The sequence below is a fragment of the Homo sapiens genome, chromosome 5 (genome assembly GCF_000001405.40).
Source record: "Homo sapiens chromosome 5, GRCh38.p14 Primary Assembly".
NCBI classification, from domain to species: domain Eukaryota; kingdom Metazoa; phylum Chordata; class Mammalia; order Primates; family Hominidae; genus Homo; species Homo sapiens.
The window spans coordinates 4675490-4963847 of NC_000005.10; the positions used below are offsets into that span (position 1 = coordinate 4675490).

Below are 288358 nucleotides of genomic sequence, written 5' to 3' on the forward strand. Positions count from 1 at the left end.
CCGACACTCAGGAGAGGACTGGAGATGAAATAAGGTCCCTGGCAATGAGAAACTTAGAGTCTGCTAGGAGGAAATTTCAAGGTAAGGGTCACTAGCAAAATCACCAGAGTAGTGATGCTTTCCAGCACATTGCCTGGGAGCCGGTTGTCAACTCAGAGCTCTGGGCCCCCTCTCCTTCTGAAGTAGGAGGAACTTTTGATAGGTGTCTACTTTTGATAAGAGGCTGCCCCTTTCAAGGTGTGCTGCTACGGGCCCTGTTAGAAGCAATAGTGCTATAGAAATGAGTTGAAGAAGGGTGGGGCTCCCAGCTCCTGTGGGAGCTACATCAGCGCCACCTTTAAGCAAAGTAGGGTCGTTTGGCTGGATCTCCAAGGAAGGTTGTTGGGGGTGGCGAGGTGAGGAATGGGGAGCAGGCATTCCAGTTGAAAAAGCAGCAGATGCAGACACATGGGGACAGAGAGAGTACCTGGAATCTGGAGACCCACTGGTGGGCTGGCGTGGCCCAAGAATGGGGATGTTGGCAGGAAAGCAGATGTGGTTGGGGCCTGCCTGCCCGCCAGACCCCTTGCTATGTCTTAACACTGCTGTGCTTCAAATGCTACAATCCTTGGCCTTACCCTCTCTGGGTTGGAATTTCTTCATGTACAGCTCAAGAGAGTTGGGTCAGATGTTTCCTAAGGAGCTTCGTAGGAGGTACAGAGTGTGTCCCTTGCCCTCCTCGAAGTCTCACAGCAAATCAGCTCCATAAGTAAAAAAAAGAACAAGTCTCAATGCAAACCCAGAATTGTCTTACATGGCATTATTTTAATACTGTTTATATTGGTTCCTGATGTTCAATGAAACTATTGAATGAAACCTGAGGGCACTTAGAACGTTCCAGCTAACACAGGCAACATCGTCTTTGGCCTTAACAATAATTAGAATGACAATGGCAAGCATATATCTACCAAAATCACTTTGTCTTGTTTCATTAATAAAATATTAAGCTTTTGGATATAAAGGAATTCATCTTTTAATTCATTTAGAAAAATTATATTGAAGTCTATACAAAAGGACAGAAAGACAAAGAAATCCATGATTAATTTCCATTTTGTCACATTCAGAGGGGATTCACATGCTGAATAAACTATTCTATTTCCTTATGTAAATGGCTTTGCAGAGTTCTAGTCAGCTTCATAAGTAGAAAAGGAACAAGTCTCAGTGCAAGCCCAGAATCGTCTTACATGGTATTATTTGAATACTGTTTATATTGGTTCTTGATGTTCAATGAAACGACTGAATTAAACCTGAAGGCACTTAGAATGTTCCAGCTAATACAGGCAACATCATTTTCTGGCATTAACAATGACTGGAATGACAATGGCAAGCATATCTCTACCAAAATCACTTTGTCATATGTTCATTAATGAAATGATATTACGGTTTTGAATATAAAAGAGTTCATCTTTTAATTCATTTAGAAAAGTTATATTGAAGTCTATACGAAAGGCCAGAAAGACAAAGAAATCTCCAATTAATTTCCATCTGGTCACATTCAGAGGGGATTCACATGCTGAATAAACTATTTTATTTCCTTACGTAAATGCCTTTGCAGAGTTCTAGCTGAAATTCATTTGGCACAAATCATGAGTCATTCTGTAAAACTGCTATCTGTATAACATAGCCAAAGTAAATTTTTACATAATTGCTATGAACTGTGTTATCTCCGGGGCTACTCAGTGACAACTAGGCAGAGAGAAAATTTCCCGCAGAGTTACAAAGTAAAACAAATTAAATCATTCATTTAATAGCATATTATTTTAATTAAATAATGAAGACCAAAATACTGAACCTTATCACTATTTTTTCCATAATAGAAAAGTTATAATTTTATTGTACATTATTACCAATGAGCCATGTTTGTCAATATAAGTTTTAATTTGAACTGGATCAAACCCTTGCCCCAAATTCTAATTTGCATGAAATAAAAAGGTAGTACAAGAAACAACATCATGAAGAAATAATCAAGCAAATCCAAAATGTGGGTTTTTCATCAAGGTAATTGAACCAGATAATTAAAGGACATTAAGAAAAAACAAACAAGCAAAGTTTAGGGACTATTTTGACTAAAAAGAAATATGGCAACCACGTAGCCTTGGTTAAAAACAGACAGACAGGCCGGGCGTGGTGGCTCATGCCTGTAATCCCAGCACTTTCGGAGGCTGAGGCGGGTGGATCACGAGGTCAGGAGATAGAGACCATCCTAGCTAACACAGTGAAACCCCATCTCTTCTAAAGATACAAAAAAATTAGCTGGGCGTGGTGGCAGACGCCTGTGGTCCCAGCTACTCAGGAGGCTGAGGAAGGGGAATGGCGTGAAACAGGGAGGTGAAGCGTGCAGTGATGCAGTGAGCTGAGATCATGCCACTGCACTCCAGCCTGGGCGACAGAGCAAGATTCCATCTCAAAAAAAACAAAAACAAACAAACAAACAAAAAATACCACTCTATTTATTATTGGAACAAGTGGGCAAGTGGAAGAATTTTAAGGTGGTTGAGATATTAGATAGAAATGATATTAGATGTTAATAATGAATTAGTTATTTTTGACGGGATAATGCCTTGTTTATGCAATACAACATACTTGCTCTTAGGTGAAGCAAGCTAAAGTTGTAGGGGTAATATGTCATCATGTTTTGAATTTATCTGAACTTTTTCCAACTGGAGGAGCCAATATATACGTATGTATGTATCCATGTGAATGTATGGATGTACAGTTCTGTGTGCGTGAGTGTGTGTATTTCTGGAGAAAGACCAAACAAAAAAGCAAACATTAACACTTATGGACTCCCAGAGAAGGCTGAATGACTGAAATAATGGCTTAAATGATGGAAATTGCTATTTCCAATGATATTATATATCTTTATGGCATTAGAGTTATAGCAAGTCTAGCAAAGTTAAAGTTATTAAAGGATAGGAGCACACACTTTAACTGATTATAGGATACAAAGCAGACTAATGAGTATTAATGTGGTTCTTTTTTTTTTTTTGAGACGGAGTTTTGCTCTGTCACCCAGGCTAGAGTGCAATGGCATAATCTTGGCTCACTGCAACCTCCGCCTCCCGGGTTCAAGTGATTCTCCTATCTCAGCCTCCCCAGTAGCTGGGACTACAGGTGTGTGACACCATGCCTGGCTAATTTTTTTTTATCTTTAGTAGAGACGGTGTTTCACCGTGTTAGCCAGGATGGTCTCCATCTCCTGACCTTGTGATCTGCTTGCCTCTGCCCCACAAAGTGCTGGGATTACAGGCATGAGCCACCACGCCCAGTCTATGGTTCATATTTTAATAAGTCACTTGCCCCTCTGTGTGATATCTTCTTAGCTGTTAAATATGTCATTAGAATTACATAAAAAGTGAGGCTCAACATTAAGGATGTATACAACAATGTTTAACCAGATCTTCATGTCTCCACGTCTAGGGCGCCCTCACTGCAAACCTTATCAGAGATTGACATACAGTGGCGTAACCTGTGAAAGGGGCACCACATATCAGAAATCAAGGAAATCCATAGAGTTGAGTAGAGTCCAGAAGACCAAGACTAAGGAAGGCTGTAGAGGTCGGGACCTCCATGTCAGAGGAGCCTGAGCTCTAACACTGGAAGAAATACATACTGGCATGACACATGAGAAAAAGCATTAGGGCCATATTATCATAGTTACAGGAGGATCAGGAACATAAAAGTCCCTTTCTTTAATCTTGCTTAATATAGGAATTTGGGATTGACACAACCATTGGAAGAAATGGTGGATAAAGTTCAGGAAGTCTATCTCAACGGTTAGGGAAGATAATGTTTAGTATGTCAGCCTGCAGCACTGAAGAGAATGGTTCTCAAGAGACTGCTGGAGACTGCTGCAGCTTGTAACAGGCTCTCCGAAGCTACCAGGGACTTTCTAAATCTGCAGTCCTGAAGCTAGTGTTCAAAAACTCTCTGAGGAACTCCGGCAAATCTTGCATTTACCAGCACAAGGGGCTGCCACTGCCAACAGAGAATAATGGCTTCTCCTTCTTCCTGACCTTCTAAACCTCATGAACGTGTGTCTCATTGGAAGGGAATGCTGAGAAATATTGTCCTTAAACTGCAGAGGAGCCCTTGGAAAGAGATGGCACTGATGTTCAATTGCAAACAGAGAATCAAGTATAAGCCACGATTTTTTTAAGTGAGAATCCATATACCCCCTTTACCCATAATTAACCTCCAAATAAAAACAATAAAAGAATGCTTCCACCTAACTTTCTGCAACTATTACATGTACCATTGAAGACATGCTCACTTTCTTTCCAGAGGAGAGACACAAGTCCCAAGTGTTAATGTATCCATCTCAAAAAGATCTATCCATGCTTGCTCTTGTTCAGTAACAATACCCCTTTGAATTAAATAGCTAATCATTTAACTTGCATGAGATAAAGTAGAATGGAGGAGGGAAAAAATAGTTAATATAAACACTAATATACATACAAACACAAAGAAATGTGGAGAGATTTTCCTCCAAGACGATTTATCTACCTATTTACTTATTTAGCTGTGTCTTCCTGAGCCATACACACCCTCTACTCCCCTGCCTGGGAAGGTATATACTTTCAGCTTAGGAGCTTTGTAGAGATGCAGACTTCTGCTGAATTCTCTCTTTTTTCCCCAGACTTCAACTTTCCCATCCCCTGTGTTTATAATCTACAAGCCTGGTGTCGAACTCTTTAGTTTTTCTCCAGAATAAACACCTAGGACTTGGAAAAGCAACATGAGATCAGTTGATAGGTTGATCAAGGTAGGTATTTGGATACTCTAAGGACTTTAAAGTATTCTGTTATCTAAGCTTCAGTCCCATGATCTGGTGCCATTGCATGGTTCTGTGGGCCAATTCAAAGTTCTTGATAACTCATGTCTGGTGATTTCTGATTCTCTTTGCTCTCAGAAGACTTGTATATTTTTATTCCTTTTATACAATTTTCATTGAGCTTTAGGAAGGAGAGGAAAAAAAAAACACACAACCAATTCTTAGACAACTAGGCAATACCAAGTATTTGAGGAAAATCTCTACCATAACAGACATCAAAATGAGGCAAATAGAATAAAAAAACTATAATGGGGGAAACCAGGCAATGTGAAAAAAAAATAGAGAAAATGTAAGAATAATAGAATTAACATGACATAATGCTAATAAAAACATAGAGTCACAAACTAAAAAGTATCAATATGGGAAAAATAAAGAATTCATAAAATTTAAAGATGAAATAAACTGAAATTAAAATACAGAGGGATGAAGGAAAAATCAAGGAAATATATCAAAAAGTAGAAGAAAAACACAATGAAGTAGAAAACAGGAAAAATGATTAGAACATAAGATAATCAATCCTAAAAGATTAAAAGTTAAAAAAAGGCATTTGGAAAGAAATTATAAAGGCAATAGTGGAAAGAAAAATATTAAAAAAAAAAAAGGGAGTTGTCATGAGGGAGGACTCATTCAAAGCCTAGTGACTTGAGTACAAAACATATCTACACTAAGGTAAAACACCATAAAATTAGAGAACCCCAGGATTAAAAGACAAATTCCAAAAGGCCCAGAAAAAAATCAGATCACTTATAAATAACAAATTAGAATAAGTCTAGCATTTTAGAGGCAACAATGGATATTAGATTCGTCATTAATTGGAACTACAGGTCTCAAATATTTTCATTTCAGAACCCTATCCTCTTAAAAATTATTAAAGTAACATGAACAGATTCCTAAAAATATACAATCTACAAAGACTGAATCATTAAGAAACACAAAATATAAACAGATCAAGAATCAGTAATCAAAGATCTCTCCAAGAAGAAAAGCCCAGGACCCTATGACTTCATTGGTGAACTCTATCAAACACTGGAATAAGAATTAATGTGAATCTTTCTCAAACTTGTAGAAAACATTGAAAAAGAGAAAACACTCTCAGACTCATTTTACGAGACCTGTTACCAAAATCAGACAAGGATGCTACAAGAAAAGAAAATAATAGGCCAATATCTCTGATCAACATAGATGCAAATGTTCTCAACAAAATACAAACCAAATTCAATGGCACATTAAAAAGTTTAAGCATAATTTGTTCCTGGGGTGCAAGGATGGTTCAATATATGCAAATCAATAAGTGTGATATATCACATTAACAGAAGGCAGATACAAATATATTAAAATTTCAATAGATGCAGAAAAAGCATTTGAAAAAATTTAACATCTTTTTGTGATAAAAACTCTAAACAAATTAGGGATAGAAGGAATGTACCTCAACATAATCAAAACTATAGATGACAAGTCCACAGCTAACATCCTACTGAACAGTAAAAATCTAAAAATGTTTTCTCTAAGATCAGGAATAAGACAATAATAACCTCTTTTATTCAACATAGTACTGAAAATTCTAACTAAAGCAGTTAGGCAAGTAACATAAACAAAAGCCATCCAAATTGAAAGGAAAGATTTCTCATTTTGCACATAACACATTCTTATATATAGAAAATCCTAAAAACTCTACCAAAAAGGTGAGAATTAATAAAGAAATTCAGTAAAGTTGCAGAATACAAAATCAACATACAAAAATCAATAGCATGTATATGTGCTAACCATGAACTATCCAAAAGAGAAATCAAGTACAGCAACTCATTTGCAGTAACATCAAAACGTTCTTAGGAATAAATTTAACAGTGGAGATAAGTTACATACATACTGAAAACTATAAAACACTGACGATAGAAATTAAAGATAAAAATAAATGGGGCCAGGCACAGTGGCTCACGGCTGTAATCCCAGCACTTCAGGAAGCTGACGTGGGAGGATCACCTGAGGTCAGGAGTTCAAGGCCAGCCTGGCCAACATGGTGAAACTCAGTCTCTACTAAAAATACAAAAAATTAGCTGGGCATGGTGGTGGACAGCTATAATCCCAGCTACTCAGGAGGCTGAGGCAGGAGAATCACTTCAACCTGGGGGGCGGAGGTTGCAGTGAGCTGAGATCGCATCATTGCACTCTAGCCTGGGCAACAAGACCGAAACTCTGTCTCAAATAAATAAATAAATAAATAAAATGGAATGATATCCCACATTTAGAGATTGGAAGAATTAGTATTAAAATGTCCATGCTACCCAGAGAAGTCTACAAATTCAGTGCAATTCATATAAAAAATCTAATGGCATTTTCATAAAAACAGAAAAAAAAGAAATAATAATGTGTCTGGAACCACAAAAGACCCTGAATAGCAAAAGCAATCTTGAGCAAAAAGAACAAAGCTGGAGATATCACACTATCTGATTTCAAAATATACTACAGGGCTATAATAATCAAAACAGCATGGTACTGGCATAAAAACACACATATAGACGAATGGTGCACAATAGAAAGGCCAGAAATAAATCTACACATTTGCTCCTCAACAAAGATGCCAAGAACACACAATGAGTAAAGACAATCTCTTCAATAAATGATATTGAGAAGACTGGATACACACATGAAGAGAAATGTAACTGGACCCTTATCTCACATTGCATACAAAAATCAACTCAAAATAAATACTTAACCATAAGACCTGAAATTGTAAAACTATTAGAAGAAATCATGGGAAAAAAGCTCCTGGACATTGGTCTGAGCAATAATTTTTTTAGGATATGACCCCCAAAACACAAGTAACAAAAGTAAAAATAGACAAGTGGGATTTCATCAAACTAAAAATATTCTGCATAGCAACAAAACAATCAACAGAGTTAAGAGACAACCTACAGAAGGGGAGAAAATAGTTTCAAACTGTACATTTGATAAAATACATAAGGAACTCAATCAACTCAGTAGCAAGAAAATAATAACCCAATTTAAAATGTGGGCATAGGATCTGAAAAGGCATTTCTACAAAAAAAGACGTACACATGGCCAACAGGTGTATTTTTAAAATGCTCAACAGCAGTAATCATCAGGGAAATGCAAATCAAAACCACCATGAGATAGCACTTCACTCTTGGTAGAATGGCTGATACCAAAAAGGCAGAAGATAACAAGTGAGTGCGAGGATGTGGAGAAAAGGAAACACTGCACTGTTGCTGAGAAAGTAAATTAGTACAATCACTATGGAGAACAGTATAAAGGTTCCTCAACAAATTAAAAATACAACTATCATAGGCTTCAGCAATCCACTTTCTGGATATACATGTAAAGAAAATGAAATTCATTGTCATTAGGAGATACCTGCAACTTTCATGTTCATTGCAGTAGCCAAGACGTAGAATCAACCTAAGTGTCCATCAATGGATAAATGAATAAAGAAAATGTACATACACATGTACACACACACACACACACACACACACACACAGATGGAATACAACTTAACCCTCAAAAAGAAGGAAATCTTGTCATTTGCAACATCAGTGAACCTGGAGAACATTGTGCTAAGCGAAATAAGCCAGGTCCAGAGAAGCAAATACCACATGATCCCACCTATATGTACAATTTAAAAATGTTGAAGTCACAGAAGCAAAGAGTAGAATGTTGTTGCCAGGGACTGGAAAGTGGTTGGTAGGGAATGGGGAGATGTTCATCAAAGATTACTAAATTTTCATTATAAAACATAAATAACTTCTGAAAATCTATTGTACAGCACAGTGATTATAGTTAACATATGGTATTGTATATCTAAAATTACTAAGAGAGTAGATCTTAAATGTTCTCATAACAAAAAATGATAAATATATGAGGTGATGAATATAGTAATTAGCTTTATTTTAATCATTTTGTAATGTATGCGTGTAACAAAACACTACATTATGCATCATAGATATACATAATTTTTATTTTTCAGCTGTATCTCGATAAAGCTGGGAAACATAAGACTTTTATATATGTAGGTTATATCTATTAATATTCACTATTTTAGAAATAAAATCTGAAATTTTATACTTTTTTATTTATTAAAAAACAATTAGCTGAATGCATGTGTGTATACATAATGTATATTTTGTAAAAAGTAATTTTACTTTTAAAAAGAAAAGACAGTGAGAGGAGCGGCATTGTTTGTTTTTACCTTTTGCAAGTATCTTGAGTGTCTGGCTTCCCAGAAGACAACTGGATGTTAATAACTGCTTGTGCATTTCACTCTGTTGTGTGTGTGGTTTCAGTTGAATTATATGAAGGAAATCTGGCTTACAAAAAAGGGAGAAACATTGCAATAACCTCTTATTATTTGTGGATATTTTTCTGTAATACTACTAAAACTAGACAGGCAGTAGTTTCCTGCGATGTGGATCTGAAACAAATAAATCAATTTTTCAGGCTTTGTTACATTAAAATCCACCAGTCTATTTTGCACTTTGAATGATGGATCTGTTACCCATGTATGAAATTGTAACATCCTGCATTGGTCATTTGGAAAATACTGGTTCACTAAGTTTTACAGATCTAAATCTTGACACATTTCATTTTAAAATATCAAAAAATTGCCTTTATTAATACCATCACCAATCTCATCAGAAAAGCCTTTAAGTATTGAGAAGCTGTCAAGCTCAGGCTTAAAAACTTAAATTTTATCCTTGGCTACAAATACTGTCAGTTGTTTTCCTTGAAGTGTCAGGCTCATTTGATTTGTTTTCAAGAAAATGTCTACCAAATGTCTACCAATGTCTGAATAATTATAGTTTGTCTGTCAGATGTTGTTTCAATTAAATATGGTGTTCAGTGTAGAACATGTATAGTTGAACTTGCAGCACAATCACACTAGTGCCTTTCCTGGCAACCTCTGCCAGGCTCAGTATGCAGCAGCCATGCCCTGTGGTCACTTCCCATTGCAGCACACAGGGTACTGGAAAGACAGGGATCCCAGAGTGACCAGCTCAGAGCAGGGTGGGTGAAGGGATCCTGGGAAATACAGTCTGGCCCATGGAGGATGGTGGGTGTGGAGCTGAGTCTCAGCAGGCTGATGTCTTGGTTACTGTAGCCTTGTAGTATAGTTTGAAGTCAGGTAGCATGATGCCTCCAGCTTTGTTCTTCTGGCTTAGGATTGACTTGGCAATGCGGGCTCTTTTTTGGTTCCATATGAACTTTAAAGTAGTTTTTTCCAATTCTGTGAAGAAAGTCATTGGTAGCTTGATGGGGATGGCATTGAATCTATAAATTACCTTGGGCAGTATGGTCATTTTCACGATATTGATTCTTCCTACCCATGAGCATGGAATGTTCTTCCATTTGTTTGTATCCTCTTCTATTTCATTGAGCAGTGGTTTGCAGTTCTCCTTGAAGAAGTCTTTCACGTCCCTTGTAAGTTGGATTCCTAGGTATTGTATTCTCTTTGAAGCAATTGTGAATGGGAGTTCACTCATGATTTGGCTCTCTGTTTGTCTGTTATTGGTGTATAAGAATGCTTGTGATTTTTGCACATTGAGTTTGTATCCTGAGACTTTGCTGAAGTTGCTTATCAGCTTAAGGAGATTTTGGGCTGAGACGATGGGGTTTTCTAGATATACAATCATGTCATCTGCAAACAGGGACAATTTGACTTCCTCTTTTCCTAATTGAATACCCTTTATTTCCTTCTTCTGCCTAATTGCCCTGGCCAGAACTTCCAACACTATGTTGAATAGGAGTGGTGAGAGAGGGCATCCCTATCTTGTGCCAGTTTTCAAAGGGAATGCTTCCAGTTTTTGCCCATTCAGTATGATATTGGCTGTGGGTTTGTCATAGATAGCGCTTATTATTTTGAGATATGTCCCATCAATACCTAATTTATTGAGAGTTTTTAGCATGAAGGATTGTTGAATTTTGTCAAAGGCCTTTTCTGCATCTATTGAGATAATCATGTGGTTTTTGTCTTTGGTTCTGTTTATATGCTGGATTACATTTATTGATTTGTGTATATTGAACCAGCCTTGCATCCCAGGGATGAAGCCCACTTGATCATGGTGGATAAGCTTTTTGATGTGCTGCTGGATTCAGTTTGCCAGTATTTTATTGAGGATTTTTGCATCAGTGTTCATCAAGGATATTGGTCTAAAATTCTCTTTTTTGGTTGTAAAGCAAAGACTTGGAACCAACCCAAATGTCCAACAATGATAGACTGGATTAAGAAAATGTGGCACATATACACCATGGAATACTATGCAGCCATAAAAAATGATGAGTTCCTGTCCTTTGTAGGGACATGGATGAAATTGGAAATCATCATTCTCAGTAAACTATCGCAAGAACAAAAAACCAAACACCATATATTCTCACTCATAGGTGGGAATTGAACAATGAGAACACATGGACACAGGAAGGGGAACATCACACTCTGGGGACTGTTGTGGGGTGGGGGGAGGGGGGAGGGATAGCTTTAGGAGATATACCTAATGCTAAATGACGAGTTAATGGTTTCAGCATACCAGCATGGCACATGTATACATAGGTAACTAACCTGCACATAGTGCACATGTACCCTAAAACTTAAAGTATAATAATAATAAAATAAAAAAAATTAAAAAAACAAAACAAAAAAAAACAGGCTGATGTCACCCTGTGTTTTCCTGTACAGGCTCCTGGTTAAAGGCTGCTGGCAGACAATTTTGAACTAAAAATGTTAAGAAATTTTTAGAACATAACACATTTATAATCACTTGATGTATTAAACCATGCGTTTCATTTTTAAGATTTGCAAAATCTTATTTTCTGAGAATATTTTATTCTTTAGATTGTATGTTTTCACTTTGTCAGAAATGTAAAGTGTTCAACGAGACAAATACATTAAACTCAAAATGGAGTTGGAATACTTAAGATAATGTATTCAAATAAATAAATGGTCCTGAGTGTTTTAAAGTTATCTGTCAGTCCATTAGATTTAATTAATAATAATTTAAAAACAGTAAAAGCTGCTAGATTAATAAATTGAACAGTAAGGTTTGTAAATAATTATTAACTACTTAAACAAAACTAAGGCTATGAAATTTTTATATTAACACACTGCACATTACAATAAAATCCAAATAACTGTAACTAGTCCTTTCTGACCTCCTCTTGGACCTAGATACACACATGCTCCCACACACACACATGCACACATGCACACATCTAGGCATTCAGAACAATAGCATAACTGGGTAGAGCTTTTAAATAATTAAAATTATCACAATTTAAAAGCTAATAAAAGATCCAAAAATACCAGGAAAATAAAAAATATTAAAATAATAAAAATAGTGTTTAGAAGTGAAAACACAATAAGTAAAATGTATAACCCAATAGATGACTTAACAACCAATAGTTTGCTTCAGGAAAAGAGAAATGGTAAACTGAAAGATAGAATAAAGGAAATTATCGGGGAAGAATAAACAGGGTAGAAGATGGAAAGTAGAAGTGAGAGAGCAGGAGGACACTGGAGAATGCCATGAAAAGGTGCGACTCATAACCAACATGGAGAAAACAGAGGGTACAGAAAGGCCATATTCAAAAAAGTACTGGTGACTTATTTTTAAGAATTAATGAAAGGAGGATAAGCTAATTCTGTCCCAAGCAGAATAGATCAAATTAAATCTACATCTAGACATGAATTAGTGAAATAGCAGAATTCCAAAAACATCGAAAGCCTAAAAGATCCAAAAAAGAAAACATAGCTTATCTGTAAAGAAACTAGAGTTAGAATTATAATTGAAAAGCAACTATGTAAACTAGTTTTAAAAATAAAGAATAGATCCCATTTGTCAATTTTGGCTATTGTTGGAATTGCTTTTGGCATTTTGAGTGAACAGGCAACCTACAGAATGGGAGAAACTTTTTGCAATCTACCCCTCGGACAAAGGTCTAATGTCCAGAATCTACAAGGAACTTAAACAAATTTACAAGAAAAATACCAAACAACCCCATCAAAAAGTGGGTGAAGGGTATGAACAGACAGTTCTCAAATGAAGACATTTATGCAACCAACAAACATACAGGGAAAAGCTCATCATCACTGGTCATTAGAGAAATGCGAATCAAAACCACAGTGAGATAGCATCTCATGACAGTTAGAATGGCAATTATTGAAAAGTCAGTAAACAACAGATGTTGGCAAGGCTGTGGAGAAATAGGAACGTTTTTACACTGTTGGTGGGAGTGTAAATTAGTTCAACCACTGCGAAAGACAGTGTGGCAATTCCTTAAGGATCTAGAATCAGAAATCCCGTTTGACCCGGCAATCCCATTACTGGGTATATACTCAAAGGATTATAAATAATTCTACTATAAAGACACATGTACATATACGTTTATTGCAGCACTGTTTACAAAAGCAAAGACTTTGACCTAACCCAAATGCCCATCAATGATAGACTGGATAAAGAAAATATGGTACATATACACCATGGAATACTATGCAGCCATGAAAAAGAATGAGTTCATGTCCTTTGCAGGGACATGGACAAAGCTGGAAGCCATCATTCTCAGCAAATTAACATAGGAACAGAAAACCAAACATTACATGTTCTCACTGATAAGTGGGAGTTTAACAGTGGGAACACATGGAGACAGGAAGGGGAATATCACACACTGGGGCCTGTCGAGGATGGGGGCAAGCAGAAGGAGAGCATCAAGACAAATACTTAAGGCATGAAAGTCTTAAAACTTGGATTATGGGTTTATAGGCACAGCAAACCACCATGGCACATGTACACGTAACAAACCTGCATGTTCTGCACATGTATCCCGGAACTTCAAGTAAAATAAAAAAATAAAAGAATAAACTCAGTAAATATATAGATACAATAAAGATACAAAAAATAAACAGCAAAAAATAAAGTAAATACTAAAGAATCAATAAAAATTATACCTGATTTAAAAAAAATGGTTAAATAATCTCTGTCAAAATGAATTAAGAGAATAGAAAATTTTGGCCAGGCGCAGTTGCTCACACCTATAATCCCAGCACTTTGGGAGGCTGAGGCGGGTGGATCACCTGAGGTCGGGAGTTTGAGACCAGCTTGACCAACATGGAGAAACCCTGTGTCTACTGAAAATACAAAATCAGCTGGGCATGGTGGTGCATGCCTGCAATTCCAGCTACTTGGGAGGCTGAGGCAGGAGAATCGCTTGAACCCAGGAGGTGGAGGTTGCAGTTAGCCGAGGTTGTGCCATTGCACTCCAGCCTGGGCAACAAGAGCAAAATTCTGTTTCAAAAAAAAAAGGAAGAAAATTTGTAAAACTATATTCAATTTGTAAATTGTGACAAATTAATGGATACAAAAACATGTAAAAATTATGAGAAACTACAAACTATTTTATGCTGACAAATCTGAAAACTTAGATAAAATATACAATCCCCATAAAAACATTGCTTATGAAAACTAAGTCAAAAACCTAGAAAGCCTGGATAGATTTGAAAGCATTAAGTAAATAAAGTCATTGGTAAATTTCTATTCTCTCTCCCCCTCCAACTAATTATATGCAGGCTATATGTTTAATGACATTTATCAAAATATCAAGGAATATATCATTCTTGTGTTATACAAACCCTTTCAAAGGAAAAAATAAGGAGAGCTCCATAACTCACTTACAAGGTTAGTAGAATCTACATTTATTACAAAGAGGTTAAAAAAAATTCTAGGACATTTTCACTTGGCAGCATAGATGCAAGGATACTAAATAAGATAGTAGCAAAGCAAATTCCTCTATGTACAAAAACATAAGTCATTACTAAACAGTAGTATAAACTTTAACAGGAATTTAATGCAATCTAATAATCACAATAAAGAACACATATTATCTTAATTAATTCAGAAATATTATTTGATAAATTTCAAACAACTCTCAACTCTCATTACAAATTATATGAGGTCTCAAATTTGAAATGAAAAGTATATTCTTTAACACTATAATACCTTACTTTAATAACACTACAGTGTAAGCCATAGTTAGTGTTGAAACATCACAATAATTCCTCTTGATGCCAAGAAGACAGCAAGGATGCCAGTTATAGTTGATTTGATTCTATGTTGTGCTCAGGTCCTAGCCAAGCAGAAAACCAAGAAGTAATATATAAGGATTATAAAAAAAGAAATATAGCTATTAATATATGATTACAGTATATGTACACACAGACATGCAAACACATGTACATATATACATGTGCATATATACACACATTATGGCAACTATACTATATATAACATTATGTATATACATAGATATGTATATTAGTATTTTGGTGAGCCAGTATTAATTGTAAAATGTAATAGAAAAAAATTCCGTATCTAATTTATTGTAGAAATAAAAATTACTGAGCTACCTAGAAAAATTACCAACAAAATATGCTAATAAAAGTCATAAAAGATGACGCAAATAAAATAAGAACCCTATCATATTATATTTATTTATGGGAAGAAAGGCTCTTACTTCTTCTTTCCTTGGTGTATAAATACAACACAATTTTAATTCATACATTTTATGCAACTCAATAAAATTACATAGATATTGACCAGTTCATTATTATAGTCCTATGGAAAAACAAAGCACCAAAGTAAGCCAAGAAGACTGAGTAAGCACTTTCACCTCATCAGAATTTAAGAACAAAGTTGTAATAATTTAAAAAGTGTACATTGGTGAGGAAGCATTTTCACCTGATCAGAATTTAAGGACAAAGTTATAACAATTTAAAAAGTGTACATTGGTGTATGGATGCAGATATTGACTTTCTGAAAAAATAGAGATGCTCAAAAATCCATGTATATGTGAATATCTTGTGTTTGAAAAAAGATGAAATAATGAGTGAGAAAAGCAGACTATTCATTATTATAATAATTATCTATATTTGAAAAAGGATAAAATGGAATACAAAAAAAACAAAATTATAAACAAGTCCCAGATGGATTAAATAATTAATTAAAATGCACAAGTACAAACTTTCAGAGGACAGCATAAAAACTATTGATCTAACATCAGTGTAGGGAAGTACTTTTTAAGTAATTTCAAAAGATCAACAAGCTGTCCTCAAATCAGTTGTGCATTTTGACTACATTAACATTAAAACTTCTTTTTTCCAAATGACTCCATTAATAATAATGATAACAAATTGTTATATAGTGCTTATTTTGACCTGGACTTGTTCTCTTCCTTCTGTTAATATTAACTCACTTGATCTTCAAAGTATCTATCAGGTAGATAATGTTGTTATCATAATTTTTCCTGAGACAATATTGAGGCATGGTAGATCAAGTAATTTCCTCAAGATTGAACAACTAGTTCAATTTAATTAACTTAATTAAAAGGTGAACCAAAGATTTACAGCCTTTTAAATGAATAAATGCATATACAAACAAATAACACACCACATGGCAAACCAAAAGAACACTCTCTAGAATAGATTAAAATTTCAGCAAATTAATGAGAAAAATTAAAAATTGGAAACCTTAGAGAAATAAGTAAAGTTAAGGTTTTGTTGTATTAAAAGGTAAAGTGAAGCACAACATGATTAAAGGGTTTATTTGAGCAAACAATGATTAATGAATTAGGCAGCTCGAAACCCAGATGTGGTTTGGGGGTTCCACCAAGGGAACTCAAGGGGAGGCTTTTATAGGACAAACATGGAAGTAACGCAAATATACTGTTGATTGGTTATAGTTATCCAGTTGCCTTATTGGGTCTGTTTTGCTGGAAAGGTTCTAGTTTTGTAAGTACAAGTTAGTTGGTGGCTTCTCATTCGTTAGCCTTAACTTCATTTTTTTTTAAATATAGGCATTTACAATAAATATTGCAAGTTTTGCTTATGCTTGCAATTTTTTAGGCTGTTTTAGTGTTGCTATAAAGAAATAACTGAGTCTGGGTAATTTATAGTGAAAAGAGGTTTAATTGGCATACAGTTCTGCAGGCTGTACAGGAAGCATGGGGCAGGCATCTGCTCTGTTTCTGGGGAGGCCTCTGGGAGCTTCCACTCATGGTGGAAGGTGAATGGGGTTGGGCAGGGGGATCTCACATGGAGGGAGCTAGAGCAAGAGAGAGGTGGGGAAGGTGCCACACACTTTTAAAACAACCAGGTATCACAAGAACTCTTAACTGTCACAAGGACAGCACACAGGGGATGGTACTAAACCATCGATGAGAAACCCGCCCCCATGATCCAATCACCTCACACCAGGCCTCACTTCCAATATTGGGCATGACAAGTTGACATGAGATTCGGTGGAGACGTAGATTCACACCGTTTCACCAATCGAGCAAGGTGAAGGTGGCTCATGAGACCTAACTGGCTTTATGTGCTCAGGTACTTTGCCCGCCTGCTGGTGTCCATTTTTTTTTTTTTTTTTTTTTTTTTTGAGACAGAGTCTCGCTCTGTCACCCAGGCTGGAGTGCAGTGGTGCCATCTTGGTTCACTGCAAGCTCCGCCTCCCGGGTTCATGCCATTCTCCTGCCTCAGCCTCCCGAGTAGCTGGGACTACAGGCGCCCACCACCATTCCCGGCTGATTTTTTTTTATTTTTAGTAGAGACGGGGTTTCACTGTGTTAGCCAGGATGGTCTCGATCTCCCGACCTCGTGATCTGCCCGCCTCGGCCTCCCAAAGTGCTGGGATTACAGGCGTGAGCCACCACGCCCGGCCTTTTTTTTTTTTTTTTTTCTTGAGACAGTGTCTCACTCTGTCACCCAGGCTGGAGTGCAGCGGCTCGGTCTTGGCCCACTGCAATCTCTGCCTTCCAGGTTCAAGCGATTCTCCTGCCTCAGCCTGCCAAGTAGCTGGGATTATAGGCACCTGCCACCACGCCCAGCTAATTTTCGTATTTTCAGTAGAGACGGGGTTTCACCATTTTGGCCAGGCTGGTCTCGAACTCCTGACCTCAAGTGATCTACCCACCTCGGCCTCCTATAGTGCTGGGATTATAGGTGTGAACCACCACACCTGGCTGGCCTGGTGTCCATTTTAATTTACTTCACCAGTTGTCATATTTGGCTGATGAAATTATGCATCAGAAATAGAGGGCAAAATATTCTCACTCAGAAATGAATAGAAACTTCCATTTGGAGTTCATCAGCAAGGGAGGCAGCTTACTTCTATGGTGTGTTCCAGGCCTACCGAAGCCAAGTTTCCTTTCAACAGCACACAGGCACTGGCAGTAATGAGATGGAACTGTGTGATAATCCAGCAAGAGTGGAGAATCTCAACTCTGCTATCGTCAAGGGGAGCAGAAGTAATATATAAGGATTATGAAAAAAGAAATATAGCTATTAATATATGATTACAGTATATGTACACACAGACATGCAAACACATGTACATGTACATGTGCATACACACATACATTATGGCCACCTGCTTATCAGTCTGTCCCCAGACTCTTTGGAGATGTTACCTGCATGTCTCTTGGCTCACAGGTTTAAGCAATTGTGGAAGAAAAACCAACCCAAATGTATTCACGTGTTTACTGAAGACTGGACGAATCGAGATCCCTTCTTTGCCATAGAATCCCGGGACACACCAGACTCCAGGTTTGAGGTCCCTTCCCAGAGAGGAGCAGGCAATTTGCAAAGGAAGGAACTTGAGTCACTAATAAATATATGGAAACATATCAAATCAGTCTTAAACAGGAAACATAAATTAAAACCACTATGAAATGACATCGGCAAAAGTTGAAGAGTCTAATAATGCTGTATGTGGAAGATTATGGGAAATAGGAGGAAATCTAAATTGTGGGTGGGAGTACAGATTGGCTCAACCGCTTTGGAAAATACCTCGGCAATAACTAGTAAATGTGAAGATGCTCACATACAAATATACAGCTTCATTCTACATACATATTCCACACTACCGAACTATGCGCACCAGGACACAGGCACAAGAATGCTTATTGCAGGATTATTTATAACAATGAGAAACAAAAACAACTTTCCCTCAAAAGCTGAATGTGTAAGCAAGTTTTGTTCATTTAATTCAGTGAAATATCACACGGCAGATCATTGGATAAACTATATCTACATATCACCATTGTTAAAATTTCAACAGAATACTGTTGAGTTTAAAAAAACAAGTTGAAAACAAATATATAATAAGTATTGTGACATTATTTATATGTTGAAAAATATGATGATAATATTTACATTATCTATATGTCCAAATATACCTTCTAAAAGCATAATAAGTAAAAACATGCATACTAAACTAGAGATGATTGTTTTTGTGGAATGAAGTAAAGAAATGGATGTGGGTTAAGGTTTTAACTGTACATATAAAATAATGACTTTTAAATTAAAAAGCAGCAATAGAGAAGTCTGGGGCTACTAAAGACAAATTATCTATTGGTTTAATTTTGGTGATGGGTCTATGGATGTCTATAATGTTTTTCTATAAATTTTGTGTGTAAGAGTAATATAAGATATTTTATTTTTAGAAACAGAAGACAAAATAAAGGAGGGAAAGAAGAAAGAGAAAAAAGGGGGAGGCAGAAGAGGAGGGGGAGGAAGAATGGAGAAAACATAGACAGAAACCCACAGGAGCTAAAATTGTAGAAGTCATTTACAGCCAGGGAAAAAGTCTAGAACTGACGCTGATGCAGGCCAAGGGTGGAGGCAGGTGTGGGCTTTGCATGTCACACCCATGGCAGAATAGGAGGCATGACCACAAGTCATTGAGAGGTAGGGAGCTGACACCCATGCTCTGATAAAGCCAGGAATCTCAAGGACCGTCCTTCATTCATGGGAATGGAGCTAGGACCACTTTGTTCTCCAGCTGAGAGAGTAACAAGTCAGCCGATGCCCACTCATGAATGTGGGTGAAGCTCTCCCCGCAACAATCACTCTATGTGTCCTGCAGGAACTCCAAGCAGAGAAGTTATTTAAAAAAATGTGTCAAGAACAAGAGAAATGTTATAAAGACAGCTTTCACAAACCGGGGCCCCTAGGGCTACCTCCAAATTAAGGCCCATACGTGTATAATGTGATTGGTTTCCAGAGGGAAAATTGAAGTGACGAATGTTTTCCAAGAAGCTGGTATACTTGTTTCTGAGATCTTTAGTTAAAATACAGAAATATTCTCATGTAACTTTGTTTAAAACAGTAATTTTTACTTACATTTATTTCTCTACTTATTTTTAAAAACAGTCATTTTTTTAAAGATCTTAGACTTTACACTCACACTTACTAATGGGTTAGGAATGATTCCGATACTAGCGCAGAAGACGTGGCGAGTACTACACAGCAATATTAGAGAAGAAGGAAGTTAACATATCAATGACCTCAACCTTCACGTTGGAAAAAAAAAAAACAGAAAAGGAAAATCAAACTATATTCCAACTGAGTAAAAAAGAGAAAACAACCTTCATGTTGGAAAAAAAAAAAAAAAACAGAAAAGGAAAATCAAACTATATTCCAACTGAGTAAAAAGGAGAAAACAAAATTAGAGAGTTAATACGTGAAATAGAAAATGGAAAAACAATGGAAAACATCAATAAAACCCAAAGCTGATTCTTTCAGAACAGCAACAAAGTTGCTAAACCAGTGATCAGGAAAGAGAGAGAGCGAGGACTTCCAACACAAAAAGTATAATAAAGAACTATTATGAATAAACTTTTTACCAACAAATTCAACAACTTGGATAAAATGGATCAATTGTCACGCCTGTTATCCCAGCACTTTGGGAGGCCAAAGCGGGCAGATCATCTGAGGTCAGGAGTTTGAGACCAGCCTGGCCAACATGGCAAAACCCCATCTCTACTTAAAATACAAAAAAAAAAAAAAAAAAAAAAAAAAAAATAGCCAGACATGGTGGCGCATGCCTGTAATCCCAGCTACTAGGGAAGCTGAGCCTGGAGAATCACTTGAACCCAGGAGGTGGAGGTTGCAGTGAGCTGGGATTGTGCCACTGCACTGCACCCTGGGCAACAGAATGAGACTCTGCCTCAAAAACAAACAAACAAACAGAAAAATATTTTTCAAATTATTATTTGAGGCAAGGAATAATTTAATACCCAAACCAAGAAAAAGGCATTTGCAAGAAAAGAAAACTATAATCCAATATCTCCCATAAACACAGGTACAAAAATTTCAAACAAAATTATGCAAATAAAATTCAACAGTATATAAAAAGGGATGATACATCATGACCAACTGGAGTTGATCTCAGGAATTCTGAATGGGCTCAGCATTTCAAAATCAACCAATATAGTTCATCGTATTAACAGACTGAAAAAAATAAAGATACTATGATCAGGTAAATAGATGCAAAAAACAATAGCCAATATCTATTCCTTATAAAACCTCTCAGAAATGAAAGAATAGAAGGAAGCATCCTCAACCCGACTTTTTGAAAAAATCTACAGCTAATATTTATTTAATCGTGATTTACTTAATGTCCCTCCCAAGATTAGGATATCTATTCTCACCACTTCTAGATATTTTACTCAGAGCAATAAAGAAAACGCATTCTAATTAGGAAGAATGAAGTAAAACTGTCTTTATTTAAAAATAACAAGATTATCTATGTAGGAAATCTGAGGTTATCTCCAAAAGCTAGGGAAGCTAATAAGTGAGTTTAGCAAGTTTGCAAGATATAGGATCAATAAACACATGCTAATTGCGTTTCCACTAGCAATGAATAATTGAAAATTAAAATGCAAATATCAATAGCATCAAAAATATACATCTGAGAAAAGACTTGCAAGAAGCAGAGCGCTGAAAACTACAAAACGTTTCTGAAAGAACTTAAAGAAGACTGGATAAATGGAGTGATAAACTGTGATCTTGGGTTGGCAGATTTAATATTGTTAAGATGTCTATTTTTTTTTTCAAATTGGCCCGAAGTTTAAACTCAATCCCAATCAAAATTTCAGCAGATATTTTTGGTATAAATGGGCAAACTGCCTCTAAAATTTATAGGGGAATGCAAAGGACATACCTCAAACAATATTGAAAAATAACAAATTCAAGAAATAATATTCCCTGACTTCAAGACTTATGATAAAGCCCATCAGTCAAGGCCATGTGGTATCAAGATTGACTGATAGATCATTACAACAGAAAATAGAGTTAAGGAACATAGCCACACATATATGAACAAACGATTTTTGGAAAAGTGGCAAAGACTATTTGGTGATGATGTGATAGTTTTTTGAACAAATTTTGCTGGAATTTTTTTTTTTTTCTTTTGAGATGGAGTCTTCCTCTGTCACCCAGGCTGGAGTGCAGTGGCGCGATCTCGGCTCACTGCAACCTCCACCTCCTGGATTCAAGCGATTCTCCTGCCATAGCCTCCTAGTAGCTGGGACTACAGGCACGTGCACACACAGCTAATTTCTGTATTTTTAGTAGAGACAGGGTTTGACCGTGTTAGCCAGGATGGTCTCAATCTCCTGACCTTGTGATCTGTGAGACTCGGCCTCCCAAAGTGCTGGGATTACAGGCGTGAGCCACCGTGCCCAGCTGCTGAAATATTTTAATATCCATTTGTAAAATAAAAATAAACTTTGAACTATACCTTTATATCGTATACAAAATTTGTCTAAAAAGAGACCGTAGAGCTAAATACAAAATCTAAAAATAAACATCAAGAAGAAAACACAGGATCCTTGTGACATTGGCTTAGATCAATATGTGTTAGACATGACACCAAATCCCAGTCTGTAAAATAAAAAGACTGCAAATTGACCTTCATCCAAATTAAAAACTTCTCTTCTTCAAAACACAGTTTCAGAGAATAAAAACAGAACAAAAGATTGAGTAAAATATTTGCAAATCCTGTGTCTAATAAAGAACTTTTACCACAAATGTGAAAAAAACAAAACTTGATAATAAGAAAACAAAGAGTCCAATTTAAAAATGAACAAATGATCTGAACAAACACATTGCCAAAGAAAGGACACTGATGTCAAACGATCACATCAAAGATGCTCAGCATCCTGTGTCATTAGGGAAGTGCAAATGAAAACCACAGCAATACCACTGCATACCTGCTAGGATGACCAAGTTGCAGAAAAATAAATAAAATAAAATAATGTAAAATAAAGGTAAGCCTACAAAGTGTCAGGGAAGATATGGAGAAACTCAAGCACGTGTATACTGCTGATAGGAATGTAAAATGACAATAAGTTTGGAAAACAGTGTATGTTTCTGCAAAAGTTAAACATGCCCTCCCAATATGATTTGGCCATTCAATTTCTAGAAATTTACCCTCCAGAAATGAAACCAAATGTATACACATATACATTTGCACAATGCGTGTTTATTACAACCATATCATAGTCAACAACGAGAAATAGCTCAAGTGCTCATCAAGAGGTGAACAGATAAACCAGCTGGGGTATATGCACCCAGTGGAATACTATTCAGCCATGAAAAAGAATGAACTATGGATACACGCTACGACATGGATGGATGTCAAAATAATTACTCTGAGTGAAAGGAGTCAGGAAAAAAATGATACGTTGTATGATTCCTATACATTTCTAAAACATGCAAACTCATCTGCAGAGCTCGAAAGCAGATCAGTAGTCATTTGAGGATCACAAGGGAGGGTGAAAAGGAGGAATCACAGTGAAACTTTTAGAGATGATTAGTATGTTCATTATCTTGATTGTGGTGATAGTTCATGGGTGAGAACTTATGTTAAAGCTCATCAAACCGAACACTTCAAATATGTGCAGTCAATTTTATGTCAAATAGACCTCAATAAAGCTGATTTTCAAAGTCTTATTAAGATCATCACGTTAATTAGCTTAATAACCATTCCAGCTTGCACATTGAAACACGCATTTTCTTTTATTTCCTCCTAACAGGCAAGGCTGCAGGAGGCAGCTGAATCATCACTTCTGGCTTGACCATGCTCTTTCTTGCTACTGGCGAAGTGAAGCCCACCCAGGGGAGTGTTCCCACATGCACAGAAAGCACACATTGACCTGGCAGATGTGATATGAACATGGAATTGGGACCTACGGAACCTGCCCATTTTATATGGGCAAGTCTTGGTGTTTAGAATGATGTGCTGATTTACTTAGGATTAAGCTTATGTGTCTTTGTTCACTTAGTTAAAGCAAGAGGCTGACAATATCCCAGTGATGCCAATATATGAAAGAAAACTCCAGGGCAGCGTTTATCACAGTGGACATCTTGTTACAAAGCATGTCCACTTCAGAAAAATGCAAAAAAAAAAAAGACATAATTGCTTTTTTGCTTCAGTGGAGGGTATATTTTTAATCATGTGAGCTCTTTATAAACTCAAATCGACTTTATTTTTTAACGTGTATGTCTTGCTTGGAAAGAAACCTTCATTCCTTTCCTCAGTTCTGTGACTTCACCACTGCACAAGTGCCACTTGTCACCCTTGGACTTGCCCGTCTTCCCAGACCAGCTTATTCCACTCAGAACAGCAATGGCAATGCAGTTTCTGGAACTTTCTCGCTGGTAAACACCAGCTCCTTCTGTATTCCGAATACCTTATTGTTTTGTGACATTATGGTGATGTCCGAGGAATCATTCTTGGTTGATCCTGAGATTAACTGGGTCTAGGAAACATTTGTTTGTGTGAATATGTTTTCACCGCCCCTGCCCTCAGATCAAGATACGGCTCTGAGACTTATGGCAGCCTGTTCATGAGGCAAACTTTCCGAGTTTCAGCCTCTTCGTTTTTGAAATTGTACGTGTTTTTGCCACAGTATTGACATGATTGCATGAAGAGGTATTACGTGTATGTGAAAATATTCAGTAGAGTGCCCCGGGAATTTCTGGCTCCCAAGAAGTGTTAGTTCTTGCTCAATAATCACCCTTGCCATCTGACTGCTATATCAGAAGGTATTCACTTAGCAGTAATTAAGAGGAAAAGCTGATTTTTATCGGCTGCAATTGTTAAGATTAGATTCACACACTGGCAGCTGCCCATGCATTCCTGGTGTAAATGTAGTCCTGTGGCGCCACCCACTGACTGATTCTGGACAGCTGCATGGCTGGTGGCTCTCTAGACTAGACACTTCAACCAGATTCACGCCCAACTCATTTCCCACTGCAATGGTGACTGTGAAATTCATGCAGCTCACAAAGGAAAATGATTTCTCTAAAAGCCTTAATGGTTTTTAAAGTCTTTGGTCAAGAGCCAAGTTAGGTTTACGATGGTAAAAAAAAAAAAAAAAAAAAAAAGCAAGAAAGGAAAATGAAATATTCTCTGTTTATGTATTATGGTCAGATACATTTCAGAAGACATGTTTTAATTAAACCCCTGAGTAGTGAGAAGCTAACCAGTATTTTCTGTCTTCTATGCATCAAGAAAAGTACATGTAAATCAACGTGTTTAAAATAAATAGCAAATCACAAGAATATTGTAGGATTCATTTTTCTTCATTCACCATGGATAAAATCACCATTAAGAGAAGTGCTTTGGAAATTTTTATTTTATGATGTTAGTTCCCCTTTCTCCATTGAAATAAAGGAATATCATGCCACTCACACTAGAATTGAAGAAGAAAAGTTACACTAGGCAAAACCCTCCAAAATATTCTGGAACACCTAATAAAACCAAAGAAATTGCTCTTTAATAGGCCATGGAAAATGTTGCAATTATTACCCAGTGAACCACATAAATTCTTTCGAGTTACATTTTAACTGTAGACTTTCATTTCTATTCCCCAGCAATACAGAAGGAAAACAATTCCAGGCTAATGTTTAGTTCAAATTGAAGGGGAAAAAATGCTTTTCCTGATTCAGATGCCGCATTAACTGCACTAGTGAAAGATTGTGACTTAAATATAACCTGTGTGTCCCTTGTCCTAAAATACGAGTTGGAAAATCCCAAACCTTGTTTCTAAATTTTGTATTTTGAGAAAATTAAAGCTCAGAGGAGTTAAATGTTGAATCCAGTCAGATTACACAGCTGGTTAGTGATAGAACTGGAGAAAGAGATAGATTTTTGGTTCTCAGTTGAGTGGTCTTTTCCCCTTCACTACACTCCTCTCAACGAAATATTAATATTTATGTGGTCATATACATGAGCATATTATAATTTATACTAAAAGTAAAAATGTACTTTCTAAAAACTTTGGAGGAAAACTATCTTCTTAGACATACGGTGGAGAAGTCAAAAGCAAATAAAATATCTTGGGTTATAAAATTTATAAATTTAGAATGCTGTTTCTGCTTTCATGACTGTAAATATGATATTTTTCTTAAGTCTTTGAAATTTCCATGGACTTCTTTCTGCTGACTGATAGATTTCAAAGTCCTGGCACTTCTCAGTTTAACACTGTTGTCTGCAAAATGAATTGTAGGTAACCACATAATAACCAGGATTATGTATCTTAAGATGAATCATTCATTAATTTTTGTCTTCATGATAAAATCTATGTCTGTTCATTCTAAGTTTCTTCAACAGGCAAACATATTTCAAAGTGTAAAAAATATAATGAAGTCATCAATAATTCTGTTACTGAGCATGTCCAAACAAAATAAAATTACAATTTTGGCATACTTCCCAGAGTCTCTCTCTCTCCTTCTTCCTCCTTCTCATCTCAGTCTCTAACTTGTCCATATTGCTTTTCTCATAGTAAATGAGGTAAGCTCATGGTGACTGTTGAAAAACTTCCTTACTTGAGAATATTTTCTGTCTTATATAGGAATAGAAAAAGTTAACAAACATAATTTCCAAATAGAAGGGCTGTGAGCTGGGAAAATTTACACATTTTCTGAATTTGAAGGGCCTAGGACTCTCAGGCTCTTTTCACTTGGGATCGACTATTCCAAGTATGAGCATGCCTGTGTGTGTGTGTGTGTGTGTGTGTGTGTGTGTGTGTGTGTGCTCAGGCCCTGTTGTCAGTGTTTACTGCGGTCTTCAAAAAAAGGCCTTGTGTAGTCTATTTTTTACATTCTGCATAAAATTTTAATGTAAACACTGATTTTGTTAATCTTTGGTCTATTTTGCAAATATTGATGCTTTCTTATTTAATTATGATTCCTTTTTTGATGTACTGAAATTAAAAATCACATAGAAAAATTTATCAAAATGTTTTCAAGGTTTTCTTTCTCTCTCTTGTTTTTTGAGTTAGCAACTTCCTCTTGCCCTTGAGATCTGACATATATATTCATTCATCTTCATTCATCTGCCTTTTGTGGTTTATTAATAGATTCATTAAATATATATTCTAGCCAAAATTTATTTTGGACGTCTCAAAAATAAACCATCTACATTCATCTTTTCCAGGAAGTTAACAAAAAGCATCATGTTTTATCACCAATTTGACACTTTAAAACATAATTTTTATGTTTGTTACGGTTTTTTCACAAATTGAATTAGAGAAGTTGGTTGTCTAATTCGTTTTGTTTCACGAGTATCTTCTGTTCATCTACTGTAATTTTTTATATCAGTAACATACTTTCTGATAACTGTTACAGAGCCAGGAGTTCTTGATCATCGGTTTTGGATGTAGTTTTCTGCCCTTTTATTTTATACTTCTTTTGTATAATCACATTTGAGAAGACATCAATGAAGAGGGTTATAATTTCTCTGGATGTAATTAAACCTTAAGTTTAAAAAATAAAGATATTTTTAAAAATAACATTTTAAGGCATGTCTTAAATATTTCAAAGCATGTCATGCCTATTTATTTAAAAGACAGTCAGGCTTCAGATAAGATTTGACATTTTCTTCAGGTGCATTCCCTATATTTTTTATTTTAATGTTTTTACAGATATTTTCCACTCTTGTGGCCATTGTGAACAGGATGTTAGTAATCATTATAGTTCTATAACTTGTAATATTCTATATTAAAGGATGCTTTTAATTTTGTACAATGAATCATCTGATAAAATGTTACACTATTTTAAATTATGTTTATTCATTTCTCTGTAGTTTGTCAACTAGAATCACAGGGCTTGAAGTTACTTACACGTACTTTTTATCTTTATAGAAAGTCACTTCATTTTTATGGTGTATTTCATATAATTATCTAAAAAATGTTTTAAAATGTTAAGTGATAAAGAGGATATTCAGTTTTTTACTTACATAAAATTGTTCTAATTAAATGCTTTTATAAGATTTTGATTATTTGCATAAATAGAGGTGATGTACGTTAAAGAACTTTCTACTTCAAGTTTCCTGAGTGATCTTCATTTACTTGCTTTTTTTCTTGTTTTAATCAGAAAGGAATATTGAAGATGATGAAATTACTTTTATAGCTCTATTGGAATTATCACTATGAACACATAGGCCATATGAGGGGATTTACTAATATTTGTATTCTACTTCACTTTTCTACAGCTGATGTCATTAAATCTATTCTACAATTTCTTTGAGTTTGGTAATTTAATACTTTATTCACTAGGAATGTTAGTACATTTAATTTAATTTAATTTTTTGGTTTAATTATGAAACTAATTAAGGCTTTAAATTTACCTCTGAGCACTCTATTAGTTAAATCTCCTAAGGACTTTTTGCAGATATATCTTCTTAATTTTAAATGTAATCAAGAGATGTTAACATACATTTTAGAAAAGAATTTAGGTAACTCTAACATTTATTTTACAAGAGACCCAGAAATAGCATTATTTCCATTTTTATTCTCTGTTGCTGCAAAATAAACTTTTTCATGTTACAACAACAATATGGTTATTCTGCGGATTGACTGAGCTCAGATATATGGTTTCCAGCTTTGTGCAATGTTGGCTGGAGCTGGAACCACTGGAAAAGTTCCAGCTTTCCACTATCTTGTGAATCTACATTGTTTACAACATTACAATACCACTTCTAGTTTCCAGAGAAACTTTTCACATGAGGACAAAGAAATATGCACATGGACATTCAGAGTAGCACATCCGTATCCGTCATAGCAACAACTGGAAATAACTGAAAGGCCTACTGGCAGGAGAATGGATAATAGTATCTCACAAGGTAGAACTAGACAATGGTGTAGATAAACTCATTGCAATTACATGCAAAAATACGTGTGAATTGGGCTGGGCATGGTGGCTCATACCTGTAATCCTAGCACTTTGGGAGGCCAAGGCAGGTGGATCACTTGAGGTCAGGAGTTCGAGGCCAGCCTGGCCAATATGGTGAAACCCCATCTCTACTGAAATAATACAAAAATTAGCCAGGTATGGTGGTGGCACCTGTAATTCCAGCTACTCGGGAGGCTCAGGCATGAGAATCACTTGAACCTAGTAGGTGGAGGTTGCAGTGAGCCGAGATCATGCCACTGCACTCCAGCCTGACACTCTGTCTCAAAACAAAAAAAAGTGTGAATCTTAATGATGTAACTTGAATGAAAAGAAAGCCCCAGAGCATATCTATTAATATGTATATGTTATATATATATAGCAATGTATATGGCTATATAAAAATATTTTATATAAATGTACGTACATGCGTCTTTATATATATTATATAACATGTTACATATACATATACATATATTACATACACATGTATTACATGTATAACATATACATGCAATATATATGTATATAATATATGTATATAATGTATGCATGTGTATTCAATGTATGTAACACATATATAAAACATGTTACATATACATATATTACATATATACATAATATATTGTATATTACATATGTACACATATACATATATAATACATATATATGTAATCCAAAAATGAAGAAAAGTACTAAAGTAAGGCAATAATTAACACCACAGTCAGGTGGAGCTTAACTTGACGGGTTGAGAAGTCAGGGGCTTGGCATAGGTTCAGAACCCTTGGGCAGCTGCATAACATTGGTAATGCTCTAGCTGTTGAGCTGGGCTGCAGGCTCATTATATTACTACATCAATGGATTCCTTAATTAAACTATAAGAGAGTCATGATTCATGGACCAAGGACCAGTATATAGCACACTGTCGTGCTCTCCACACATACGCTTTATCCATCTTTTTCCTGTGACTGTTCTTGCAGCAACCAACCCCAGTTTACACCACTGATCTTTCTCTTTCCACAAGCACTTTTGCTGTCCCTCTGTGAAACTTCAGCCATTTTTGACTCAGACGCAAACCTACAAGTTCAAAGGATTCAGCCCCTTATGGAACTTTCCTGGACCAAGGGAGATTGAGAGCCAATGGACAAATTGTAGAATTTTCCAACGAAGCCATCTGGCCCTGGAGTTCTCTTGTTGGAAATTTTTTAATTAAAAATTTAATTTCCTCAAAGGGTATGTGACTGCAGTTTACCTATTTCTTTTTGAATGGGTTTGGTAGTTTAAGTCTTTCAAATAATTTGTCCATTTGATCTAAGTTGGTAAATTCATAAATACTAAGTTGGTCATAATACTGTCATTATGATTTTAACATCTGTACAGTTTGTCACAACTTTCTCTCTTTTATTTCTGACATTGGTAATTTATGGCCCTTCTCTTTTTCCTTATCAGTCTAGCTAGAGGGTCATCAAAGACCCAAGTTTCTGTTTGACTAATTGTCTCTATTGCTTTTCTGTTTTCAATATAATTAAATTCAGCTCTCATCTTTATTATTTCCTTTGTTCGTTTTGGATCTAATTTGTTCTTTTGCTAGTTTCTTAAGGTGGAGTGGTCCACTGTTTGGTAAGACTAGAAAAGAGTGAATTGTGTTACATGGTCCCAAGGGGCTGACAGAAAACTCTCCTGACATCTGTTTAGCTAAGGTTGGAGATTAAAAGAGTTAAAGTTGTTAGAATAGTGCTTAATTCAAGGGAAGCACTGTATTACTATTATTCTTATTATTATTTCATTTTTAGAATTTTTGAATACTTGTGTTTTTATGGCTTACGTCATTCACATTATTTCATACTCTTGCTGTTTTTCTATCTTTCTGACTCCATAATATCTGCTGAACATACTGTTTTCTTATGAATTAGACAACTTACAGATTTGATGTCTTTTCCTGCCCTTTCTATAATAAATGTTCTGTTGTGTTTATATTCTTAATATATACTTATAAAACTTTTTATCCCTAAAGTTACATACAGTATAGCGAAATAAACAAATTGCCACTACTTAAAAAAACAGTACATTCATATATGCTGGAATTTTTGAAATTCTCCCATGTTCTTTCTCGGTATTTTATAACGGTTTTCATTTGTAGGTTACATCTGTCTTCAAATGGAGCAACTATTGTGTATAATTTTATATTTGTAACTGTACTTTATCATTGTCTCTTATTTTATTATGAAATGAGCCCATGTTTCTATGCATTTTCAAGTTCTTGATGTTTCCAATTGTCTATATTTCTTTAAAAAATGATTCTTTGGACATTTTTATATTGAAGAAGTAATACACATTTGTTGTACAGATGAAATAACATAAATCAAAAGTATAAAACATAAAATAAAATCTAATTTTATTCTTCATCCCTGGTGTGATCTGGCTCTGTGTCTTCACCAAAATCTCATCTTAAATTGTAATCTGAATTGTAAGCCCCATGTGTTGGGGGAGAGACCTCGTGGGAAGTGACAAGAACATAAGCGCGGTCCCCCCAGTGCTGTTCTCATGATAGTGAGTGAGTTCTCACTAGATCTGATGGTTTTATAAGAGGCTTTTCTCTCCTTCACTCTGCAGTCATTCTCTCTCCTGCCACCATGTGAAGAGGTGCCTTCCACTATGATTGTAAGTTTCCTGAGGCCTCCCAAGCCATGTGGAACTGTGAGTCAATTAACCCTCTGCTCTTTATACATTACCCAGTCTCGGGTATGCCCTTATAGCAGTGTGCAAACAGACTAATACAATCAACATCTGAGGTATCAGATTAACAACTTGCTATGTTCATTTCTAGCAGATTGTATTTTTCTCCAAACAGCCACAGCAATACATCTGAACTTACAAGCTCTTCCAGAACCTTGCTGATCTCCATAAGAGATGCTTTTTATTTCACTCTCTTCTTTCATTGTCTACTGTAGTGCTGTATGTAGTGCATCTTCCTTCAGCATAGAATTTCATATACTAAGAAGAGCACAAAGGCAGAGAATACTGTTACTGAAGGCACTATTAGAGCACGCATACTTGGAAGGAGAAGTATAACTGATATTTGCAATTCTAGAGATTTTTGAAAAAGGAGTTTATAACAAGAATGATCAAAATAGGTTTGATGAAATTATTGTCAGTGGGGTCAAAGAGATTAAGGAAGTCCCAAAATAAACTCTGTATAATGATGACTGAACCATCCAAAGCAGCAGGGACAGCCACATACACATGTCTCTCTGACACATACATGTCCATGGCTGCCAGTACAGGAAGGTGACCACCAACTCTCACATTGGACAGAGAAGCAGAAAAGTCAAAATTAGATAAGAAACCAGAATGAGAACTAAGGAGTATTCCAGCCTTTTTGACCAATGTAAAGTCACCATCATCTTTCCCAGGAGGCGATGTTCACTGTCACAATTATGTCTATTACTTTAGGTTAGACTCAATGTCAAAGTTCAAGAAAAGTATAATGATGTTTATGTATCTTTTCACGTTATCGTCATTCTCTTTTGTACTGAGTACAGAAGAATAGGTGCCTCTATTGTCGCAACTTTCTTCTTGACTTCTAGCATGAAGCCAAGTTAGCTGTAAAATCATCTCGTATCCTTGCATCCTGCAAACATGCTGGATGATTCACATAGTTTTGTGAGGAACACAGTCAGGTTGTAATTATTACTATACTATCAGAACCTACATTTTCTCCCATCCCAATCCTTTTAGCAGGCATCTGAAAAAGCTACCTCTCCTATTTCCAAACAAAACAGATTACACATAGTTCAAGAATTATTTGTGTAGCCACATGTTCTGGAAGAGTTAAAATTTATTATGTCTTAGAGCAAAGAAAAGAAATGAAGCTATCAGAAATGACAACTTGTACTCTACCTCTTTTACTTTCCCTTTTACTCAACTAAATTATTCTTCATTGCACTTTTTACCACCTGACATCATATTAAATTTGGTTTCTCATTCTCTCTTTCCTCTTCATAATTTAAATTTTGCTTTATGTGGCTATTCAAAACCTTCCTTTTCAACATTATATCTCCAGTATCTAAAAGCTGTTAGACACTCAGCAAATATTTATTAAAGAAATTAATGTGTGATCTGAGAAAATGGTGCCTCAGTCAAATGATGAAATGAGCTCTGGTATCACTGACAACTATGTAAATTCTTTGCTGCAGTTCATGGAACAAATGACGGCACTATCACATCCCTCCAGGTTACAACCTAGAGGAAAAGCTGCTGAGGGTAGTGGACCAAGTCCTGCATTTCGTTTGTTGAAGAAACTCAAATGGTATCAAAGACAAATTCTTGTATTTTGTAAAGTTCAAATACATTAATATCTTCTAAACCAGGAAAATTTCTTTTGCTAGGCAGAATATCAAGTTTAAATTCATCAATTTATTAATGCATAAATTTCACTTATTAATCATGTGCCCCCACTTGCCACCTAGTTTTGCCACCTTGACAAAGAAAGATGCCTCATATCTCATAGCAAAGCTTTGCCTTCTGTGACTGCATGAGTTGACAAGGACTGTGCCCCAAATCCCCAAAGCAGTGTGTTCAATGCTGTACAAATAGTTAACTTCATCAAAGCTGAGACTTTCAACCATCATCTTTTCAAGACAATTTACTAAGGAAATGGAAGATCCCAGTGGACATCTTTAAGTGTTTGATTGAAATGCTAAGAAATAAGAAAAACAGGAAGAAGCTGATTTTATGAACTATTGAACAAACAAGAAGCCATTCATGAGCTGATGTCCTGGAAGTATTCCTAGATGTGTGAATAACGCAAAGGCTTTGATTCAAAGGCCCCTTGGCCTCATTATGCACAAGCTTCTGCCCTAGACAGAAGCCTCATAGAAGAGATTGGGAGCACACAATGGTGTGAACTCTTCAGGGCTCAGGGAAAAGCTGTGAATGCTCTGTTTGAAAAAAAAATGGGGGGAGAAAGATGGCCGAATAGGAACAGCTCTAATCGGCAGCTCCCAGTGAGACCAATGCAGAAGGTGGGTGATTTCTGCATTTCCAACTGAGGCACCCAGTTCACCTCACTGAGACTGGTTAGACAGTGGGTACAGCCCACGAAGGGTGAGCAGAAGCAGGGTAGGGTGTCGCCTCACCTGAGAAGGACAAGGGGTCAGGGAACTCCCTCCCCTAGCCAAGGGAAGCCATGAGGGACTGTGCCGTGAGGGGTGGTGCTGCCCAGCCCAGTCACTATGCTTTTCCCACAGTCTTCACAACCTGCAGACCAGGGGATTCCCTCAGGTGCCTACACCACCAGGGCCTGGGGTTTCAAGCACAGAAACTGGGCAGCCATTTGGGGAGACACTGAGCTAGCTGCAGGAGTTGTTTTTTTTTTTTGTACCCCAGTGGCCCCTGAAATGCCAGCAAGACAGAACCATTCACTCCCCTGGGAAGAGGGCTGAAGCCAGGGAGCCAAGTGGTTTAGCTCAGTGGATCCCACCCCCATGGAGACCAACAAGCTACGATCCACTGGCTTTAAATTCTCACTGCCAGCACAGCAGTCTGAAGTCAACCTGGGATGCTCAAGCATGATAGGGGAAGGGCGTCCACCATTACTGAGGCTTGAGCAAGGGTTTTTCCCCTCACCATGTAAACAAAGCCACCAGGAAGTTCAAACTGGGCGGAACCCATCACAACTTGGCAAAACCGCTGTAACCAGGCTCTCTCTCTAGATTCCTCCTCACTGGGCAGGGCAGCCTTTCTGCTGAAAGAAAGGCAGCAGCCCCAGTCAGGGGCTTATAGATAAAATTCCCATCTCCCTGGGACAGAACATCTGGGGGAAGGGGCGGCTGTGGACACAGCTTCAGCAGACTTAAACCTTCCTGCCTGTTGTCTCTGAAGAGAGCAGCGGATCTCCCAGCAAAGCACTGGAGCTCTGCTAAGGGACAAACTGTCTCCTCAAATGGGTCCCCAACCCCCATGCCTCCTGATGGGGAGACACCTCCCAGAAGGAGTTGACAAACACCTCATACAGGAGAGCTCCAGCTGGCATCTGGTGGGTGCCCCTCTGGGACAAAGCTTCCAGAGGAAGAAGCAGGCAGCAATCTTTGCTGTTCTGCAGCCTCTGCTGGTGATACCCAGGAAAACAGGGCCTGGAGTGGACCTCCAGCAAACTCCAGCAGATGTGCAGAAGAGGGGCCTGACTGTTAGAAGGAAAAACTAACAAACAGAAAGCAATAGCATCAATATCAACAAAAAGGATGACCACACAAAAACCCCAATCAAAGGTCACCAACATAAAATATCAAAGGTAGATAAATCCATGAAGACGAGGAAAAAACAGTGCAAAAATGCTGAAAATTCCAAAAACCAGAATGCCTCTTCTCCTCCAAAGGATCACAGTTCCTTGCCAGCAAGGGAACAAAACTGGATGGAGAATGAGTTTGACTGAAGTAGGCTTCAGAAGGTGGGTAGTTACAGACTCCTCCAATCTAAAGGAGCATGTTCTAACCCAATGTAAGGAAGCTAAGAATCTTGGTAAAAGGTTACAGGAACTGCTAACTAGAATAACCAGTTTAGAGAAGAACCTAAATGACTTGATGGAGCTGAAAAACACAGCATGAGAACTTCGAGAAGCATGCACAATTATAAATAGCTGAATTGATCAAGCAGAAGAAACGATGTCAGAGATTGAATGTCAACTTAATGAAATAATGCATGAAGACAAGATTAGAGAAAAAAGAAGGAAAAGGAACAACAAAGCAACCAAAAATATGGGCCTATGTGAAAAGACCAAAGCTACATTGGATTGGTGTACCTGAAAGTGATGGGGAGAATGGAACTAAGTTGCAAAACACACTTCAAGATATAATCCAGGAGAACTTCTCCAACCTAGCAAGACAGGCCAACATTCAAATTCAGGAAATACAGAGAACACCACAAAGATACTCCACGACAAGAGTAACCCCAAGACACATAATCATCAGATTCACCAAGGTTTAAATGAAGAAAAAAATGTCAAGGGCAACCAGAGAGAAAGGTCAGGTTACCCACAAAGGAAAGCCCATCAGACTAACAGTGAATCTCTCTGCAGAAACCCTACAATTCAGAAGAGAGTGGAGGCCAATATTCAACATTCTTAAAGAAAAGAATGTTTAAACCAGAATTTCATATCCAGCCAAACAAAGTTTCATAAGTGAAGGAGAAATAAAATCCTTTAAAGACAAGCAAATGCTGAGGGATTTTGTCACCACCAAGCCTTCCTTACAAGAGCTCCTGAAGGAAGCACTAAATATGGAAAGGAAAAACCGGTAACAGCTACTGCAAAAACATACCAAAATGTAAAGACCATCGACACCATGAAGAAACTGCATCAACTAATGGGCAAAATAACCAGCTAGCATCATAATGACAGGATCAAATTCACACATAACAATACTAACCTTAAAGGTAAATGGGCTAAATGCCCCAATTAAAAGACACAGACTGGCAAATTGGATAAAGAGTCAAGACCCATCGGTGTGCTGTATTCAAGAGACCCATCTCACGTGAAAAGACACACATAGGCTCAAAATAAAGGGATTGAGGAAGACTTATCAAGCAAATGGAAGGTAAAAAGAAGCAGGGGTTGCAATCCTAGTCTCTGATAAAACAGAATTTAGACCAAGAAAGGTCAAAAAAGACAAAGAAGGGCATTACATAATGGTAAAGGGATCGATGCAACAAGAAGAGCTAACTATTCTAAATATATATGCACCCAATAAAAGAGCACCCAGGTTCATAAAGCAAATTCTTAGAGATGACCTACAAAGAGACTTAGACTCACGCCACTGTCAATATTAGACAGATCAACAAGGCAGAAAATTAACAAGGATATTCAGCACTTAAACTCAGCTCTGGAACAAGCAGACCTAATAGACATTCACAGAACTCTCCACCCCAAATCAACAGAATATAGATTCTTCTCAGCACCACATAGCACTTATTCTAAAACTGACCACCTAATTGGAAGTAAAACACTCCTCAGTAAATGCAAAAGAATGGAAATCATAACAGTCTCTCAGACCGCAGTACAAACAAATTAGAACTCAGGATTAAGAAACTCACTCAAAACTGCACAACTACATGGAAACTGAACAACCTGCTCCTGAATGACTACTGGGTAAATAACAAAATCAAGGTAGAAATAAATGATTTCTTTGAAAGCAATGAGAACAAAGACACAATGTACCAGAATCTCCGGAACACAGCAAAAGCAGTGTTTAGAGGGAAATTTATAGCACTAAATGCCCACATGAGAGAGCGTAAAATATCTAAAATTGACACCCTAACATCATAATTAAAAGAACTAGAGAAGCAAGAGCAAACAAATTCAAAAGCTAGCAGAAGACAAGACATAACTAAGATCAACAGAACTAAACTAAACCAAACTAAGATCAACAGAACTAAAGAAGGTTACCATAGCCTTGTAGTATAGTTTGAAGTCAGGTAGTGTGATGTCTCCAGTTTTTGCTTTTTGCTTAGGATTGTCTTGGCTATACGGGCTTTTTTTTGATTCCATATGAAACCAAAAAAAGCAGAACTAAAGAAGACAGAGACACGAGAAAACCTTCAAAAAATCAGTGAATCCAGGAGCTGGTTTTTTGAAAAGATTAACAAATAGATAGCTACCCAGACTAATAAAGAAGAAAGGGCAGAGCAGTATCAAATAGACAAAATAAAAAATGATAAAGGGGATATCACCACTGACCCCACAGAAATGCAAACTAACATCAGAAAATACTATAAACACCTCTATGCAAATAAACTAGAAAATCTAGAAGAAATGGATACATTCCTGGACACATACATCCTCCCAAGACTAAACCAGGAAGAAGTCAAATCTCTGAATAGACCTATGACAAGTTCTGAAATTGAGACAGTAATTAATAGCCTACCAACAAAAAAGCCCAGGACCAGAAGATTTACAGCTGAATTTTACCAGAGGTACAAGGAGATAGTACCACTCCTAAAACTATTAAACTATTCCAAACAATAGAAAAAGAGAGATTCCTCCCTAACTCATTTTATGAGGCCAGCACCATCCTGATACCAAAACCTGGCAGAAATACAAAAAAAATGGTAATTTTCAGGCCAATATCCCTGATGAACATTGATGCAAAAATCCTCAATAAAATACTGGCAAACTGAATCCAGCAGCACAATAAAAAGCTTATGCACCACGATCACTTTGGCTTCATCCCTGGGATGCAAGGCTGGCTCAACATGCACAAATCAATAAACATAATCCATCACATAAACAGAACCAGTGACAAAAAACACATGATTATCTCATTAGATGCAGAAAAGGCCTTCCATAAAATTCAACAGCCCTTCATGCTAAAAACACTCAATAAACTAGGTATTGATAGAATGTATCTCAACATAATAAGAGCTATTTATGACAAACACACAGCCAATATCATAATGAATGGGCAAAAGCTGGAAGCATTCCCTTTGAAAACTGGCACAGACAAGGATGCACTCCTCTCACCACCCCTATTCAACATAATAGTGGAAGTTCTGGCCAGGGCAATTAGCCAAGAGAAAGAAATAAGCTGTATTGAAATAGGAAGAGTGAAAGTCAAATTATCTCACTTTGCAGATGACATGATTGTATAACTAGAAAACCCCATCATCTCAGCCCCAAAACTCCTTAATCTGATAAGCAACTTTTGCAAAGTCTCAGGATACAAAATCAATGTGCAAAAATCACAAGCATTTCTATACACCAATAATAGACAAACAGAGAGCCAAATCATGAGTGAACTCTCATTCACAATTGCTACGAAGAGAATAAAATACCTAGGAATCCAACTTACAAGGGATGTGAAGGACCTCTTCAAGGAGAACTACAGACCACTGCTCAAAGAAGTAAGAGAGGACACAAACAAATGGAAAAACATTCCATGCTCATTGACAGGAATAATCAATAACTTGAAAATGGCCATACTGCCCAAATAATTTATAGATTCGATGCTATCCTCATCATGCTACTACTAACTTTCTTCACGAAACTAGAGAAAACTACTTTAAATTTCATATGGAACCAAAAAAGAGCCTGTATAGCCAAGACAATCCTAAGCAAAAAGAAAAAACTGGAGGCATCACGCTACCTGACTTCAAACTATACTACAAGGCTATGGTAACCAAAACAGCATGGTACTGATACCAAAACAGATATATAGACCAATGCTACAGAACGGAGTCCTCAAAAATAATGCCACACATCTACAACCATCTGACATTTGACAAACCTGACAAAAACAAGCAATGTGGAAAGGATTTCCTATTTAATAAATGGTGTTAGGAAAACTGGCTAGCCATATGCAGAAAACTGAAACTGGATCCCTTCCTTACACCTTACACAAAAATTAACTCAAGATGGATTAAAAATTTAAACATAAGACCTAAAATCATAAAAACCCTAAAGGAAAACCTAGGCAATACCATGCAGGACATAGGCATGGGTGAAGGCTTCATGACTAAAGCACCTGAAAGTATTGCAACAAAAGCCAAAATTGACAAGTGGGATCCAATTAAACTAAAGAGCTTCTGCACAGCAAAAGAAACTATCATCAGAGTGAACAGGCAACCTACAGAATGGGAGAACATTTTTCCAATCTACATATCTGACAAAGGTCTAATATCCAGAATCTACAAGGAACTGAAACAAATTTACAAGAAAAAAACAAACAACCCCATCAAAAAGTGGGCAAAGGATATGAATAGACACTTTTCAAAAGAAGACATTTACGCAGCCAACAAACATATGAAAGAAAGCTCATCGTCACTGGTCATTAGAGAAATGCAAATCAAAACCACAGTGAGATACCATCTCACACCAATTAGAATGGCAATCTTTAAAAAGTCAGGAAACAACAGATGCTGGAGAGGATGTGGAGAAATAGGAAAGTTTTCACACTGTTGGAGGCAGTATAAATTAGTTCAACCATTGTGGAAGACAGTGTAGCAATTCCTCAAGGATCTAGAACTAGAAATACATTTGACCCTGCAATCCCATTACCGGGTATATACCCAAAGGATTATAAATCATTCTACGATAAAGACACATGCACAAGTATGTTTATTGCAGCACTATTCACAATAGCAAAGACTTGGAACCAAACCAAATGCCCATCAATGATAGACTGGATTAAAAAAATGTGGCACATATATACCATGGAATACTATGCAGCCATAAAAAGAATGAGTTCATGTTATTTGCAGGGACATGGATGAAGCTGGAAACCATCATTCTCAGCAAACTAACACGAGAACAGAAAACCAAGCACCACATGTTCTCACTCATAAGTGGGAGTTGAACAATGAGAACATATGGGTGCAGGGAGGGGAACATCACACAGTGGGGCCTGTCAGAGGGTGGGGGGCAAGGGTGGGATAGCATTAGGAGAAATATCTAATGTAGATGATGGTTTGATGGGTGCAGCAAACCACTATGACACATGTATACCTACGTAACAAACCTGCACCTTCTGCACATGTATCCCAGAACTTAAAGTATAATTTAAAATAACAATAATAATAATAATAATTTAAACTTTCACATAAAAAATAATTCTGGTCAATTTTCTAGTAATGGAAATCTTTATCTTCCTTAAAACTTTGAAGATATATTTTGTAAATATGTTACCTTGTGGATACCTTTTCAAATGAAATGTGTATCTGCATCAAAGGCACAGAAACCAGCAAAAATAAAGTAATTGAATTGAGTACAAAGGGAATGATATGATACAACTTTAACTCCAGGATCTTAGAAGATCTAGGTGCTTCTTGAATTAACCTATCCTTTTCTGGCCAAGAAACTGACATCACCTATAATTTGCTAAAATATGTCCTAAATAATTTATTTATTTGTTGTCATTAAAAAAATGAAATTGACTGCATTACAAAGAGAATGTCCATAGCTCTTTTGAAACCTTCTCAAAAATTTTAATTTCTTATCTAATGCAAACATCAATAATGTTCTTATGTATTTATATTTAACTTCCTCCTGAGTAAATTGTACTTCTTGTTTAAAAATTTATGTTTAACTTCTTTGCTTTTTTCAGGAAGATTTTATCGTATTTTCTCATGAAAAAAGAGACATTTGATATAGTTATCTTTTTCTCACTTAAAAACTCAAAATAGTACTAGTCAAGTAGAACATAGAAACATCCTATATTTTTCTGTAGTTTCCATATCTATCTGTATATAGTAAGTTGGTCAGTTTATTGAAAAACTTAAGTTCAGTTATTCTCTGAGCTTTGTTGTATTATTTCTACAGAAGTTCATGCTTAAAGCTTCTCTTTAAATACTTTTAAGAAAAGGTACCAGGTCCAGAGAACCCAATATTCTGTTTAGTGGCAAACTTGATGCCAAACATTGCATATGTCAGACACTGTGAAGAAAGATCTGGTGGCAAATATTCTAATTTACACGTACTACTCCATGCACAGTGAACTTGAGGCTCCTGTTTAATGAATCAGATGCACTCACTCTGTAACTACTGTTCTGAGCACTGCTTTAGACCAAGTAGTTTAGAAACCACGTCTTCAATCCTTTGCACAAGCTGAGCGTTTCCTTTGCATTTGCAGCAGAACAATAGACAGACGATCATTATCCACCCACAGGCTCAACACAGGCAGGGGGAATAGATGAAAGTGCTTCATAATGGGCTTCTGCCCACATAGGCATTTTCATATTTGGGAGTTTTTTCAGTTTAAAATGCATGTTAAGGACAAAGGCATAAACAATCATTTTCCTTTAAACTCTGCTTGTCAAGAAGCACCTATTTCTGAGACATATAAAAAAACAGCTCCTGATGAGCCTATGTTGAAAACAAGCATAAATAGTGGTGATAAAAAGAACAGAATGTAGATAATATGTGTGTGTTGGAAGCTGGCTGAAAGTGCAGATGAGTTGGAAGGCTAGAAAGAAGCAAAGACTGGCGATATTCATCATTTAAAAAATGAGTAGTTTTAAGGCTATATTCTGCAGGGAAAACAAAAATTACACACTTAGGTCAGCCTTGAGGGACCTCTGAGATTGTTTCAGGCTTAATATTTCTACCTCTAACTCAACATTATACTCAATTAGTCTGCCTTTGTCCAAAAGTAGAAAGAGATTTTAAAGGGCCTTATTCTTTCTTGCTGTGAGGAACTTTCCCCTTGGAGAGTGCAGCACACACATTGCAAGATTAAACCTTCTTTTTTGGTTCTGCAACCTAAGCTAATATAGCAGGACCTTGCAATGTCTTGCAGCAGAAAATCGATGTAGTGAGATCAGGAAAGATAAATTATAATGACTGAAAAGGGCATTCACAGCCACTCCAAAGGGCTGGGTGACATTTTTTTTTCATATAAGGGAACTTATCTAAAAGAGTCATATCTGTTGAGTTCAATGCTAGTATGAACTAGGAAAAAAAATAAAAAGCTTGAAGTTGGTAAAAATATTGACAATTTCAAACACAGTCAAGCTTAGAAGGCACTATCAGAATTCCTCAATGTCCCAAATGACTTAATTTCCTCTAAACTTCGACCATTATACGTAAGTGCTTCTGGTAAAAGGTACATATAAGTCTTACCATTTACCTTTCAAAGTGGGAAACTGAAATGCAGACTTTGCTATGGTTCTGTAGCCAGAGTCTGAATTCCAGGTTTGCAAAATTATAACCTTCCAGGTATCGAATATGTGGCTGCCACATGACGTGAGCTCTGAGGTGTGTGTGGTGCTCAGCTTTTACAGCAGCAGGAAACAGAAGAATTCTGAGGATGCTCTTGACTGTTGCCTTCAATATTAATAAAATGAAAATAAATGAATTCCATTGTTTCATCCTTCTACCCTCATAAAGATAAGCTTTATTTTTGTGAATGTACCAGTCCTTGATTGCTTACTTTCTATGTCTATTTGTCATAATTTCCTCCAGCAGTCAATGCTAGACTTCCAGATAACTGAAATGTTTTTACCTTTCTTGTGTTATCTAGGTCTCCAGATCCACTGTGTCTGATATATATTAGACAATCAATTTGGTGCAGGGCAGGCCAGCTCCAAAACTGGGACTTAGCCTGGGGAGGTTCTTGGCTTTGCTCAGGAAAGATTTCAAGAGCGAGCCAGTGTTAGAAGAAAACAGCCTTGTTGAGGCAGTGGTGTTACAGATCCATAACTGCTCCTGCAGAGCAGGGCTACCCCACAGGCCGTGTGCTGAGAGCAGCAGCTCAGGGCAGTTCTGCTGTCATATGTATGCTCACTTTTAACTACATGCAAATTAAGGGTCAGGTTATTCAGAAATGTATCAAAAAAGAGGAGTAACTTCCTGTTTTTTGCCATGGAAAGGGGCAGTAACTTCTGGGCGTTGCCATGACATGGTAAACTGTCATGGCGTTGGTTGGCATGTCTTATGAAGAGGTGTTTTGGTGCCTCTTCCCTGTTCCAGCCAGTCTTCAATCTGATCCAGAGTCCAGTCCTGCATCCTACTTCAAATAGATGTTAACTCCTCTTCTCATTTTTGTCTGATGGTGAGGTTTCTAAGTAAAGGGAAGGGACTTTGCTGAAAATGGTGACAAAGTCCCTCCCAGGGCAGGTTGGAGACTAAGACATACACTCCAAAAGGGATGTAAAAATCTCCGAGTAAGGTGAGATTGCCGTAGAAGGATCTCTGACCACTGAAGCACAAGGTGTCCTACCTTCTCTTGTATTGAGAGTGTAGGCCTTAATTCAAAATTTCAAACACTGAATAAAGTTCAAATAGTTGTCAAACTGCTGACATATTTTCTCCAATTGTAACAAAAAATGTGAATGTGGTGAATAATAGGATATCAGTGCTCAAAATCTATGTTTCTCATCTAAAATAATCATATATGAAACTCCCATTTTTAGTTTCCAAGGAGAAGAAAATCCAGAAGTTTAAGCATATTAATATTTATGAGTTAAAGAGAATAAAATTTCTTTCAGGAAATGGAAGATGTTAACAGTAAGAAAAGTTTTCAGGCAGACATTTGGAAGAAGCTAGGAAGAGAAGTTTTTTTTTAATAAAGATAACAAGATTTTTTTTCTCTTTTTCTTCAATGAAATTAAGAAAAAACCAATACCACACCATAGTGATCATATTAGTGGTAAGAAGAGGAAATAAGTTGATAATGACTAGTAGAGTGCATTTGGAACAGACTGGAATAGTTCTAATAGCTAAAAAGTCTCATCCTAGAACTTCATTTAATTTAAACCTTTAAATAACTATTCGATATGAATAAATATTAATAAGACTGTATCAGAAAGCTGCATAGCTTTCTTGGCTCTGTATGTACCTGACAAAAATTATGAAAGGCTGAACATTAAAAGAATTTTAAAAACAAATACATAAATCCACTATTATTGTGTGTATATTTAACTTAACCTTCTCGGAAATTGATAGACCAAATAAAGCAAAAAACTACCAAAACCAAGAACACATGTGGAAAATTAACAAAAATTGAACACACTATATTCTTCAAGACATATCTCAAAACAATTAAGACATCTACATTATATCTACCATGTTCCTTAATGGTAATTATTTGGAATAATTATAAATGAAAACTGAAAAAATAACCAAAAACATCCTATATTTTGGTAATATAAAAGCACACGTCTAAATTATTAGTGTATCAAAGACAAAATGATAATGGAATATTAAAAGTTATAAAAATGTGATTTCCACCATGACTTAGTAGATGTATTATTAATCTATTTCACACTCACAGAAGTGGAATTAACAACCATGCTTCAGTTCTTTGCCCAAGGATATACTAAGTGAATGCCAAAACCAGAAATTAAAGTCAAATCTTCTGATTCAAGAAACTGTCTTCTTTTTGATGCTTTTATAAGCCTGCACATAAAATAAGTAGTGTTATCAATAATACTAACAAATACTTTGTTTCACCTAATGAAGTTAATATTCATAAACTTCATGGAATATCTTAAGATTTGCTTGGTTCATCGCAGCAAATATACACAGGCCCTAAAATAACTTACCTGCTGTCACCTTTGAGTTAGGAGGAGGTTGTGTTAATGTGTATGGTGAGGAAGTGTAGGTGATAAGGACTGGACATTGTGTTGATTCACATTTATGCTCGTGAGGAACAATCATCATTCCAAATAAGCCACATTCCTTGGTAAGATTCTTCATTACACACAAATATGACTGATTTTGTGCAAGTGTGGTTAAATCTGATTTCAAACATATTATGGAATATTCACATGTTTCTCTTCTATGCCTGCTTCCTTTTGGTCTCACCCTGTCTTTTGGCTTTGGATGTACCTGAATGCCAAGGAACCCTTCTTCTTACTACTGCAACCTCTGTCCTGAACTAGACTCAGACGTCAGCCCCACTGCCTGCCCCGCTCCCATTTGGATGCCTGACAGACATCTCAAAATCGACAGGTCCAAACTGAACTCTCGGATCCCCAACTCAGCCCCGTCCAAACCTCTTCTATCTCGTCTCCTTCAGCAGATGGCCATGGTCTTTCGGGCTGCTCAGACCAAAAAGCTTTAAGTCATCCTCGACTCTTATCTCTTCCTTGTGTCCCACAGCCAGGAGGTGAGGAAATCTGGTTGGCTCAGCCTTCCTATATCTTCAGAATCTGACACCTTGTCACCACGCCAGAGCTCTGACTCAGTCTGAGCCATCATCTCTCCTGCCTGCATGTCTGCAATTCTTTCCAGCCGGTTGTCCTGCTTCCATGCTGAACTCTCAGCAGCCAAAGTCTCTCCAAGTCTCTCTGTGGAAGCTGAAGTCCTTAAGAAGGTGTAATAGTTCATTCTCACATTGCTAACAAAGACATACCTGAGACTGGATAATTTATAAAGGAAAGAGGTTTAATTGACTCAAGTTCAGCATGGCTGGGGAGGACTCACAATCATAGCAGAAGGTGAAGAAGGAGCAAAAGCACATCTTACATGGTGGCAGGCAAGAGCGTGTGTGCAGGGGAACTGCCCTTTATAAAACCACCAGATCTTGTGAGACTTATTCACTATCATGAGAACAGTACGGGAAAACCCATCCTTATGATTCAATTACCTCCCACCAGGTCCCTCCCATGACACGTGGGGATTATGGAAACCACAGTTCAAGATAAAGTTTGAGTGGAGACACAGCCAAACCGTATCAGATGACCCTCAGCAGGCCACCCAATATGCCCTCATTTCAGCCCCTGACTGTGTCTCCCACCCACAGTAGACCCTGCACTGGCCCCTGGTGATCCTGAACCTCATCTGCCATGACACCCCCGACCCTGAATATAGCAAGGTAGGCTGCAGTCTACCCAGCCTTCCCAGGCTTTCCTGGGAGCCCCGACTTGGGCCTACTTTTAATTTTTCTTCATTTCACGGTCCATCATATGTTAATATGTATTTAGTCATCTTGCTTATTGTTTACTTTCTATCTCCTTCAGAAAGATGGAAGACATTATTTAATGTTAAAAAAATGTGCTATCTGCTAATTAGTAACATTGGCCTAAGCCCTGTACACCAGCTTTTAGCAGGAACGAAACGACTCCCCATGTATTAATTTCAATCTTGACAATCAATGTGCTTCATGTTCTTGAGTCTGTGGTAGAGCCTGCCTTATTCATGTCATGAGCAACACACTTGATGAAATAACATAATAAAAATGCTTCTTTCATTCGGTGCAATGATTAATGTATCAGGTACCATTTTAATTTTATTAATGAAATATTTCACAGTAGTATTTCTTTTAAACTAAGTTAATAGAAACAATTATTTTTTATCTATTTTCGCAGTGAGGCTTTAATAGAAGATATTCTACAAATATATTAATTTATACCTAATTTGTTTAAACAAAAAAAAACCTAGACAATATTTTTTGCAAATTAATTATTAGATGTAGGGCTGTGAGTAACTTAATTTCTGAAGCCTCTTGGAGGGAATGGCATTAACACACTAAATGTCACATCAGTAGACACAATGTGGGATGAGGTATACACAGATGGAATCACAATAGGAGGCTCAAAAGAAGTAGAAAGAGACAGCTATATATCTTCTGTGCTTCTTTTTAAATATCTATTTTTCATTTCAGAGTTTCTCATTCCCTTAGGTGCAGTATGAACTTAAAAGCAACCTAGATTCTTCACAGGACTTTTAGAGTATATGATAGATCAATAATTTGTTGGTTTGTTTATGAAATATGCCAACTTACTAGGACAGAGTCATTTTTAAGAGGAAGCCAAGATCAATATATATGTGCATAGATTTATGGGTGTTTTTGTTACAATCAGAATAAGTCTGTTTAAAGAACTCTAAACGGCAAGGCTGGCTGTTTTTACTGTGATCTATTGGCTCATGGGTGCCACTTTAATTCCAGAGACTAAAAATATCACATCTGAGACTTTTATTCTGATAAACTCTCCTTGAATGTAACTAATTTTAACAGCCAGATTTTTAAATTGCAGACAAATAACAACCCAGCTGTAGCTTCACAGCATAATCTCTAGAATTTGCTCCCTTTCTTAGGAGTACCAAATAATTGTTCCTGCCAATGGATTTTAGAGTTATAGCCTTCTGAATTATTATACTGCATTTTTCCCTTTACAGAATTAAAGAAAGGAAACAGAATTAGGGACTTAACAATGTGTTATGGCTTAAATATCAAACCACACCTGTGTTCCCACGTGACCCAGCTGTGATACCTTTCTTTGTGTAGCTGGCTGGATCTCAGCCATGCCACTCTGGATAATCTAGTTTGGGCAAAGACAGAAGACACAAGTAAATGTCCTCATTCAGTTTATTAATTTCAGTGATACTTTCATTCTTTTGGTTTACTGAGCATAACTAGCTGGCCTACCGACACTGTAGAATTAGCCCAAAGACATGGGTTGGCTTCAGGTAGTCCAACTAAATAGAAGGGACGAGAAACATCGTGACATGGCAGCAACATCTTTATAAAGCTCCCATGGACATAACTTTAAGATGAGTTATGGGGCAGGTTAATATTCTCCAGCTACAGAGATGGGAGTGTGGTAGTTATCTCCATCTTACATTTCAGTTGTGAGCATTTTCATCATACATTCCTCACTGTGCATCTCACTTTAATGGTGAATGTAATAAACTTCTCTCACCCTTCCCCATCCTCAACTGCATGTAGGTTTCTGACCAGAAAAGTAAACACAGTGTCATTTAACTTTTAAAGTGTTAATCACTAATTGAAGGATAAAGACTGTTGTCTTTAAGTCTTAAAACTATTAAAATGAATTAAAATTGTGCGTGCATATGGAGAAGATGGGATCAAGGTTATTTTAGCCACAATTTCTTATTTGACAAATAAGAAATTAAATTTATTTTTTTCTTTCCATTCATAGTACTTGATAAGAGAATGATTCCAATTAGATCACCCCTAGGTAAACAGATTTTCTTCCTTTTAGGGATATGTGAGGAAAGACATTTAGAGTCTCCTCTCCTTGGCTCTTGACCTGAGCTGCTATTGTGCCATTGAGTTGGAGGGTGAAATCTGGAATGGCATACTCAAACACCTGCACTGTTCTTCCAAAAACAACCAAGCTGAAATGGTAAACTACTCATCTGGTATCTCTTAAGCTAAGGTACAAAGGTGCAACATCATCAGTGAACACATTCGGTTCCATATGTACCTAAACAAACAGTGTATTTCCAGCTTCCTCCTAATCTGATCCCAACTCATCTATCCCTCTTCTGCATCTCTTCCTGCTTCCCACCTGCATGCCCTCCTCCCCTTAGCCTACCATGTCTCACTGCTCCTGATCATGTGTGTCACTGCTAAGTCCCTGGGACTTTGCCCAGGGTCTATCTCCCTAACTGCTGTCATTAACTTCAGTTCCAGCTTTTTTAAGCGCCTGTAACACAGATTTTAGTGCACACTATCATGAGCTATTACATGCCACCTTGCACCGTTCATTAAATGCTTCATATTTTGATTCCTCCATCAGATTTAAAGTCCTCCGATGGAAGAGAGGATTCGGTTGAGTCAATCATGTAGAATAGAACTGGTTGCTTTACTAAGAAATTTTGCCAGGTGCATCAGACACAATGACTCTGAAGGTGAAAGGAAGATTACAGTAAAATAGTCACCCCAGGAACATCACAGAGACTTTGGAGAAGAGGAAGAGGAGAAGAATACGTAGGTGGCAAGGAAAGAAAGGAGAGATTAGGAATATTAGAAGAATGTAGAGAATGTCTTACAATGATTCATGGATATCTAACAGTCATGTTGGTACATATTTAGCAATATATAAAATTGTAATAACCATGTCAAATAAGCAAGGGTAGAATTGCATGCCATTACCATAATATTGACCCCTTGGGGAGTGCTTTGAGGGAAATGTTTACTATCTTGGGTCTCTTTTTCTCATACCAAAGCTCAGCTCCACTGCAATTTCTAAGGAGAAACAAAATGAGAGTTAGAAGTCATAGTGTGGACTGTTTTCTGCTCCAGATCAAGCCTTGCTGTGGGGAACACGGATGGAGGTGAGTCCCAGGCTTTGTGCCATTCCACTCCCCACTCTGGATGTGCACTCATCCGGCTATCAGAGGCAGGAAGCAATGTCAGAGATGAGAGCCTCCATTCATGCTCCTTGGTCCTCTCCCAGGAAGGAAATCTCCTGGATGCTATCTGATTTCTCCAAGTCACAGTTTTCTTGTAGGTCACATAGGGATGATGAGAGCATCCAGCTCATCGAGACGCCGCAAATACTAAATGCATCAGGCCCGTATTGTAAGGCATCCATGCTAATGCCTATGGGCCTTTGCTTGAAACAAATATAAAGGCAGTGTTGTTACATGGTGCTAAGGAATCGAGGCTGTCTTCAGAGAAATGGGCCATCGTGAAAAGGTCTCTAGTAGGGGAGGTGATGCAGAGATAGCAGATCCAGTGGTGCAGACTGGAGGATTTATCCCTGGACAGAAACAGAAGCCACCACAGCAATCACAGCCACAGCTTGCATTCACAGCTCTGCACTTGCCAGGCTCTTATAAGTGGTCAGTGTTTTCTGGATTACTTCATTTAATCTTCCAAATGAGGTTAAGTCCCACTGTTCTGCCATTGAACTGATAAAACCACTATGCCAGGTCACCCAGAATTAGGAGAGCTTATATCTGAACCCCAGCATGCTGATCCTTGATCCACACTAAACGGTTCTTTCTCTATTTTATATTATTTTAGATAACTGAAATGATGTCTAAGTGTTTGGGTGACAAAAGGACAGGATCCAGCCCCACAGAGTGAACCTCTGCAATTCAGCACTCTCAACAGATGTTTGCTCAGGTTCTAAGGTTGAAAAACAATGTCAAATGCAGGGCCTGTCCTTAGAACACACACAGGTCAGAAGCTGGGGAGCCCATCCTTCCATCTATTAAGAGGGCAAGAAATAATTGTCTGAGCACCTGCACAACCGCAGACAAATGCAGAGATGCCGCTTCCTCTTTGCCCTCAGCAGACAGGCTGGTAAATGTCTGCACCGCCCATGTACTTCCCCCTAATAACACCGGTTTTAGAAATAATGCTGAATTCAAATAAACTCATCATTTTGTTGATGTTTATTTAAAATTGTATGTGGATAGCCAGTACAATGTGGACAGCTAGAAATGGATGTTTAGTAGATTAGCATGAATAAAATTCAATAGATTGTTTTCTTTTAATACATATCTTAGAAAAAGTCAATAAATTTCTTCAACATTCTTAAAGGCAGCTGTGGCTTTACTCTTTATCCCTAAGTCATATGTAAGAAATCACTGTTTTTATCATATTTCAGTACAATATTCTGAAATTGGGGTTGGAGCTGGTGTCAAGGAGCTCCCCACTCTTTGGCTGGTAAGTTAGGGCATCAGTGACCAGGAGTGAAGGCTCCAGAGGTTGACACACCTCCCACCTGTGACTTCAGGCAGAAGACTACTTCTTGGCTATTTTTAGGCATTCCAAATAACAGCACTTGCCCATTTCACTGTCCACGTGGATACTATGCAAATAATGAAAATATTTCCACATGCATACATTGAGGTATGATCAATTGTGGGTGACTATAAAGTAGTAATAAAATCATCTTTTAAAATAACTGAAATGGCAATTGACCATTAAGCCTGTTATTCATACCAGCAACATTTCAATGATTCGGAAATAAGGAAAACGGGTAAAGTGTTTATATTTTGCAGTTCCACACTACTTGTATCTTTTAGAACAACAGCAATACACACTCTCTCAATATAAACACACACATGCATACACATACACACACACCCCTATATGTGCATATATAGATGTGTCTGTATGAACGCAACGATGAAAATATACTTTTAACATTTTATACAAATTCTCTAATTTTGAGAATATTTGGCATACCAAGAAAGAAGCCAGTTGGAATATTTTGTCTCTTAAGGCTGGCGGGAGAGAGGAAAAGAGAAGGGGAAAAGGACAATACAGTTGTAGGGTCCAGGTCCAGGCCCAGTATGAGCTTGGAGATGCCACAACGATGGAGAAGTGCAGGACAAAGCATTAGAAATAGACACAAAGGGGCTGCTCACCTGTTTCAGGACAATAGGGAGATCACCCTGGCGCCACGGGCATGTTCATAACTGCCAAATTAGACAGCAGACCATCCATTAATGATGCAGAAGAATGATCACTGTAGGGACAGGGGTCACTGAAGCGAAGCACCAGCACCAGGAACATCCCTGCATTCGCATGTGCCTTATGCCGAATTCGTATTACTGAGCAATGTCTAGAATTCCCATGGGTTCATGTAAAAGTCAAAAGTTTGAAAACCTATTATTCATAGTGACACCCTTTTAAAGCATTCTCTAGGAAGTCACTATGAGCTTTTTGTAATTCAAATTCTTCAGAAGTATATAGAGTCCTCTCCTCTTTAGACTCTAGCCAAGGGCTCTATAATATAAACTTAAGAGCACTTCCTATTTGTATTAAAACAACAACAACAAGAACAGAGAGCTGTCTGGCTCCCATTTAGAAAGTGTCTCTTAGCTGTTGACGCGTCATGAAGCACAATGATGGCTCTGAGGAGGGTGCAAGTGATTTTAGATTAAATGACCCTAAGACGTGACTTGTAAAGATGACAAATGCTCAAAGACAAGTGGTATGGGGGAGAGGGTGAATCCTAAAAAAGAGACAAGCTTCGTTTACACTTTATTCATAAATTTTATTTTAGAACACTTTTAGGTTTACAGAAAAGTTATGTAGTACAGAGAGTTCCTATATACCCCACACCCAGTTTGCCTATTATTAACAGTTTATATAAGCATAGTACATTTGCTAAAAGCAATGGAGCAGTATTGGTACATTATATTACCTAACATCCTATTTCTGTTCCAGCGTGCCATTCAAGATACCCCATTACATTTACTCATGTCTCCTTAAGCTCCTTTTGAGTTTGAAAGCTCAAGACGTTCCCTGTCTTTAATGACCTTGGCAGTTTTGAGGGGCATTGGTTAGGCGTTTTATACAGCGTTCTTCAACTGGGGCCTGTCTGGTGTTTTTCTCATGATTAGGCTTTGATGATGTGTTTTTAGGAAGAAGGGCACAGAGGTTAAGTGTCATTTTCCTCACAACATAGCAAGTGTATTGCAGTGTGCTAAGTCAAAATAAATACCCAAAAACACATTTTCAACTCCTAGTTCCCAGAACCTATAAATGTGACTGTACTTGAACTAGGTTATTTGCAGGTTTAACTGCATTAGAGATCTTGAGATGAGATCATCCTGGATTTAGAGTAGACCCGAAACCCAAGGACTTGTGTCCTTGTAAGAGAAAGTTGATGGAGATTTGAACACAGAAACACAGTGAGGATAAGGCCATGGGAAGATGGAGAAATAGGCTGGAGCGATGCAGCCCCAAACCAAGGAAGCCCAGGGCACCAAAAGCTGGAAGAGGCAAGGAAGGGCCCTGCCATGGAGTCTTCAGGGGCAGTGTGGCCCAGCTGACACCTTCGTTCCAGACCTTTGGCCTCTGAACTATGAGAGAATAAATTTCCTTTGTTTTAAGCAACCCAATTTAAGGTAATTTGTTACACTAGCCCTTGGAGATGGAACAGGTATTTACTATCCACATGACTTCACCACTGATGTGAACTTTGATCACCTAGGGGAGGTGGGATTGTCAGATCTCTCCACTGTTATTCTGTGACTATTGCATGGTCACAATGATACGCAGTAATTAACTTTACTATGCGTGGTCACAGTCCACACTCAAGTAATGAGAACTATGTGCCACCTCCTTGTAGATACATTAGATACATACAAGTTTGGAATCCTTGTGGAATTCTTCTTTATGGGAAACCTGTCTCCTCTTCACCTTATTTACTTATTTAATCACTTATTTATGATAGTATAGACTCATGGATATTTATGTTTTGCATTTTAATCCAATACTATAATTATTCTTTTTGTTAGTAACTTGTGCCAGATTTGGTCATTGGGAATTCCATCAGTTGATTCTTGCATTGCTTTGAAATAATGTCATCACTGCAGGTTTTGTTTTGTTTTGTTGTTGTTGGTTTTTTTTTTTTTTTTTTTTTGTATTTGCCTTGTATTTTTTTGTTTTGTGAATACTTTCTGAATTTCTGGCAAATGGTGCTCCAGGCTCAACTTGCGAGTTTTCTGCTTCTGAACTGGAACCAGTCATTTCTCCAGGAGCCCTCCTTCCCTTTCTTGGAGAACACCATCAGATGTAAAGAGCTGGATGCTGGCTGGGCTCTTGCTAGTGGGTTGGGTTTGCTTTTTGATTTGCTATTTACTACCTGTTTGTCCTTGAATATGCTACTTAAACTCTCTGTTTCATTTTATCTAACTTTTAATGAGGGTTATAAAACACCAAAAATAATTCCTAACCAATCTTGATTTAATGAACTATCAAAATTAACACCTATTTTCCATTTGCCTTTAAACCATCTGACTAGTGACCACACAAAGGAAAGATCTGATTAAGTGAAGTCACTTAAAAATCCTAGAAAATGAGGTATTTGAGCCACTCACAGGGAGAAAGCAAAGTGTAAAAACTGGAAGTGTTCAACATTCAAATTACTTTGCATACTATCTGTAGGATTTCACCATCTTACTGGAAGCACAAGCACAAGCACAGAAATTGTGAACTGAACCTTTTGTGTACATTTTTTCAAGGAGAACTTGGAAATTAAAACAGCAACAGACCCATATTCAAACAAGTTGATTCTGCCCTTTTCGAAAGATTGATAAATAAATGGACACACCTTATTTAACTGGTGAGTCACGAGGGGCTTCAGCCAGTGGCTGATTACCAGCAGGCCCAGAATATTTTTGTGTTTTAATAGCTCCCATGCTGCCTTGGTGTGTACTGGCTAACTGTACCCCCAGCATGGGAGTCTGAGGTTAACAATTTCATGCCATAACTGACTCTTCAGTAACCAACTGGTTAACCTGCCAAGAGGGCTTTACCACTATGATCTCCTGAGGCTGGTGTAGGACAACTACTGGCAGGCAGAGCCTTCCACGTTCTGGTCTGTGAAACCATCACTGCCATTGTCTCCTCCTCGTCAGCATTAGCCTTGACTGCAGGATGACTTAACTCTGTTCAACCAGAGATGTTCTTTGGCAAAGTTTTTGGCTGCATTCTAAGTGTGTCTGTAAATTGAAAGTGCAGAGATTTTGGTGAGACATTATGAAGATCAGCACCGCCAGTGCAATCCCTAATCTCCTTATGTCTAATCTTCTCATCTATATAAAGGGAAGTATAACTCTTAATGTATATGGCAAAAATTAAAACTTAAGAATTCAATGCTATGAGATGTTTGTAAGGAGCACTCAATAAATGTATCTATTGCCAGCTGCATTTTATATAGACAAAGATGTAAAGAGTGGGCAAGGCAGGCAGGCAGAGAGAAGATTGAGAGGCAGCATGGGGGCATTTCAGACAGAAGGATGCCTATGGCGCTGTGGGAGTAAAAGGAAAACATTATATAATTAAGTACTTTCCATCTGCCAGGAATTGCTCTAAATGCTTTCCAGGTGGTTCTCACTTGCTCCTTGCTCCTCAGCTAGCTTATTAAAGCCTTCTCACTTCACTGGAAGAAAACTGGGACACAGGGCGGGCTGCCCCTTATCCAGAGTCCATCACTTCTCCAGTCCAGATCCTGGCTCCAGGCCCACTTTGAGTGCTGCTGGCTTGTCCCGGAGGACTGTGTATGAAAACAGGAGCTCCTGGAAGCACAGTCTTTGTTCGGAGAGCAGTTAGTTAATCAAAGGATGAGGGAAGGATAATTGGAGAGACAGCACGACTACTGCAAAGGTTTGGTGCCCCACATGGCCAGGGACTCTCCAGCAGGGGTGGCCGCCTTTGAGGGCTCTTTTGGGAAGGGATGGGTGTGTACCTGGAAGACACATACAGTGGTTGGTTATTAAACGTTAACGAATCCGTGCACATTTTATCAAATGTCTTCTTTTCTGGTGAAAATAATATATGGTTCTCCTGAACTCTCAGGGGAGTGGAAGGAAAAGGGCCAGTTGGCACACAATGGAGCATACATGTCTTTTATTCTAAAAACTATTAAGAGACCTGAAAATATGAGCAATATAGATAGTAAGGAGGCAAGAAAAAAAAGGATGTCTATTAGACCAGGAGTCCCCAACCCCTGGGTCATGGACTGGTACTGGTCCATGGCCTGTTAGGAACTGGGCCACACAGCAGGGGGTGAGCGAACAAAGCTTCATCTGTATTTACAGCTGCTTCCCATCACTCGCACTACTGCCTGAGTTCCACCTCCCGTCAGATCGGCAGTGGCATCAGATTCTCATGGTTCTTCGTAGTTCTGTTGTGAACTGCGCAGGTGAGTGATTTAGGTTGTGCGCTCCTTATGAGAGTCGAATGCCTGGTGATCTGAGGTGAACGGCTTCATCTTGAAACCGTCCCCCTTACCACCCCGTCCATGGAAACATTGTCTTCCATAAGACAATACACAGGTGCCAAAAAGTCGGCAACCATTGTATGTCAATAGCAAGTATATTAGTTTGCTAGAACTGTGGCAACATCATACAACAAACTGGATGGTTTAAACAACAAAAATTTGTTAGGCGTGGTGAGATGCCTACAGTTTCAGCTATTTCAGAGGTTAAAGCTTGAGCCCAGGAGTTTGAGTCTAGCCTGGGCAACAGAGTGAGACCCCTGTCTCCAAAAAAAAAAAAAAAATCACAAACAACAGAAATTTATTCCTGATAGCTTTGGAGGCCAGAAGTCCAAGATCTGGGAGTTGGCAGGGCTAATTCTTTCTGAGACTGGAACGGAGATGCTGTTCCAGGCTTCTCTCATAGCTTCTGTGGTTTCATGGCAATATTCAGCATTCTTGGACTTTGAGAAGCTTCATCCCAGTCTCCACCTTCAACTGCATATGGTGTGCTCTCCATGTTCATATCTGTCTCCAAGTTTTCTCTTTTGTAAGGACATCAGTCATGTTGATTAGAACCCACCTTAATGAGGTCATTTTAAGTAGATTACCCCTTTAAGGACCCAGCCTCCAAAGATCAGGCTTGGAGGTGCTAACTGCTAGGACTTCAAGATAAATTTGGGGCAGGTTGGATGGACACAATTAAACTCATGACAGTGAGAGTAGTTAAAACCAGGTACTAAGTATAAATTGTAACAGTAGGATAGTCCTTCATGTTTATTTAAAACGTGAAAATTATTTACAAAAAATTCTCACGTGAGTAGTTTCAACTTTAGTTACACATTTTTAAATGTTATTTATCTCTTAAAGGCTGTTATAAAATCATCCAAACATCTTTATTTTATATTAATCAAAGAATAACAGCACTTAAATTTGCCATCACTCAGAATGTGCTACAGCATTTTGGAATTGTTTGCATAGTCTTTTTAATCATGAGAATTGAATATGTTTTTGGTGTGACATTGTTAATGTACACAAAAAATAAAGTGGTATCTAAAATGCATTTTACTTTAGTTGGAAGTTGAAGGAATAAGATTTATTCTTATGTCTAATTTTTCACAGCTCTTCACAATAAGGTTCTAAGTTAAATCATGTTTATTTTAGATAACTTAAAATCATCATTTTTGTTTAACACATTCATGAGAAGCAAAGGTCTATTTTATAGGTCAGAAGAACAAAGGAACATTGTAAAAATAAACTTTTAAAAATGGATTTATTTCTCCCCCAAAGAGAAACTATTCTAAATTCACCATTGGGTGTCATTCAGAGCAACTGTTCCCAAATTGTTCTGGGATGTGTGTGTGTCCCTGAGGTCCCTCCAGGTGACCCGCAGGCTAATCTCATGTAGTATTGATGCTTCTAATATGAAAATGTCTATATTTTAGTTTCCGGAATGGATGGTTTATGAATAATGTATAATATTTAATAAAATCAGACATTGCCTCATTAATGTCTCATCAAAAGTAGAATGGATCTTTCCCTTATATCTGGCATTTTTGGGTCATGTACTAGATACAAGTGGGTAGGTAGATATATATTATTTTGCCCTACTAAACACAGTTATATTCCAGAGAATCTAAGAATTAATTTTTAGAAGTTTTAATCACTAACCAGATTTAACTTAAAATAAAAATTACATGCAGTTATTAATTTATTTACTTTGCAGTGAGTATTTTTGTTTGCTTGAAAATGGTTATGAGAAAAGTGAAGTCCAGAGACACAAAAGGATTTCTCTGAAGAGCACACAGTACATTAGGATGAAGGTTCCAGGGTTGCTGCTTAATACACATTTTTAAAATTGAACTGTTTGAGGATAATCACAATATTTGTATTGAGGATGCTGATTATTTGGTATGAAAAAAATTATACTGGGCAAAAAACTCCATTGCCCTGTGACACTGAGGTATCGGTCTACACGCAGATCTCAGATTACCTAAGAAATGAGTGATTCCCATTAGTTACTCAGTATGTTATCTGGTCAATTATTTCCTTTCCCAACAATTACAACTGCTACAGTGAATTCATAACTGCTCTAAGTGATGAGAGTAAATAATTGGTTTTATCTAATCTTGGCACTGTATTCCTGCAGAACCTGCATCAATCTTAATATTTTGTCACTGACTTTTAAAAATCATGCTCACTTAGCCTTTTCCCAAGCTGGCATATATATCATTTTCCATCTAAATATGTCTTGCATTTTACATGAAAACTTATATGCTTTTAGTCATTTTTAACTTTCCTTCTCTTTCTTTTTTCCTCTCTGCTGTAGGACATGGTGGGGATGGAGTCGGAAGGAAGGAAGCAGATTGATGGGGCTGGGCATTGGTGTGACAAAGGGTAGGTGAGTGGGCGTCTTTGATCTCTGGACTGGAGCCAGCGGAGGCTGAAGAAACACTCCTTAAGGAATTATTTCTCCTGGAATTGGAAATCACAGCTTTCCTGAATCAAATTAGTTGACTCTGAATTCTAGTATCTGAAGTCTGCGTGTTTGAAAAGTAACTTCTAGAGGCTGCCAGGACCCCTGATACCTTTATAATCTCAAGTCATTTACAGTCTTCCCTGAGAAAATTTGTCAAATGCAATGAATCATTCAGGAAAATGCTATGCCCTCCCATTCCCCACCATTACCTTCTGGGTAAAACCCCAGATCCTAAACATGACCTGCAACTGCCTTTCACGATGTGATCCTGGCAACCTCTGTAAGACAACCCCACTTCATTCCCCAACCCACAACTGGCACTTCCTGTGGGGAAAGTTTCCAACATGTGCTGGTCCTTCCATCAATCCCTGCCTTGCCTATGTCACCTCCTCTGTGCTCAACATTGAGGCCAGTGCATTACTCTTTTAACCCTAGGATAACAGCTCACACATCATCTATGGGGTTTCCCCATGATGGCCTAGGTTGAACCTTTTCCCACCTGGTACTCATCACAGGACCATATAATTGCCTGGTGGTTTGTCACATTCGCTGGAGATTTCCTAGAGGTCAAATAATGAACTATCAATTTTATCTAAATTTCTGTGACTTAGAAGGTACACAGTATGTGGTAGATGCTCTGGCAAAGGTCTAACGACTGACTGACTACAGGAAGCTTTTAGGGAGGCAGAAAATGGGACAGTTGACATAGATTAGGCAAAGAGGGTGAAAGGATGCCCTGCTAGGGAGCTGCTTCCTTCTGCAAAGATGGATTTTCTGCACGTGGTGCTACAAAGAAAACACATGCTACATTACTCACTTTCAGGAAACTTGGTCTATAAAGGACATTATGGACTTTATCCTAATCATAGGATCTTGGAGATACTGATACTTAAATTTACTTAGTTTTAAAAATCAGGATATTAGCATTATTTCATTTTTTACTAGGAAATTGTTCTGGTAACAAAGCAGAGAAAGAAATGGACTGGGAATTGGGGTGAGTAACTATGGCTAAAGAGAGTGGGAAAAGTTATAAATTGGTTTCAGTCATCCTGGCAAGTGATAACTAACAAGATAGTAGTAGATGGAGAGGAAAATACATTAGCCAACAAAAGTTCTTAACATTTTCATGAAAAAGTCCCAATGAAGCCCCTTATCACATGCAATAGGGACACCATTTTTGCAAATGCTCTTTGATTTTATAATGAACATTGCAAGGGATGCCACTTAGCTGGATGGCATTGATCCCCTTAATGAAGGTGTACCTATCCCAGAGTTATTTTTGACTCTCTCCTAATTTGCTGATTCTCTCCTCTCCTACTCCAGTTTCTTTCTGGCTTTCTCTCCCATTGCATTTTTTTCCCCACCAAATTCTATTTGTGAATCAATTTGTCCCTAAGAATAGGGCAGCCCTCGCAAAAATGTATCCAGTACACAAAAAATGGAGAGTACAAGCAAGTAAATCAAAAGTGATCCAATTAGTGATTTTTTTTTTCTAGCACAGGAATACTGAGTCTTCATTTATACTTGGAAAAAATATAGAGCACTAAAACAAAAAAGTTCGTGATACTTTTTAAAGAAAAGTGCATATGCATTTAAGAAGTTATGTTTTTTTAATCAGCTGACAGACAGATGCCAGACAGCAGGTGTTCCCTGAGGAAAATGGTTATGTATTTATGGCAGGCTTAACACCGAAGATTCTGAAATCTTTTCAACTGTAACCAAATCCATTAAGCAGAGCAAAAGTGACATCACCAAAACAAGGAAACCGTCCTTACTATCCTGGAGGGGATCAAAATAAGAGGGGCTGGATGGATCCTGTTTTATGGGCCCCTCTTCTTGGACTCCAGATCACTAAAAAGACCCCTCAGTTATGAAGAGCAAGAGGCTCTCTGCCCCTCTCCTCTACAGTGGGGATTTTCCCCAGGATTATTGGTTGTTTATCTTTTAACAACAATACAGAGCTTTCAAGAGCTGAAGCAACAAAGTCTCCTGCTTTTCATTTCCCTTGCAACATCTCAGCGAGATTATTCCAACCACCTCCTCTGCTGGCAACCTACCTAGAGATCCACCACACTCCCATGCATCCTCCACACACAGTCTGTGCTGGGCGGTTCAGCTGGGTGAAGATGTTTAATGTCTTTCCTAAACTGGCCCTAGACATTGGTGGATTAAATGATTATAGAGAACACATCAGTAAATCTCACAAGGCAGAAAAAGACATCTGCTCATTGATTGACTCAAATCATCTATGAGTTAAAGCAGAATACAGTTTGAAACAAAACCCTTCCAGTAACACATTCCATGGAACGGGTGAGTCAGGGTTTTAGATACCCATGGCCACTGTGCTGTGATTGCCAAACCAGGATAAAATGGGACTGTGCTCAGCTTGCTACTCAGCACAAGTTTTTGCAGATCAATGGGCACATTTTTGATTTAACACAGCTATTTACATGACATATAAAAAGGTTCCATTGAAACAGGTAGTACCCAGCACAGTAGAAATCATTATTGATTTATTGTCTTCGCTGTGTCATTAGGATGGTTAAGCCTTTGAAGTGTGATGATGAGGAAAGCAGGGGCTCGATATTTCATGCAGAGAATCCAAAGAAAAATTAAACAATCATGACATGGTGCTGGAGAATATGTTTACAAAGTAATAAAAGAGTGCACATATCTAGGTGCTCCGTTTTGTTGTTGCAGTATCTGGATAGAATACGAGAATTGTATAATTGTGGTGAATACTCGTCCACCAAAGCTGACTTCATTTATCATTTCTCTTACTTAAAGAAAAAAAAAACAAAGTGAGTAAATTTTGGCATAAGTAAAAAGCAGAGGCAAAATATCTGTTAAGCTCTATGACTTGATTGCAAAAAGTAGAGATTAAGGTTATAAAATAATTAAAATGAAAATCACGATTTTGGTCATGGATTTGGTGTTAATTCCAGATTTTCCTATTCACACGTTCAGCAAGGAAATTTCTCATGAGTGAAGAAAGTTGTGTGATGAATATTCAATTCCTTGTTTTATGTGCATCATTCTTTTTTAAACTTTATTTTATTTTGTTTTGCCGTGTCCCTAGCAACATTAGAGCTACATGCAGCTACAGAAATACTAAATAGCTAAAGACCAGAGACATTTGTTCGGAGGTAAAAGCAGTTGATGCTGAAGTTTTTGTGAAACAAAAAGAGATCTTCACAAAACAACGCTGGAGAAGAGAGAAATGAGATTAAGTTTAGGGTATGAGATTTACGTCCGGGATATAGTTAAGGTTAATAACAAGAAGGAAGCCATTTGGGATTTCAGGACAGCTGTGGTGAGTATGGAATAGGAAAGGGTGCTCTAGAGGGCTGCTAAAGGGAGTGAAATCCACTCACAGAGGCGGAGGAATCCCCGAGGACTAGGTTACACACAACAACCAGTCCCAGGATGAAAACATTTGGTTTCCACATTGGTAACCACAGAAACACTATTTTTTAGCATGAAGAATACCCTGTTATAGGAACTCTACTACATTAAGGCTATGATGAATTTAAAGACAAAATCATAATAGTTTCTGAATGAATTTTAGTTAAATATGACTTTTAAAACATAAGCAACATTGCAACTTTACTGGTTCATATCAACAAAAATCAAGAGAAAGTGAGTTTTGTCACTTTTATGCAAGTTTCTGTTCCACTCAGGCTGCTTGGTATCTCACTGTGTGTAGTTTTTATCACTGGAAAACCATAATTTTACAGAACCACATGGCTCATATCTGAAAACCTCACTAGAGGATATCTAAATCATTGAGTATACAAATTATTAAGATTGTTAAAATAAAAGTAAAAAAAGAGAGCTGGTGATGAGCATTAAAACCAAAAGTCTGCTCTAATTCCATATTTTTTATCCTGAATTTCCTATTCTTATAACAAAGGCAATTCCGTGAAAGGTAAAATGATTAATTATGATCCCTAAGCAAGTGATTCCATGAAAATGAAATAACACAAAATAATGGAAAGATAGACTGGATATATTATCTATTTATTGTTGCATATGCAGTTACACCAGCATGTAAGAACTTAAAGTAATCATTTATTATCTCACAGTTTCTATGTCTAAGAATTTGGGCGGTTTTGGTTCAGGTCTACCAGGAGGCTGCAGTCAAGATGTTGACTGGGGCAGGAGTCATCTAAAATCTTGATTGAGGCTAAGGATATACTTTCAGCCTGGCTCCCTCATATGCCTAGAAAACTGCTGCTGGCTTTTGGCAGGAAGCCTCAAATCCTTGACACACAGACCTCTTGAGTGCTGTCCTTCATAGTAGGTGTATTTCCCCAGGGTAATTGACTCGAGAGAGAACAAGACCAAAACTACATGTGATTTAAGGCCTAGCCTCAGAAGCCACACTCTTTCATATCTCCAATATGCCACTGAATAAACTGAATGCAGAGGTCAGCCCTATTCTGTATCTAACACAGAGCTCTAGAACCCAGGCAGAGCTCCAGACCCACATTCCCAACTCCCTACAGCACACCACCATTTAAAATGTTCCCATGCTCCTCCAATTCACAATGTCCCCAAGTGATTTCAACTTCTCCCACCTGTCCTCCCCTCTCCACAAACTTCTCCTACTCTCCCCAAACCTAGCATGTAGAAATCTATGCCTTCAAAATGTGTTTGTTTCAGGTCCTCTGCACAGAAGGGTTTTCAGTTAGTTTTAATCTGAAACTTGAAACCTGACTCCTCCTTTTCGTTTATATTGGTCAAAACGTCTCACTGAGATGATGCTAACTTCTGCTCTACTGGTAACCTACCTAGAGGTTCACCACACCCTAATTCATCTTCAAAAATTATAGCAGAAATGCTTTTTCTAAAACTATGTTTAATTGGCATTACCCTCATAAACTTCTTTATCATTCCACATAACTTCAGTTTTACTTTCTTCTTGTATCCCTATTCTGCTATAAGACTCAATTAACTTTTTTTTTTTTTTTGAGACGGAGTTTCGCTCTGTAGCCCAGGCTGGAGTGCAGTGGCGTGATCTCAGCTCACTGCAACCTCCACCTCCCAGGTTCAAGCGATTTTCCTGCCTCAGCCTCCCGAGTAGCTGGGACTACAGGCGCCCACCACCGCGCCCGGCTAATTTTTTGTATTTTTAGTAGAGACGAGGTTTCACCATGTTAGCCAGGATGGTCTCGATCTCCTGACCTCGTGATCCACCAGCCTCAGCCTCCCAAAGTGCTGGGATTACAGGAGTGAGCCACCACGCCCGGCCACCCCAGGCCTTTCTAAAAGGCAAAAAATGTCTGATTATTAGGACTGTGGCCCAAGAAGGAAAGAATAAAAGTGTCCCAAACCTTCATGTCCTTTTTTTCCCACCACAGCTCTAAGAAAAGACCTTCATGAGTTTGGGCATGTAACTATTCAGTCTGTCTGACTCGTACCAGAGGAACCCTGAGTGACTGCTCTTGGACTCTAGTTTGCCGAGGCTGGTCCATAAATCCCAACCACAGCAGAACATAGGTCCCAGACACCAGAAGTGACCGGGAGGAGGGGCAGCCACAGGAAGTGGCCAGAGCCAACGGCTGACCCACTCTAGGACCAGTGAGAGCCCTTGGGGTGCCCCTTCAGCAACCTGTGCCCGAGCGGCCAGCTGTTATTCTCACTGATTTTACTTCCACAAAAGATGTTTGTTATTTCAAAATTTGAGGGAAAACCTCTCACCTGTAACTTCCTTCTAGGAGTGGGCAACAGAGACCAGATATCATTGTTTTAAGTTCCACAGGGAGAGACATTTAAGATTATCTTGTCTGAATAATTTTAACCAGTACAAATGTGTTTCTATTCATGATATAGTTTGTACTATGTGTATGTATGAATATATGTGTGTGTATGTATATGTGTATGTGTATATTCTCTCTCTCTCTCTCTCTGAACCGACAACATTATCATGGTGGCCTTGTTTCTATTTATTCCCTGAATACTTACATCATCAGCTGAGGAGATTTCCAGGCACTGGTGGAAACCTGCTTCATCTTTTTCATATGAAACCCTCTCCACATCAATTGTTACCCTCAGCTAAAGCTGAGCTTCTCTCAGTCTCACAGTTGCCAGGAGTCCTGTACATTTCATGGAATTTTCTCCATCTTAAAGGAAAACCTTAAAGCCATTCATTCACTCTATTTACTTTATTTTTTGTTGTGGCACATGAAGAGTTAAGCATCAGATAACTTCAGAAAGTCAATTAAAAAGGGATAGTGTCTCTTAATCACAGGGCTTTTCCTATCTATTTTTTCCAGTAGTTACTTTAAAACTGCTAACTTGAAATCACAGCCCTGTGCTGTCTTCAGAAGTTCACTCAATCAAAAGCCAAGTGCTGAGTAATCAAAGATCTTAAGTAACTAGAAGTTCTAACCCTGACCACAAGAGGATCAAAAATCCAGTAGCCAGAACTCAGTTCTTCGATCCAGCAGGCACCAGTGCATAATGAGAAATCCCCAAAGCCCTAGATCACAGCCGTGTCCTTGCCCAGCATAGAACTAAGCGGAAAACCTCTCTAATTCCTTAAGAGATCTTATCTGCCTGATGAAAATAGATATTGGCTTCTGTGTAGCATGATTAGAAGAATGCAAGAGGCTTAGCAAAGATGCGAGGGAAAGGCTCAGCCGGCTCATTTACATGGGGTTGCTGCTGACAGGTGGTGTTAACAGAAGAGCATAACCCACGGGCACAACCACACCTGAATTAAAGCGGCATTTATTTACTCAAGCTATAGAGGAATTAGCATTCGTTTATTTTGCCACATCCAATTTTTTAAATCTATTAAGCACTTCGATGCTTACTTTATTTTCTGTAACAAACAGTCAAGCTGGTTGAAGAGATGTTTATTTTCATTCAAAACAACCTGTCAAATGATTGTAACAGAAATGTAAGTGTTGGGATGAATGAAAATTATTTCTATTTATTTAGATCATAAATATTTGAAAGCCACAGATTCATTAATACATTACCATTGCTTATTGCTACGTAATGTGATATATACATGCGCACACACAAATGCAGAAACATACATATTACATGTATACTGTATATAGAATAGCATACCAATATTTTATATCAGATCATTTCACATTAGTCAGAATGGCTATTACTAAAAAGTTAACAACAATAGAAGCTGACGAGGCTGCAGAGAAAAGGGAACACTTGCACAGTGTTGGTGGGAATGCAAGTTAGTTCAGTCACTGTAAAAAGCAGTGTGAAGATTTCTCAAAACACTGAAAACAGAATTACCATTTAGCCCAGCAACCCATTACTGGATATATACCCAAAGAAAATAAATTGTTCCTCAAAAAAGACACATGCACATCTGTGTTCATCACAGCACTGTTCACAATAGCAAAGACATGGAATCAACAGAGGTGCCACCATCAGCAGTGGATTGGATAAAGGGAATACGGTACACCATGGAATACTATGCAGTCATAAATCAGAATAAAATCGTGTTCTTTGCAGCAACATGAATACAACTGGAGGCTATTTTCCTAGGCAAAATAACACAGGAACAGAAAACCAAATACTGCATGTTCTCACTTACAAGCAGGGCTAAACATTGCATATACATGAACAGGAAGATGGCAACAGTAGATGCTGAGGACTACCAGATGGAGGAGGGAAGGAGACAGGCAAGGGTTGAAAAATTAACTATTGGGTACTATACTTCAGTACCTGGGCGATGGGATCAGTCATACCCCAAACCTCAGCACCATGCAATATGCCCATGTAATAAACCTGTACATTTTATTTTTACAAAATAAAAGTTATAAAAAATTGCTTATTTTAGAATACTATGTTTTAAGTTTATAAATTTATAACATGTACATTTACATCATCATGTAAAATTTGTGTATATTTGTACATTTGGCATTGAAATTTGAAGTTAAAATTATCTAGAAACAATAAGCCTTTAGAAAGATCAGGCAGAACCTAAAATCGTATGATACATTTTGTCACCTTTAGTACTCACAGGATTCAAAAACATTTTTTAGAGGGGAAAAGCGTTTTTGAAAAGTGTCAGTTATGTGAATATTTGGAAAATGCAAAGTTACTTTGAACAAACAATATCTCCTTCCTAACTTATTACCAAAGTGCTGGACATTATTAACACAAGGAAAATGCTTATACCCGTGGATTTTTTTTAACTCTGTCATTGTTAAAGTTGGTTTTCTATTCACATTGTTGCCTCTAAATTTAGAGCGATTCAATATAACAGAAATATTTTGTCATATATGAAAGTTTAAGATCTGGTTGAATACAATGTATTACTGTATACTGCAAAATTTAACAACACAGGACCTATATGCTTGCATAAGGGAAATGAAGCAAACACAATTAGGAAAAACAAAACAACACCAAAACCACAACACTGAAATAAGTTGGGTAGTTTTGTATTGGAATAAAGTTCAATATGAAAAGAAAATATTTCAAAGAGTAATATCAATTTTGGTCAATAAGTGCAAATTCCAAATCATTTTATAACTAATATCAAAAGGCAGACTCAAGTGAATTTGTATAAAACTTTTAAACAACTTTATTGAGATATCATTGGCACACAATAAAGTGCAAATACTAAAAATGTAAGATGTTGGCTGGGTGTGGTGGCTCATGCCTGTAATCCCAGCACTTCGGGAGGCCGAGGTGGGCGGATCACCTGAGGTCAGGAATTCAAGACCAGACTGGCCAACGCGGTGAAACCCCGTCTATACTAAAAATACAAAATTAGCAGGGCATAGTGGTGCAAGCCTGTAGTTCTAGCCACTTGGGAGACCGAGGCAGGAGAAGACCTTGAACCTGGGAGGCAGAGGTTGCAGTAAGCCAAGACCGTGCCATTGCACTCCAGCCTGGGAGATAAGTGTGAAACTCTGACTCAAAAAAAAAAAAAAAATTAAAAAATAAAATAAATAAATAAAGTAAAATGAAATAAAATCAATAAAAATATAGGATGTAAAATTTAACATGCATATATATCTATGGACCTATCAGAGCTTGTTTTGGATGTATACCAAACAGTGCAACTGCTGGATCATATGATAGTTTTGTTTTTAGTTTTTTGAGGAAACTCCATACTGTTTTTTCATAGTGGCCACCCTAATTTACATTCCCACGAGCAGTGAGCTAGTGTTCTCCTTTCTTCACATCCTTGCCAGTATCTGCTAAATTCTGTTGTTTTGATAACAGACATTTTAAATGGAGTAAGATGATATCTCATTGTAGTTTTGATTTACAATCCCCTGATGATTAATGGTGTTGATCATTTTTTACACTCCTGTTGACTATTAGTATGTCTTCTTTTGAGAAATGTTCATTTAGATCATTTTCTCATTTTAAAATCAAATTATCTGGGGTTTTTTTTTTTGGCTATTGATTTGTTTAAGGTTTTTAGATATTCTGGTTATTAACCCCTTATCAAATGGATCATTTGCAAATATTTCCTCCCATTCTGTAGGCTGTCTCTTCCCTCTGTTGATTGTTTTTGGTTGTTTGTTTTTGCCGTGCAGAAGCTTTTTAGTTTGACAAATTCCATTTATCTATTTTTTTGCTTTTGTTGGCTATGCTTTTGAGGTCTTACCCAAACAGTATTTCCTCAGACCAATGTCCTGAAGTATGTCCTCAATGTTTTCTTCTAGTATTGTTTCAGGTCTTATTTTCAAGTGTTTAATTCATTTTAATTTGATATTGTTGCATATAATGAGAGATAGAATATTCAGTTTTCCCAGCACAATTTATTAAACATGATATTATTTCCCCACAGAATGTTCTTGGTACATTTTATTTGAAATTCAGTTGGCTTTAAATATGTGGATTTATTTCTGAGTTCTCCATTCTGTTCCACCGGTCTATGTGGCTTCTTTTATGCCAGCATCATGCTGTTTGGGTTACTATAGCTTTGTAGTATATTTTGTAATAAAGTAGTGTGATGCCTCCAGCTTTGTTCTTTTTGCTCAGGATTGCTTTGGCAATTCAGGGTGTTCTGTGATTCCATATAAACTTTTGGATTTAAAAAATATGTATTTGTGTGCAGAATGCCACTGATATTCTTATAGGAATTATATGAAATTGGTAGATCACTTTTGGTAATATGGTTTCCACAATATTAATTCTTTCAATCTATGAACATAAAGAAACTTTCCATTCTTTTGTGAGCTCTTCAATTTCTTTCATCAATCTTTTATAGTTTTTCTTGTAGAGATCTTTAATCTTTTATATTTATTTCTAGGTATTTTATTATTTTGTAGCCATTATAAATAAGATTGCCTTCTTATTTTTCTGCTAGTTAATTGTGGGTGTATGAAAACACTACTGATTTTGATTTTTTTTGTATGTTAATTTGTATCCTGAAAATTTGCTGAATTTTTTGATCAGTTCTAAGTTCCTCATTTCCAGTTTGGATAACCTCTAATTTTTCTATTGCCTAATTTCTCTAGCTAGGATTACTCGTACTATGTTGAATAAGAGGGGTGAAAGTAAGCATTCTTGTCTTGTTCTATTTCTAAGAGGAAAACTTTCAGCTTTTCCACATTCCATGTGATATTTACTGTGATTTTTCATATATGGTCTTTATTGTGTTGAGGAATGCTCCTTCTATATCTACTTTGTTAGAGGTTTGACAACCAAGGATGTTGATTTCTATCAAATGCTTTTTCTGCGTCTATTGAGATAATTAAGTTATTTGTCCTTCATTGTGCTGATGTGATGCATCATGTTTATTGATTTGCATATGTTGAGCCATTCTTGCATCCCTGGGGAAAGTTCCACTAGATTATAGTGTATACTCTTTTTAATGTGTTGATGGGTTCAGTTTGCTAGTATTTTGCTGAGGAATTTTGTATCTATGTTCATCAGGGATATTGGCTTACAGTTTTGTTGGTGATGATGTGCCCTTATCTGGTTTTGTTATCAGGGTGATGCTAGCCTCTGAAAATGAGTTTAGAAGAATTCCAGCATCTTTGATTTTCTAAAATATTTTGAGAAGAATTGGTATTAGTTCTCTAAATGTTTGATAGAATTTAGTAGTGAAACTGTCACATTCTGGGCTTTTATTTTATGGGAGAAATATTATTACTGATTAAATCTCATTTCTCATAATTGGTCTTTTCAAGTTTTGTATTTCTCAATATTGGCAAATTATATGTGTCTAGGAATTTATCCATTTCTGTTAGATTCTCCAACTTGCTGACATGTCTTTCATAATACTCTGATAACTCACTGCATTTCTGTGGTATTAATTGTAATTTCTCCTTTTTCCTGATTTTATGAATTTGGATCTTTTATCTTTTTTTCTAGTTAGTCTAGTTAATTAATGGTTTGCTTATTTTATTTATCTTTTCAAAAGCCAAATTTCCATTTTATTGTTCTTTTGTATTGCTTTTTCAGTCTCAATTTTATTATTTCTACTCTGGTCTTTATTATTTTTTTCCATCTATTAATTTTGGGTTTGATTTGTTCTTACTTTTTTAGTTTCTTAAGATAAACCATTACGTTATTCATTTGAAATATTTCTACTTTTTTGATGTAGGTGTTTATTGCTATGAATTTCCCTCTTAATACTGCTTTTGCTATATGCCATAGGTTTTGGTATGTTGTGTTTCTATTTTTATTTGTTTCAAGATTTTTTTTGCTGGGTTGTTTTTTATTTATATTCAGTATTTAGTGTTTATATATGTCCTAGAGTAAAATTATTTTTGGATTAAATATTATTTTTAAATATAAAATATTAAATATTTTCTATCAGTCTGTGTCTGACAGTCTGTGTGTGATCCAAAATAATTTTTTGGATCAAATATTTTCTATCAGCCTGTGTCTTAACTTTATTTATTTAGTAGTCCATTTCAAAGACCACAAGTTTTTAATTTTAGCTAAGTTCAATTTATTAACTTATTTGATCAATTCTGTACATGATGTGTTATATTTAAAAAAAAAATTTTGCTAATTCAAGACCACGGAGATTGTCTCCTGTTTTCTGCTGTGCATTTTATACTTTTATTTCTTACCTTTAATCTGTGGTTATTTTGAGTTAATTTTTATGTAGGACATGAGGTGTGGATTAACAGATTTGGGAGTTATTTTGCCTCAATTTTTGCTTATTATTAAGTATATTAGTTTGCTTGATCTGCCATAATGAATTACCACAAGTGGAGTGGCTTAAAGAACAGAAATTTATTTTCCTACAGTTCAAGGAAGCCCATGATCAGGTTTCAGCAGGTTAGATTTCTTCTGAACTGTCTTTCCTTGGCATGTAGATGACTGTCTTCTTGCTGTGTGCTTACCTGGTTCTCCTTCAGTCTGTCTCATCTGTGTCCTAATCCCCTCTTCTTATAAAGACACCAGCCATGTTGGATAAAAGCCTACTTCTACCTTCTAGACTAAGCTAGTATGTAAAAGTACAATTAGTTTTTCATATATTTTTATTTTATGCTATTACCTTGATAGACTAATTTATTAGTCTTATTATTTTTTATAGATTCTACCAAATTTCTACGTTGATAATCATGGCATCTGAGAATTAAGTTTGTTCTTTCCTTCTAGTCTGTATGCCTTTTATTTTCCATGTTTTTATTATTGCATTGGCTAAAACCTCGAGTATAAGTTTGGATAGAAATGGTGGGTAGCATGCATCCTCCTATGATTCCTGATCTTAGAAACATAGTGTTACTTCTTTCAACATTAAATATGATATTACATGCAAATGTTTTGTAGGTGTCATTTCAAGTTCAGGAAGGTGATTGATTTTTCTTTCTGGTTTGCAAAGTATGCATCATTAATGAATATTACATTTTATCAAATAATTAAATAGTTTTATGCTTTTATTGAGCATATGGCTCCTCCATCTTAATTTATTAATGTGGTAAATTACATTGATTGATTTTAAATGTTGAAACAACCTTGAATCTCTAGAGCAAACCCCACATGGTAATGATGTATTAGCATTTTAATATATTGTTGGATTTGAGTTATCAGTAATGTATTGCTCCTCCTATCCGTGTTCATGAGAGAGATTGGTTTATTGTTTTCCCTTGTTTCTTATACTGTTGTCTACTTTTCCAGTGAGAGCAGGACAGGCTTCACAGAATGAGCTGAGATGCATTTCCTCATCTTCAACAGACTTTGTACAGAATTAAGCATTATTTCTACTTTTAAAACAGTATTTAAAGATGCTGGTGTTCATCAATGAATCCATCTGCTTCTGGATTTTTCTTCATAGGTTTAAAAGTACAAATTAATTTTTTTCAATGGAGCTATTCTGGTTATATACATTGCATCTTGAGTGAAGTTTGGTGATTCGTGTTTTCCATGAAAGTTTTTCACATCATCTAAATTGTCAACCTAAATAGTATAAAGTTGTTTATGCTGTGCTTTTATCTTCTAGTATCTATTTATCATCTATAGAATACTATAACATCTACAGATTTTAAATCTATTTAAAAATACTTTGAATATCTGTAGAAGCTGTAGAAATGATCTCTTTACTCAGTTGATCTGCCTGCCTCGTCCCCGTCTCTACTAAAAATAGAAAATTAGCCAGGCGTGGTGACACATGCTTGTAATCCCAGCTACTCAGGACACTGAGGCAGAAGAATCACTTGAACTTGGGAGGCGGAGATTGCAGTGAGCTGAGATCCCGCCATTGTACTCCAGCCTGTGTGACAAGAGCGAAACTCTGTCTCAAAAAAATAAAAATAAAATAAAAAAGTTTGTCTATTTTTTCTGGATGTTTTTAAGTTGTTGCTTCATGTTTTATTAGGTGATAAGCTTGTGCTGCAGGATAAAGTGTAACATCAGTGTGGCCAAGGTCAAAAGGCAGGTAAGTACCATCAGGGAAACAGTGCAAGTTTCTAGGTCACTATGAAGAGACAACATGCACACCAGACTCAAGTGATACAACGTTTATTTATAGCAAGAGGAGAAAGCAAGTACATAAGATTTAGCCCCTTGCAATGCATGGGTCTCCCACGGCTATTGGATCCATTCTACAATCACTGAGGGCAATGTGACTACGTGTGCCTCACTTCAGGCTGAAGTAGAAAAATTCCCACCATTGTCTCTAAAGGTGTGAATGACAGAAAGCTGGGGGTGCCTGAAGGCTATTGACACATATATAGGTAATAAGTTCCCAGAAAAAGTTTATATATGCCCACTGCAGCAGGAACAGGGATATACTAGCTGTTCTCTGAGCTCATTTCACAAAACTGTATTTGTGAGCTTGCCAGCACATCCTGTACCAAGCACAAAGTTTTTCTTGAGAACCCAGGGGAGCTGTTGGGTGGCACTTGGACCCTGCACTGAAACTACATATTTAACGACACTATTATTAAATTAATAAACATTTAGACTTTATGTCTTGATTAATTGACCCCTTTGCCATTGTAAATGTTTTTATTTTCCCCTGGTAATACTGTTTTGCCTTAAAACTTACACCAATTCAAGTTAATATAGTCAAATCAGTTTTTAAATTCGTATTAAAGGCCAAGCATGGTGGCTCATGCCTGTAATCCCAGCACTTCAGGAGGCTGAGGCAGGCGGATCACTTGAGGTCAGGAGTTCGTGACCAGCCTGGCCAACATGGTGAAACCCCATTTCTACTAAAAATACAAAAATTGGCCAGGTGTGGTGGCAGGCACCTGTAATTCCAGCTACTTGGGAGGCTGAGGCAGGAGAATCACTTGAACCTGGGAGGCAGAGGTTGCGTGAGCCGAGATCATGCCACTGCACTCCAGCCTTTGGTGACTCAAAAAAAAAAAAAAATACTATTAACATGAATATATTTTGCATCTTCCTACTTTTAACATATTTGTGTCTTTATTGCTCAAGGCTTATTGATATATAATTGAAAATAAAGTTATTTTATATATATTTAAGGTGTACTACATGATAATTTAATATATGTATACATTGTTAAATGACTTCCACAATCAATTAAATATTTTAAAGTCCTTGTCTTTCAGACTGCATATATTTATTTTTCATCCAATATGAAAATCTCTGCTTTTTAATAGGTGGTTTGAACCATTTATATTTAATGTGATTATTGATGTAGTTAGGTTTAATAGCACTTTATAATATTTGCTTTCTATTTGCCTTATCTTTTATTCATTTTGCTATTTGCCTTTTTAAAATTATTGCTTATGATTTATGATTCCATTTATCTTTATGTTCACTTAATAGCAAAATACTTTATTTTGTTATTTTATTGGTTGCCTTCGCTATTGTAGTGTACATCGTAAACTTATCATAGTCTATCTTCAAGTGATATTATATAACTCCATGTAGAGTATAAAAATGTCATAAAAGTATACTTCAGTTTTTCTCTTACTGGTCATAATGTTACTGTTGTAACACATTTTAACTTTTCATATAAACATTACCCAATGTTGTTATTGTTTTTCCTTGAACAATCAACTAAGTTGATTGAAAAGGAAAGAAAAAATAAGTGTTTATCCAAGTAGTTATGATTTCCAGTAGTCTTCATTTTTTTGGTTTGAACTTGTATTTCACTAGATAGCCCATCTGAATTTCCTTTGGCCTGAAGGAATTTCTTGAACATTTTTTATACCTCACGTGTATAGGAGATGGAATATTTTATGACCCATATGTATTGTGTGACCTGTATGTCTCAGGTATGATAAAACATACCGACCAGCTCCCAGGATTCAATTACCTCCCCCTGTGTCCCTCCGACAACACATGGGAATTTTGGGTGATCCAATTCAAATTGAGATTTGGATGGGGACACAGCCAAACTATATCACTGTATATTTGAAAAAGTCTTTATTTCCACTGTTTATGTAATGATAAAACATACCTGAGACTGGGAAGAAAATGAGTGTTAATTGGACTTATAGTTCCACATGGCTGGGGAGGCCTCAGAATGATGGCGGGAGGTGAAAGGCACTCCTTACATGGTGGCAGCAAGAGAAAATGAGGAAGAAGCAAAGCAGAAGCCCCTGCTAAATCCATCAGATCTTGTGAGACTTATTCACTATTACAAGAATAGCACAAGAAAAATGGGCCCTCATGATTCAATTACCTCCCTCTGGGTCCCTCCTACAACATGTGGGAATTCTGGGAGATACAATTCAAGTTGAGATTTGGGTAGAGACACAGCCAAACCATATCATTCCACCCCTGGCCCCTCCAAATCTCATGTCCTCACATTTTAAAACCAATCATGCCTTCCCAACAATCCCCTAAAGTCTTTACTCATTTCAGCATTAACCCAAAAGTCCCCAGTCCAAAGTCTCATTTGAGACAAGGCAAATTTCTTCCACCTATGAACCTATAAAAGCAAAAGCAAGCTGGTTACTTTCTAGATACAATGGAGGTACAGGTATTGGGTAAATATAGCCATTCCAAATGGGAGAAATTGGCCAAAACAAAGGGGTTACAGACCCCATGCAAGTCTGAAATCCAGTGGGGCAATCAAACTTTAAAGCTCTAAAATGATCTCCTTTGAATTCCAGTCACAAATCCAGGTCATCCTGATGCAAGAGGTGGGTTCCCATGGTCTTGGGCAGCTCCGCCCTTGTGAATTTGCAGGCTACAGCCTCCCTCCCAGCTGCTTTCATGGCCTGGTGTTGAGTGTCTACAGCTTTTCCAAGCACATGGTGCAAGGTGTCAGTGGATCTACCATTCTGGGGTCTGGAGGATGGTTGCCCTCTTCTCATAGCTCCACTAGACAGTGCCCCAGTAGGGACTCTGTGTGGGGGCTCTGACCTCACGTTTCCCTTCTGCACTGCCCTAGCAGAGGTTCTCCATGAGGGCCCCACCCCTGCAGCAAACTTTTTCTCTGGGCATCCAGGCATTTCCATGCATCTTCTGAAATCTAAGTGGAGGTTCCCAAACCTCAGTTCTTGACTTCTGTGCACCCACAGGCTCAACACTATGTGGAACCTGCCAAGGCTTGGGGCTTCTACCTTCTGAAGCCACAGCCCAAGCTCTATATTGGCCCATTTCAGCCACGGCTGGAGTGGCTAGAACACAGAGCACCAAGTCAGTAGGCTGAACACAGCATGGGGCCCCTCGGCCTGGCCCACAAAACACTTTTTCCTCTTGCGCCTCCAAGCCTGTGATGGGAGGGGCTGCCATGAAGGTCTCTGACATGCCCTGGAGACATTTTCCCCATGGTCCTGGGGATTAACATTAGGCTTCTGGCTACTTATGGCAAACTTGTGCAGCTGGCTTGAATTTCTCCTCAGAAAATTTTTGTTTGTTTGTTTGTTTGTTTGTCCTACTGCCTCCTCAGGCTGAAAATTTTCTGAACTTTTATGCTGCTCCCTTTTAAAATGGAAGGCTTTTCATAGCATCCAAGTCACCTTTTGAATGCTTTGCTGCTTAGAAACTTCTTCCACCAGATACCCTAACTCATCTCTCTCAAGTTCAAAGTTTCACAAATTGCTAGAGCAGGAGCAAAATGCTGCCAGTCTCTTTGCTAAAACATAACAAGAGTCACCTTTGCTTCAGTTCCCAACAAGTTCCTCATCTTCATCTGAGACCACCTCAGCCTGGACCTTATTGTTCATATCACTATAGCATTTTTGTCAAAGCCATTCAACAAGTCTCTAGGAGGTTCCAAACTTTCCCACATTTTCCTGTCTTTTTCTGAGCCCTCCAAACTGTTCCATCCTCTGTCTGTTACCCAGTTTCAAAGTCACTTTCACGTTTTCGGGTATGTTTTCAGCAATGCCCCACTATACTGGTACCAATTTACTGTATTAGTCCGTTTTCATGCTACTGATAAATACATACCCAAGGCTGGAAAGAAAATGAGGTTTAATTGGACTTACAGTTCCACATGTCTGGGGAGGCCTCAGAATCATGGTGGGATGTGAAAGGTATGTCTCACATGGTGGCAGCAAGAAAATGAGGAAGAAGCAAAAGCAGAAGCCCCTGCTAAACCCATCAGATCTCGTGAGAGTTATCCACTATCATGAGAATAACATGGAAAAGACCAGCCCCCAGGATTCAATTACCTCCCCCTGGGTCCCTCCCACAACACATGGGAATTTTGGGCGATCCAATTCAAATTGAGATTTGGGTGGGGACACAGCCAAACTGTATCACTGTATATTTGAAAACGTCTTTATTTCCACTTTTTATGTAATATTTAAAAAATATTTTTTAGTCACTTTAATTGTGTTGGTCCTCTGTCTTCTTGCTGCCATTGTTTCTGATTAGAAACTGACTTTCATCTTTCTTTGTGCCCCTCTGTATGTAACATTTCTTTGCCTGACCCCACTTGATGCTTTTAAAATTTCCTCTTTATCAATGGTTTATAGCAAATTTATTATGATATGACTTGGATCTGTTTGCCTCATGTTTCCTGTGCTTGCTCTTCACAGAGATTCTTGTATCTGTTGGTTTACAGTTTGCATCAAATTTTTTAAAAAGCAGCCATTATTATTTTAATTGTTTATTTTGTCTCTCATTACTTTCCTCCGTTTTGAAGATGCAAATTACATATATATCAAGCTCAAGCCACCTGATGTTGACATTCGCTGATTCTTTTTTTTTTAGATTTGCTTTTTTTCTGTTTCTGTGTTTAAGTTTTGGTAGTGTATATTTCTCTCGCTCTTCAAGTTTATTTATTTTTTTCTGCAACGTTAAATTTGTTATTCATTCTATTCAGTATATTTTTGTCTCTCACAGTGTAGTTTGGATTTTTAGAAGCTTGAATTAGGCTATTTTTATATCTTCCACTGAATAGAATTTTGATAACTTAAAAAAATAACATTGCAAATATAGTATATTAAATTCCCAAATATCACACCCAGGTTCCCCAATTATTACATTATATTAGGATAATGCATTTTAAAATAATTAATGAGCATATTTTTATTAATTCTTATTAACTAGACTCCATGCTTTATTCAGATTTTCTTACTTTGAATTAATATTTTTTCTCTGTGTCAAGATCCCACCCATGATATTCTGTAACATTTAACTCACATGTCTTCATAGGCTCGTGACAATGACAGTTTGTCGGGTTTTTCTTGCTTTTTACAATCTTGACAGTTTTGAGGTGTTATGGTCAGGCGTTTTGTAGAATGCCCACGTTCATCACATCATATCCAGTGTATGTCCTATCAAGATGATACATCACTGCTGACATTAATAATGACCACCTGGTGGAGTTAGTGCTTGTCAGGTCTCTCCACTGTAAAGTTGCTATCACAGCCTTCAGTGAAGAGTGGGTAGAAGAGTAAATACATAAATTATTCGGAATTCTTTTTTATGGGAGCCTTTTTTGTCCCATTTATTTATTTTTTGATTATCTATATCAGTATGGTCTCATGAGCATTTATTTTGTGTTTTGGAGTATAATCTAATAATACTTTACTTACATTATTAGTACATATACAGTTTTATTTGTCCATTATACCCTAATAAAGCTGGAAAATGAAAAGGGAATAAGGAGGAAAGAATGGTTCCAGATTTGGGCATTAAGTGGTCTGTCAGTTGGCACCTGGCTGCTGTAGCCCTATGACATACCATGGTCGTGTGTGTGTGTGTGTGCCTGTGTGTGTTAAGACATCTTATGGCTCCTCAAAGATGCCCGCATTCTAACTCCTGGAACTAGTGAAAATTACTTAGGGAAGTTACCTCAAAAGAAAAATTCCAGGTATGATTAAGTTAAGTTAGAATGGAGAGATTATCCTGGATTATTTGAGCAGACTAGAAATTAATCACAAATGTTCCTTGTAGGAGGAGGCAGAGGGAGGTTTGACTATAGAAGAAAAGAAGGCAGTGTGACCATGGGAGTAGAAGTTGAGGTGATGCAGCCACAATTAAAAAATTCCAGCAACCTCAAGAAGCTGGAAGAGGCAAGAATAAGATTGTCCCCTACAGCATTCAGAAGGAGCCAGCCCTGCCAACACCATGACATTAGCCCAATGAGACCCACTTCCGACGTCTGACTCTAGAACTGTAAGAACATATTTATTGTGCTATTTGAAGCCACCACATTTGTGTTGATTTCTTATAACACTCATAGTAAGCCAATGCATTCAACTTTTATATTTTCTTCTGCAGTCTTAGAATTGGCAATTACTAAAATCAGCACTGGCTGTTTATTTGAGAATAAACGTATTTAGAACCATATCTGGTTACTGTGTGTGCCCAATGCTTCAGAGGTGCCTTTGTTTCTACATCCTCTGATGTAACAGTGCAAGAGAATGTATGTGTATATACTAACCTATGCATATCCAAATATCTATGAACATTGATAATAGTATATGTAGTCAGCTGTATCTATATTAAGCTAGACATTAATTTGTACTGATGTCTCCAGCTCTAATCCATTACCACATGGATCATTCTTACCATCTCCCTTGCTCATCTGTAACCTCCAACTCCAACAGTGAAAATCTGGGCACTTAGCATCCATCATCCACTTAATTGTTTAATTCTGTGTGTGTGTGTGTGTGTGTGTGTGCATGCGCGCGTGTGTGTTATCAGTATAAAACTAGCTCACAACCTTGCAGAAAACTGTATCAACCAAAGAGGTTACATAGTTTCTTTTGCCTGTAGTCTTACAAATTCTACTCGTTTTCAAATTATTTAAGTCAGCACCATTTTTCCTGACCTTCAGTAAAGCTATTTTAAACATTTGTCAGACATCAGTCTTTTGTCACATTCTGCATTCTACTCTGGGATCTCCTGACCTCCTAAATGATTTATTTTTACCAATCTACATACATTAAGGTTACTCTTGGTGCTGTAAAGAACTATGAGTTTTGACACATATATTGTATCACATATCCACTGTTACACTATCAAACAAAATAGTTTTACTGCCTAAAAAAGTCCCTCATAATCCACCTATTTACACTCTTCCCAGTTCCTTCTCCCTGTAACAAACAATTGATTTCTTTACTATCTCTACATTTTTGCCTTTTCCAGAATGTCACAGTTAGAATTATATATTGCATAGCTTTTTTATTTTTAATTTACCTGCCATATTTAAGATTCTTTCATGTATTTTTAAGGTTTGGTAATTTGTTTTTTTTCTTTGTTGGGTTATATTTCACTATAAGGGTGGATCACAGTTCCTTTATCCATGAACATGTGGAAAGTCATCTTGGTTGCTTCCAGCTGTCACTGATTATGAATGAAGATGTTATAAACATTCACACAGAGTTTAGTGTCTTGGCATATATTTCAAATCAGTTCAGTACATATCTAGGAGGGAAATTGCTGGACTATATGAAAATATTAAGTCTACGTTTGTAAGAAACTTCCAAAGTATCTCTCAAAATGGCCACTTTGCCCTCCCACAAGTGGTGAATTAGAGATCCTGTTGTTTTACATTCTTCACTATTGGCATTGTCTTTGTTTTGTTTTGTTTTGTTTCATTTGTTTGCCATTCTAATGGGCATGTAGTGGTACTTCTACTATTTTGATATGTAATGTCTTATGACAAATGATGTTACCATGTTTTCATATGTGTATTTTCCATCTGTATAGCTTCTCTAATGAGGTATCTTTTCAAATCTTTCGCTCATCATTTATTTTTTGTCTTATATTTTGAGTTTTGAGGTTTTTTTATTTTGAATATAAATCAGAAATCTGTTTTTACAAATATTTTATACATCTGTAGCTTGTTGCATTATTATCTTAACAGTGTCTTTTGCCTAACAGAAAATTTAATTTTAATAAAGTACAATTTGTCAATGTTTTCTTTCATAGACCATGCTTTTTGTATTGAATCCAAAATCTCATTAACCAAAGTCACAATGATTTCTTCCTAAGATTTTTTTGTTATGGAAATTTTATAGTTTTACATTTTATATGTAGACCTAGGATCAATTTTGAGTTGATTTTTGTGAAAGGTGTAATGTCTGTGTTGATATGCATCTTTAAAAAAAAATATGCACATCCAACTGTTCCAGCACCATGTGATGAAAAGACTTCTCTTGTTCTATGATATTGCCTTTTCTCTTTTGATAAAAATTAGTTTACTGTGTTTATGACTATGTCTGGGCTATCTATTTTGTTTGTATATATATACACACACACACATATTACATATATGATATATATATTATATATAAAATACATAATGTATGTATATAATGTAATATATATATATTACCAAAATATGGTCTCTTTTGGTGAGGGTCTCATATATATATAATGTAATATATATACATTATATATATATATGAACAGGGCTGGTGAGAAAAGTCCTTCTTGCGTTGTTCCACATCTTAAGGGGAAAATATTTTGTTTCCCAACCTTAATTATTATGTTAATTATAGGCTTTTTGTGATTATTTTTAATTAAAGTAAGAAAATTTCTCTCTATTCCTAGTGTCCTGAGAGTTTTATCATGAATGTTGTGTTGAATAATTTTTATACATCAATTAATATAATTACTTGATACTTCTTCAGTTTGTTGATGCAGCGGTGATTGATTTTCAAACTTTGAACCATCCTTGCATAAATGAATAAATCCCACTTGGTGGTGGTATATACTTCTTAATTCACTATTGTATTTTATTTATTCATATTTTCTGGGAGTTTTTTGTGCCCCCACAACAGGGCTTGATGACTTCTTTTTTGGAATGTTATTATTTATTAAATTACTTAAATAGATATAGACCTATTCAGATATTTATTTCTCCTTGTGTGAATTTTGGTAGTTTGTATCTTTCAAGGAATTGTTGTGTGGGTACTTAGTTATGCAGTACTTCTTATTATCCTTTTAATATACATGATATAGAAAGTAATGACTACTCTTTTTTTCTTTTATTTCTGGTTTTATAAATTTTGTCTTCTCTATTTTGTTTGTGGCTGGACTGGCTTGGATTGAGGATTAGAAATTTTCAGATCTTTTCAAAGAATACAATGTTAGTTTTGTTGATTTTTAAATTGTTTTCCAATTTTCCATTTCAATGATTTTCTCCCCTTTTATTATTTATTTTATTCTCCTTGTTTTATGTTTAACTTGGTCTTTTTTCTCTAGTTGCTGAACACTTGATTTTACGTCTTTAATATTTTCGAATATATGCACTTAATGCTATACATTTCTCACTAATCATTACTTTTACTATATTCTACAAACTTTCATAAGTTTGTTTTACATATTTGTTTAGTGTTACCTATTTTTAAATTTATTTTGAGATAAATAATTCTGTAATTCACATATTATTTAGAAGTACACTGTTTGATGTTCAAATATTTAATAATTTTCCAGATATTTTTATTATTGACTTATAATCCTATTGTGTTCTGAAAAGATAATCTATATGGCTTCTATTTTCTTGAATTTCTTAAGGTATAGTTTAGGAACAAAATATTGTCTCTTTTGGTGAGAGTCTCATGAGAGTATGAGAAGAATAGCTATTCTCCTGTTCTTGGGTGCAGTATTCTACAAATGTTAATTACATCAAGTTGATTGATAGTGCTGCTCAAGTCAACTACAACCTTATTGACTTTTTTTTGGCCTGGTTGGTCTATCAATTACTAAAAGATAAACTGAAGTCTTCAACTATAAAAGCAAATTTGTCTATCTGCTCAGTACAATCTGTTTTTGTCTCACATATTTTAACACTATTGTTAGAGCTTCATATGTTAAAGATCCCTACGTCTTTTTGGAAAATGTGTCCTTTTATCATTAAATAATACCACTCTTTATTCCTGGCAATTTTCCATGATGTGAAGTCCACTTCATTTAAAATTAATATAGCTATGCAACTTTCTTTTGAAATATTCTTCTCCCAGATTGGATAAGCTCTGCTAAGTTCTTCCCCCCTGAAAAAAAAAAAAGGCCTTTTTTAATATAGTGAGCACGGGGATTATTTTACAATTACTCTTCTCTTCTCTCTGCCACAGTTATGGGAGGATATTTTTCAGATCTTCATCATAAGAACCTGGTAGAGTCCCTGGAGGTAATTTCCATGAATATGTCTCTCCTCCCCAAACTGCAGTCCATACTCGTCCTCCAGCAATTTTTCAGAACTACTAACTTTTCCTTCCAGTTTATAGTTCCAGCATCTTCTGCTGCAGGTAAGGAAATATGCGCTGTGACTCTGGAGTCATCTGTGTCTTCAGATGTCATGGCGATGGTTTTCCCTGAAACCTCAGTTTCATGGTAAGCACAAAAAAATTACGTGAATTTTAGTTTGTTCAATTTCTCTGTTGGTGTAAGGACTGAAGTGACAGCTTCCAAACTCTGTATTTTGTGGCTACAAATAGAAATCTATAATAACCTTTTAAATGTCTAATAATTCTGATAGCTTTATCAATTCTGGGTTGGTTTTAATTAACTGAATCATCTTTTTATTTTGGGTTATATTTTCCTGCTTCTTTGCATACTGATAGCATAAACATCTATTTTGCCTCCGGATGTGCTGAATATTTTTGTATCCATATAAATGTACATATATATGTGTGTGTGTGTGTATGTATTTTACATTTTCTTGTATCTGATATGTACCTAAATTTTTTATAATCATTTGTTCTGTTCAAGTCTTGCTTTTAAGATTTTTGGGGATGTTCAAGAGCAATATTGAGTCAGGAGTGGTTTTTGTTTCACTACAATGACAACATTTCTCTGATTATTCTATCTCATATATTTGCATAATGAGATTTTACAGGCTGTCTGCAGAAAACAGCACTAAGGCACTATTTTTGAGTGTGCAGCAGTTACCTATAACTCTTTTATAGTTTTTTCCCCATTCCCATGTAGTCTCTTCACACACACGCACTAGTAAGTAACCAGCTGATCACTGAGTGTATCATTTGCAGATCACCAAAATTATCTTTCTGGAAGTTCTCTTCTGTTTGTTTGAAAAAATAAACAAATAAACAAATCAAACCCTCTAGAGAAGTTAAATTTAGCAGAGTTTATTTTAGCAAAGAATGATTCATGAGTTGAAGAGCACTCAGAACCAGGAGAGGTACAGAGAGCTCCACCCAGCAACGTGGGCAGGCAGTATTTACAGAGAGAAAAAAAAGGAAGTGGCAGACACAACAGCTTGATTGAATACAGCTCAACATCTGCCTTATTTGAGCATGGAGTGATGAGGCATTTGCCTTACATGAACATGATCTCATAAGTGGGCATCCTGTCATTCACCAAAACCCAGCTGCCATGATTGGCTGGGACTCGAACATTTGCTACAATAATATACTCTTAGGTTGTAGTTTATTTCTTATTAAGTTAGGTTGTAGCTTGCTAAGTGTAGAATCAAGATACCGAGCAAATTTAGGCCAGATTTAATTGAACAATTCGTGCCTTTTGGTCAGCCTTTTAATTCTGAAAGATTCACCAAAACCTTGGGCATTGAAGCCACACCCTGTTACCATGGTAATTGACTTGTTTGGACTTAGTATGGAATTCACAATTCATGATGGCAAGCCAGTTGGATGATTCTTTTAACACTCTTTGTATTTTCATTATTCTAACTGTGGTAAAACAATTTGATGCATAACAGATGCCTCTGTACAATCACTTAGGACTATTGAGGGAGTGGTGCGCCAGGGAGACTATCATAATGGCTTCCAGGAAGATGATTCGAAAAGACTGAAGCATGACTCCTTAACAGTAGCTACCATAAATAGAACCAATCTGAACAAAAAATATCACAAGTACCCAGCAAAGTAACCTACTTGTTTATACCAAGTTGTATGTTTGTTGATTTCTTGCAATTGAGTTTTTACCATACCAGATGTATTTATCCAGGTGTATTCGTATACACTGCCATATGTTTAGCTGAAACATAGTCCAAAGAAATTATGTTATCCAAAACAGTATTAGCAGGATAATTTAAAGAAGTTTTTTGGACAACTATAACCTTTGCAGTTAAGTCAGATGTAGTAGCTAATGTTTGAGACAGATTTCTAACTATAACATCACTTACATTTATGCCAAGCCAGAGAAGGATGTTTTTTTTTTTTTTTTAGATGGAGCGTCACTCTGTTGCCCAGGCTGGAGTGCAGTGGCACAGTCTCGGCTCACTGCAACCTCCCCTTCCCGTGTTCAAGCAATTCTCCTGCCTCAGCCTCCCGAGTAGCTGAGATTACAGGCACCTGCCACCACCTTGGCTAATTTTTTTGTATTTTTAGTAGAGACAGGGTTTCACCATGTTGGCCAAGCTGGTCTCAAACTCCTGACCTCATGATCCACCTGCCTCGGTCTCCCAAAGCTCTGGGATTACAGGTGTGAGCCGCCACACCCAGCCTGAGAAGGAGCATTCTATGAAAAGATGTCCATTTGTAGGAATTTCAATTCATTCAAATTACTTTTTATTCTATACTGCAAGTTAAGAAATGCAGACCAACATTCAGTGTCTAGTTGATTGTGGAGTGAGAGTAATACCATTAGAATTCCTAATCTACATTGGATCCTTATTTTCCACTTACTGAAACATGGAATGTGTGAATGGTTAAATGATTATTATACTACTAAATCCTCCACAAATAAAATTACATTCTGGAGGGACATAACAGACAGTTCTAACAGACAGTTTCCTATGGGGATAACTTGTGCATTAGTAGGCACCAGTAAGAAAGCACTAGTAATACTTATCTAAGGGACCATTATTGAATTATTGCATGGTTGGTGGCTACTAATAATTAAAAGGTTGGAGTTACAAATCTGTCTACAAACTGTTGAATTATCTTTCTTTTCTTTGTTGGTATTCAATTTCTGGCCAAATTTAACAGCAAAGCCCTCAGTATAGTGTTTACCTACTGTTAGCTTTAAATAAGGAATCTGAATATGTAAATCTAAAAGTCTGACACTACAGAAAGCATCAAATATCACACTGGGAATATCAGCAAAATATGTTATACAGTGAACCAAAGGATACCTAAGATCATGGAAGGGTTTAGGTTTAACATGACATATCCAACATTCATTCAGTTAAGTTCTCTGTGGAAGCTATCAATGATAAAATCTTAATTTTCACATTATCTTTCCATGTATAGACAGAAGATAAACAGTAGGAAAAGAGAAAAATTTCATGGTGACTGTAGACAGACCCTTGGTCTGTGATCTTGGGATAGTTGTGTACTTCGGGGATGTTTTCTTCTTCTAAGGAGAAGCCTCCCTGGTCAGTTTCACCTTGATGTCTCCAGTGTGTGTATGGTCCCAAGAGTCTAGAGGGGCTCTTTGAGTTAAGAGATGTGGATACAAGACTTGAGTCTCTGAAGTTTTGCTGCAGGGTAGAACTTGGCATAGTTCCTTTCAAGAGAGTTCAACTGTGGTCTTTCTCTGGTGTTGTTTCCAAGAGACCAAATCTGCATGTTCTAGGCTGTGAAAGGTCTGCCTGTCATCTGTTCATGGGTCATGAAGAGCTTCTTTTACCTGGAGAAAATATACTTGGCCTCGTGTATGAAAGCTTTAAAATACTGGTTCATGTCAGTTTATAAGGGCATGAGGTACATAAGATTTTATTATTAGAAGAATAGGTACTCCAGTCACTATTTTATTGGGGTCAATTTTTGCTTTCCAGTGGGAATGAATCGGATTACCATCAATCAGGAATAACTCTGACCAAGGTAATGCAATTATGCTAGCTTTGCAGGATGACATAGTGTTTGTAATACCTTATTTGACTATTTTATACCTTCTCCACTGAAACAATTATCTCTAACGATGGAGATTTCTCCAGGAATATCCCATAAAGGAAACACATTTTTTTTTTCCAACAATCTTTTAGGTACCACTTTAAAAGTGTTTTTTCTGCATAGGGAAGTTTCTATACTACCAAAAACATACACAGAAGAAGGCAACTGAATGAATCCACTTGTGTTTGTTCAAATAGTCCAGCAGATGATGGAAACGTGTCACTTGAGGATTTTGTTGCCTTACTAGAATTATGGACTTGACAAACCAAAGATTGATTATAAACAACTTTCACAATTTTAGATAGTCACAAAAACATATTTTTATTATTCATATTATTTTATCCACTCCAAAAGGAGTTGGAACGCAGAGCATTTAATAATAGAAGTGTTACATTTATGCCAAGACAGAGAAGCATTTTTTTTTTTTTGAGATGGGGTCTCACTCTGTTGCCCAGGCTGGAGTCCTAAGTGTTAAGAACTCGAATAACCAGGCTACCATCCAGGCTTTCCATGAACCCACACTTTACATTGAATTAAAATCCCTTTAAACACTAGCTTTGTTTCTCCAATTCAGGTGCCTAGCGGTGTTTATTAAATATATTATCATAGGTGATTTACTTGGATCAATCTTATGAAGTTCATTCAAATTGCACATCTTAATGATTTCAGTATTGGCTGAGTTAGCATGAAAATCTGTCAAAACATTTCCTCGGTGATCAATTAATTCTTGTCTTGCTTGGTGTTGGGTTAGCAGTTTCATGAAACCACATTTTTCTGTTAGAGTTCTGAAAATTCTTACCCAAGACTAGTAGTATGATTGGATTTCTAAGAATTTCATATAAATTTTGAAACACATATTACCCAAGTGGTAATTTAATGACTTCAAACAAGAAAAGTTACACAGTTGTAGAAAAATTTTAACTTTTTTAACAGAGATGTCTCAGTTCTCTTAAATTATCATTAATCTACTAAAGACAAGATGAAGCACAGGAAATTATATTGGTAAAACATAAATCTTTTTTCCTTTGGCCAATTATCTAAAAAATAAAGAAAAACCTCTCATAATTTCCTATTAAGAAAAAACCAATACTAAAGAAAACCTTGTTCTTTTAACACAGAGGACCAAATTCTAGTTCTGCATTATTATACTTTATTTATTTATTTATTTATTTATTTATTTATTTATTTATTATTGTTGAGACAGAGTCTCACCCTGCTGTACAGGCTGGAGTTCAGTGGTATGATCTCAGTTCACTGCAACTTCTGCCTCCTAGGCTCAAGCGATTCTTGTGCCTCAGCCTCCCAAGTAGCTGGAATTACAGACGTGTACCACCGCACCCAACTAATTTTTGTATTTTTAGTAGAGACAGGATTTTACCGTGTTGGCCAGGCTGGTCTCAGACTCCTGACTTCAAGAGATCCACCTGCCTCAGCCTCCAAAAGTGCTGGGATTACAGGCATGTGTCACCTTGCACAGTCTGTATTTTTTATATTGATGCTTAATTTGTAGAAAAATTTATAACCAAGTACCTTCTAATCTTAAATAGTTTGATCACATATAAAATTCCTTTTGTTCGATTCATCTTTCACAGATCTTTTTAGGCTTTCTTAACCATTCAGATTTTGTCCTACACTTCTCCTCTTCTTATTTTTGAACAACCCATCCTACTAATTTTGGAAAAAACTTACTCTTTTCTATTAAAAAAAAATCTGCTTGCCTTATAGCTTTTCCTTACCAAAATCACATCTTACCTGTCTTGTATACTTGCATACATAATTTTATTATTTCATATATATATATATATATATATATATGAATGCTTAACTTTTAGCAACTTTATTTTCCAGTGAACTCTAGGAAGCAAGCAACTGCCTGTCACACCAGCAAGATGCAATGTGTAGATTGGCAAATCTATGAATCATAACTTCTAGAAGTAGATGTTCTTCATAGCACATTCAAAAGCTAGCAGAAGGCAAGAAATAACTAAGATCAGAGCAGAACTGAAGGAAATAGAGACATAAAAAACCCTTCAAAAACTCAATGAATCCAGGAGCTGGTTTTTTGAAAAGATCAACAAAATTGATAGACCACTAGCAAGACTAATAAAGAAGAAAAGAGAGAAGAATCAAATAGACGCAATAAAAAATGATAAAGGGGATATCACCACTGATCCCACAGAAATACAAACTACCATCAGAGAATACTATAAACACCTCTACGCAAATAAACTAGAAAATCTAGAAGAAATGGATAAATTCCTCGACACATACACTCTCCCAAGACTAAACCAGGACGAAGTTGAATCTCTGAATAGACCAATAACAGGATCTGAAATTGAGGCAATAATTAATAACTTACCAACCAAAAAGTCCAGGACCAGATGGATTCACAGCTGAATTCTACCAGAGGTACAAGGAGGAGCTGGTACCATTCCTTCTGAAACTATTCCAATCAATAGAAAAAGAGGGAATCCTCCCTAACTCATTTTATGAAAAAATGCTCATCATCACTGGCCATCAGAGAAATGCAAATCAAAACCACAATGAGATACCATCTCACACCAGTTAGAATGGTGATCATTAAAAAGTCAGGAAACAACAACTGCTGGAGAGGATGTGGAGAAATAGGAACACTTTTACACTGTTGCTGGGACTGTAAACTAGTTCAACCATTGTAGAAGTCAGTATGGCGATTCCTCAGGGATCTAGAACTAGAAATACCATTTGACCCAGCCATCCCATTACTGGGTATATACCCAAAGGATTATAAATCATGCTGCTATAAAGACACATACACATGTATGTTTACTGCTGCACTATTCACAATAGCAAAGACTTGGAACCAACCCAAATGTCCAACAATGATAGACTGGATTAAGAAAATGTGGCAATACACAATGGAATACTATGCAGTCATAAAAAATGATGAGTTCATGTCCTTTGTAGGGACATGGATGAAGCTGGAAACCATCATTCTCAGCAAACTATCATAAGGACAAAAAACCAAACACCACATATTCTCACTCATAGGTGGGAATTGAACAGTGAGAACACATGGACACAGGAAGGGGAACATCACACTCTGGGGACTGTTGTGGGGTGGGGGGAGGGGGGAGGGATAGCATTAGGAGATATACCTAATGCTAAATGACGAGTTAATGGATGCAGCACACCAACATGGCACATGTATACATGTGTAACAAACCTGCACGTTGTGCACATGTACCCTAAAACTTAAAGTATAATAATAATAAAAAAAAGTTAGCCATCATCTCGTTATTAACTATAATATAGAGATAAAACAAGCTTATTTTACCAGTAAACATAGGTAAGAAAAGTTGTATGTCTGAATTATATTTAATCCTGAAAACTCTGAAGATATAACTGTTGTAATCAAATCAACAATATTCTCATTTACCAAAGATTACCTAATCCACATAAACTTGAAAAGATTTAGGGTTACTTCTTATTGTTCTGAGAAAATAATTAATATAAGCATTTATTCTTATTAAGTCAATTAAACAGAGCTTTTATACAATTTAATTTTGGCAATATCATAAAAAGATAGCAAATTATTACACATATATATATCATACATACAGACATATATAGCTATATAGACAGGAACAGATCTCATAGCTGCCATTGTGAAACTTTAGCCACATCCCAGGTACAATAATACAAAGTTCACTAATTTACTAAACAATATTTGAATTCATTTTTTTCCAGCAGAGTTTTGGGGAATATCAAGGATCATGACAACATAAAAGAGATGGGCAGAGCTGGCAGAATGTAAAGTCAGCAAGGTTTTCAGAAAGGGGATCTCAGCTGACAGTTTCCCATGGGGGATGTAGGGTCAAACAGAAGGGCACAGAGGACTAACTCTTACAACTATTTTTTCGGCAAGTGGTTCAAATGTCAGTCGGACGGGCTTGGTCACAGTGACCTTTCAGACTTGATTTGAAACCTTCACGACAGTAATATTCTTGATTTTTTTTTCTCTGAGAGAATTGCTGATTATTTTCCCAGGAATGAAGCCACTGGGGGCTACCTCTAGTGGAGATAATCCAAGCTAAACAAAGTAGACCCATCAGTTGACTGGTGTAAAATGGACAATTTCTTCTCCAATGGTTTGGCTGTTTACAATTAAGGTAGACATCTCAGGGCACAGGGGTCTTTAGTTTGGGATCCCTCTGTTTGAGTTTGCATATGGAAGTCCTCTTGGTCCCTGCAGCTGTAAAGACATGCACCTGTTTGCCTTTTATAAAAAGTGTATCCACTGTGATCCGTGTAACTTTGAGTTACTTTTACTAAGATTCACCCATTTCTCCAGAAAAAAACAAGTTCTGGGTGCATAGTTCTTCTACATAAAATCGGCAAGAGTTCCATACTCCTAAGATCCAAATGAATCCATGATTCCCTGTCTTCTAGTAACCTTGACTACCTACTTAACCTAGTCCAGTGTCTGCCTGACCCAGTCAAACACCAGAGACCTCCTTACAGGACTCAGTCTTATTACTATCACAACTTCCAAATCAAGTATTGATAAAAGATACTCAAATAAACTCAGAGCGCTAAACATGTAAGTTTGTGGATCTAGAATCAGAGAGAAAACTAACCCTTGACTCCAGCCGCCGCAAGATATGAATGGGCAAAACGGGCCCAGTAGGTATCTTCCATTGGTCACCTACTGTTCCTGGGGGTCAAGGGAGATTTACTTTGGATGTGACCTCTGATGCCTAAATTTTAAAAGAATAACTTTAGATAAGTTAAATTTGACAGGGTTTATTTGAGCAAAGAACAAGTCATGCATCAGGCAGCATTCATATCCAGGAGTGGTTCAGAGAGCTCTACCCAGCAACATGGGCAGGCAGTATTTACATACTTAAAAAAAGGTAGTGACATACAGAAACGCTTCATGGATTACAACTTGGCATGTGCCCAATTTGGGCCTAGTGTAATCATTTGGCAGGCTGTGATTGGCTGAAATTCAGCTACTAGTTATAAAAACATATATTTTTAGGTTAGACTGTGGTTCTCTAGGGATGGACTCAAGATAAAAAGGCTTTAAGCCAAATTTAATTTAATTTAACTTAACCCTTTTCTCCAGGACTATCAGGAAAACTACAGCAATCTTGGTTTTCCTGGATTTTCAGGTTCATCTGCTCAACACAGGGAGACTATCAGGCCTCTCCTTGGTGCCCCCTACCTGTATTGTGGTCTGAAAACTCCCTTGAGGCAGACATGCAGCCAAACTTAGGGTTCAGCTTGCTTGTTTCTCAGCTCTCAGGAATCGCCATTCTGTGTGTGTGTGTGTGTGTGTGTGTGTGTGTGTGTGTGTGTGTGTGACAGAGTTTTCCTCTTATCACCCAGGCTGGAGGGCAATGGTGTGATCTCGGCTCACTGCAACCTCTGTCAGGTTCAAATGGTTCTCCTGCCTCAGCCTCCTGAGTAGCTAGGATTACAGATGTGCAACACCACACCCCACTAATTTCTGTATTTTTTAGTAGAGAAGAGGTTTTGCCATGTTGGCCAGGCTGGTCTCGAACTCCTGACCTCAGGTGATCTGCCCACCTCAGCCTCCCAAAGTGCTAGGATTACAGGTGTGAGCCACTGTGCCCGGCCTTTTTTGTCTTTTTGTAACTGTTTTATTTCATTGAGAGGAACGTCTTAAAAGTTTATCCATGTCGTACTATGTATCAGAATTTCCTTCCTCTTTAAGGTTGAATGATATTCCATTGTATGTAATTAGCACATTTTGCTTATGTGTTCATAGACACTAGGGTGACTTCCACCTTTTGGCTATTGTGAATAATATTCCTGTGAACATGGGTGTACAGATATTGTCCAAGTCCCTGCTAGGAGGATTTGCCCCAGAATAGTGGCTTCTTGAACTTTAATGTTCATGTGAATCACCTAGAGATGCTAATCTCATTAAACAACCACTGACATTCTTCACAGAATTAGACAAAACTATTTTAACGTTTATATGGAACCAAAAAAAGAGCCTGTATAGCCAAGATAATCCCAAGCAAAAAGAGCAAAGCTGGAGGCATTACGCTACCCAACTTCAAACTATACTACAAGGCTACAGTAAGGGATCTCCATTCTTCTTGCTTCTTGTCCAATGTCTTGAAAACCACTGTTTTGTGTATTTTGTCTGTTGTTTTTTAGGAGAGGGTAAATCCAGTCTTTGTTACTCCATCTCAGGTAGAATCATAAATCCCCATGTACATAAAATTTGATCTAATTTATGATGTCACATAAAAGGCCCCTTTACTTATAACTTAAGAATAAATAATAAAGGAGAAGACATTTTTTAATGTTCTGTTCCAGATTCTTAACTTTTGGAAAAGTGGTGCTCAAAAAAAATCTTAGACTGAATTCAGTGTGTGAATTTGGGGACAATTTACTTAGCAATGTTCTAACACATCACTTTAAGGCCATCATATGAAATAATCAATTTAATGCCCACTAAATTGAGAGGGAGGAGACTACTTTCTACTACACACATAGTTAGAGGAAAGCTGAGAAATTACATGGAAACAATTTCACAGCCATTCTTTATCACTTACTCTATGGTTGGCCAGAATGAGAGTGTGTGCAATGGCTACTTGCACAGAGAAGGTGACAGAGTAAGAGAAAGAATGAGTCACGGAATGGTGGACAGAGAGAGAGAGAGTCATCTCTGAACCTGGGTTGCCAGCCGTGGTCACAACCACATTTCCAAGGGTGGCAGCTGCTCGGTGTCATTGTTCTTTAACTTTTTCTTCTCACCATCACCTGGTTCATAAAACCTTTACATAAAGAAGTACCCAAATGTTATCTTTTCTTCTTCCTGAATCTCAACTTTATGTTTTATCTGCAGGCACAGATACTTTGTGCTAAGGCTTGAACTGTGTCCCTGCAAAATTCTTATGTTGAAGCTTCAACATTTGGCATAATGGTATTTAAAGGTGGGACCTTTGGGAGGTAACCAAGGTTAGATGAAGTCACGAGGCTGAGGCCCTCTTGATGGGATCAGTCCCCTTATAAGAACAAGCACCACAGATTTCTCTTTTCTCATACTCCATACACAGAGAAAAGGCCAGGTGAGGACCCAGCAAGGAGGCAGTTGCCTGCAAGCCAGGAAGAGGTCCTCCCCAGGAACTGCCCATCCTGGCACTCTGATGCCAGACTTCCGGCCTCCACACTGGGAGAAAATAAATTTCTCTGTCTCCCAGTCTATGGTACTACTATTTGGGTTATAGCAGCCTGAGCAGACTGATATGCTCTATGTTTACAACTTATATATTTCCTTCCATCATCAGTGAATATAGCCTATCCCACAAGTAATTTTGTTCTTTTAGATGATGCACTGCTGGGCCTTGTGAGAAAGGAGCATGAAGAATGGTGCCCTTCTCCAGTCCTGAGATCAACCCCATGTGGTGTTCTTTGGCCAGAGCCCTTCACTGGATGTATCAGTGGGAAGGCAGGCACTTTCTTATGCTTGTCTCCAGAAAGAGGTTGGATAGAACCATGCCCACATGAACCCAAAAGGGCAGCAGGTTGGATGAAATAGTCACTTTTCAATCTCATATCCAATGGCACAAACAGTTTTGGAAAATGAAGTGTGCACAGACAGACAGGAGGAGACTGAACCCTCCACACTGCAATGTATCTCCTCTTTGTGGATAGGGGAAACCTGGAAACCACAGATCTTCACTGCCTCACCGTCTCCTTCCTCTTCCACTTTCAACACCCAGGAGCTTGGACTTGCCTTCAGCTGGCTCTGATATGCAAATGCTTTCTCCTTCTCCTCCTGCACACTCTTTCTTTTCTAAGAATGTCCATATTTTTCTCTGCTCCACCTAGTTACTACCCAAGACTCCTCTCCCATGTGTCAGATTCAATGTGCTTCAAAAATGTGCAGCCATGATATTTTAGTTTTCAGGTTATAAACTCTTCAAAATCATCAAAAACAAATGTTGTCTCTAAAAATGTCATTGAATATTGATTCATTTACTTGATGGAGAAAACTTCCATGTCCACATATAAATTTTGAAAAATATTTCTTTTTTTACATCAAAGCCTAATGTCAACAAAACAAATAAATAAGCAAACATCTCAGCTGTCTGGGGGAAGAATGCAGGAGTAAACCATCTCCCCAACTCCCAGTCTTGGAGTAGCTGCTGGTTGCGGGGATAAGCCCTGGGCCGCCTCTTTGCAATGAATGTGGCATTAGAGGCACAGGGGCCATGCAGCGTCCCTGTGTGTGAGTGGCAGTGAGTTTGAGAGGGAAGAGTAATTAGAAGAATTCCACTGCAAACGAAGCACACATTAATAACTAAATAAATTGCTCAATTAAAGATCTTTAAATACGTTTAATAAAAAATTTGATCAGCTTGTTGGTAGAAGCATCAACATGTTTGATTTTCTGTTTGTCTGTTTATATCATTCTTTCCCTAATATAGTTTTTGGCAGTATGATAATGCTTCTGCTGTGTTTCTACTGACATACACACATGACTGAAACACGCTGCCTGACATGCTGGCATTACCATGTGCAAATTACAGAGGCCAAAACCACTGTCCAGGAGAGGTGGATGATCAGACCAGAGTTTCTGTGTGCAATTGTGATGGTGATGGCAATCACTCCTGAAATGGAAAAATCTTTAAATTAAATTGTATTTAGAGGTTTACTGAATTTCCAGATCTTTTTTTTTTTTTTTTCATGAAGCAAGTAAGTGAACACTTACAGGATCCTTCTTGAAACTATACAGTAGAAGATTGGAAGTGAGGATACTTTCCATGCAGCTCAAGGTACTCCCCAGACCTTCTATGCCCATGGAGGCCAGAGGCACTGCATGGATGGACCAATACTTCCAGGCCCTTGCTGGAAAGCTGCTGCAGGATACATGGAGCCCTCGAAGGATTATAAACAAGGAATTAGTATGCTGATCAATCCTGTTGGCATCTCCAACTTGGGTTTTGAATTTTAGGTGCAATAGAAAACCAGTGTTACAGTGTTAGATTTTGATATGGTTTGGCTGTGTCCCCACCCAAATCTCATCTTGATTTGTAGCTCTCATAATTTCATGTGTCATGGGAGAGAACTGATGGGAGGTAATTGAATTATGGGAGCAGGTTTTTCCCATGCTATTCTCATGATCGTCAATAAGTCTCAAGAGATCTGATGATTTTATAAAGGGCAGTTCTCCTGCACATGCTCTACTGCCTGCTGCCATAGAAAACATGCCTTTGCTCTTCCTTCATCTTCTGCCATGATTGTGAGGCCTCCCCAGCCATGTGGAACTGTGAGTTCATTAAACTTCTTTTTCTTTATAAATTACCCAGTCCCAGGTATTTCTTCATAGCAGTATGAAAATGGACTAATACAACTTTCAACAGTGTAGTATTTGCTTTCTTCTCATTCTCACCCACCAGCTCTGGGGTGCTCGGTGCACCTTGTCTGCTTGCAGGTGCTGATGTTCTTCCTGGATTTTCATTCCCCAGGTGTCTTCATGACCTGCAGATTCCCCATGCCCCAGGTTCCCATTGAGCACCTTGACAAATAACTCTCTTCATTTAGCAATTCAGTTCTTTATCGTTTTTCAATTTTGGGAAAAGAAAGCAATGACTTTGCCCCCTATGATGTAGCCTGTAAGCATATTCATACTGGATCAAAAAAGCAGATGGTTGTTTTATATCTGACCCAGGTGCCTATGCTCACCTGCAGCACCTGAACTGCTAATTGCATGTGCAAATGTGCAAATTAAGACTAAGCACAAACTTACGACTGTCTGAACTCCCAAGAAACAGCTTAATTTTTTAAAAACAAGTGTTGAGGCATGGGCAAGGACTTCATGTCTAAAACACCAAAAGCAATGGCAAATTGACATTTGGGATCTAATTGTCAAATTGACAAATTTGACAAATCGGATCTAATTAAACTAAAGAGCTTCTGCACAGCAAAAGAAACTACCATCAGAGTGAACAGGCAACCTACAGAATGGGAGAAAATTTTCGCAACCTACTCATCTGACAAAGGGCTAATATCCAGAATCTACAATGAACTCAAACAAATTTACAACAAAAAAACAAACAACCCCATCAAAAAGTGGGCGAAGGACATGAACAGACACTTCTCAAAAGAAGACATTTATGCAGCCAAAAAAACACATGAAAAAATGCTCACCATCACTGGCCATCAGAGAAATGCAAATCAAAACCACAATGAGATACCATCTCACACCAGTTAGAATGGCAATCATTAAAAAGTCAGGAAACAACAGGTGCTGGAGAGGATGTGGAGAAATAGGAACACTTTTACACGGTTGCTGGAACTGTAAACTAGTTCAACCATTGTGGAAGTCAGTGTGGCGATTCCTCAGGGATCTAGAACTAGAAATACCATTTGACCCAGCCATCCCATTACTGGGTATATACCCAAAGGATTATAAATCATGCTGCTATAAAGACACATGCACACGTATGTTTATTGTGGCACTATTCACAATAGCAAAGACTTGGAACCAACCCAAATGTCCAACAATGATAGACTGGATTAAGAAAATGTGGCACATATACACCATGGAATACTATGCAGCCATAAAAATTGATGAGTTCATGTCCTTTGTAGGGACATGGATGAAGCTGGAAACCATCATTCTCAGTAAACTATCTCAAGGACAAAAAACCAAACACTGCATGTTCTCACTCATAAGTGGGAATTGAACAATGAGAACACATGGACACAGGAAGGGGAACATCACACTCTGGGGACTGTTGTGGGGTGGGGGGAGGGGGGAGGGATAGCATTAGGAGATATACCTAATGCTAAATGACGAGTTAATGGGTGCAGCACAGCAGCATGGCACATGTATACATATGTAATTAACATCCACATTGAGCACATGTACCCTAAAACTTAAAGTATAATAATAATAAAAGGAAAAAAAACTAAAAAGAAAAAAATGAATACACTTATGTAATTCATACCCCTATCAAGACAGACCATTTTTAGCACCCAGAAATTTCTCTTGTGTACCTCCCCAGTGAATCCCCTGCTAGAAGGAACTGCTGTTATGATTTTTTCACCACAGATTAATTTTGCCTTTTCTGGAATTTCAAATAAATGGGATGGTATGCAAAAAAAAAAAAAAAAAAAAGAAAAGAAAAAGAAAATATCAACTTTTCATACAAGGGGTTATTTTTATTCAATTCTCTCAATTAAATGCACCAAAACAAATAATCAGATTCTTCCACAGAAAAAATAGCAAAGATGCTGTGATTTATAATGGTTCTAAAATTTTTTAATGCTGAGAAAAAATATAATAGAATAAACACATTGTGGGGAAATAGGCAAATATGATGAATTCACAAACTGAATACTTTAAATTTTTCATACTCAAGAATGTGTGACATCCCACAGTTTGACTGCCAAGTTTAGATGCCAATGGTGAAAAGGGAGGTTCTGTTTTATGAACTGAAGGAATTTTTGTGCTGGTAAATGAAGTCGCCATGCAAAGTTTATAATCTGCTTTCATTGGAGACTCAAACAGAGATGTGTTCTGTGAGTTCCATCCTTCTTAAAATAATTTGTTCCCATTTTTAATGTTGTTTCTTCTCTTTCCTCTTTTTCAGCATAGCAAAAATTGGTTAGCAAACAGACCTGGCTTCTGCAGCTGAAGCCTTCTCTTTTTCCAAGACCAAAACCCAGTAAATGAACAGCATCACAATCCCTGAGCCATGGAGCACATTTTCCCTCCCTTTGCTTCCAGAAGAAAAATATTTAGAGGCTGATCTTTAGGAAACTTTCTCTTGTCAGGTGCCATTTCATCCTCTTGCTGAGCTACCTCACTTTGAGCATAAACCCCATTTCTCTACCCTGTCCTTTCCGTTGTGAAAAGTCTTCACAAAATACTTCAAAAACCATGTTTCAGCCCATGTCGTATGAGTAACCCACAATCTCATATCTGTTATTTGTAGCCAGGATAGTCACATAACTTATCATCAAAACAGGACACTTTTGAGAGTGAACGATGATGATATTAATAATTTTGCCAGGACAACAGGCACAATCCAGAATTTAGAATCATCCAAGTTCTGACCAGATTGGAAGTTCTGGAAAGACTTTACCCATCAAGCCCCTGTGCATATAACCATTTATGCTTCATTAACACAAAGTAAATGCTTCATATTTGTTTATTATCATGATGACCTGCACAATAAGAACCAAAACCAAGCCAGATAGTGTAGAATTGGCCTGTTCAACTGGCAGTATTAATAAACAGCACCTGCAAGAACGGGTTAGTACCAAATAGCAAATGGATCATACCAATTTAATTCTTTACTTGATTCCAGAGTAATTTCCCCAGCAGCAGCAGAAGGTATAGAAGAAAAACCTCTCGCTCAACAGTTCATGCTCTTCTTGTCTTGGTATTGATATTAATGCCAACAAAATTAGTAATTTGACAATTAGTTTCCCACTTACCTGAGGAGACATGAAAGGGAGAAAGAAAGTATTTTAACTAGATTATAATGTGGCTCTGACAAGTCAGGATCCTGTCATGTTATAGCCTTCCAACTTTAACATTTTCATGTCTGCTTGGCAGGTTATTAAAATAAATGAGGGTGCATTGGGCTGCTGCTGTGCATCTCCCTAATGGGAGTTGAGGAATTTGCAAGCCACCAGTGTAAATTGACCGATCTCAGAGACTGAAAAGATTTAGCTAAAGTGGACAATTAGGATCATTTCTGCACAGCTGAATGAAATATTCCTTGTTATTTTAATAATTCAGGCCCAGAGTAATTTTTGGAGGCTGAGTTTGTCAAGATAATGTGCCTTGTGCTTGTCTGCTTGTCATTTTTAACTCAGTCTCACATGTTACAGGTGCAGTCTAGCTTACAAAACAGGAAAATCATTCACTGAAGAATTTGCATATGGAATACAGATACATTGCATGGAAAGAAAGCCGACCTGGAGACTGACAGGCAGCTGTGGTGTGAATGCCTCATGATGGTGAAAGTCAGGATGGTGGATGGATGCTGCATTGCTTTGTTGATGCAGTTATGAACATTATTGGGCAATATGCATATGCAAGTGTGGACCACATTCAGCACATTTACCTTGTGTAACCTACACAGGTTCAGTAAAGAGATTTGTGAGACCGTGATATTCCCCCATGGTAGACCCAAATGCTCGCTTTCAGCTCAGTTTTATCACAGAGACTGAAGGAATAATATCTTTAGCTTTTAATAGCAGGACACATTTAGGAAATTATACATGAGTTGAAGATAGAGAAATTCTGGAACAGGAGAGGTCATCAGTGCATTTCTGCAAGTAGAAGCTTGTTTAGTCAGATAATGTGGTCTCAACAGATTAAAACATCACTTGTGATTAAATTGATTGGTATAAAACTATAAGTGAACCATTCTGTTCGTTCCATGTATTAGATGGGAACAGCCAAATTAATTTGAAATCAAGAAATTATTAAAATAAAATTCTCACTGAAGGTCCAACTTCTGCCAGCCCGTTTCTGGAGCCCTATGCACAGTATCTCTTTCAGGTGCTTACTGGGAATTGAATGACCTTTGAAGAGTATTCAGACTGTCATCTTTCTAGGAACTCCACTCAGCTTCACTGGAACAACTGTTTCTATCTGGTTTACTTATTTTTTTTTTTTTTTTTTTTTTGAGACGGAGTCTCGCTCTGTCGCCCAGGCTGGAGTGCAGTGGCGGGATCTCGGCTCACTGCAAGCTCCGCCTCCCGGGTTCACGCCATTCTCCTGCCTCAGCCTCCCAAGTGGCTGGGACTACAGGCACCCGCCACTACGCCCGGCTAATTTTTTGTATTTTTAGTAGAGACGGGGTTTCACCGTTTTAGCCGGGATGGTCTCGATCTCCTGACCTCATGATCTGCCCGCCTCGGCCTCCCAAAGTGCTGGGATTACAGGCGTGAGCCACCGCGCCCGGCCTGGTTTACTTTTTATACTTCCATAAAATAATGTAGTGGAAGATGTAATTTATACTAAACATATCATCATCAACAACATGAATACTGAAAACATTGCTATAGGAAAGAGATTTTGTAATGTAAGTTAATCTAAGATTGAAAACACAGCCAGGATTATTAGCTAAATTTTATTTGGTATGAACTGCTTTATCACAGTAATATGTCTCTACATCTACCTAAATAAATTTATTTTAAAATTAGGTGCATGGAAATATAATCTCACACAATACATTGTAAGGTGAAGAGGTCTAAAATGACTGGGACACTCCAAATAAATCACTTAAGGATTGCCCAAAACATTAAGTTTCAATGTTATTACAACATCAGTAGTTTTTTGTCCTTGAACTCTTACGGAAGATGGTTTGCCCATAGGTTACTTTTCCCCTAATTGGAGTGTCCTTCTAGCCTGGAGTAATTTTGAAGTCTCTGGTTGTATTTTATGGTGAATGATATGTCTCTGAAAGAAAGAAGAACTTTCCACTTGGGCACAACACTCCATCACAGGTCAGCTGAGAAGCTCAGGCTGGAAGAGAAACCGTATTTCAAAACAGTGGCTCTTCAAAATTACCCCTAATATGGCTTTTCTAACCAGGTCAGTAACATGTGGGAAAAGGGAATTTTTCTTTGGATTTTTGGGCCAGTGGTGGCTGAATTACACAAACTGAACCATGAACAAACAAACAAGCATGGAAAGCCAACCCAGAGCATCCTCAGCCTGATGTAGCTCCAATGTTTCAGTCCATGCAGGGCGAACTCTGCAACCTCCTAGACTTTAATCTCTGCCTTATTTCCCGCAACCCAGTGAGTGTTATTGGGCAGTATGAATATGCAAGTGCAGGTGGCACCTTGGTCCAAGACTTGTCAACTTCAGCATGCGTCAGGGTAATGGCAATCACTCGCTGAATGTGCTGAACAAAAGCAAGACGTGCTTCTCATGTAGAACCCAGGCAAGTTGAACAGATGCCCTGACCAATCTCTTTCAAGCAGTGGCTTAGAGATCACGATTCCTTCCATTGTGCATCTCTGTCGTCTCAGACAGTATCTCTTCTAGCTTGTAAGCAGAGACAGAGAGTGAGCCGAGAGTCTCATGGGCTGTTAGAGGCCAGGCTCCAAAATAGCAGAAACCACCTCTACCTGCAACACAGTGACAGAAGCTGTCCCAGACACCCAATCTGGCTGAAAGTGAGTCAGGGAAGGAAAGCAGCCCCGGTGTCTAGGAGGCCAGTGAGCACTTAGGTGATCTCTGTCACATAAGCCAACAAACTGGATAACAGTGACATTTCAGTATCTGACACAAGTCAGAAGCTGTAAAATAGTGAGTAGACAACACATAGAGGCTTTAGAGGGCACATGATACATATTTACCATCAACAGATGGTCCAAAAATAAGCATCTCCATGGAAAATGTGCAGGCAGTATCATCTTAAAAATAGCATATTTAAGAAATGACTTTGGAATTTTAGGAGCTTACTCAGATGGATCTTTTCAGTTGTTTTCTCACTAGCCAAACTACCACATCTGTCCTTTCTGCTGATCTTATGGTTACATATTTTTCCACTTCCTTGTTCTCTAGTGAGAGGGGACTTGGCACATCAGCTGCCCCATATACATCATTCCTTTGGATCACCCACAGCTCCTAGCATTAGTGCAATTGATGTTCAATACTAGAGTACACTAAATTAATGTATTAGACTCCAGTAGATTATCAGTGAGTAAAACTGAATTATAATTGATTAGAAATAATTTTGCATAAGTACCTTCATCAGCTTCATAATTAAAATTTGTCACTCAACTTTAAATTTGGCCAACTAGGTCACAGGCAGTGGGGTCTGTGGAACTAAGTATGTACTGTAGATGTCCCAGAACTGAATGAAATTACCACAATTATAACTAATCAATTTTGTGACTATTTGTGTTATGATGCTCTCTTTGATTAAACAAATTCCCATTTGGGTAGTCTTCTCTTCGTAAGTTGATTAAGAGAACCAAATACCACTTCTGACTTGAAGATCCATAATAAAAAGGAGACATCAGCTGTCAATGCCAAAACACTCAGGAAGGTGGCTTGGCATTTCAGGGAAGAGAAGGAATTTGAAGAACCAGTCCAGGATCACAAATCGTTTTAGAATCCAACTAAATCTTCTCACATTGGTTTCATTTTTCCTCCGGCATCCTAAAAGTGACATAGCTTATGACTAATAGATATAGCATCTTACACAAATAATCACATGATTGTGCAAATGCACTTAGGTCAAGGTGTGGTTTGCCTCCTTCCATAGGTCCTCACTAAAGTATGAGCCGTAAACTAGCATATGATGACGTATGTCCTTGTCTTACCATACATTACTGAAATACATTTTATATTGAAAAATAAAAGCCCTGCAACCTTGAAGACACTGTAAAGCTAACTCTAAAATGTATTTTAATTTTCCCTAAATTAGAACCCTAGTCTAGTCTGTAACAGCCCCTTAGGATATATTAGACCCTTCACTCCCTGAGTATCTTGTAAGCTGAATTCGACTTTTTAAAATATGTACTTCTCCACCATTCAGAAAGGCAGCATTTTCTTTTCGCAATGCACCTACAGAAAAGTAGAAAAAAATATCATAGACAGCAAGATGGGTTAGAGATGAAGTTTCGTGTGAATCAGTTTTCTCCCCTTGTTTGAGTGTGCAGTCTTCACTTTGTGTTGATTTAAGGGAAGAAACTTGGTATTCAAGGCAAATACTTATCGGAATACAATTTATTCAGAATGGCTTTCAACCACAGGCTCAGAATATTTGCCCAGATAATCACTGAAGCTAAAACATGGGTAGCTAAACTGTTTTCGCTACTAACCTGATTAATAACTCAATTCTGGCATTTTAATCTAAATTTTCACTAAAATGATGTCAGGCGTGTTTTTGTTGTGTTTCTAGAATTTTATGTCTTACATATCTTATTTAAAACTTAGCACTTTAGGCTCTAAAACATAATCCATATGCATCTGACACTCCCAGCCAACCTCACAGCATTAGACAGTGACCTTCCAGCCACTTCCCATATTGAAGCTGTTTAAACACACTCACTATAAACACTTGGGTTTGTGTTAACCCTCTGAAGCCCAAACAGAAATCCACAAATGAAACAATGGCTTTGCTATTGTGTATAGTGCTGCAATGATCATCCACATGCATATGCCTTTTTTTCCCTTTTTCTTTTTTTTTTTTTTTTTTGAGATGGAGTCTCGCTCTGTCACCAGGCTGGAGTGCAGTGGTGCGATCTCAGCTCACTGCAAGCTCCGCCTCCTGGGTTCATGCCATTCTCCTGCCTCAGCCTCCCGAGTAGCTGGGACTACAGGTGCCCACCACGACATCCAGCTAATTTTTTGTATTTTTAGTAGAGACGGGTTTCACTGTGTTAGCCAGGATGGTGTCGATCTCCTGACCTCGTGATCCACTTGCCTCAGCCTCCCAAAGTGCTGGGATTACAGGCGTGAGCCACCGCACCCGCCCACCTATGCCTTTATAGTAGAACAATTTATATTCCTTTGGGGATATACCCATTAATGGGATTGCTGGATTGAATCATATGTCTGTCTTTAGGTCTTCAAGGAATTGCTGCATTGTCTTCCATAATGGTTAACCTAATTTACACAACCACTAACAGTCTGTAAGTGTTCTTTTTTCTCCACAATCTCACCAACATCTGTTATTATTTGACTTTTTAAAGATAGCCATTCTGACTGGTGTGAGATGCTATCTCATTGTGGTTTTGATTTGCATTTCTCCAATACATGGAATCGACAACAAATGCCCACCAGTGATAGACTAGATAAAGAGAATGAGGTACATGTACACCATGGAATACTATGCAGCCATAAAAAGAAGCAGATCGTGTACTTTGCAGGGACAAGGATAGAGCTGGAGGGCATTATCCTCAGAAAACTAATGCAGGGACAAAAAATCAAATACTGCCATGTTCTCACTTGTAAGTGGTAGTGAATCACGCCTGTAATCCCAGCACTTTGGGAGGCCAAGGCGGGCAGATCACGAAGTCAGGAGATCGAGACCATCTTGCCTAACACAGTGAAACCCCATCTCTACTAAAAATATGAAAAATTAGCCAGGTGTGGTGGTGGGCACCTGTAGTCCCAGCTACTCAGGAGGCTGAGGCAGGAGAATGGTGTGAACCCGGGAGGCAGAGCTTGCAGTGAGCCGAGATAGCACCACTGTACTCCAGCCTGGGCGACAGAGCGAGACTCTTGTCTCAAAAAAAAAAAAAAAAAAAAAGTGGTAGTTAAATGATAAGAACACATGGACACATAGAGAGGAACACCACACACTGGGGGTTATCAGGGGTTAGGGTGGGAGGAGAGAGAGCATCAGGAGAAATAACTAATGGATATGAGTTTTAATACCTGGGTGATGAAATAATCTGTATAATACAAACACAAGTCTACCTGTGAAACGAACCTAGACATCCTTAAATAAAAGTTAAAATAAATAAAAATAAAACTATGGCACCTGACTCCTCAGGTAAGTTAGGCTAGATTTGAGAAGAGTACAGCTCTTGGACCTGCCATAAGGATGGTTTCCCTTCTTGAGTCCCATGAATGCAGAGACATCAGGAAGCATCATCCCCAGCCTGAAGCTGTTTATGGGCATGTGACATTTATAACTTGTCCAAGGATAGGAATTTTCAGTCTCTGAAAAGAACAGAGATACTTCTTAAAGAAGATGGTATTTGCCTGGGTTTTGCAGAGAGTAGCATTTAGGCAGGCAGAGGTGGAGGTGGAATGGACAGGGAAAGCTGTGGGCCAGGTGTAGAGACAAGTGTATAATATGACCTGACCCAAATGTGGAATTAACCAAGGGGGATCGTGGCTGACATTTAGGGAAACTGAAGTTGAGGAATCACCACGGAGAGCCTGGAGTACCTGGATGAAGGTTTTACAACGATGAGGCAGTAAGATCCCATAACATGTTTTTGAACAAAAAAACATAATTATGGGCATGTTTTAGAAAATTCATTGCTCAAAAGTTGCCGGTCTACAGGAAGAAGGCAAGTAGAAATTTGAGAAACTTAGAAAAGACTGGTATTATTAATATACTATTATTTTTATTATTCACATCGATAAAGTCAGGGCTGCCAGCAGTTTGGGGAAAGATAACAACACGTGACAGTGAATCAACCCGCATAAAACATCCAGAAGGCCCCGGAAATCAGGAACTGGAGCTCAGAGGGGAGGTCAGGAGCGAGAGGTGGGCATCAGGCTAGAGCTGGTCCTCCACTACTGACTTAAGCCGTATCTATTCTTCCAAGTGCAAAGTGTCATTCTGTGATTTCACCCACTTGTCAGATAATTTATGTTTAAAAGATGGGGCAGAGAAAAGGAGGAACAAAGACGTAAGGAAACTAGCAGAGATGGATTGCTGCTGGGGCCTGTGAGTGAGTACACTGATGCCATGATCTCCACATACAGTGCCTGGAACGTATTGTTGCATGCCTAGGCTGAGGGAATCCTGTGCTCTGTGCACAGTGGTATGACTCAAACCATTTCAGGAAAAAGCCTGTATCTTTTTTTTCCAGGGAGGAAATGGTCATGATGGCATTGCCTTTTGTAAAAGAAAGAATGTCACTCTCTGATTCCTCCTCCCCTGAGATCCCACCGTCTATCTGTTCAAGAGTAACAACAGCTGTTCTGTTACTCTGGCTACACTCTTGCTACTGTAGCCCACCATGCTACATCCTGGATCACATTTTCTAACACATACGTAGTGTCTATGAGAAGAGGAACCATTCTTTTGCCTCAGAGAATGTTCTGGTTGTACAATTGACATCAGTGCACAATACATTGTTGTTTTTTTAGCAGGAGGGGCATTGACTGGTGTCTACTTCCATTAGCCCAACTCCTGAAGGCTAATATTGCAATAGGTAATTTGGAAAGAGGATATTTTGAAGTGAAAAGGATAGAGCCAAAAAAAAAAGGATTCATTTTTTATTATTTTTAAATACTAACAAGAGTGCTTTTCTCGCTAGCTATTGGGGAAAGATCAACTCATACATCAAAAGCTCAGAGATACAGATGCTTCAGAAATATCGTCCCCTCTGTGGAAATCCTGCCTTGTCAGCCGGTCAGGTCAGGTTTCAGTGTTGCAACAACCTCGCAGCTAATCTGACATTGATGTACAACTTGCCATTTACATGAAAATGCCAGCCCTTCTCGGGACCTGACTTGGCTTTATTTTTGTGAGTGGGCAGCCCATGCATACCTTGTAGATATGGAAGAAGTAGCATGGTGTGCATTTCATGGAAAATCGCTGTAAAATACAGAAGTTATTGGAGAGGGTTAAAAGGATAATATGTGACTTAATCATCAAAGGTGTATTAATAAAATTCATCATAAAGTGACCAGTCAATGTCAAATGAGGGCCTCTGAGTGAAGGAAATGCCACTCTCCAGTGTGAGCTGGCCATCCTTGGCTCCTCAAAATCGATCAGCAATGGAGGGATCTGTGCAGAGGTGGGGGCAGCTGCAATAGTTGAAAATGGATGAAGACTAGCAGCCTCTCTGACTCTTCATTCTTTTATATAATTATGTCTTCTTAAAGCCTGCAACCTCCTAGGTTGTGGTCTTGATTAAAGTGGAAGACAAGATAAAAAGGGAAGAGCAATAAGGGATAAAGGGAAAAGTAGAAACTGCACAGTTTCCACCATACAGTGTTAAGAACAGAACTTGATTCTCAGAAAACGTTTTATAGAACTTTACAAAACCTGGGGCTAAACCACCCAGCTTAAACCTGATTTGGGCCATGGGGTTATGCTCATGGACATCTGCATATTGTGTGCATTTTTATGACGCCTTAAGCTTTTGTGATATTAAGTTTCAGCTTTATTTTCCATAATTCTTGACCCTTCCTCCATTTACCCAGGAGCATTACCATGGCCTCCAGGAGAATTCAACTGTTAGGGGAGAAATGCAAACTTGTTAATTTAATACTGTTTCATTTTTCCTTTTTTTCCTAACATAGCGCTTGAGAATCCATAAGTAGAGGCTTCAGAAGAACAGGGTAAAGGAGCTCTGTCCTCAAAGTTTTGGCAAGTGAATAGGGGGCATGGCAGACCAGAAGCTGAACGGACTGTAGAAGGGGCCAAGGAGCCAGGCAAGGGGCAGGAGAGGGGGAAGTGGTGAGGCATGGCCTTTGCTGTGGTCTGCACCCCACCCGTGGTTTTTTTATTTATTTACTATTTTTTTTGAGACAAGGTCTCACTCTGCTCTTCAGGCTGGAATGCAGTGGCACCATCATGTCTCACTGCAGCCTTGACTTCCCGGGCTCAAGTGATCCTCCTGCCTCAGCCTCCTGAGTAGCTTGTACTACAGATGTGCACCACCACACCCAGCTAGTATTTATTTTTATTTTAAGTTCTGGGGTACATGTGCAGGATGTACAAGTTTGTTACATAGGTAAATGTGTACCATGGTGGTTTGCTGCACCTATCAACCCATCACCTAGGTATTAAGCCCAGCATGCATTAGTTATTTTTTCTGATGCTCTTCCTCCCACCGATACCCCCTGACAGGCCCCATTCAGTGTGTATTGTTCCCCTCCATGTGTCCATGTGTTTTCATCATTTAGCTCCCACTTATAAGTGAGAACATACGGTGTTTGATTTTCTGTCCCTGAATTAATTTGCTGAGGGTAATGGCTTCAAACTCCATCCATGTCCCTGCAAAGAACATGATCTCTTTTTTATGGATGCATAGTATTCCATGGTATATACGTATCACATGTTCTTTTCTCAGTCTCTCATTGATGGGCATTTGGGTTGATTCCATGTTTTTGCTATTGTGAATAGTGCTGCAATAAACATATGTGTGCATGTATTTTTACAATAGAATGATTTATCTTCCTTTGGGTGTATACCCAGTAATGAGATTGCTGGGTCAAATAGTATCTCTGCCTCTATATGTTTGAGGAATTGCCACACTGTCTTCTGCAAAGGTTGAACTAATTTATATTCCCACCAACAGTGTAAAAGTGTTTCTTTTTCTCTGCAACCTCACCAGCACCTGTTGTTTCTTGACTTTTTAATAATAGCCATTCTGACTGGTGTGAAATCGTATCTCATTGTGATTTTCATTTGCATTTTTCTAATGATCAGTTATGTTGAGCTTTTTTGCATATGTTTGTTGGCTGCATAAATGTCTTCTTTTGAGAAGTGTCTGTTTATGTCCTTTGCCCACTTTATAATGGGGTTGTTTGTTTTTTACTTGTAAATTTGTTAAAGATCCTTGTAGACTCTTGATATTAGGCCTTTGTCAGATGGATAGACGGCAAAATTTTTCTCCCATTGTATAGGTTGTCTAGGACACTATGGGTTGGAAAGGAATTCTGATTTCACATCAGAAATGTGAAAATAAGATGCAGAGGGGGAGTTTATGCCAAGCCCTAGTGGAAGAATCTAAACACATGACCCTGAGATCTTGGAGCAAAGTCATGGCATGCACAAAGAGATTGATAAGCCTCTAGAGAAGGAGCTCTGAGTGTTCCAAACTGAAACTCTTGACCATGGAACAGCTGGAGACCAAGAACCCAGAGCTGTCCCTTAGGAGCAGATTTCTATCACCCTACCCTACCCCACGCCAGGTCACAATACCATAAGGGCATCATAGCAGTCCATTGCAGGATGAAATAGAATATCCAGGATCAAGCCAAGCACGACCAGAGCCATGAGTAAGCTACCTGATCAGGTAGCCCAGAACCACCTGCTAAAGCGTTGGTTAAGCCAGGATATGGGCACACTCTGACAATGAATGGCAGCCACAATGCACTGACAATGTGAGATGTTTATAAAAGACAGTAGAGAAAGAGAATCTTCCAGTAGTGCACCTTGTCATCACTTTGTGTAGAAGCAGTGGACCAGCATGAGGTATATTCAGATTTTTGGACAGTCGCTGTATTAGTCCATTCTCATGCTGCTATGAAGAAATACCCAAGACTGGGTAATTTATAAAGGAAAGAGGCTTAATTGGTTTACAGCTCCACATTTCTTTGGAGGCCTCAAAAAACTTACAATCATGGTGGAAGGCAAAAGAGAAGCAGGCACCTTCTTCACGGTGTGGCAGTACAGAGTGAGTGCAAGCAGGGGAAATGCCAGATGCTTATAGAACCATCAGATCTCGAGAGACTGATTCATTATCACAATAACAGTGCCGCAGAAATCGCCCCCATGATTCAATTACCTCCAACTGGTCCAACCTTTGACACGTGGGGATTATGGGAATTACAGTTCAAGGTGAGATCTAGGTGGGGACACAGTGCCAAACCATATCAGTGGCTAATAGCCACTGTTAGGGACCAGGTACAGCTGGTCAAAAACCTGAGGAAAAAAAGGACTGGAATATGGCAAGCCAGAGCTCTGGTTAAAGCACATGGGTGTACATACAGAAGAGAGTATGATGTTCACACTGCTATGAAGAAATACCTAAGGCTGAGCAATTTATAAAGGAAAAAGGTTTAATTGACTTACAGTTCTGCATAGCTGGGGAGGCCTCAGGAAACTTAGAATCATGGTGGAAGGGGAAGCAAACACACCCTTCTTCAAATGGTGGCAGGAGAGAGAACTGTAGAGCCAAGCAGGGAAAATCTTCTTATAAAACCATCAGATCTCATGAGAACTCACTAACTATCACAAGAACAGCATGGGCAAACTGCTCCCATGATGTTATCACCTCCCATGAGGTCCCTCTCCCAACACATGGGGATTACAATTTGAGATGAGATTTGAGTGGGGACACAGAGCCAGACCATATCAGATACATGAAGACATTTGTATCGTGTGCTAATGCCTATGGGAAGACAAACACTGACCAACTAAATAGGCAAAATAACCCAGCTGTTTGACACTAATCAGCCATCATCGCTGTCCAGCACAGAATTTGCACAATAGCACATGAACAGACTGCATGCTTACAGAGATGAAGGGTAACAATTAACCCTGCTGGGATGGCACTTACCAAAGCTGATCTAGCTGCTGACTGTCAAATAGGCAAGGCACAAAGATGAGTGCTGAGCCTCAGTGTGTTACTGTTACTTGAGGAGACCAACCAGCCACTATGTGTTGTGGCAAACAGACTACAGTGGACCTTTTAAATTCTGGAACGGTCAGAGGTTTTTCCTTAAAGAAATAATTGCCTAATCTGAGGATGGGTTTGTCTTTTCACCCAGCACAGCCTCATTTAACACCACTATCCAAGAGGTTAGAGCTTGGCTAATCTACATGCATGGAACCCCACACAGCATAGAACCTGACCAGGAAACCCACATCATAGAAATGGAGGTATGGAAGAGGGTCTTGGACCACAGAATACAATAATTGTTTTACACACTGCACCATCCAGGAGCAGCCAGCCTCATGGAATTCTAGAATTGTTTCATTTTTTGTCTATCTCTTGCTATAGGCTCTTATTGTGTACAAAGTAACCTCTGCTGCTCTGTACACAGACGTCATTTACTGCCCTAGGATGTGATAGCTACCTGCTTTACTTCTGAGGATGTGCACCTGAGATTCATTTAGGTGGAATATCCTTGGCTTACTGGAGCAAATTTATCTTCAAGTGGAGGAGCCAAAAGTTCTGTCAGTTAGTGTTAACTTTACTTTGGTACAGAAGTACAAAGCACAGGTGCTTGGGCCCCAAAACAGACAAACTCAGAGGCATTAATTACACTCTACAAAGGGTTAAGCCTAATGAGAACACCAAGCAGAAAAAAGAGAGAAGGAAAAAAAGCAGTGTGTGAGGTAATAAAGGCTGGAAATTATGGAAAATTAATGAAAGACATGAAATCACAGATCCCAGAACCTCAGAGAACTCAAAACAAGATAAATTTTTAAAAACTATAAATAGACATATCAAAATCACTCTAGAAAAAATCAAAGACGAAGAGAAAAACACTAAAGAAATGAGAGGGAAAAAAACACCTTACTATAGTGGAACAAGAATAGAATTACATAGGTCTTCATATCAGAGATAATGCAAACAAAAAGAGAGGGGGATAAAATGTTTAAAGTGGTAAACAAAATAATCCAATAGTGTTTAATCTTGCATTCAGTGAAATTATCCTAAAGAACTGAAGGAAAAATAAAGAGAGAAGCAAAACTAAAGGAGTTCGGACTCAATTTTCCTGTCTTGCAAGAAATGTTAAAAGACATTCCTCGGGGAGATGGAAAATTACTTAGGTCAGTAATTTATATCTACATTTAAGAAGAAAATGCATCAGGAAAGAAATAAATAGAGGCAAAATCATGCTTTTCTTACTTATTCTTAATTTGTCTAACAAATAACTATTCAAAATAATATTATCAACAATGTATTGGATGATTATTGCCCATAGGTAAGTGTAATGAATGACAAAAATGTGATAAGAGATGCACAGGAGAAATGTTGAGTACTTGTAAGTTACCTGCACTATCTTAGAAATAGTAAAGCATATTGGGTATATACCCAAAGGAGTATAAATCATGCTGCTATAAAGACACATGCACACATATGTTTATTGCAGCACTATTCACAATAGCAAAGACTTGGAACCAACCCAAATGTCCATCAATGATAGAATGGATTAAGAAAATGTGGTACATATACACCATGGAATACTATGCAGCCATAAAAAATGATGAGTTCATATCCTTTGTAGGGACATGGATGAAGCTGGAAACCATCATTCTCAGCAAACTATTGCAAGGACAAAAAACCAAACACCGCATGTTCTCACTCATAGGTGGGAATTGAACAATGAGAACACCTGGACAGAGGAAGGGGAATATCACATACCGGGGCCTGTTGTGAGGTAGGGGGATGGGGGAGGGATAGCATCAGGAGATATACCTAATGTAAATGATGAGTTAATGTGTGCAGCACACCAACACGGCACATGTATACATATGTAACTAACCTGCACGTTGTGCACATGTACCCTAAAACTTAAAGTATAATTAAAAAAAAAAAGGGGACCAAAAAAAAAAAACATAAGAGAGACAAGGTGAAAGAAGAGAAAACAGTGGTGAGTAACGACATTTAATATATGTAAGTTTAATAAATGAGGATATGATGAATTTCATAAAAAAGATAGTAAAGCATTATTTGATAGTATACTTAGGTTAATGGAAAGATGTATTGCAAAGTTTAGGGCAGACAGTACAACTTTTGGAGAAAAAACATTACACATCTAAATAATATATGGGTCAAAGTAAAAATCTCAAGTTATATTTTAAAAGATAACAAAATTAATAAATAGAACTACCATATGATCCAGCAATCCCACCACTGGTTATATATCCAAAGGAAATAACATCAGTGTGCCAAAGAGACATCTGCACTCCCATGTTCATTGCAGCATTATTCACAATAACCAAGACATGGAATCAAACTAAATGTCTATTGAGGAATGAAAGGACAAAACAAATGTGTTATGCTTGTATGTGTGTGTGTGTGAACATATTTGATGCATACATGTATACACACACATACATATATATACACACACATAGCGTATACATAGAATACTAATCACCCTTGAGAAAGAAGGAATTACTACTATTTCTGGTAGATGAACCTGGAGAACATCATGTTAAGTGAAATAAGATAGACACAGAAAGACAAATACTTCATGATATCACTTATATGTAAAATCTGAAAACTGTTGAACACATAGAAGCAGAGAATAGAATGGTGTTTACCAGAAGTTGGCAGTGGGGGAGGAGAGGTGTTTGTCAAAGGGTACATGTTTCAACTAGACAGCATAAATAAGCTCTGGAGATCTATTGTACCACATGATGATTATAGTTAATAATAATGTAGTGTATATTTGAAAATTACTAAGAGGAGTATAGATCCAAAATGTTCTCACCCCAAAGAAATGATAAATATGTAATGGGATGGATATGCTAAACAGCATTATTTAATCATTTTACATAGGACATACATGAAAACATCATATTGTGTACCATAAATTATATGTCAGTTATGTTTTAATAAAACTTAGAGAAATATTTGAACCAAATGAAAATGAAAAAGAAACATCAAAATTTGTGAGATGCATTGAATGCAGTGTTTAGTGGGCAATTTATGACATTAAATGTATATATTGGGGAAAACATATACAATTAATAAGTAAGCCAAAGAAATAAGAGCAATTAAGGCTAAATCAAGCAGGAGAAAGAAATTATAAAAATAAAGCATAAATAAATAAAATTATAAACAGGAAAACAATAGAGTAAATCAATGATATCAGGAGCTTGTTGTTTAAGATGATTACTAAAATTATAGAAATTCCAGACTGGCTTACCAAGAATTCAAAAATGACACAGTTCATTAATATTAAAATTAAAGAAGGATCATCACTACTAATCCAGTGCACAATAAAATAATAACAAAGGGATATTAGGAACAATTCTATGCCTACAAATTTGATAATTCCTTGAAAAACACAAACTATCAAAACTCAGTTAAGAAAAATAGATAATATGGCTGGGTCTGTGTCTACTGAAGAAATTTATCAATAATTAATAGGAGTCTATAAAACAAATTACCATGCCCTGAATGTTTCACTTGTAAAATCTTCTAAAATTGAAAGAAAAACTTATCCTGATTCTTCAAAATTTCTTCAAAAATGGAAACTAAGGAAGCATTTCATAGTTCATTACATCAGGTCACCATTACCATAATGGCAAAATAATAAAGGACAGTACAAAAGGAAATACTATAGACCAATGTCTCTCATGAACATAGATACAAAAATCCTCAAATAAAAATTTAGCAAATCAATTTATAAAAGTAATTATACACAACAATATAAAAGAATGTATTGCAAGTATGCAAGGCTGGTTCAACACTTGAAAATAAATTTATGTAATCTATAACATCAATGGGCTAAGAAAGAAAAATATTATGATATCAATTAATACAGAATAAAGCATTTGACAAAATCTAACACCCATTTATGACAAAAAAAACTCTCCAGGAAACAGGAATTAAAGGGAAATTTCCTCAACTTGATAAATAACATCAAAAACAAAGGAAAATAAAACAACAACAAAAATCAAACTAGAGCTAACATCATAATAATGAGAAACCAGGTGCTTTTCCCCTAAGATCAGGAACAAGACAATAATGTCCTCACTCCCCATTTCTTTTTTACATTGTACTGGAAATCCTAGAAAATCCAGTGAAGAATAGAAAATAAAAGACATACAGTTTGGAAAGGAAGAAATAAAACCGTTTTTGTTTCATATCCATGTAGAAAATACCAAAAAAAAAAAACAAAAACAAAACTCTTGAAATTAATAATCAGTTCCCATAAATGTTGCAGGATACAAGGTTAATATACAAAACTCAATTGCTTTCTTACATACCAATAATAAACAACTGGAAGTTGAAATTAAAATCTTAATACTATTTACATAGGCACACCAAAAATGTAATACTTACATATATATCTAACAAAATAGGTACAGAATCTATATTCAGAAAAGTACAAAACTGATTAAAGACATCAAAAAAAACTCAAAAATCTATATAAATGGAGAAATAGTCTATGTTCATACATAGGAAGGCATAATATTTTTTGTCAAATATTTTTGTTGTCAATTCTTTCCAATTTGAAATATCCATTCAACATAATCCCAAATAAAACCCCTGCAAATTATTTCATGGTATTTCATGTTAAACTAATTCTAAAGTTCATATGGAAAGGCAAAAGACTCAGACTAGCCAAAACAATAATGAAGAAGAACAAAGTTGGAGGACGAATATTACACAAGTTTAAGACTTATCAGATTGTAATTGAGAAAGCTTGAAATTGGGGAAAAAGGAGCCACATAAATACGTGGATCTGATAAATGGAGAATCCAGAAATAGACTCACACCAGTATCTGATCTTTTACAAAGAAACAAATGTAATTCATTTGAAAAAAGTAGTTTTTCCAACAAATGCTGGTAGAAAAGTTGGACATTCATATGCAAAATAAATAAATAAATAAAAGGCAAGAGAAGAGTCTAGGCACAGAGTTTATACCTTTCACAAAATTTAATACATAACAGAACATAGACCTAGATGTAAAATGAAGAGTTATACAACTCCTGGAAGAAAACAGAAGAAAATCTAGGGAGGCTTGGGTTTGATGAGAGTTTAGACACAATGTCAAAATAATGATCTATGAAAGGCAAAATGGATAAGTTGGAGTTCGTGAAAATTAAAGACTCTGGCTCTGTAAAAGACACTGCTAAGAGACTAAAAAGATAAAATATAGACTGAGAGAAAACATCTGCAAAATTTATATCTGATAATGGATTGTGTCCAAAGATACAAATAACTCTTAAACTCAACAATATGAAGGCAAACCACTCAATTAAAAATGTGTAAGATATCTGAAAAGACAAGTTAGTAGAGAATATGTACATATGGCAAACAAGCCTATAAAAACACAGTCAACATCATGTTATTAACTAAGGAAAAATTAAAACAATTATGAGATACTATTGCATACCTGTTCAAATGGTTAAAATCCAAACAAAACCAACCGACACTGCCAATACCTAATGCTGATGAAGATGCAGTGATAGGAACTTTCATTTAGTGTTTATCGTAATGCCAAACAGTATAGCCAATTTGAAAGATAATTTTGCAGAATTGTACGAAGCTAAATGTGATTCAGAAAATATGCTTCTAAATATTTACCCAATGGAGTTAAAACTTTATACATACCCAAGATTTGCACAGTAATTTTTGTGGCAGATTTATTTATAATTTCCCAACAGTCAAACAAGATAGACTTCAACAGGTGAATGGATAAACAAGCTGAGGTACATAGATAAAATGTTACATTATTCAGCAATACAAAGAAATGAGTTAGCAAGCCACAAAAAGACATGTAGAAACTGTAAGTGCATATCGATTACTGAAAGAAGCCAGCCTAAAATGATTTACATACCGTATGATTCCAACCAGATGAAATTCTGGAGAAGGAAAAACTAGAAAAAGTAAAAAAGATCAATGGTTGCCACAGGTTTGGAGTTGCAGGTGGAAATGTGAAGCACAGAGGATCTCTAGGTCAGTAAAACTACTGTGTATGGTACTACAGTGATACCAAAACTAAAAGAACTATATAATGCAAAGAGTGGATATTAATGTATAAAGTAGTTGTAATAACAAATCAATAACTGATCCACTAATGGTAACAAATGCACAACAGGGTGAGATGTTAATAATAGGGGAAATAATAATTAGGGGAAATGATAATTAGGGGAATAAAAATTGGAAATAATAATTAGGGGAAATAATAATTAGGGAAGATGGTATATCTGGGAACTCAGTGTACCATCTGCTGAATTTTTCTGTAAAACTGTTCTGAAAAATAAAGTTTATTATTAAAATAAAAATGACACTCTGGGGAAAGCCTAGAACTGTAATTATTAATGAATTTCCTCTATTTCTCACAATGGTAGAGACACATCAAATAGGTAAGTTTTTACTTTTCGTAATGGTTGCTCCTTATGGTCAAGTTAAGAATAAAGAGAAGCTCAGTATCCATCTATCTTACATTTGGAAAGTGAGTGCTGAAAAAAAGAGATTTTAACAATATTTTAAACTGTCTATATATTGAGTAAATACAAAACTTCTTTTTTGATGTTACCTAGAATAGGCAAGACTCTAAACCAATAAAAGGAAATAAAAATAAGAAAAAAAAAAGAACACAAGAAACCAAGACTCCATGAGTGAGAACCTGTAGGAACGCAGACAACAAAAACATACCCATAGGTACTCCAAATACTATACTTAGCAGGTCCATGTTATAAACTAGATGTGCTTACTATATTAAATGAAGTCCAAGATAAGTTTGAATATTTTGATGGAGAATTGGGCACTGTAGAATATCATAATAGATTTTTAGAAGAATGAAAGATAAATCCTTTAAAAAGATATAATAATCAAAATTAATATCCCCATAAATTTATTTAACAGCAGTTCAGATATAGCTAAAACAAGAACCAATGAACTGGAAAATAGATCACAGACATTATATAAAGATACTTATGAAGCAATAAAGAGAAAATACAGACGAGAAAGAGAGATAGCTGATTTGATGAGAGGTTGAACTTAGGTTTCTTGGTGTTCAAGAGGAACAAAAGTAAGAGCACAGAATAGAAATAATATATTGTTAAATGCTAAGTTTTTTCATAAAACTAAAAAAATCCATAAATCTATTGATTTAAAAAAAATGTATTGCAAATAAATTAATGGAAATCCGCATCTAGACACAACACAGGCACACAATAGAAAATCAATAAAGCCTGTAATCCCAGCACTTTGGGAGGCCAAGGCGGGCGGATCACAATGTCAGGAGATCGAGACCATCCTGACTAACACGGTGAAACCCGATTTCTACTAAAAATACAAAAAAATTAGCTGGGCGTGGTGGCGGACGCCTGTAGTCCCAGCTACTCGGGAGGCTGAGGCAGGAGAAAGGCGTGAACCTGGGAGGCAGAGCTTGCAATGAGCTGAGATCATGCCACTGCACTCCAGCCTGGGCGACAGAGCGAGACTCCGTCTCAAAGAAAGAAAAAAAAAAAGAAAAAGTAAAACCTAAAAGCAGTCAATTATAAAAATTTTTAAGGTGCAATATTTAGACTGGTAGGCTACATCTCACTGGCAACACTGAAAGCCAGAAATCTGTGGAACAATATCTTAGGATGCTAAAAATAATGTAATGTGCAATGTAGAATTTTATACCCATTAAATATTTTTAATAGTGAGGGTAAAACAGAGACATTTCAGAAAAATAAAAACTAAGAAAATCCATCACTGTGAGATCTACACTAAAAGAAAGCTTGGCAGTTGGAAAAGAGAAAGCAAACTTGACATTATTCATTGAAGATTACATGATTGCATATAGAGAAAAGCAGAAAAATCTACAGGTTAACAACTAGAATTATTAACAGAATTTAATAAGCATGCTGGTTCTAAATCCTTCTTTGAAAAGTAATTATATCTCCACAGCCAGCAATTTAAAAATAAAATAAAAAGAAACAATTCACTATAGTATAAGAAATATGAAGTACATAGGAGTAATCTAACAAAATAAAGGCAAGTCTTCTTTACAGAGAACTATATGGCATTACTGAGAGAAAATAGACCAAAACATGTGGAAGGATATGCCATATTTATGAATGGAAAGACTCTATACTATATAGATGTTAATTTCTTCTTATTGATTTATATTCAACTACAGTACTTGATAAGTTGATCCTCAAAGTTATGGGAAACAATACACAACACATGCTTAAAAAACAAGGTGGGAAGACTTCCTCCCTCCAGCATTAAGACTTACTAAAACCATATGATAATTAAAGTGGTTTATTGGTACAAATATCAAATATTATAGTAGACTAACAGCTATTACAATTGATGCTGTAATAAAAAATACTGCACATGCTGTCCGGGTGTGGTGGTTCACGTCTGTAATCCCAGCACTTTGGGAGGCCAGGTGGGCGGATCACCTGAGGTCAGGAGTTCGAGACGAGCCTGCCCAAAATGCTGAAACCCTGTCCCTAATAAAAATACAAAAATTAACCGGCTGTGGTGGTGGGCACCTATAATCCCAACTGCCGGAGAGGCTGAGGCAGGAGAATTGCTTGAACCCAGGAGGCGGAGGTTGCAGTGAGCTGAGATTGCGCCACTGCACTCCAGCCTGGGCAACAGAGTGAGACTCAGTCTCAAAAATAAATAAATAAAATAAAAATTGCACACGTCTTTGGAGTACACATGTGTTTTTTTCTCTTGGATAAACATGTAGGAGTTAAATTGCTGCTGGACCACTGGGCCATAGAACATACATATCTAAAGTTTAGTGAATATTGTCAAACCATTTTCCAAAGTAATTGTACCAAATCACACTTCCATTTATATATGAAATTTTTATCTTTCCCTAATGTACAGATTAAAAGACAACTGTTACTGCATTTCCCTGATTATGAGAGAGACTGACCATCTTTCATATCCTCATTGGTCCTTTCAGGTTTCTTTCCTTGCAAACTGTCAGCCCAGAGCCACTGCTCATATTTCCTTCCACATGTTTTGGTCTATTTTCTCTCAGTAATGCCATACAGTTCTCTGTAAAGAAGACTTGCCTTTATTTTGTTAGATTACTCCTATGTACTTCATATTTCTTACACTATTGTAAATTGTTTCTTTTAATCATGGCATTATAGGAATGCTACATATTATGGATGTTGATTTCTTTGTCTGTCATGTACATGGAAACGGTCTTTCCCTATTCTGCAGCTAATCTGTGGACTGTCAATTTACTCAGTTTAGGGTGCTCTTGTCCTACAGAAAGTTATATTTTGACAATGCAGTAAAAGTTATAGGGTTTTTTCCCCACTTCTTTTTCTTTATGCCTTGGTCAATAAATCCTATCAAACCTGGAGATCATAATATGTCTCCCTACACCACGTAAAGTTTTGTTTGGCTGTTTGTCTTTAATACATCTGTAATTCAATTAATTTTAATTTTTCAGATGGATAGACAGTTACCTTGTTGATTTGCAGAGCCACAACTCTCATATGTTAGTTTCATAAAGGAATATACAAATTCTGCTAGTGTTTCTGTTTTCATACTTTCTGTTATGTTCCTTCAGTTAATTTGTCCGTCTCAATTTCTACATGACATTAAATACTACAGTTTTATACTCATTCTTGCTATTTGGTAAAGTAAGATTCTCCCTTTATTACTCTTTAATTATTTTGGCTACTGTTGGACTTTTATAAATTTTAAAATAAATGTATCCAGTTCTGTAGGGGAAAAATGAGAAATTTGATGTAAATTTCATTGTTTGTATTAAATCAATTGGGGAAAACGATGTGCTTATCTCATTCATGAATATGGGATGTCTTCCTATTTGTCTTCTTTTATGTCTTTCAATAAGGCTTTATGGTCTCTAAAATAAAAATCTTATATTTTAGTTATGTTTATACATATATATATATTCAGTCATCGCTATTTTGGAAGAGATTTTTTAAATTAATTCTATTTTATAATCAATTGCTGCTTATGTTTAAGAGCACAATTATTTTTTTCTATACTGATATCATATTTAACAATTTGTTGAACTCTCCAATTAATTCTAATAGTTGTCTTCAAATTTTCCTGCATTTTCCATGAAGAATATTATATCATTTGAGAACATGGACAGTTTTATATATCACCTTTTAATAATTTTACCTCATATTTTACATTAGAGAAACTCAATATAATTCACTTTATTAACAGTTTAAAGAGACAAAAATTCCTCGGTAAACCAAAAACCACCATCAATTCAAAAGGCTCTCTAGATTTCACCTCTCAGCAGTAGCTGTTGACATTTAGCAGCTCAAGACTACAAGAACTCCGACACAGTAGTCATGTCTGTAAACAAATCAACCATTGAGATCAATGTGTAGACAAAGAATTCAAGTACTAACATGCCATCTTGCCCAAAGGCACAGCTAACTGGTATTGGAAATACACCAGTGTTTGAATATGAATGGAGGAACTTGCTATCCCATTGTATCAAAAATAAATGATTGATGGACAAGAGTCAGCAGCCACAGCCCAAATGTCCTGACATAACACTAACATTCCACTGTCAGCCTCACACTTGTACAAGGCTGTCTACCTGGCCAATTTTATGTTAGTATCACTACTTATTATTGTCCATTGTAAATATTTTTAAACTATGCGATGTATTATTTGAGAATGCTGGTGATAACTTTGATCCTTGTGCAAAGCTTTTATCATGACTGGAAACCATATTCAACTACTTAGAGCTTAACTTCAAAACACAGGTTTGGTTCTGTGCTGGGCTGAGGAAGCAGCACAGCGATGACACTGAAGACACACCTGAGATTTCTCTGGACATTTGGTGAATGCTGCCATGTTATTTTACTTTTTTATTAGGTATTTTGAGGAGATTGGCTTATAAGTTTATGTTTTGTGTGTTTGAAGACTTCTTTGTTTTATTAGAAATATCCAATTTGTTATTATTTTCATATTTAAAACAAAAGTCTCCTTCCACAAGGGAATAGAAAGAAATATCCTCAGCTACAGGAAAAATGTTGAAACAGAGATTCTTAATTTTTCTCTCATACCAATATTCTCCTTTTTCTTCACAGTAGACATGCCAGTTTGTAGCTAGGCACATAGTCATACAGAATGAAGATTATATCTCCTAACCTTCCTTGTAGATTGTTCTGATGGCAAAACTTTCTTCACCTTTCAGACTCACTTTTGGCTAGAATGTATAGTTAATGGCTGGAGCTCAAGCAACCATGTTTAAGTATGAAGTTTCTGCTAATAACAGCAGAGCACAGAGATAATATATGTTGGTCCGGAAAAATTATGGGACTTAAGAATTTTCACTCCTAAACTTCTTTAATGAAAAGCAGAATTAAACTTCTCTATCATTTAAGTCATTATTACTTCTCTTTTATTTAAGTCATTATTACTTTGTGTTTTCTGTCACTCACAGCACTTAATTCTGTACAGATATCTACATTAATACAAGCCAACACCACTTCTAATGGCATTTACAATGTATTTCCTTTGAAAACAGTGAAAATGCTTGAATGAGTTCATCTCTCCTCGGTGACTGAATGCTGCTGTGGGAAGGTTTGAGGCCAACCCACTATTTTCTTCCATGTATTTAGATAATTTTTCTCATTAGATATCTTTTTCTTTACCTTCAACATCCATTGATCCCAATAAGTTATGTCCTGATTTTTGCTGTCAATTTTCCTATGAACTACTAAGCCCTTTTTATCTACAAGTTTTAAGCTTATTTTTGCAGAAAAAAAGTTTATTAGCTAATTATATCCTTTCTTATTATAATGATTCTATTTTATTTCCTACCCTCTTCTTCTGGATTATCTATCTTCCATTTCTGCCACATTCTCTATGCACATTTTTATAACTGTTCTACTATGATTTGTGTGGATTTCCTCAAAACAATCTATGGCTGATTACCTTTTCAGTCTCAATTTTCCTATTTGTTTTTAATTCACTTTCACTTCCATAATGTTTTTTCTTCCCTCTTCCATGTCTAGAACATACAATGAAATATGTTATTTTATGGCCTTAGACAAACACTTCTAAGTTTTTGATGATCAGTGTGGCTAAGCTACATCTTTAAATTAAAGACTCTTCTACTTTATAATTTGGTTGTGTTGTCTCCTTCATGAATCTCCCTCCTAGGCATGTTCATTATGCTTCTCCCTCTGCAGGCCCTCTTGGTAATGACTCCAGGCCATAGACCATGAATGGTTTAAATTAGAAGCTTTCTCTAACTCCATCCACTTCAACATCTTTTATCAAATTTAATGTCTATGGTAAATTTTCGAGCTTGTCCTTTGGCTTTCCCAAGCCTGAACTTCTCATTACTTGAACTACGGATCACTGGAATTGTCTCTCAGTAAGGGGAGAATTTGTTTTTAGGGTAACTGGTGCCTTATTCAAAGTATGGGGAGATATGTTACAGCTGTTAACGCCCTTGCCCTAGTTGGTCTATATTTTCCAATTTTTATCCAGTGCGTGCCTTCACACAGGTGAAGTGGGGGCTCTCTTTAGAGAGTTTGTTTTTTTCATTGAATGTGAAAGGATTTTAGGTCTCTTTATATTCTTTTGCATAATTTTGACACCTTTTGATGTAGGGAACTAGAGTTATGATATGTTACACCTCATGAATATTTTAAAGTAGCATGAAAATTAGTAACACCAAACACATCAATCTGATTTCTTTCTTTGCTGCTTTACTTTTTCCATACTTTCTACCCTATATGAGTTTGAACTTTGGATAATATACACAACCCTTGCTGATTATTTAATACCCAAGGTATTCATAATCAGCCAATTTAACGTCTTGCCAAACAGATGTAACCACTAATAAGGAGGCAGCCTATAAAAGTTTCTGTGGACCACATTATATTAAAAAATATTTGAAGACAGAGATAGAGGTAATAATCTTAATCTCAGTGCTAGTCAGAGAGTACATATTCAATATAGTTTTGGTATTTATTATTTTTGATACAGAATATTGTTGTGTAGCCCAGGCTGGAGTGCAGTGGAGTCGTCACAGTTGATTGTAGCCTCAATCTCCTAGGCTCAAGTGGTCCTCCCTCCTCAGCCTCCCTAGTAGCTGGGACCACAGGCACATACCACCACTCCCAGCTATTTTGGGTTTTTTTTTTTTTTTTTTTGTAGGTATGTGGTCACCCTGTTGCCCAGGCTTGGTCTCAAACTCCCAGGCTCAAGTAATCCTCCTCCCTTAGCCTCCCAAAGTGCTGGTATTACACAGGTGTGAGCCACTGTGCACAGCTCAACAGTTTTTATTAATTAGTGTTGTTACGTGAGAAACAACCTCCAGGTTCACCTTCATATCTTCGAGTCTATCCCACAAGAAAGCAAGACTAGCTGCATAATTTGCATGGCCTCATGTAAAATAAAAACATGAGGCCCATTGCTCAAACAAACCTGCACATGTACCCTTATCTATATTAAAGGGTTGGAAGTATTTCTACAAATGTGATTATATATAAGATGTAATATGGATAATAGTGATACAAGAAAAGAAACATAAGCTTATAAATGAAAAAATCAAATTTTGGTGTCATAATTTTATATAATACAATAATGATACCTTCTTAATGTGATATTTTGATTGATGATAAGATTTGCTGGCTCACCATTACTTTCCTCCTGCATTCGAAGCAAGCTATAGTTTGAACAGAACTGCTGCCAGAACGCCCACTTAGCCATAGATATGTGGATATAAAACAGGAGCACAGGGTTCCTGTGGACCCACAGAGCATGGGAGTTCAGTGAGCCTCCCAGTGAGCATAAGTTACAAAAATTATGGATGCCAAGTAGCAATAGTAATGATATATGCAAAAACTGTGGCAAAGCATGGCCAACACACAGATTTCTTCTGCATACACAATACTCCATTATCCATTTGACTTTACTTGCAAGACACCAGCTCAAAGATACCATTATTAAGAATTTCAAGATTTTGACAGGGAACTCTAAACCAAGTGCAGGCCTTGTGTGGCTGCACTATTCATATGCCCTTGAAGTGGGTCCGCTTTTCAGCACATAATTTTGTTCTTCACTATCTTGTCCTCTCAGCTTGCAAACATGGCCAAGACTCGGTGACCATTAACAATACAACAAAGAAAAAAGTCCTTGTTTTTTTTTATTTGTTCCCTGTATGTCACTTACCTCTTAAAAGTAAGCTATAAAACTAGAATAGTTAACTGTCTTCTTTCCATTTCTTTGCGACCCTTATTTTTCACACTAATAGAAACAATAACTGTCTTACATTTTATACAGAACCTGTTATCTGTGAAACCATGAGTGACCATTCATTATAAAAGCACACTGAGACTATGCATTCATCTTTTTACTTGATTTCTCATTTTTTTCATGTATTTCCCTATGTATAGTTCAAATTCATATGAGCCCCTGCTATGTGTCAGGCAGTTCTGAGGTTACAGTTATAAGCAACATATAGATATGTTCATTGTTCCTTTGAAATGGAATACGCATGTGATAGCACATGCTTAAGCAGCCACCTACGAGTGAGTGCAAGGTTTCCTGCTAGTGATGAGGGAAGAGAGAAAGCAGGAGCCTTGACCTCTGCCTCTGATGATCTCCTAGCTCTGAAATGGAGATACACAGAGCTCATCCATGATACAGGGGTTTGCCTATGGTAATGGGGGATTTGATCACATGAAAATGCTCATTTGGGTTGGTTCCAAGTGCATTAGGAGATATACCTAATGTAAATGACAAGTTAATGGGTGCAGCACACCAACATGGCACATGTATACATATGTAACAAACCTGCACGTTGTGCACATGTACCTTAGAACTTAAAGTATAATAAAAAAAGGAAAATGCTCATTAAATTAGAAACTATAGAAATAATAATGATTATTGAGACAAAGATGAAGAGAGGAGCCTGAAAAGTCTAAAGCATACTATATGCAAATAACAAATTATGGCAGGAATTTTGGATTATTCAAAACTCAGAAGAGACCCAGGTGCTGTTGCAAGCTGTGAAGGCAGGTGGAGCTGGGTGGCACTACCTACAGTAACATGCCATATGTGCAGGGGTTTTGGTCCAACTTAGGAGCAAGAAGATTTTGTGAATGGCCTGTAAGCAATATAAATGATGAGTTTTTGAGTAGATGTTTCTGATTACCTTGGGGACAACTGATTGGATTAGTGTGAACGGATCTGAGCGGATTTGATGAAGCAAATACTAGCCTAAGAGACAATGCTGGTGCAAGAGTCTAAGAAAGATATGACGATCATCTGAACCAGGAAGTGGTGGTGGAGAGAAAGAAAAGTATAGGAATTAAAACGTATTTTGAAGGACACCCAGGTGTCTAAGCAATGTTTGTAATCCAATGAGCAAAGGAAGGTGAGGTGTCAAGAACAGTTCCTCATCTTTTGACTTACGTACCTGGGATGATGGTTTTACCATTCACCATAATTGCCAATATTATAAAATATTATCATATGGGGGAAAATCACATGTCTAATTTGGAGCATGTTGAGCTTTGGGTACTTTTCTCTTGCATTGTTCATCTCTCCCTCCCTGAAAATTTAACTTCCCTTGGTTCGAATGGCATCACATTGTTTTCTCTGGCTTCTATTACACTTTCTGCTCAATCTCCTTCACAGGTGTCTTTATCTCTGCCCAAGTGTAAAATTGAGTTGTGTCTGAGGCTGTCTATTCCACAGGTTTCCTGGGCAAAGTCCATCCATGGCTTTGACGACCATCCAAATGCTGAGCGCCAGACACATCTCTGCTTCTTGCCTACAGAACAAAGACACCTGTACGCCTGATATGGTTTGGCTGTATCCCCACCCAAATCTCATCTTGAATTGTAGCTCCCATAATTCCCATGTCTTGTTGGAGGACTTAGTGAGATAATTAAATCATGGAGGCGGTTTCCCCACACTGTTCTCGTGGTAGTGATTAAGTCTCATGAGATCTGATGGTTTTACAAGGGGAAACCCCTTTGGCTTGGCTCTCTGATTCTTTCTTGTCACTGCCATGTAAGAAGTGCCTTTCTCCTTCCGCCATGATTGTGAGGCCTCCTTAGCCATGTGGAACTGTGAGTCCATTAAACCTGTTTTTCTTTATAAATTACCTAGTCTTGGATATGTCTTTATCAGCAGCATGAAAACAGAGTAATACAAAGCCCATTTCAAACTGAAGTTGTTCAAAACTTCCAAACCTGCTTTTTCTTCTTTTACAATGTCTCCTTTGATTAATAGTGCCAAATTACCCAAACTAGATCATGTGGAAAGTTTGTTTACTAGTCTTATTGCCTCTAGTCCAACTTCCTTCAATCTCTTCTGAGTGATCTTTACAATATGGTAATAAAGTTCATATGATCCCTTAACAACCTGCACCTAGCCCCATTCTAAATTATTCTAATTATTTGTCACTTTCAGGAAAATACTAGAATTCCATTTTCATTACATAACAGATTATCATAATCTATGGTACTTCCTCCAGGAACTTCATCCCATAGCAATATTGAACTTGAAGACAGGTTCTCTTAAGCCTCCATGACTTTGTATAAACTATTCTATCTGCATGAAATAATCTATCTCAGTTTATCCTTTTCTGAGGCTCAGCATAGATGAAATATTTTTTTTTATCACAGTCAACCTAATCTTAAGTACAGCTTTAATTCCTTGCAGGGGCAGCCAAAGCCTTCTCCACATTTCTGAACATTCCCACCATGTGACTCATCCATTATTTTTTCTACCAAGTTTCCGTAGCTCTGCAGAGTGTTACTGTTCTGTCTGTGATAATAAAAGACAGTGATGTCCAGCCTCCTCCAGCCTCCTGCTCTTCGGCACGTAGTGTGCTCAGTCACTCTCCTAAAGATTTGGTGTCTGGATGTTGAGTGAGGTGGTCATGAACAGAGGTCATTTGGAGGACAACTGACCTTTTTCCATCTCTCTAGCTGAAGTTGCCTTCTTGTCCCATTAGCTCATGTCATTTGTTTGCCACATGTCCCACAGGACGGTGCTGCCAAAAGTCATGTCTCTCTTGATTTCATCTTGACAAGAATGCTTCTTCAAAGAAATTTATTTGAAAAAGAAAAGTTACAATGAACACTATGTTGCCCAGCTCACGATACAGCTTGTCTCTTCCAGGTGAGTGAAGTTCCTGGAGGACACGAGCGCTTTCTCAGGTCTATCTCTGGCACATGGTGGAGAGTCTGGTATACAGTAAGTGATCAATCAATATTTGTTGACTGAATACATAAATGCTCCTTTTCTATGAATTCATTTTGGGCTATTCATTTATAAAACATAATCCCTAATTTTTTGTATTATTTCATTATTATCTCATACATGTGTGAACCTAATAGAAATAAATGCTGCTTTAAAATAGAGACCAAATTTTATCGTTTTACTATCTCCCAATGTACCTAGCACATAGGGATACGATGAATAACCACTGGTAATTAAGAATGTTATGTGTATAATACAGTACCCACTTTATGAAAGCTAAGATCTATTATTACTGATTCTCTTAAGTAAAACTAGAATTATAATGAGAGAGAAAAAAAGGGAAAGAGAAAGAGAGAAAAGAAAGAGGAAGGGAGAGATAGAGAATACTTCTGCTATTGCAATTAATTTTAATTCCAGTTTCAACTGGAAATATGTCCTTTTCCTGAATTTCTTCTACAGATGAATTGCATATGTACCATGAGCGATGCAGTAAGCAAAGTTCTATTTCACCAAGAAGACTGGGCTACTGGATAATCTTTCTTCCAATAATTTCAAGTTACTTTATAGGACAGATATGATAAATACTGAAACTTCTAGTTTAGTTCTCAAAATTGAATTTACTGACATAGTCTAAATAGTTCTAAAGTAGAAACTACTTTCCCTTTCCCTTTGCCTTTATTGAATAATAACTTCTAAACATCCACATGAGTTACAGACAAGAACTTAGATGAGGGCTGGGTGGTGATCTACTTAGAAAAATAGATTTAAAATGGTTTTGTGTCTCCTGTGAGGATGGGAATGATAAAAAAAAGAAGAAAAAAACCCTGACTAGAAGATTGTAGGACTAGAGAAAGAAAAGACATTTTCTCAGGAATATAGAGATTTCTTTATTTGTTTTCTCTTATTTTCAAACCTACAGTGTATATTAAGGTTTGCCTTGGAGCCCCTTCACCTGTCAGGATTATAAATGATTATTGAGTTTGCCTATCGAATATCCAGTGCTGATTGGCTTGTCTGAATAACTGCACAGATTTGGAGTTGTGACGGAGACCCACTCTAAATGGCTACCTCCAAGATTGGTCTCCCCAAAGGCCCTGGCCTCTCGCAGTTCATCTCATCTGTTCTGGGCCGCTCACCCTAGAAGGGGAAGACCCCATCCTCTCCGTGTGGAGGGCAGAGCCCGCAGGATATTCCTGCGCTGCTCCTTGCGTTGTCCAACAGCTTGTGTAATTTGATGCATCCCATCAGGTTAACTCACGCTTAAGGTGATCTAGGGATCTAGGGCACCAAATGACACCCTTGTGTGGCAAGGTGTGGAAAACGCAGCTTTTTCTTCTTTCAGGGTCCCAGCTTACTAATGAATCTAGCAAGTTAAATGACACCTGGTGCTCACCAGCTTTCAACTCTCTTTTCTTGAGTAGCACAACACAGAATCATTCTGTTCTGTTTGGCATCTTTACATTCACATAGCATTTTGCATGACTAAGGATGACCCAACATCAATTATGCCTGTATCTATTCCTTTGTCTTTATCTGGATCTATGTCCCTGTCTTTATCTGTATGTATAGCTACAGCTACATTTATGTAAGCCAACATGAATTTCTCCGCACTGCACATATTTAGATTATAATTTTAAAAGAAAACTGCCTGGTAGAAATACTGAGAAAATAATAATCACATTACTATAGTACCCTAAAGTTTTTTTAAAAGTAGCTGAATTTTTATTCTTTTCAAGAGAAAACCTTCCCCCACTTAATCGAATCAGCATGTGCACTTTTTTTTATCTTTCTTCCTAAGATTTTATTTATATTCCTTTTTAATTGGTATGTTTAATGCCTGTGTATAAGTCCATTTAAATAAAAATAGGACAGGCTTACTAGTATTTGTATTGCATGAAATTACAAGCAGGTTCAAGTTGAACAATTAATACTCCTTTTTTTCTCAGTGGTGGTACGGATAGTGCCAATTTAATGCTGTTTAAGCTTATTATCTAATTGCATGCTTGTGCTAGCTTCAGAAACGGCATGACATGAAGGCAGGCGTGTGCTGTGTTCCCTCTGCAGTAGAATATTCAATTATTTGTTCTGACTCATGTAATTCCCTGTATTCCAAGCTTGTTAATGTCATTACAGAGCTGAAATAAAGTGATTACTCTTAATGAGTATTTATCCGATAGGTAATGCAATTCCTGCGCCCTCCAGCTGACAGTGGACTCTTATGGATTTTGCTCACTGGTCCTTTCACTGCTGCCCCCGACCACCACCCAAAGGCGCCATCCCCCACCTCTTGACTTTCCTGTCAGGGAGGCAACATGGCATTGCGGTTTTCTGTGAAATACTGTCAGATGATGGGGAAAAAAATAAAAAAATCTTTAAAAAAAGGAAAAGGAAGAATTGCAACCTCCCCCGGCAGAGTTCCAGCTAATGACCACTGCTTCCACTTGCCGGCAGTGATGACAGCTTGTGCTAAATGATAATGGCATGCCTGCTGTCGGGTTTGCCCGCTTATGTTATTTCTCTTGACATGGTTCTGGGGAAGGCCTAATTTTTTTGACATTTGACCATGCAAATTTGAGTCCTGATACATTATTCTGCATTTACATCCTTCCAGTGTTGCTGTTTAAAATGTGCTACAAGCTCCAGGAGCTCAGCTAATAAAGGCCACCGAATGAAAGAAAGTTAAATATGAATGCAAGAGGAGACCTAAATGAAGGGCTGGCTTGTACATCTCAAAGATGACCTTCTAGAGATGAACGAGTGGAAAACCTTTTTTTTTAAGCAAATGGTAAAGACTGTAACATCGATTTTTTTTGTAGATTTTTAAAAGATTTTCAAATATATACCAAAAGGAGAGAAAAAAAAAATCTTCTCATTATATTTTACATGAAAGTTTTCCCACTCAGCTTATCAGCTACTATATTATTAACCGATTGCAAGGTGGTGCTGGCTTCTCGAACTCTAAACTCACGAATCTGCAGAAGGCATCTTTGATTGTCAGGCCTACATTTGCACAGCTTCTAAACTTACCAGTTTCATGTCATCAATTCCATGCCTTTTGGTTCTAAGAAAATTCTTCCATTTTAGAGATTTCTGTGGGTTTTGGAACAAATCAAACTTCATCCTATATTGTCTCTGGCTCCAGACCAAAATTTGGACCTAACAATAAAAATGGGGAAAATGTTAAAAATCATTCTCAGCAAACTAACACAAGAACAGAAAAACAAACACTGCATGTTCTCACTCATAAGTAGGAGTTGAACAATGAGAACACATGGACACAGGGAGGGGAACATCACACACTGGGACCTTTTGGGGGTTGGGGGGCTAGGGGAGGGATAGCATTAGGAGAAATACTTAATGTAGATGGTAGGTTGATGGGTGCAGCAAACCACCATGGCATGTGTAAACCTATGTAACAAACCTACACGTTCTGCACATGTATCCCAGAACTTGAAGTATAATAATAATACTATTAATAAGTCAATAATAATACTAACTATACTAAATTGACTTAACCACTAAAAATAAACATGCACTCCTAATAATGATAAAAGAGGAGTATTCACGGATTTTGTTATGGATATCAACATTAATGTCATTATTTTACAAAAAGAAAAAGCATAAAGAAAAAGTGCTTGTTTTTATCTGTCCATATTTATATTTTTATTTACTTAGCATTCAATTTACTAAATTGTTATTTTTATACATTTTGAAATATTTCACTGTATATTCTCCCAGTTAAATATATTAAAATACATCATTTAATACAGATAAGTAATTGGACTTCAGGTTTGATACATATTAAGAGTATTACAGAAAACCCTCTTTGAAATTACTGAGTAGCCAAAATTTTTCTCTGCTTCTCCATTCTCTACTATCCTTTCTCCCTCCTGTCTGGTCTTTCCTTCCTTTTTTTCTTCCTTTCTTCCTTTTCCTTAACTTCTTCCATTTTGAATACCCACTTTATTTTTGAGCACTCTATCTATCTATCCATCCATCTATTTATCTATCACCTATCTATGTAATCTATTTATTTAATCTACCTACCTACCTACCTATGTTTCCAACTGGATGCTGAAATGTTTACAAGCATAAATAAGACAGAGAGTCTCTGAACATTTGAATCTTGCAATAATAAGTGTAATTACACAAATATAGTAAGATACAAAAACACTTTGTTTTTCTAAACAGTGTCGTTACTACCAACAGATTAAGTCACAGTCAAGATCGGAAAACACAATTGCCAGTTTGCTTTTTATGAATGGGGTATTTTCCTCAGATGTTTTAAGTATGTGTGCGCCCTCATATGTAGCACTGTGCCTAAGGTGGTTTTACTGATTGGGCAACAGAATTCAAATCTTCATTTTCCCTTTGTTCTATCTAGTCAACAAGAGAGCACCAGAAGAGTGATTTCAAGAAGTGAGACCAGGCTTGAAATCACTCTGGCGAGAGTGCACTGCACGGTCCCTTTCACTTGGGAGACAATGAAGTAGCAGGCATGGCATTCCACCATGTGATTTCCATACCTCATGTCAACAACAATCACAGCTTTAAAAACATGATGCAGGTCCTGGGATACAAAGTCAAATACATGTCAAATGTAGAATCCTGACTCAAAACATTAAGTAGATAAAAGTACTTCTAAGAAGTCTCCTTACACCTCGCAGAGTTATGAAGATGTGGAGTTCATCTTGTTTTATTTAAAAAAAAGTATTTATGAGAATAGCATTTACTTTTATGTATATTTAATATTTTAAAATATTAATAGTAAGGAAATAAAAGACAATTCAATAATAACAGTTGTTTTTCCAAAAAATAAATAAAAGCAGGAAAAAAAACTTTTCCATTTTGTAAAGTATATTAGATGGCCTTGCTCGCATAGTAGTTAGTATGTAGTCCTTTTGAAGATCAACTGTAGAGACAAAATCTAGCATCCCACCAACTCTGAGTTCTGATAAAGATAAATAGCCTGTTTGCACCTCATGAATCCAGCCCTTATTGTATGGAGGGTCTAGAGAAAGACACTGGTCCATCCCTGCCATAAGTGCTCAGGTTCCACAACCAAATCAGCTGGCCCAAGGATTCTCCTCTATTTTTTGGTCATACCCCTTCCACTTCGGTTCTTCAATCTGGGCTCATTTGCATTTAAACTAATGCGCTTCCTTTAGAGTTGACAACCCTGAGGGAATGCTGACACGTTTATTTGCTTGAGACATTTTTTTAACCTTTGTTTTTGAAGGAAATTTGCTGGTCATAGAAATAAAGGTTGCCAGTTTTTTTGTGTCTTTTTTTATTCGATATTTTAAAAATATTATTCTATTGTCTTCTGAATTCCATTGCTTCCGTTAAAAATTCAGCTCTCATTTTTATTGTTGGTTTGTGTTTTTTTCCCACTTGCTTTTAAGTTCTCTCTTTTTCTATGATGCTTACAAGTTTAAGTTTTATATATCTAGATGGGATTTAATTTATATTAATTCAATTTGTGGTTCACTGAACATCTTGAATAGCTTTCAAGCATTCTGAAAATCTTCAGGTAATTTTTTGCTTCAGATATTGCTCACTTCCTATTTTTTTTCTTCTCTCTTTCTGGGACCCCAACTACATATTTGCTAAACTTCTTGTTCATATTCTAGTTTTTTCATGTTTTATACTTTTTATTCATGTTCATGTCTATGCTTCAATTTTAATATCTTCTCTTTAACTGTATTCAAGTTTACTAACCTATCTTTTGCTGAATCCAGTGTGATTTTTTCTCTCTCAATGAATTATTAACTTAGTTATTATATATTTTACACTGTAATAATGTTTCTTATATTTTTATAAATTCTAATTATTATAAGATACTCCATATTTGCATATTTCTTATCTATAATTCCTTTATTAATTTTAAGATATTGGTCATTTTCTGTGAAGTAAAATATCTAAACAAACTCTCCCTCTGCTTAGACTGTATTACTTCTTAATTTGTCCATTTTTTCAGCCTCTTTGAAAGTCTAGAAATTTTTAATTTCGTGCTGGACATTGTAATTATTACATTGTAAAGAACCAAAATTGTATCATTTTCCATTTTTAATTTGTTCTGAATTAAATTTGAGTTAAATTATAAAATAATCAATTACCTTGATCATTTCAAGGCCCAGTTTTACAACTTGTTAGGGCCTTATATTGCAGTTTTTCTTATTTCCAGAACATAACCTACACTTCTATAGCATGGTCTTTCTAGTTGCTAAAAGAATATTCAGGGTATTTGAAAGGCCACTTCACTTTAAGCAGCCTGGACTTCAGCATCTCCCTGACATTATGAATTCTCCACTACATCCATTCAGCCTTACTCCTCCTGACAGGCAGACCAGAGTTCTATCAAATCTCAGAAACTGGCCAAGAACCAAAGAGGCTGATTTAATGTAGACTTCTACACTTTCCTTTCTACAATTTGCTCATAGTCATTGCCTTCTGGGATTTCTGTAAAGCTCTCAACTCTTTTCTCATTCTCTTTAGCTCAGCATAACTTTCACTCTCAGCCTTGACTGACTTCTCTGAACTTCAGCCTGGAAAATATCCTCAAAAAGAAATTCAGAACAAATACAAGCCATAACTCATGAGCTTCCTCTCTCAATTATTATTGCCCTGGGTTAACTGTCATTCTAAATCTGTAATCATTGTTATATGGATATTTATGTAGGTTTCATAGCTGTTTATGGGTAGAAAAAATATGGTATCAGCTACTTTATCATGCACAGAATCAGAAGTCTTTCTGAACTTTATTTTTATTTTTAGATTTATTGAATTTTTATCAAAAAGTGCAGTTTACAAAATCTCCCCCGTAGAATTAATTACTTTTTTCTGGAAACTAGCACATGATTTATTTATATAAATGTTTTTCTATCATAAAATGATTGCAAGTTGTCAGTTTGTAAGATATAAAATTGTAAGTGTTTTAAAGTTTTTGATTTTGATTACTGGACCTATCTATTAAAATCTTTGAAAATAATTTTATTTTTAAGAATTTATATTTGTATTTATTCCCATTTTCTTTTATGTGACAGTATATAAAGTTTACATATATATAACTTATGTATTACTATACATTTTATAATTGTATGAATTCCATCTTTTTTAAAAATTTTAACTTTGAAATGTGATTTAATTGTTATTTACACTGACATTACAGGAGAAATCCTGTTCGAGATTTTTTTTGCCAACTTGCTCCAAGTCTTATTATTTTTCTCTCTTCTTCCGTTTTTTTGTTTGTTTGTGTTTTGAGGGGGAAGGAGCATGCTTAGTTCTGCTAATGTAGCTGGATTGTTTAAATTACATTTTTAAAATGTAATTTTATAGACATAAAATAAGCAAGCTCTTCCCCCCAAAAAAATTACATTTTTAAAATTACGTTTTTAAATTAATTTTAAAAGTACATTTTCTATAATTTTATAAGAAAAAATAATACTATTGTGTTTACTGTGTTTACTTAGTTTAATGTCTAACATCAATTTTATATTTACTGCTTCTCTCTTTTTAATTATTTTTCCTATTTGAAAAAATATGTTTTAGGTTATGTTCCATTTCTATTTGTCACTCACCTATGCTCTCATATTGAGATTTTTAAAAATCTGTTTACTCCGTTTTCTGAGATGAAAACTTTAGAATATTTGTATTTTACCCTTCTCCCAGTGTCCTAGATACACCAATTTTGGTTTTATGATAGTTTAGGATTCACAGGTCTGGGAATTTATTCTTTAATTTTAAGAACTGTTATTATTTTCTCAATTAAAATCCTCTGTTGCATTATCATTATCAGTGAAAAGTTATGTTTTACACAGTGTAAATACTTTCTCATGACTGTTGCTTTCATATTTAATCTAGTTCTGTTTTAATCATACTTTGGACTTAACGATTTTGGTTACACTGCTTGTTGAAATAATTTGTTTAGATAGGGAAGAAGGATAGAATAATTTCTGAGTCTTTGAACATCTTAAAAATACAAAATTATTTAAACAATTCTCAACAGAATAATAAGTGGTGGCATTACCTGAGAGAAAAATTGCTGAAAAACATTGTCTCATCAAAACTGCATATAAGTCAAACATCGTTAGCTTCCACTATAGAAGATAAGAAGCCCAATGAAAATTATATCCGCTTTATTTTGAAAGTAAATTGTTTTTTATGAAAAAGCAATTAGAAGAGCTTGTAAGGTTTTATTTTCTTCATTGAAGTGTGACAATTCAGGATATTTTAAAATGTTGTATTTTTTCATTAATATTTTATTGCTATCAGAAAAACATCTTAATTAAAAACATATTTTTTGTCTTCAATTCAGTCATTTCACATTATTATTATTAGTAGTAGTAGTAATATGTTTTCTTCATTTCTTTTTTACTTCTTTTGTTCTCTCTGAAATGCTTGTATATTTTAAATTTTCTTCATCTTCTCTGCCAGTGTTTCAACTTTACACTAATAATTCCAATTTATTTTAATTTTTGCTTTATTTCATTGACAAATGTTTTTCATTTACCATTACCAAAACTTAATTCAGCAATTTTGAGAAAATTTTTCTATTTTCATTTTATCTATTACATATTTTACATTTTCATTTTTATTGTATGTATGTGTATGTATGTGTGTGTATGTGTATATATATATATATATATATATATATATATATATATATATATATATATATATAAAATACTTAAAGTTCTGGGATACATATACAGAACGTGCGGGTTTGTTACACAGGTGTGTATGTGCGCCATGGTGGTTTGCTGCACCCATCGAGCTGTCATCTAGGTTTTAAGCCCCACATGCATTAGGTATTTATCCTAATGCTCTCCCTCCCCTTGCCCCCCACTCCCTGACAGGCCCCTGTGTGTGATGTTCCCCTCCCTGTGTCCATGTGTTCTCATTTTTCAACTACCACTTATGAGTGAGAACATGTGGTATTTGGTTTTCTGCTCTTGTGTTAGTTTGCTGAGAATGATGGTTTCCACCATCATCCATGTCCCTGCAAATAACATGAACTCATTCTTTTTACGGCCGCATAGTATTGCATAGTGTGTATGTACCACATTTTCTTTATCCAGTCTATCATTGATGGGCATTTGGTTTGGTTCTAAGTGTTTGCTATTGTGAATAGTGCTGCAATAAACATACATGTGCATGTGTCTTTATAATAAAATTATTTATAATCCTTTGGGTATATACCCAGTAATGGGATTGCTGAGTCAAACGGTTTTTCTGGTTCTAGACCCTTGAGGAATCACTGCACTGTATTCCACAATGGTTGGACTAACTTACACTCCCACCAACAGTGTATAAGTGTTCCTATTCCTCCACATCCTCTCTATCATCTGTTGTTTCCTGACTTTTTAATGATCGCCATTCTCACTGGAGTGTGATGATCTCTCATTGTGGTTTTGATTTGGATTTCCCTAATGACCAGTGATGATGAGCTTTTTTTCATATGTTTCTTGGCTGCATAAATATCTTCTTTTGAGAAGTGTCTGTTCATATCCTTTGCCCACATTTTCATGGGGTTGTTTGCTTTTTTTCTTGTGAATTCGTTTAAGTTTCTTGTAGATTTTTAATATGAGATTTTTGTCAGATGGGTACACTGCAAAAATTTTCTCCCATTCTGTAGGTTGCCTGTTCACTCTGATGATAGTTTCAGGCAGGAACTGGTTATTTGGAAAAATTAACAATATAGGCAGCTAGCCAGACTAATAAGGAAGAAAAGAGAGAAGAATCGAATAGACACAATAAAAAATGATAAAGGGGTATCACCACTGATCCCACAGAAATACAAACCACCATCAGAGAATTCTATAAACACCTCTATGCAAATAAACTAGAAAATCTAGAAGAAACGTGTACATTCCTGGACACACACACTCTCCCAGGACTAAACCAGGAAGAAGTCGAATCCCTTAATAGACCAATAACAAGTTCTGAAATTGAGGCAATAATTAATAGCCTATTAACCAAAAAAGCCCAGAGCCAGACAGATTCACAGCCGAATTCTACCAGAGGTACAAAGAGGAGCTGGTACTATTCCTTCTGAAACTATTCCAAACAATAGAAAAAGAGAGACTTCTCCCTAACTCATTTTATAAGACCAGCATCATCATGATACCAAAACCTGGCAGACACACAACAAAAAAAGAACATTTCAGGCCAATATCCCCGATGAACATCGAAGCGAAAATCCTCAATAAAATACTGGCAAACCGAATCCAGCAGCACATCAAAAAGCTTATCTACCACTATCAAGTCGGTTTCATTCCCGGGACTGAAATAAATAAATAATGATTAAAAATTGCTTATGGAATAGAAGAAGGTATTTGTTGTTTCAGTTTGAAATTCCCTAGTGAAAAATAATTTTTAGCCTGTCTTCGTGTGTTTATTTATTATTTGCATATCTTCTTTGGTGAGAAGTCTATTCAGATCTTTTGCTCATTTTTTAATTGAGTTTTTTCCCATTGTTGACTTTTAAGAGTTCTTTATTTAAAAAAATATATTCTTTAGTGTTTCCAATCTCTTAACATTACATTTCACGGAAGTTTTCAATTTCCAAATTATCACCTTTTTATATTTCATCTATTTGGCATTATATCTAAAAACTCATCACAAAACAAAAAAACCCATCATTTTCTCTATTAAATTCTAGAAGCTTTATAGTATTTCTTTTCTATTTAACTCTCATACATTTTTAGCTAATTTTTGCAAAAGGTGTAAGTTTTCTGAGTTTATTTTTTAATATGGATATCCAATTCTTCCAACATGATTTGTTGTAAAGACTATCGTTTCCCCATTGAGTTTCATTTGCTTGCCAAGGAGCAGTGAATATATTTTTTGAGTCACTATGGGTTCTCTGTTCTGTTCCATTAATCTATATGCTTATTTCTGCCAGTACCTCACTGTCATGTTTCCTATAGCTTCAGAGTAAACCTGGAGGTCAGGTAGTTCAGTCTTCCAATATGTTCTTCCTCAGTGGAGTGTTGGCTATTCTGGGTCTTTCACCTTTCCATATAGACTTAGAATCAGTTGACCATGATAAAGCACAAATAACCTAAAATGGCCTGCTGGCACTTTAATTGGGATTGCATTGAATTTACACATCAAGCTGGGAAGAACTGACAGCTTACCAATATCGAGTCTTCTATTCCATGGACGCAGAACATCTTTCCATTACTTTTGATCTTTGATATTTTTCTTCAGAATTTTATAGTTTTCCACAAATAGATTCTGTATATGTTTTCTTGGATTTAGACCTAAGTATTCTATTTTTGTGACATTGTAAATAGCATTCAGTTATTAATTTCAAATTGCAATAGACAAGATTTCAGAAATGGGGTCCCAGTTTATATTCTTGATATAGGTTGGATGTCCCTTCAAAAATCTCATGTTGAAATGTGACCCCCAATATGAGAGTGGGGCCTGGTGGGAGGTATTTGGGTCATAAGGATGGATCCTTCATGGCTTGGTCCTGTCCTCGTGACAGTGAGTTATCTTGAAATCTGATTGAATAAAAATGTGTGGCACCTCCCCTCCCACCCTTTGCACTCTCTCTCTCTCTCTGTCTCTCTCTCTCTCTCTCTCTGTGGTATGCTTGCTCCCACTTTGAATTCTGCCATGAATAAAAGTTTCTGAGTCCCTCACCAGAAGCCCAGCAGATACCAGTGTCATGCCTGTATAGCCTGTAGAACCGTGGGCCAATTCAAACTCTTTCCTTTATAAGTTACCCAGTCTGGGGTATTCCTTTATAGCAATGCAAGCAGGACCTGATACAATTCTTATATGAAACATGTAAGAGTGCCCGTTTCCCCTCATCTTCACTGGTATGCCCTGATCTGCTTTGCGCCTTTGAGTTATCCTCTTTCCCTGTCAGCCTCTTCCTCTTCCCAGTAGATCCTGCTGGACTCAGCTTGTCATAACACACTCTAGGCAAGTGCCAGCCAATCCTAAGTGCATCATACTAACTTACAGAAGCCAGAGCAATGAGAAGTGAGATGACCCCCTGTAGGCTACCTGATTTCTAATCTAATGCCAGTTGGTTTATTTATAAAATAAGTGGCATTTGTTGAAAATATCTGTTCTTCTTACTTGAAACATTGCTTCTTTAATCTCATTCGCCATTCTCCTCCCTATGTGGAAAGTATTTTCTTTCTTTTAACTTGTATTTTAAGTTCAGGGGTACGTGTGCAGGTTCGTTAGATAGGTAAGCTTGTGGCATGGGGGTTCATTGTATAGATTATTTTATCATCCAAGTATTAAGCCTACTACTTCTTATTTATTTTTTCTGATTCTCTTCCTTCACCCTTCAGCACCCTCTACCCTTCAACTGGCCCATGTGTGTTGTTCCCCTCCATGTGTCGATGTGTTCTCATCATTTAGCTCCCATTTAGAAGCGAGAATATGTGGTATTTGGTTTTCTCTTCCCACATTAGTTTGCTAAGGATAATGGCCTCCAGCTCCATCTATGTTCCCACAAAAGACAAGGTATCATTCTTTTTCATGACTGCATAGTATTCCATGGTGTGTATGTGCCACATTTTCTTTATCAAGTCTATCACCTATGGGCATTTAGGTAAGATTCCACGTCTTTGATATTGTCCATAGTGCTGCAATGAACATATGCATGCATGTGTCTTTATAATAGAAAGATTTATATTGCTGGGTTAAATGATATTTCTGTCTTTAGGCCTTTGAGGAATTGCCACACTGTCTTCCACAGTGGTTGCACTAATTTATACTCTCACCAACATAAGCATTCCTTTTCTTTCACAAACTCTCCAGCATCTGTTATTTTTTTGACTTTTTAGTAATAGCCTTTCTGACTGATGTGAAAAGCTGGTAAGTGTTAAAAACACTTTAGGGATTCTTGAGTTGCTTAAATGTATTTAGTCAGAATCATGACACATTGTGTTTTTAGGGAAATACAATTAACTTCAAAATTAAAGCATTTAATTTAATTGATGAGTTGAGTTTATCCTCAGTTAGAAAATACTTTATTTCAATAAAGTATTAGAAAATACCTTATTTTATTTCTAATAAAGCATTAGAAAATACCTTATTTCTAATAAAGCATTAGAAAATACCTTATTTCTAATAAAGCATTAGAAAATACCTTATTTCTAATAAAGCATTAGAAAATACCTTATTTCTAATAAAGCAGTAGAAAATACCTTATTTCTAATAAAGCATTAGAAAATACCTTATTTCTAATAAAGCAGTAGAAAATACCTTATTTCTAATAAAGCATTAGAAAATACCTTATTTCTAATAAAGCATTAGAAAATACCTTATTTCTAATAAAGCATTAGAAAATACCTTATTTCTAATAAAGCATTAGAAAATACCTTATTTCTAATAAAGCATTAGAAAATACCTGATTTCTAATAAAGCATTAGAAAATACCTGATTTCTAATAAAGCATTAGAAAATACTTTATTTCTAATAAAGCATTAGAAAATACTTTATTTCTAATAAAGCATTAGAAAATACTTTATTTCTAATAAAGCATTAGAAAATACTTTATTTCTAATAAAGCATTAGAAAATACTTTATTTCTAATAAAGCATTAGAAAATACTTTATTTTCTAATTGAGGATAAACTCATCAACTAAATTAAATACTTTAATTTTAGAAGTTAATCGTATTTTCCTAAAAATACAATGTGTCATGATTCTGATTAAATATATTTAAACAACTCAAGAGTCCCAAAGGTGTTTTCCATACTTGCTTCTGGTCACGATCCCACTCTGTCCTTGGCAGGCAGCAGGAGTGGCTCAGGACACCGAGAACGAGGTCGGTGTACAATGGCATGTGCACAGAGAAGCCAGTCTCACAGCCTTCAGAGAAGCCTTGGCTGATGTGGGGACTTGACAGTGCTCCCATGTGACCACCCAGGCAGGAGTCTGAGTGTGCATGGCAGGTGAAACAGATCTTTAAAATAAGGTGCCAAGACCGAGTCGTAATCAAAAATCAAGGTGGGCCTTGCATAGCTTTCGTGTCTTCTTGTAAGTGGCATTTTCTCCGTGGGTTGTCCTGAACCTCAGGTTTCCCTTAGGTATATTGTTAAACCATTTTACAATATGTTGTAGCTGTATATTCTTCTGTAGCTCTTACTGTAGCTACCATTGTAAAATTTCCTGTGTGATTGTGGACTCTCCTCCCAGAGTGCTGCAGGCTTCTTGAGAACAGGACTGGTGTGTGCCGTCCAGCTTGTGTTTCCTGCCCCAAGCAAAATGCTCAGCCCATAACTGACTTAGCAGAAATAAAAGCTGAAAGAATGAATGACTGAATGAGTGAATGAATAAATAACTAAATGCGTGGCTGGATGCTAAACTTCAACATAAGCAATTTGATTACATCTAAGGAAAGCTTTTGTTTGGTGAGGAATGAAAACGCTCTTGAACATGTGTCTCTCCTAGTGCAGACCCTGCTTTGCTGCCTGTTGGCCGGGGCCCTGATAGAGTCCTCTGATATCAGAGGGATCTAATGCCAATGCCTTGGCCTGGGGGGACACCTTAGAAACACAGGTCTGAGCCTTCATAATTGCTCTTTAGGGGGAAATCCCAGGTGTACTGGCAGGGGTGGGGAGTGCCGCTAGATGGTTAACCTGCTAGTCTTATATCCTCATCTTCTCAATCTCACTATATATATATTAAAAAAAAAAAACTCTGTTGGAATAGGTAGCAGCTCTTTCTCTCTACTGACTTTCAATCTGATGAGTAGTCACATTCTGTAAGTATGTGCAGAAAAGACTGAACACAGCATACCCCAGCTACAGGAATACGCAAAAAAGGGCCCACACCACCTTTCTGGAGAAAGGACAGCCATCAATCAGTCATCCAACTGAAGCACGCGTACCTGCACCTCCACTGTGGCGGGTCTCTCTTTGCAACAGCTCAGCAAAGTGCAATGGAGCCATCAGGTACCAGGTTTCCACAATACCAAGTTTAAGCCACATAATATTTTTTACATTGATTTGCACAAGAATGAGGGTAGAGACTTTAATAATGAGGCATTTAAGCAAAATTGTCAATTAAAAGTTATCTGAGAAAAAATATTCTATATACAAAGAAATGTAAACACCAAGGCAGCCGGAACAATGGGCACTTTAAAGAAACAGCAAGGAGGCCAGTGTGGTAGGAGATAAAATTAGAATTTATAACTTGTGACACATTTTATTGTTGTTTTGTTTCTCTAAACCTTGATTAGCTTCAAGACTTCAAAGACATGTAGAGCTTCTCAGAGGAGATTAATGGTGCCATGGGAATGCTTGGCAGTTGTGAGGGTGCCTTGCTGGTCTAGTGAAGCTTGAAGGGGAAAGGATGTGGTGAGCAGATACAAGGAACTAAATATTGAATGTGGAAAGAGTTTATGGTCCCCTCAAACTACCTCAGTTCCCCTAAACCCTGACAGATGTGAGCTACAGTGGCAGAGGGATCTGAAGTGACTGACCGAGACACAAATCCAAGAGGAACAAATTTTTATTTTAATAGATATTGATTCACATTCAAAGTTTTCTTAGCCCAAGACTTGTCATGAAGTTGCTGAGACTCTTAAATCACAGTTTGCATAAGACTGAGAGCAACAAAAGTTCAAGACATCCTGAGAGGAGGAGGGGATTTCTAATAAGCCTATGAAGAAACTTTCATAAGGGTACAGCATCCATCATGTTGTCACCAATTTTATGGTTAAAACAGAGTTTGAAGTGATCTTCAATAAAATTTGAAATCTAAAATGTGGTTCTCAAAATACATTTCAATACATCAACATTCTTCAGGATTTCATCAGCAGTTATTACAATTCTGTCTGCAACAGGGAAATCTGTTTAGGAATATGTCACCATGGTGAATTCTTAGATGTTCTGAAGATGATGTGTGGCAGAAACCTAGCTGAGTAAAAGATTATAGATCTGTTTTTATGTTAAAAGAGTTATTTGTAAAGTGAGGTAAATAATTACATAAATTACTTATGTAATTATGTAAATTATCACATAAATCATATTTAATGGCAATGTGAGGGACATGTAGTATGAGAAGTCAGCAGCCACTGTGAAAGTGGAATCACATTGATGAGAAAAAGCACAACAGGATTTTCTCATGAAAAATCAGAAAAAAAAAAGTTTAAACCCACTGAATATTTAAAAAGTAGAAAAATAACCACAAATTATAAAATAATTCTGAAAAAGGAAGTTGGACTGACTTGAGAAGTTTAATAATTGAGTTTAGTCTTTGATGTACAACAGTTCCAGGCTGATGGAAATTGTCAATAGGATGGCTTTTATATTGTAATGCTCAGCGGGTCTCAGCACACGCCTTTTTCCCCAACACTGTATCTATGTATTCATTATATTGGTTCTGGAATACTTGAGATGTGGAATGTTGGATATCTCCTATCCATCTTGTGGCACAGATCCCTCTCCCTGAAATGCATTTTTTAATCAGGACACATATTCAAAGATAAGATACTCAAGGATGATTCACAAATTATGTCATAAAGGAGCTTAATCAGAAACCACCAAAGATGAGAGGTGTACTGTGAATTGGGGCACTACTGTGGGCCAATAGGTAGAGCAACGCTCTACTGTGACCTGCTGTAGTGGTGGATGTACATCATGCCTGCTGACAAGTAGCACTTCTATTAAATCACGGAATCAGTGTCTAGAAGCATCCTAGAAGGACAGTCAACGAGACAAAATTTTCTTTGGACAGCAGGCCATCTTCCTTTGGACAGCATCTTTGGACAGCAGTCCAATATACTGAACTTATAGGTAAACAAGATGGAACACCCACTGGTCAAGGAACAATATATCCATGTTGAGGTGATTCACAGCCCAAGAAAAAGGGTCAGGAGGTGGTGAATCTCACTTTGGGTACGTTTGTTAATAGACCACCTCAGCACCATGACGACAGACATGTAAAAAGACCAAGAAAATCCTGGTACATTTCACACTGAAAATGTTCTAGTGAGGATGTATTATTGACTTAAGACCAACAGGAAGATATAAGGTGAAACAATGTCCCAGAAAAGTTAGAGAAGGCTAGTTAGGCAGGGAACCTATGAACTCACATCTGTAAAGGGCTCAATCACAGGACAGAGACCAGGCTTTTGATGTCCCAGCAATGCACTGCACTGGCCTGATTCATAAAGTATGTCTGTCAATGCCTTCCAAAATCCCATATATTTGTTAATAGCTGCATCAAGATATAATTCACATGCCGCATAAATCACATGTTAAAGTGTAACATTCAATGTATTTCAGGATATTTACAATTGTGCAAACATCACCATGATCTGACTTCTTTCACTTATATTATGTTTTCAAGGTTCATTCATACTGCAGTATGTTTCCGGACTTCATTCTTTTTATTTCTAAATGATACTCCATTGTATGTGTGTAGCACATTTCGTCCAATCACTAGCTGATGGACACTGAATTGTTTCTACTTTTTGGATACCATAAATAATACCACTATGAACATTTGAGTACAAGTTTTTTGTAGACACGTTTTCATATTTTGGGGTAAATACCTAGAAGTAAAATTCCTAGATTACATGGTAACTCTATGGTAAATATTCTGAAAAAACATCCATCCTGTTTTATTAAGTGACCTCATCATTTTGTATCCACACAAGGAAATTTTGAAGGTTAAAATTTCTTCATATCCTCACCAACATGTGTTATTGTCTGTATTTTCTATTATATACATTGTACTGAGGATTTCAATATCCAATGAAATGGTATTTTGCTGTGATTTTGATTTGTATTTCTCTAATAACTAATAACATTAATCATTTTTTGTGCTTATTGACTACTTATATATTTTATTTGAACAAATGCCTATTGATATCATTGCCCATTTTTAAATTGTGTTATGTTTTGTTGTAGTTGGGTGTTAAGAGATCTTTATATATTCTTTATATAAGTCCCTTTTCAGAAATATAATATGAACGTATTTTCTCACATTTTGTGAGTCGTCTTCTCAGTTTGATGATATCATTTGCAGTATAAAAGTTTTTGTTTTGATACACTCAAATGTTTAAGGATTTTTTGTTGCTCATTTATCACTTATGCTTTGGTGAGATAGCTAAGAAATCATTTCTTTTTTTTGAGACAGAGTCTCGCTCTGTCGCCCAGGCTGCAGTGCAGTGAAGTGATCTCGGCTCACTGCAAGCTCCACCTCCCAGGTTCACACCATTCTCCTGCCTCAGCCTCCCCAGTAGCTGGGACTACAGGCACCCGCTACCACGCCTGGCTAATTTTTTATATTTTTAGTAGAGACGGGGTTTCATTGTGTTAGCCAGGATGGTCTCGAACTCCTGACCTCATGATCCGCCTGCCTCAGCCTCCCAGAGTGCTGGGATTACAGGCGTGAGCCACCACGCCCGGCCAAGAAATCATTTCTTAACCCTAAGTTATGGATATTTCCTATTATTTTTGTTCCAAATGTTTTATATTTTTAGCTTTTATATTTAGGTCTGTGGCCTAGTGTCAGTTAAGTTTTGTGTATGTTGTGAGGTAGGGGTCAAACTCATTCTTTTGCAAGGGGGTTTTAAGTTGTTCCAGCATTATTTGTTAAAAAGATTATTATTTCGCCTATTTAATTTTCAGTGTGCATCTGGCACTTTTTTTGTTAAATTTATTCATACATATTTTATTCTTTTTGATACTATTACAGATGGAATTCTTTCCTTACTTCCATTGTTGGCTTGTTTATTGCCAGCATATAAAATACAAATTTTTAAAAACATTAACCATACATCTATTAAAACCTTGCTTAACTCATTTATTTGGTGTAAAAATTATACTTGATACGTTAAGATTTTCTGTATACAAGATCATGTCATTTCCAAACTGAGACAACTTTGCATTTTCCTTTTCAATCTGAATGCCTGTTATTTATTTTTATTCCCAATTGCCCTACTAGGAACCTCTAGTGAAATACTGAATAGGAGTTACACAATGGTCATTCCTGTTTTGTTCTAGATTTCTGGGAGTTATCAAAATCCCAGTGATGTTTGTTACAAAAACACCGATCACAAAAGACCTATGCATTCTCAAAGGACCCTGAATAGTCAAAACATAATGAAAAAAAAAATGAAGAATTCAAACTTCTTGATTTCAAAACTTATTTTAAAACCACAGTAATCAAAATAGTGTGGTAATGGCATAAAGACAGACATATATACCGATGGAATAAAATAGAGAATCTAGAACTAAATTCTTGCATATATTACAAAATATTTTTTAAGAAGTTTAGCAAGACCATTAAATAAGAAAAGAGAAATTTTCAAGAAACGATGCTGGGAAAACTATATATCCAGATGCAAAAGAATAAAATTGGACCCTTACATAACACCATATCCAATTAACTCAAAATAGATCAAACACATAAATGTAAGACTTAAAACTATAAAACTCTTTGAGGAAAACATAGGGCAAAAACTTCATGACACTAGATTTGGCAATGATTTCTTTGATATGACACCAAAGACAGACTACGAAAGAAAAAATAGACAAATTAGACCTCATAAACTTTTAAATTGAACATTAGAAAACAATATAAACAAAATAAAAGGGCAGCCCTGAAATAGAAGAATTTGTAAATCATATGCCTGATAATAGAGTAATATCCAGAATATATATAAAACTGAAACTCAACAAAAGAAAAAAGTATTCCATTAAAAAATGGGCAAAACACTTTAATAGTCATTTCTCCATTTCTCCACGGAAGATATACACATGGCCATTAAGCACACCAAAGACGTTTAACACCACTAATCATTATGGAAATGCAAATCAAAACTATGATGAGATATCACCTCACACTCATTAGGATGCTACTAAACACCCACACACACTCACACACACACAAATAATAAGTGTTAGTGAGGTGGTGAGTATGTGGAGAAATTCGAATCCTTGTTCAGTCTCATTGGGAATGTAAAATGGTACAGCCGCTGTGGAAAACAGTATGGTGGTTCCTCAAAACACTAAAAGTATAATTACCATATGACGCAGCAATTCTGGTTCTGGATATATGCCAAATAGAATTGAAAGCATGGTCTCAAAGAAATATTTGTACATTCATGTTCATAACAGTATTATCCACAATAACCCAAATCCGGAAGCAAGCAAGTGACCAAAGATGATGAATATAGTAGTTAACGGTGGTACATACATACAGTGGAATATTGTTCAGCCTTAAAAAAGAAGAAAATTCTGCAGTATGCTACACATGGAACCTTAAGGATATTTTGCTAAGTGGAGTAAACCAATCACAAAAAGACAAGTACTACATGATTTCACTTATATGAGATATCTAAAGTAGTCAAAATCATAGAGACAAAATGTGTAATTGTGATTGCCAAGGGCTAAAGAGAGAGGAATATGGGGATCTACTGTTTCACGGATATAGAGCTTTGGTTTTACAAAACAAAAAAAAATATGGAAATGGATGGCATTGATGGTTACACAACATTGTGAATGTATTTAAAATAACATTTAAAATAGTCAAGATGTCAAATTTTCTGTTACGTGTATTTTGCCAATATAAAAACCTGAAAAAAAGAGTATTTTAGGGAGAAAAAAATCAGTCTTTCAACATTATATATTCCATTAGCTATGGAAATTTTGTAGATGCCTTTTACCAAGTTGAGTGAGTTTCTATTTTTAGATTTTTTATTGCTTTTACTCTGAGAGTATTGGATTCTATCAAATGTTTTTGCTGCATTTTTTAGGTAATCTTGCGGTTTTTGTTACCTTTATTCTAATAATATGGTTTATTGCATAGGTTTTTTCTGTGTGTATGATAAACCACCTTTGACTTCCAGGATTAATCCTGCTTGGTTATCGTGTATAATCCTTTTTATATGTTGCTGACTTTAAATTGCTGTTATTTTGTTGAAGTTTTTTATATATTCATAAAAGATATCATTTTTATTTATCTGCCTGGTTTTGGTACAAAGATATTACTGATCTCTAGAATGAGTCTCTGTATATTATCTTCTCTTTAATTTTTTGGAAGCATTAGTGGAGAACTGGTATTAATTCTTATTTTTATTTCTTTTACAAGCTAGTCTTTATTTTTAATTGAAAAGTAAAAAGTGTATGTATATATATTTATATACAAACAAGTATAGTATGCAACATGATGTTTTCACGTATGTATACATTGCGGAATGGCTAAATCAAGCTATTTAACATTTGCATCACCTCACATATCTTTTTGTGTGTGTGTGTGTGTGCATGTGTGTGTGTGTGGCAATTCTTTTAACCTTGTGTAAATTTCTTCAATGAAGTCATTTGAGCTGGGGCCTTTCTCTGCAGGAATTTTTAAAGTACAAGTTCACATTCTTCTTATATATCAAATTTTCTATTTCTTCTTGATTCAGTTTCAGTAGTTAGCTTCTTCCTAGGAACTTGTCCATTTCATTTAATTCATCTAATTCATTATCATTCAGTTGTTCATAGCATTCTCTCCTAAGACGTTTTTATTTCTGCAAACATAGTAGTGTTGTTCCTGTTTTCATTCACATTTTTTAGTAATTTGAGGTCTCCCCTCTTGTTTTCTTGGTTAGTCTTTTGAAGCTTTGTCAATTTTATTAAACTTTTCAAAAAGCCTGTTCTAAGTTTTATCCATTTGCTCTATTGTTTTTCTAGCTCTATGTCATTTGCTCCCACTCCAGTCTTCACTTTCCCCTCCCTTCTTCTTGCTTGAGATTTAGTTTTCTCGCTTCTTTTGTCTCAGGTGGATGCTTAGGCTACTAAGGTGACATCAGCTTCCTTTTTTAATATGGGTGATGATAGCTATAGGTTTCTACCTAAGCAATTTTTTTGATCTGCAGCTCACACAGTTTGAATGTTGTGTTTTCAGTTTTATTCACAGCATTTTCTAATTTTCTTGTGATTTATCTCACTCATTTTTATTACCACACATTTGTGAATTTCTCAAATTTGTTTCTGTAACTTATTTTTAATTTTCTTATAGTCAGAGAACATTATTTGTATGATTTCAGTGCCTTATCAATGTATTGAGGCTTTATGAAGGGGCTAGGATCCTTATAAAGAGAGGGAGATTTGGAGACACGAAAAAGACCAAAAAGAAAAAAAAAAAAAAGCCATGCAACGATGGAGGCAGAGAATGTAGTTGTTCCACCATATATTAAGGAACACCTGGGGCCACCAGAAGCGGAGAGAGACAAGGAAGGATTCTTCCCTAGACCCTTCATTGGGAGCACAGCCGCACTGACACCTTAATTTTAGGTTTCTGTCCTCCTGAACGGTGAGATAACAAATTCCTGTTGTTTTACGCCAACTAGTTTTTCATCATTTGTTACGGCAGCTTGTAGAAACTAATGTAGCAGACTTTTTTTTAGCAGCAAAAAATCATATTTGTTTTGTATATCTGGATTTGCTTTTGTGTTTATTTTTTTGAAAGACAGTTTTTTCTGGATACAAAATTCTTGACTGACAGATTTTTCTTTTTATATTATTCTACCGATCCCTGTTTTCACCATTTCTGATGACAAACTAGCTGCTAATTCTTTGGGGTTCTCTTAATTGTGATGAGTTAGTTTTCTTTTTCACCTTTGAAGATTTTCTCTTTGCCTTTTCCTTTAAATGTTTTGACGCTTATGGGTCTAATTGTGGATTTCTTTATGTTTATTCTACTTAGAGGTTGCTGAACTTTTTTGATGTGCAGGTGTTTGGGTTTCTTTGTATTTCTGTTTTGGCCAAATTTTGGGGATTTTTCAGACAATTACGTGGAAATTCTTTTTCTGTTCTTTTCTCCATCTCCTCTCCTTCTGGTACTCTCCCATTATGTATCTGTGGTGTACTTAATGTCCCACATTTCTCTGAGTCTGTGCTCATTTACCTTCATTCTTTCACCTCTCCGTTCTTCACATTGCATCATCATCAATGTATCTTCCAGCTTGCGGATTCTTCTCTGTCAACTCAGATCTACTGTTGCACCTATCTAGTTGATTCTTACTTCACTTATAATGCAAAATTAGAATTTCCATTCTGTTCTTTTTAATAATTTCTATCTCTTCACTGATATTCTTTATTTAATAAGACATTGTCAACCTATCTTTCTTTAATTCTTTAAATATGACTTCCTTTAGTTCATGGAATATATTTAGAAAGGTTCATCGAAGTCTTTGTCTGCTAAGTCCAATGTTTGGGCCCTCTCAAATGTTTCTGCTGTCTCACTTTTCTACTGTGCATTAGGAAGGTCACCTATTACTGTTTCTTTGCATATCTTAGGATTTGTTGTTGAAAATTGGATACCTTGTATAATCTATTGTAGTAACTTTGGGTAATGATAACTCCCTGGGGCTTGCTATTGTTGTTGTTTTCTTTCTTCTTGTTCATTTGTCTGGTGGCTAGCTGGACCATTCAAGAAATTCTGTTTTCCCCATAGTGTGCCGCGCATGGTGTTTCTCCTCAGAGCCTGCAATCCGTGGTCATATGTGGAGTTTTCCTTTTCCCTGAAAACACTGGTGGTTTTAGCGGAACTCTCTTGCCTGGCTGTTTCCACGATCTCATCAGTAAGCTTGTGGATTGTCTGCTTCTGTTGGCATCACACTAATCTATCCGCCTCCACTAATTGCTGAGTGTTTGCCAGTTGATTTCTACAATGTCCTATGACAAAAATTGTTCCATAGTCTGAACCAACTAAATTGACTCTCCATTGCAAGGTTGGAAATTGCCCATTTTTGAGACTTCCCAAAGTGTTTTTCTTATTTTTAATGTTATTACTACTGTTGTAATTGCTCTTCATTGCTTTCAACAATTCAGTCCGTTGGTCCCCTTCTCAGGGTCAGTGGAAGATATTTTGCATTCCCATCTAAATTTCTTTATCCTTCCTATAAAAGACCCACAGAGCTAGACGGCTAGTTTACGCCAGTCACCATATTCCATGTTCTTGGCCACAGTCACAGCGTCAAGGATAGGCCTGAGCCTGGAGCTCCCAACTGGGGAATCTCAGAAGAGGTGACTGGAGTGGAGACCTCTTTTCCCTTCCTCTGGATCACAAGCTGTGCAGAGATGAGTCTACACACACTGGCAGACATCCTGCATCCACACGGCAATCAGCCCAGGGCCAAAGCCTGCTCTGTGGGGAGAGCACAGGAAAGGAAAGTGCAGACAAATGCAGCCACAGCACTTGCCTGGAAGCTTGATACCCCCACCGGGCTTCCAGCAGTGTGGAAGAATAAGTGGGCTCTAGGTTTCTGCAAGTTTTGGAAAATCTTCTCTCACCTTCAGCCAAACTTGTGCTGAATAATGCTGAGCTTTTTACGAAACCAGGACGCCTCTCCCTCTCACTCATGATAAAAGTGGGAGTGAATTTCATCTCCAAAGTCCTCCAAAGACCTTTGTTTAAAACATTTAACTTCATAAGTATGGAGGACCTTTCGCCAGAGATACAGTCAATCCCACCAGGCACCAGGTCCCACTAAGCCTCATCTTTTAACACTGTTGCTGGTGGCACTGCCTACTGGTTGGGCTCGGCAGAATATTAGCTGCCCCCTGTCTCCATCCCATCCTGGCTCAGAAACCATTAAGCCACAGTCCTCTGGGTGAGTTTACATTCACATTTTCCACCATAAAACATATCAAATTTGTCAAAATACACCATAACCATCCCCTGATAGATGGTGGAATGGAACATACTCTTGTTTGCAAATAGGGGCATCTGCAAAATCCATAATACCAACCTTGCTTCTAAGCTCTGAAACACAGCAAAGATAGTGTTTGTTAGGTCCTCCCCACAAAATATAAATTTTACAAACCAATTCAAGAACTAAATTTCAAAATTTGAAGTTATAAATTCAGGATAATTTATTAAAATATTATACAAACTATAAACCTATAATTCCCTTTGAATTGTTATTCACATTGAGAGCATATAGTTTTAGGGCAATGGACTAACTTGTTGCATATCTTTATTTCTGTGTGATTATATTTTCTTGATGAGCCCAGAAAATTAATGTATATATAAGATGACAAAACATACCCAGTGAGTACTAGAATGCATTTCACCACATGAGGATCTATGAAACGAGAATCCTTATTATAGTTATCACATGGTCTTTGCTCCGACATCTCCTCCATCCAAGGGCTACCTTGATCTAGAGCCCTGGTCTCTTGTCTGTACCAAAAACGATTGCAGAAGAAAAGCAGTGGGTGCTTGTGCCATTCTGAATTTTTTCAATCTTATGAGAGAAAGCAAAATACAATTCAGAATTTTTCTTCATGCCCAAAGCCATTAGCCCTGAGAAATGCTGTTATGTTTTCAGTGTTGTCATAATGCCAATCGTACTATGGTAATGCCAATCATATCATGATGTCAGTCACAGCGTGGTAAGATTATGGAGCACTGCCACCCCAAGAAGTGAAGCATCCCCATTTTCTCCACAACTTAGCAACCAATAGTTCTCTTCCAAATCAAACTCAAAAACCTCAATATTGCCCAATTGAATTTTCTTCTGTAAAGAAAACCTGAGCCCCATGACCTGCTGAACATTTGCCTTAGTCCAGCAATTGACTGTGTGCTCTTAGAGACATCTAAGAACTGCAGCAAGGCTGAATGGCCATCGAGGAATTAGAGTGCACCAAGGGTCTACCCAGCATCTTATACCAATGTTATCACTGTGAATCTGGCCTGCCTTCACTAGTAAGTGGTGCCAACTGTACAGTCCCAAGTTGTGATCTTGGAATATGCTCAGGGTATTATAAAATCACCAGTCCCTAACTGCAGCTGGTGCAAATTGCTGGGCCCTCTATCACTATAAACATTATACAACACAATTGTGGGCCTGTTGTTAGGACTCTAAGGCCAGCCAAGAGATCTTATCCTATGTGAGTTAATTGTCATATCAAAGAGTCCTGAGACACACTGAGTAGTTCCTCGGCTTCTGAAGGAAAGCATACTCAGTGCCTTGAGATCCCATGGTTCTGACAGCCACAACTGGGAGCTGCATTTACTTCTTCTCCATGTCCTCAGAAGGTCTTGTGAATCACAAGATATGTTGGAGGCTGTGCTGGCAGTCTCTCAGCATCTGACTTGTTGAGCAAGGAGACCCTGTGTTAGACTGGAAACATGGGAGGAAAGAACTTGAAGGAGATGCCAGAATTAGTGACTCTGAGATGTTCTTAGCACTCACATCCCCTTTCTTGACAATGCTACAAGATGTCTGTACTTTAAATTTAATTTTTAATGGTTCTGACTTGAATAGAGTTTTCACTCTCAAACTGCTGCAATGTCTTCCATTAGAAAAATATTTCCTGGGAACAATTCAGTCTTCTCTTTTGAGAATAAATGGACTGAATGAATAAATTTTAATTGTACCAAAGCACCTTGTAATCTTTAAATAATGAGCTAATTCTGTATACTCACATCAATGAGGGCTCCTTATCCTTAGCAAAGTCTTTCTGCAGCAGACAATAAGGTGTGGGCTGCAGTTACCAAATTCTTAATGGTGGCATTTCCTTACCTCTGTCGTGCAGTTGTACTTTTTTAGCACTCCCACAAGTCACCTAATTAACTTTCTCTGGTGGTCACAGATTCCATGCATATTTAATGTTATTAAAATAAGTTTGATCAGCCAGTGCTGAGCGGTGTTCAGCACGCAATTAAGGCAGCCCATCTTGACTTCACACATGGGCTGCTGTAACCTGGCAGAGAATTATTCTGATGCATCACATGAGTCCTCCTCCTCCTCCATTGTTTTATATCACATTTGGATTGCCAAACAACTTTGACTGCTGCATGTGCAAAAATTAAAATGCCATCTGAAACCATCATTATGCACATAAAGCATACATCCCATGCATGACTCCTATAGCTTAAGATCTCTGCTACTTTCATGTACTTGAACTTTTGAAGGGAAGGTTTGCCCCCAGGTCCCCATGGTGTAAGGGTTATGGGATATGACTGCTCTCAGTTCTGTGATTTCTGAAACTATTTGCAACAAGCTACCATTCTCTACTAGAAAACATCTGAAAACCATTTTGTTGAAAAAAATCGGCTCACCCAAAGGTATTGGGCATTGCTACTCCTGAAGACTGCTGCATATTTATGGTGATTTGGCATAACAACAAATACAGAGGGATTGTGTTTGCTGAGGTTAGCAGTAGTTCAGTCTGTGCATTGCAATTCACTGAAGAGGGGATGTGGTTGCACGTTTTGAGAGATGGTGGAAATCTCATTTTACCAACAGCTGTGTAGGGATTTGAAATTAAATGGCCAACAGTTGTGGATACTGAAAATTAAATGGGATGGGGAAAGTTGGCAGCAAATATCCTTTAAAGTTATTGCTTATTTTCTTGTTTATTTGTTTTACAAATTAGCATCATTATTTTACATTTGAGAAAATTACAGCAGGAGAGGGTAAATGTATTTGCCCACAACAACACAAATAGCATCAGAGTTAGAATTTGAATTCAGTCCTCTGGCTTCAAATCTCACTTTTGAACCCCCAAGCAACACTAGCCCTCTGCTGCTTCCTCTCTCCCTCCCTCCCCTCTTTCCTTCCTTCCTTCTTTCTTTTTTTATTCTTATGACAGTAATTTTAAATTTCTCTGACAAGACCATCACAAGACTAAAATACAAAAACAAAAAATAGCTAACTAGAATTTTTAAATAATGGAAAAAAACACAAACACTTACTTCCAAAATTTTACCATGGTTGGAAGATATTATTTTTAATACTATCTTTAACACCTTAAAAATAATTTCATTCCCTTGATGGAATAGGAATTTCTCAAATATGGTATATTATCCAGAAGAAAGGGGCTTTGGGCAAGCATGGATCTCTTTTCTATTCTCCTTACAAACAGCTTCATGACAATTTCTAGAGACAGAAACACACTGATGTGAAGCTTGAAGTGTACGTGTGTGTACGTGTGTATGTATGTTAATGTATATGCATGTATGTAGACTTGTGTGTGCATTTATGTGTGTCTGTGTCTGTGTGTGTGTACATGTCCATGTTTGGAGATGTTCTTGACATGATGCTTTGTAATCACAATTCCAAACATCAACGGAAGGATTTTTCTGGGCATTTCTTGCCAACAAGTTGGAGAACAATGGCCAGAGGGAAAGTAGGGCTTTGCCGCTACCTCCAAAATCTCCAGCTCCACTGTTAAATTCCATTTGAAAGATGCCCAGGAGGAGACCACATTTCTGAAGCATGGCATGTAGGATCAGGGCTTCCCTTGGAAAATCTTGCCTGGGAATACTGTCCTGCCCTCTGAAGCCACCTGCCCCTACAGAGGCCCTGCCACTCATGATGAATCCCTTGGTGGAGAGAGATTAAGATTTACTGGGTCAGGTACCACTCTCCTTTTTAAAAAAGGATGTTTTGGAAAAGGGGTTTTAGAAAAAAAGGATATTAGTGTGGAATTTTCAGCCTTTACAAAACATAATACCTTCATATTTTTATTAAAACATTTAGTTCTATTTGTTTGTGTTTGTTTTGTATTAAAAAATACTTCAGAAACTTCAACAAAACTTGTTTTTTAGAAAATCAGAAACCTGCGAAAGGTTACTTTATAATGTAAAAGCATATGGCTTTACGATTGCCTTGTTTACAGTAAAAGCAAAGATGTATGTGTATATATGGTTTTGAATGCACTTCTTTGAAAAAAAGATATGGAGTTTGAATACAGGTAATGTTTGATGATGAGGTTAGACTGGAATAGGATGTAGGGTGTTTGGAGCTAGAGGTGTTAGCTAAAGTAGGTGCTAAGGTTTCAGTCTGGGGTTGGGGTTGAAAGTAGGAGCTGGGCTCACGGGGTGGGGGGTTGATTAGGTCAGAAGCTGAGTTGGTGATGGGCTGAGAGAACACTTAGAAGCAAACTGATGAGTCAGGGCTCAGGCCTCCCTTAAAACTACACAGTTTCCTTATCACCCTCATTGAAGTGTTCCTTTCCTGAGAGTTCCTTGTGCAGGGTCAGGCACCATCCTTGGATCAAGCTTGTGGTCCAGTTTGGTGGTTCAGGCATTTCTTTTATTTTATAAAGAAAAATCTCTCTTTTCCCTTGACTTCCAGATAGCCACTTTTCCCCATGTCCATAGGGAAGGTCCAGCTTTTTCCATTTCTCCTTGTAGTTTCTGTTTTTCCTGTGATCTTGGTGAAGAAAATTAATTTAGTGCTTTCAGTTATCTTAGAGTCTTTGATCCTTACTTAAATACTGTGATGAAATATGATTATTTTCCTCCTTTAAGAGAGATAGAAATAAAGCTTCAGATATCCCAAGGTCATAGAGCAGGTAGATTACACATAGTTGGCATTTTATTTTAAAACTGTGTACATGTACATGTATAAAATCTGTAGTCAAAAGGGAGGGAGGAAGAAAGGAAGAGAGACAGGGAGAAAGGAAGGGAGAGAGGGAGGGAGGGAGGGAGAAATGGAGAGGAAGGAGAAGGGAGAGAGAGAGAAGGAATAATAAATTATACCAGGTCTTCTGAGACCCAAATCTCTAATTGTTCAGTTGTACCTGTAGCCTGATGATTTCCTACATCACCTTGTTAGCTATGATTCAGTGAGAATTAAAGTAGTGACCCCTGTTATCTAAAATAGCACCACCTATAATGCACATATTTGTAAATGCATATAGGAAATGCAGAGACTTAAATATGATAGAAACATTAAACCAATATATAAATGGAAAGTAGGAAAGTAAGATTTAACTTTAAAAGGAAATTTTAAATCTTGCTATATTATTATCTACTTTAGGACTCTTTAAATATACGTTGGCTGGAGCCCTGAGAAGTATATCCCCATTACCGTAAATTCCACTTAGATCGTGATGGGGATTAGTGTGAATCAAAAACCAAGCCCTCCTTCCATGTGGAGTGGCAAACCTTCGCTGCAGCCTCATTTCCACTAATCTGAGGCTGCTGTGTGATCTTTGATCACACCAAGTATTACAGATGGAAAAGTACTCTTCTCAAATCCCCAACGTGTTTCCAACTGTCAATACAATCCTTTTTAAGTGTCAAAAGCAATTGCTCTGGTTTCTACTTATACTGCTAACCATAGCAGTACATTTCAGTACTTCTAAAGCAAAACAACAACCAAATGGCATAACTGCGGGCCAGAATTCTGACAGGCACATTCACCCTCTGCTTTAAAGGCATTAGAAATCCATTTCTAAAAATTGCCATTTATGTTAACTGCACTTTAAAGATTAGGTATTTCACTCTGCAATACCTTATCTGGGAGGCAAAACACCCCCACTCCAACCCTTGAATTATACAAACAAATCACACAGGTTACATGTCTAGCAAGATGTTTAAATCCACACAGAAAATGAAGCGTTCCTAGAAAATGCAATAAACATTTTAATATTTGGAAGCAAATGAACAAAGGATGTCTCCCATTTAGAAGATTATCTCAATGAAATTGAATTCATCCCCATAAATTATACAAGACAATGGTTTGCAGTAATTGATGTAATAAAGTAGTGGGTAGAAAGAGTCACAATTCCCTAAACTAGATAAAATAAGCAATTACTCTTGCTATCAGAATGGCAGCATCAATGGGAACGCTGTCTGTGTCTGAACACAACCCAACCAGCCCTGTTGCATTTAAGCATCAGAGGCCATGGCCTTATTATCTTTCCAGGATGTGCATGTATAATAAGCTTCCCCAACAAATGAAGGGGGGATGTTTCTGGCAAAATGAAAAATGGTGCTAAACTATGTCCAGATGATTAATTCACAGAAACTCTCCATCACACAGCAACGACATATGCCCATCTCCTCTGTTGTCCCCTTGGAGATTTTCCTACTAAACGTATGTGCATATTTTTCATGGCCACTGATATTTGAATTGCAGCCTGCTCCCATGCAGAACATGAAACACTTCAAACTGCATAATGCTGACTAAATTATAAAGTCTCCAGTGGCCTGAGGTAGCAATAGCCATAATAATGAGTGTACTTAAGTGGTTTGTGTAGATCTCCCCGCCCCCTTAAATTTAATGCCTTGACTTATCAGGTTTTTTTTCTTTTTCCCCACATAACATTACTGACCACTTTGTATTGGGGAAATGCAATTGTCTCTCATTGTATAATGACTATGCAAGAATAGAAAAGGTAGTGGTCGGTGGCTGATTTATAGGCATGGTTTAATTGAATAAAGCAGTCACCTGGCATGTTTTCATCCGTTGTTATTCCATCTTGTTTAAATACAGATAATGCAAGGATTTGTGCACGTTAAAGTATAGCACTTACATTACTTTAAACGATATCATCCACTTGCACACCTAAGTTGGTACATCAATCCTGAATAATTTTCTATAATTTAGGATATTTTGCATTAATTATTTTCTGAAGAAAATGAGAAGTGCAAAAAGCAAATACATATATTTAATAATTTAGTAAAAAAAATTATGTGTTAAAATGTTGATGGTATTCTGGTTATCCTAGTCTCTTTTAATGGTTGTGCCAATTAAGGCTCAATTTTTAGCATGGCATGGGATAAAACAAAAAGTAGTTTAATATTGCGAATTTATGTAACCCACTATGTGCCAAGCATTGGTGAAATAAATACTTTCCAGTTTTCATAAGTCTTTTATCAGGCTAAAAACAGAAAGCACTATGTGCCCAGAATCTGAACAAAGAGAATCTTTCCTGGTTGGACAAAGAAATGGATTTGATGAAGGTGAAATGAAGAACAAAATTGAAAAAGGTGTTGTATCAACCTGGCCCCTCTCAGTCCTGTGGCTTGGAATGGTCAGCCCAGCCTACATGTCAGGACCTGGATTCGAGGCTTAGTCTCACCAGTGAGGTCTCCCCATTCACCCAGGCACAGCAACTCTGTCAAGGGTGGGGGCACGTGCAGGTCCTGCATCAGTGGACCTGGAACCTAGGAATTGCACTGGAGAAAGAGGTACATTCTTCCACTGGAGGCTGCCAAGGTGATAAAAGGTAAGGCTGGAGCAATTGGGATTCACTTTTCCCTGCAAATAGGAAGTCCTGCTTGTATGTAAGCCACCTCAAGGAAAACAGACCTTAGAGAAAGGAGCAGGAATTTTGGCAGTGACTTTCCTTGCGTCTTCAGGTGACTGTATCCCCGGACATTTTATCCGTGTAAGCCAATAGGTTTCCTTTTATGCTTTAACCAGTTTGAGTTGATTTTCTCATTTGCAATCAAAATACTTCTGACTCTTTTGGTCCCTTCTGCTTTACTTGAATCTCATGAGAATCGGTGCTAGCTGAGAGATCTCAGTTGTCATAATGGGATAATAAAGCTGCGGTTACCCACTGGGAGCACAGTACGAGAAAAACTCATCTCTCCCAGTGCAGAGGCAGGAAGCAGCCCTGGCCCAAGCCTCTGAAGGCCTAGAATGCCAGATGGAAGGCATTGGTGAACGAGGGGTATATAACAAAGATTTCCAATAACAATACAGATGCTTAGAAAAAAATCCAGATTTTCCACCAAAAACTAAATGTTTCTGTTTTTCATCCAATTATCCCAGCATGGCCTCTTTATGGATTCTTAGAGTGGTGTCTACATTTATTCATGGTATCAAACAAACAAACAAACATTCCTGCACATCTGTCTGAGAAGTGAGGGTGGAATATAGGGACAATTCTATCTAAGGCCATTTAGGGAAACCAACCAAGAAAGGAAGCCACATTTTTTGTTTAGTCCTAGGGAAACTCTGTCCTTTCACCCTGACTGCTGTTAGCTGTAGAGTTAGTACAACAGCTTTCATCAGAGGACCCTGCCCTCAGGATCTGGCCACTGTGTGGTAGAGGTGAGAATAAGTCAGTCCCAGGAGTGTGCGATCAGGTGCTATGAAAAGAGCTGTAAGCTCTACTTTAATAAACTTCAGCACTAAGACACAGAGTTACAAGTGAAGAAGACAGTGAGATCGAGCAGACAGGGTGTGAGGTGGGATTGGGGCATTGAGGCCCTCACCAAGCTGAAGAAATCATTTTGCTTCTACAGGTCTCTATACACTCATTCCTAGTGGGTTTTGCCCCGAAAAATGAATAAGGGCCATTTAGCCAATGGTTCAACTACTGAATCTGTCCAAGTTCTGACCCAAGGCTGGCCGCGATGCACGCATGCATGTCTTGTTCATTCTTACTCCCTTTTCCTCTGCAAACTGCAAGAATTTTAAGAGTTAATGCCTAGGTGTGGTTGACAAGGTCAGGCAGAACATTTGCTTCTTTTCTTTTTTGTATTAATATTTTCCTTTGAAAACATTAAAGAAAAAAATTAAAAAAGCAAATGGCACTAAAGGGGAAGCAGTGAAGACTCCACATTTTGCCACCCATGGGCTGGACCCACCCACAGCCTTTCCCTCAAGAGAGGCATCATGGCCTCCAGTTCTAAGCAGGAGGTGGTTCTAAGAAAGATCCCTAGAAGAGGAGTTGCTGGGTCAAAGGGCATATGCACTTTGAACATAGAGAGATATTGACAAATCATCTTTCATAAATGGTATTAAGTGGTACTTTAGAAAATGGCATCAATCTTGTAAATCTTTGCTGATCTGACCATGTGAGAAGCATTTTACTTTAATTTTACTTTGCATTTATTTTAATGAATAATTTGATTGTTTCACATATGAAAAGATATTTATATTTTCTTTTCTAAAATCTGTTTTCTTTGATATTTTTATTGTATTAATCTTTATCTTACTGATTTATAGAAGTTTCTTATATGTTAGTCCTTTGATATGAGTTATGATTATTTCTCCCAATTTGTCATTTGGCTTTTGAATTTGTTTATGATTTGTAGCCATGAATTGTTTATTTCATAGAGTAAAACCTATCAGTTCTCATCTTTCATGGCTTCTGAATTTTGTTTCATGTTTAGAAATTTTTATTATGTGATGATATTTAAAAATCCATCATGTTTTCTTATAGCATTTTTATTGTTTCACATTACTTTTTCTACTAACATTTTGTGCATTTGCACTTTATTTTGGTGAAGGATACAGGGATATAGGGTAGGATCCCACTCTACTTTTCAGATGTTATCCAGTTGTTCATACGGCATCTACTGAATAATCTATATTTCTCCTAACAATAGTAGCAAAAGCCTTCCTTTGTGATATTACCAACATCTTGTTAACTAACTTTTCTCCCACAGTTTCAGTTGTATTTTGTGAACATATATTTTATTTGGATTTTGTTTCTTGTATCCATTATTATTCTTTTTCAGTTTCTGAATCTAAAGCATTTAGATAAAACTACGTCATTTCATGTAAGGAATAATTTTTACACCTTATTAAATATTAAAACTCACTTTTGCTAGCCTCCAAGAAAGGGAGAGCTTACATGCAATATTTATTATGTTACAAAACATTAGGCAAAGCATGTTTTTGAGAATACTGTCATATCCACTGTGGTCATTAGAAACAATTTGAAGTTTGAAATACATTTATATTGTGTTCTCTTTTTTCCCCTTTCTTTGAGGTTGAAAAGATAAGAATTATTTCCTATAAAACATAGATAACATTTGAATGTTTTATACTTTATCATTCCAGAGCCAAGACCCAGAATCAAGAGTTTCTGATATATTGTTGTGGCCCAAAGCATGGTTAAGGAAAACTAAAATTTTACACATACCTACAAATTGAAGGACTCATAATTCAACCTTAAACAGAATACACTGAAAAATGAATTACTGAGAGGTGACAGCGTGCTGGCAGCCCTCACAGCCCTCGCTCGCCCTGGGCACCTCTTCGGCCTTGGTGCCCACTCTGGCCACACTTGAGGAGCCCTTCAGCCCGCTGCTGCACTGTGGGAGCCCCTTTCTGGGCTGGCCAAGGCTGGAGCCAGCTCCCTCAGCTTGCGAGGTGTGGAGGGAGAGGCACGGGCGGGAACTGGGGCTGCATGCAGTGCTTGCGGGCCAGCGTGAGTTCTGGGTGGGTGTGGACTTGGCGGGCCGCACTGGGAGCGGCCGGCCAGCCCTGCCAGCCCGGGGCAATGAGGGGCTTAGCACCCAGGCCAGCAGCTGCGGAGGGTGTGCTGGGTCCCCCAGCAGGGCCGGCCCACCGGCGCTGCATTCGATTTCTCGCCTGGCCTTAGCTGCCTCCCCGCAGGTCAGGGCTCGGGACCTGCAGCCCACCATGCCTGAGCCTCCCTCCCCCTCCATGGGCTCCTATGTGGCCGAGCCTCCCCGAGAGCTGCCCCCTGCTCCACGGCGCCCAATCCCATCCACCACCCAAGGGGTGAGGAGTGCGGGCGCACGGCAGGGGACCGGCAGGCAGCTCCACCTGCGGCCCCGGTGTGGGATCCACTGGGTGAATCCAGCTGGGCTCCTGAGTCTGGTGGGGACTTGGAGAACCTTTATGTCTAGCTAGGAGATTGTAAATACACCAATCGGCACTCTGTATCTAGCTCGAGGTTTGTGAACACACCAATCAGCACCCTGTGTCTAGCTCAGGGTTTGTGAATGCACCAATCCACACTCTGTATCTAGCTACTCTGGTGGGAGTTGGAGAATCTTTATGTCTAGCTAAGGGATTGTAAATACACCAATCAGCACTCTGTATCTAGCTCAAGGTTTGTAAACACACCAATCAGCACCCTGTGTCTAGCTCAGGGTTTGTGAATGCACCAATCAACACTCTGTATCTAGCTACTCTGGTGGGGACTTGGAGAACCTTTGTGTCGACACTCTGTATCTAGCTAATCTAGTGGGGAAGTGGAGAACCTTTGTGTCTAGCTCAGGGATTGTAAACGCACCAATCAGCACCCTGTCAAAACAGACCACTCGGCTCTCTGTAAAATGGACCAATCAGCAGGATGTGGGTGGGGCCAGATAAGAGAATAAAAGCAGGCTGCCCAAGGCAGCAGTGGCAACCCGCTCGGGTCCCCTTCCACACTGTGGCAGCTTTGTTCTTTCACTCTTTGCAATAAATCTTGCTGCTGCTCACTCTTTGGGTCCACACTGCCTTTATGAGCTATAACATTCACTTCTGCAGCTTCACTCCTGAAGCCAGCGAGACCACGAACCCACCGGGAGGAACAAACAACTCCAGACGTGCCGCTTTAAGAACTGTAACACTCACCGCAAGGGTCCACAGCTTCATTCTTGAAGTCAGTGAGACCAAGAACCCACCAATTCCGGACACATTATCATTTCTCATCTCTCTCCATGTTAGCTATAAAGGAGATCTTGATGGCCATAAATTTCAAATACAGGACAATGCCTGGACATCTGTGGATGGCCACAATGGCATTTAGACACACAGCCAAACAGGAGCCCAGCCCATATTGGGAAAAGGAACAAAGCAAGTTTCTGGTGGCTAAAATTGATGCACAAGGTGATTGAGTTTTAAGTCTTTCTCACATGTGAAAAACAAGCAGCCAACCAGTCAATCATAACCACACACTAAAAATCTTTAAAACTGTATGAATTTGAAGATAGATCCAGAAACCATAAAATTGTCTGGCATACTCTAGACAAAAGAAAAATGATTCAAACTGAAATTTAAGATTCTTGCTTCAGAAAGAGCCCAGTATTTAGTCCTGCTTTTTTTCGTAATTTAATGCCAATGATAAACCAGAAGTTTAACTCATAGGCATGACTTCTCTCATGGCAAGGCGTGTAGTCATTCAAAGTTCCTGATCATGTCCCACTGAACCATGTGTATAATGATTATCTCTGGAACCTGAGAGAGGCTATCAGCCAGTGGATAAGAGAGTCCCTATGACAGGGAGAAAGCCTGAGGAAGCCTACATCCCTCTCTTGTGGGTGAGCATGAAACATCTCCTCCAGAGCTTACAAATGGTAGATCCCAGGAGAATACAAGTGGATGGAAAGAATAACAAAGAGGAGGAGAAAGACTCAGGTATAAAGGCCCAGAAACAAGTGGAATTAAGGATGGTTCTCCATTGGAGATAAAACAAATAAGTCAACCATGGAGATAAAGTGAAACTATTCATTTAGTACAAAAAGGGAAGGAAAAGAAGAAAAAAAGAGCAAGGGGACAAGAAAAATTAAATAGCAAACATATATTTAAATTGTCATGTTAATATGTACATTAAATGCAAATGACTTGAACAGACAAAAAGGCAAAGATTGTTATGAAAAAAGCAATTTGAATTTTTTAAAGATAGTATCAAAAATAAATAGCATATATATATAATGCATACACTAAGCAAAAGAAAGCTGAAGTGGTTACATTAATCTCAAAGTAAATTTTAAAACAAGAAATAAAGACATTTCATAATTAAAAAGGAATATATTGCTAAAGACTAATTTTGCATCCAAATATATGAGACTTAAATATCAGAGCTTCAAAATAATAAAAGAAAAATGTACAGAACTGAAACAAATAGAAAACTTTAAAATTATAATAGAATTCTGCATTCCCTCCTTAATAATCAATAGATCACAGACAGAAAATTAATAAGGATCTAGAAGACATAAAAAAACGCTATGTGACCTAGCTGATATTCATAGAACACTTACAGCACTCCACTCAAACTAGCAAAAGACAGATTCTGTTAAAGTACATGTGAAACATTTATTAAGACATACAATATTCTAGACTATAAAGCAAATCTCAACACATTAAAAAAATGCAATCAAAGTGTAGTCTCTGCCCACAGTGAAATTAAACTTAAAATCAATTATAGCATTTTAAAATTCCCAAACACTTGGAAATTAAAAAAACACACTTCTGTGTAACCCAGGGGTCAAATAAGCAATCAGAAGTAAAATTAGAAAATATTTTGAGTTAGATGACAATGTAAAAGAAAAGAAGAAAGATCAATTACATATAAACATACGTGGTACACAGCTAAAGCAGTGATAAGAGGAACATTTATAGGATTAAAATTCTTACACTGAAAACAGGAAATATGTCAAATCAATAATATCTACCTTAGAAAGAAAGAAAAGGAATAGCAAATTAAATTTAAAGTGAGTTCAAGTAATGATAAAATGAAGATAAATATAAAAATCAGCAAAATTGATAACAGGAAAGCAATAGAGAAAATAAAACAAAAAGCTCATTCTTTATTTATTTACTTATTTATTTATTTTGAGATGGAGTTTCACTATTGTTGCCCAGGCTGGAATGCAATGACACGATGTCGGCTCACTGCAACCTCCACCTCCCAGGTTCAAGTGATTCTTCTGCCTCAGCCCCCTGAGTAGCTGAGATTACAGGCATGTGCCACTATGCCTGGCTAATTTTTGTATTTTTAGTAGATATGGGGTTTCACCATGTTGGTCAGGCTGGTCTCGAACCCCTGACCTCAGGTGATCCACCTGCCTCAGCCTCCCAAAGTGCTGGGATTAAAACAAGTGGAGGAATATGAGTTCTTCAGGAACTGGTGTGGGTAAAGATGGGTTTTCTGTGGATCAGAAGGAATGCAGTTTGACCATGATCTATTCTGTGATCACCAAATGGGTCATGGAGAAGAGGTTTCCCAGGCGCTCTTTAGTCTAGCTTGTGTGGCTGTTAGGGATGAGATCTGAGTCTGTTTTTGATGTTTTGCTTTAAAACAAAATGACCTAAATAGTGTCTGATGTTAGCTATGCCAAGTTCTAATCTCAAATCAAATCAATGAAGAAGCATCAGAATTCTTATGAAAGTTAAGAAAGACTTAAAACAAAAGCACTATCTGAGGAAGATTACAACCCATGTAAAAACCAATGTGTTAATGTGTATCAAGCTCATCCAAAATGACTCAGGTCATTCGAAGCTGTACACCTTTTTCTTTTATGGTTCTCAAGAAACAATTAGGCCAAGTGCGGTGGCTCACACCTGTAGTCCCAGCTACTTGGGAGGTAAGGTGGAAGGACTGCTTGAGCCCAAGAGTTAGAGACCAGCCTGGGCAACATAGGGAGATCCTGTCTCTGCAAAACATAATTAAAGAAAAAAGAACGAAAGAATTAGAAATAAAACAATTAAGTGGAATTTTAAGCATTAAAATTGCTTATAGAAGAATTATTTACAATAGTAAAGAGTGGACACTCACACTCAATATTTGACAATTGGAGATTGGTCATTGCGTTGGATCCTTTAAATTAAGAGAATCTAATAAAATAAAAAGATCATCATGTTACAGCTTCATGGAAAACTCATGTGAAAAATTACATAAAATATGACATCAAGATTATAAAACTATGTGGGAAAAAAGATCTAGAAGAAATCCCTCAAGCTATTAAATTAATGAGCCATATGCAGTAGTCTTAAGGCTGGTTTTAATTTTACCTTCAACATTATTTTGCATTGTTTCTATACTTATATGATAAGGCTATTTTTAAGTTAAATCTCCCTAAAATAATACCAAAGTAAATGAGGAAACCAAGTGAAAAATAATAACTTGTTCATCAATTACTTATTTATTTAGTACTTAGTGATTGTTGAATATTTATTTGTAGAACTATTATCCAAAGAGTACTTCTTTACTACTAAAATTTACATAAAAATGAGTAAATCAAGATGAGAAAGAAAAACTGAATGATCTAATTCATGTACCCCACCTTCTCTGATGCATACTCTCTTGGTTTATGTCATATAAGCAAAACTTTTTAGAAAATAATTAGTGATCTAATTACCTGCAGAAAAACTCCCCTACAGGCAGTTTATAAAGTATTTTCCAGAGTATGTGAATATGCTCAATAACTTCAAGTGTGCCATTTTAATTTCTGCCAGGCTCTGGAAGCGACATTATTGAAGGCTGTGTGTGTGTGATTGTTAAGAGCCAGGCTCTAGGCTAAAGAGCTGGGTTCAAGTCCTTACTATTCCTTATTACTTCTGGGGCCTTGGCTGAGTTACTTGAATTGGTTTTCCTCTCTGACCTTCACTTTTGGCATCTGCAAAATGGATATAATAATTCTGAACTCCTTGGATGGTAGTAACAATTCAAGAAAAGAAGTTTTCAAAGTGCACATGGGCACACACACACACACACACACACAGGTAGCTCTCTTTAATTAGAAAATCTGTGGTGCATTGCACAAAAAACTACTCTTCATATCATTTGAAATAAAATAATACAGACTAATGTACATTCTGTATGTGCTATGTGCCAGGCACTATATGCATATATGACTTCCTCTACCTTTCATGCCATGTTCAAGTTACAGAAGAGGAAACTGAAGAACTAAGGCAGTGAAAAAGAAGTAGCACCCATCTAACACAATAATGAAAACAACCTGTTAGATACAAACACCGAAACAGACCCATCTAACACAATAATAAAAACAACCCATTAGATACAAACAGCGAAACAAACAGACCCATGTAACACAATAATAAAAACAACCGGTTAGATACAAACACTGAAACAAACAGACCCACCTAACACAATAAGAAAAACAATCCATTAGATACAAACACCAAAACAAGCAGACCCATCTAACACAATAATAACAACAACCTGTTAGATACAAACAGTGAAACAAACAGACCCATCTAACACACTAATAGTAACAACCCGTTAGATACAAACACCAAAACAGACAGACCCATCTAACACACTAATAGTAACAACCCATTAGATACAAACACAGAGACAGACCCATCTAACACACTAATAGTAACAACCCATTAGATACAACCACCGAAACAGACAGACCCATCTAACACACTAATAGTAACAACCCATTAGATACAAACACCGAAACAAACAGACCCATCTAACACAATAATAACAACCCGTTAGATACCATCTAACACAATAAAAACAACCTGTTAGATACAAACACCAAAACAAACAGACCCATCTAACACAATAATAATAACAACCCATTAGATACAAACATGGAAACAAACAGACCCATCTAACACAATAATAACAACCCTTAGATACAAACACGGAAACAAACAGACCCATCTAACACAATAATAACAACCCCTTAGATACAAACACGGAAACAAACAGACCCATCTAACACAATAATAATAACCCGTTAGATACAAACACCAAAACAAACAGACCCACCTAACACAATAATAACAACCCCTTAGAAACAAACACCAAAACAAACAGATCCATCCTAACACAATAATAAAAACAACCTGTTAGAAACAAACACCAAAACAAACAGACCCATCCTAACACAATAATAAAAACAACCCATTAGAAACAAACACCAAAACAAACAGACCCATCCTAACACCATAATAACAACCTGTTAGAAACAAACACCAAAACAAACAGACCCACCTAACACAATAATAAAAACCCGTTAGAAACAAACACCAAAACAAACAGACCCATCCTAACACAATAATAAAAACAACCTGTTAGATACAAACACCGAAACAAACGACCCATCTAACACAATAATAATAACCTGCTAGATACAAACACTGAAACAAACAGACCCATCTCACACACTAATAACAACCCGTAAGATACAAACACCGAAACAGACCCATCTAACACACTAAGAATAGCAACCTGTTAGATACAAACACTGAAACAAACCCCTGTTTTAAACTGAAACAAACCCCTGTTTTAAACTGTCTTCTCTATTTTCTTTCCCTTTTAAATCACTGCCTTCATGGTAAGAGTTTTGAATACTTAGCAACACAACTGTAGCATAATAAGAGAAAGGAGAGGACAGACAGACACATAGAGAAAGGGAGAGATTTCTAAATAACAAAGAGAAAATAGAGTTTCAAGTTGTATAAAAAATAAATATTATTTGATGATGCATGTTATTCAGAATCATAAAATGAAAGTTCAAGCACTGTATCAATTAAACCAATTATCTCCATCCAATAACTATTTTGATTATAAAGAAAAGCATAAAATTTAGCATCAGTTGAATTTTATTTTGATTGTTCAAATTTTAAAGAATAATGTAAGACTTAGTTGGTTAATTACCTATGTAACCAATGAAATGAATATTGACAAAACTCTAAATTTTTTCCTATATATGAAAATGATCTCCAAACGTAAACATGCACTATTGTATGAATACTCACATCACCTGCATTTCATAGAAATTAAACAAAAAATATATTTTAAAATAATTTTATTTATCAATAGTAGAAATGTTTTTTCCACATGAAAATATGTAATATGTGATGATTATATTTTTAGATGAATAATATAATTGAATACACTTTTTCAAACTCCTGATTTTATGTTTTGTGATTTAGTCATTTGAAAGTTGGCTTCTAGGTTTTCTTTATTTTGATTCATGACTTCAGTGTCTCTCCGGGGCTGGCCAATGTCACTTTGAGAGATGAGTGGTTCACATGAAAGAGGTTTGTTTACGGCTACATTCTAACAGCAAGCACGCAAAGAAGAAGAATAAATTGTTCAATCTCACATACCAATTATACGAGTGTTTGTTAAATTTGCCTAATATTTTCCTTCTTTCCTATGTCATTCAATTATTATTGCAAGGAAATAGAATAGTCTTCTAAAATTAAATATTACCAGAAGATGTCCAATATTTTGTTGATCCTCATGTGAAAGACTTTTAAATAATTAGATTTTTCCCCAAGTTGAATTGTTCAGTTAGAGGAATTTTTAAAGGTGACAGATTTACATCATTTTTTGTAACAAATTACACAATGAAAATCAGCTATTATGTGTTTTTCAAATGTTCGCTCGTCGTAGAAAACATTTCTCTTTAAAATCAGTCACTGCTTTTTTCACTACAATTTCATTTTAAAAGTTGCCACCACTTTAAACCAAGCATTCCAATTTATTTAAAAATATCTGCCCAGTTAGCCAAGCTGGCAGCCTGCTCCCATCTCAGAGCTAACTGGCAAAGCTGCAACATTTGCCTTTTATAGAAGAAAACTGTATCCCTCATCTATACATTTAACTCCTAAGTTAAAAATGTCCCATGTATTTAAGCATCATAGATACTTTGTGTTAGAAAAGATTTTCATTACAACTTTCCTTTTATTAAACATTTTGCAAACCTTTCATGGTATCTCTTTTACAAAATAAATTAACTATATTGAAGATACCCTGTGCACTTGGGCACTTCTGTCTTCAATATTTTAACTGGTCAGAGCTTGTCTATAAATGATGTAGCAGATAAATTTCACATATGGTCCTATCTTGATAATTTTAGTTGGGAATCTTTTTTCTTTCTCTTCTTTTATTTTTGGCTTCCCCCTCACCTCCAACACCCTGTCCCAATTCTAGGAAATGTAGCCACTTCATCAGTGATTACACTTACAATTTTGTAAGTTTTTATTGTACTTGTTGTTTTCGTTTGATACTATGTTTTGGTTAAAGAAGACTGCTGGTGTTGCATGTATCAACTTTTGAGTTATCTGAGGTTTACACCCAGGCATACACATGAGTACATCTTTAAGAACTGCATTACTGAAACAAATATTGCAATCTAAAATCTGTTTAAGATACCCATATTATTATCCAATATGGGAGAAATTATCTCAGTTTGTAAATTTTTGTCATATTATCATCCAATATGGGAAAAATTATCCCAATTTGTAAATTTTTGTCAATGCAAAGACAATGATATGGTAACTAAACCTTTTTTTCCTTTTGTCCCTCTGCGCAAGGCAGCCTCCCCCAACTAGATTAATAAACTTCAGCCAAGGCCTCCATGAAGTAATAATGTTTAGCTGCCTGAAGATTGGTAGAGGTGTGCTATCATCATGTTGCAGATGCTTAATTTTGAATTGTTTTGCCAATTGAGATGGTTTCACACAGTCAATAGTTCATTTTTCAAGGCATAATCTTCATAAAGGGTAAGAATTAATGTTAAAAATAGTGGCAATGATATTTACATTTCAAATAATTTACTTGATAATTTCATATTATGCTGGGGTCACCTTCTTCATAATCATAATTAAGGCACCATTTTGTTGTAACATGGTTGACAATAGGCCCATTCAAAGACATTTTCTTGTAGCTTTTTCATGCATAGCGTATTAGGAATTTCTTCAAGCTCCAACGTTTGCAGGACTTTTGAAAACAAATTTTCCTTGTATATGGACACCGCTGAGCTGCACTAAGTCACAATATGATATATGCAGAACAACTAAAGCAGCCAGCATCTTGTTAGTGGTATAACCCTACCATGCTTGGGATACCTGAGTACCATTAATTGTAGACCATCATCTGACCTTGACAAAGGATGGGCCCAAGGTCAACCCACATATTAAGTATGCATACTCATTTTTGAGATTAAAATAAATACAGAAAAAGTTGTAGAATTTTTTTCCTGGAGCCCAGTAGATCCTGCAATTCAAGTGATATTCACATCGTACTGTGAAGCCACTGGTCTAAATCTCTCCATACTAAATCTAAAGTTTTAGATTTTTAGCCTCTATAGTTTAAAAAAGTTCTCACATCTATGGGCTCTGGGCTGGAAATTCTGAAACTAACAAGAGTCAACAATGAGACAGTCCAATAGTAGCTCAAGAATGCACATCACCTTATTCCTTCATTTGAAGCAGATAGGAACATTTTTCTAATGATTTTTAAATTGTAGTGGTCCCATCAAAGAAGGAGCCTTTTTGCTGGGCGTGGTGGCTCATGCCTGAATTCCCAGCACTTTGGGTGGCCAAGGCGGGCAGATCACCTGAGATCAGGAGTTCAAGACCAGCCTGGCCAACATGGTGAAACGCTGTCTCTACTAAAAATACAAAAATTAGCCTGGTGTGGTGGCGCACACCTGCAGTCTCAGCTACTGGGGAGGCTGCAGCCAGAGAATCGCTTGAACCTGGGAGGCAGAGGTTTCAGTGAGCCAAGATCATGTCACTGCACATTCCAGCCTTGGCAACAGAGAGATTCCATCTCAAAAAAAAAAAAAAAAAAAAAAGGTGTGCGGGGGAGGGACTTTTAAATTCTTGACTTCTCACTCTTTATAAACTACTTTGGAAGGGTGGTTTCATTCATTCTCATACTTTTCCATTAAAACAGTTCTTAATCTGAATATAATCAGGGTTGAGATTTAAATAAAAAGAGAGACTTCCAACCCTTTTTTAAAATGAATTTTTAAAAGAAGATAAAAGAATCAAGGGGAAAACTAAAGAGATGGCCGTATTTCCTAGAGTTAAGCATGCAAATCAAAGGACAGAACATATGGGTGAAGAAAACTTCTCAGCAGGGTCAAATCCATAGGAGATTCTCATTGCTACCGGATCACGCTGTCCTCCAAAGACAGCCCGCTCAGATCAGGTTACCATAGTTTATGTACTTTATAAACTGAGCAAGATAAATAGTGTGTTAAGGCTTTATGGACTTGTTATGACAGCTAATTTTGTATTGCCTGACATAGTATCTGAGCAAATGTACAGATGTTCATTCATTTTCACTCCACTATAGATACTGTAAATTGAGTAACTCTGGAAGTCCAGTCATAACAGCTGACAAATATCCCTGCTACCTAGAAGAATGAAAGTTGTAAGTCACTGGACTTCAACCAAGAAAGTTAGCAGGGAACATGGGGGCCCATGCATCTTTTTAATGATTGCATTGCAGAAATCTACTGTGGGTTTCCTATGACAGTCTACCTGGTGGCTCAGAGGACACCTAATGAATCAGCCATAACTTTAAGTGACGTAAGGCCTGACAAATGAGGGGCTGCTGGCGTGCCTTTGAGTTTATCAGCCTCTCCGTGAAACCACCCATTGTGATCCAAACCTTGCCTTTGTTTTCTCCTTTACTGTGATCCCTTCCTAATTTTAAAAGGGTCAAATAGCTTTTACTGAACACAATGGCAGGCAGTCCTTCCTAAAAGTGTCACATGGCACATGACCCTAGCATATTTTCCTGCTCTTGAAGCTGACCAATCATTCTAAAGGGATTGTTTCCCAAATGTTATTCTCTGCAAAACATGCCAATATTTATTTGATTCTTATCCACAGGCTACTTATGACAGTTCATCTTTGATTTGAGGCTGATTAAAACATAATCTCCATGATAAAATACCAATTTTAAATATTTTCCATTTATTAAAGGGAATGCAGGAGTATCTCATAGCCTATATACATCAATAATTCCATGTAACTATTTGTACTGCTTATGATTTCCCATTTTCCATATGATTCTTGATTCCCAATCAAGAATCTCATGATTGTTGGTTTTCTTGGGGTGTATTTTAAACATCTTTGAAAATAAAGAATTTTAAAGAATATAAATGATAGAACTGATTAGATTATATATCTATATCATGTGCATTTTTGTTTGCTTTGAGTGTACGACTTAAAAATGTTTATGTCATTTTAAAGAGTAAAACAATAAATCAGTATTTTCAGATGCTCTTTGAGATTATCACGTCCACATTTGGTGTGTGTGTGAGGGTGTGTGGGACTTCTTTCACCCTTGGCTATAAACCAGAGGAAAGCAGTGATTAAGGTAATTGTGATGTTGTGAGGTTTTGTTGTTTTTCACTTATGTATATGTTTGTTGCTTGTTTTTGCTTATGTATATGTCTTTATGTATATATTTGCTTTTTAATGATAAATTGTGAGGAACAGAAACCAACACCAAAAAAGAATTGAATTGTAAATTGAGTCTAGTATTTATATTATTGTGCAAACAATATGAATAAAGCAAATTTCTTGTCATCATGGTGCTTCCCTTTACTGGAAAAACAAACAATAAAAAATTAAATATATACTACAATCTGAATTTCTCTAAAGACAAAGCAAGGTAAGATAATACAAAGAGAATATGGGTGACTTTTGTAGAAGAGTAAGGGAGAATATCTATGTGCACAAATGCAGAAAATAGTGAAAAAACATTTTTTTAAATATGAGTCACCTTTTTAAGCAACAACATTTAATAAGATAGTATTTAAATCTTAAGTATCAGCATTGCTTTTACCTCTAACTGTGTCCCAATATAACACACAACCAAATAACACTTTAACATCCATCTCAAACTTTTTTCCATTTCTAGTTTGCCAAAATTTGTGGAAGCATCCTTCCTGTCAATATCGTAAGACAGTATTTCAACTAGACAAAGAGATTTATCTATATGCACTTTCATCCATGCCTCAGTTGATTTTATGTTGCTTTTTTCATATTTCTTTTCCTATATTCCTGAGGAAATATTTTCAGAAAGAAATTTGGAAGGGTAAATGATACCTCTATGTTGAGAACCAATGGAGATGTTGAAGTAGGTTTTCTTAATGGAGAAGAGACATTGTAAGGTTCTTCAGAGAAAGTGTTGACAGATGATAATGATGATAATGATGGTGGTGGTGGTGGTGATGAAGAAGATGATGGTGATGATGATGATGATCGCAGAATCAACCAGAATGATGTTAAAGGGGACAAAAGGACCCAATAGAAAAGTTGGATATTACATGACATAAAAACAGAGATGACATTAGTCCTGAAGTTAAGGGGCTAGCTCATGCTCTGCCTTTACTTAACCAAATGACTCTGGGTTCCTCCCTTAAATTACCTGAGAATTGGATTTTTCTAATGTGGGCAAATGGGAGATATCAAGGCATGTTTGCCCTTCCCATAGGTGAGTAGTAGATTTTATTATATATGTAGTACTTTTTGCTGAGCCCAAAGATTTTTTTCAGCCTTTATTTTAGATTCAGGGGATACATATGCAGGTTTGTTACCTGGGTATACTGTGTGATGCTGAGGCTTGGGGTACAAATAAACCGGTGACTCAGCTACTGATAAGTACCTAAGAGTTAGTTTTTCACCCCTTTCCCCGCTCCCTCCCTCCCCCATCCAGTAGTCCCCAGTGTACCTTATTCCCATCTTTACAGCTCTGAATGCCCAATGGTTACCTCCCTCTTATAAGTGAGAACATGCAGTGTTTGGTTTTCTGTTCCTTTGTTAAGTTACTTAGGATAACGGCCTCTAGCTATATCCATGTTGCTGCAAAGAACATAATTTCATTTTTTGTTATGCTGAGCTCAAACTTAATTCCAGAATACAAGGTATATATTGTAAATTGATTAGATATACCCTTAAAGATGAAAACACATCAAGGATATTTTTGGTGGAGTGTTAGGAGGCACAAAATGTGAAACTGAAAGTATTCTAAGATCCAACATTATATAAATGGCAGTATTTCTGTCTTCTTTTAAACTGAATATTTTTTTTATATATACCCTAAATTTCTTCATTCATTCATCTGCCTATGGACACTTATGCTGATTCTATATCTTGACCACTGTGAATAATGCTACCATGAACACAGGAGTGCAGATATCCTCAAGGGGGGCTGATTTCCTTTTCCCTGGATATGTAACCAGAAGAATTGCTGGATAACATCATAGCCCTAAAAGAAAAATTAAGGAGCTTCTATACTGTTTCCTTATATAATGGCCATTCCAATTTACATTCCCAACCGTGTGTTTTCTCTTCTCCACACCCTCTCCATACACTTGTTGTCTCTTCTCCTTTTTACAGTAGCCATGTTAACAGTGAAATGATATCTATTGTGATTTTAATTTAATTTGCATTGTCCTGATTATTAGTGATGTTGAGCACTTCCTCACATACTTGACCATTTTTATTTCTTCTTTCGAAAAATGTCAATTCAGGTCCTTTGTCCATTTTTTAAATTGGATTATGTTTTATTTTTGCTATTGAGTTTTGTGAGTTCCTTATTAATTTTGAATGTTAACCTCTTAACAGATACATGGTTTACAAATACTTTCTTCCAATCTATAGCTAGATTATATACCATGACAAGTAGGATTTATCTCTGGCATGCAAGGTTGGTTTAACTATGCAAATCAATCAATGTGATACATCATATTAGAAGAATAAAGACAAAAATCACATAATGTCAACAGATGCAGAAAAAAGAATGACAAAATTTAACAACTTTTTATAATAAAAACTCTAAAAAATGTATATGACAATTTTCTTGACATAATAAAGGCCATTTATATAGAGCTTATTGCTAACAGCATAAAAAATTGGGAAAAACTGAAATCATTTCCTCTATGATCTGATACAAGGAAAAGACTTTTTCACTTCTTTTTAACATAGTACCAGAAGTACTAGAAAGAACACTCAGACAAAAAATAAATAAGTAAATAAATAAATAAATAAAAGGCATCTAGAAAAAAAAGAAGTAAAATTAGGCCTGTTTAAAGATTTCATGATTCTATAGCTAGAAAACTTTAAAGACTCCATACACACACACACACACACATGCACACACATACACAAACTGTTAGAACTAGTAAATAAGTCCAGTAAGGTAGCAGGATACAAAACCAATATAAAAAAATCAGTTGCATTTAATTACACTGATAAAAATATATCTGAGAAAAAATAAAGGAAACAATTCCATTTATAATAGCATCAAAAAAGAATAAAATACTTAGAAATAAATTTAACCAAATTAAAAAAAATTTACACTGAAAACTATGAAACATTGATGAAATAAATTGAAGTTACAAATAAATGAAAAGATAGATCATGTTTATAATTTAGAAAAATTAATATTGTTAAAATGACCATAAAGCCATAGCAATATACAGATTCAGTGCAATCCCTATCAAAATCTTAATAGCATTTTTTTACAAATATAAAAGGACAGTGCTAAAATTTTTATGGAGCCACAAAAGACTCTGAATAGATAAAATAATCTTGACAGGAAAAAAAAGTTGGAGGCATCATACATCACACTTACTGATTTCAAGTTGCATTACAGAGCTATGATAATCAGAACAATATGGTGAGCATAAAAACAACACATGGACCAGTGAAACAGAGTAGAGAACCCAGAAATAAATCCAAGCATGTATAGTTAGCTGATTTTTACAAAGGCACCTAGAAGACACCGTAAGTAAGGAAAGGATAATCTCTTCAGCAATGGTGTTGGGAAAACTGGATATTCGTAGGCAAAAGAAGTAAGTTAACCCCTTACCTTACACCATACACTAATGTCAAATCAAAAGTGAATTTAAAACCTGAATATAAGACTTGAAACCATACAATTCCTGAAAGAAAGCCTAAGGGAAAAGCTTCCTGATATTGACCTTGGAAATAATTTTTTGGATATCACACCAAAACCACAGGCAACAAGAGCAAACCTGGAAAAATGATCTGAAATGAAACTAAAACGCTTCTGCACAGCAAAGAAACCCATCAACAAAATTAGAAAATCCAAATGCTCTTTAAAGGTTCTCAAACAACAAGAGTAACTGAAAGATTAATATGAATCTTATTTATACTTAGCCCAAAATCGATTCCATTGAAATATAAAATAACTAAAATCTTAAATTGTGATTAAGATAATCCTTCCCTACTATATCTTCTGACCTTATTACTTATATTCCTATTTCTCCATTGTCATATTTAATAATTATTTCTGTTCTATAACCATAATTTCCATGATGCTCTTTCTTTAGTTTTATGTTTAAGTTGATTCATCTTTTCTCCAATTTTTTTACTTATTTATTGGCAAGTGGGAATTAGCAAATATGTATTTTATTTAAAAAACTCTTGCAATCTCTATCCCTTGAATTACTAAAGTTAAAATATATGCATGTGTTCTTTGTATTTGAATAACCATTTGGCTTGTTACTTTTTGCTATATTTACTTTTTAACATTTTGTTTTTTAATAATTATAGACCCACAGGACATCTCAAAAACAGTCTATGAAGTCCCTTGAGCCATTCACCCAGTTTCTCCCAATAAGGACATCTTACATTAATCTGGAATAAGATCAAAGCTGGGAAACTGGCATTGGCACAATATGGTTAACTGGACTACAGTCTTTATTCAGTTGTTACCAGTTTTTCATGCATATATTTGTATGTGTGTGATGTGTGTGTGCGTGTGCAGTTACATGCAATTTGATCCTGAGTGTTAGAACCACCACCATCAGTAGACAGATGAGTCATTGCTTTAGACCAGTGGTCCCCAAGCTTCTTGGCACCAGGGACTGGATATGTGGAAGATGGTTTTTCTATGGACAGGGGTGGTGGAGATGGTTTTTTGAGATGAAACTGTTCCACCTCATATCATCAGGCATTAGTTAGATTCTCATAAGGAATGTGCAACATAGATCCCTCACATGCACAGTTCACAATAGGGCGTGTGCTCCTGTGAGAATCGAATGCCATGGCTGATCAGACGGGAGGTGGAGTTCAGGCAGGAATGCTCACTCACCTGCTGCTCAGTCAGTTCCCAATAGGCCACAGATCAGTACAGCTCCATAGCCCCGGGGGTGGGGGACCCGTGTTTTAGAGGATCTCCCTCTGCAGCCAGTTATATCTCCATCCCAGTTCCCTGCAACTACTTATGTGTTCTCAATCTCTGTATCTTTCTTATTCCAACAAAATTATATAAATGGGCTCATGTGGCATATACAATTTGAGATTGGCTTTTTCACTAAGCATAATTCCCTGGATATTAGTTGTTACAAGCATCAGAGGTTTCTTCCTTTTCATTGCTGAGTAGTTTTCCATGGTATGGATGGCCTATGCTTTGCTTAACCATTCAGTCACTGAAAGACAACTTGGTTGTTTCTGGTTGAGGGCTATTCTGAGTAAAGCTGCTATGACCATTCATGACTAGATTTCTGTGTCACTAACAGGTTTCCTTTCTTTAAAACAAATGTCCAAAAGTGCAAATGCTGGGTTGTATAACAAGCATTTTTTATTTAAAAATCTGACAAACTGTTTTCCGGAATGGCTTTGTCACTTTCCATTTCCAAAAGCAGTGTAGGAGTGAGCTAGTGGCCCTGCAGCTTCACCAGCAGTGGGTATTTTCACCTTGCTGGCAGATGTGTCCTAGTATTTCAGAGTGATTCTAATTTATATTTCCTTCATGGCTAAAGATATTGGGCATCTTTTCACACCCTCTGTAGCGAAATGGTTGTTTGTACCTATTGCCAAGTTTCTAATTGGGTGGTGTGCTGTTACTGTTGTTGTTTTATACTTCAGAGTTTTGAGAGTTCTTTAAGTTCTTTATATATTCTACTTACAAATTCGTTGACAAATTTGTTGTTCACAAGTATTTTCTCCAAGCTGTTACTTGTTTTTTCATCCTTTTTATGGTTGTTTGGAGAACAAACATATTTTAATTTTGAAGAAGTTCAATTTAGCAAATTTTTAATGTATGGATCATGCTGTTACTGTCACATCTAAGAATTCTTCACCTAGTGCAGGTGAAAATTTTCAAAATTGCTTTAGTTTTAATTGTTCTAGGCCTTTTGCCTTTCTATGCAAAGTCCAGAATAAGCTTATCTATCTCTACAAAAAAGTTCTTGCTGGAGTTTCGATAGGCATTGCATTAAACCTGTAGATAAATTTAGGGAAAATTCACGTCTTTAATATGTTGAGTCTTCCAGTTTATGGACCCTGCATGTTTCGTATTTATTTAGATCTTAGACTTCATCAGTGTTTTATAATTTTCAGCACTCAGACCTTTTACATGTTTGGTTTGATTTATACTTAAGTATTTCATTGTGTTTATTTTTCATCATCAGGTAATTGGAAGTGAAGTTCCAGTTAAAACTTTGCTTTTCAGACACAAAGGCTGCCGTTCCCCCTCTGCCTGGCTGCCACTCCCTCAGGAAAGCATTTGCAATTGCAAAGCATCTCTTTATCTGGGGAAAATTCCAGGCACTGAGACAAGCTAGTGCATAGTCGTGTGCATGGGCTGTTTTTGAATGGGGAGGGCGCTCCAGAACGTGGTGGCCTTGAGTAGGGTCTCTGAACAACAGCCGCAGGCTGGCCCTCACCTTTCACAACCTCTTCCTTTCATCCTCACTTAGGAACCACAGACTTTCTAGAAATACCTGGGTTGTCCTTAGGGTTTCTGTCAGTGGATAAAGAGGCCATAGGTTTTACAACAGAATGAAGGTAACTTGAAGGACACAGGGAATCAGTCTGTAGTCTCCTTAAATGTTCTCTTTGGATTCAGAGACACTTAAAGCAGAGAGAAGGATATCTCACAGCTCTTGTAAGGTACCGCGTGCCTACGCTTGGTTTGAGTGGCCGTTTGGATGTGGAATTTTTACTTTCATCAGCAGTTTCCTTGTGCAGAACACACGTCGTGAAGGGCTTCAGGGTGTCCAGAAGTTGAGGTGCGACATGTTGCAGGGACCAGTGTGTCATGAGTGAGGGAGACGCAAATCTCTGCACCCCATGGGATCATCCACATGGCCTGTGACACAGAGATGGCTCTGCAGCCTGAGAGTCCGCTCCCTGACAACCACAGGGATCTGGAATAGAGAATCACACTTGTGAGAGTGTGTGTACATTCATATATGTAATTTTTGTCTGATTTGTGGTTCACTAGTTTTTATTGGAATTCCTTTCTCTATTTTATAATTACACTAGCTCTAGTTTTTCCTTGTGGACATGAAACCTGACCCTCTCAGTACTAATTAGAGATGTCTAATGGGAAAACCACACATTCTACCAGTGTCCACCACAATAAGCCTTTCCAGTAATTGATGTACTCCAGTGGGTCACATTTCATTACATGAGGTGACTTCATAAACCGATTTGACAGGTTATGTGACCACATGATTCATCAACTTCACAACCAGGCTTGGGTGGCACCTGGCGGAGCAGCAATGCAACCTTAAAGTGGGTGAGTAGGAAAGAGTAATTTGCATTATTTCATAAATAGTTAAATACTTTGATATCTACACTAGGAAAAAATGTACCTGCAGCTCACATTCTCTCTCAGTGCATAAAATGGGGCCTTGTGTAACACAGACGAGCTAGGAATAGGGAAACATTTTAGACAGATATTCCATTTCCTACGGACTTTGGGGAAAAAGTAAATGTTTGCTCCCTAATTCTCAGTGAAGACTCTTGGTAGGACTTTCATTACATAGAAGAATAAGACGGCAAAAAATCTTCACATCCCCTTTGTAAATCTCCTGAAGTCTTCTCTGTTAAGGAAAATGATGCCCACATTACTACTTATAAAGTGAATCTATGTGGGAAAAACAGATAATATTCATGCTAATCATTTGTTGTGAAATTTGATTATTGGTAAATTGGATTTTGGTACTTTTTTTGAAATTTGAATCAATGTAGATTAATAATTATAATAATAAAAGATGTATTTTCTGGTTTGAATATGTTTTAAAATTAAGTTTCCCTAATAAAGAAATACACTCAGGATTCTATATCATCTAAAGGTAACATAATGCTATCAATTAAAATGGTCTTTATTACTTTTTAGAGATAACTTTTTAGGTAACACATTCCAAGTATCATTTGTTCCACTCAGTGATATTCATCAGCTAGTTGAGGTCTGATGAACAGATTTAGGAGACTGAAAATTTGGAGCAATATGCTATTAAAAAAAGATCTAGGCTTTTTTTGTGTGTGTGAAAAAGCATTCTTTTCTTGAGCACCACTGACATAAAAGGCAGATGATATAGAAATGTCCCAAAAGTCAGACGCATTGGAAAAAAAAGAATAAACAGGAAAATGCCTGAATCCCCCACAGACGCCACCAATTTTCCAATCCCTGGATGCAGTTCCATAATGCAATGAATTTCATCATAGCCCTATTCACCTAGGATATGAGTGCCTTGGAAGTATAATGAATCTGAGGTGATGTGGCTCCAGCCTCCAACCCTGAACAACCAGGAGACTCCTGGAGTCTAATTGCTGCACCAAAACTCATGAGCCTGATCCCTCTCTCTGCATGAGAAGTAAACTGTTTGTGTTCTCTTTGATTTCTAGTACTGCTATCAGAAGATGGCCCTCCGATTTGATGTTAGGAGCTCAGCTATTTCGGGGTGGTTCCCTCCTGCCAGCACCCTCTGATGCATTCCTATTCATTATCCCATTATCCCCTGTTTTGGGGGTGGTTCCATCTCCCATCACCCTCTGATGCATTCCTATTCATTATTCCCTGTTTTGGGGGTGGTTCCATCCATCCAGCACCCTCTGACGCATTCCTATTCATTATCCCCCGTTTTGAGGGTGGTTCCATGCATGCAGCACCCTCTGATGCATTCCTATTCATTATCCCGTTTTGGGGGTGGTTCCATCCATCCAGCACCCTCTGACACATCCCTATTCATTATCCCCTGTTTTGAGGGTGGTTCCATCCATCCAGCACCCTCTGATGCATTCCTATTCATTATCCCGTTTTGAGGGTGGTTCCATCCATCCAGCACCCTCTGATGCATTCCTAGTCATTATCCCCTGTTTTGGGGGTGGTTCCATCTCCCAGCACCCTCTGATGTATTCCTATTCATCATCTTCTAATCTTTCCCACACTCACATTGTTTTCTGAAGATTTTCTGCTCCTGGTTTTCCTCTCTTTCCCTATGTTTCTCTTGTCCTAAGCAGCCTCAAAGTTCCCAGGACTCACTCTCCACCACACCAGTCAACCACATGTAGCTGAGTCACTCCCTGAATGTTTGTGTCCTGGCTTAGAATCCTGCCACCACTCTAATCCCTCACCAACATGTGTATTCATTGACCTCAGCCTACCATTTATCATCATTTCTTCTTTCTCTCCTATTATGCCTGTTGCTTGACCTCACTGAGGCTTACATCATGCGCCCATGAGAGTATACATTCAACCCGGTGCCTCTGTTGTACCTACTCTGGAAAATGACACTGTGTTTCATGTAATAAGTCTGCTGAGGAGCACCTAACTATTTTGCCATGTTGCCATCCCATTGCTTCTACCCATCAAATGCCAGCCCTTGATGATTTCATGTGCTTGCTTTCTCTAGGCAACACCAACAATTCCGAAAAATCACAGAACTGTACAGATTGGTGCCTTTAAAATTCCTGATCTCCACTCTAAACTGGACAATTATCAATAATATTATCTGTTAACACTTATATATTTCCCTTGACAAATCCTACTCCCAAAGGCTAATTCAAAACTTTCTTCTTTCTTAAAACTTCACACATGACTACCTTCCTAATCAGTCCAAGAAAGTCATGTCTTCTCAGAGCATATAGAACTGTCGAGAGATTCAGGCTGAAGATGGAAGTGTGAAACATCTCTACCTACCTGAATGGCAAACGAAGATTGAAGAAAAAAAACTTTTAAGAGAGAGGGGTGTGAAACACAGACATGAATCTCTACAACTGTCATGCAAAATAAAGAGCTGCTCAAATCGCTAAGCCCAGGAAGGTATCATCCACATTGGTTGTGTGCAAAGATGAGCTTCAAGAACAAGACCAATGCCATGTCACACTTTTGATAAGAAACCAAAGGTGGGCAAGAGGAGTAACTGCACGTGTACACCATGTCTCAGAAAAGCCAACAGGAAGAGTGCAGGAAGACAAATGAATGTACACGGGCGTCAGCTTGACCAAAACTGATGACGGTTGAATGCCAAGTGATCCCACAGAAATCTGCCTCCTTACAAACTACACATGTGTCTCCAGCTCACCAAGCAGCTTGGAATGCAGAACAATAAGTGGAGACATGTTCCAGACCAAGGAAGGCAACAGGTTCCATGAGAAATTGTCCTGAGTCAACATACCTAAATTAAAATTTCCTCTGGCCTAGGGCAGGCCTCACTCTGTTCCTCCCTGCATAATTCTTTAAAAATATCCAGATATGACTTTACATTCAAAATCATGAAAAAAGTAAGGAAAATGGAGTGAGTATAGTTAAAGACAGAATAAGAAGAGTCAACAATTCCAGAACCACTGTGTGAGCAGAGGGGCATTGAGGAAACTCATAAAGATTTGGAAAATAAATCTTAAAAGGATTAATTTAAAACCATGAATAGAGTGAAAATAATTTTCAGCAGAGTCAAAGCAGATTCAACATCCTTGACCCAGATATGATAACTCAAGCTGTAGATGTTTCTGTGCTGTGATTCCCATTTATAAAAACAAGCATTAGGAGCCCTGAAAGAGAGAATACAACAAACAACTGACCGGAGTGACAGGAAGGGGAGATGAAAAGATATATGGCCTTACAAATTATGTAATTGAGGTTCCAGTTAAAGTGGACTGTATTATGGCAAGGAAACAAAAGACATCATGATTCTTTTTATAAAACCAACATAATTGTGATACCAGAACCTGTCAAGGACACACACACACACACACACACACACACACACCCTGACCATCACCGCAACAACCAACAGAACAACCTCACTGCAAATATCAGTGTAAAATTCCTCAGTAAATTATTAACAGGGAGAATTAAGCAGTGCTTCAAATAACTAACGAGGTTCATGGATAAAAATATTCAATTATATGTATTTATTAACTAATCAATTAAATGTTAACTTTAATATAAATCATTGCAATTGATGTTAGTGTGGTATTTATGATTAAACAAAAATACTCTTAAAATGAACATATAAATATCTTCCAAAATATAAAAATGTATGGCCAAATGTGTAGGCAGATGCATCTTGAAAGATAAGAGCTGTGTTCTATATTGAGCAATAGCTTCTAGTTATCCTTTAGCTAATTTGGCCATGGTCAGAGCCCAGAGAACTAGCAGCATGGAGGGTTCATGTTAGCCCTAGAGCAGACAAGAGCTTGAAATACAAAGTCAGAGTAAGTCCCATTTCAACAAATCAGAGCTCATGCCAGATCATCTCCAGGAAGTAGGCAAACTAAAGAGTGAAAGCAGAAAGATGTACAAAAGGGACCCCCAGGGGTTCCTGGCCTTGACCAATCCACAGCTATCAAGAAACCCTTGGGAGAGCCACGTGATAGGACACCCCAGGTAATGCTGAGGATCTTACAGCAGAAAAGAATCGTCCTGACTTCCTGCCAGGATCCTGGGAGGAAGCTGCTGGGGCGACCCCGACATCCACAGGGGTCAGCTGTCACCCAAGGGCAATGGTGACGAGAACGTGTGGACAGAGAGTGCCTGGGGTCCTTCCCTCACAGGCATCATTGAGTGCTGCAGAGGGTCCCTCCTTCAGAGACGGAGAGAGAAGGTAATGACCACCACAGGAAGGCTATCAACACCAGGAAGGGAGCACCCACGTGCATCGGGCTGGTGGTGTGCCAGGCACGGTTGGAAATATTTTACATACAATAATTTACTTTTAATAGCAGGACTTTGAGCTGGTCTTATTTTTATTTTCATTTTACAGACTCTCGCCTTCTATGTGCTCATGCACTGTGATAATGCATGCTTTTTGTCATTCCTCTTGGCCCATGGCCTCCTCAACATGCATTCTATGCATAACTTTATTGCCTGCTTTCTCTGAGTATTTTCGAGTTCAGCCTCTCAAAATAGATACACGTTGGCATATCTCCTCTTTGTTTGCCAGCCCAGATCATGGACATAGGCCAGCCCATGGTCTGGCAGCCCTTGGTTCGAATCTCTTCCAATCAACAAAGGAGACTGGAGCGTTAGTCTTGGAATAAAATGAGGCAGTCTAGGTCTTCTCCATCAACAGGGCAGTGGGAAAAATGGTCACCCTGTCTGGCATGGCCTGTGCAGACTTTATTTTAAAGATGAGAAGGTAATACAGACAGGAGAAGCAATAGGTGAAAGGTCATCACTAACTCACAAACCTGGTTTCAGCATCTTGAAAAGTATAGAGTCGTTATCTGAACTAGATGTCTAAAACAGACGACCATTTTCCACGGTGACATTTTGACATCCCTTAACCCCTTTCTAGCTCATCTCTCCTTCTAGTAATAACAGTTTATGATTTATAACATTGTATCTTTATTTTTTAAATAAATCTGAAGTAGCAAAATAGGCTTCTATCTCTGAATCTGTAAAAGGTAGCTGTTGGAGGCTATGAAGAAATACTTTTGCCAGGCACGGTGGCTCATGCCTGTAATCCCAGCACTTTGGGAGGCTGAGGCGGGCAGATCACCTGAGGTCAGGAGTTCAAGATCAGCCTGACCAACATGGAGAAACCCTGTCTCTACTAAAAATATAAAAAAATTAGCTGGACGTGGTGGCACATGCCTGTAATCCCAGCTACTAGGGAGGCTGAGGCAGGAGAATTGCTTGAACCTGGGGGGCAGAGGTTGCAGTGAGCCAAGATCACGCCATTGCACTCCAGACTCAGCAACAAGAGCGAAACTCCATCTAAAAAAAAAAAGAAGGAAAAAGAAAGAAAGAAAGAAAGAAAGACAACTTACTTGACTTTACACTCAGCTTTACTCCCTAAAAGAGAAAAGAGTGTTTTCATACACCTACCCCCACCTGCCACATCAAATACTGTCAGAAAATACAGTCTGATTTTTACTCAACAGTTTGGAGAAAGAAAGAAATTTTAGTAACATAAAGGTTTCAGTCATGTTAAAAAATTTAATTTACAAATGATTTACCAAGTTTAGAAGGATGTTCTCTCTTCGACTATTTTAGTTACTTCTAGGAGACAGCTAATTTAAATTTATAAATTGACTTAAAAACAGTATTAGATAAGTTTATCTGTTTTCTAGATAGCTGTCAACTGGTCAATTCATATTCAGTAGTTGATCTAAGTGAGAAAATAACCAGCAAATAAAATCCCTTTATCGGATCCCAAGTAGGCTTTTAGATTAGCAACATTCTTGGAGATCTCCTTGTTAAGAACACTGTGAATACAATATAAAGTTCTACACAGGCAGTCTCTGAGATGATACATTCTCATCTTGAGTATTTTAGGAAATTGAGACTGTCTTATATATAAGGAAACCAAAAAATATTTAAAGAAACTGTTTTCTAGATAACCCTTTATTCCCATTTATTTGAGAATACAGAGGGTCCATGTGATAGAAATTATACTCATAATTATTTAATCTCTTCTGGCATTTCCTTATGAGTTATTCAAATGAAATTATAAATGAATTAAATCAATTATGTGAAAGTAATAGCAATCACTCAAAATACTTTATCTCTGAATGAGAGTAAATTGTTTCAAAAAGCTTAGCCAATATCTTTGAAAAATGTTACACCTTGTTTCCTTCTAACAATCCAGGAAATTTCTATTTAAAGAATTGTTAAATGTAAAATTATTTCAAAAAGAGGACCCTGGAGATATTTTTTTAAGTTGAACACGTACTGTGTGTTTAATTTGTGTATATGTTAAGAGACATAATCCTTTATTTATTTTGGAAGAAACTGCAGACACACCTAATGCACACAGATGGAGCTCTAATTGATTTGTGCTTGTTCTCAATTTAAAACTTCTTTAAAAATCAACAGTAGCACATTCCAAAGTTTAGCTTGGAGTGCCCTCTGCTGTTCTTAAGACAGTAATACAAACACAGGTTAAATTTATTTTTCTATTTAAAAGAACAAATTGTTGATAGCCTTATAACTTTAACCATATAATCATGAATGTATGCTTTCTACAGGGTCCTTGGAAAAGTGATTGCTTAGTGAATTATAACATATCTAATTAAAAAGTCTTCCCAGATAGAAGATAGGTGGATGATGATGATAATCGACAGATAGAAAGATAGATGATAGACAGTTAGATAGATGATAGATAGATGGATAGATACTGAGATAGATTTGTATTACAAAACCAGTAGATCCAAGCTTACATCTCCAATTTTTGATATAAAGATAAATTTTCCAGTGTCTGATATTAAGCTGGATGTTGTAACTAATATAATGTAGCACTGGATTTAATTGTGTCCCCTTAAAAATGCATATATTGAAGTTCTAACCCCCAGTACCTCAGAATGTGACCTTATTTTGAAGCAGGTTCGTTGCAGGTGTCATTACTTCAGATGAGATCATACTGTAGTAGCATGGGCCCTAATCTGATATGTCTGGTGTCTTTACAAAAAGCGGATATTTAAACACAGAGACACACAGAGAAGCACATAGGGAGAACACCATGGAAGGCCGAGGACTGAGGAGATGTGCCTACAAACCAAGGAACAGCAAGGATTGCCAGCGAACCCCAAGGAGAGGGGAGGGGCCCGGAGCAGATTCTCCCTCACAGCCTCAGAAGGAACCTGCTGCCATCTTGATTTTGGACTTCTGGCCTTTAGAACTGTGAGATAATACACTTCTGTTGTTCTAAACCACCAAATTTGTGATACTTGGCAATGCCAGCCCTGGGAAACTAATACCAATGCAAAGTTAGAAATGCAAAATTAGTGTTGCATTATGATTGAGAAAATTCGAAGCCCAGTGCAACAATCCCATGCGATGGTGCCAGGGGTGAGCCGGGAGCTCTGCAGCTGCTCTCTGCAGGGATGCTCTACAATCCTGCCGGGTCGGGCCCTCATCACCACTAACCATGCAGGACGCTCAAAGACACAGGTGGGCTGGTTAGAAGGGGCTGATCTTGAATTGAAACGCAGATGTGGCTGATCACTGAAACCGCCTCTTCTGCAGGCCCATGATGATTCTACTAGCTCACGTGCAGGTACACATTCACATGCATGCATGCACACACATGCACAGACGTGCACACACACACATTGTGCATGTAACTATCAGCATTTTGGTCAAAACCATTCAACGTGTCTCTAGGAAGTTCCAAACTTTCCCACATTTTCTTGTCTTCTTCCAAGCCTTGCAAGCTGTTCCAACCTCTGCCCATTACTCAGCTCCAAAGTCCCCCACTCTTCTGACAATTTTCTATATTAGTTCGTTCTCACACTGCTATAAAGAACTACCTGAGACTGGGTAATTTATGAAGAAAATAAGTTTAATTGACTCACAGTTCTGTGGGCTTAACAGGAAGCATGACTAGGAGACCTCAAAAACTTACAATCTTGGCAGAAGTCAAACAGAAAGCAAGCACCTTCTTTACATGGCAGCAGAAGAGAGAGAGTGAGGGGCAAGTGCCACACACTGTTAAACCATCAGATCTCATGGGAACTCTCTCACTATCACAAGAACAGCAAGGGGGAAATCAACCCCCAAGATCCAATCACCTCCCACCAGGACCCTCCTCCAATTCGACATGAGATTTGAGCAGGGACACACATTCAAACCATATCAGTATATATATTGCAGATACTAGGTTACGTGAGTGAGCATCTATGAAGAAAATTTCCTGACATGACACTGCAGCAAAAGCATGTGTACTTTTTAATTTTTGAAAGTTAATAACAAACAATCCTCCTGAAGGCTGTGATAATTTCTACTCACTTCAACCATACACGAGAGTGTCATCAAAAGCAAAAATTGACAAATAAGATCTATTAAAACTAAAAGATCTCCTGTATAGCAAAGGAAACTATTAATAAAGTAAACAGACAACCTACAGAATGGGAGAAAATTTTGGCAAACGATGCATCTGAAAAGGTCTAATATCCAGCATCTATAAGGAACTTAAACAAATTTACAGGAATAAAACAAACAGACCCATTAAAAAGTAGGCAAAGAACATGAACAGACACTTTACAAATGAATACAGACATGCAGCCAAAAAGCATATGAAAAAAAAATACTCGGTGTCACTGATTATTAGAGAAATGCAAATCAAAACCACAATGAGATACCATCTCACAGAAGTCAGAATGGATATTATTAAAAAGTGAAAAAACAACAGATGCTGGTGAGGTTGTGGAGAAAAGGGAACACTTATATACTGTTGATGGAAGTGTAAATTAGTTCAACCATTGTGAAAAGCAGTATGGCCATTTCTCAAAGAGCTAAAAGCAGAAATGCCTTTCAACTCAGCAATCCAATTATGGAGCATATATCCAGAGGAATAAAAATCATTCTACCATAATGACAAATAGACATGAATGTTCACTGCAGCACTCTTCACAATAGTAGAGACATGGAATCAACCTAAACGCCCATCAATGACAGAGAGAATAAAGGAAATGTGGTACATATATACCATGGAATACTACACAGCCATAAAAAAAAGAATGAGATTATGTCCTTTGCAGGAACATGGGTGGAGGTGGAGGACATTATCCAAAGCAAACTAACCCAGGAACAGAAACCAAATATTGCATGCTCTTACTTATAAGTGGGAGCTAAATGACGAGAACACATGGACACAAAGAAGAGAACAACAGACATTGGGGCTTCCTCGAGGGTGGCGGGTGGGAGAAGAGAAAAAAATAACCACTGGGTACTAGGCTTAATACCTGAGTGACAAAATAATCTGTCACAAAACCCCTGTGACTCTGACTTCTTGGCCAGGTTTATTCTCAGATCTGATTCCTGCCATGATCCCTCGTGAAACTGTGCTACTTTCAGAAGAATGTGGATTCTGCGTTTGTAATTATAACCCTGCTAGAATGATTACTTGATTAAGGTTGACTTTACTCCCAGCCTGTAAACTTGAGATCAGCTTATTCGTAGTTAAATGGTAGCACTGGCTTCCATGCTGTGCCTGCTGTCAGTAGGTACCCGGGTAATAGGGAGTAAACCAGCAAGTTCTATGTTCTGAAAATCCGCTCGAAAGCCCATGTTAGCTGGAAAGGTTTGGGGAAATAAATTACTGTCTTAGTTCATTACGGTTGCCATAACGAAATACCAAAAACTGGGTGGTTTATAAACAACAAAATTCATTGCTCACAGTTCTGGAGTCTGCAAGTCTAAGATCCACGCAGGGGCAGATTCAGTGCCTGGTGGGGGCTTCCTGGTTCATAGATGCTGGTTGTCTTCTGTCTGCGCCATCACGTGGTGGAAAAAACAAGGGCGTTCTTTGTCTCTTAAATAAGAGAACGAATTTCATGTACCAGGGTTCCGCCCTCATGACCTTCCACGTACGAGGGTCCCGCCCTCATGACCTTCCACGTACGAGGGTCCCGCCCGCATGAACTTCCGCGTACGAGGGTCCCGCCCTCATGACCTTCCGCGTACGAGGGTCCCGCCCTCATGAACTTCCGCGTACGAGGGTTCCCGCCCTCATGGCCTTCCGCGTACCAGGGTCCCGCCCTCATGGCCTTCCGCGTACGAGGGTCAGGCCCTCATGACCTTCCGCGTACGAGGGTTACGCCCTCATGACCTTCCGCGTACGAGGGTTACGCCCTCATGACCTTCCGCGTACGAGGGTTACGCCCTCATGACCTTCCGCGTACGAGGGTTCTGCCCTCATGACCTTTTCACCTTCCGGAGGTCCTGCCTCCTAGCCCCATCACCTTGCGGGTGAGGATTTCAACAGATGAATATGGCGGTGGGGGGGTGTAAACATTCCGATCGCAGCAGCCACCCACGTATCACCTTGGTCTGGGGTGTAGCAGGCATTGCCAGGGCTCAGCCAAAGCCGGGCTCCAGCTGCTCGTGGAGATAACAAAGGCTTCTGTGGCCTCATCTACTTCATTGTGACGAGGTCGAGGCTGTAAGGGGCCAAGTGGATGATTTAGCTCAACAGCTAAATGATGTTCTGGGAGAAAGGGACTGAGGCTGCCGTGGACAGTGGTCATCTCGGGCTTCGAAGTATCTATTCCAGCTTCCTAAGGGCTCACCCTTGTCCTGGGGTGAAATGATCCTCCCACCACGCCCACAGCCCACGGTGGAGGGGTCATTCCTGGCACCTCCTCCCGCAATTGGATTACAAGGGTTCCCAGGCCGAGTCCACTCCGCGGCTGCGTGAGAGGTGGGATGCGGGCAGAGCTCAGCCGCCCGCACCCGCTCTCCCAGGGCCCTTAGTGTTGAGCAGCAGTGGGAGAACCGTAAGGCTGGCTGGAGACGTAGGTGGAATCCTCCGTATAAGTCTCAGCTGTCCTCTTCAGTCAATTGTGTGCGCCTACTGCACCTTTCCCGGCGTGGCCGGTTCCCACCACCCCACCCCCTCCCGCCCCCGTCAGCCAGAGACCCTTTTCCTTTAACTTCTTAGGTCAATGTGAAGTCAACGTCTAATGGACCCGAGTTCAGCCAAGAACACACACCAGTTGTTCCAGGGAAGAATCTCATGGTGAAGCACTAGTGAGCGTCCAAGCAACTCCCAGCCTAACCTCACCGGTCTGACTGTGGGGCTGCTTCTGCCACGGCTCCTGGCTGGCGATGGGGCTGTCAGCGTGTCAGCCAACCATGCATTGCAGATGCACTTTGAAGAAAATTAATGTACCTGGGTACTTATGGGACTCCCTGAATGAGTGGGTATAATTGAAATAGCCGGGACATCAAAAAGCTGGAACACTGGGAGCCTGGCCCTAGGGTGGCGGAGGCCACAACGGAGCCCCCAGCCGGTTGGAAAGAGGCTTCCTATGCTCTCCTTTCCATGCCACTGCGGAAGTGCTAGGGAACAGGAAGACCAGGGCATTGCCAAGTGAATAATAACAACCATGTGTGCGGCGTTCACGATACCCCAGGCTCAGTGAGCCTTTTACTCAGGGTCTCATGTGATGCTGAAAACAATCCCATGAAGTTTAGAAGCCTGTGCACACGAAGAGACGTGGTGTTTCCCTATTGATCCAAACTGCATGCTGACCTGTTCCTGCCAGGGCTGCGCTCCTCCTGCTTTGCCCTGGCTCTCCCGTTCTGCACTCCCTCTTCTACCGGGAATTCCTGGAAGCACCTTTTATTCACAGTGCCTGCTTTGAATAGATACAAATACAATTTGTATCTTATGTAGTCCATTCCACACAATTGAAAATATAATGTAATAAAAATCAGAAAAGTAAATCCAGGAAAGTCTCTAACACATATTAGGGCCTCAATAAATGGACCCTAAGAGGGTGGGGAAATGGCTTTGGTTTTTAACTGTGCTTCTTTTGAGCTTGATGCTGTTAACTTAGTACAATCTATCAATAAATATCGTCATCAAGAAAATATTAAAGGTGTACCTGAGTCACAGGGGAGGAGGTGCAGGGCTTCTGAGAAAATGTCCTTCAGTCACCAGCCGGTGAACAATGGGACTCGTTATTGTCCCCTCACCCTGCATACCACCAGGGGGCACTGATGAGCTGAGAAAGACTCTGTGGTCCAAAAACGGTACCAAATGAAAAGGCCACTTCCCAGCCTCTGTAATAAAAGGCGAAAAGCAGTCAGGGAATTTAGTCAAGACCTTATTCAGATGGCGGGAGGAGAGGGGGCGGAGCAGCCAGTGTTGAAAAGGGTTTTATCCAAACCAGTTTAATATCTTTAAAAAAAATTGTTGGGCATTTTTTTTTTTTTTTTGAGACGGAGTTTCACTCTTGTTGGCCAGGATAGCAATTTTTACTTCTGATAATTTTCTCCTCACTACTGTCAAATCAAGTTTAGCTTAAAGCTGCCTTCTTACATATTTTCAATTTCGCCTAAAGGTTTTTTGGTACATTAGAAACTATAACTGTGTAAACAGACTGTAGCCCATACACTGAATTTGGCCAATCAAATGTAGCCAACTCTTTGAACCTTGTTCTAATAAGGCCAACACCAAGTTGCAACCAATCTAGCTGTTTCTATACTTCGATTCCCTTTTCTGTCCATAAATCTTCCACCACACGGCTGCACTGGAGTCTCTGAGCCAACCCTGACTCAAAATGCTGCCTGATTCATGAATTGTTCCTTATTCAAACACCTTTAAATTTAATTTGGCTGAAGTTTTTCTTTTATCACTACTTTTTAAAAATCTCCAAATGGGTTATTCTCTTTTATCCCCTAATCAGATTTGATTCTCTTTTGTTCTCTAATTAGATTTATTTAGATTCCCTAATAAGATTTTATTGGAAAAAAAAAAAAAAACCTTTTTAATCATCTTTTTTGGACCAGGATGTACAGGGTTGCATCCACAGATGTGTAGTTGGTTTTCCCAGTGCAAATTCATAAGTGCTGGGCAAAATGGCCTCGTGTAGGGCTCAGAACTCCGGCCCTGTGAGCACCATTGTTCTAGAAAGATCTGTGTTCTAGGAAGAACACTTAACCATTTCTAGAACGTTTCTTCTAGAAAGAACAAAGAACCATTGTTCTGTGGTTCTAGAAAGGTGCTTCCACAAATCCCCAACCAGTGGGTGAAGCACAGAAAGGCAGAACAAGAGAAAAGCAGGAAGAGCAAGGCTGGTGAGAGCCACAGCAGGAGTGGGTCAGAATATAGCCTGCAGGGTCAGTACCCTGGAGGAGACGCAGGTCTGGGAAGAAGCGGCTCTCCCCAAATCCTCAGCCTTCACTGACCGCCTCTCTCCTGACAACTAGGACGATGCAATTTAACTCCTTGTTATTTACTGCTGAGTTATCTAACATAATTGTCGGGACTGGTCTAGACTTCCAGAGCCCCCTAACTCACATGAGGCATGAGAACCCAGCAATCTGTGCACTTAATGTGTCCGACACTGCATTCGGGCTCTGAAACCCTCATGGACCTGGGTCTCCCCGGTTGCTTGGAGGGCCCTGCATTCTGCCTCAGGGCATTTTGTGCCAGCCCTGTCCTGCTAAATACTAGACAGACTGCCTGGACACATAGGATGGGGGTTCTCCTGAGCTTCAGGACAGATGCAGGGAAGTGCTGTGCCTCCTTACCAAGAAATGGGTGCGTGCTTGGCAGGACTGGGTCTAAGGCTTGCCTTTCTTGTGCCACTCTTGTGCCACTCTTCCTGGGAGCAAGTTCATGTGGAAAAATCTCCGACCCACCTAGAGTAACCAACGGGCACACCAGTGTGAACAATACAGCGTCTGGCAAAAGAGAAGCCACGTGCAGGGAAGCGATGTGTGCCTTTGTGCCTTGGGGTCTCCATCTGAAGCTTCGTTTAGTGGCTGAACATTGAAGCAGTGGAGGATCCACCAACTCATGTGCAAAGTCAGCTACTCCATGAAAGCCCTCAGGACCATGGAGGCCAGGATGCCGGGGACTGTCTCTGCCAAAGCTCCCTGTGGGCCAGGCTGCATCTTCCTGCAGTGGACACTGGCCCACAGCTTCTCCTTCACTCCAGTGGAGTCAGGGAGGGAGCCCACTGTGACTTGTCCCCACCTAGATTGTTAGCACTGGTATCCTGGCCTTCAATAGCAGCACCCATCTCCCTCTCTGGAGAGGACAGACACCAAAGGATGCTGAACAAAGCACAGGACCTGCGCGGAGAGGACCACGTTTAAACCTAAAGGCACTGATATGGTTTGGCTCTGTGTTCCCAGCCAAATCTTATACTGAATTGTGATCTCCATAATCCCCACCTGTCAAGGGTGGGACCAGGTGGGAGGTGATTGAATCATGGGGGTGGTGTACCCCATGCTGTTCTTATGATAGTGAGTGACTTCTCACGAGATGTGATGGCTTTATAAGGCAGTTTTCTCTGCTCTTCCTCGCTCTCTCTTTCTTGCTGCCATGTGAACGAGGTCTTTGCTTCCCCTTCACCTTCTGCCATAATTGTAAGTTTCCTGAGGCCTCTCCAGCCATGCGGAACCATGAGTCAATTAACCCTCTTTTCTTTATAAATTACACAGTCTCAGGCAGCTTTTTATAGCAGTGTGAGAACTAACTGATACATGTACTTCTGGGTACCAAGAGATGCCAGCTACAAATACTATACCATAAATTTAATTCTATATGAAATGCTTAATAGGAATTGGCTTTTAAAAGAATTATATGATGCAGATAAACTCAAATTGAAAAATAGTCTACAAATTCTGGCACTCTTCAAAAACACCAATATGGTGAAAAATAAACAATGGCTAGAGAACATTACAGAATAAAGGAGACTAAAGAACATGGCAACTCAATGCCATGTGTGAAAAAAATTACCATAAAGATGCCATAAAACTCGAATATAGATTGTGTATTAGATATTAGCTTTGTATTGATGTTGAATTTTCTGAGACTAATAAAGGCACTTAGGTAATTTGAGAGAATACTCTCTTTTTCGTGAGATACATGCTAAAGATCAAAGGAGTGAAAGATTATGACACCTGTGATTTACTCTCAAATAGTTCTTCCAATCAGCAAAACAACTACATGTGAGTATAACTGTGTATTCACAGGTGGGGAGGGTGATGGTTCAAATGCAGCGACATTTTTAAAAGAATATCATGTGGACAATGTGTTTCAATCCTTCGGCAAAATTCAGTAGATTTGGATTTCCAAATCGCGAGTGTCCTGGCATAGGAGAGAAATGAGAGGAGACCAACGAGGGCAAAAGGCGACAATATAGCAGAGAAGACAATTCTGAATTTTTCTTAAGTGAAAATGGAATTAAAGAGCTTTAAAAAAAAATAAAGTGCAAATGGAACAGACCTGATGATAAATTTCTAAATTTTAAAGTTTTAGTTAGCTTGATTTTTCATCTAAAACAACTCATGAATTTGGCAAATTTTGAACAGAATTCCCAAAGCCCAGAATGAAGCTGTAGGGTCCCAGCCGTGTCTTGCTAGTCATCTCTCACTTTTGCTACTAGCGAAGAAGAAGGTGGAGAAGCTTTCACAGGAAGGAAGGGAAGCTGAGGAAGAGGGGGCTCTGTCATGAAGAAACGGAGGAAGAGAGGGCTCCGTCATAAAGAAGCAGTGACAGGGGACCCCTTAGAGAAGCCGAAGAGGGAGCAGAGATAAGGAAGACAGAAACCAGCACAGGCCAGGGAGCCCCCTGGGGAAAGATGCAGAGCCCAGATGACGCTGCCTCCCCACAGGTTGCAGCACCCAGGAGGCTCCAAAGGCCTGGCCCCACCACCCAGCCCCACGGCCCTATGTTCAGGAGCCATCCAATTAGCCTGAGCTCAGCTTGCTTCTGATGGGGAACAGAATCCTTCACCCATGTTTGGAAGTCAGTTGACTAGAGATTTAGCCTGGAGACAGGTGGGTTTTCCTGATTTGAGCCTGGAAATGTGAACCAGGAGGATTTGGTTATCATCTCCGTACAGCAAGTGTGAGCCATCTGGGACTTATGTACCTCACCAGCTGTGATGCTGGAATCCTCCAGGCCTCTCATCACACCTGTCTGAGGATTCCTAGCAAAAAATTAATGTCATGGCCAGCAACCACATCTATGCGTACATCACACTCAAACCTGGACGTGAGTCTAGGGAGGTATCGGCAGCCTTCAAGCATTTGAAGGCATGTCCAGCAGAAAGGGGAAGAACTGGAATTACTGGACGTGGTGCCTTTAACATTTCTCCCTGAGACATGGTTTTGAATCCAGATCATGATTTGTCCATGAGAATAATTCCTGTCACTATTCCGTCAGGGAAATCAGTTTATCAGATGCATTTCTTAGAGTGTAGAGTATAGTGTTCTAAAATAAACATACTTTAATTGTCAGCTACCTCTTTAGAAATATACCTCCTTATAAACATTTGCTCGTCTGCACTGACTTTCCCACTGGGTAATTGCCTTTCTAAAGACAAGATATGTATCCTTAAGAGCACTTTGCACACTGGCTATTATTAAGGAAAGAAAGAATATAAACATAAAATAAATGTTTACGAATTTGAGAAATAGAAAATAAATGTGTAAAATTCCCTAAAATGAATTACATATGAAGTTTGTAGAGTCATACTAAAAATTTCCTGTATTTATTACAGTATAAATATCAGTGTTTATGAGGATCTTTAGAAAAGGGGTCTTGAGAGTTGAGGAATTAAGAAAATGATAAAATGTGGAGACAAACATCCCTGGTGCTTCTGTGTAAATATAACTATAAAAGCCCCCTTTGTCCGGCGTACTATTAAAGTGAGTTTGGGATGGGGTAGAAGGCACTCTAGTCTCCCTGCTGCCCTGCTGCCCTCTTGGAGTTGTCATTGCTCTCCAACCCAAATCATTGTCCGCTGCTCCAGAAGATGCATGGACCTACCAAGGTCACAGCCTCATGCACCCGATCCCTCAACCCGGAGAACTGCACTGAAGTTGAACTTGAATGAGAATGGATACAACTGACAATAAAGAAGTCTATGCACACTAATAATAAAAGGTGGGATTTGCATCTCACGTGTGCATGAGGGTCCCAGAGGCCGTATTTCTCTCTGAGCCACTGTGTAAATCATCTGTAGAGATGAGAACAGGCCCTTATTCAGTGTTCATCAAGTCTTACCTACACAGCAGGATATCAGTCTAACCCTGAAGCACCCTTGCTCTAACTATGCCCCAGGATTGAGGTGTGAAGCTTCTAGGCTGTGCATGTAATTCACATAGTCACATGGGGAATGCAGCTACAAATGATCATTGCCACGTCACAGGGAGAAGAACAATTCGCAAATGCAAGTTTTAAGTCTCAGGCGTATTTCTACTGAAAAGCAGAGTCATTTTTGGCTTACTGCTCCTTCTAGATGAGTTAATTTGGCAAAGTGCTAACTAAGCCCGAATCTCTGGTGTGAAAGCTGAAACACATTTGAGTCCAGAAAAGCAGGGGCTGTCTGTAGATCAAGGAGCCTTCTGCTTTGGGATTGTTGAGAAAATTAAATCAGCATCTGAAGACAAAGAGCGAGCACTCTGTAAGTTCCTGGGTTTTTGGTTTTGTTTGGTTTTCAACGGTCTTGCTCTGTTGCCCAGGCTGGAATGCAGCAGCATAATCACGGTAGCCTCAGACTCCCAGGCTCAAGGGATTCTCCGACCTCAGCGTCCCTAGGAGCTGAAACCACAGGTCTGAGCCATCATGTTTGGCTAATTTTAAAAAGTTTTTTGTAGAGATCGTGTCTCCCTATATCGCCCAGGCTGGTCTCAAACTCCCGGCCTCAAGTGATCCTTCAGCTTCAGCCTCCCAAAGGGGTGGGATTACAGGCATGAGCCCCTGCGCCTGGTCTCTGTAAGTTCCTGTTAAACAAAAATAAATATAAATATGCAAGAGTGATCTTCCTTCTTCTCTCCTCACCTTGTGGAGGGGATAAGGGAAACAGCGCTTCTGCAGACAAACATCCAACTCTGTGTCCTCCTGCACTCCACCTTGCAGGTCCCCATCGCCCTGTTCTTGCGACATCCTGGGAAAGCGACCCCGGTGGCCGAGCCCAGTGTGCCTTCCTGGACCCATCACTTGGCACCCTGCACATGCTCCTGACGGCAACTCTACTAGGTGGTGCCCTGGGCTCTCCCTCCGGTCCTGTCAGTGTGACTTCCTTTGTTTGGGTAGAGATGCAGGGAGAGGGCTCTGTGAGCACGTCATTAATAAGATTATTCAATGTCATATTGTGTCCTTTTTACCCAGATATTATTCTTCACGTATTTGCAAGAATCCTAAAGATTGCTGACTTGAGCTTCCAGGTATCCTAAAGTCTGGTTCAAATGTAGTAAGTCCCAACCGTACTCTGTGCAGCACCTGGGCACTGCTGTGTGGTGGAATATCCTGTCCTGTTCTGGTTATTGATCACTGATCATTACATAAGGAGCTTCTACACATGTGCACCATTAAAGACCCACCACATCATTATGCTCTTGGATTCCACTGGCCAGGAAGTTGGCAAGGTGGGGAGGCTGGCTTATCTCTGATCCCAATGTCTGAGGCCTCAGCTAGGAAGATGCACGTGGCTGGGGGCTTCCACACACTCCTTCTCCCATGCATCTGATACTGGGACTGCCAGACTTAGGTGCTGAGCTCAACTGGGCTCTCAAAGTCCTGGCCTCTCCAGGTGGCATGGGCTTCTCTGGGGTCCTGTGAGTGTCCTGAGAGCCAGGCAGGAGGAGAATCCCTCTAACGATCTCATCTCAGAAGTCACATGGCATCACTTCTGCCTCACTCTCTTGGAAGGAAACACAAGCCCACCCAGATTCAAGGGGAGAGGAAATTGACCGCATCTCTCCATGGGAGAACTGGCCAAGGACCAGCAACAGTTATTAAAGCCATCCCATGACATTTTGCTATTTGATCAATGAGCTTATACTCTACGATGAGGGCGTCTGGGTCTCCTATTTGACCTGGTGCATCCAGGGTGTGTGGTGGCTTCAATCCTCAGCCACACCACAGACAAGTGTGGGTGTATCTCCATCAACAGCATTCCCGCATGTTAGGACAAGCGGTTTCTCCTGGGCTTCTGCTACCGTAATTCTCAACGTCTCTGAAAGGAGAGCTTAGTCCATTCTCACATCCCTATAAAGAAATACTTGAGACTGGGTAATTTATTTTAAAAAAAGGTGTAATTGGCTCATGGTTCTGCAGGCTGAACAGGAAACACAGCACTGGCTTCTGCTTCTGGGGAAGCCTCAGGAAGCCACAATCATGGTGGAAGGTGAAGAGGGAGCTTGCATGTCACGTGGCAAAAGCAGGAGGAAGAGAGACAGAGCAAGGTGCCACACGCTTTAAACAACTAGACTTTGTGAGAACTCGCTCTTGCCAGTACAGCACCAAAGGCATGGTGCCCAACCATTCATGAGAAATCCACCCCCATGATCCAATCACCTCCCACCAGGCCCCACCTCCAACACTGGGGATTATGTTTCAAAATGAGATTTGGGCAGGGAACACACATCCAAACTATATCAGAGATCAGGGAAACTTTAAGTAAATTACATGATTCTTCCCTAATTCTACTGTCCTGTCCATCATATTGAAATGGAAGGATAATGGTCCAAACCCCAGATTCCCATAATTCTTGCTTTCTCACATTCAGGGGTAGATGGAGGAGCAGATGACAGTTCCAAGCCACCATGGATGGGGCTCAGCTGGGAGCCATGGCCCCAGTCCCCAGTATCTGAGCCAATCGCTCATGTGCCTCCGTGTGCTGAAGTGAGCTGCCACTGTCCAGCTCCCAGGAGATAGCACTCCCCCATGGACTGGCCACCAGCCACCTCATATGTACCTGGCTCTGCCCCTTTAGCACCAAGCAGAAGACCTGTCAGGTATCAGGTGCTCAGTGCAGGCTTTTCCATGTGAGACATCTTCTCGGCCAGGGCCCTCATGAGAGTGAAGCTGCAAGAAGAATTGAGGGCTCTGTCAGCAAGGAAAGCAACTATGCTAGACCTCCCTGTGAGCTACTCTGAGGGTGCTCAGGGCTCCCAGATCATTGAGCATTGAGCATCCAGTCTCCCACCCACCCCAGCTCTGAGAGCAGAGTCATCCTCTAGGCCCCGTCCTCATCCCTGCAAGCTCGACCTTTCTCAAGATTACTCAGCATCTGACCCTCAATCGGACACGAGGTGTAAATGAAGAGGCTCCTAGTACAGCGGGAGCTGTGGAAGACATCAGGAAGTGGCGATCTGAGCTGCTGAGAGATTAGACAAAAAAAAAAAAAAAATGGAGCCATTGGAATGCATGAAGGCCTATCCCGAGGGCAGCAGGAGACACTTCACAGTCACCCGAGTTCAGCCCAGAAGCACCTCTGCAGAGGAAAAGAGCTGCCTTCCCTTCAGAAGGGAAAATGTGATGCCGATAAAGGTAACAAGCCTGTCCCAGTCACAGAGGATCATCAGATCATCATACTGACAGCTAAGATTAAGTGAGAGGCAGTGCAGTGTGTCCCTAAGGCCGCGGGTGGAAGTCAGGCCACCAGCTCTGTCGTTAGTCATCTGAGTGACCTGGGACAAGTGACTGAAGCTCCCTGTGGCTCAGCCTCCCTGTCAGGAGGACCTCATGAACTTGTGGAGGGGACAGACGACAGTCGTGAGTTAGGCTGGCACAGAGGCAGCTTCTTACCAAAGTCGGCCTTGGCATTAACGACAAGGTGCCAGCACCCCCGCCGCATCACTGTCCAGCACTCCAGGGCTCTGTGGAACAGGAATTAATAATGACTCTACTGGGATTCAAACCCACATCAGTCTCTGAATCCAGCACCCAGGCACTTCTCTGCAATGAACGGTCACTCAGTGGGAGGATCGTGACAGAGAGGCCAGTGGCATGCTGCAATTCCAGTGGCCAGCAAAGCCCCCAGCTTAGCTCACACCCCTGGGCATCCTTCCCACCACCACAGTGCAGGAGACACTCACGGGCCCAAGATCACAACTTTGAATTTTCAAATGGCATGAAATGAGGCTTGCCATGCAGCGTTTAAGGAAACTGGGAAGGATATGAAAGGCATTTACATAATGATTTCCTTACATAATAAAAATGCTTAAACTTCACCGCCTTGAAAGAAAAATAAACTTCAGTTATGTGCCAAGTTAGTGTACATGGGACATCTCAGTTTTCTATTATGGGATGCATACGTTATACACTTAGAGGTATCTATATTCCCATGCTGGACCACACATGCAACAATTCAAGATGTATTTGTGCATAGTGTCCATTTGTAACTTGTGCTTTTTAAAAATTGTTTTACTTGCCATAAAAAGTAACTTTGACAATTTGTAATTTTGTTTAGGACTTGAATGGGAAAACTGTAGGCCTTTAGCAACTGCCGTTGCCTGGGAGCCAGTCATTTTTATAAATATTGGTTCCCGTCTCCCCTTAGTCGAAGTTTGCTGTGTTTGCTGTTTGTATTAACTGACTGAAATTTTTGTTCTTTTTTTTCTTGCTCTGTTTTAGAATATCTGTGCATGTGCAGGTTCCAGGGTGCCCTGCTGTGAGGAGCTGGCGGAGACTGATGCCTGAGGCCAGTCTCCCGGCAACTGCCCACAGCCTTGACCTGTTTACCTAAGATCAGCGGTTCACATTCAGGGATGGGTACTTTTTTTTTTTTCAATTTTTAACTTCACACTTGTAAATATTTGCTGGCTCTTTTTCTTTTTTAATAACAAAGGTTCTATTTGAAAAAGAAGCTTTGAAATTATTGTCTTACTTTAGAAGAAATGGCCAGAAACCCTCCCCCACCCTGCCTTGCTGCAATTATTGATGCTATTAATATGCCCAGGAAACGCTTCTTTCAGGTTGTTATAGCATCACGATGAAGAATTCTTGGCTAAAGAGGTTTCTGTCCTCCATGGGGGATCAGAACCGGCGACCCACAAAGCCTTTGGCTTCATTCCTGGTACCTTGTTCTATGCAATGAAACGTCCACCCAACCTTTCTCAGCCCGGGGCTTCCCCGAGCTCCTTCTCACAAAGACCTGATAACAGGAGGACTGTAGACCTTCATTTGCTTTCACCCTCAAAAGCATGCACACAGCCAACTGGGCGAGCAGATGAAAAGGTTAATCCCCCTCCTGGTCTCCACTCCACTCAGTAGAGAATGACCTGCTGTGATTTTCCTTTCCCCCATCTCCTACTTCTCCCTGGGGAAGTGCCAGGGTCCCCACCCCTGGAACTTGGCTGGCCATGAGGAGTCCTGTTTTCGTTTTAACCATCAGCTCTCAATTGATTCCAAACCAAAGGCGATGGGTTGCCTGTGAAACATAAACTAGGTGCTGCACCACGCACGTTTTGACCGACTGAAAATTTGAATTGCTAGAAAAGTGATTTATCCCATCTCAAGTTTCAATATGATTATTAAGTGAACTTCTTTTTTCCTTTTCTGGCAAGGGTTGAAAGAAAGGGTCAAGAATCAGCCCTGTTTATTTAGACAGTGGCATATTTCTTGATGGGCTAGGGATGACAACTGGCAGGTAGAGGTGGCCCCATGCAAACAGCAGGTGGAAGTGGGGGTGCTCAGCCTCTGTACTCTGAAGGGAAGTGGTCCGGTTGGCCCTGGGCGTGATGGGGCCCTAAGGAGTCACAGTTTGTCACATCCCAGGTGTGTCTCCGCCTAAGCCACCCTCGCAGCAGTCTCAGGCAAGGTCCTTGGGAGACCAGGCGGGGAGAGAGGGCCTCTGGCCAAGCTCCTTGCAGTCAGGGGAAGCTTGAGTCTCCAGGCCTCCCAGGACCCAGTCACTGACAGGGAACCAGCCCCCGCAGCTGGAAGCTGCCCCACCTCTAAAATCAGGTGGGGCTGCTGGAGCCAGGGCCACAGCTGCACTTCTGCTATTACAGAAGAGGTTGGTGCAACTGAGGTGGCCTGCTCTTGGCTTTGGGTGGTGACCGGGCTGGGAGGTTGGGCTTCTCCCTGAGATGGTCACTGCGTCAGGTATGAGGATGCCACACAGTCCTGCGCTCAATGGACACGTAACCTTGCACGAGGCCGACACATCGACAGATTGTCGCCTGGGCTGAGGAGTGGGCTGCAGCTGGGGCCCTCCTGAGGGTGACAGGGCCGGCTGGGAGGGTGAGCTCCCTGGGGAGCAAACACTGCATCGGGAGGATGGACTGTACCAGCCTGGCCTCCTAGAATGCAGAGCTCAAGCAGGTGGGCTGGGTCCAGGTTATGGACAGCACCTGCTAATAGGAGTCCTTCAAATTAACCTAAAGAACCAATATAAAGCCCTGGCCCAGAGCAAACAAAACATGGATGCTAACACTTTCTAATAGAGGATAACAGCAGAGAGGAAAGTCGACTGTGCACCGACAATCCCCAGCAGCAGCCACACAGCAATGCACTACACTGAGGCTCATTTCCAAGCCCCCTGCTCCTCTGACGTAGGCCCATGAGGTCCTAGGAAGAATTTATTCATCCTAGAAGGATGAATTAAATCTGTCTGACACTGGCCTGATTTTAGTACTGAAGGTCCTGCACCCCAGGAAGTCCCCAACTCGGTCCCAGGTAGACCAGGACAGTTGTTCACCCTAACTTGGAGGCTAGCTTTCAGACACCCAACACCCAATGCAGAGGGACAGGAAATTGGCCTCTCAGCCAAGCTGTTCCAGACCCGACCAGAAGAGGGCAGCCAAGGACCATGGCTGTGAAATAGACGTGGGGTTGCCAGGAATCTCCACAAACACAGGCCCTGGTCCACTTCCCAGGTCGAGGCCTCTTTTATGGACAGGGCTGGGGAGTGTAGACTTCGAGGGGATAGAACTCTAACATAGGTCCAATGAACCCACGGTCCCGGTGTTTGTGAAATGTCCTCGAAGTCCGGTCTCCCGTTCTGATATGCTTCAGTGTAAATTCTTCCTTAGCATTATTTGTTTTTATCAGATGTAAAGAATGAAGACGTCTTGTCATTTAACAAAAATGACAGCTGTGGTTTTGGAAGAAAAAAAAATTACGCCTTTTCATCAAGTATTTGGAGAATCACGGGACCCTTTAGAAGTCTCGTTGGTACTTTTTGTGCTGACACTGGCGGGGTGTGCAGCTGCCCCGACCATCAGCCCATCCCCGTCTGCGGGTGGAGATGGCTCATGGACAGGAGGCAACAACCCCGACGGGAGCAGCAGCTCCCGCAGGAGCCCACAGGGACATCCTCCTCTTCTTATCTGAGGCCTGCAAGTGCCAGTGCAGGAGCACCTCCTTGGGGCAGAGGGAGTGAGAGACAGGAAGGGGAAGGACTCAGCCCAGCACATGGGGGACCGTGGCAGGTGCACCAGGGGTGCCCCCGCAAGGGGCCGGCTGAGGTCAGAGGGGCTGCGACTCATGTAGCACCCACCTGCGGGGCTGACTCCAGAAACCAGGACCTGTGCCCAGGAAGCAGACCACCCTCCAGGCCATGCCCTTCCGGCATCAGTGAGGTGTGCAAACTGCTTGGCAACTGGGGTGCAAGGCCGGGCGCTCTCGAGGCCAATACATCAGCTGGTTTTATTCGTTAACACAGTGGTGCCTGGCATGGGGGAGGGCACTTAATAAACCTTTGTTGGATGAAGGGTTACGATCACCGACTAGCGCTGCTTTCTAGAACAATTTTCCTGGGAGTGCCCGGCCCTTGCTTTGCACCCTAAGTACTTTATATTGTCTTATGCTCTGCTAGGTTCCCAGGGCTGCCTGAAAACTTAAAATGAAATTGATAGCTCCAAGCAACAGAAAGGCTGGAGTGCTGGAGGGCAGAATTCTGAAATCAATGTGTCCATGGGGCCGTGCTCCCTCTGAAGGCTCCGGAGGAGACAATTGCCTTGCCTCTCCCGGCTTCTGATCCCTGTACGCATTCGGCAACTGGCTGCATCCCTCCATTCCCTTCTGACCTGGCCTTCTCCTCTTTTTTCCTGTGTCTCTCTGTGTCCAGATCTGTCTCTTATGAGGATATTCTCATTGGATTTAGGCCCACCCTCATCCAGTATAATCTCATCTCAATTCTTACCTTAATTCCATCTGCAAAGACCATATTTCTAAGTCAGGCAATGCTCCGAGGTTCCCAGTGTACAAGAATTGTTGGAGTACACCATTCACCCACTACACACACAGAGACAGCAGCCTCTGTGGCTGCCGACAGCACAGGCAGGCCCTATGTTAAACGCTTTCTTTGTGTTTTCACATTTTATTCTCAGAGTCACTCTATGAAGTAGGTTTTATTAGGATCACTCCCATTTTACAGGTAGAGACACTGAGGCAAGTTATGTCCCCTGTCCAAGGTCGGAAAGCTAAAAGGTGACAGAGCCAGGGATGGCCTCCAAATAGACATGAGCCAGCTGAGCCCTGCAGCCCCAGACATACCTGCCCCGTGTTGCCCCTCCAGATGGACTCGGCACTCAACTCTGCCAGAAAATGCCCCGGGACATGTTTAATAGATGATTAGAACTAGTTGAAGTTTTATTTTTTGTGACTACTTTGAAAATGCAGGACTATCCAGAACACTAATAGAGGATGAACAAAACCAGCTGTTGATATGTGGACATCCGTCCCTCTCTAAAATACTTGGCCTGCCACACACCAGAGGGAGTTCTCACTGATCTTAGATTCCTCAGTATGCCAAAGATGAGATCTTCCTAAACTTTTTGCTATAATTTGAAGGAGCATGACAAGTGAGGGCAAAACAAATTATACAAAAATTCTGAGCTTCGCACACTTCCTATGTAGAATGTTAGCCATGCAAGTAGCCTGACAAGGGTAGCCACGCTAACCACCAGCCCTTCCCTGGCACTTACAAGGGTAGCCACACTAACCACCAGCCCTTCCCTGGCACTTACTGGGGTACTAATGCGCTGGTAAAGTTAGGAGAGTCTGGAATGGCATAGCCATAGATATTGCCCAATCTGCTCCCATGAACAATGTCCCCTGGCCAAGCCGCCCTGTTGCTTGGAATCAAGGAATCGGGTGCAATGTCAGCTGATCCCTGAGCAGTGGCCTTCCACAACCCCCAGCCCCTGAAATGATGCAAACAGGCAAATTGCATCTTCCTTCTGGAACCAGGGTCATCCCACCCTCTTGTTACTACACAGCCAGCCTGCCCCAGCCCCTGGGTGGATACTCAGTTCCTGAATGTGACTCTGTGGGGCCACATGACGCACGGTGTCTTCCATCCTGGGAATGTGAGTGGATGTGACTAACATACCACTGCCAGCTGCATCTGCCCCGTGCTGGTGTGTGTTTGGCCATCTTCATAAGCCTGGAGCAGGACTTCCTCCCTCACCAATGGGATGAGGAGGAGGCCATTGGAAGCTCTACTCACCAGGTCCTGCAGAAACTCACAGTCCTTGAGGAAGCAGCCAACTTGGAAACATAAGGCAAGAGAGAGGAGTCCCACACTGATGGCAGGCAGAGAAAACAGTGATTTCTGAAGCAAAGCTAAGAGAAGAGGTGACCTTTGAGATGGATGTTGAAGCCAAAAGAGGTGGTCCCCAGACAGACCCAGGGCTGGAGGGCCAGGCTGGAAGGGCATTTGTGGCACAGGACAACCACGTGCATGAATGTGACAACCAGGAGGCAGCTCAGGGCCCTGCTGTTGTGCCCTTTAGCACTCCACGGTGTGGAAGTGTCTGAATCCAGATTCTGGCAGTGTCTTTTCAGTCCACACTCTTGGGGGCAGCATCTGGGTATAAGCTCAGAGGTAGCATCACCCTAGGTGGCAGGAAAACATTAAAAGATGGTTCTGAGGCCTGATTGACAAGAACCTGCCAGTGTCCCACGGATAGGGTGGCTGGGCCTTGTTTGTCATCATGAAATGGTACAGGGTAGAGACTTATCTGAAAAGTTTGACTCCAGGCACTGTAGGTTGACTGTGTTGTTCACTGACCTCCCAATGTCTTCACGGGGTCTTTGATTACCTGCACTATAAAGTCTGTAGACCTTCAGCATCTCACTTCTGACAGAACTGTAGATGTAACTTTTCAGAATCCATATGAAATATTAACTACTACTCTGAGGGAGGTGAGGGGATTGCATTCTAGCACATTTTAAAATACAAACGGGGACACAAGCAAAGAAAGGCAATGTCCTCAGGCATCCAGTGCCGGGAACAAGACACATCTCAAGTGTGCAAGCCAAGGGTACCCCGTTATTATCACAGAGGAGCAGAGTTCAGCGGAGTAATAGAAGTGTCACCTTGGAAAGGCAGGGCTGGATGCATGCACAAATCAGGATGTGAATCCTGGATTCACATTCAGTGCATGATTCTCGCTCACATTACTGTGCCAATAACTTTAATTTAATAAGCCCATGTGTCAAGGGCCACTTCAGATCCGTCACAGCTGCTGCCTCCCCTCCCTGGTTCCTTGGAAAAGCTCAGTTCTCTGGCTGGCTGCTCCCTCCAGCATCCGCAGAAGGCTGTGTGCTCACACTAGCTGCCTGCACTGACACTTCTGGAGGAGGAACTCAGCATTTCCACAGGTCACTCTGGCTATGATGGCCCAACTCAACCCTCATGACAATGAGCGTGTACAAGGGTGTTCCTGGGGACCTTACCCTGCGGTGAGGAAAAGTGCTGAGCATGCAGGGAGAAAAAGAGAAAACAAATACACGAATCACTTTAATTTGATGCCCCAAATAAAAACTGCTCAAAATGACATTTAAAGGAGGCATTACAGGAGCAAGTTTTATGACTAACCCTTTTACCCAAGAGTAGGCAACAGAAGGGAGACAAAGGTTATTTTTAAGAAATAGTAATGTAATTTAAGAAAACAATATTGAAAATGAATTAATATTGGTACTAACATTTAACTGGGGCTTGCAGACAATAGGGAGGAGAAGCAGGTTTGCAATGGATGTGTTGCTTATGACCGTGCTGTTTATGACTGGCCTAACAAAGCCAGAAACCTGGCCAGGAGAAGGAACGATATTTTCCAAAACATCACAGACGATTCGGACCCTTAAGTGAATGGGTACAACAGAATCAGAGGAAAGGAAGGGTTTAGGTGACCATGAGGCATGGGGAGCATCACAAGGAGAGACATGGCAGAGCCAGCATTTCTTCAGGGCTGTGCCAGCCCCTAAGCACCTGAGCTTCCTGTGCGTGGGGTCCAGCCAAGTGTTTCAGATAACAATTTCTGAACTGTTGTTTGTTTATTTTGTTTTTTTAACCCAGCAATCTATGAAAAGGCCAATACTCTTGAGAATAACTGCACCCACACTCTGCAGTGAGACCTGCATGTACTTAATCTGGAGCAAACCCAGCTGTAGGTAACACAACCCCAAGGCACACACTGCATTCCAATCTTTGGGGCTCTGCAGGCTGGTGTGCTCTCAGTGTCTGCTAGAGGGCCAGTCTTCCAGATCCACATCCTCTCTGGGCCTACACTGTGCTTCTCCACAATATCTGAGTTACATTGTTTTGTTTCTTTGATTCACACTCTTTTTTTTTTCCAATGAGAGTTTTTCACATATGCATTTTTGTTCCTCAAACGCTTTCTGTACAACCTTTACATATTTATTGATTGTGATAGAGGGCTTCTTTTTTCCCTAATTAGCAGACTTTGCAAATTCCTTGTCTGATTTTGCTGGGAATATTGCTGTGTGCTGCCTTCTCCATGCCTTTCTCTCTTTTACTTGAGCAATCTGTCCATCACTGGTTCAGTTCAGCCCTCGCTGAAGATGGCTTTATCACCCCCCAGGCACCATGGAGACATAGCGCCTGATACGGCAGCCAGAAGGACAACCTCTCTGTTCAAGGCTCTGTGCACGCTATCGAGAGGCCTTCTCTATAGAAAGCCCCCAGAGGCCGGAAATCCTGCGTGAGGTGCTTCAGCATGAGGGGTTGAAATGCAAAGAACTGGGTTTAAAAAGTAAGTAATGAGAGAGGTGGATATCTGGTTTTCTAGGAAGAAAGAGTTAATGGAGAAAAGAAATTGAGTTTTTGAGTACAAGTAGTCTTGGCCACAGGAAGAAAACAAAAGCCACCTTCCAGAAAAAGAAGCTGTGTGAGCAGAAGTGGATGGAGAAGCATATGAGTACACTACTGTTTGCTGAAGATTCACCACAATGGAAGAAAGACCAGGGTCAGGAGTGAAAAAGGTTGAAGGTGGGGAGCTGGGTGGGGACTGTAAGAAGGCTTCTACAGCTACCAAGGGTGCAAGCTCCTGTCCACAGCAGCAGGGTGAGCCGGACACAGGGGTCCTTGGAGCCTGCAAATGAGAAATGAGCTCAACCCCTGGGCATTTTGATCAAATGAGCCAGTAGGTTCCTGTGTTGACTGAAGCTATTTCGAGTCATCTTGTAGGCTCTAAACTGGGGTGCTAGTAATTGAAATTGGAAGAGAGAAGTTTAAAGAAATACTTAGAAAAAGGATAGAAGTTAGAGATCAATTAGAGGTGAAGAGCGTGAGTGCAGAGGGTGTTGAGATTGACCTCAGGTTGCTGAAGTAGGTAAGTGTGGATAGAGTGACACATTTGGGAGAAGGAGGACATGCCTGGTCCTTATTATTCGGAGTTTGAATAATTGTTGAGGATTTAGGATCCCAATAAATAGAATCTCTCTTCCTTACTTGAGCTTGGAATCCATTGAGAAATAAATGGAGGTGTCAGTCAGTTGGAAATGTGTGAGATATTATTGATAAGAGCTCTACAGGAAGACGGGGCTTAGAAGTAGATTCAGGTGTGCTCATCAATATCTCCCCTTGCTGTGCATGGCCCAGAGAGTAGTCGAGAACCCAGAATCTCTGCAGACATAGGAGCTCCAAGGAGGACTCAGCAGAGCTGGAGCCCCATGTGGTCTATTGTTTCTGCGCAAGCTCACCAATCACAGCAAGTGTGAGAAGGCAGAGAGAAGTGAGGATGGGTGCTGGACAAGGAGGCTCATCACCTGAAGCCAGGCAAGCATAAGCTCTTGCCGCCAAGAGCCCCTTCAAGCCTGAAGCACAGAGTCCAGCAGGAAGTTCCAAGAATGCCTCTGATATTTCAGGGAGAGCCCACGGCACGGAATGTGTGTGTGTGTGTGCGTATGCACTTCTGGGCGTGTGTGTGTGTGCATGTGTGTGTTGTCACTTTACAAGAAAAGAAACCTCAGGAGGGCCTGGGCTCCCCTGGTAGAGATTTTCCTTAGGGAACAGCCGTGATGTGTAGTGGCTCGAGGATGGAGCCCTTAGGATCACCACCGTCTACCGAGAGAGATCAGAGGAAGAGAATTCTTTAATGAGACAAAACAGACAGCGAAGTCCATGGAGAACCAGGAGAGAAGAGTGTCCCCAAAGTCAGCAAGGGTGAGTGATAAGAAAATGCAATAAACATCATATTCCGAAGAGCAATTCATTAAGATAAGGCATGAAAAAAGGCCATAAGTCACGGCAACGTGGGCATCAGAGACGACATCCAGAGAAACAGCAAAGCAGGATTCTCATCATTTATCCGGCAAATGAACAAGGAGGGCTAAGTGCAGGCCTCTGAATAGAAGAGGGGCATTTTCTATTAGGATCTGAAATGGAAATGGCTCCCCAGCGCCAAGCCACGTGGTGCTGGGTGTTGCCCGTTGATGTCTGTCACAGCTCAGAGAGGTGGCTGAGTTTAACCAGCTCACATCCCAAATTTTGTTTGCCAGCGGTTTTCGATCTGTGCTCTTGACAACCTGGGGGATCCAGGGATTCCTCAAGGCCAGCAAAAAGGGTTTTGTGGCCCCATAACACACACACACACACACACACACACACACACACGCATCTTCCATGCCACGTACTTTCCTTGAAAGGACAGACACATTCTTGAAACTGCCTGCTGGACATTGCGCTTCAGGCTCCAAGGGGCCCGATGGCCTGAGAAGCTTATCCTTGCCTTTGAAACTCTGCTCCCCTTCATCTGGAGCATTTCTGTAGGTAGTGGCTCTAGCTTTCCTTTGCGAAGTGGACGTTCCACTTGAACAAGGGACCTAAGTTGTTTATCAAAATGGTATCTGGTAAAGTAGACTCTGAATACATTAGGATTTGCTTTACCTTTTTGTCTCCTGTTGGTTTTCAGATTTAATATTTAATCTTAATTATATTTAATTTAATAATAATACGATATACAATTGAAAGATTAGTATTGTAATTCTGAAGAAATTCAGATCAAAAGTAACTCATAATTATTATTTTACATTGAGCCGTGCAGGTACATGCTGTGTGCATTTGTAGGAAAGATCAGATAATAATTGCAATTTTGTTTGTTGGTTTGTTTAAGGCTACATTTAATGTGATCCTAGAGTGTCAACCCTAACAAAGTGAGAACATACCTAAGATATGGGTGCTATTCCTAGCTGTTACTTTTTTTCAGATTTTATTATTTATTATTTGTTTTTGTTATTTATTTATTTATTTATTATACTTTAAGTTCTAGGGTACATGTGCACAACATGCAGATTTGTTACATAGGTATACATGTGCCATGTTGGTGTGCTGCACCCATCAACTCATCGTTTACATTAGGTATTTCTCCTAATGCTATCTCTCCCCCAGTCCCCCAACCCCCAAGAGGCCCTGAAGTGTGATGTTCCCTGCCCTGTGTCCAAGTGTTCTCATTGTTCAATTCCCACATATGAGTGAGAACATGCAGTGTTTGGTTTTCTGTCCTTGGGATAGTTTGCTCAGAATGATGGTTTCCAGCTTCATCCATTTCCCTGCAAAGAACATGAACTCTTTGGTTTTTATGCCTGCATAGTATTCCATGGTGTATATGTGCCACCTTTTCTTAAACCAGTCTATCATTGATGGACATTTCGGTTGGTTCCAAGTCTTTGCTATTGTAAATAGTGTCACAGTAAACATACGTGTGCGTGTATCTTTATAGTAGAGTGATTTATAATCCTTTGGGTATATACCCAGTAATGGGATCACTGGGTCAAATGGTATTTCTAGTTCTAGATCCTTGAGGAATCGCCACACTGTCTTCCACAATGGTTGAACTAGTTTACACTCCCACCAACAGTGTAAAAGCATTCCTATTTCTCTACATCTTCTCCAGCATCTGTTGTTTCCTGACTTTTTAAAGATTGCCATTCTAACAGGTGTGAGATTGTATCTCATTGTTGTTTTGATTTGCATTTCTCTAATGACCAGTGATGATGAGCATTATTTCATGTGTCTGTTGGCTGCATAAATGTCTTCTTTTGAGAAGTGTCTGTTCATATCCTTTGCCCACTTTTTGATGGGGTTGTTTTTTTCTTGTAAATTTAAGTTCCTTGTAGATTCTGGATATTATCCCTTTGTCAGATGGGTAGATTGCAAAAATTTTCTCCCATTCTGTAGGTTGCCTGTTCACTCCAATGGTAGTTTCTTTTGCTGTGCAGAAGCTCTTTAGTTTAATTGGATTCCATTAGTCTATTTTGGCTTTTGTTGCCATTGCTTTTGGTGTTTTACTCATGAAGTTCTTGCCCATGCCTATGTCCTGAATGGTATTGCCTCGGGTTTCTTCTAGGGTTTTTGTGGTTTTAGGTCGAACATTTAAGTCTTTAATCCATCTCGAATTAATTTTTGTATAAAGTGTAAGGAAGGGATCCAGTTTCAGCTTTCTACGTATAGCTAGCCAGTTTTCCCAGCACCATTTATTAAATAGGGAATCCTTTCCCCATTGCTTGTTTTTGTCATGTTTGTCAAAGATCAGATGGTTGTAGATGTGTGGTGTTATTTCTGAGCCTTCTGTTCTGTTTGATTGGTATGTATATCTGTTTTGGTGCTAGTACCATGCTATTTTGGTTACTGTAGGCTTGTGGTATAGTTTGAGGTCAGGTAGCGTGATGCCTCCAGCTTTGTTCTTTTTGCTTAGGATTGTCTTGGCAATGCGGGCTCTTTTTTGGTTCCATATGAACTTTAAAGTAGTTTTATCTAATTCTGTGAATAAAGTCATTGGTAGCTTGATGGGGATGGCATTGAATCTATAAATTACCTTGGGCAGTATGGCCATTTTCACAATATTGATTCTTCCTATCCATGAGCATGGAATGTTCTTCCATTTGTTTGTGTCCTCTTTTATTTTATTGGCAGTGGTTTGTAGTTCTGAAAGAGGTCCTTCACATTCCTTGTAAGGTGGATTCCTAGGTATTTTATTCTCTTTGTAGCAATTGTGAATGGGAGTTCACTCATGGTTTGGCTCTCTGTTTGACTGTTATTGGTGGATAGGAATGCTTGTGATTTTTGCACATTGATTTTGTATCCTAAAATTTTGCTGAAGTTGCTTATCATCTTAAGGAGATTTTGGGCTGAGATGATGGGGTTTTCTAAATATACAATCATGTCATCTGCAAACAGGGACAATTTGACTTCCTCTTTTCCTAATTGAATACCCTGTATGACTTTCTCTTGTCTGATTGCCCTGGCCAGAACTTCCAACACTATGTTTAATAGTAGTGGTGAGAGAGAGGGCATCCTTGTCTTCTGCTGATTTTCAAAGGGAATGCTTCCAGTTTTTGCCCATTCAGTATGATATTGGCTGTGGGTTTGTCATAAATAGCTCTTATTATTTTGAGATACTTTCCATCAATACCTAGTTTATTGAGAGTTTTTAGCATGAAGCGTTGTTGAATTTTGTCAAAGGCCTTTTCTGCAGCTATTGAGATAATCATGTGGTTTGTGTCGTTGCTTCCGTTTTGTGATGGATTACATTTATTGATTTGCGTATGTTGAACCAGCCTTGCATCCCAGGGATGAAGCTGACTTGATTGTGGTGAATAAGCTTTTTGATGTCCTGTTGGATTTGATTTGCCATTATTTTATTGAGGATTTTTGCATCAATATTCATCAGGGATATTGGTCTAAAATACTCTTTTTTTGTTATGTCTCTGCCAGGCTTTGGTATCAGAATGATGCTGGCCTCATAAAATGAGTTAGGGAGGATTCCCTCTTTTTCTACTGATTGGAATAGTTTCAGAAGGAATGGTACCAGCTCCTCTTTGCACCTCTGGTAGAATTCAGTTGTAAATCTGTCCGGTCCTGGACTTTTTTTCGTTGATAAGCTATTAATTATTGCCTCAATTTCAGAGACTGTTATTTGTCTATTTAGAGATTCAACTTCTTCCTGGTTTAGTCTTGGAAGGGTGTATGTGTCCAGGAATTCATTCATTTCTTCTAGATTTTCTAATTTATTTGCGTAGAGGTGTTTATAGTATTCTCTGATGGTAGTTTGTATTTCTGTGGGATCAGTGGTGATATCCCCTTTATCAAATTTTATTGCATGTATTGGATTCTTCTCTCTTTTCTTCTTTATTAGTCTTGCTAACGGTCTATCAATTTTGTTGATCTTTTAAAAAAACCAGCTCCTGGATTCATTGATTTTTTGAAGGGTTTTTTGTGTCTCTATCTCCTTCAGTTCTGCTCTGATCTTAGTTATTTCTTGCCTTCGGCTAGCTTTTGAATTGGTTTGCTCTTGCTTCTCTAGTTCTTTTAATCGTAATGTTAAGGTATTGATTTTAGATATTTCCTGCTTTCTCTTGTGGGCATTTAGTGCTATAAATTTCCCTCTACACACTGCTTTAAATGTGTCCCAGAGACTCTAGTACATTGTGTCTTTGTTCTCATTGGTTTCAAAGAACATCTTTATTTCTGCATTCATTTCGTTATTTACCCAGTAGTCATTCAGGAGCAGGTTGTTCAGTTTCCAAGTAATTGTGTGGTTTTCAGTGAGTTTCTTAATCCTGAGTTCTAATTTGATTGCACTCTGGTCTTAGAGGAAATTTTTTGTGATTTCTGTTCTTTTACATTTGTGGAGGAGTGTTTTACTTCCAATTATGTGGTCAATTTTAGAATAAGTGCGATGTCGTGCTGAGAAGATTGTATGTTCTGTTGATCTGGTGTGGAGAGTTCTGTAGATGTCTATTAGTTCTGCTTGGTGCAGAGCTGAGTTCAAGTCCTGGATATCTTTGTTAACCTTCTGTCTCATTGATCTGTCTAATATTGACAGTGGGGTGTTAAAGTCTCTCATTATTATTGTGTGGGAGTCTATGTCTCTTTGTAGGTCCCTAAGGACTTGCTTTATGAATCTGGGTGCTCCTGTATTGGGTGCATATATATTTAGGATAGTTGTTAGCTCTTCTTGTTGAATTGAACCCTTTACCATTATGTAATGGCCTTCTTTGTCTCTTTTGATCTTTGTTGGTTTAAAGTCTGTTTTGTCAGAGACTAGTATTGCAACCCCTGCTTTTTTTTGCTTTTCATTTGCTTGATAGATCTTCCTCCGTCCCTTTATTTTGAGCCTATGTGTGTCTCTGCATGTGAGATGGGTCTCCTGAATACAGCACACCGATGGGTCTGGAGTGTTTATCCAATTTGGCAGTCTGTGTCTTTTAACTGGGGCATTTAGCCCATTTACATTTAAGGTTAATATTGTTATGTATTAATTTGATCCTGTCATTGTGATGTTAGCTGGTTATTTTGTCCAGCAGTTTCTTCATAGTATTGATGGTCTTCACAATTTGACATGTTTTTGCAGTGGCTGGTACTGGTTGTTCCTTTCCATGTTTAGTGCTTCCTTCAGGAGCTCTTGTAAGGCAGGCTTGGTGGTGACAAAATCTCTCAGCATTTGCTTCTCTGTAAAGGATTTTATTTCTCATTCACTTATGAAGCTTAATTTGGCTGGATACGAAATTCTGGGTTGAAAATTCTTTTCTTTAAGAATGTTGAATATTGGCCCCCATTCTCTTCTGGCTTGTAGGGTTTCTGCCAAGAGGTTTGCTGTTAGTCTGATGGGCTTCCCTTTGTGGGTAACCCGATCTTTCTCTCTGGCTGCTCTTAATATTTTTTCTTTCATGTCAACCTTGATGAATCTGACAATTATATGTCTTGGGGTTGCTCTTCTTGAGGAGTATCTTCGTGGTGTTCTCTGTATTCCTGAATATGAATATTGGCCTGCCTTGCTGGGTTGGGGAAGTTTTCCTGGATAATATCCTGAAGAGTGCTTTCCAACTTGGTTCCATTCTCCCCATCACTTTCGTGTACACCAGTCAAATGTAGATTTGTTTCACATAGTCCCATACTTCTTGAAGGTGTTGTTTATTTCTTTTTACTCTTTTTTTTCCTCTAAACTTGTCTCCTCACTTTATTTCATTAATCTGATCTTCAGTCACTGATATCCTTTCTTCCACTTGATCGAATCAGCTATTGAAGCTTGTGCCTGAGTCACGAAGTTCTCATGCCATGGTTTTCAGCTCCATCAGGTCATTTAAAGACTTCTCTACACTGTTCATTCTAGTTAGCCATTCGTCTAACCTTTTTTCAAGGTTTTTAGCTTTCTTGTGACGGGTTAGAACATGCTCCTTTAGCTCAGAGAAGTTTGTTATTACCGACCTTCTGAAGCCATCTTCTGTCAACTTGTCAAAGTCGTTCTCCATCCAGCTTTGTTCCGTTGCTGGTGAGGATCTGTGATCCTTTGGAGGAGAAGAGCTGCTCTGGTTTTTAGGATTTCCACCTTTTGTGCTCTGGTTTCTCCCCATCTTTGTGGTTTTTTCTACCTTTGGTCTTTGATGTTGGTGACCTACAGATGGGGCTTTCGTGTGGATGTCCTTTTTGTTTATTTTGATGCTATTCCTTTCTGTTTGTTAGTTTTCCTTCTAACCATCAGGTTCCTCAGCTGCAGGTCTGTTGGAGTTTGCTGGAGGTCCACTCCAGACCCTGTTTGCCTGGGTATCACCAGTGGAGGCTGCAGAACAGCAAATATTGCTGCCTGATCCTTCCTCTGGAAGCTTCATCCCAGAGGGGCACCTGCCTGTATGAGGTGTCAGTCAGCCCCTACTGGGAGGTGTCTCCCAGTTAGGCTACACAGAGTCAGGGACCCACTTGAGGTGGCAGTCTGTCTGTTCTCAGAGCTCAAACACCGTGCTGGGGGAACCACTGCTCTCTTCAGAGCTGTCAGACAGGAACGTTCAAGTCTGAAGAAGTTTCTGCTGCCTTTTGTCCAGCTATGCCATGCCCACAGAGGTGGAGTCTACAGAGGCAGTAGGCCTTGCTGAGCTGCAGTGGGATCCACCCAGTTTGAGCTTCCTGGCCACTTTGTTTACCTACTCAAGCCTCATTAATGGCGGATGCCCCTCCCCCTACCAGGCTGCAGCCTTGCAGGTCGATCTCAGACTGCTGTGCTAGCAGTGAGAAAGACTCCATGGGCATGGGACCTGCCAAACCAGGCACGGGAGAGAACCTCCTGGTCAACTGGTTGCTACTACCATGGGAAAAGCACAGTGTTTGAGCAGGAGTGTCCCATTTTTCCAGGTACACTCTGTCATGGCTTCCCTTGGCTAGGAAAGGGAAATCCCCTGACCCCTGGTGAGGCGACACCCCACCCTGTTTCGGCTCACCCTCCATGGGCTGCACCCACGTCAACCAGTCCCAATGACATGAACCAGGTACCTCAGTTGGAAAGGGAGAAATCACCCATCTTCTGCATCAATCATGCTGGGAGCTGCAGACCAGAGCTGTTCCTATTTGGCCATCTTGGAACGGAATCCAATAATTGCAATTTTAAAAATTGTATCCAAATGACTTGTATTTCCACTACTAAGCATAGAATTGAAATTATATGGATATAACTCAAATTCTCTGTGAAGGATTATTTTATCAACTGTTTGTATATCCCTATGATTTTATGTTTAGTTGTGTATTTAGTTGTTTGGCCTATAAAACATTTTATGAATGTTACAAAGATATTTTCTTACATGAAATATGGGATTCTGAGAAAGGTATTTTATTGGAATTATACTTGGGATGTAAGTAAATCACCATTCACCTTTGTCTTATTGTGCTGTGTGGCACAAGAGGAAAGAGGGGAGAGGGAAAAACCACAAAGGACTTTTCAGGGAGGTGCTGGGAGTCACGAGAACTCATCTAAAGGAAGGAAACGGGATGCACAGGGAGTAAGCTAGGGTTGGATTCTCCAAAAAAAGAAGTTTTCGTTTTCAACTCCATTGATAAAAAAACAAGGTAAGTGAGTCCTAGCCCTACTTTACTTCAAAGAACATCTTATGAAGTTTAGGAGAGGTCTCCTAGGTGTCCTTGTTTTTGGTTTGTTTTAATTTTGACCCCATCTCTTTCCTAATATTTACTGGCATCAAATGCTTAGGAAACTCAAGCAGCCTCTTATTGATTCCAGGGACCCAAGAGGATGATTTAGAAACTTCATAGATTATCATTTTCTTCACTGGAGAAAAATTGCACAGAAGAAGCGGGTGGGAGTCATGGGGGGCCACAGAGAAAAAGCCCAAAGTTTCCAAAGAAGAAGGGAGTCAGAGGGACGGGTCCAACCTGAGACACCTGGGAGCCCACACTGGGGACGCTGGCAGATGAGCCTCAGGTGCACCCCATTTCTCCAGTGCTCTCTTGAGTCCCAGGCTCTAAAGGGCCCAAGCAATAGTGAAGGAGCTCTGGGGTAGAAGGATGGCTGTGGCTGCCATTGCTTCCTGGTGACTCTTGGAAGACTCAGTCATGATAGCAAAAGAATTTGCTCTTTAACAGTTCCTAGCATCTTTCCAACACATTTCCCATTACGTGTTGACTCTTTTCCAGTATTTCAAGATCAAATGGTGAAAAGCAGTAAGGGAAGTGACAAGTCCTTAACACCAGACTGTGATTAAGTTGTGGACTCAATTATTTATACATTTCAACAAATATTTAAAGAATATTGGCTAGCTGGACATTAACTCCCACTCTACAGAAAAGAGTATTGGTCTTATCACTGCTTTGTATGTATATTCCTGTAATGAGTTCAAATATTCCAATGATAAGGTTTGAATCTCTGTCCCCATCTGTATTAGTTAGGGTTCTCTAGAGGGACAGAACTAACAGGATAGATAGGTAGGTAGGTAGGTAGGTAGGTAGATAGATAGATAGATAGATAGATAGATAGATAGATAGATAGATAGACAGACAGACAGACAGACAGACAGATAGATAGATTAGATAGATAGATAGATAGATAGGGGAGTTTATTAAGTATTAACTCACAGCATCAGAAGGTCCCACAATAGGCCGTTTGCAAGCCAGGGAGCAAGGAGAGCCAGTTCGAGTTCCAAAACTGAAGAACTTGGAGTCCAATGTTCGAGGGCAGGAAGCATCCAGCATGGGAGAAAGATGTAGGCTGGGAGCCTAGGTCAGTCTAGCCTTTTCACATTTTTCTGCCTGATTAGATGGTCCCCACCCAGATTAAGGGTGGGTCTGCCTTTCCCAGCCCACTAACTCAAATGTTAATCTCCTTTGGCAACACCCTCACAGACACACCCAAGATTGATACTTTGCATCCTTCAATCCAACCAAGTTGACACTCAGTATTAACCATCACGCCACCCAAAACTCATGTTCAATTGTAATTCCCAGTGATGGAGTTGGGGCCTGGAGGGAGGTCACTGGATAATGGGGTGGATCCTTCGTGGTTAACACCATCCCTTTGGTGCTGTTCTTGTGATAGAGTTCTCATGAGATCTGGTTGTTTAAAGATGTGTGGCACCGCCCCCACACCCCTTATCCCTGCTCCCACCATGTGAAGCAATGGCTACCGCTTTGCCTTTCACCATGATTGTAAGTTTCCTGAGGCTTCCCCAGAAGCTGAGCAGAAGCTGCTATGCTTGCTGTACAGACTACATAACTGGGAGCCAATTAAATTTTTCCTTGTAAATTACCCAGTATCAGACATTTCTTTATCGCAGTGCAAAAGTGGACTAATACACCCATCCTTTCAAAATCAATGAAAGCATCACTGATTGAGAGTTGTGTGCCTGACACTTCATATTCCTACAGCTGCTCTTTGAGGTAGGTATTACTGTTCTCATTTTAATGTTGAGAAAGCTAAGAGTCCAAGATGTGAGTGACTTGCTCATGATTACTCAGCTAGCATGTGGCAGAGATAGAGATGGGTAGAAAGCAGATTTTGGGTTAACTAATGGCTGTATAGGCCAAGAGGCAAGAATAGAGAATAGGTGAAATACAATTTGCTAATTAATATGAAGACATAATCATGTTTTTCTTTAATAGAATCATCAACTTGCAAAGTGGAGTCAATTTCTTCTGCTCTCTTTGCTTTGTCTGCAATTCCTGGGCATACAGAATAACCTGTACATGTTTCTCATCCAGTCGTTATCGACTCAAGTGAATGTGATGGTTTCCAAGTGTTTCCCATAGCCTGCCACCTTTTTGAACCCACAGGGGCGAATGAGGAGCGTCTTTACAATGTCAGCAATTGAAACTGATATGAATGAAGACAAGAATGATGACTGCATAACTCTTCGGAATGCAATTTCAAAACTGGACATGAGTCCAGGGAAGTGGAACAAAAACCTGACCGTCCCAGTGCCTGCATGTGGGAATCTCAGTGCCAAGCACTTCATTATGCAAAGTAGGTTCTTCCCAAGTGCTCTGTCTGATAAGGATAACAGGGGTGGATTTTGCCAAATTAAATCTGTCCCAAGTAACAGAAACTCTTCTTGCTGCTGAGTTGAGAAGTGCTAAAGAGAACAATAAAATCCCATACCCGACTCCAGAGGGACTTAAAGAGCACACAGTCTTCCCAATGGCAATAAAGCTTCATGTCTGGGCTAACCTCCCTTGACTCGGTGGGATTGCACAGATCCCCTGATTCATGTCAAACACGAATCCTAACCTGGCACTCTGATCCTCAGCATGTACAAGATGGAAGAGGTGATTCTTTCAGCTGTTTAGAAACCAAATTACAGAATCTACACAGTAGAGTTTTCTAATTTCTAATTAAACAAGAAGTCAGAATGAGCTTTTTTTTTTTTTTTTTTTTTTTTTTTTTGCCTTTTAGCTACCTTAACTCTTCTTGTAATAGGAGACAGAGTGATTCATGGACTTCCGTTTTGATGATCAGTTGAACTCATTAGGGATTTTTAAAAACAGATTTCTGAGTCTTAGCCCCAGGGATTCTAACTGTCAGTTAGAATGGGCCCCCAAATGTGATTTTGAGGTCTTTTCTAGTTCTAACAAAACTAGAAAAGTTTAGGTGCGGCCCTGAAATGTAATTTTTAGGTGGGGCCCCCAAATGTGATTTTGAGGTCTTTTCCAGTTCTAACAAAACTAGAAAAGTTTAGGTGGGCCCCTGAAATGTAATTTTTAGGTGGGGCCCCCAAATGTGATTTTGAGGTCTTTTCCAGTTCTAACATCCATTGTTTCTTCTTTATTATAAATGTTCATTTATTTCCATTCTTCTCCTCAATGTAGATTTCACCAGACCCACTCTTCCAAAACAATCAACTCAGTTCGATGATACTCCTCTCAGCTGAAGCCATCATAATTCAGTTGCCCTTGGTTTTGTAGACCTATTTTCCAACCTTCAATTATTTCTGCTACTCTTATTTGAGTATTCTCAAGTTTCCATCTTGTTACAAACATGATCATCCATGGTAATGATTATTTTAGAAGCTACATTTGCCATTGTCAGTCTGATAGTTCTTAGATGTATAGAAGCTTTCTTTCCAAATTATCTCAGTTAAATTAAATCATCCCTGGGGAAATAAAAACAAACTATTTTTCCACTGACTCAATACTGTCTACTTGACGGTACCTTTATTCCTACCACCATCTTTCAAGAAGCTGGTCTCCTCCACCCGAGCTCCCCTGTGAGAAAGGGCTTCATTAGAATATTGCACTGTCTGTGGGGTGGTTTATAAGTTGGAAGAAATGTGATTTAGTGCATTTGGAAGTATATTGTGTGTCCCCATGATACTTATATATCTGTTATAAATAATTTCTTTTACTTTTCTTTTCAGAAAATGATTAGTTCATCCCAAATGAGTATGAATGTCCCAGGTCTATTGTTTCAGAACTGGAGCTGCAATCCATAGCCCTGTGAAGGTGGTTATTAACTGATTTTGGAAATGCAATCACAGACCACAGATTATTTCAGTTAAACCATGCCTATTCCACATGTCGCATTCCATTTTGTTAGTGAACCGGGTCTCTTGTTGGTGCCGCCTACTGTTAAGTTTATTGATGAGAACTTAAGCATTTGGTCTCTGAGGAAATACACTGGGTCATATACGTGCACCTGGTTTCGGTTGGGAAAAAATTCATCTTCCAACCATGTCTTTGTGTCTGGAAATATTCAGCCACCACAAAACAAAAGGTAAAGTATACATCATCTCATCTCTAGGCACTAACAAAATAGAAACAGAGAAGGTGTATGATCTAAACAGAACCAGAGAATGGTTCAGCTCTCATGTGCAGAGCAGCATCCTATCACAAAACCTGGCCACATGCTGCTAAAATGGTGCAAAATGCAGGTTTCCCAATTTTCACATAAAAAAATAAAAATAAAAATCAATAAAGAAATGTTGGTGTGTGTTTGTGTGCATGCATTTTATCTAAGTTCAGGATATTCAGCTCATTCTATCCACTACCCCGTGGCTGTGTTTCCATGGTTCCTAAATAAATGTAACTGACTACTCAATGGCTCACTCTTGGTTAAGATAATTTTCTTGACTTAAGAGTCTTTCTGCAGGGTGTGGTAGCTCATGCCTGTAATCACAGCACTTTGGGAGGCAGAAGTAGGTGGATACCCTGAGGTCAGGAGTTCGAGACCAGCCTGGCCAACATGGTAAAACCCCATCTCTACTAAAAGTACAAAAATTAGCCAGGTGTGATGGTGGGGGCCTGTAATTCCAGCTACTCAAGAGGCCGAGGCAAGAGAATTGCTTGAACCTGGGAGGCTGAGGTTGCAGTGAGCCGAGATTGCGCCATTGCACTCCAGCCTGGGCAACAGGAGCAAAACTCCATCTCAAAAAGTAAAATAAAAAATAAAATTTTAAAAAAGATTCTTGGCCAGGTGCAGTGACTCAGGCCTGTAATCCCAGCACTTTGGGAGGCTGAGGCGGGCGGATCACAAGGTCAGGAGATCTAGACCATCCTGGCTAACACGGTGAAACCCCGTCTCTACTAAAAATACAAAAAAAATTAGCCGGGCATGGTGGTGGGCGCCTGTAGTCCCAGCTACTTGGGTGGCTGAGGCAGGAGAATGGCGTGAACCCGGGAGGCAGAGCGTGCAGTGAGCCGAGATTGCACCACTGCACTCCAGCCTGGGTGGCAGAGCAAGACTCTGTCTCAAAAAAAAAAAAAAAAAGATTCTTTCCGTGTCCCTACTTTGAAGAATAATATAAAGTCTCAAAGTGACCAGGACCCTACTCTGTGCAGGCCAGCCACTGGTCAAGGAGGAGTCTGATTTCTTCCATCTGCTCCCTGGTCCTTCTGACTTCCCTGCCTGCAGGTGAGATGAGGGGGATAACCCCCTGTGTGTCAGCACCTGCCGTGGAGCCTCCCCACGCATGGACCTTCTGCCAGCATGTGTCCTGCACAGCATGTGACATGGTTGCACGGAACAGCCTCTAGCTACAGAGAAGCTGAAAGATGGTGTAGCAGGAAATGCACTGGAGGCTTTTGTCTGAAGTGGGCAGGCCTTATCTTCTCATGAAGTCCCTCCTGATACGTTCATTGATGAATACTCCCATGTCCAGTGAATGATGATTGAGACCCCTGCTTTGGAGGCCTGAGGCAGTTTCTGGGAACGGGAAACCATTCATGATGCAGTTCACAGAGCTTCAGCATCAGCCCCTAGGGTGGCCTTGCAATGCGTTTATGGACCATACGTTTTGATGAAATTTGCCAGTCTAAGAATCTCACTGCAATTGAGATCAGTTACATTCCATCTACCCCTTGCTCATCTTCCCCTCATGGCTGCTGGTATTGAACAGCTACGGACAAGTTAGGGATCTCAGAAAGTGGAGTTGCTTTAGAGATACATTTAGATTGTAATTAACCTGATACACTTAACGGATTTACAGTAACTTACTTGTATAATTAAGTTACTGTTACCTGTCCCTCCCATAAGACACACAGGAAGGGGCTGGACAGAGGTCCATCAGGTCCCAACACCTTCAGGAGTATGTCCTGAAGGTGTTGGCATGAGAGCCTGTGGGGCCGATGAGAAAAGTCTTAAAATACATGGCACTATGGCAGGATGTGGTGACTCACGCCAGTAATCCCAGCACTTTGGGAGGCTGAGGCGAGTGGATCACCTGAGGTCAGGAGTTCAAGACCAGCCTGGCCAACATGATGAAATCCCATCTCAACTAAAAATACAAAAAAATTAGCTGGGTGTGGTGGTGTGGGCCTGTAATCCCAGCTACTTCAGGAGGCTAAGGCAGGAGAATCGCTTGAACCCGGGAGGCAGAGGTTGCAGTGAGCCAAGATCGCGCCATTGTGTTCCAGCCTGGGTGACAAGCATGAAACTCTGTCTCAAAAAAAAAAAAAAAAATATATATATATACACACACACACACACACATACACACATACACATACACACACACACATACATATATGTATATATACATACATATATATATATGGCACTAGAAACCAGTCTGTGGGAATGTCGTCCAATCCCCAGATGTATAAAATTGTAAACAGATTTCCTCAGCAAAATGGATTCTCTCTCCTGTCAGAAACATATCTAGTAAGGCGGTACTAATATTTAGAAATATATTGATAGTTTTTTTCTTTGACTTTTGATGGAAATCTTATGAAATAGAATTTATCAGGATCCCTGTGTCTGTAAAGCACAAGCCCACGTCAGAAGTCAAATGCAAGAGCTCCTGCATGTCTTATGCTTTTCCGTGTTCAATGATAAAAACAAATAAATGTTACACAAGCAACTTAGAGTGAAGACTAAACTATTTTTTCTAGTTTTCTGTAGAAAATATATAAAAATAAATAAGTTTTAAACAAACAAGTTAGAGCAGAGACTAAACTATTTTTCTAGTTTTACCGTAGGAAATACATAAACATAAATAAATTTTAAACAAGCAAGTTAAAGCAAAGACTAAACTATTTTTCTAGTTTTACTATAGAAAATATACTAGGAAATCACTGTTACTTAAAAAGACAATCAAAGAATATGCAACGGAAAATTGTAGGCAAATATAATAGTAGACATCTAGCAGTTTATTATTTCTGTGTGTGTGTTTCCACTTAAGTTATAATTTGATGTGATTTATTTTCTCATTCAAGACAAATATTTTTATTTGTACCATGTTAAGCTCATGAGACAGGCAGGCTGCCCATAGCTCCCCGCATAGGCACCAAGCCTTCAACACACGGCTCCATCTGGCTCTGCTGTCTCTTGCTCCCCAAGTTGCGAAAGGCGAGGCTCTGTTTGCCTACCCGAACTTTTTGTGGCCTCGACTCTTTTTGCTTGTTTTCAGGACCTCATTGCTCTGGGGCATAACAGAATACCTGCTTCTTCTCCAGTCCCCTAGTTGGGGTTTCTGCGCGTCATAAATGACCAGCTTATACTCTTCTTGGACTTTTATCCAATGCCTTGTCCTTGATCTCTGGCAAGACTCACTTATGCCTTCATCCTCGTTCACTCCCTGCACGCCAGTGACATCTCCCATATGCAAATTTGGCAAGCTCATCACCTCATATCACGGCCAAAGCTTCCCGAGGTATGAAGCCAGTCGTTCCCACATCCTTCCACTCCATCAGGTCTCTGTCCTCTCTTGCAACTCCAAGCATGGCTGGTCCTGCCATCGGCGTGTCCCTGGGTCCATCCCCAAGTGAAGTGTCCACGTGAGGTGTGGTTTGGAGACCCTAAAGACAGGGATGGGAAGTTTTCCTCAGCTGTTAGAATAGGCTGAATGAGTACATTTGTGCATGTGTGCCAAAAAGTGACTATATAATTTGCAAACTTAATACTAAGACTTTCTTTTCTTGTATAATAATCTGGTAGCAAGGCTGTGGGGAGAGGAGGAGACATATTCCCCCACGGAACACCGAGTGCTAGAGACTTTGTTTATCCAGAGAACTGACAACTGCTGGGAGGAGAAATTCACTTAGGTCAGTTTTCACGCTGCTTTACACACTTGGCTGGTGCCTCTGGGATCATTCCCCAAACCTCGGTTGTTATTTTTCTGCATACTTAGTTCTGTTCTAGTCTCATATCTCCTTCCAGGCCACTTGGGTTCCCCAACTGGGATCCACTCTTCCCGGCTTTTCAATTTCCTGTCTCTGTAAATACAGTTCCTTGTAATTCTACAATGCAAGCCTTAATCATTACACCTGGCACAGCTAGAATCCAATCCCCATCACGGCGTATGAGAACCACTCTTCCTTTCCAGGGATTCCCAATTCACATCAGCCTCATAAACCCGATACTCATCCGGACCCAAAAAGTAACAATTGTCTTGCATTGGGACATCTAGTCACTCAATTTGCATTCTCAAATATCAATTGCTAACTCATATCTGGGTTTTATGCTCCACAATTTCCCCAGGGCAAACCTCCAGGAACTTATGAACTGCTCTTTCTTACTGAAAGATACAGTGGCTGGAACTGCACAAAGCAAGAAGATACTTCTGTAACCAAGCATGATCCCAGTGAGCATTTAGATACACAGGAGATGGAAAGATGTGAACCCTATTTTTCAATCATCAGATGGTGACATAGCAGTGCACAGAAGGTAGGTTGTGGAAGATTCATCAGCTCAGGGTTTCAGATGCATGCTGAGAACAATGTGGTCTTGCTGTCTACACAGAATTGGATGAGATCAGAATCCATTTGGAAGGGGCATTCTCTTCACTGTGGAAGGGAAGGGTACACACTTCTAATAGCTCTTGAATTATTTTCTGTTTTTCCCCATAGAACATGAGTTCGAGACCAGCCTGGCCAACATGGCGAAATCCTGTCTCTACTAAAAATGCAAAAATTAGCCGGGCATGGGGGCGCATACCTGTAGTCCCAGCTACTCAGGAGGCTGAGGCAGGAGGATTGCTTGAACCTAGGAGGCGGCAGTTGCAGTGAGCCAAGATTGCGACATTGCACTCCAGCCTGGGTGACTCTGTCTCCAAAAAAAAAAAAAAAAAAAAAAAAACGAGAAGGGGTTGCCTTAACTATTTTACAAAAATGTAAATATAAAGAGGAAAAATGTGGTTTCGAGCACCTTCAATGAGCACTTTGACCCTGGTGTCAAAATATCACTAGCAGGAGAAATGGGGAAATACAGAAGGTGAAAAACTCCAAGGGCAGCCCTAATGCAAGCTTTTATGGAGAAAATATTAGTGTTATTTTTTATCATGGGAATGTTATAGGAAAACATCCTACTGTATGTGAACATATATATTGTCATAGAAAACTGATAACCAAGAGATAACTACTTTTCAACTTTAGTTGTCCAATGGCAGACCCTCAGGTCAAACAGGTCTCCCAAGCAGGTAACAAACCAAGGGAGAAATGAGTGCTTTGCAGAGTACACAAGGCTTCAGAGCTCAAGGTGGACACAGATGCAGCCTAACAGCAGTGAAATCAGCATTAAAAAGGAGACAAATATAGATTTTCTTAAAACAGCATGCACTGAATTTCAAGGGTTTTAAAATTCATACTTATTTTACAAACTGTGTTCTGCAGGTTCAATGGACTGCATTATAATAAGTGGATAGATTCCTTAAAAATGTATGCATTAAATTTATTATCCCTCCCCGATAGTAGAAAATTGAAAGTGTAAATTAAAATCTTTAGTACGAATTAAAATTAATTTACTCTTTCCTCTGCTCAATACCTGCATACTGATTGCTTATTGTGTAACAAGCCTGGGACAAATTGTGTGGCCACCTCATCTAATCAATAACTGAGTTTGGATTATTTTACCTTCCTGTCTCTCCCTTCAATGTATCTCCCACATGGTCTGACAATTCATACTTTTCATAGTTTGGACCTTCATGATTTCTCTTCTTTATTGCCACCGTTACTTCCTACCTGGATGTTCTGTATCAAATGCTAGACCGTGCCTCCCCAAGACATGCACATACACATGTACACACACATGTACCCACCCAGAAACACACACTTCTTTACACATGCACACACTCATTCACACTGCATTCTCCCTATGAAAACAAATATGAAGCTGCTAAACATCTAAAATCAGAGCATTGTCTGAGCATTGGATTGGATCCCTTCATTGCCCATCTTGGATTCAGGACAGTTTCCTAGCTGGTCAAAGAACGAGCTTGCCTGTCTCTGGTTCTGCTTCCCACCTCTCCTGGCTGAGCCTTCCCTGTGTCCTGCGGCATGTGCTCCGTGGCTCCTGCCTCACCTGTTCTCACCGCTTCCCCGCCTGCATCAGTTCCTCACAGTTTCTCTATCAGGGCAGGTTAGAGCTGGCTGCAAACACTGAGGCAAACAGCAGTGGCTTAGACAATACAGAATCCATTATTCTCTCATCAGAAGGGAGATCTGCACCTTTCCTGTAGCTCTAGCTGGATTTTCAGAGGGAATAAACCTAGCTCCAGTTCAACAATTTTTACCTGGAAGCTGTCAGAACTTCCTTATACTCATTCTCCCCTGTCAGTCTTGGAAAGAGTGAGGGCTGTGATAGCACCTTAATTGTACTGCAGAGACAAAGAAGCAGGCAGCCTCCAGATGCTTTTCTGTTTACTGCCTGTTTCTTCTACTCAGAATTTCGAAAAGGGAAAAAGGAAAGGCCCCTGATCAACAAGGCATGGAGAAGAATCCATATAAACGAAGAGAGGAGAGAGAGGACGATGACTGCGTGCCCACCTTAGGGTCCCCAGGCTGGGAGCCAGACAGGAGGACACTAGCTGGGTGGGGTGGCCAGAGGAGGTGGGGTGGGCAGGGCGGCACTGCAGCAGGCAGCCTGTGTCATCACCTGGACCTGGGAATGTGAAAGCACCTTTCACTCTGCAGAGAAGCACAGTACCCCGCACATGGCGATCGATGTCCTCGCTCCTCAGAGGCAAGTACATTCCTGTACCTCACTCAGCAGAGGATGCTCGCCCACCCACACTGCCCCTGTGGCCAAAGAAAAAGGTCCCTGAAAACCATGAGGGCAGATGTGCTTGCCCAGGTGGCCTTCCCATGGGGTTCCAGGGACCTGGGGTCTTCTCCTCTTGCGGCTGCCTCACCTCTTGGCCAACAGAGTCCTCTGCAGGAGCCTGTGCATCCAGCTGATGGAGGAGCGTGTGCAGATGGCCACACAGGAAGCTTCCAGGAGTCAGGCCCGGAGGCAGCCCAGGCCTCCACTGACCACGACCCAGTCCCCACCACCACCGTGAACTCCCCAGGAGTGGGAAGTGTCGACTAGCTCTGTGCCCTGCAGAAAAGGGAGATGGGCCTGGACAACATCTCCTGTTTCCCCGCCATAAGAGAGAAACTCCCTTTCTCCTTCTCTTATTTTGAACAGACAGGACCCTAGAAAATGAAGACAGCAAGTGGAGATGTTCAAAGCAATGTGTAGAATGTAGTCACTGAAAAAACTGTAACCTCTGAATGAAAAGACATTTGGGAGAAAGAGAAGCTAGAAAAATAGCAAAAGAAACAGTAACAAAGAAAGGTGAACATCTTTAAATTAGAATCAAATCCATAGATCTTATTTTATTAAGAAAAATTATATTAAGATAAACAATTTTGCTGACCTATTTAACCTACGCTTCACAAATTATCTTATTTGATAAAAAATTATTTGGAGCCAAACAAAGGCTCTAGATATTTGCAAGTGAGTTCTCATGGCTATGGGTAGAACAAATGCGTGAAAACACGGACTGGAATTATTCCTTCCTGGAATAATTGTATTTTAACTTCTCCAGAATGCTGACAGAGCACTTCAGAATTGGGCAATTTAAAACGATACATGGGTTTTGCCCATTTCTTAATGATGCTTAAAATGATGCAGAAAACGATGCGAAAGCACTGGAAAGGAATACACACGTGAGCCCAGGCTTAGGGAAGCATAAAGCCTCCTGGCAGCCCGCACTGTGTTAGTCATTGTGACCCTGCCGCCTTTGTCCACAAGGATGGCTTGGGTGGCTCGGGGCCACCAGGCCATGTGGTTTGAGTTGCCTCCCACTGGGAGTGATGGATTTGAACTGGTCCGGCCACAATCTCCCACCCAGTCCCCCTTGTGGCCAAAGGCATGTGTTTGTGAGAGAGCTGGATGTTGTCAGGGGTGAAAGGGGTGATCACGAAACAGAGCAAAAAACAAAAAACGGTCAGCGCGGCAACGACTCCCAAGGCACTGGCCTTCTCTATGGCGTGTGCTCACCAACTGTGCCAGAGCCTCTCTTGCCTGGAGCCTGAGAATAGAGGCCACCACACAGGCCACTGGCATGATGACAACTGCAGCCATAAAGGCTTGCTGTTGCTGTACAGAGACACCGCAAAACATGTTCTCAGGGAAATGAGGATTTCAGCACAACGAGAAAGAAAAGTGAGACTTCACTGTAGCATAACCCTGAAATTAATACTAAGTTAATGTAAACATTACTTTCTGAAGTTTATTCAGCTTTTGCTGATTTCTCAGGGCACTAACAGGAAGACAGAAAAAGATCAATACTTTGTTTGAAATATATTCTATTCCAAACATCTCCATACAATGAAAATTGTGTCTTATTCTTCAAATAAAGGTGATATATCAGAAAGTAAATCTATAAAAATTGCCAGCCCAGTGGAATCCAGAATCTGCATGAAGTGTATCTTTTTTTTTTTTAACTATGTCAAACAAAATTTAAAAACAGCTTGACATTTCCTAAATATGTTTAAAGAAATCATAATTTCAGGGCAGAAGGGAGCAGATGGCTGCAAACACTGTAGGAACTTAGAGAGACCGAAGGAGGTTTAAAGCCATATTTGACAGAAAACTAAAGGAAGAAATCTTTCCTCCCCTTCTTCATCCTGGACTATTTTCAAAATAGTGAATTATTTTCTGAATATGCATTCCCCATTCAGAGCCATGGAAAAAGGCCAAGGAAGAACCTGCCAAGGCATGAGATTAGCAACACAACCCATGGAGATTTATTGCACATAAAAGATAGGGAAGTAAGACAACAGATTCCAAGGCAACAGATATTCTCACATAAATTAAGTGCTTTTAAAATGTAAGGTGCTCTTTCACTGATGTGTCTTAACATAATTTGGGTTAATTTAAAGACAAAACAACTTCATCATCAAAAACAGCCACAATAAAAAATGTTTTATTGATAAACCATCTGCTGTTTACCAAGGCATGGTAAAACCTCTGTAGACATCTCACCTAGATAATTTTCAATAAACATTGAGATCACTGTTATGGCTACACATGCTTATAAGAGCCTAATTCAGTATATTAATTGAAGTTATAGTTATCACTTGGTAGTGTCTCAGCATTATTGTTCAGGGACTGTCTGCATGCCGACAGAACTCTTGCTGGAGCCTGGGACCCAAAACCCCAGGGAAAAAAGCACTGAGGAGGGCAAGTTCAATATACACGACCATTTTCTTCTCATGTTAGTCTCTGGCAGAGTTCGGTAAGAAAAATTCTTGCGTTTGTCAGGTCCACAAACAAGGAATGGGTTTTACACATTTCAATGTTTTTCTAAAAAATCAAAAGAAAAATAATGTTTTGTGATACATGAATATTATATGACATTCAAAGTTCAGAGTCCATAAATATATTTTCTTGGAACACAGCCATGTCCTTTCATTTACACATAGCTGTGGCTGCTTGCCTGCCACCTGCAGAGCTGCAGCAGAGACCACACCGCCCTTGAAGCTGAAAATCTCCATCATCTGGCCCATTACAGGAAAATCTGCTGATTGAGGCCTGGTGCTTATTAAAGGAGTGGAAGGTGAGCCGCTTGCAGTTCCTAACGACTGTCTGGTCCCAGTGGAAGGCTTGGACTGTTCTGTCCTGCCCTGTCCTTCTGCCTGAAGGAGCACCTCAAGGGGAACTCAGCAGGTGGGTTAGAATGGGGTCCAATTGGAATGGGGAAGAAAGCCAGGGGGTGGAGATTGTATTGCCTGCGACGTGTTCATGTTGTATAAAACTACAATAGCACTTACCTACCAGAAGTCAAGGCAGGGACCCTTTCCTTATTTCCCCAGCATTTGACACAATTGCCAATAATAATATCAAACTTGCAAACCACAGCATTAGAACTTGTTGAGTCATGGAATCAAGAAGAAGGTTTGTCATATACATCCTGTTAAGACATAGAATTGTCCCAACAGAGACCTGGACTCTGAGGCTAAAATTGCAGGTGCCAGGAATCAGAAGATCCGAAGATTCTCAAAGCAATGCATGTTGGCACCACTTCATGAAAAAAAGATACTTCTCCTTCATAGAAATCAAATAGCAAAAATTAGGAGGTAAAAGCACAGGGCACACATCCTGAACACGAATTTAATACTAAAAATCACAAAGACACTCTTGTAGAGGTTCATGCTGAATGGAAGGCAGTCACTGACTGCATTTGCTATCAGACGTGGTGGCTGCTTGCACTCCTCTTTGCATGGAAATGTCACTGGAGTCCCAGTGAGGTCTGACTGATGGGGCCCAGCCACAGAAGCCACTATGAGGGGAGGCACAGTTTCTAGAATGTACACTCTGCCCTTACTGTAGGTATGGGTGACAGAAAGGACTGCCCAGCCTGTCTGCTTCACTGACTCCCAACCCAGGCAGTCTAAAGCAAAGCCAGTAGATTACAGGCTCCAGGACAGCACCAGACCTTCCCTCCTTCCCTTCCTGCTGGCACATGTACTCCAAACATATCAAAACTGAGAATCAATAAGACTGTGGCAAAGAGCGAAAACACTCAGATCAGGCAGCTTTTGCTCTGGAAGTCCTCACTGCACAGTCCCTTCCAGGCTCAAGCAAGCCTTCTGCCTCAGCTTCCTGAGTAGCTGGGATTACAGGCATGCACAACCATGCCCAGCTATCTTTTTTCTTTTTGTAGAGATGAAGTCTTGTTACGTTGCCCAGGCTGGTCTCAAGTTCCTGACCTTAAGTGGTCTTCCCACTTTGGCTTCCCAAAGTGTTGGGATTGCAGTGATGAGCTACTGTGCCCCACCAGCTTTTAGTCATGAATAATTTTCTTTGGAGAGAAATAAGCAAGTGTGGGCCCCAGGGTGTGCCATGTCAGTCAGCCTATCACAATGCTGAGTGGAGCGTGAAGAGGCTGTTCATCCTACTTCAGGGCATGGAGGAGCTGAATGGCCCTCAGTGGAAATGATAAGGAAGCAACTGTGAGCAGATGACCTTATTACACATTGGGGTGAAGGGTCAAAGTACTACTTCGCCATGGAACGGAGGCTGAGTCAGGAGATTTGTATTAGTTTATTCTCATGCTGCTATGAAGAACTGCTTGAGACTGGGTAAGTTATATAGGAAAGAGGTTTAATTGACTCACAGTTCCGCAGGACGGGGGTGGCCTCAGGAAACTTACAATCATGGCAGAAGGCACCACTTCACAGGGCGGCAGGAGAGAGAATGAGGGCCAAGCAAAGGAGAAAAGCCCCTTATGAAGCCATCAGATCTTGTGAGAACTCAGTCACTATCATGAGAACAGTGTGGGGGTAACTGCCCTCATAATTCAGTTACCTCCTACTGGGTCCCTCCCACAGCATGTGGGGATTATGGGAACTACAATTCAATATGAGATTTTAATGAGGACACATCCAAACAATATAATTCCACCCCTGGCCCTTCCCAAACCTCATGTCCTCACATTTCAAAACACAATTATCCCTTTCCAACAGTCTCCCAAATTCTTAGCTCATTCTAGCATTAACCCAAAAGTCCAAGTCCAAAGTCTCATCTGAGACAAGGAAAGTCCTTTCTGCTTATGAGCCTGTAAAATTGAAAGCAAGTTAGTTACTACCTAGATACAATGAGGAGTACAGGCACTGAGTAAAGACACCCATTCCACATGGGAGAAATTGGCCAAAACAAAGGGGCTACAGGCCCTGTGCAAGTCTGAAATCCAATAGGACAGTCATTAAACCTCCAAGTTCCAAAGTGATCTCCTTTGACTCCATGTCTCACATCCAGGTCATGCTGATGCAAGAGGTGGGCTCCCAAGGCCTTGGGCAGCTCTGCTCCCATAACTTTACAGGGTATAGCCCCCATGCTGGATGCTTTCATGGACTGGCATTAAGTGTCTGTGGCTTTTCCAGGGGCATGGTGCAAGCTGTTGATGGATCTACTATTCTGGGGTCTGGAGGACAGTGGCCCTCTGCTCACAGCTCCACCAGGCAGTGCCCCAGTGGGGACTGTGCATGGGGCCTCCAGCCCCATATTTCCCTTCCACACTGCCCTAGCAGAGGTTCTCCATGAGGACTCCACCCCTGCAGCAAACATCAGCCTGGACATCCAGGCACATCCATACATTCTCTGAAATCTAGGCGGAGGTTCCCAAACCTCAATTCTTGACTTCTGTGCGTCCACAGGCTCAACACCACATGGAAGCCAGCAAGGCTTGGGTCTTGCACACTTGGAAGCAATGGCCCAGGCTGTACCTTGACCCCTTTTAGCCACGCCTGGAACTGAAGCAGCTGGGATACAGGGCATCATGTCCTGAGGCTGCACAGAGCAAGGGAGCCTTGGGCCCAGCCCAGGAAACCATTTTTCTCAACTATGCCTCTGGGATGGTAGGAGCTGCTCTGAAGGTCTCTGACATGTGCTGGAAACATTTCCCCATTGTCTTGGCTATTAAAATTTGGCTTCTCTTTACTTATGCAAATTTATGCAAGGGCTTGAATTTCTCCCAAGGAAATGGGTTTTTCTTTTCTGTAGCAGCATCGGGCCACAAATTTTTCCAACTTGAATGCTCTGCTTCTCTTTTAAACTTAAGTTTCAGTTTCAGATCGTCTCTCTCAAGTTCAAAGTTCCACACATCTTTAGGGCATGGCAAAATGCTACGAGTCTCTTTGCTAAAGCACATCAAGAGCCACCTTTGCTCCAGCTCCCAATAAGTTCCTCATCTCTGAGACCATTTCAGCCTGGATTTCATTGTCCATATCATTAGCAGCATTTTGGTCGAAACCATTCAACAAGTCTCTAGGAAGTTCCAAACATTCCCACATCTTCCTGTCTTCTGAACCCTCCAAGTCTCTAAGAAGTTCCAAGCTTTCCCACATTTTTCTGTCTTCTTCTGAGGCCTCCAAACATTTCCAATCTCTGCTTGCTACCGAGTTTCAAAGTTGCTTCCACATTGTGGGTATCCTTGTAGCAGCATCCTACTCCCTCAGTACCAATTTACTGTATTAGTTTGTTCTCACGCTACTATGAAGAAATACTCGAGACTGGGTAATTTATAAAGAAAAGAGGTTTAATTGACTCACAGTTCCGCAGAGATAAGGAAGCCTCAGGAAACTTACAATCATGGCAGGAGGCACTTCTTTACACGGCGGCAGAAGACACAATGAGTGCCGAATAAAGGGGGAAAAGCCCCTTATAAAACCAGTAGATCTCATGAGAACTCCCTCACTATCATGAGAACAGTATGGGGGTAACTTCTCTTATGATTCAATTGCCTTGCACCAGGTACCTCTTACACAACACATAAGAATTATGGGAACTATAAGTCAAGATGAGATTTGGGTGGGGACACAACCAAACCATATCAAGGTTCTCATGATCTTTCATGCAGGGTGAAGAAGGAAAGGGGCCTGTCCTGATTCTGTTCCCTTGGAGCCTGGGAGCTATGGTTCTAGGATCGGAGAAAGAAGTCAGGCATGGACCAGGAGAGAAAATGAGCCAGAAGAATGGGCTCAGCCACCTCAGAGGCTCCACTCCCATCGGCTGTGGTGAGGGAGACCTGGTCAGATTATAGCTTCCTGACAGACTCCAGAGCATCTACCCTTGAGAAGAGAGCTGGGACCTGATTGCTTTGTGGTGACATTGTGTGCCAAATGTGAGAGAGATTTGGAGCTAAATATTTTATTTATATTTTTCCCTTGATTTAAAACATGTGGGGACAAAGAATGTGACCAGCTTGTGTACAACAGAAACACAGGACAAAAGATGACAGTTTTTATAACCCTGACACTTGTTCCTACCACAGCAATCAGTATTTGGTGGGGACCAGGCACTCTGTGCCTGTCACTTTCAATATCAGTTAGCTACTTAACATTATAAAGTCCCAAACTTAGCATGAGGTCACAATCCCCCGCTATCAGTTACAGATGCTGAAGATCCGAGAGACATGCCTCTGCAGGGAGTCAGAATGATTGTTGGGCATTTTTCTCTCAATAGAAGATTGCATCTTCGTGATTTGTCGTGGAGAAGGAGCACTGGGCTTATTTGTTCTCCTGTCATCACCCTGACACATCTCCTCTCCAGCCAGCAGCCAGCCCACCCTGGGTTGCCACAGGCTGCAACCTCCTCCATGCCTACGAGCCAGCAGTTGCCAGTGGCACACAATGGGGGCTTAGTCCCCTGGGCTCCATCCTGCATGGCAGTCTCCATGAACCTGGTCCACAGAATTGCAGGCTTTTGCTGGGCACTGGGCCTGGGCCTCAGGTGCAGCCGGAGTTGGTTCACGGCAGCTTTGAATTCAGATGCTGAGAGAAGCTGCAAGGAGAGTGCTGGTCAGCCAAGAGTTCTTCTTTGTTGGAGATTTGTGTTTTGGTCTGGAAGGGCATCCATATTCTATTCCCTTCTTCCCCTGTGAAAAAAGAAAGAAAGAAAGAGAGTGAGAGAGAGGAAGAGAGAAAGGAGAAGGAAGAAGGAAAGAAATGAAGGAAGGAAGGAAGGAAGGAAGGAAGGAAGGAAGGAAGGAAGTGAGGGAGGGAGGGAGGGAAGGAAAGGAAGGGAAGGAAAAGAAACACCAACATTTATTTTGGGTCCAGGCACTGGGTCAAGGGAGAAGGGAGGTTTGACATGGGGAAAGGAAGACTCTGGAGCAAGCTGGCTTCACACCTTTGAATTCTTATTATGTTTGATTGTGATGGCTCCTCCCTTACCATTCCTTCCCAAATTCTTCCTCAGATTTTCTTTTAAAATACAGACAAATGCCATTGAATTCTCCAACTCTCCACAGTATATCTTTTCCACGTCTTTGCAATATACCAACGGAGGAGTAGTTCAACAATTAGAACTAATTAACATCTGTGGTTTATTAGAGTCATATTAATTTCTTCAGCTAAGTAATCAACCAGAAAGTACCAAAGGACAGATAATGCTGAAACCACTGAATCTGTGCCTTCCAGCCTACAAAGCACGAGGGAAATATGGAGTGAGTTAAGATCAGATGTCAGCATTTCCTTATACAACTATGCAGCAATGAAAGCAAAATATTTAAGAACTCTGAATGGGACATGGTTATAACGTGTTTTCAATTTTCAAACTCTTAAAACTGAATCCTTTAATATTTCCACATTTAAACTCAATTATCAAGTTGAGTAAACTGTTTTCATGATAATATAGACCAGTTTTTCATACTAAAAAAACATGACTTTACATGCAAGTAAGAATTGTGCTGTTGATTGACTCTCTTTAAAGCCTAACACAATATTAAGAAAAAAATTATACTATCATTAGTTGGACTTTTAATGTTGACAAGCATTTCTGTGTGAATCAATCAGAAAGCTGTAAGTAGATCTTGACAAAAGGGCAGAAACACAAGCTAAATGTATTAATAAAAAGACAAACCTGATTCCATGAAATATTTAGTCTTGTGATTGGTCATTGTACCAGTGTTTCATCCCAAGCTTCTCTCTGGTTCTACAACCCCATGAAATTTAAGAAGTGGTTTTTGTAAGTCTTGGGCCCTCCCTAGGATTTTTTAGGTTGACACCAATAGTCCCCAGCACATGCACACACTCCCAACAGATGACTAAACAGAGCAAAAGGACCCTCAACAAGCCATGATATGTTTCAGCAGCATGGGTTGGGGAGGTGGGACACAGGCCGGATGAGAGGGACGATTCTCCTGATGTGTTGATGTAAATGGCACTTTACGGTTTCATGAACATAAATGTAAAATTGTCCCCCCTCTGAGTCATTCTCTAAGAAACTGAAAATTGGAGCGCTGGCATGAGATGATATGTCATTCAGTACACTCATGAGTTGTCCTGATGCCAAGGAAATTTGCTATTTTATTTGCTTACTGGTACGTACTATATTATTTTTTTATTAGAGTATATTTTATATTTTCTTAATAATTTTGCCCTGCATTTTAAAGAGCAAATATTTTGTTTTATTGCATTTTACCTAGTAAAAATTACATTCTACCCAGATGAACAACTCAGAAAGTATTATAGTAACATCATTCTCTGAATTCTAATATTTATAGAGTTGAATAAGTAGATCTCCCATAAAGCAACATTTTCTTATAAGTCATATATTTAAGTTAGCTGATAGTTTATTGCACCACAAGAAAGAGAACACATTTTTTAAGTCTTGTTTATAAGACTCATAGCATAGATAAATGTATGAGAAAAATTTCTGCTTCCTATCAGGAAAGAGACAATTTTTACCCTCCTACCTAAAGCAAACAAACAAAGCAAAAAGATAAAACATATGAAACCCACATTGTCAAGAATGGACATTAAGAAACAAAAGCTATGAACCCTGAGAGATGAAAAACAAATGATGTGAGCTCTCCAACCATCCTAGCATGGTGCCTTGAGGGAGTTCCCAGATGGGTAAAGGCAGGGGACCTAGCTGGAGGCCCTCAGACTCTCTGAGTTGAGGACAAGGAAGAATAATCCAGTTAGGCAAAGCCACGTAGAATCCACAGTGCAGAATACCGGAGAGAGACTGAGCACAGAGAGAGCGCTTCAGAGGTGTCAAGAAGGTCCCTGTGGAGTATTCAGTTGGGTACTCATGAATGCACCCATGTGTGGATGCTTCTTGAGGCTGGGGAAAGAACTACCCAATGGATGAGAGGAAAGGGTACCAGAAACTCACACAGGGCTGAGGATAGTGCTTCTTCCTGCCAGCCAGATAAGAAAAACAGAATGCATTGAGTATTGGGCAAAGTACATACACAGATCTTGTGTACGTCATGAAGACTAATTAGTCCTACATCAGAGGTTTTCAATCTCAGCACCAGTAATATTTTGCCCTGAATAGTATTTGCTGTGGGAACTGTGTCCACTGCACATAGAATGCTTAGCAACACCCACAATATTAGCCCATTAGATGCCATAACCCCTGTAGATGTTGCTAAATGTCTCCTGGGTACAAAATTTACCCTGGTTGGAAACCACTGTCTTAGTCTGATCACTGCTTTAGTTCTTGCACAAGAAATTCTTATAAAGCAAGGCAAGAGGGTTCAAACTATTTTCAATAAAATTAATGGCATCCCAAGACAAAGCTCAAGGATATTCCTAAGAGAACAAAAATACCCAGGACTTAACAAAATCAAATGACAAAATCTTGCATTAGATAAAAATTACTACATTTTCAAATAAAAAGGAAAACATGCCCAATAGAAAAAAAAACAATTGAAACTGACCCAGTACTAACACAGGTTTTAGAATTAGCAGATCATTTTAAAAGCTATTATAAATGTGCCGTGTTGAAAGTACTAAGTAGAAACACGAAAGGTATTTAAAAGACCCAAATCAATTTTTAGAGATGAAAAGTGTAATAGGTGAGATTGTAAAATGCACTGGATAAGAATAATGGCAGATAGGAAGAAAAGACTAGTGAACTTAGAAACACATTATTGGAAACTGTAAATGAAACACTAGAATAAAACTATGACTTAAAGAATTATCTAAGCACCAGTGACCTCTGGAAAACATGTAAACAGAATAATATATAAGTAATTGAAGTTCTTGAAAGAATAAGAACAGTAAGGAGGAAGAAGAGGAGAAAAAGGAGAGGGACAGTAGGAAGAAAAAACGAAGAAGAAACTGAAATGAACACAAATTTTTCTAATTTCGAAAACTACAAACACATAGATTCAAAAAACTCAGAAACATGAGGACGAGAAACATAAAGAAAACTACGTCAAGACATTTTATAATAAAACTGCTCAAAACCAATGATAAAGATAAAGGCTTAGAAACAACTGGAGAGAAAAATGATTACATAAAGAAGATCATGGTTATGATGACAGCAGGTTTCTTGTTAGAAACAACACAGCCAAAAAGACAGTGTAATAGCATCTTTAAAGTACTGAAAGAAAAAACTGTCAGCCAACAGTTTTATACCCACAGGAAAGATCTTCTGAAAGTAAAAATTAAATAAAGACTTTCAGACATAAAAAGCTGTAGAGATGTATTACCAGTAGAATATTGGTACCAGAAATATTTTTAAAAGTTCTTCTGGGAGACAGGAAATGACCGGATAGAAATGTGGATCTATGGCAAGAGAATGAAGAGTACTAAAAACTGTACTACATGGGTAGATACACGAGACCATTCTGATTATTAAATCCTCTTTTAGAGAGCATTTAAAGAAAGCATTAATAAAATATAACAATGAGTGTTAAGTTTTCAACAAATATACATTTAAAATATATGGCAAAAACAGCACCCAAATCAGATGGAATAAAGGAAAGTATACTATTGTAATTTTCTTATGCTATATATGAAATATATATATGAAACATCACTTGAATGTCGACTGCAATAAATTAGAAGTTTATATTATTAACCAAAATGAAACCACTAAAGTAATAAAACAAAAAGTTATAGAGAATAAAAAAGAATTGATATAAAATGAAATCATAAATATATTAAATTACTTCAATAGATGACAAAAACAAATAAGGAAATGAAAAATAAATGGGACAAATAAAATACAAATGATAAGTTGGTCGATTTATACCTAATAATATCAATATTCACAGTAACTGTAAATGACCTGAATACACCCATTAGAAAGCAGAGGTTATCATATAAGATAAAAAGTCTAAACTCAAATACATATTGACTACCAGAAACACACTTTAATTATCAATACACAGGTAGGTTAAACAATTTGTTAAAGTGCTGTATCATTCTAAAACGAATCCAAAAATACTAGAAGTATATGTTAATTTGAGCAAAGTATATTTCAGTGCGAAGAATATTGCCATGGGTAAAAAAGGTCATTTCATCATGATAAAGTTGTCAATTTATCAAGCGGATGTAGAATCTTAAGCATGTGTGTACACAGTGAGATCTTCAAACTACACAGAGCAGAAACAAATAGAACTGCAAAAAGAAAAGGATAAATCAGTAGATATAGCTGGAGATTTCAATACCTTCACTCAACCATTGAGAGATTATGTGGACAGAAAATCAATAAAGATACAGATTTGAACAAAATTATCAATCAACTCGAAATAATTAACACTTACAGAACACTCCATCCAACAATAGCAGAATGCACATTCTTTTTAAGTGGCCACAAAAGAATTTACCAAGATAGACCAAATTCTGGGCCTCTAAACAAGTCTCAATATATTTGAAAGGATTCAAGTCAGGCTATTCTCAGACCACATTGTAATAAAATCAAAAACGAATAACGCAAAAAGCTCCAAAAAAAAATACTCTGAAACTAAATAATACACTTCTAAATAAACCATGGGTCAAAAAAGAAATAAGTATAAAATAAGAACATATTTTGAACTGAATGTAAATACAAATACAACTTACAGACTTTTTTAGAATGCCCCTGAAATGTGTGGGAAATTTATATCATTAAATGCCTACATTAGAAAAGATGAAAGAACTCAAATTAATAATATCAGTATCTATCTCAAGAAACAGAGAAAGAAGAGGGAATGTAACCCAAATTAAGTAGAAGGAAATAAATATAAGGATGAGAACAGAAATCAAGGAAACAGAAAACAGAAAAACAATAGATAAAATGAAAATCAGAAAATAAAGCCAAAACTGCTTTTTGAGGTCAATGAAATTGATAAGCCCTTAACCAGGCTGGTTAGGAAAGGAGAATTACAAATTACCAATATCGGGAATGAGAGAGGTGTCATCACCACATACGATATAGACAATGAGAGACAATAAAGAATGGGCAAGGACTTGAATGGATATTTCCTCAAAGATTCCATACAAATGGCCAACAAGCATGTGAAAAATACATATCACTGATTATTAGAGAGGTGCAAATCAAAACCATAATCAGATTTCACCTCACACCCATTAGAACAGCTACTATCAAAAAAATAAAAAAAAAAACAGGCATTGCTCAAGATGTGGAGAGGCTGAAACGTTTGTGCATTTTTGATGTAAAATGGTGCAGTTGCTATGAAAACCAGTATGGTAGTTTCTCAAAACATTAGAAACAGAATTACCATATGATCCAGCAATTCCACTGGATATATCCAATACAATGAAAGCACGGTCTCAAAAAGGTATTTGTGTGCCCATGTTCACAGCACCGTCATTCACCATAGTCAAGAAGTGGAAGCAACGCGAGCGTCTATCAAAGAATCAATGGATAAACAAAATACAGTATATTCATCAAATGGATATTAAAGGAAGAAAATTCTGACACTTGCTACAACATGGAAGAACCTTGAAGACAGCATGCTGAGTGAAATAAGTCAGTCAGGAAAGACAAACATTGTATAATTCCAGTTATAGGAAGTACCTGGAGTAGTCAGATTCATAAAGACAGAAAGTAGAATGTTAGTCTCCATGGGCTGAGAAGATGGATAGAGGGTTATTTTTTAAGCAGTAGATAATTTCAGTTTTACAAGATTAAAAAAGTTCTTGGAAGTAGTTGTACAATGATGTGGATATATTTAAAAATGTTTAAAATATACTTTAAGATGGTAAATTTTATGTTATGTGAATTTTACAATTAATTTTTTTAAAGATAATAAGGGAATATTATGAACAACTTTGTGCCAGTAAATTTGACAACACATGTGAGATGGATAACTCCCTTGGCAGACAGGAACTACTAAGGTCAGTCGAGAAGAAGGAGATGACCTGAATGAGCCCTGTGTGTTACTGGATGGAAGGTCTTGACTGTGAGTTGTCCAGGTTCTTGGCGTGTTGAACAAAGAATTGAACAAAACATACAAACAAAGCAACAAAAGAATGAAACAATGAAAGATAAACAAAGCAACAAAAGAACAGAGTAACAAAAGCACAGATTTATTGAAGCAAAAGTGCATTTCACAGAGTGGGAACAGGCTCAAGCAAGTGCCTGAAGAACCCCCCGAATTACAATGTTCTTTAGGGTTTTATTAAGATAAAAGAATTTGGTAACATCCCTAAGTGCCCTTTAGAGGCGTCCAGTTGGTTACACCCTAGGAAGGATTGGCCCATGACCCATCAGAGGGTGAAGTGAAGACTTGGCCCCCAGTCAATCAGGGGCTGAAGTGGAATCTTCTGTTTTGTTGTCACAGGAGTGAGGATGTGGCCTGGGTGCTGCCCAATCTTGTCTGGAGCTGGCTGCACCTGCTGTTCTCCTTCTCCTTAACCCTTGGTTCCCTTATTCCCTATTCTCCTGCCTCTTACCTATTAAAGCAAGTGAATTTGTAGCTGATCACCTCCCTTCAATGATTATATTAGAGACAGATAGCTTCACTAGTAAATTCTACTAACAGTAATAAAAGAGAGTATACTATTTACATAGAAACTCAAGTAGAAAACTGAAGAGGTTTCTCATTCAGTGAACTGACATTACCCTGACTTAAAAAAAAAAAAAAATTAATGACATTATAAGAAGAGAAAACTACAGACTTCGGGAGCATGGAAGAACAAAAATCCTAAGCTAAATCTTACCAGTTAAATTCAACATTTAAAAATACATCATGAACAAGTGAGCAAGTGAGATTTACCCCAGGAATACAAGGTGAGTTTAACAATCCAAAATAAATGTGACAAACTAAAAGTGAAAAGTCCCATGAACATCTGAGTAAAAGTAGAAAAAGCCCTTCACAAAACCCAGCATCCATTTTCTCATAAAAGCTTTCAGCAAGCTAGGAGTAGAAGGCTTCCTCCTCACCCTGGTAATATGTATTTGTGAAAAAAAACATGCAACAAGTAATATCACAGTTATGGTGAAAGATGAAATGCTTTCCCATTAAAATGAGTAGTAAGATATGGATGTGTGGCACAGCTGATTGGAATATAAAATTGTGTGACCATTTTGGAAGATAATTTTTCTCTTTTTTAAAAAGTTAAACCTCACACCTGTAATCCCAGCACTTTGGGAGGCCGAGGCAGGTGGATCACGAGGCCAGGAGATCGAGACCACGGTAAAACCCTATCTCTACTAAAAATACAAAAAATTAGCCAGGCATGGTGGTGGGCGCCTGTGGTCCCAGCTACTTGAGAGGCTGAGGCAGGAGAATGGCGTGAACCCAGGAGGCCGAGCTTGCAGTGAGCCGAGATCACTCCACTGCACTCCAGCCTGGATGACAGAGTGAGACACTGCCTCAAAAAAAAAAAAAAAAAAAAAAAAAGTTAAACCTATACCTACCATATGATCTAGTTATTCTGCTTCTAGACATTTACTCAAGATAAATGAAAGTATAGATGCAATACAAATCCTTGTAAACAAAAGTTCATGAGTACTTAATTTGTGATAGCCAAAAAGTGGAAATATCCCAAATGTCTGTCAATAGGTAAATGGATAAACAAGCTGGGTGTAAACATATTGTGGAACACTACTCAGACATTAAAAGGAAGGAACAGTTGATACAGGCAACAACTTTGATAGATCTCAAAATAATTATGCTGAGTGAATGAAGCAAGAAAAAAAAAGAGCACATAGCACATTATTCCATTTTTATAAATTCTAAAGAAAATAAACTAATTTATAGAGATAGGCAGAAAGCAGATCAGTGGTTCCCCGGCCTTGGGATGGTGGCTGAAGGATGCTATGGGCAATTTGTGGAGGTCAGATCTTTTTCAGCTAAAAACCCACCTTCCAAAGAAGAAACAGAGTACTTCCTCTAGGTGGAGAAATGCAAAATAAAATTTATAAAGGGAGCTTTTTTTTTTTTTATGTGCAAAGCCCAACTTATTCTTGAAAATGTCTTGGAAGCCATGGTGCCAATTTACATCCTCCTGTTTGGGAAATGAGACAGTTTCCGATAAGGAAGTACAGAGCAGTGGAGCTGAACAGCAGGTGCTTATTAGTTATAGCCGTGGCTAGAAAAGTGGCTTGAGCTTCAAACGTAAGACTCTAAAATGAACAAGCAATTTGAAGCGTGTAACAGAATGGTGGAGTGTGAATTAGTATTTACTTCCCAGATCTAAATTCAGGTTCTGGCGGCCCCCATAGAGTGCTCTGGGAAAGAGAACAATAATATTTTCTTGTGCACTTTAAAAACAATACACAGTTCTAAAATTGTCAAAGTTAGTGGGGAGGTAAACCTAGCTAGGGCCAATAATTCTCTCTTCAACTGTGAAAAACTGATTTGAGAGATCACAGGGCATAAAAAAGAATGTGCACCCCCAGGGTGTAGAATATATCATTCTACACAGGGTGCAGAGTATATCATTCTACACAGGGTGCAGAATATACACAGGGTGTAGAATATATCATTATTGTAGCTATTTGCATCACAATAAAATATGAATGCAAATTCCTTAGGCACAGTAAATAATGGATCACATATGCAACACTGGAATCAGACTAGCATCTGTAGTTGCTCTAAATATGATAAAATGTCAAAGCCCATTAATGATCACATTTAGGATCTCAGTTGCTGCCTAGCTGGGAAGATGAGAGCATTCCCCATGGAGGAGTATTGTCCTCAGCTCTGCAGCAAAGACGCTCTGCCTTTCTCAGAGTGTCCGGTCATGTACTGAAACTTCTGGAGACAGGAGACTGAGATAAATTGACCATGTTATCCATGATTCGTTTCGATAAAACAGTGCCAGGATCTCGAAGAAACCTCCAAGTTATTAGATAAACTGATGCATCCATCATTGGAAAGATTAGCTAAGCTTTGATAATAATGGCTGGACATGTGTTTGCATTTTTTTCTATACAACTAAAAATAATTCTTGAAGCAAGAGTGGCTTTAATGCTTTCATGTGAGAAATATGATGATTTCTGTGTGGTTGGAAAGGGAGCAGCCTCTGCGTTCTCTGTTTCTGCATCCGTGTTTCACTCTGACCTGATCAGATATTTCTCTCCTGGTGATAGATTCCATGGGGATGAACAGATGGCCCGAAGCTCAATCCTGTGGACAAGACTACATTTGCGGCTAGGCACATCTTGTTTCATGGACAAAAGAACTTGGTTAGCAAAAGGAAAAAATAGAATTTCCTTACATACACACACACACACACACATACACACAACACACACACACACACAAAACACATACACATGCGTGCATGCACATGTACAGGTTAGAAATGTTAAGAAACATGAAAACACCCTTCTTATTCTCTTGTATGCCGGGTGGCTTTGGATTGCTCTTCCGTAGGATGCAATATGATACACCATAATCAATAATCACAACACCTGAAATATTAACACTGCAGTTGCTTTTATTTACCTCTGAAAAATAGATCCCTCTCTTGCAGAAGCAAGAACAGTCCAGGGACCCACCTCTGACCTGCAAGTCCCATGACTGATTGTTTATCGGCTCTTGGCAAAGCAGGAACCGTCCCACATCAACAGGCCCAGGACCCTGACCTTCATTCATTTTCTCAGCCTGCTGGTGCTGATTTAGTAGGAACGTATTATGTAACATGCACTAAGATGCAGTTCGAGCAAGACTGGTGAGGGTGGTCCCTCCTTGTGTAGAATCACATTCTTGCAGGGAGAGAGATAGCAAATAAATAAACATATAAACACCACAGTAATGCAAATATAGGCTGGCAGTGCACATTGTGCAGAGACTTTCTAAAGGGTGAGGTTATGTGGAGCAATTAGGCAACCGTCATCCACTGGGCAGTCAGGAAGTGCCAACGGAGCTTAGATTTGAATGGTGTGATGGTGTCAACGTACAAGCTGCAGGTGGATGGAGGAACATTTCTGGTGGGGAACAGGCACACAGTAATACCCTCCCTTGAGTTTGGGTGGATCTGTGACTTGACTTCAGCCACGACAGAATGTGGCCAAGGTGACAGGATGCCAATGCATGATTATATTTTATTATAGAAGAAGCCATCATCTTAGCAGGCTGAAGCAAGAGACTTTCATGCTGACCTTGCAGAAGCAAGTCACTATTTCTGAAGACCTAGAGAGGACCACATCCAGGAAGCTGTGGGGCTTTTAGATGCTCAGTGCAGCTCCTGGAAAACCACCATCAGTGAAGCAGGGACCTCTGTACTGCAACCGCGAAGACTGAGTTCTGCCAATAACCATGCAAGCTTGGAAAAGGATCGATGTGAGACCTGGATACAGGCCTTGCCAAGGGGTGGACAGAAAGCAGTGTGTGATGCTTGGTTCAACACTCACTGTGAGAGGAAAAACCACTGAATCTCAAGCTGGGGAGATAGAGGGAATTCCTTTGGGGGAAGGTGTTGGAGAAATACGGCTTTTTCCCTACGCATGTCTTCAACCTCCAGATGCTGAGTTCTTACCCTCTCCCAGAGTCCTGTAGAAAACACAGAGATGAAGTCCTCAACGAGCTCCTGGCCTCGGAGGAGAGAGAAGGCTGCACATGGATCATGATAACATAAGGTTGAAATGCAAAAGTACCATAAAACAGTAAAATATTAGGGGGACCAAGAGGACAGGGGTTGCCCTGCAGGAAGGGAGACCCCACAGGCTTGGCAGAGGAGACGCCCACCTGAAATGCATCTGCATGGCAGGCAGAGAGGGCTCAGAGAACAAGAACAGAGCACTTCTGAAACTGGGATTGAGGAAAGAAAAGTCACCAGGATGGAAGAATAAGCATAGTTCAGCAGCAAGGTTCTGTGGTGGTTAATTTCATGTGCCAACTTTACTGGGTTGCGAGATGCCCAGACATTTGGCCAAACATTATACTAGGTGTGTCTGTGAGGGTGTTTCCAGAGAGGATTGGCATTTGAATCTCTGAACTGAGTAAAGCAAATGTAGATGGGCCTCACCCAATCCATTGAGGGCATGAATAGAGCAAAAAGGCAGAGGAAGGGAGAATTCAACATCTCTACTTGACTGCATGAGTTGGTTATCTGTCTTCTCCTGTCCTCGGACTCTCAGGCTGGGCCTCACACCATTAGCACTCCTAGACCTCTGTCCTTTGGATTAGGATTGGAGTCATGCTACCCGCATTCATGGGTCTTAGCTTGCAGACAACATATTGTGAGATTTCTGGCCCCTGTTGATTGTGTGCACCACTTCTTATGATCTCTCTCTCTCTCTCCATAAATCGATAGATAGGTAGACAGATAGACATACACATACACTAATGGTTCTGTTCTGCTTCTCTGGTGAAACCTGGCTAACACAGGGCCCATGGATGGGATGGCAGGAGTGGAGGCTGAATGGCAGATGGAGACAAGAGCTCAAAGCCTTGAACTCCAGGCTGAGTTAACTTGTGATCAGGGCAGTGACCTCCAAATCACAGCATGAAAGTGAGGCATAGCAAGGACGGCTCCCCAGATGACGGCTCCACTTCATTGAGAAGGATGGGTTTGGAATAGTGACAGGTAAGATGTGTAAAGGGAAGAGGGTGGGGGCTCACTCCTGTGTCCTGCGCCCTGAACCCTGGTGGCTACAGGCATCCAGGTGGTGATCCACAGCAGCAGGGAGAAACAAAGAGAATCAGAACTCCAAAGAGAAGCCACAACTATAGACACAGATTCATGAGTCATCTCCACCAGACAGAAAACTGGAAACATCCATTCTTTAATGCATACCTCAACAGGGATATGATGTAAGCATCATTACTGTGGGCAGTACTGATAACAGTTTCCAGGCCCTTTTTGAGAAACGAAGGAAAAGGAGAGTTCTGGAGCTCGAGAGCAGTGTGTGCACTGATGCGATGTGGCAACTTGGCTCAGCTCACTGTTTTGTTCTGGGGCAACTTAGAGTTGTGTGGGGAAAAGCAAGAGAGATCAGATTGTTACTGTGTCTGTATAGAAAGAAGTAGACATAGGAGACTCCATTTTGTTCTGTACTAAGAAAAATTCTTCTGCCTTGAGATTCTGTTAATCTAGGACCTTACCCCCAACCCCGTGCTCTCTGAAACATGTGCTGTGTCAAACTCAGGGTTAAATGGATTAAGGGCTGTGCAGGGTGTGCTTTGTTAAACAGATGCTTGAAGGCAGCATGCTCCTTAAGAGTCATCACCACTCCCTAATCTCAAGTACCCAGGGACATAAACACTGCGGAAGGCCGCAGGGACCTCTGCCTAGGAAAGCCAGGTATTGTCCAAGGTTTCTCCCCATGTGATAGTCTGAAATATGGCCTCGTAGGAAGGGAAAGACCTGACCGTCCCCCAGCCCGACACCTGTAAAGGGTCTGTGCTGAGGAGGATTAGTATAAGAGGAAGGCATGCCTCTTGCAGTTGAGACAAGGAGAAGGCATCTGTCTCCTGCCCGTCCCTGGGCAATGGAATGTCTCGGTATAAAACCCAATTGTACATTCCATCTACTGAGATAGGGAAAAACTGCCTTAGGGCTGGAGGTGGGACATGCGGGCAGCAATACTGCTTTATAAAGCATTGAGATGTTTATGTGTATGCATATCTAAAAGCACAGCACTTAATCCTTTACCTTGTGTATGATGCAAAGACCTTTGTTCACGTGTTTGTCCGCTGACCCTCTCCCCACTATTGTCTTGTGACCCTGACACATCCCCCTCTCGGAGAAACACCCACGAATGATCAATAAATACTAAGGGAACTCAGAGGCTGGCGGGATCCTCCATATGCTGAACGCTGGTTCCCCGGGTCCCCTTATTTCTTTCTCTATACTTTGTCTCTGTGTCTTTTTCTTTTCCAAGTCTCTCGTTCCACCTTACGAGAAACACCCACAGGTTTGGAGGGGCAACCCACCCCTTCAGAGTTGAGTTCAAGGGGTAGGATATCTTGATAATGATCGCCTGCTAATGGCAACATTTATGCTAAGAGTTTCATCTTAAATTCTAATGTACATTTTTTTTTTTTAAATCCAGAGTTTCAGGGCTGCAACAATTCCATCTTCATGATGAGTGGTATGAGATTGTGACATCCTAAGTCACAGCCCTGTTCCCTGGGATGAGTATTGTCATTGATTATCCTTTCCCAGTAAATATGAGTAGACAGTGTCAGGTGTTAATTAGGCTGCCTTTAGAGGTGAAGCTAGAACATATGTTCTACTTATCAAGATGGGGTTGTTGTTTGTGTTTGGCACTGCAGACCATGACCATCTGAGCAAAGAAACCCATTGAGATTAACTTGTAACTGTTTAATAGCATATGTATTTTTAAAGCCAGCCTGCAAGAATGATTCCTTGCTCATTGAGGACAAGTATGTGGCCACTACTGCTACATCTGTGCACTTACTGGCCTTGGTCAGTTGTTTCCTCACACTCATCAAGTGATGTGGAAAGTGGAGTAAACCCAGTGGTGAAAACCAATGATATTATTAGGCAGAAAGTTTAAGAAAACGTCACACTGCAGGAAAGCACACTGCCCTCTATAACATGGGAAATCTTGATCAGCCAATCAGGTGTCAATTGCAGAGTCAAATGCTATAGATATGTACCTGGTGTACTGGTGTATGCAGTCATAAGATTACATTTTCTAATAAACATTTCTGTTGTTACCATTAAGTGTATTTAGCGTGAGAAACTTTCTTGAGATATATTACAATAGGAAAGAAGATATTGAGTGCTCCAATGACTTTTAGAAACCAATTTTTAATGCTTCTTCTACAAGAACTGTTGCACTTTTGTTTTCCTGAAGTCTTGGCTCGAGTCAAAGGTTCAGAATTTTTAAGACCACCATGCATCCTGCTTTTAGATGTTCCCGCAGGCTTATCTGATGGGGAAAAGCCCTCAGCACTGAAACAGCTTTGCCACTCTTATAAGAGGGCTCTGGTGATAAATTCCTGCCCTGGAAGCCTGGACAGGTTGCCAAGAGTAGAGAGGACCCACACCAGTATGTCCTGGAGAAGGATAGACCTTGCCTATGACACCTGTGTGGCAGCAGTCAATATCTTGGCAAGGAGAAAAGTGTGAAAATGAAGAGAAAGCAGGGCTGTGATGCAAGCTGGAAACATAGCTTTGTGCGGCCTCATGCCTTCAGCAGGCCTCCTGCTTTTCTCTCCTCCCTCTGTGATGTCACAGCAGCTGGTGTCTTTGTGTCAATTTCACAGGTTGATGGGGTTGGGTTTTAAGATGATGTAACATCCCCCAAGAAAGCTGCCCAGGGACCAGGGTTGCTGTTGTGTTCCACATTCCCCACCTGCTCCTCTGCTCTGCAAGATTGCTTTATATGAGAACCACGTGGGTGCCAGTGTGCAGCCATGATGTATTGGTGTGAGCCTTCACTTCTGAGGCAACCTGCTATTAGCTATGGTATTACCAAGAGTAATTCTTTCCAGTCTAATTTTGTGGATCTTGCTGCATAAGACTAAGCCTCTGGGGACACAGACACACTTTAGCAATAGGCTCTGCCTATGGCAATAGCCCAGAAGACCAGTGGCCAATTCTGTCATTTCAAATAGCTTTCCAATCATTAACCTTGAGTGGTGAAATCAACTATAATTATGGAAATGATACTGGTGATGTATCTATGAATTTGACAAGCTTTTATTTTAGTGGAAAATCTTAATGCTTTGCTCATGCTCCTGTGCATATGTGTTGTACAACGTAGAGAAGTGTCTGGGAAATGTAAGTTTCAAACATGCTCGGTACTGCTCACGACTCAGAGGCATACATTAGGAAGATTTCATGGTTTTGATCTTTAAGATGGGACCTGGGAAGAGGCATATTTTTAGCATGGTGTAGAGGTCTTGAGATCTCTATAGAAAGTGTTTTGCATCCCTTTCTGTTCCCTAATACTCATGATCTCTATTGGACAATGAGGGAAGGCAGACACGGTGCTAACAGCTGCGCTTTTCCAGATTCATTAATAGGTAAGTAGGAAACTCAGAATTCCAGAGTCTCAGAGACCATAAAGAGACTATATGTCCCCACTTACAGTAGGGATGAAAGAATGTTCCAAAGCCCACACCCTTCGAGACTGTTGGTTTCTCACACTGTTTTCCTCATTCCTCCCATTACTCTCTGTAGAGCAGGGTTTCTCAACCTTGGCACTACAGACATTCTGAGTGGAATAATTCTTGGTTGTGGGGCTGTTCCGTGTGCTGTAGGTTGTTTAGCAGCACCCTTGACTTGTACCTACTAGATGTCAATAACACCCTCACCCACTGTGACAAGCAAAAGTGTCTTTAGACAATGCCAGATATCCCTGGGAGAGCAAGACTGTCCCCGGTTGAGAACAAGTGCTCCAGGATAATAATGAAATAACTGGATAATAATGAAAAATAGGACCATGATGATAGCTATCATTCATGGGTACTTCAACCACTTTAAGTACATTATCTTCTTGTAATTATTCAAATAACCCATAATAGTTGCTGCCATTATTATTTTTATGTGATACATGAAGAAACGGAAGTGCAGGGATCCTAAGTAACTTTCTTGGGTGAAGCAATGGTGGAATCCAAACTTAGAATCACTGCCCTGGGCATACCATGCTGTGCTGTGATGGATCACAGATGCGCATAGGGATAAACTGAAGAAAGGACACAGCATTCCCTGCTGCAGAGCACGCCATGCTGTGAATAGGGTTGGTGCTTCAAAGATCCTCATAAAATAAAACATTGAAACAATAAAACTATTAGAAGATACGGCTCGTATATTATATTTAAAACTGCACAGAGAGCTTCATTTGCTTGGTAAGCAAGGAAGATAGTGCCTTTCCTAAGGCAGAAGCCTTGTTACTCTGAAGGCTGCTCTCCTGAGCCTGGCTTGGGGGGCTGTCATCAGCTGTGGGGGGCTCTAGTTCTTCCTACTTCAACTGTTCAGCAGCCAAAAGAGTGTTATTTGGAAAACCACTACCCCTCCAAGTCCCAAATGTCCTGTCTCCCGCCCACCCAGTACTCAGGAGCTCACAATATTCTCCTAATGGAATGTGTGTGTCTCTTCAGGGCCTAAAGAAATGTAGAACTCCATCAAACATGTCTTGTGCAGATCTGAGGATAAAACCATTGATTTGCATTCATGCAAGGCAGGCTCTTCACAAGGAGGCATCCAGGACCTTGGCACACGCCACTTTCCCTGTGGGGGAAAGAGCTTCGTACAAAAAGACATTTTTTCCTGTGAGCAGGGATGGGTGAAACACTGAGGAGGGAGAGGTATGAGTGCAAGCAAGAACATCTGGGAAACATCGAGTCCAATCAAGGGCCAGCCCGGCAGTAAAAGCAACCAGAGTGCAGAGGGTGAGTCGCTCTCTGACCAGGCTGTAATCCCTGTCTGAAGAGGGGAGTTTTGATTTTAGCACTAGCAATGGAAATATGCTCTGATCTCACTCAGCCTCCCAGCCAGGAACAAGCGATGCCCACCTCCAAGCCCAGCCCTCTCTGATGCACAGCTCCAGCTATCATTAGGAAGCAGCTTTCACAGAGATCTATGGAAAGCAGAGGAGGCCACTTGTGGGAGGGATGACTTCAGAACAGCAGGGTCCAAGAGATGTGCGCTTCTGACTTTCCACCGACGCTCCAGTCCCACAGTTAGTTCGAGATTTACGACTTTAGCTCAAAGCTTTGTGTTTCTCTTTGAGAAACAGACATGCAACTAGTCAATTAGTTGCATTAGCTGTTAGGTAGAATTCTCCAGAGAGAACCAATAGGATATATACATAAATGACGGAGTATGTACTCTCTCTCTCTCTCTCTCTCTCTATATATATATATATATACACACACACACACACACACACATATATGCCTGTGAGTGATATATATATCCCTGTGAGTGATATATATATACATATATATATATATCCCTGTGAGTGATATATATATACATATATATATATCCCGTGAGTGATATATAGATGTATCCCTCACATATGTGTGTGTGTGTGTGTGTGAGAGAGAGAGAGAGAGTGTGTGTGTGTGTGTATGTGTATGTAGAAACAGAGAAAGAAAGAGAGGAATTGTTTTAAAGAATCATCTCATGCAATCGTGGGAGCTGGCAAGTCTGAAATCCCATGGGCAGGCCAACAGCCTGCGGATGCAGGTGCGATTCGATGTGAACTTCTTGAGTCCAAAATCCTCAGGGCAGCAGGCTGGAAACTCAGGCAGGGTTCCTCTGTTGCAATCTTGAGGCCAAATTCCTTCTTCTTTGGGAGACCTCAGTATTGTAAGGCCTTTGACGAATTAAATGAGGCTCATCCACATTATGACGTGCAATCTGCTTTAGTTAATGTCTTATAATTTTAACGTTATTCACTCCTGCAAAATATTAATACCTCCCCAGCCACATTTAGACTGAGGTTTGACCAATCAGCTGAGCGCCACAGCTGAGCCAAGTTCACACATAAAATTAACCATCACACCAGTCACCACACCTGGACAGATTCTCTTCTGAGAGCAAGTTTAAGGGGAGGAGGGTTTGGAGAAGTGAGTACCCTGGCAGCCCCAGCAAAGAAGGGAGAGAAGCTGAAAGACATTGGAGGCTGGGATACTATTTGCATAGGAGGCATAACACCTCCTGCAAAGTAGTCTAGCAAAAAGACAGAAAATATATATATAAAATATGTCAGAATACATGGATGCATATTTGTGTGTATGCATGTGTGTATAGGTATGATATGTATGTATGTGTACATGTGCATGTGTCCATATGCATGTGTATATGTCAACTTAGATAACAGACAAAGGCTGTCTAGAAGAAAAACATGTTTATTTGGGAATAAAGCATTACAATGAGAATATGCATACCATAGTAAATGATGTGCCTATTAGGGAGATGAAGTAAGATAGGGGTTTTTAAAGAAAAAAGATTACATAATTGTTTTGGAATAATTATCGTTGGCTACAAAGTTCAATAGCAAAGGTGATTCCAGTGCAAGGTTGGACAGGCAGCTGCTGGGCAAATGTCCTTGCAGAAGTATTTTTTTTGCAAGGTTGAGATGACCTTTGTGCAAGTCATCTTGTAGTCATCATGTGGTTTTCGTAGTCTTTTTTGTTTTCAGGCATGCAGTGTGAGAACTCTCTCTTTTCATGGTGTCACTGTCTCTATTGGTCAGGGTTTTCTTAACGTTAGCGACTCAGACTAAATTTTGATCTTGAGAAATTTCACATATCTGTATATTCATATATCTATGTACATATATGTATGTGTGTCACCTAACAAATTTCAGGAAATGCAGAGGGCAGAGGAACATTTCAATTGCACCATAGAAATGCAATTAACAAACTGGAAGCTATACAAATTCTGCAGGACAAATATAGCAAATTTCTCCGATGACAAAATAGCTAGGAAAAAAGAGTTCAAAAAGAATTTGTATGGGGTATTAAAAGACATATGAATTAATCAAAATGTTGGGACTAATTTGGATTCTGATACAAATAAACTATAAAAAACAAACAAGCACATTAATGAAAATATTGGAAATATGAACACTGGCTATTCACTGGTATTAAGGAATTATTTATTTTAATATAATTATGAAATGATTTTTAAATCTATCTTCACAGACACACTCTGGAATATTTCTTTCAAATTAATAAAAGAATGGGCAAGTGGAATGAAGGTTGCATAGGACAGGATTGGCCACAGTGTCCAAGTTGTTGGCACAGGTATATTGAAGTTTAGTATACTAGTCTGCTTATTGTCATACATGTTTGAAATCGTCCATAACAAAAGTATGTTTATATATATATATGCAGTGTATATATATATATGTACTGTATATATATATCTGCACTATATATATATGTGTGTGTATATATATACACACACATAGTCACATATGTAAACCAATCTATATTATATACCTGCTGTGTATATGGTATATTATACTTAATACTACTATATGTGATCTATATGAACCATTATATAAGGTATATGATGCACTAGGCAATACTGTGTGATGCTGTGGTTGTGTAACAACTGCACTGCTCATCTCTACTGATAAGGTAGAAATTTGTACAAAGACTGTGGTTAGCTGTTCTTATAACAACCAGAAGGAATTTCACTCATAAAAGTTTGAATAAGAGACGCTAGACACAAGGGGACATGTTGTATCATCTAATTTATAAGAAGTCCAAAAAGAGACCTAAATGGGTAATGCAGGTTGGAAACGTAAGTCAGTTTCCAGGATGCTGCTGCTGATTTTCCTGACCCGGGTAGAGGTTACCAGGGTATGCTCATTCCGTGACACAGGAACACGTGCACGGTGATCCACATGTAATGCTTTAATAAAATATTTAAATATTATTTTCTTATTGATATACAAAGGACAAATATTCAGATGATACTATTATGTCTAACTAGAATTGCTCAAGTCCTCCGATTTGTAATTATGTAATTCAAAATGCTGACTTGTACCAATCTATGTTCCCATCAATAGTGTACAAGCCTTGTACAGCTTTGCCAACACTTGCTATCCATTGCCTTTTTGACAACCACCATCCTAACAGGTGTGAAGTGGTATCTTGCTGTGGCTTTGATTTGTATTTCTTTATTAGTGATTTTGAGCATCTTTCCCCATACCTGTTGGCCATTTGCATGTCTTCTTTGGAGACTATTTTTAATCCAGTTATTATTCTTTTTGCTATTGAGTTGCGTGAGTTCCTTATATATTTTGGGTAATAATACCTCTTCAGATAGATGTTTTTCAAATATTGTCTCTAGTTTGTAAGCTGTCTTTTGATTGTTGATTGTTTCTTTTGTAGTGCAGCAGTTTTTCAGCTTGATGTAGTACCACTTTATTTTTATGTTTGTTGCCTGAGCCTTTGGCGTAATTTTTTAAAATCATTATTGATGACTGCCAATGTCAAGGAGTTTCTCCCCTATGCTTTCTTCTAGGAGATTTAGCATTTCAGGCCTTGAAGTTAAGGTCTTTAATCCATTTAGAGTTGATTTTGTGTGTAATGTAGAATAAAGACCCAATGTATTTATTTATTTATTTATTTTGTAAGTGGACATTGTTTTCCCAGCATCATTTTTTGAAGAGACTATTATTTTCTCATTTGTCTTCTTGGTGGCATTGTCAAAAATTAGCTGACCATATAGTTTATTTCTGAGCTTTCTATTCTGTTTCATTGGTCTATGTGTCTAAAACATTACCATACTCTTAGTACCACACTGTTTTGATTACTATAGCTTTGTGATATAATTTGAAATCAGCATGTGTAATGCATCCAACATTTTTTTTTCCTCAAAATTGTCTTGGCTATTTGGGACCTTTTGGTTCCATATAAATTTTAGGTATTTTTCTATTTCTGTGAAAAACACCATTGGAATTTTCATAGGGATTGGTGCAAACATTATGGAAAACAGTATGGAGATTCTTCAAAAAATTGAAAACAGAACTACCATATACCACAATGATTTATCTGCTGGGTATATACACAAAGGAAATTAAACCAGCATCTTGGAGAACTGTCTGCATTCTCATATTCATTCCCCCATTATTCACAATAGCCAAGACATAGAAACAACCTAAGCATCTGTCAACAGATGAAGGGATAGAGAAATGGTGGTATATGAATGAACACAATGGAATAATATGCAGCCTTACTAAAGAAGCAGATCCTGCCATTTGTGACAACATGGATGAACCTGGATGACATTATGCTAAGTGAAATAACCCAGATATAGAAATAAAAGTGCCACATAATCTCACTTATATGTGAATCTAAAAAAAAAGGTTGAATATGTTAAACAGAGCATAGAACAGCGGTAACGAGGGGCAGGGAGAAGAAGGAAATGGAGAGATGTAGGTCAGCAGGTACAACGCTTTTAGGCCAGGTGCAGTGGCTCACGCCTGTAATCCCAGCACTTTGGGAGGCCAAGGGGAGTGGATCATCAGGTCAGGAGTTCAAGACCAGCCTGGCCAAGATGGTGAAACCCCATCTCTACTAAAAATACAAAAATTAGCTGGACATGGTGGCAGGCACCTGTAATCCCAGCTACTCGGGAGGCTGAGGAAGAGAATTGCTTGAACCCGGGAGATGGAGGTTGCAGTAAGCCAAGATTGCACCACTGCACTCCAGCCTGGGTGACAGAGTGAGACTCTGTCTCAAAAAAAAAAAAAAGTTGCAATGCTTTCACTTATGGAGGATGAATAAATCTGGAGATCTAATGCACAGCCTGAGGACTATGGTAAACAAAGTGCTGTGTATTGGAAACTCGATAAGAGAATGATTTCAGGTGCTCGTACCACAAAAACAGGGATAATGATGAAGGGTGATGTATAGGTTAATTTGCTTAACTGTAGCAACCATTTCACTGTGGATCTGTAGACCTCAAAAGCATGTTCTACTTAAATATATACCATTTTAAAATGCTTACTTGTAAATGAGTCACAAAGACTTCATAATATCAACTGAGTTAATATTTGTGTGGTTGTTCCTAAAATTATAAATTGCTGTACAAATTTAGGCTATTACTGTCATATTTATTAATTCAAAGTTTCTATAAATAATGTATTTATAAATGACTTCATTTCGGTTTCTTAAAAATGAACAAATTTCAATTTAGAGAAAGCAAATGGAATTAAAAGTTTCATGGAGAAGTTTTGCAGCATCTTGGTTTTGATGGCTTCCTCTTCAATGAATTAGTCATTTCACCCCAGGGTGAAATCTTTTCACATCTAGATGCTTGCACTTTTAAATTGGTAATGTAAGAGCCATGGATTTATTCTGAGAATTAAATAAGATGATGGATGAGAAATCATCTGAATTCTGCCTGGGACAGCAATGGAAAACTGTACGTATTTTAAGACAAAACGAAAGTTTAGCTCACTCCCCCAAGGATGGTTTATGGGGAAGTTGAAGCCGGGATGTATATAAGGAGTCTTTGGTCATCTTTATGACACTGGTCCAATTCTGTCATTCAGAAGAAGCAGGACAGTGTTGACAAAACTCTAATGCATACCCTGTTGGTTTCAACATTATATCATTCATGTCATTGTGCAATTTAGAAAGTCATTTTGTTTTTGAGACAGTCTTGTCCTGTTGTCCAGGCTGAAGTGCAGTGGCTGATTATAGCTCACTGTTACCTCGAACCCCTGGGCTCAAATGATCCTCCCGCCTCAGCCTCCCAAGAAAGTAATTTTTTATTAATACTATTTTTGGTTGACAAATAAATAATTGCATGCATTCATGGGGTACGATGTGATGTTCTGATATATGTAAATAATGTAAATGATTAAATCAAGTGAATTAACACATTCCTCACCTTGCTTACTTATTATTTTTTTGTGGTGAGACCTTTGAAATTTACTCTCTCATTTACTTTGAAATAACAATATGTTACTGTTGACTGTAGTCAACTTTCTGTGCAACAGATCTTAAAACCTATTTCTCTTGTCTAGCTAAAACTTTGTACCCTGTGACCTACATCTCCCAGTCTTTCTCCTTTCCCCCATCCCCAGAGGACCTTCACTCTACTAGGAGTTCAACTGTTTTAGATTCCACATGTAAGTGTGATTATGTGGTACTATATTTGTCTTTCTGTGCTTGGCCTCAGAAAATAAAAAAGCAGACCTACCATATTATCTGGCAAGCCCACTTCTGGGTATATATTCAAAGGCATTGAAATCAATCTGTCAAAGGAATACCTAAACTCCCACACTCATTGCAGCACTAGCCAAGTGCTTGGTCAATAGGCAAGATATGGATCAACCTAAGTGTGCATCATGAGAAAATGAGTAAAGAAAATATGGTACATATACACAATGTTATGCTATTCTGCCTTGAAAACAAAGAACATTCTGTCATTTGCAATAATGTGAATGAACCTGGAGGGGCTTATGCTAAGTAGAAAGTCATTTCTGAGAAACAATAGTGTTTTGTTGTTGTTTTGATTTTGTCCTTGCAGGAAGGGACAAAATTTTGTCCTTCAGCTACTGGAAACAAGAGCGAGGAAAAAGAGGAGCGTGCACTGTGGACATTCTCTCCATGTGGCTCAGCTCTTCCTCCAGGTGGGACATTAGGGTTGATGACCAGGAGAGGCTTGCATGCTCATGGAACCCCGTGGCCTCCATCAGCAGCGCTGGGGCGGGGAAGTGCTCCAGGAAGCTTTTGTGTCCTCGGATGAACACGGACTGCCCCAGGAACACCTTCAAGGGTTTTGTGGGACTCAAGGGAGAAGATGAAGCCCTCCCAGAAGGCCCTGTCACTACAAGCTGAGGACCTCCTTGGGCAAAGACCAACTCTGACTCCAGCTCTGAATTCCATTGCAGCCAAATGGATATTTCTCGTCCCTCGGCCCTTGGTTGTTTTTCCTAACATTTTTTATTTCCAACCTACCCCTAGGTTTTCAGTGGCTTCCTTAGAATCAGTAAGAAGCCCTGCCAGTGCAGAGCACGTGCCTTTGCTTCTGCCCCAGTGCCTTCCTAACAGTCCAGAGACAGCCACACCCCACCAAGCCAAAGCCAGGACACCCTCTGGGTTCCTCATGCTCTGCCCAAGAACACTGTGCCACAGTGAGTGCCAGCCTCACCAATTTCTCCAGGTAAACAAACACTCCTAAAATTATTGGAAAATTGTTCCTCACACCTTTTATATTTTCAGTAAAAATGTAATAGAAAAATGTGTGGCTTTCATGCTGTATCCAAGGAAAAGACATATGACTTCCTTATTTTCCTTAACAGATGCCTGAATTTTCTAACAACTCAAATTTCAGGCAGGGGGTTGTTGGCAGTCAAAATAGAACCCTGGCTAAAAGCAATTAACTACCTTGTAGACATTTTTCTTTAGTTAGGAAATTCAGAGAACAGATCTTCAAATTTTTATGAAAATATGTAATAGTCTCACTTCATCTTATTTATTTTTATATGTTGATATTGTCTAAAAAAATCCTCTATTTTTGTGATCTGTATGTAAAGGCCATGCATGGCAAGCCTGGTTCGGCAATGTCCTTGTGCAGTAGAGGGCATGTCCCCGAACCAGCCCATAGCTGTGGGCAGCTCCCTGCAGCTGAGCCCCAGTCAATGGGTGGTCAATGCTCTTCACCAATGATGGGATTAATGAAAATCTCCCACAAGGTCCTTTGGACACTGGCCCTTTCTGTAATGATATTGGAGGCTCTTTCCCTCTGACAATGGTGGACCCTCAAGATAGCTCCTGTCCATAAGTCATTGCAGAGAGGATGAGGCCTGTCCACCTACATCCTTGTGAATAAGAAAGAAACTCTGATTCTTTAGAAGCCAGGGAGGTCTTAGGGTTTCTTAATTTATGTTTATCAGTACCGTGGGACTAAAATGCATTCTATTTACAAATAAGCTCAGATTTTATTTTGAAGAGCTTCAGACAGGAACATCCAAAGAGTGGGAACCTCTTGAGATGTTGTCATCAGGTATGTGTGTGTGTGTTTGAATTCAGACAGAATGCCAACACAGAGCCAGGCACTGTCCCGGGGAAGTGATTTGGCTCTGCCCTTCAGAACAGCCGTGACCACAGTGATTGTCATTGAGATGTGTCATGAGAACTCAGTGAGATGATGCCCATCACGTTTTTCTATAACCCTCTAATTCAGTAGATACAAAATTAATCTTCTTTTTACTCTGCTATCTTTCACTTTCCCTGCCAGAAAAGAAGTCCATTTCCTGAAACAGAGATCAAGGATGTCATCAGCGCAGCTTCTCTCTTTTAATGATTTGTCAGTATTTTAGAAACACAGAGAAGACATAGAACATCTATATGAGACCTTCTCCCTGGTGGCTTGCTTTCTTGTCCTCTTTTCCAGCATAAGTACCACTTCCTTCAAATCTTAGTTTGGACGTCATTCTTCTCGGTCCGGGGCCTCGGTTAGCCATGCTCCACCTGCTCCTTCAGCAGCCTCCACCTCCTCTGGCTTTTACTCACTATCCTGCATCAAGGTCTCCCACAGCTCTGAGAATCCCTGCACTGAGCTTCAGCCCCAGAGGAGAGCCCTTTCTGTCAACCTCATCGCTTTGTCCAAATACCTGCCTCCTGGACAGGGTTTAAGACGAGACGAATAAAGTAGGGAATGAAAAAAGCAGCATTTGGTGCAAATACACTATTGTTGAACACATGTGTCTGTGGTGTCACCTTCTAATATGCAAGTCACTGACACACTGTCCTCCAGTGTTGTTTAAATCATGATTCTGGGCTATTTTCTACAACACTAAAGGGTGCATTTGTTAAACTGCTTAAGACGAGCAGAAGGCTTTACTGGCTTTCTTTGTAAGCATAAAGCATCCTATTTCCATTTTAACCCATGTTACGAGTTGTCTGTGATGTTATTGTTCCTGAAACTCCAAACAGAACCCTCTAACTCGTTTCTTGCTCCTATTTTGTTCAAGCTGCGGCTGCTTATTCACATATGTGCTAGCGATAGTCAGTGAAGCAATTGCTTCCAGAAGAATATACACAAATGCACAGATGAACGGCCAAATCCCTTATATCTGAGCACCTAACTTCCTGCAAAAAGAAGTTTCAGGATGGAATTTCAAAACACAATAAAGGAGAATTTCTCAATATCCCTTTTTGAGAGTCATCTCCAAATTAAAAGATTTACAGATGTCTAAGTCACCTCCCAGGGAGGTGTTTCAAGCAATTGGTGCCACCCCAAGGCATAAAAGCATAAAGAAGAAGTTGCCTTTGTCATTGAGAACATTGTGCACTCTGCTGGCACGTGCCACATTATATACAAAGTGGTCCAATCATGTGAGGCCACACTGGATCTTGCAAAACAAAGTTTTTCTCTGTATTATGGCAAGTTGTTAATGTAACAGCAATGAAAATCCGACAGGTTTCGGGAGCTTCATTCGGGGACATCACCACTATTGTGAAGTGTAGCATAAACATCTTGGAGAGACACTTTGTCTACTTCAGCAAAGACAAAAGAAAGTGGTGACAGCACACACCTGAAGCTGACTCTTCTCTTTCCAGAGCACACACCCCAACTCTGCTCCTTCCTCCTGAGGGTCTAACGCAGTATTTCCTACTGTTGGGGAAAGTAAACTCGATCAAATGACTCAGGCCCTAGATGTTGGATGGCCAGGATGTGGCATAACCCCTCCACAGCTGGCGTTGCCCGGGGCAATAGCAAGGGGACTGTGAGGTGATGCCGCCAGTTGGGGCCAAAAATATTACGGGCATGTGTGCATGGGCACTCTCCAAGTACTGCACACCAAACTTGTAAATGCCCCATGCCTAGATGCAGCCAGATGTCCAAACAGCTGACACACAGATGGATTTCTGTATTATATTCTCAGCCTGAACGTCAGAAGGGCGGGAGGCACAGAGCTGGTGTGCTTGCCTGTCAGGCCGCCATCACGTATCTCTGTCATCTCCAGCCTTGGATTCATTTACACACACATTCAAAAGTCCTAACCAAAGAGTTCTTCATGCCCATGACTCTGAGGCATTACATGTAGATACAGGGAGACCAGACCATTCTCCACCTGCCTCTTATGTTTCTGCACATCTTGCCGGGAGAGGCACTGACTGCTTTTTGTTCCAGATCATGTTTTCAAGGCTATCTGCATAGCAAAGCACCTTACAGCGCACAGAAATTGTCTCCCTGCAGAGCAGAGGGCGGGTCTACTTCCTGCCAGGATAATAAAGATAATGTTTTCCTTCCATGTGACACGGCAGGCGAATCACATTTTTCGATACCAAAAATTTTATGCAAATGAAATCTATTAGCCACAAGCAGTAATTCCTGGTAAAAGTTTCTTAAGGGTAAAGATAACCTTTTTTTTTTTTTTTTTTGAGATGGACTCTCACTCTGTCAACCCAGACTGGAGTGCAGTGGCACTATCTCAGCTCACTGCAACCTCCGCCTCTTGGGTTAAAGCAATTCTCCTGCCTCAGCCTCCTGAGTACCTGGGACCACAGGTATGCCCCACCATGCCGGACCAATTTTTGTATTTTTAGTAGAGATGGGGTTTCACCACATTGGCCAGGCTGGTCTCGAACTCCTGACCTCAGGCAATCTGCCTGCCTCGGCCTCCCAAAATTCTGGTATTAGAGGTGTGAGCCACTGCGCTCGGCTACCAATTATTTTTTTACATCACTCCAGTCATGTTGGTGTGGTGAGACACCTAGGTAAGGCTTAGTGTTTATCAAACACGTCTAAATCGGTGTGCTATGATTATGCAAGTTACAGACAGTGTTGTAGACACAGTCAGTATATCCACTGAATTCCTTGAACAGGTCGTCACAAGCACTATTTCGTGACTTTTTATGTTTCTAAGTTTTATGTCATTGCTTTTGCCCTGCTTTCTAATTTATATGTACAATCTTTATGGACAAAATGTGCTTTAACATCTTAGGGCAACAAAAGAATGAATGCATTTATAATATAAAACAATATTTCTTTTTTTTTTTTTTTTTTTGAGATAGAGTCTCACTCTGTCGCCAGGCTGGAGTGCAGTGGCGTGACCTCGGCTCACTGCAACCTCCGCCTCCCGGGTTCAAGCAATTCTCCTGCCTCAGCCTCCCAAGTAGCTGGGACTACAGGTGTGTGCCACCAGGCCCGGCAAATTTTTGTATTTTTAGTAGAGACGGGGTTTCACCATGTTGGTCAGGATGGTCTGGATCTCCTGACCTTGTGATCCGCCCACCTTGGCCTCCCAAAGTGCTGGGATTACAGGCGTGAGCCACTGTGACCAGCCTAAAACAATCTTTCCATCAATAAAAAGCTCAATTATTTTTCAAATACCCACTGCAACAATTAATCCAAAGCCTCACTGCTGAGCTCTGCTCAGTGATCCCAGCTCTGTGCGCAGCTGGGAAGCAGGGAAATCCTTCTAAGGCTATGGAATTAAATGGGAGCTGGAGTGAGTTTGGGAAGGACAAGAATTTTCCACACGAGCATGGTCGTTAGCCAGTGTGGTGAAGCGGCAAGGCCACGAGGCACAGAAAACGTGGTTTTTGTGTCAGAACTGTTTTGCACAGTTCGGGGGTGCTGCATATGGTTTCCTAGAACTAAGCAGTTACTTTCCTCATCTCTTTTGTGCATCTCTTCAGTTCGGGGATGGAGCGTGTAATTTGAGTAAAAAACAATATTGTTAGAAGTAAGTCGCAGACTAGAGACAGACCCCATTTGGGGTAGAAGCTTGCACAGAATATAATGGGGAAACTGAGACAGGCCTCATTAACAGAAGAGCTGACGCAAAAACCACGTTTTCTGTGCCTCACAGCCTTGCCACTTCACCCTACCGGGTAACGATCATGCTGGCGTGGAAAATTCTTGTCCTTCCCGAACTCACTCCAGCTCCCGTTTAATTCCATAGCATCAGGATTTCCCTGCTTCCCAGCTGCGCACAGAGCTGGAACCAGTGAGCAGAGCTCAGCAGTGAGGCTTTGGATTAATTGTTGCAGTGGGTATTTGAAAAGTAATTGATTTCCATACTCAGTTTGAACTCAATTGAAAAATCATTTACAGACTTCACTTTATGGGTGAGACGCAGAGCCAAGTACAGTGGGTTCCAGGCCACAACAGCTGAACGGAGGAGGCAGCGCGGCCCCTGCCCAATTGCGACCTATGTCAAATAATAAAAATAATAATAATAATAAGTATTATTCTCTGAATTATATTACTAACAAATTAAATGCCTTATTGAGTTGGCACACGATAGCAATAATACGTTTTGTCTCACTTCCCTGTAAAAATCGGTCCGTGTTTTTGTAAGATCCTTAAAAGCAATGCTAACCGGCACTCACATTTCAGTACTAGGCTGAGATTTCTACCAGTTTTCTTAAAACGGATCACTGAGTAGAACCCATGAGCTATTTGGGAAGACATCGCTGCAACCTCACAGTCCCCCTGCAAAGGCAGAGGCCTCAGGTGAGGCGGGGCGCGGGGTGACTGGAACCCGAGTTTTCAGCGAGGACTCGCTCTTCCTCTGCACTAAGTTCTATGAGCAGTGGCGGCAGGTGCGTCTCCGGAGATTCCCCTGCCATAGACCAGCCGTCCAGTGACCACAGCGGACGCTCTGGCCTCTCCCTGCTTCTCCCAAGCCCGTGGCTTCTCCCTGACTTGGCTTCCCCATGGGAATGCTCTGACCTCCGGCCTGCGGCCGTTTCTTCTTCTCCATCTTCAGTTGCTGGTGCTCCTGGGTGGACTCTTCGGAGGGCTCTTTGAAGGCCACCCAGGAGCACCTTTCTCTCGCCCTGCAGGCATCCCCAAGTCCCATCGCAGCACCCGCTTCCTCGGCTGGGAATCCTTCTCAGGAAAAGCTCGGTGTCTGTTTGTTTGTTTTTCCAGCTTCAGTCCACTCCCGAGGCGTTGGGTCCCCTCCCCTCTGGAGACGGCGCCCGCGCGGCTGCCCAGGCTGCAGGGCCTGGGGACACTCGGGGACCCTCCTGCCCTGAGGACCCTGGGCCAGGAGGGCGCCCCTTTTACCCCCAGGGCGACCGGTGCTGTGCTGCCACCTAGGGGCCGCTCTACGCACTGCAGGTCAGCCGGGCCCGCAGTCCCCAGGTGCTAACAATCTGGTTTCTGCTGTTCTTTTGTTGTTCAATTTTTTATTTTAATTTTTGTGGATACATAGTAGAAGCATATATTTATGGGGTACATGAGATGCTTTTATCCAGGCATGCAATGTGTTCTAATCACATGAAAAATGGGGAACCCGTCCCCTCAAGTATCCATCCTTTGTGTTACAAACAATCCAGTTACACTCTTTTTAGTTATTTAAAAATGTACACTTGAATTATTCTTGACTATAGCCACCCTGCTGTGCCAGCAAACACTACATCTTATTCAACGCTAACAATCTGGGCTGTCAAAAGGAGAAGGGTTGCTGTAGCGGAGGGGCTTAGAGGTGAGCATTTGTTTGTCTCACCCTTCCCCCTGCAGAGCGGTGCCTGTTCTTACAGCCATTTGTAAATGCTGGCCTTGAGCCACACCAAGCATCCAGGTAGAGCTGGGAGCTTCACCCATAGGCTGGGAGCACCGTGAGGGGGACCTGCAGTCCAGGACGGCCACGGTGGTGCAGGGAGGCCCCGCACTGCGGGAGGAGCTGGTCATGACCCAGGGCCAGCACCAGAGTGGCTGCCCAGGGCGCCAGGCACCCATAGGACTGGGAAAGCCAGGAGAGGCCAGAGAGGGGAAGGGAATTGGCAACTTCTAAAAGAAATGCGAGAAAGAGCCTGGGAAGTACCAGAAGGAAGAAAGTCGTCCCTGGGGCTTGAGGCATAGAGAGAACTATGTCTCGAGTAAACCAAAGGTGTTTCCATGGTACCTGGAATTTTTTTTTAAGTCAGGGATGATGGGACTCACAGACACAGAAAGATTGTCATGAAGAAAGAAGTTTATCCTTGCAGATCCCTGGACAGAGGAGTCACGCCTGGCCACACAGAGACGCACAGCCAACCAGGTGGGCAAGGGAGCGAGGGGAGCGTGGGCCAGAGAAGGCTCAGATCAGCTAACCTGAATCATTGAATCATTTTAGCAGGCTCAGGGGCGAGGGGCTGTCCCTTCCTGTCTGGTCCCTCGCCTGGCGTGATTTGGGCAGGTGCATGGTGGCCCGGAGTGTGAGGGCCACAGAGAAGGTGGTTGGAGCATGGACTCCAGGTGGTTGGTTTGATTTGGAAAGCACAGCCCTGGGTTCTAAGAACCAGCTCATTCTGGCAAGGGCAGTACCTCCAGGGTCAGCAAGACCCCGGATGTCCAAGCACCAGAATTCAGAAAATAAAAGAATTCATTAATACAAAAGACAACATGCAGCCATTGCTCAGAAGCACTGCCTGGGGCCCAGGCTGCCGGCCTCTTGTTGCCCAGGTCTCTGTGCCCAGTGTTCAGCAGCAGACACTTGTGGAATTGGCTTTTGAGAAGCAAGGGGCTGGGCTTTGAAGAATGAATGCCAAAGGTTGAATCCCAAGGCAAGACATACTGCCGCTGGACAGGAGGAGATGCCTGCATCTGCTCAGAAGTTCACACCTAAGGAGGGTTTCAAGCGTTCCAAGATAACAAAAAGTGCTCCCCAAAATAAGACTTACCATAAATAACAGATGAACAAAATAATCAGTCAAAAAGTCTGTCCCATGTCCAACAGTAGTCCAGATGCTGGGGTAGGGGATCCAAAAGAAGGGGGAGGATGTCACTGACTGCCACCTCCATTCAGCTGCCCAGGTTAGAGGTAAGTTAACACAAACACAGAAACTTAAGAGTAACAGAGACTGAATCCGGAATATTTGTATCTCTTTCTCCACATGGCAACTCAAGCCATTTTATACAATAATATTTATGTATAGATCCAAACCTTCATGGCAGCATGCACATGCTGGACTCTGGAAACAGTTTTATAAGGAGTCAGAATTCCCAGCCGTTGTCCAAGGTCCAAGATTCCTGCATTTTCCTCATTCTAGTGTTTCAGAGAGTGGACAAAAAGAGCATCATTTACTTAAACTTCCCATTTTATTTGGCATTGGATTATTTCCTGTTTTCATGATTACAAAAACTTCTGCACTCATTATGTCCATATGTATATTTTGTACTCAAATATGTACACAAACATATAAGTATTATATAGGTACTACAGGTATTATGTATTCTAACAGTATTTATAATCATGAATGTGTGTATATATTAGAGATATTAGCTTATGGGAATGAGCAACTATAAGAACATTTTCCTGAAATGAAATTGTTCTCTCCAGCAGCAGTTATTCTGAATGCTTCTTCCTTGCAGAGTCCTCTCCTCCACTGGGTACTCATGGGTCCCTCCTCCCTCCAGAGTCCTCTCCTCCACTGGGTACTCACGGGTCCCTCCTCCCTCCAGAGTCCTCTCCTCCACTGGGTACTCACGGGTCCCTCCTCCCTCCAGAGTCCTCTCCTCCACTGGGTACTCACGGGTCCACCCTCCCTCCAGAGTCCTCTCCAGCACTGGGTACTCACAAGTCCACCCTCCCTCCAGAGTCCTCCCCAGCAGTAGATACTCATGAGTCTTCCCTCCATCCAGAGTCCTCTCCAGCGCTGAGTACTCATGAGTCCACTTTTCCTGCAGAGTCATAGGTACCTCCAGCTGTAGGTACTCAGGAGTCCATCCTCCCTCCAGAGGCTTTGCCAGCACGGGTTATGCAGGAGTCTCTGCTTCCTACATTTTCCTAAATCACCACCTGGCTCTGTCCTAGCTGTCAGGACACATGCGGGCCTCTGAGAGGATCCTGTCACATTGATTATTTCCTGTTTTATAAAAGTACTAGACTTATTAATTACTATTTCTAGAAGTATGTGCCTGTTATTTTTATAATGTTAAGTGTTCAATCTGCGGGTGTGCAGTGCTTGGCATATAATATCTGCTATGCTCTCTGTGCTGCTGGGCACTGGTGCAAGTGGTTGCCATTTGTTAACTCTTTTCTTCCCCCCACAAATCCACGTGATGGGTTCTTTCGTCTTGTTTTACAAATGAGAGAGAGACAGCGGAAGCACAGAGTAATCACGTAGCTTGCCCAATGCCTGCCATTGGCATTGGGCCACCTGCTCCCAAGCCCATATGCTTCACCACTGACCTGCGCTTTATAAATTCCTGGTTAGACACATTGCAACCTTCAGTTAATGGGGAGGTTTTGATTCACGGAAATGTGTGGAGATGTTCTTAAGTTAATTGGCTTATAAAAGTTATTTAACAGAAAGATAAAGCTGTTTGCACCCCTACAGAAAATAGTTCTAGAATTTGTTATCTTATTAAATGGATGTAACTCCATTTTTTGTTGATGAGCTGAGGATCTTAGCTTTTTTACGTATTGAGTTACTTCAGGAAAGTTACTTTACTTCTTTTTGCCTAATTTTCCTCTTCTCTAAAACAGAAAAAAGAAAGAAAGAAAAAACAAAACAAAACAAAACGCTGAGGCGGGAGAATCACTTGAACCCATTGAACCCAGGAGGTGGAAACTGCAGTGAGCCGAGATCGCGCCACTGCACTCCAGCCTGGGCAACAGAGCTAGACTCCATCTAAAAATAAAAAATAAATAAAATAAAAGAACCTACTCCATGACTTTTTTTGTGAAAATTAAATGAGTAAGTACCTTTAAAATTTAGCAAAATGCCTGAAAGACAGCATGGCATGTAGTAAGTGCTCATTAAGCATTAGTGTGTTTAATGGACTTTAGATTCCAATGTACAGTATCACAGTCATGATAATTAGCTGTACAGCTTACACAGGACCTGTGATATCCATGTGAAGCACCATCATTTTTTCCATTCAACTGAGAAGGAAATTGGCTAAGCGGAGTTAATAGTCTGGCTAATATCACAAACCTATTATTATCCAAAGGGAATAGAAACCAAGTATAGGCTTTCTCCCCCCCCTAGTTTCATGGCCTAAGAGATTAGACATGCAGAAAGTTTTACCTGTGACTTTTTCATGGACATGTTTAGGTGTTCACTAGAGAGATGAAAATCAGTCTCTTTTTGTATGTTTATTTGGTTGGTTTCCTTTTTTTTTTTTTTTTTTTGGATTGGCATTCCCCTCTTACTGATTGTTTAGGGTCTAGCTGACCCCTATGGATTTCCATAACCAGCCCTCAGGCCTGAGAGACAGCGTTCCCACTGTCAGCAGCGAGCCCAGCGCAGGATCTGGACATGGAGTCTGGTGTTTCTCCAGCCGGGCAGCCCAAGCATAGCCTCTCCCTGGAGCAGGAAGGAGAAGCTCCTTCTGTACCTTTACCAGGAGCACAGCCACACTGTTCTGAAAGCAAACTCATGCTGGACGCCTGCAGGTTCCAGAAGGTACGGTCTCCCAGTCTTCCTGCCCTTCTGGGATCTAGCCTCATTGCTCAGACCTCTGCAAGTTTGTCCTGCGAGGCTCCCAGGCCTTTGTGGAGCAGTGCACATGGCCGAGCTCTGCATTCCCCTTTCTTGTTCCTCTTCTTCAATATCTTCCTTCCTAGGCCTTTTCCAGATTTCCTGTCTCTGCCCCCACCATTTCTCCTTTCCAAGCTACAGAGATGGATCCCCATCCTCTTCTGCATTGTGAATGTCCCGACCCTGCCCCAGCTGCCACTGCCAGGGAGGCATTTTCTGCGGCAGGTGGAGGCTTGGTGTGCATGAGGGACTCAAAGGCACCTGGCCAAGGCCTGGGAGAAAGGAGAGTGTGGGCCAGAAAGGAAGCAGGGTTGGGTGGGCGGGGGACCTTCCTTTCCACAATGCTGCTCTTATCTCATACAATATCTAAAATAAAGCCCATCTCTTCTCAAGAATTCCCTTTTGAGTGTGTAGAAGACATGAGTGGTTAATCTTCTCTTTAAAGGTGACCACATTGACCCAATGCTCTGCCTTTGTTATGCTGAGGACACTCCCACCCAGTGACCATGACAGAAGTCACAGCACAAGACATCCTCATGACTCAACCAAGGGACCAAGGTGCTTCCCTGTGTTTCCCAAACAGCATAAAACCTCAGTGAGGCCCCTTCCTCAATAACAGCTTGAGTCCCCAGACTTCTAGAACACTACTGTACTAACAAGAATATTTCTTATTATCAACAGGACTAACTTATTTTAGCTCTCCATAATCTGATTTAAAATATACTTTTTCCCGTTTTTTCTGAGGAATGAATCGATTCTATTTTACTGTCTTTCCTCTGACTTCTGAAAGGCTAGGAGCCAAAATAGAATGTTCAATATCATATTTCCAGGTCTGCAACTGCACGCTCATTGCAGTGAACTCCCTGAAGAGGAATAACACTGTTCAATTCCAAAACACATTGTATTTTTATATTTCTCATCTACTAATGAAGAAATGACAAGTGCATTTAGCATCATGAGCTCCAACATGATGAGATGAACTGGAATGCCCAGAGTGGTCAGCACCTTACCTCTGTCCATGGGGACGCCAAGCTCTTCTGCTCTGGAAAACACACAACGTTTGGCAATGAGCATAATGTATTTGGCATAAAGAGGTGCTGCTTTGTAAAACATTTTAATTTGCCAGGAATGAGTCAAAGATTTCATTTAGTCACTTGTCACGAATTCAACACAGACTCGTGATAAAATGCTGAGCCGCCTTTCTCTCATTATTCAGAGGCCTCTGCTGTGTGAGTCTTCTGGGGCAGTCACGACTGGTGTCTCATCCCCAGGCTGCTTATGTGGTTCACGCCCCCTCCAGCCTCTTCTTAGTGAATGTTTTGGGAATCCCAGGTGGATGGCTCAATTAGAGGGCTGGAGAGGAAAATCCCCAAGGGAGAAATAAATAGCCTTAATGAATGAAATCAAGGTTCCCTTGATACAATCCATAGGCCTGGATAGTCCCTCGATGAGTTAAACAATTATGTAGTAACTGTGTTATCAAGATCCTGAACAATGCTTGGATTATTACCTCCACCGGCTCACACATGTCCAGAAATGATGGTGATGTCATCCTTAAATTGTGTTAGTATAAAGGAAGTAGCAATAGTATCACAGTGGTCTAGAACTCCGCAACAAATCTTTGCTTCTTATAAAAGAGTAAAAACTGTGCAGTTGGTAATTGGTCTGTCTGTTGGGCAGGGTGGGCTGTGGGATTTTATATTAATTATTTGTGTATTAGTTAGGTGTAGGTTGCAAGTGATGTGAGGCCAACTCACACAGCTTTTTGTCAAAGGTTCAGAGAATCCCTGGGCCATTGTACACCCAGACCCTGGGAGGGGCAGAGGCATGAGTGGGCACCCCAGGGAGTCTGGGGCTTGGCTTCGTATTTTACAGAATGTGTCTGCCCAGAGTGCCTACCGACCGATAGAGTGACCTGGCTTTCTTTTTCCCCCATATCCAAACATCCCAGAGAAACTCATCCTTGGAAGTCAAGCCTGGATGGATGGAACAGGCCAGGGAGGGATTGAAGGGCAGGGGAGCAGGGAATGACAGCTGACTTAGGTGGGCCCACTCACTCATTCCTGGGCCAGGCCACAGCGGCCAGGTGGGGTTGGATCAGGCAAAAACTGGGCAGGTTCTGTAGCACTTCCTAGAACAGAAATTCTGGAGAAAAAATTACCAAGATGCAAAACAGAAAAAAAGTTTCGGGCAACGTCTTATGGATCCTGCAGTTTACAAAGCTGTCTCTGATACTTTTCCATCGGATTGCCACGCTAGGAAATGCAGGATTTACACTGTCCTCCTCTTAGAAACGAAGAGATGAAGACTTCGTTAAAAATCTAGCTCTTTGGATTCACATTTCAGAAAATTTTACTTTGTTAAATAGGGCAAGAAGTGAAATCATGATTTGTAATGTAAAAAATGCAGAGGAGGAGGGAGTGTTTCTAATGTGGCTGAGCCCACTAGAGTAAGGGTTACGAGAGTTTGCAGGGCAAGGACCTCATGCTATGAACACATAATTGGTCTTTCGGAGAATAGCAGCTTCCCTGAGACTCAGCCTAATATTCTTGATGAGGCCAGGCGGGTGTAAACTAAGCCACATCATCTTGCATAGCATGGTACACGTTTTATGTAAGAAGTCAAGCACCTTTTTTACCATATAACAATGTGAAGCACACTGTCATGGCTAAATAAAGAAAATGCACCCAACAATGGAAGGGCAGCACCATCTGTGACACTTTTTTTTTTCTTTTTTGAGACTGAGTCTCACTCTGTTGCCCAGGCTGGAGTGCAGTGGCGCGATCTCGGCTCACTGCAAGGTCCACTTCCCGGGTTCATGCCATTCTCCTGCCTCAGCCTCCCGAGTAGCTGGGACTACAAGCGCCTGCCACCGCGCCCGGTTAATTTTTTTGTATTTTTAGTAGAGACAGGGTTTCACCGTGTTAGCCAGGATGGTCTCGATCTCCTGACCTCGTGATCCACCCACCTCGGCCTCCCAAAGTGCTGAGATTACAGATGTGAGCCACCGCGCCCCGCCTGTGAAGCTAATTTTTTTACAAAGTGGAAGGTGGACTGAGGTGCCAGCTGGCATCAGCAGAAACTGAAATACAGTCCACTTTAGACGCATCACCTGAGAGTACGGGTGCAGGTCTCCTGTGTGCTGCCAGGAAGCAGCATCCACAGGGGCAGCACTTTTCCAGTGCATGTCCAACGCTGGAAGGAAAGGATCCATCTTCACCACTCCTTCCTGGCTGTAGGAACATGCGAAGGTGAATTCTAACCCTATCATGCCAGAACTGCAGCAAGGACCACAGAGACTGCGAATGTCCAAGTCTACAACAGAAGCTCAAATTGCAAGCTGGGTGAAGGAAGCCCTCTCTCAATGACCCCATGCTAAGGATTCACACATGTTTTTGTGGTTGTTCTAGAAACAGAGGACTAGAAAGGAATTCAAAGATTCTAAAACAATACATACACTAAATTATCTCAAGTCAGGTCATTAATATCTATTGTTGGGTATGATTTTAAGCTCCTTGGAGGCAAACACTGTCATCTTTTTCTTTCTGTATCATGCTTAGCATGCAAACAGCTGGAAGAGGTTGATAGATGCCCTTGGGGTCTGAAACGTCTTTGCAAGCATCCTGTAGCTGACTAGCAGGCTCGGATGAGTGCTTAAGTGAGAGACTAGGTTCTTCATCAGATGGATGATGAACCCTTCTGGGGCATTTTCTCTGAGGAAGCATGGTGCAGCTCCAAACCTAGGTAGGAGAGATCACAAGATCAGCACTCAGGCATCATCAGAAGTGTTTAGAAGAGAAGGAGTACATTAGTCCACTAGGGCTGCCATAACATTTCATGAGCCCAAAGGCTTAAACAACAGGTGTTTATTTCTCACAGCTCTGGAGTCTGGGAATCCAAGATGAATTTCTCGGCAGGTTTGCTTTCCCCAAGGCCTCTCTTCTCGGCTTGCAGGTGGCTGCCTTCTTCTGTGTCCTTTCTTCTATACCTGTACATCCCTGGTGTCTCTCTTTCTTTTTATGAGAACACCAGTCTTATTGGATTAGGACCCCACTGTTATGAGCTCATTAACATCAGTTACTTTTTAAAAGCCATATTCAAAATCCAGTTGCATTGGAGGTTAGAGCTTCAACCATATGAAGATGAATTTCAAGGGGGACATCATTCAGTTCAACCTGAACCTGGCCATGCTGGCACCCTGGTCTCAGACTTCTAGCCTCCAAAATTAGAAGAAATAAATTTCTGTTGCTTCAGCCATAGTCTATGTTAGACTAAGACACATAGTCCTAGTGTTTCCTCTTCTAGGGCTCATTTTTCCTGAGTGTGCAAAACAAGAAAACAAACTCTTTGTAGCTAGAATTACTTTGTTATTACCAATTTATGTATTAAGAAATGTCACCCACAACACCTCCAGAGATGTTAAATAAATCAATGGTGACTTTCTTGACAGGGATGAGATCACCACCAGCTTCCAGTTCAAGAATTTCTGAAAGATCTTTGGCACCCAGAGCTAATGAGATGAAATGATCCCGGAACTCTTGCTGATCTCAGAAACTTGCTGCTGTTTTGCTTCATCTGGGATAAAGTTGAAACAGCTTTTAGACATAAAGCTCTTCTTTCAAATAGCTAGGTGGTGTCATGCAAATCAAAAACATTAGCCGAGGGTGAAAGGCTTCTAAATAATGCAGAGGCTGAAATCGACGGTTGTATGTATTTATAATTTTTTAAATCTCTAATTAGAATGCATCTGACTTTGTATTCTGTGTTTAAGAACTATTAAAGATTCTTTTGAAATTTGAAAGCTTATTATTAAGATGACAAAGTTCCCCTTTGTTTTTGTAATCCTTTTCTTACAACCATTCCGGTGAGAATGTTAGACAATTTAACCACAGTAATTCATTCATAAAATTCTTAAACTCAGTGCAAAATGCATCACTTTCTAAAATGTTGTAAAACTAACACAGTTTTACTTGAAGTTGACAAGTATGAAAAAAAGATCAACATTTTTGCATGGATCCTTTAGTCAAAAAAGTTTGGAAAAAACTAACTCTAAAGTCTCTACCTCTCACCCCCCACCCCCCTTTATTTCAAGTTCAGTTTCTAGAGCCGGTTAATATAGGAATATCCCTTGCACACCTTCAGGGGAACAGAGAATCCGATATTTTCCAAACTTTCTCTGGGCCAAAGTTTAGGACATTAATTATAATCAAAGGCTGCAGGTGATTATTCCTGGCTCCAGACTTCAATATCAATGACATAAGTGTGGGACGCTGGTCTATATGTCAAAATTTACCTAGAAGGAAAGATTTAAAATGGTACCCCCAGAGGGAAATAGAAAGAGGTGGAGAAAAGAAAAACAAGATTCTTTAGGTTTCATTAAAAATAATAAACATATTGGGAATAAGCCAAGGTAAACACTTTGGTTTAGGGGGAAAAAAATCAACACTGTGTTCTATGTCTGAATCATGGAGCGAGAACATCCCAACACCATGGCAGTAATGGCCACTGGGCGTAGTTAGGAAGGAAAATTAGACAACTTGAAAATTCAGTGATTCAGGCCAGGCGCTATGGCTCACGCCTGTAATCTCAGCACTTTGGGAGGCCAAGGGGGGTGGACCACCTGAGGTCAGGAATTCCAGACCAGCCTGGCCAACTGGCCAACATGGTGAAACCCCGTCTCTACTAAAAATACAAAAATTAGCCTGGCATGGTGGCATGCACCTGTAATCTCAGCTACTCAGGAGGCTGAGGCAGGAGAATCGCTTGAACCTGGGAGGCAGAGGTTGCAGTGAGCCGAGATTATACCACTGCACTCCGGCCTGAGGAAAAAGAGTGAGACTTTGTCTCAAAAAACAAAAAAGGAAACTGGACGATTCACAAGGAACCGAGCCAAGAAAGAATGCTAATTGGCACACTGGGGTAACTGACTGTAGTAACGTTGGTACCTATTAAAAGAACTTCCAGTTATCCTATTTTATGTACCAATAGTATAATTCCAAGTGAATTTTTATACTTAAAAGTTCAGAAAACAAGGAAGGAAAACTCAATGCAGTATTCATGAGAATTTCTGGAAAACTATTCTATTTTCTTGCATTCCACTTGGTATTGTTATTGAATACGCACATGTATAAATATTTTTAGTATTTACTTAAGAGGCTTTATAATTTTATTTTATTAGAATAAAATAATAGCTTGATTCCACATTATTTTGTGCATACATCTCATTACAACTAATGGAATCATAAAACAAATACATTTCTTTTTTTTTTTTTTTTCGGACAGGGTCTCACTTTGTTGCCCGGGCTAGAGTACAGTGCTGTGATCTCGGCTGCTCACTGCAGCCTCGACTCCCCGAGCAGGTGATCCTCCTACCTCAGCCTCCCAAGTAGCTAGAACTACAGGCATGTGCCTCTGTGCCTGGCTAATTTTATTTTTTTGTATTTTTTTGTAGAGACTGGGTTTCACCATGTTGCCCAGTCTGGTCTTGAACTCCTGGGCTCAAGCAATCTACCTGGCTCAGCCTCCCAAAGTGCTGGGCTTACAGGTGAGAGCCACTCTGCCCGGCCACAGATACATTTCTAACACTCTGCTTTGCCCTCTTGATTGCAACACAATAATTAAAAAGGCATTCTTGTGAGTGTTGTTTTCCTATTTCAGCTAAGTCATAGGCACCATCTATATGCTGTGTACCAACAACCCGCACAGACCAACACCCTTCCCAATGTGCAGCTGCCAAAGACAGATGAAACACAGAAACAAGAAATTCTTCTAAACCTTTTGTTTAGTTGCTGTTGTTTTTGTGTGTTGGATTTAAATTTTTCTCAATAGATGTATATTTTGTTAAAGGCAGGCAATACAATAATTCTTGTTCGTGCCGCCTGGATGGAGTTAATGAAGTTAGCCATGCATCATTGCCTCTTAATAGGATACTCGATCATCTCTGTCCCATTCTTCAGTGATACATTTTGAACCCTCCACACTGTCTATGTGTGCAAATGGGAATGTGTCCAGGTATATAATTGTGAAAACAAAGATCCATTTTGTTCTGCATCAGAAATAAATTCACACAACACACACACACCTACTACTCAATTTCAGATGTCAATTTTACTGACAATCACGTTGTTAAAATGCCTTTGTTGATCTAAACTTAAAGAACAGAATGTACAAAATGGGTCAAAAAAGTGTGGCCAGTCTAAAACTGAAAAGACAAGTCAGGTAAAAAAGCAAATGGAAGCAGTAATCAGAATTTAAAATGTTTTAGATATGGATTTTTTTTCTTTTGAAGGCTAATGAACTTTTATTCTTTTCCAGGGAAAACAGAGAGAGAGAGAGAGAGAGAGAGATGGCCTGGCTTATATGCTAACATGAAAATGTATATTACCAAGGGCGGGGAAGCTTTCCTAGAGCCATCTGCTGCCCCTTCAGATGGAGGCACTTGCTTTTAGTGTTTAAAACTGATCCCAAGAGTCATCTGCAATATTTCGCTACTTTAAGCATAAATCACTGATAACACTAATAGCCCTGATGGATCCATTTTATTCGATTAATCAAGTTGCTTGATGTAGTTCCAATTGCTCAGATTCACCAGGGACATTCGATTGCATGATGTACAATTTTTCACGCTGATTCTTCTAATTACCAAAGTTTAATGCAGTTGCTGGTCAAAAATCACAAATATATTTGATTTAACAAATGCTCCTTTCACCATGAACAAAGCCCTTGAGGTATGCTTTTAGAGGTGGGGATGATTTTCTTCCTAGGCATGACCTAATCTGATAAAGTGCAGCCAGATGATTCCAAGGGAAAATTCAGATGCAGAAAAATACTTCAAAAATTTTGCAGTACTTTTAAAAATTCTTCCTGGCTACCCAATCATGCAGTGTCATGGCAAGTTGCCATATGCGATTTAACATAAATTAGTGGTGGAGATAATGGAATTAATATAGCTAGCTATAGTTTGCAAGGGTGCAAGTTATATTTACTGAAAATCTAGGACATCTGATGTCAGAATTTGCTCTAGGGGAGCCCTTGAAACACAGATTTAATCTAGCTATGTAGAACACACATTATGGAGATGGGTCCTTTGGAAGTCAGTTGGAAGGAGGTACACAAGAAAAGCTTTAAAGTAGCTCCTTTAGGTGAAGAACATGAAAAGAGAACACACTGGTAGTTAAAGGAGGAGAGTCAGCTGTGTCCATCAGATATATGGGTGGCCATGAGTGGCAGAATAACCACGTGGAACCTGTATTAGTCAGGGCTCCCTAGAGGGACAGAACTAATAGGATAGATGTATATATAAAAGAGAGTTTATTAAGGAGTATTGACTCACACGATCACCAGGTGAAGTCCCACAATAGTCTGTCTGCAAGCTGAGGATCAAGGAAGCCAGTCCAAGTCCCAAAACCTCACAAGTAAGGAGGCTGACAGTGCAGCCTTCAGTCTGTGGCCAAAGGCCTGGGAGTCCCTGGCAAATCACTGGTGTAAGTCCAAGAAACCAAAAGCTGAAGAACATGGAGTCTGATGTTTGAGGGCAGGAAGCATCCAGCACAGGAGGAGGATGAAGGCTGGAAGACTCAGCCAGTCTAATCTTTCCACGTTCCTCTGCCTGCTTTTTCCTAGTCATGCTGGCAGCTGATCAGATGGTGCCCACCCAGATTGAGGGTGGGTCTGCCTCTCCCAGTCCACTAACTCAAATGTTAATCTTCTTTGGCAACACCCTCACAGACACACCCAGGAACAATCCTTTGCATCCTTCAATCCAATCAAGTTGACACTCAGTATTAACCATCACAGAATGTGAGTTCCCAAGGGAAACAGAAAGTTCTCTTCCTTGGGGGCAAACAAGAGATGGTTGTTATACTTTCCCAGAGTACAGAGGGGCATATTCTCTAAGGAGAAGAACTCTGCCATGGAAGTGACGGTTAAAGGAAGTCTGTATGAACTCCAGTGCCCTGAGAAACATGGGCATCTGGACACAGAAGCGAGTAAACCCCGAGTCCTCTTATGTCAGCTGAGAAAAGAAGAAAACTTCACAGCTGACACGTGTTTTTGAGTGTTGCTATGTATTATCATTGTTTCCATGAAGCTTGCATAGTTAATAGTGGGGTATACTTGGACTCCATCATTTTCTGTTAATCAGATTGTCTCCTGTAATTTTATGGGGACATTATTGACCTTATATAGCTGGAAAGAGAATGCCACTTAGTTCAAATAATCTATCAAAGCAGAAGTTGCACCAGACAAGATTAAACAGTCAAGGAAGAATTTATTCAACACTATTGCAATAAGGAGAGGGATCATAACTCAGTCAGAACTCATCAGGCATAGAAAAACAATTTTTAAAGAAAACGCTCAAAGGAAAGGGAGGTCAGCCGGGAACTTGAGTAAGGAAGAAGGCTGTCTGAAGTTAGCCAAGCTGAGGGCAATGTTAAGGCCATCTTGGGCAAGCACACAAAATTTGATAAACTAGTTAAAATTTCATGAAGGAAAGTGCTATATTTAAAAAGGTTATACAGAGAAAACAAAAGCACAATCACAAGATAAGAGAATAGGATTCAAGACCCTACATAAGGGCACTTCTCGGAAGAGTCTGACACAGCTGCGTGTGTTCACCACAAACTACAGAAGAGTGCCTGGGCTTAGCAAGCTGCATCAAAGCTTATTGCTGACCTTGCTTCATCCATTTCCCAGTCTATCAAAATTAGCAAGTGGAACTCTTCAGTGAATTTCAAGAGCTAGGCTTCAAATGCAGTGAGGGACTATCAGCTGGATAGGGTAAGATTTCAGGTATGGCACATAGCAAAGAGATCCACCTGTCACAGTAGAAGCCCCTGACTTGTAGTGACACACATGCACAGGGTGTTGAGTCAGCATTGTGAGCTGTACAGTGAGGGTATCTTCAAAGGTGGCAACCGTGGCTTACTAAGCAGCTGCAAGGACATTGGCCCACTACCTGAGGCAGAATGGGCTGCGTAAAGAAGGGCACAGTGAGGCAGAATGCAAGTGCTGCTCTGGGAGTGTGGTGACCCCCACACACAGCCTTTTCTCTCACAAAGGAAACGTAGTGGACAGCAGTGCCCTGTCCACAAAGGGTCCATAATGTCATGTAAAAGACTGTGTTCAATCAGTGTCCAGCCTGAAGATACATTGGCAGACATGCCTAGTAGCTAATTATGTACATAAATTTAGAGATTGGAAGACTGAGTACAGGCAAAGAACAATAAGTAAAGCAGAATTGAGGGAGATGAAACTAGATGTGTCAGATTGAGCAACACATGTTAAATTGTCCCAGGAGAGGGTGAGATATGAGAAGAGCATTTAGGAAAGGGACTGAAACACCAACATTTGAGACATAAGGTGGGTAAGAGAAATTGGGAATAGAATTGAGAAGATAGTAGAGAAGTAGCTAAAACCTAGAGAGAAACACACACACGCACACACACACACACCAGAAATTAGAGCGGAAAGATGTTTTACAGTCAGCAGTGTTCAATATATAATGATGTCAGCAAACATAGAAGAGGTTGGCTGTTCCATCTTTGCTGGCTGGCTCACTGTACTCACTGTGGACTTTGTTGGGTGGTGTCTCGGTAGAGGGTAGGGTAGAAAACAAACTGTCAGCTACAGGTGAATTGAACCAAAGTTGGGGAATCACGGACAACTAATATAGCCCTGTATTTCTGTAAAAGCAACCATGAAAAGAGGCAGAACTCTCAAATCATATCTGAAAAATAGCTATCACCCAAGAGACGGTTTGGGGTGTTTTCATAAGTTAGTTATTCTGAATAGAGATGTGTGTTTCCATTGGGAAGAAAGCAATGGAGAAGAGCCATTTGAAGAAATGAGAAAGAAGCAAATTCATGATCAGGAAGGGCAGGGCTCCGCGGGACAGCGAGAGTAAGTGGGGGGAAGGCAGTGGGGAAAGTTCGAAGGACAGTCAGGCACAGGAAGGTCCAGTACCCCAAAAGCTTCCTGCCTGGGCACCCCTGCATTCTCCATGGAATAAGATGGGTCACTTCTGAAGGTCAGCAGGGGCTAACGGACTTGCAACTCTTGGGAAGAGTTGCTGGACTGATGGGAGAGGGCAGTGATAAAGGATATACGATGAAGAAGCCAGTTTTGAGGATGTAACAGACTAAATCCAGAATCACACACTGGCCCAAGGGCGTGACTGTATGTGATTTCTCAGCAACGCTCATCCACCCTGGTGTTGGTGTGTGGAGAAGCAAAATACCCAAAACTGTTAAAATAGCCAAAACAGCAGGCATGTGGGAAGCACTGCAAGTCAGGCAGCTGAAGCTGCACCACCAGGGGCCTGTGGAACTGTTGAATCCTGAGGTCAAAGCTAGAGCATGAGAGACGGACAGGGCTGAATGAAAAAATGGGATATTTGCATCCACAGAAGAACAGTCAGCTCTTGTTCCCCACTCCTCTGGTGGAGAGCCTTCCTCTACATGCCCCAGTCCCACAAGAATGTTTCTCGTCTCCTCTCACCTCTTCTTCCTCACTGGCTCTTTCCCAAGGAGAAAGACAAAGCGATCTAACTTGAGTTTGGGGTGAAAGTCACCATGATGAAGCTGGATATGGACTCCTTTGCTTTTCTGGGATCTCTCTCAGATCGTCCCGTCCTCAAGGAAGCCTTTTTCCTCTCTGCCTCATTCTCCAAGTTGTCAGCTGGGTAGAGCGGGGCTTTTCCTGGCACCCACGAGCACTTCATAGGTCCAGTCACAGAGGCAGAGAGTGTGAACGTGGCCACAGGCAGCCTCCAGTCACTCCAAGCTCACCCTGCAGCCTCCAAGCCTGGAATAATATCATAAGTGAGGTGAAACAATATCGAAGCCAGTGACCTGTCAAATGGGGAGGGGAACCAAAGGGAAGCATCATCTCACATTTCCTACCATCTGACTGGTGACGAGCAAGTGATTCCAGGATCAAACTCTCATTGGCACCTTCCCCTCCAGGCCCGTAGGTCTGTGAAATGGAAGGAAGAAGGGAGAAACAGCTTCCTTTCTATTCTTGATTACAACAGGCTTCCCGTTTCCTCCTGCAGAGATGCTTCTATTGAGTCCAGTATTCGTATTGAAGCTGAATTCTTCCCACACACTTGACAACTCACTCAGGCAAGCAAAGACACAGGCAGTGACTCTGGGTGTAAATACCAGCCTGCAGCGATCAAGGGAATGAGACCACAGGGAGCTTCTCCAGGGAGCTGGGATCACAGACTCTGGCTCAGGCACTGAGATGAGGCTTATTCCCTGGGAATTGGAGCATTTCCATGCTCCTACAAAACCACTTCTAAAGGAGGGAGTATAAATGCCATCAGTATGGGCAATGTTCCTCATTAAGCTCCTGTGCCATGTTGTTTTTTTAGTAACGGACAGGAGCAGACTCGGGAGAAAATTAGATCTAATGGAATCTTCTGGATTAACAATCTGCCCACATAACCGCTGGACTCCTTGACTTGCCTCTGTCCACCCTCCTTCCCTGCTCCAGCCACCCTTGGAGGCTCCTGCCTCCTTGAGCACACTAGACTCTGTCTTTCCTCAGGCTTTGCTCATCCTTACTCCTGCTTATTGCACAGAGGCTCACTCTTGCCTTCCAGGGCTCAGAGAGGCCCCCTTGACCACTCCTATTCAGGTCCTGCCATTCTCATCTATTACAAACTATCCTGGCTTTTCTTTGTAGTGTTTGCCACAATTGCAATGACTTAACTTCTGCTTTTTGGAAGAGCAGGGAGCTGATTTATCTGCCCTGGGTCTCAGAAGACAGAACTCCTGGTGTTGAACAGACTGTGTTATTTTCTGGAGGCTCTGGAGAAGAATCAGTTTCTAAGCTGACTTAGGTTGTTGGTGGATTTCAGTTCTGGTAAAGGAAAACAATCATGACACCGTTAAAGAGGATAAAGCAGACAATATCCAAGGGAAGCCATGGAGATGGGTATAGGGACCACTGCAACAGGGTCTTGCAGTACAAGAGAGCGATTGGAGCCAACTTCAGCAAGGACAAGTAGGGGTTTATGACGAAGGAGCAGGGAGGGCTCAGTAAATGGAAAATTACTAAGAGAAGCTGGATGCTTCTGTTATGCTTCCAGCCTAAGGGGGTCTTGGCTAAGCTGACTTGGTAGGATTATTGCTGAAGGCAATGTGGTAAGATAGATAGGGAGCGTGGTCAGATACCAAGCGTTGGGGGTGTCCTTGAAGGATTCTTATTCAAACTGCATTCTACAAGGACAGAGAAAGAAGCCCAAGTTTGGACCTATTCAACAAGGACTCATGAGGTTGAGTAAAGTTTTGGTCAAAGGAGAGAGTCTTTGTCAGTTCCATGTTGCAGGCACCCTTCCCTTGTTAGCTGCCAGAGGAGATTGTTCTTGCCTTCCAGGGGCAGCCCACATTCATGCTCATGGCACCTGTTACATAAGAGCTAGCATGGGTCCATCACAAACATATGCTGGAATCTCTCCAACGGCTACTTCTGCCACATTTCTCTTCTGCCTCCAAGCCAGAGAAAGTTCTCTGCATTTTAGGACTTGTGTGGTAAGCTTAGGCACGCTGGAAAATTTAGGATAATCTTTCTATTTTAAAGGATGTAATCCTAATTACATCTGCAAAGACCTTTCTCAACGGTACCTAGACGAATGTTTGACTAAATAACCAGGAGTGAGAATCTTGCAGGGAAATCTTTAGAATTCCTGCCACACCCAGAATGCTGTCCTCCCTAAAGAATATATTAACACAACAACTCTAAATGACTATGCACCTAACCTGAAGTGCAAAAATATTTGAGGCAAAAACTGATGGTATGGGTAGGAGAAATCAACAAATAAATGATCATGGTTTGAGATGCCAACCATCTGTTAGAAATTGAGAGCTCTAGCAGGCTTAGGGAGACAGTTGGCCTGAATATAATAGACAGTTATAGACTACTTCAGACAACAATGGCAGAAAACATTCTTCTTCTTTTTTTCCTTTTTTTTTTTTTTGAGATAGAGTCTCACTGTCACCCAGGCTGGAATGCAATGGCACAATCTCAGCTCACGACAACCTCTGCCTCCCGTGTTCAAGCAATTCTCATGCCTCAGCCCCCTGAGTAGCTGGGACTACAGGCATGTGCCACCATGCCTGGCTACTTTTTTGTATTTTTAGTAGAAATGGGGGTTCACCATATTGGCCAGGCTGGTCTCAAACTTCTGACCTCAGGTGATCCACCCACCTTGGCCTCCCAAAATGTTGGGATTACAGGCGTGAGCAACCACACCTGGCCCAAAAATATTCTTCTTAAGCTCACATATAATATTCACCAAGATAGAGCACATTTTGAGTCCTAAAATGTGTCTTGACAATTTAAAAAGTAGAAATCATACAAAGTATGTTCTCAGGCAACAATGGGGTTAAACCATAAATTGATGACAGAAAGATAGCTAGGAAATTCTCTAATATTTTGAAATTTAAAAACATTCCTGTAATAGCATATGGGTCAAAATGAAGTCTCAAGGTAAATTAAAAATTATTTTGAACCAAATTAAAATGACAGTAGAACTTAACCATAATTGTAGATATAGCAAAATTACTGCTAAGGAGGCAATTTATAGCATCAAATGTACGTGTTAGTGAAGCAAAAAGACATAAAATGAAATTGACAATATAAACCTCCATCATAGGAAAAGACATAAGAGTCAGTCCAAAGCAAGCAAAAGACATAAGTAATAGAAATTAGAAAAAAATGAATACAAATGAACTAGGAAACAATAGAGAAAAATCAATGAGACCAAATTTGATTCTTTAAAAATATCAATAAATTCATAAACTATAGACAGACTAACAAAGAATTAAAGAGAGAAGACACAAATTGCCAATGTCAGTAATGAAAGAGACATCATTACTACTGATCTTACAGACATTAAAAGGGCAATTAAAAGTTACTGTGACAAATTCACTGCCCACAAATTTGATAACTGAGTTAAACAGACCAGCGAATTGAAAGACAAAAATATCAAACCTCACACAAAGAGAAGCAGATGTTAGGCTGCACCTAAAGAAAGCACCCAAATGTTTTATAGGCAAATTCTACCAAATATTTAAGGAAAAAATAGAACTACTTTTCTACAATTTCTTCTAGAAAATGGAAGCTGATGGAATACTTTCTAACATCATTCTCTGAGGCCAAGATAATCCTAATAACAAACCAAATAAATGTTACAGGAAAGAACTACAGACAATGTCTTTCCTGAACATAGGCATAAAAATTCTCAACAAATACTAGCAAATCAAATCCAACATTGTATTAAAAAATCATACTCACAGCACAGTGGGATTAGTTATGCAAGGCTAATTTAACATTAAAATACTAATCAATTTAATCAGCCACAGCAACAAACAAAAAACGTGTTCTAACCATATTAGTTGTAAAGATAGGTGATTGGACAAAAGACAACACTCATTCATGACAAATACTCTCCATAAAGCAGGAATAAAGTGGAGCTTGCCTAATTTGATAAAGAATTTCTACAGACAACCTATAGCTAACATCATACTTTATGAGAAACTGGATGCTGTTGCCATAAGATTGTGAATAAGGCAAAGATGCGATCTCCCATTCCCCCTCTACAACTCACTGGAAGTCCTGGCTAATGCATCAAAACAAGAAGAGAAAATAAGATATAGAAACTGGAAAGAAAAAAGTAAATCTGCCATTACTTTCAGATTATGTGATTTTTTTCTACATGGAAAATCTCAAAGAATTGATGAAGAAAACCTTTTGGAACTAGTAAGTGAACAAATAACAAGGTTTCAGGATAAACAGCTAATATATAAAACTCAATTGCTCATTTCCAAAAAACAATTGGAATTAAAATTTTTTAGAAATAGTAACATTTTCCATAACACCAAAAAATTTTAAAAAGTATAAGTTTTAAAATATATATATAGGATCTTTAGGTGGAATACAAAATCTCTGATGAGAGAAATCAAAGATTTCAAGAAATGTGAAGATATTCTATGTTCATAAGTTGGAGACTTAATATTATCAAATTGTTAATTCTTCTCAACTTGTTCTACAGTTTTGGCATAATTCCAACCAGAATCCCAGGAAGGCAATTTTTAGACAATGACAAATATATTCTCAAGTTTGCATGGACAGGCAAAAGACCTAGAATAGTTAACACAATACCGAAAAAGAAGAAGAAAGTTGGAAGGCTCACATGACCTGATATCAACTCTTACTATAAAACTAGTCAATGAGATAGTGTAGCAATGGTGAAAATAGACACATAGATCAAGGGAACAGAATAAAGAAGCAAGAAATAGGCTTATATAAATATGGTAAACTGATTTATGTAAAATAAACACAATACCATGAAAAAGAGTAGTCTTTTCAAGAAAAGGCACTGGGATATTTGCAGATATATATTTTTAAAAAATGAGCCTAGACAAAGGTCTCTCATTTTTCCCCAGAATTAACTAAAATGCATTTTTGCCCTAAATGTATATCAAAATTCTAACACTTGTAGACAAATCATAGGAGAAATTTTACATTACTTTTGGTTTGGTGATGAGCTTTCAGATAAAATGCTAAAAGCATAATCCATGAAAGATAAACATTAAAGTGGAGTGTATTCAAATGAAAAATGTGTACTCTGTGAAAGATAATGATAAGATAATGAAAATTAAAGCCACAGAGTGGAAAAAAAATATTCACAAATCACAGAATTTTGAGACTCAATGATAAGACAAATAACCCAATTAAAAATGTGCAAATGACCTGAACAGACACCTCACCAAAAACATACGCATATGGCAAATAAGCAAAGGAAAAGATGTTCAACATCATTTGTCATTAGGGAATTAGATACTATTCACAACTATTAGAATGGCCAAAACAAAACAAAACTGTCAGTTCTAATTGCTGCTGAGGATGCACAGAAGAGGAATTCTCCTTTCCTATTATGGGGAAAGCTAATGGCACAGCCACTCTGGAAAACAGTAGAGCAATTTCTTATAAAGCTAAAT

The 288358-nt window shown here is 39.3% G+C and overlaps 3 long non-coding RNA genes across 30 annotated transcripts, besides 7 other annotated features; 2 read left to right on the forward strand and 1 right to left on the reverse strand.

The window, feature by feature from the left end:
* Positions 1 to 54726: 54726 nt before the first annotated feature.
* LOC107986400 (uncharacterized) lies at positions 54727 to 191764 on the reverse strand. Of its 28 annotated transcripts, none has more exons than XR_007059117.1 (6): positions 191092 to 191176; positions 190527 to 190661; positions 174250 to 174317; positions 166184 to 166242; positions 130231 to 130359; positions 99984 to 100392 (listed from the first exon to the last, which is right to left on the reverse strand). It is a non-coding gene; the product is annotated as an uncharacterized LOC107986400 (long non-coding RNA). The 28 variants fall into 28 exon arrangements; XR_001742575.2 differs by lacking the exon at positions 191092 to 191176 and adding an exon at positions 174875 to 175005 and having other exon boundaries at positions 190527 to 190865; XR_001742576.2 differs by lacking the exon at positions 191092 to 191176 and adding an exon at positions 190254 to 190422 and having other exon boundaries at positions 190527 to 190865.
* LINC02114 (long intergenic non-protein coding RNA 2114) lies at positions 97992 to 99376 on the forward strand. Its single transcript, NR_104619.2, has 2 exons — positions 97992 to 98163; positions 98748 to 99376. It is a non-coding gene; the product is annotated as a long intergenic non-protein coding RNA 2114 (long non-coding RNA).
* Positions 179459 to 179960: an enhancer, noted in NCBI's record as "NANOG hESC enhancer chr5:4855061-4855562 (GRCh37/hg19 assembly coordinates)". NCBI's record gives its function as "activates a minimal SCP1, AML or CMV promoter by ChIP-STARR-seq in naive H9 embryonic stem cells {active_cell/tissue: H9 hESC(naive)}" and the evidence as "EXISTENCE:reporter gene assay evidence [ECO:0000049][PMID:30033119]".
* Positions 185776 to 185929: a silencer, noted in NCBI's record as "fragment chr5:4861378-4861531 (GRCh37/hg19 assembly coordinates)". NCBI's record gives its function as "represses an EF-1alpha promoter that drives an FKBP-Casp9 reporter gene in an ReSE screen in HepG2 liver carcinoma cells {active_cell/tissue: HepG2}" and the evidence as "EXISTENCE:reporter gene assay evidence [ECO:0000049][PMID:32094911]".
* Positions 191021 to 192724, forward strand: LOC105374629 (uncharacterized). Its single transcript, NR_188249.1, has 2 exons — positions 191021 to 191098; positions 191790 to 192724. It is a non-coding gene; the product is annotated as an uncharacterized LOC105374629 (long non-coding RNA).
* Positions 191026 to 191526: an enhancer, noted in NCBI's record as "H3K27ac hESC enhancer chr5:4866628-4867128 (GRCh37/hg19 assembly coordinates)". NCBI's record gives its function as "activates a minimal SCP1, AML or CMV promoter by ChIP-STARR-seq in naive H9 embryonic stem cells {active_cell/tissue: H9 hESC(naive)}" and the evidence as "EXISTENCE:reporter gene assay evidence [ECO:0000049][PMID:30033119]".
* Positions 191527 to 192027: an enhancer, noted in NCBI's record as "H3K27ac hESC enhancer chr5:4867129-4867629 (GRCh37/hg19 assembly coordinates)". NCBI's record gives its function as "activates a minimal SCP1, AML or CMV promoter by ChIP-STARR-seq in naive H9 embryonic stem cells {active_cell/tissue: H9 hESC(naive)}" and the evidence as "EXISTENCE:reporter gene assay evidence [ECO:0000049][PMID:30033119]".
* Positions 204269 to 204338: an enhancer, noted in NCBI's record as "active region_22316". NCBI's record gives its function as "activates an Ori minimal core promoter by ATAC-STARR-seq in GM12878 lymphoblastoid cells {active_cell/tissue: GM12878}" and the evidence as "EXISTENCE:reporter gene assay evidence [ECO:0000049][PMID:35858748]".
* Positions 217305 to 217806: an enhancer, noted in NCBI's record as "H3K27ac hESC enhancer chr5:4892907-4893408 (GRCh37/hg19 assembly coordinates)". NCBI's record gives its function as "activates a minimal SCP1, AML or CMV promoter by ChIP-STARR-seq in naive H9 embryonic stem cells {active_cell/tissue: H9 hESC(naive)}" and the evidence as "EXISTENCE:reporter gene assay evidence [ECO:0000049][PMID:30033119]".
* Positions 272294 to 272463: an enhancer, noted in NCBI's record as "experimental_85978 CRE fragment used in MPRA reporter constructs". NCBI's record gives its function as "activates a minimal promoter by MPRAs in K562 erythroleukemia cells, with activity observed for both the introgressed and non-introgressed 5:4947981 variant alleles {active_cell/tissue: K562}" and the evidence as "EXISTENCE:reporter gene assay evidence [ECO:0000049][PMID:34662402]".